The sequence below is a fragment of the Pleurodeles waltl genome, chromosome 1_2 (assembly GCF_031143425.1).
Source record: "Pleurodeles waltl isolate 20211129_DDA chromosome 1_2, aPleWal1.hap1.20221129, whole genome shotgun sequence".
Taxonomy (NCBI): Eukaryota; Metazoa; Chordata; class Amphibia; order Caudata; family Salamandridae; genus Pleurodeles; species Pleurodeles waltl.
In genome coordinates, this window is record NC_090437.1 from 161,523,082 (window position 1) to 161,811,439 (window position 288,358).

Below are 288,358 nucleotides of genomic sequence, written 5' to 3' on the forward strand. Positions count from 1 at the left end.
ATCCGATGGGATTTGTATTTCGGCGGACGGGATGTCCGTTACCATTGTGACAGAGTAACTCGTCTGCTGAGATCTAAATCCAGCCCATTGTCTTTACCAGCTTCGCTTTCTCTTCAGTGATCCTCAGACCAACACCACAGCAGTGACCCCTTTTAATACTGCCCTTGGTGACAAGCAGTGCATCACCCCAAGCTGGAGCCTTCCAGTGTCAGGTCCCCCGTGCCTCCGGTATGCCCCCTGCTGGTCAGAAAACAGACTATGGCTTTTTCAATGATGACTAGTGCTGGTCACACGGTTTTACCCCGACCTCCCAGCTCGAGCTGCTTCCCCATCGCCCTACCTTCCCTTCTGCGCGCACACAGACGCTATAAGTTAAGATGGTGGCCACTGAATGACACATGCCCTGCATCCTCTGCCCAACCGACAAGGTGCTGTGCACAGTGCGGCAACATCGCCTCACCACAGTGCTCCCTGTAGATTTGAATGAACAGAGTAAAAAAAAAAATACACAGGTTTAGTTTTCAGAATTTTTTTATTCCAATCAAGTCTCATTGTGAGGGTGCTGTTTGCTTATAGCTGATAAGGAAGAACATTAGTGGTACCCAGAAACCACAAGCATAAGACAAGTACATGACGGCTGTAATCACCAGGTAGCATGTGAGCAGGTACTCCCTATTTGTGGATGCTCCATTCATTGGAGTGCCAGGAAGGGTACTCGGCGGATTGCTAGGCTGTTGTGGCTGCTGAGCTGCTGCTGTCATCTAACCCCCAGGCTCCATGTCTGTGAAAATAAACAGACTTTAATGAGACGAGTAAGGGTTGTCATTATTTCAAATGATGCCGAAAACATTATTAATATATGACATTTGCAAAGTAATACTGCTTCTCAGCAAAAACAGAAAGAAACTCAAAGGCGAATATCCTCCAGAAGTGCAAACCAGTGACAATACAGCTGGATCTGATGGGATAGTAATCAAAGACCATGCGTGTCGCTGGCACACGGTGGCTGCGCAGACAGGAAGAGTGGTCCGCTGCAGTCTAATATTGAAAATATGTCTCCCATTCCTGTGTCAGAACTGCAGGAGAGCTCACAGCACACCCTGCAGAGCTCAGGATTTACCTGCAGTTTTTAAAATGCGCCTGAGGCTGCTTGAGCCTTGAGGACTGCACAGGATGTTCACATGTGAAGGTGCTTCAGAGGATCACAGGGATCCCTGGTCATGCACCTCAGTGGAGCACTCAGTGATGCACTTACGGAGAGTACCTGATGTCGTGCCCCGTGTGATCACAAGGTGCTGTGCACCAGGTGTGCACTGGGGCATGCATTAGGCAGAGGTAAACTGGAAGGGGTGACCACAGGTACAGATACCTGGAGGCAAGCAGGAGCATATGTTGACATATTCATTACTGTGTTGATCACTCAAATAATAGAATAATTAGATAAGCTTGTCCAGGTGCGTGTTGCTATCAGCTTGGTCCCTGGTGCCTTTTCCTGATTACAACTGACACACACAGAATCCTGAGCCATCACCTGACATCACACATACAGGGCAAAGCACACCATCGAGATAAGAAAGGGACCAAGTAAGAGTCACAAACTACAACTGGAAGCTGGGCGGAGTCTATTTCAGGGTAGCAGGAAGGTGCATTATGGGAGAGCATGGTAGTATATATTTGCCTTCTGTATTCCTTGTTGTGTGCAGCCCATGCTTCCCTGGTCCACTGCCAGGTATGGGTTAGTTCTGTACAATCATTCTCCTGAGATCGCCACTGCTGTCGCAGAGCCGGGCCTGAGCCTTCTGCTGTACATTAATTGTAGCCTGTGCCCTCGTTGCCCATGTTCCTCTCCGAACGATCGTGTTATTGTTTTCCTCCGATGCTGCTGCAGTGCGGTGTTCTGAAGACCTCTACATGGACGTCAATTCACCAAAATGCCAGGGGCAGCGAAGTGACATCAAGACCCTTTGGCCCATATTTATACTTTTTGATGCTAAACTGCGCTAACGCAGTTTAGCGTCAAAAAATTTAGCGCCGTCTAACGCCATTCTGAAGCGCCATGCGGGCGCCGTATTTATGGAATGGCGTTAGCCGGCGCTAGCAGACCGGCGCTGCCTGGTGTGCGTGGACAAAAACCACGTAGACCAGGCAGCGCCGGCGTAGGGGGAAAATGGCGTTAGGGCGTCTTAAAATGGGGCAAGTCAGGTTGAGGCAAAAAAAGCGCCTCAACCCGATTTGCGCCATTATTTTCGACGCCCAGACGCCATTTAAATGACTCCTGTCTTAGTAAAGACAGGAGTCATGCCCCCTTGCCCAATGGCCATGCCCAGGGGACTTCTGTCCCCTGGGCATGGTCATTGGGCATAGTGGCATGTAGGGGGGCACAAATAAGGCCCCCCTATGCCACCCAAAAAAAATTAAAAAATATAAAAAATTATACTTACCTGAACTTACCTGAATGTCCCTGGGGTGGGTCCCTGTGGTTCTAAAAATTCTGGACCCATGTAATTTACTTTGCCACAGCAGTACGATTTTAGTATCAAAAGACCGATAATGACTAGTACACTAAGCATGAGCATTTTCGCTCAATTCCAGCAGCGTTTTCACCTCGAAATCGCCATTTTCGTCCTGCACTCGTGGCTCCCATTTTATACACAGCAGCCATTTTTAAAAGTTGCCCTCACATAGGCTTATAATACAGTCAGATTTGATTCCAAGGACACGTACACCTTGATTGACTTTTCTCTGACCTGGGCAAGCTGGAACCATTGCCTCAGGCCAAACCTGTTTGGTCAGTCCCTCTCCCAGTGGCCGAATCAGATAGCATCAAGGCACACCAGGCCATAAAACCCTTATTATCGCTCACACACCCTGCCTAACTTGCTCACACCTGCACCTGCTCTTTTCTTCTTCTTACTTTACGAGGGGGAGGTGCCCGTTTTTATTAGGGGTCCACACTTATCTGATGTGAAATTCTAGGCCTTGCCGGGTAATTTATTATGGGCTGGATGACATGAAATATGAGGTTTCATCAAGACACTGGTTTTTCCTTTGTAGTGAAAACATGTGAATGACCAACCAAAATGTCAAGAATGTTTGCCTGAAGCTTAAAAAACTGTATATAAGGAAACCTGACTTTGCATTGAAACACAGTCTCCTGAGAACATACAAATCGTGCTGTTGTACTTCTAGGACACTTGTCAATTGGTTGCAGCCAATAAATTCGATCTTTGACTTCACCTAGAAGACTCTGAGTTTCTGTAGTCTGAATCAGGAAAGTACCCGAGGTCTTTGGGTGTACCCTGGCACCGCTGGGTTACCGGATCAGTACCGGTTCTGAAAAACCCAGTACCTCAGTTGGCACCCAAACGTGGGGCGATACCAGCGGTACCGGTCCAAGCCTGAGGTCCGTGGGGAGCTTCGTGTGAAAATTCTGGAGGAAGGCCGCCACTTCATCGACCCCTGCATGTCGACGTGGTCCGAAAGTCTTTGTTGCGAGGTTCCCCGCTTCCCGACGGCTATGAAGGACTGCTGCCCTGGCTATCGCCCTGATTTGGACCCTTGATTTTTGGTAGAGCGAAACGATAAGACGAGTCTTCTGGTGACGTCATTGATATTTTCAGTTAAGTATAAGTGGAGCGTCTCCCAGTCCTTAGTTGGACACTTGGTTTGGTCCTTAGTTGGACACTTGGTTTGGTCCTTAGTTGGACATTTGGTTTGGTATCCCTTTGGGATCACTTTGATTTGGAACTTGCAAGTACCAAAGCCGAAGGACTCGTGTATTCACGAGACTATCGTAAAAGATAATCCTTTGAAGTTTGAAGCTAGACTAGTGAGCGAAGATGCCTGGTCTTAGCAGACTTGGAAATTTGTTTTGTCTTGGTTGTAAAAGGGACTCCCGGTTGGAGGACTCATGTCCGGTTCCTCCGATTGGAACTCCAACCTATGAACTATATGTGAAGCACGGAGTGGGCCCCATCACGTTTAATAAAGTATTCTTGGAAATAATTGAGAAAAGTTTTCTTTTTTTTCTTGTAAATATGACTTACAACTAGGATCTGCAAACGGTTCTGTAAGTAAATTGCGACGGCGCTATTTATGAAAAATGGCTAAAGCGCGCTGTATTATGTGTACTGAGTGTTTTCTGTTTATATCTGAAATGAGCTCAATGTTTGTTTGTGGGTCTTCTTGATGTTTACAGTTTGTTAAGTAAAATGTTGGTTAGTTAATATTAAGTAGAAACTTAGAAAAAATCCAGAAATGAACCATGTGATGTGCTAACATAGCTATATGTTGCTCTTTAATTTATAGAATGAGCAATTGTGCACATATACAAAACTGCCGTTAAATGCTTAATAAATTAGAAAACACATTCAATAGATATAAATAGGCCCCCCCCCCAAAAAAAAACACGAAATTATCTATTTTCAATTCAGCCAGCACTTTCCCAGTTAAACATGGGTGGAATTTTGCATAACCTTCCTTTTAAATGAAAGTGGCGCAAAAATGTGACGCATTTCAAGTTAGGCTTATGCGCTTAGGCTTGTGAGTTAATGTATCCCAAATAATAGGCAAGGGATGCAGCTTGCTTTTATATGTGGAATTATCACAAAAAAAATAATAATTGGGTTTTTATTTTTTTTAAAAGAAAATTATTAATTATGGAAAAATTATTTAAAAAAATAAGTGCCTTTCAAAATCGTTTTTTAATATTTATAAAGCTTAATACCTATACTATGACCTCCTAATATAAAAATTTAATTCAAGTTATGTTGCACCACTAAAATGACATTTGTATGTGCAATTTTCCCTTGGCGCAGGAGCAAACAAGCTCATTTCTATAAAGTATAAGTTAATATTTTCAATGGCTGACTCATGGATTGTGTAATAGACATTCTGGTAATGCATATTATGCAAGAAAATTGTAGGATATTGATTTTTTAATGCCTAAAATATCAAAGTCGATTTTGGGCAAAAGCACTGTTTAAACTGCATTTTCTTTCATTCAGAGTACTTTTTAAAGTGTCTCAGGCTTCAGTAAATGCATACATTTAGGTTTGATATATATTTGCAGGTTGTGCCTTCTTATGATTCAATGAGTCAATGTGCCAGTACAAAGGCTTGTTTTAATATCAAGGTTGAAGGTTCTAACTTCAGCTGGGCCTACTGAGACGTTCATTCATTCGAGGTTGATGAAATATGTACCATTTCATGGGATTGCAACAAGCATTTATTCTAACAACTGGTATGTGTGTTATTAAGGTGTGTGAATTATTCACAGTAAATGTAGTTTAATAATCTGGAAATAGAGATGATTTTTTTTTACAGTGGAAATTGTAGGTGCCAAATTAATATGGAGTGTCAGTGTAACAATTTTTACTTTTAGAAAGGTAAAACTAAGGTGGCTTGATGTTGCGAAGTAACTGACAAGAGGGTAACAGTTAAGTAATGGAAATTTATTTTCATGTATTTGGTCCTATCATGAATTGTTCTTGCTGGTCCTGTATGTTAGACGGGAAACAGTAAAGTTATATTTGACAGCAGATTTCCATTGCCTGGTGATCTACTGTCAAAAGGAGGGTAAGGATTTTAAACCTGACAAATTAAACAGGCCCAAATATTGGGTTTTGGGCTGCAGGTTTACAGTGCATAAAGTACATGACATGGTATTGTGTGCCACCGCTTATTCACACATGCTATTGTTTTGTCTATGCTTTTTGTGCTTGATACACAGCAAGTATATCTGATGGCTTGACCTTTTGTGCGTTTTTATTATTTTTTATTTGTTTTTTGCATGTTTGTTGCTGCTTTTGATACTATTACAAGCTCCCCTGTGTTGTGAGGGGATGGTCATGACGATGCCCATCGCTACGCAACAGTTGGTTGAACTTGTTCTGGTTACTAAATTCCACAGATAATGATATTTCATGCTGTGAACATAAAAGACAACACTTCACCAGTGAATGTCTATTTGGCTATAATGGTATTGAAGGAAAATAAAAAGAGATATACAGGATCAAAGTGTGTCGCCTGCAGTTAGTCACGTTACTGCCCCTTCCCTTAAAGGAACAGGCAGCCCTACATTTATGTATCCTTGATTGGACCTAAGGATGAAATTATAGATCTGTGACTCAAGGTGGCCTAATTTCTATATTACATTAGTTAACGATGTTGTGTTTCCTAAGTAGCATATGGCTTTCGTTCCTTAAAAGAAAACCAGGTTTTCATTTTTTCCTGAAGAAGGAACTGAAACATTAGCTAGGAGTACCGTATATGTTGTAGTCGCCAACGGTAGAGTTAAAATTTGTGTAACTTTGGCCTTTGTGTATCACCCGTACTCTCGGTGTTGTGTCACATGCCTGACTATCACCCAAATAATTTTTTTTTGTTCTTCCTATAGATTTTTTTCTTTTGTTACTTCCCCTGACCAATGTCGCATCATGCTTAGTTATTGAGATTTTAGCTATGTCCTAGTCCCATTTCTCTTTTTCGAATTCCTTTCACCAGTCAGCCCTTTTATTATTATTGATGTATTGTTCAGGTTCACATTTCCAGACTGCAGTGATATACCAGGGACCCCCATGTTATGTATAATTCCCTTTGGTATGACCAGACTGGTTTTCAAGAATTTGCCTTAGGCCTGCTTCAATGTTTTCCAGCCTGACTGTCAGGGTAGCGATAGACTGGTTAACTGACTCAATATTATAGTAAGACAAGTTTTCCATCTCAATAGGAGATATCTTATGTTTACCTTTTTGAACATGACGAATTTTCAATGTCTATTTTAATTTGGTTTTCGGTTCCCTTCTGTTCCTGCTACTTTAATTTTTGGTGGGATCAGATGTGTCCTAATCATGCAAATATCAGGACCCTCTAGTTCTTGTCTTTTTGTTTGCACATTTGACTATTAGCCTGTGTATTGCATAGTGCACCTGATGCACAGTTTTTAAAGGAAGGTTTCTACATGTCCCTGATAATCGGTATCATGTGATTTCTCTATTGAGATGTTCTAAGGTAAGGAGGAACACCTAGACTTAATCATTGAGGCAAATATGTGTTTACCCCATTAGACAAAGCCACTGTGTGAGGAAATCCATTCAGATAGAATTCTCATGTAGCTATAGATGGCAGAGAATAATGGAGAGAACTGAATTAAAGATGCTACAGACCCTGTTTTGCCCTTCTGCCTTTGTCTTTGTATTTTATGCCCATGGTGTATGGCTACTCCTTTGAAGATTGCAGACCACCTGCTTGCAGTCCCCTTGTTAAAAACCATGAACTGTTTTTTTTTTAACTAAATTGAAGGAAACTAACAACTGTGGCACATTTCCTACGTCACTAGATTCCGCGGGTATCAAGTCATAATAACCTGCAGGACATTGACTTAAGCCTAATTCCCATCAGTGACAGCTACAGATGAAAGATGGACGTCTTGGCCCTACAGTCTCAGCACCCAGGAAGTAGCAAAGCTGGACAGCGATCGCCAGCGCATGGTATCGTACTTGCTCCATCAGACGGCGTTGGACATCACAAAACCAAAGTTTCAGTGTAAAAGAGCTAAAGAGAAGGATTCCTGTTGTTGATGGCAGAGCTGTTTTGAGGTTTCATGTCTCTACCTGTCATGTGCTGGTAACCTCTGACAGTGTGCAATCCCTTGAGCCCCTTGGCCTGAGTTTTGGCCACACACCCCCTTTTCTTTGCTCCAACGGAAGAAGGGCAGTGCACCGGAGATTTCAAGTTTGGAAAAAGGCACTATATTTTGGTGCCCATGAAAGAGCAGCTTGAGCGTCCTCTGACACTAAATAATGAGTGTTGGAGTCTGAAAGTGCTGCTGAGCTTGAGCTATTTCCCAATTAATGGTGCTTGGGTCTGCACGAGATGATTTGTGCCCTTGATCAATGAAGAGCACATTGTTTGTAGTATCTGCCACAGAGGAGAGACACTGGTGCATTGCTTTAAGACATTGAGACTTTCGAGTGAGCTGTGGGTGTTTGCCAGGAGGGCACTCCAACTAAGCAGTACTTTTCTCACGAAGAGGCCTGAATTGAGAGGCCCATGCGAAAGAAAACAACAAAAGAGAATTTGATGGACAATAGAAGCCTGCCAGAGAGGCTTTTTGAACGGACTCTGGGCATAGTTGGTTTCACAAGAGGTTTCCGTGTGATTGTATAGACTAGGTGTTAGGAGACTGATTTTTTTGCTGGCATTGTTTTAAAGTACTATTCTGTTTAGTAAAAGCAGAATAAAGTCCATTTTCTGTGCAAAGAGTACCCCCTTTTCACCTTAGAGCATTGATGAGAGTCACCACTGTTCCACCTGAACATACAAAAATTACTGAAATGCAGAGGAGCCCTAAAAATGTTACTAGATAATTTTAGGATTTGCTTTTTGGTTAGGGTTGTGAAAAATTATTATTTCATAGTGGTCACTACTTTCTCCCGTTGTCTATATGTTCTTAATAACGTGTTTTCTAGTGTCTTTTAAACATGACGTTGTCATTTATGGGTAGGATTGTTTTTCTCTACTCAATTGACTTCTGAACCCACTTCCCAAACTATGTCTTTTCCTACTATTGTTTCTTTGCACTCTTTTCACCCTTTTCCTGAACATGAGCAGGTTAGAAGATCAGAATTCGTAAGCAATTCTTTTGTACAGCTTCTGCATCAACACTAGTTAGTAGTGAACATCACTAATTGTTTGGTGTGTGATCTTATGCCACCTACTGCAGATAGAGGTATTCCTTATTTTGTCCTGCCATATGTGGCCTTTTTGTGCTACTTCATGTTCGAGGAGACCTGTCCAGAGAGAGTTACCAAGTACTAGAATTTTGCTCCAGCAACATCTCCATGGCCTTATAAACATAGACCTGGACTCAGATTAGCATGAGAATAGGTTTATTGCCTATGTAAGGGCAAAAGGAGGGTTTGTGGTTCTAAAAATTCTGGACCCATGTAATTTACTTTGCCACAGCAGTACGATTTTAGTATCAAAAGACCGATAATGACTAGTACACTAAGCATGAGCATTTTCGCTCAATTCCAGCAGCGTTTTCACCTCGAAATCGCCATTTTCGTCCTGCACTCGTGGCTCCCATTTTATACACAGCAGCCATTTTTAAAAGTTGCCCTCACATAGGCTTATAATACAGTCAGATTTGATTCCAAGGACACGTACACCTTGATTGACTTTTCTCTGACCTGGGCAAGCTGGAACCATTGCCTCAGGCCAAACCTGTTTGGTCAGTCCCTCTCCCAGTGGCCGAATCAGATAGCATCAAGGCACACCAGGCCATAAAACCCTTATTATCGCTCACACACCCTGCCTAACTTGCTCACACCTGCACCTGCTCTTTTCTTCTTCTTACTTTACGAGGGGGAGGTGCCCGTTTTTATTAGGGGTCCACACTTATCTGATGTGAAATTCTAGGCCTTGCCGGGTAATTTATTATGGGCTGGATGACATGAAATATGAGGTTTCATCATGACACTGGTTTTTCCTTTGTAGTGAAAACATGTGAATGACCAACCAAAATGTCAAGAATGTTTGCCTGAAGCTTAAAAAACTGTATATAAGGAAACCTGACTTTGCATTGAAACACAGTCTCCTGAGAACATACAAATCGTGCTGTTGTACTTCTAGGACACTTGTCAATTGGTTGCAGCCAATAAATTCGATCTTTGACTTCACCTAGAAGACTCTGAGTTTCTGTAGTCTGAATCAGGAAAGTACCCGAGGTCTTTGGGTGTACCCTGGCACCGCTGGGTTACCGGATCAGTACCGGTTCTGAAAAACCCAGTACCTCATCCCTCCATCCTTGGGTGTCCTCCTGGGGTGGGCAGGGGTGGCAGGGGGGGTCCCTGGGGGCAGGGGAGGGCACCTGTGGGCTCATTTTGAGCCCACAGGCCCCTTAACGCCTACCCTGACCCAGGCGTTAAATAGTGGCGCAAATGCAGGGTTTTTTGACCCGCCACCTCAGGGCGTGATTTTTGCCCGGGAGTATAAATACGACGCATTTGCGTCGCCGTCATTTTTTTAGACGGGAACGCCTTCCTTGCATCTCATTAACGCAAGGAAGGCGTTCACGCAAAAAAATGACGCTATTTGCCCATACTTTGGCGCTAGACGCGTCTAACGCCAAAGTATAAATATGGCGTTAGTTTTGCGCCGAATTTGCGTCGAAAAAACGACGCTAATTCCGCGCAAACGGAGTATAAATACGGGCCTTTGAACTTCAATTTCACGCACATGCTTACACATACACACACATTCACTCTTAAACACACACTCTCATGTAAACACACACTAACCTGCAAGCGCACAGTGTACATTTAAAAGCATTTTTTTTACTTACCTCAGCTGTCAGGGAAGGTCATATTCCAGCTAATAGTACGTCATTTTGTATTTCATTAATAGTGAATAATGAAATATTATTCACTATTAGTAAAATAAAAAAATAAGAGCAACCAGCGTGGAGCCCCGGCGACTGCCGTAAGGACTAAGGGCAAGCTGCCTATGTATCCTGGCACTGATTTTGCCACTTCTGAGGCCTGGGTCGCAAAAACAGTGCCAGGGGTTGCAAGGGGCAAGCCAGAGGTCGCAGGTTGGACCCCTGGCAACCCCTAAATGACGTCGATGGGCCTCTACTGTCCAGGATGTGCTAGAGGGAACCTGATGCCACTCTGGGGTACTGCAGCTGGATATTTGTGATGTTGGCCATATGTATTGTTCCTGTGTCTGGGAAATCTTCACCCACCCTTGGTTTGTTTCCGGGTCACAAAGGCTGCACAAAGTGTGCCTGCCCTTTATGAGCAGGTGTTAAAAAGCTGTTCCTGCTTCTTTACTTTCTCATGGTATTTGTTTGTGTATGCAGTTCCTGGACCTAAAGAGAGAGTGCTTGATGGCTTTTGTATGCCATGTATGATTTCTTCCAGTGCTGGTTAATCGTTTTTGGGTTTTTTGTGTGGGGTGGGGAGGGGCATTGTCCATTGTTCCAAATTTGGTAGTTGATCCTCCTACGCGATCACTGTGCTAGCGTTGTCTCTTGTTCGATGCCGGATTGCTGCACGGGCTTCCACTGGGTCCGTCACTGGTAACTCTGTTTTGGGCGTGCTGCCTGTGGGCTCATTGTTTGGTATCTGCTCCCATGATATGGTTTTCTGTTTCGGGCCACAGCGTTGCCTGCTTTCTCTTGTAGGATTGTCGTTAATGCTGCATCTGGTTGTTTTGAATGTGTGCCTTTTGATGATTCTCATGCTATGGAGCTCGTTGTCCAGAGCCTGTCTTTAGGCCATCTGTGTAGGGGCAGTTTGTGCCCCCCCCCATACAGTGGAAGAGTGCGCTTGTTGTAATTAAGGTTGCCAGCAAAACATGGGGGCAATACGGGCCACGCCTCCATCCTAGGTCCACCTATTACATGTAATGTTGGTAAAGTCTGACTTTGTCTATGTCGTAATTGTATGAGATTCCCAGACTTGTTCTGATAAACATGATAACCTATCTTTATTTGTATGATTATTAAAACCATTACAAAATTCTCTGATTCTGCATACTAAAAACATCGGGAAAATGCTAGTGTAAAAAGTCATGCATGTTAAAACATACATATTTAAAATATGAATATCAGAGCGTGCTAGTGGGAGCGTACAGTATCCTGACATACACCGCTCTAAAAAAGTAGGTAGGCGGCCCCCAAGGTGCATGCAGTGATCAAATGTGAAGTTCTGCTCTGACTAAGTCCTCACAAGTCACATGGTATCTAAATGTAATTAAATACGGGCACGAATGTAGCCCGGGGGCCTCGAGGATTCACTAGAGGAACGTTACTTGAGACCCCGGAGAGGCATAAAGGGCCGTATTTATACTCTGGTTGCGCCGAATTTGCGTCGTTTTTTTCGACGCAAATTCGACGCTAAACTAACGCCAACTAACGCCATATTTATACTATGGCGTTAGACGCTTCGGGCGCCAAAGTGCCCGGAGTGTGCGTCATTTTTTAGCGTGAATCCCTTCCTTGCGTTAATGATATGCAAGGGAGGCGTTTCCGTCTTAAAAAATGACTCCCAGGCCTTTACGTGGAATTTATACTCCCGGGCAAAAATGACGCCCGGGAGTGGGCGTGGCCAAAAACGGCGCATTTGCGCCGCTTTTTAACGCCTGGGTCAGGGATGGCGTTAAGGGACAAGTGGGCTCAAAATGAGCCCAGAGTGCCCTCCCCTGCCCCCAGGGACCCCCCCTGCCACCCTTGCCCACCCCAGGAGGACACCCAAGGATGGAGGGACCCATCCCAGAGACATTAAGGTAAGTTCAGGTAAGTATTTTTTTATTTATTTTTTGTGGCATAGGGGGGCCTGATTTGTGCCCCCCTACATGCCACTATGCCCAATGACCATGCCCAGGGGACATAAGTCCCCTGGGCATGGCCATTGGGCAAGGGGGCATGACTCCTATCTTAACAATGATAGGAGTCATGTTGATGGGGGATGGGCGTCGAAAAAAAATGGCGCAAGTCGGGTTACTACGATTTTTTCGACGCAACCTGACTTGCCCCATTTTAAGACGCCCATACGCCATTTTCCCCCTACGCCGGCGCTGTCTGGTGTACGTGGTTTTTTTCCACGCACACCAGGCAGCGCCGGTCTGCTAGCGCCGGCTAACGCCATTCAATAAATACGGCGCCCGCATGGCGCTTCAGAATGGCGTTAGCTGGCGCTAATTTTTTTGACGCAAAACTGCGTTAGCGCAGTTTTGCGTCAAAAAGTATAAATACGGCCCAAAGTGTATAAAGTGCTATTATGACTGATTTCTTACAAATCATAGACTCAGTTCACAGGCCTCACTCAGTATCCTAGTCTATATGGGGCGTTCCGGCAAGCGCCTGATAGGTGCATTTGTCAGGGTGGGCAGAGCGTATTCAACGTTCTCTCAAAAGTCTGCATGAAATTCATGAATCTCCCAGCCAAAACGGAATGCTCAGCTGAGAGACAGGCAGTTGCAGGAGGTCTGCACGAGCAGGTGCCCAGTGCTAGAAACTCTGGTTTTCAAAGAGCCTGTCTTTCTGTCAGCAGGGCAAACGCAGGTGATGCGCACAAGTGTTTCCATGCAGGAAAGGCAAAGCCTGCAAAGGCTATTTAGGGGCATATTTATACTCCGTTTGCGCCGAAATTGCGTCGTTTTTTTCGACGCAAATTCGACGCAAAACTAGCGCCATATTTATACTTTGGCGTTAGACGCGTCTAGCGCCAAAGTTCATGGAGTTGGCGTCATTTTTTGGCGTGAACACCTTCCTTGCGTTAATGATATGCAAGGGAGGCGTTCCCGTCTAAAAAAATGACTCCCAGGCATGTGCGTGGTATTTATACTCCTGGGCAAAAATCACGCCCGGGAGTGGGCGGGGCAAAAAACCCAGCATTTGCGCCTGAATTTAACGCCTGGGTCAGGGCAGGCGTTAAGGGACCTGTGGGCTCAGAATGAGCACAGAGGTGCCCTCCCCTGCCCCCAGGGCCACCCCCTGCCACCCTTGCCCACCCCAGGAGGACACCCAAGGATGGAGGGACCCACCCCAGGGACATTAAGGTAAGTTCAGGTAAGTATTTTTTTTATTTTTTTTTGTGGCATAGGGGGGCCTGATTTGTGCCCCCCTAAATGCCACTATGCCCAATGACCATGCCCAGGGGACAGAAGTCCCCTGGGCATGGCAATTGGGCAAGGGGGCATGACTCCTGTCTTTGCTAAGACAGGAGTCATGTTAATGGGGAATGGGCGTCGTAAAAAAATGGCGCAAATCAGGTTAAGGCGATTTTTTTGACTCAACCTGACTTGCCCCATTTTGAGACGCCCATACGCCATTTTCCCCTACGCCGGCGCTGCCTGGTGTACGTGGTTTTTTCCACGCACACCAGGCAGCGCCGGTCGGCTAACGCCGGCTAACGCCATTCTATAAATACGGCGCCCGCATGGCGCTTCAGAATGGCGTTAGACGGCGCTAATTTTTTTGACGCTAAACTGCGTTAGCGCAGTTTAGCGTCAAAAAGTATAAATATGGCCCTTAGTCTTCCTCTTTTTTTTTTTTTTGCAGGTAGACAGTCCAAGCTCGAGCCCCCGCGCCCCCCCAGCCTGTATCAATTGAGCTGTTTGGCATGAATGTTAGTGGTCAGATGTGACTCCAGTTTGATGTAGCGTCCGAGAACCGACCAGGGCTGTATTACACAACGCAGCGCATTCTCCTTGTTTACACTGGGTGCGCCTGGCCCAAACAATGAGAAAGCGATGCATTAGTTTGAATGTGCTGCCCCAGGGCAGCTGCAAACCCATGTTGCCCTGGGAGCACCACATTCAAGTGAAGAACAGAGCAGCTTCGAAGCAGCTGTTCTGTGTTTCACTGTGCAGCCAGCAACCTGCCTGCACTTTTAAGAAAGGTGAGAGACACCCTTACAGGCGGGTGCAGTGAGTGACTGCACCCGCCTACAAGGGAATGCCTGGGGTCCATAGGTCAGTGCGTCTCCTGATGGCTTCTTTGCCTCTGTACCTGCATCTTTAATACAACGCAGGTGCAAAGGAAAAGGGATTCCCTCATTTGCATTTGGGCCATGCCCCCATGCAAATGAGGGAACACCCTCTGGAGATAGCGCTTGCACTTTCTGTATCACAGAAAGGGCCACACCGGTGTCTGCAGCCCCTTCTGTACATACCAAAGTGCCCCTGGGGCGTGCAAGGGGGGGGCAAGTGCCCGATGCACCCCAGGACACTTTGTATAATATGGCCCCAGGCATACAAGCGTAAAGCCATTTTTTGTTTTGCAGCTAGCTAAGATATCTGGTGCACCATTTTGTTGACTAACCTTTTGAATTCTATCCAAAGCTGGCTCTCTAAAGTGTCGTCAGTACCTGCTAAGCGGAGTTCAAAATGTTTTCCAGGAAGGCAGCTTGTCTTTCTAGTACTTGACTACACAGGCCGAATTCAAGCCGGGATTGCGCAGGAGAGGCATGTTTTGTTAGGTGGTAGACTTTTTTATAGGCGCTTTCTACTAACTCGTCCAGCAGGAGGGAGTCACCTCTGTAAATGACCTCTGAACCATAAGCTAGGATGCACACTAGCTTGGTATGGATCACCTTCATTAGAAGTTGAAGGGATGGACGGTGGAGCTTATCAGATAGCTTGAGGAATGCATGTAACAGCGTGGCTGAATTAGACTTGATGGCCTCTTTGAGTGATTGAAATGATCCACAGTTGTCTATGATGACACCCGGATACTTGTATTCCGTAGTGGTGCTGATGGCCCAACTATTTAGAAACCACCAGTCTGGTTTGTTTTTCTTTCTTCCTGTGATCATAATCCTTGTTGTCGCAAGGTTGATAGAGAGCCAATTTTGAATCTTGTAGGAAAGGAATGAGTCCAAAAACTACTGTAGCCCCATTCTGGTCCTAGAGAGTAGAAGGACGTCACCTGCTTAATGAAGACAGCAGACTGGTTTGTCTCCCACCTTTGGGGGCGTCCATATTCACTTCCCCAAGGGCATTGGAGAGATCAGCGAGGAAAATGTTAAAAAGAAGTTCTGATGTTCGCATTCTGGGACTTGTAATATATTTCCCAATATAAATTCAACACCATGTTCAAGCAACTTGATATTTTGCTCAGGGAACTCATATGGAATGGGAACAGACACAGAGTTGCACTTCACACACTGCATAGACCAGTGGTGCAGGTGGCCTTAGAGTACCTGATTTTGAGTTGTACTATTTGGCTGCCCAACTACAATGAGTGGCGAGGTGGTTGGGCGATGATAATGAAAGGGTTCTAAACCATCTGGGATTGGCACCCCGCCATCACACTCTCCTTGCTAAACTATTGTGCCCTGGAAGCCTGTTACACAAACAAGGAGTACTTCTATAGGTGGCTTTATAGGGGTGGCGCAGGGGTGTGGTGAGAACTTGAAGAGCTCTGGTGTATGCACAAACGCTGCCATTAGTGGGTCTGCCACATGGGACACCAGTTAGTTACTTTACCAAGACTCAATTAAGGGCATGGACGGCTGCAGGAGTTACGACAACCGGAGGCTGCTTTGAGAGGGGGATCCTTTTCCCTGTGGCAAACCTGGTCGACAAATTTCACCTACTAACTGGCCAATTCCTGTTGTACGAGGCACTGATGTGACCGTTTTGGGATCTATAGGCAATGGGGAGAGGAGAACCCCCGAAACATCCAGTACTGTGTGCCCTACTTTCATTTTGTTCTGCCAGACGGCAAGTGATTTCGATATACAAAGCACTGACTGACATGGTGCGATTGCCTCTGGACACACTCAGAACCCAATGGGAGAGGACACTAGGTCATGCATTACAAGACAGAGATTGGGACAAAGTACTCGCATAACCCCAGACAATATCTCGCAATGCTAGTTAAAAGCATATGTAATTCAATTACCATCATATGACCTACCTCACCAAACACAGGCTCCTGGTGATCTATGGGGGAAACGCTTGGCTCTGCCTGAAGTGTCAAACACTAGACCGTTATTTTAAATACATGATGTGGGATTGCCCCTTCATTCAAAACTTCTGGGCTGCAGTCCTACAACGTATTGGGGACAGGATCGACAGGGTGCCCCCATGGACCATGGAGGCATACCTGCTAGGGGACTTCCAGATAGCAATGGCCTGGAATTCCACATCCAGGATTCTAGTAGAGACATGAGAAAAAGACATCTCCACTTGGGTTGGGGCAAAAGGACGTATTGTGCGCTGGGGAGGCATGCGAGGCATCTGACGGCAACCAGTGGCTGAAGTATAGCTAGAAGTTTTAGGCAGCTGGGACACCCCTCCAGGGTTGGAGATGGAAGGGGAACCAGACATCACCAGCGCTGTGAGTGACGGAGATTGCCATAACCCGATAGAAACCTGAATTTGGCCCCAGACAGAACAGCACCGAGGGGCAACCAGCAAAGACTTTGAGCACACACAACCTCTCTACCTTCATGCATGTCATATTTATGGTGGGAGGAGTCGGACCATGCCAGTAATGACAACCTGCCCAAATGGCCCTTTAATGTTAATAATTATATTGAGACATATACTTGCAAGTCATGTGCCTTTTCTCCTGCCCACACTACCCTAACATGTAAGACCATCCCAGAGATGCTTGGTTAGTTTATAGTTCAAGTTTAAATAAAAAAAAAGGAAAATGCAAAAACCAAGAGCCATTACAGTCCTCTCCCAAGATCAATACTGGCCAAGGAGGATCAAAGGACTAGACACATCTGAGCCATATAGACCAATAGTGCAGTGGCCAATAGAAACCCTACGCATGAATTGACCTGTTTAAACAACCAGACCGAACCCTCATTATTGCGAAACGCTATCATTAACACATCATATAGTTGCTGTATGAGAGTTCACATATTTTTAAGGGGAGACACCTAATCAAGGCGTTGTCACGGTGAAAACTGTTATGGCTTAGTATCTATTTAATTTATGTTATATATGAAACGCAGTCAAGTAGAATTGCAACTGCGATCATGAATGCAAAATGACAATAAAGATATCTTTAAAAAAATGTAATAGCACAAATCACAGTATGGGAATGGATAAGCTACTCACGCCTGTCATTTTGAAAGAAAAATAATGACAATATCACCTTGTTCTAATGCATGTGAATTGTTTGGTTACTTGGACTGCTATTTGAGGGCAGACCATAGTTAAAACGACCCTCATTTACACACATAACGCAACTGGGCCCACAAGTATAGTCGCAACTCAAACAAGCATACAAATGCACCTGCACAGTCTCAATATGGCTGAGGGCATGTATGACTCTGCAGTCAGCCCTTGGCCTACGGATAGGAACATTTAGCATGATGGTATTTTTAGGTTTTTACCTGTAATGAATAAATGAAGGCCCATATTTATACTTTTTGACGCTAAACGCAGTTTAGCGTCAAAAAGTTTTTTGCCGTCTAACGCCATTCTGAAGCGCCATGCGGGCGCCGTATTTATGGAATGGCGTTAGACGGCGCAATCAGACCGGCGCTGCCTGGTTTGCGTGGGAAAAAACCACGTAGACCAGACAGCGCCGGCGTAGGGGGAAGATGGCGCATGGGCGTCTTAAAATGGGGCAAGTCAGGTTACGTCGAAAAAATCGTCTTAACCCGACTTGCGCCATTTATTTTCGACGCCCATCCCCCATCAACATGACTCCTATCATTGTAAAGATAGGAGTCATGCCCCCTTGCCCAATGGCCATGCCCAGGGGACTTCTGTCCCCTGGGCATGGTCATTGGGCATAGTGGCATGTAGGGGGGCACAAATCAGGCCCCCCTATGCCACAAAAATAAAATATAAAAAATAAAAAATAAAACTTACCTGAACTTACCTGAATGTCCCTGGGGTGGGTCCCTCCATCCTTGGGGGTCCTCCTGGGGTGGGCAAGGGTGGCAGGGGGGGGTCCCTGGGGGCATGGGAGGGCACCTGTGGGCTCATTTTGAGCCCACAGGCCCCTTAACGCCTGCCCTGAGCAGGCGTTAAAAAGTGGCGCAAATGCGCCGTTTTTTGCCACGCCAACTCCCGGGCGTCTCTTTTGCCCGGGAGTATAAATACCACGTAAAGGCCTGGGAGTCATTTTTTAGACGGGAACGCCTCCCTTGCATATCACTAACGCAAGGAAGGGGTTCACGCTAAAAAATGACGCACATTCCGGGAACTTTGGCGCTATTCGCCTCTAACGCCATAGTATAAATATGGCGTTAGTTGGCGTTAGTTTTGCGTCGAAATTGCGTCAAAAAAAACGACGCAATTTCGGCGCAAACGGAGTATAAATATGGCCCGAAATCTATTAGTCTCAGACTGCTGTGTTTTGGGGTTAAAAATCCAGAACAGGCTCATAGTGGATCACTTGAGCTGGAGCACTTGAAAGCTGACCATATAAATGGATGAATAATTAACAAATAGCGGGATATATTTAAGAGCTCCTAGTGCCATTCTAAACCCACCTTAGCATCATTTTTTGACACTAATGTGGCGTTAGAAGGCCAAAAACACACACCATATTTACAAAGTTGCGCAATGCATGTACTGCGCCACATTGTAACCCTGCTAGGCATAATGTTTGCAAAGGGGCTGTTCCCCTGTTGGGGGGGGGGGCGAAAAAATGACACATGGAAAATTAACAGATTTCCTTGAGTCATTTTCTATGGTACTTTTAATGCCTGCTCAGAACAGGCGTTAAAGGGGGCATGCCATTGAACACAATGGGCCCCTATGTACCCTGCAGGAGTAGGCCAAAATGTTGGCGCTACTCCTGCAGAATACATCAATAGCGTAAGTTAAATTATGCTATTGCCCCCTACCCTGCACCATGGTGCACAGTATTTTAAATACGGCGCTGACATGGTGGTTGTTGGGGTGCACTAAAGGGTGCAAGAAAAGTGGCGCTGCACCGTGTGCAGAACCACTTTTCGTAAATATGCCCCATTGTTATTAACCTACATAATAAGAAAATTCACAATTTTTTCAGCTTGCTGTTGCTCGGGTGTTCTGCCTTTTTCTGTTAGCATTCTCAAACATAGATGCATTATCAATAGCAGATCTCACTACTTTCATTTACTTTGCTCTTTAAATGTTTTCAGGCCACTGTTTACTTTTCAGTCCTGGCATGGAGCGTCAAAAGCGATATATCTTTGTAATGGGATCATTTACTATTCTAACTCCAGTCTTTCGGGAAAAACGTTTTCCCAAAATAGTCAAGGGTGCCTATTCATTGTTCTAACTCCAGTTAAAGAAGTTTTTGGAGAAAGTTAAACATTCCCCAGGTATTTTTTTTAGAAAGGATTACAATGTGGTAATTTTGAATGTTACCAAATTTCTGCCCTGAGGATGCTACTGAGGGAAAAAAAACTATAATGTGTTGTACAAAGACATAACGTACTGTCTGTTGGCTTTCAACCAATGACATCAGACTTCCTCGTTAAAATGATCACTCATGGAGGGAATACGCCATTCTTATACCACAACTTTGGTAGTTAAAACAATCACTAAGCCATCAATTGTACTTTTCACACCACAGTTTACATGAGACATTACTTCCAGCAGCCTTTGCCATAAATACATGTTTTGAAGCATTTATTCAAATCAAACTTATAAAAAGGGTAGGATATATATTGAACATAATGGGCACAGTAAATTTGGAAAGACATTTTTACTCTAATATTATTCTATTTCAATATACTTACCTTTGTGCACAATTTAGTAAACCTGACATCACATATGCTCAATTCCAGTTTTAATCTGAAAAGAATATCAAATAATTTATTATTCTTTTAAATTCTGCATTATGCATGAAAATGTTGCTTTGCCACAATAATTGTATGTGGGCAAGGAGATCAAATTAAATAGTTGGATTACACAATCAAAAGTTATAAAAATAACATTTCAATTGATGACTTCTACATTAATCACTTAAACAATATGTGTTTTTGGATGAATCCTTTATTTACATTTCAACTAACCCTAAACATCATCTACATTCGTTGACAGGCTAGGGATACTATATCTTCCAATACCCTCTCTCCTATATACAAATCAATTATATGCTCAGTATCTCTGGCTATAACTTGTGATCGCTTGCGCAGTATTATTTTCAGTAGCCTTAAATATTGAGAACAGGTGACTATTTTGAAACTTTGAGCTAATTAGTTCAGAAAAGTCTAAGGGGCATATTTAAGAGCCCCTAGCGCCTCCTTTCGCCACATTAGCATCATTTGTTTACGCTAATATGGCCCAACAAGGCCAAAATTGCAGCACCAGATTTACAAAGTGGTGCAATGCATACATTGCACCACTTTATAACTTCTTACACCACATTATGCCTGCACCAGGCATAATGTGTGCAAGGGGGGCGCTCCCCTGTTGGGGGGAGGAGGAGAATGGTGCAAAGAAATCTAAAAGATTTCTTTGTATAATTTTTTGGGCCATTTTTTAACGCCTGCTCAGACCAGGCGTTAAAAGGGGGTATGCCATTGCTTTCAATGGGTCGCTATGAATTGTTCAGGTTTAGCGCCAACATTTTGGAGCTAGCCCTGAACAGTACATCAATAGCATCAGAAATTCTGACGATATTGCCCCCTACCCTGCTCCATGGTGCACCGTATTTTAAATATGGTGCACACACCATGGCGGTAGGGGGGGGCACAAGGGGCCACAAGAAAAGTGGCACTGCATTTGATGTAGCAACAGGTGGGTCAGTTGAAACAGCTCTCCTACTACTTCTTTATCCCTTTACAATCCAGACTTAAAATTACCTTTCATTCACTTTAGGGTAAAGGCAATGTCCTCCACAACTACAGTCAACAGAATACCATACCCTTGTCCCACACCACCAGTGTAGCCCTCATGATTGAGGAGTATAGTTCTCAAGATACGTGTTTCATTCAAACCCAAGGCCCTTTTCAGATGTGGGTACTTACTGTCATTTGGTTCATAAAGTACTGCTGTTATTTTACCTTCATCTCTTCCGCATTCTACCATATACCATAAATGTGCTGCTTGATAATCTGTCACCACTTTAGGGAGACACAATCTTCTAACCTTTAAGATCAGGGCTTCCTGTCACCTGGGAATTCTAGGTTGTTTCCAAGTGCATTCAAAACTGTATATTGTCCTTTGGATCTTCTTAATAAGAGTGACCAACAGTGGGTCTATCTTAGAAGGAAGAGGATTTTGGTTTATAGTCATCTTAACAGTTGTGATCCTCCTGAGCGTAAGAGTCTTCCCATATGCCAGTCCTTTATTTCCTTCTGTATGTGCTTGCATGAGGTAAAATTAGCTGGAAAGAGTTATACGGCCGAGGTAATCTGGACCCCCATCTACGTAATGGAGTGAGAGGCCCCATGGAAAGAAAATTGTGTTTTCAGTTCTGTGACTTGGGCCTTGGTACAGCAATGTTTAATACTTGAGACTGTTGCATGTTGACCTGAAACCCTGATACTTGACCATACTCCTCAGTTTCTTGCATCAAGAGGGAGATAGTGTGAACTCGGTCTGACACTAAGTCCACCACATTGTGAGCGTACATTGTCATTTTCTATTCTTTTTTTTCTATATGATCAAGACCAGTAGGTCGAAAAGCGTCGGTGGTGAAGGATGGTGATTCAATTCTGACTGCAATTAAAGGAAAAAAAGAAAAAATTTCCTCCTGGAGTGCGGTGGTGAAGTTGCTTGCAACTGTTTGTTCTTGGATATATGTATACTAGCAGTCAACAGTAGGTAGTATAGTGAGGACCATGTTTTCATAGAAAATCATTTTTTGACTTGCATACGTCTTTGGTGCCGTTTGACGTGTCTTCACAAAAGTTTCCAAAAATAAGTGTGCCGATGATTCTTGTTGCACATGAAAAGTTTCGGGATGATCCGTCAAGCAGGGGCCAAGAAAAAGGGGGGTAAAAAAAAGTTGCATTTTCATGTTACTTTCACATAGACTCTTTAGATACGCCTGCAGCTCGAGCAGCTGGATGGAATTACACCAGATGGGCAGAAAGGTAGCTTTTGGTCCGCAGAAGGCTCATAGTCTAATTTGGTGTAAATCCATTCAGTAGTTTACGAGAAATTAAGGAAAATCCAAATTTTTATATCTTGGGTTGTGAATAATTTGCAAATATTCACAAATGCACATGCAAATAGAAGCACTGTAATTGGCTGGCCACAACCTGAACAGAAAGTTGCAGCTATCATTTCAAGGTCCTGGGACATGGTCCCCAGGCCTGAAAAACGAAATAAAAAGTATCATGAGGGGTCAGAGTGGAGGTACCCTGGTTCTAGCGGTGTGATATAGGGGGTGTGTGATGGTCAAATTATGGGTTTAAAATTATTTTTCTTCACCATGCGTGATATTCATGAATATTCAAGAATACTCAAGAATATTCAGGAATATTCTCAAATATTCACGAATAAGCAAAAAGAAAATCTAAAACCATTCACAGACTCATTCATACACTAATTCATTTACTCATACATGCACTCAGAGACTCATACGCCCACTCACACACCACTCAGACACTCATGCACCCACTCAGACCCACTCATAGACTCAAACACCCAGTTTCAGACCCACTCAGACATTCATGCACCCACTGACAGAGACAGACCCTGTGGCCAACCCCCGCTGTGCAAGGCCAAAGGCTGTGTGTGGTTTTTGGGTGGTTATAAGGGCTTGGCTGCAGGCCCTGAGGCCAACCCCCGCTGAACACAGCCGAAGGCTGTGCACGATAGTGGATGGATTAACGTACAGTGATTAAAATTTACTGAAAATACAAAAGGTTACAGGCACGTTATAGTTGGGTTCTGAATTTAATCATAGAAAACCATTTAAATTCAGCAGTTATAGTTATAGTTACAGTTATTTCAAGTAACTAGAACTCACACCCTAAGGTAACTATAACTCAAACCTTCGCCATCCACAGCTAATTACTCTACATGTTTTATCACTGATGACACCTTCTATGGCATCTTTGATATTATCACTGGAACATTTGTAATAAAATCATTGATGAGAAAACTGTGCATGGCCTAATGGTAAAGGTCTTGGACTTGGACAGGGCCGAAATAAACAGGGGTAGGGATGCCATTTGGCCACCCTCCCCAAAATAAAATTTCTGAAGACCAGGCCACGGGGACTAAATCAACCAGGGAGGGGTGGAGGGGTGCCACGCAGACCTACAGCCAACTCCCACTGTGCACGGCCAAAGGTTGTGTGCAGTATGGGGTTGGGTGGTTATATGGGTTAGCCGTAGGGCCTGCGGTGCGCAGCAGTGATTGGATTAACATATAGGGGGTCATTACGACCTCAGCGGTCTTTTTGCAAGACCGCAGAGGGACCGCCGTGCAGAAGACCGCCTGTGCAGGCGGTTTGCCGCTCGACGTATTATGACTGTTGGCTGCTCTCCGTCGTTATTCCGACGGAGAGCCGCCAACAGCCATACTTGCGGGAGGCGGGGAAGTGGAGGTTGCTCCACCTCCACCACCACGCCAACAGAACACCGCCCAGCGAATCACGTCCTGTGATTCGCCGTGGCGGTGTTCTGTTGGCGGTGTGGTGTCGGCGGAGCTGCCCCCATGGTTCCCGTCCCCTCCTGGAGGATCGAGGGACCAGGTAAGTCGATCGTCCGTTAGGGGAGGGGGGTGGGGGGTGTTGTGTGTTGTGTGCGTGTATGGGGGTGTGCATGTGTGTATGTAGAGGGGGCGTGTGGGTGCGTGTATGCTTGCAGGGGTGTTGTGTGTATGGGAATGAGTGCGTGTATGGCTGTGGGTATGGCTGTATGGATGTGTTCGTGTATGTTTGAATGTGGGTGTGCGTTTCTGACTGTGTGTGTGGATGTAGGCATGTATGTCGGGGTGTGTGCGTGTTGGTGGTGCCTGCATGCGTGTCAGGTGTGTGTGAGTAATGCTATGTTGGGGGTCGGGGTGGGGAGGGGGGCCCTGCCACCTTTGGGGGGTGGCAAGGGTGGTGGGGGGTGTAGGGGAGGGAGTCAGGGTGGGGGTTGGGGGAGACCCCTATCAGTGCCAGGGAAGGAATTCCCTGGCACTGATAGTGCTTACCGCCATGGATTTCATGGCGGTTGAAACCGCATGAAATCCACGGCGGTAAGCCGGGTCCAAATACCGCCAGCGGTATACTGACGGCCGCCGGGCTGGAGACCCAGGTCTCCAGCCCGGCGGTCGTCTCCTCCCTGGCGGGCGGGACGGAGAACCGGCGGATGACCATGGCCGTAACCGCCGTGGTGATAATTCACCAAGGTAAGACCGCCAGCCTGTTGGCGGTCTTACCGCCAGTTCTCCGCCATCCGCCAGGGTTGTAATGACCCCCATAGTAATGGAAATTACTTTACATAAAAAAAACATAGAAATTCACTGAGAAAAACAAAGGTTATAGGGACATTATAATTAAGGAATAGAATTTAAAAAAATAGAAATTCACTTAAAAACCTAAGGATACAGGGATGTTATAGTTAGGTTCTGAATATTCTCGTACAAATTTTAGAAATTTACCAGGTATTGTTAGAGTTATTACAAGTAACTATAATTCAGAATCTAACTATAATGTCCCTGTATCCTTTGATTTTTTAGGTGAATATATATATGTGTGTGTTTGTGTGTATATATATATATATATACGTATAAAACGCATATATGTATAAATATATATATTCACTTAAAAAAAGGTTAAAGGGACATTATAGTTAGGCTCACATTTTAAACGTACCTAACCATAGAAATCCACCTGTTGTAGTTAGAGTTATCTCAAGTAACTATACAAGGCGAGACCTTTGCAATGACTATCTCTCTCTCTCTCTCTTCCACCCCTTATGGGATGGAAGAGAGAGAGAGAGAGAGAGAGAGAAAGAGAGTGTGACAGGATTGGGCTGGAGCCTGAAGGCCCCTGTGGTCCTAGCCAGCTTCCCGCATCCTGTGTAAGTCGGCATTGTTACCACAAGCAGGAAGCTGCTTTGAATAGCAACTCCCTGCTTGTGGGAGCAATGTTTTTATCTGTTTCCCTGCACACATATTTACGTGAAGGGAAACAAATGAAGCCTCTGCTTTCTGATAGCGGGAGCTAGTTGACAGCTCCTGTTGTCAAAAACAGGACTTGATTTGCTTTTGCTTGGTGGGGGCTGTCAGCTTTAATTACAACATTAATGACATCTTTAATAACATCATTGATAATATCAATGTAATATCTGCAGTAAAATGTTTGAGAAAACTGTGCATGGAGGGGGCGCAAGTTATAATTATCCTAGGGCACAAGTTATCACTTGAAATACCTCTAACAATAACAGTTGAATTTCTATGGTTTTGTATGTTAGAAATATGAGCCTAACTATAACATCCTTGCAACCTTTGGTTTTTAAGTGAATTTCTATGGATTTTTTTAATTCTGTATCCTAACCATAAGGTCCCTATAAACTTTGTTTTTTTCCAGTGACTTGCTATGTTTTTATAGAGTAAAGCAATTTTAATTACTTTCCCTTAATCTAACCACCACCGGGCAAGGCCAAAGGCCAGTGGTGGCAGGGGTTTGCCTCACGGCCTGCAATCAACCACCTATAACCACCAACCCTGCACCACGCACAACCTTTGGCCATGCATAGCAGGGGTTGGCCGCAGAGTCGGCCTGGGCCCAGGCCCTGTGGCCACTCCCCTATAATCACCCAACGCTGCACAATGCACAGCCTTCAGCCGTACTCGGCAGGGTTTGGCTGCATGGCCTGGCCTGTGGGTAGGTCCTGCAGCCTAGCCCACAGCACTCATGAACTGTTTCTTTGTTTGGTGGAGATGTGATCACATTCCTATGCATCAAGAACGCGTCTCTTAAATCCTCAAGAAATGCTCTTGAGGAGTCATTTTAGTAAACTGTCCATCTTCCTGGGAAAATGGTGTGGAAGATGTTGCATATACTAATGTATATGGGGTGGGGCCAAAAGGGCAGGGCTTCTAGGCCATTTTGCATATTTGTAGTTTTTAAAAGGGATAACATAATCTCTGGTCTCAGCAGCAGATGACAATAAAGAACCTACTTGTGGCATGACCATGTGCAAGAAATTAGGATGATTAGTATTTCAAAGAAGTGAAACTTAAACTTGGGCGACTGCTTTGTTTATATCTGTAAGTGCTTCCTGTTGAGGTTTACTTTCTTAAAATGAGCATTGTGCCAGAATGGATTCTGCCCTGCGTTTTTGTCTAATATAAATACGGGGGAAGGATTCATTGATGATTTTGTTTGTAACTGTTGGGGACCGTGGGTAGAGACTCAAGGCCCCCGTGGTCTCAGCCAGCACCCCGCCACTTTCTAGAGCCAGCATTGCTCTAGCACGCAGGCAACTACTGGAAATGCAGCTTCCTGTGTGTGCAGGAGCAATACTTTCATCTTTTTCCCTGGTCACATGTCTTCCAGCAAGCAGGAGCATTTTGACAGCTCCTGTTTGCTGGAAGGAGAGTGCCACAGCTCCTGCCAACCAAAAGCTAACAGCTATTTCTCAAGGGTGGGCAACTCAGGAGATAGGAGGAGCCAGCCCTTGGGGTTGGAGGTTCCCATGGCCATATATGGCTCCAGGAGGAGGGCCACATGGCCCCCTTCCTTTGTTCTGCACAGGCCGGCCCAGGGGAGTTGGTGGTCCCTGGGATACCCTTTCCTTCTTTTTGAAAAAAGAATTGGCCCTGGGCAGGTGATGGTCTCCGGGTGAGGGGGTGTCTGCTAGCCCTGAATCATTTGGTAGTTATAGCCACAGGGAGGCGGTGGCTCTTGTGGTGTGGAGGGACCACATGACCCCGAATAAATGTTTACTTATTGCCCTGGGGAAGCTGTGGTCCTCGGGGCCTGGAGGATCCACTTGGCCCCTGTATATTTGTCAAATGTATCCCTGAGGAGGTGGTGGTCCCTGGGGATTTTAAGGCCCCTAGGAGGGGGGGCCATGTGCATCCCATCCTTTTTTATTAAAGGTGCAATGCCTCCGGGACCCGGCCCACTCAGGGCCAAGATTAAAAACAAGCACTAGAGACTGCGCTGTTTTTGTTTAAATTCAAAGCAACATTTGTGAATAGTCACAAATTAAGCTGTAAATTAAAAAAAAATGTTTTTCTGCCCTGGCAGGGACATAGGGGGACCCCAGGACCAAGGCTAGGGGATTAGGGTATTCCTGTCCCCTTTTCTTTATTTTGCTTTTTTTTTTTAGATTCGGCTGAAGCTGAGTCCCACAATGGCTGCCAAACACTTTCTGGTTGAAGTGTTGACAGCCAATCAGATCTCTGCAAAAGATCCGGACTATTCACAAATTATTTGTGTTTCTAGATGTACAAATTTGGATTTCCTTTAATATATTGAAAACTACTGAACGGATTTACATCTAATAAAAAAGTGTGCTTTCTGGACCAAAATCTACTTTTCTCGCAAATTTGGTGTAATTCTGTCCCGTGGTTCGGGCTGTAGGTGCGTTCACATCCTTAAGGAAATTAACATTGGAAACTCACTGTTTTTGCCCCCCCAATCTCCATGCCACCCCCTTGACAGAGCACCCTGAAACTTTCCAAGCACAACAAGACCCAACTTGGAAAATGTCATGAAGAATTGTCAAACGGTACCTAAGATAGAACAAATAAAAAAACGACGACCGCCAGTAGGTTATATATATATATATATATATATATATATATATATATATAGTTATATATATATATATATATTACCTAGGGGCGGTTGCCAATAGGTAATTATATTTAGGACCATTTTTACCATTAATGGAGAGTTTTTTGTTTGCCAATAATTTTGGCACTGTTTGAATATTAAAACTTATACTTGGGTCAGTTCAGCTGCTACCTAGAAAGTTTTAGGGTGATCTGTCAAGCGGGGCTGAGAAAAAGGGGGGGCCCAAAACACTTTTTCCCCATTCTATGTCAATGGGATTTTTCAAATTTTTGAACAGGACTACAGCCCAAACTGTTGTACGGAATTACAACAAATATGGCAAGTGCTAGATTATGGTCCTGAAACCACTGTTTTTGTGATTTGGTGTAAATCGGTTCAGTAGTATTGGAGAAATTAGAGTTTAAAAACTATAGGTATCTAAGGATGCAGATTCTCCACAGATCCAACTGTCCCGTGCTGATATCTGATTGGCTGCCAACACTTCAGCAAGGAAGTGCTGGCAGCCATCCTAGGACTCAGCTTCAGCTGAGTCCCAGAAAAAAAAGTAAAAAAAAGAAAAGAGGCGAGTGTAGGGACACCCTAACCCCTTAGCTCTGGCTCTGGGGTCCCAGAGGGATAAAAGCATTTTTTTTTAAACTTCAGAAAAATCTGCGGATGGATCAGTGGATTGTTCTGAGGTGTAAAAAAAAATGGGTGGTTTCCCACCTTTTTAATGAATTCCCTAGGTCGGCCACGTCCTGGGGGCATGCCAAAAACAAAAGTAGGGGGTGCGCAAAGGACCACCCTTCTGGGCATGCCAAAGCCCGTGGGCCCCCCACCTCTCGAAGGCTAAACGAATAAGGTATGTGGGGGGCCGCCCAGCCCCTCCACCATCTTAGGGTCCGCAACCACCCCAGGGCTAATGTTTAACTAAAAGCGGGGGAACCACATGGCTCCCCCACAGCCCCAGGGACCACCACTTTCCTGGGGACTTATCAAAATTAAATGCGGGCCATCCACCCCCGCAGTCCCAGAGACCACGAGGACCCCGGGGCTTAACTAATAAGGTATGAGAGGGGCCGTCAGACCACACAGCCCCGGGGACCATCCCCTCCCCGGGGTTCTATCACAAATTAAAAGCGGAGGAGTGCGTGACAACCCCATAGCCCCGGGGACCACCCACTCCCTATGGCTAAATTTGAAAAAAGAGACAGGGCCCATGGAGGACCCCTGGAGACCACCCCTGGAGACCACCACCTCCCCGAGTCTATTTGCATTGGAGGGGTGCTGTGCATTACGGGGGCACAAGTTATAGGTAGCTGAGGTAACTATAATGGCAGAATTTCACAGTTTTTTTACGTGTGAATGTGAGCCAAAGTATAACGTCCCTGTAGCCTTTTTAAAGTGAGAAAAAAAAAATATATATATATATATAGAGAGAGAGAGAGATAGATCTATAGATATACATAAAGATAAATATTACCTAGTGGCAATTGCCACTAGGTAGTTATAGTTAGGACCTAGTTTCTATAGAACTGTAACTTTGGCGCCGCTTGACAAATCTTTACAAAAATTTTAAACATAACGTTTGCTAAGATCAGCTTTTTGTCTTTAAACTTTTGGGGTGATCTTTCAAGCAGGGGCCAAGAAAAAGGAGGGGTCCCAAAACACATTTTCCCCATTATTTTTTCCATAGTAGCTTTACACACGCCTCCAGCCCAAAACCACTGAATATAATTACACCAAATTTGGTACAAAGGTAATTCTGTTGCACAGATCATGCTTTTCGTCATTTGGTGTAAATCTGTTCAGTAGTTTTGGAGTAATTTAAGGCCAAAAAAATAGATATATAGGGACTCAGTTCCTCAGCAGATCCACCGTGGGTCGATCTGCGGATCCATGGGACCACAGGAAGAATTTGATTGGCTGCCCGCAACCTGAGAGAAATGTTGCGGACGCCATTTTCTTTTGTTGGTAAACGGTTCCCGGGGTTGAAATGTGGAAGGCAATTTAGTTGATGGGGTCAGCCAACAGGTTCCCAGACCCCATGGGGGTGATATAATTGGGGTGATGGAAGAAATAATGGCTTTGAAAAGCGGCAAATTTTTTCTTTACACTTCACAAGAGCTGCGTATCGACCCGCGGGGCCCACCACGGCCCCTGGTGTGAATCCACAGGTGGATCTGCAGAGCTCGGGAAACATTAAAAAAATGGACTAAATTCTAACAGAGACACACTCACATTCAGTATTAAACACACAGAGACTGAATGAGTGCCTGTATATCACTACTTTTATGCATCTGTGAACAGGTATGTGAGGAGATGTGTGTGTGGGTACACAAGAGTTTGTATGAGCAAATACGTGTGTGTGTGTGTGAGTGTGTGGATGATATCATCAGTGATGTCATTTGAGATGTCACCATCATTAAAGTAACTTACCAGCAGTGGCGTAGCGTGGGTTGTCAGCACCCGGGGCAAGGCAAGTAATTTGCGTGAGTGAGCCAGGCAGGGGCAGAGAGCTGCGAGTGCGAGCGCGCCCACCCCAGATGTTGCGCCCGGTGCGGCCGGCCCCCCCTGCACCCCCCCCACGCTAAGCCACTGCTTACCAGCAATGTAAAAGGCTAAAAAACTGTGAAGTAAAGGCACTAACTATCCTTGCTTGCGGTGTAAGGCCGGCGAGGTAACTGTAGCATATGATGTCAGCAGCATATGTATCCAGACCCTTTTAGAACCCAGTGAAGGCAGCAGTGCCTACAGTAACATGTAGCTCAGAATATAAAATAAGTAAAATGGAAGTCCTGAAAGATGAAGTGATTAATCACTGCTTCTACATGTGTGTACATCACTACAGAAGTGTCTCTTACCTTCTCTTTGCAGTACACTGGAGGTGCGTTTACAGAGCAGCAGGTCGATGCTAAGTTTGCTCGTTCCTCCACCAGCTCTCCAAGGACATTTGGGGCTGGTTTCGGCACCTTCTTGCTCAAAATGTTGTTTAACCTGCATAAAAGGGAAAAAAAATATGTTGTGAAGACCAATGGAGAACGTTATACTGTATTACGTTATCATATACCTACCCCTTGGTGCTTACACCATAAAACATGGCACAGCTTTAAAAACAAGCAAGCCTCAACCTCTCTGGAAAACATTTTCAGCGACCAGCAGGCCTAGTTTTGTTTTGGCTAATGTTTCTGGAGAAACTGAGGCAGACCACGTTCAAATACCACACTATGAACTGCAAGGACCAGGTCCAGCCCACAATATTCTGCCCCAGGGTTGAATTTGAGCTGATGGTTCTTAGTCGTGCACAGCAGCACTTTTTTTGTGGGAATGTACTTATTTTTAATCATCAGACTTTGACCATGAACAAGCCAGCGAAAGGCAGCAAAGGAGAAAATAAGGAGTTAGAGAAAGATGGGAAAACAGTGGCAAAGGGAAAAGGCAGAGGTGAAAATGAGAGAATATGATAAAGGTGGCAGGGAGAGTACTTTGGTGGATGAAAGAAGCATGAGGTAAAGACTAGAAAGCCTTAGTATTTGATAACCCCAACATTTGTAGGTGGCACAAGCAGCCCCTGGCACTGATTCCTTTCCAAATTAAGCATTGCTCTGCACATTTTCGACTACACAGGTAATTTCATGAAATAAACAACTGCATTTACCCTCAGCATTACTGATAAAGTGTGTTCAAATTATACATGGGGTTACTCTCCTCTGGCCTGTCCCAAAACACCCTCTATAATGAAGCAATTCTTCATTTATTCACATCCATCTGTCCTTGGAATAAAAAGGGCATATGTTAAACTGATTGTTTGTTGGAGAAAGGAGGCTGTCTTTGTGACAAACCCAAAAATTTGAGGAATACATAAAGGTATATTTCTTTTTTCCCTTAGTGGAAACAGTGTCCTTTATGGAAGAAAAGAAAAATGGCCATGTGTTTCCCATCCCTCCCTCTGATTTATGCTCGGAGAAAGAGTTGTTGGGTTGTCCAGAAACATGGACAACATGGAAACATGGAAACTCTTTGGTCTCGTGTGCAAACAAAGTTCACACTTTATTCGACACATTCCGGCCTATGTGTCTCAGACTTAAGATATGTAGATTTGGTCAATATTTTGTTGTGTTTCTGAAATGGACAAACCTAGAGCCCAGAATACTAAATAAGGAAGCATTGTTCCAAATGTCAGGAGTCCAGCAATACGAAACACATATGGGTTTTCCCAGGGAATTTGGTCTGCATAATCAAGTGTTTAATATAAGAGTTGATTACTAAGTTGTGGCAGAATCATTATTCATGGGCATTGTTCATTTAATAACAGATATTAAATTCAGGTCTAAATGAAAAGTATGAAACCTATATATTGTTTTCTCATTCTGTACATCTTATGGAACCTAGTGATGCAAGCTACACCTCCTCTGCAATGACTGGTTGGCCTGGAGGCTGTACTGAACATGACACTTGTCCGACTTTTAGTACTTGAACTAAAACTTGGTATTCCATGCAAAATGATATCCGCTGCCAGAGGTGGCTACTGCAAATGTCAAGGGGCGGGAGGTGGGGGGGCAGGCAGAGCAGGGTATGGGGCAGAGGGACAACTGGATGGAGAAACAGGGAAAAACAAATACTTAGGGGTTTTGTCACCACTGCCGTCATCTCCTGCCGCATCGCTCGTCACTCCTCTTTGGGTGTCCCAGCATTCACTGGGACACCAGCACAGGCTCACCAGCAATCCTGGCTCTGCTTTCATGATAAACCTAGCATGACAGCAGCATCAGGATTGGTCTGAGTGGCAGTGACTGCCTCTCAGACACAGCCCTGGGCTCTGTGTAGTTTCTCCAGCCCGGCTGTCCAACACAGCGGGGCTGGAGAAACCTAAGTGCGCGTGTGTGTTTGTCCGGCCTGAGACGGCACACATGTGCACTAAGGTGCGCTCTCCTCTCCTCCTCCCTACCACCTCCTGTGCCCCAGCCCTACCTCTCTCCGTACTGCTGGCTGAGCCAGCAGATGAAAAATAAAATAATATTAAAATATCGTTATATTTTTCATCTCCCCGCTCTTGGCCAGGGGGCCATGCTCCTCCACCATTGTGGAGGAGCCGTCCCTGTCTGCTGCCAGGTCATCATCCACATATGTGTTCGCCAAGGGCCTCCTGAAAACTGCACCTGTCATGTATGGAGTTTTAATGGGCATAGGGTACCCAAAAGTGGTAGGCTAGGAGCAATGTGTTGGACTGGGCTCTCTCTGCAGGGTCACCCCAAACTTTTTGCCTTCACTCCCTTCCTTTGCTGAACCTGTTTTTGTTGGCCTTTAGGACTATGTGCACTTTACCACCGCTAACCTGTGCTAAAGTGTTTGTGCCATCTCTCTAAAAATAGTACAATTAGCTTACACGTAATTGAATATTTAATGTACTTGTAAGTCCCTAGTAAAGTGGTACTCTCTTTACCTGTGGCCTGTAAATTAAATTATACTACTAGGCCTGCAGCAATCATTGCGCCACCCACTAAAGTATGCTTTTAAAACATGTCTCTTTAAACTGCCTTTTTGGCTTGTCAAAATATATCCTTTGCCAGGTCTAAACCTTCCTTTTTAATACTTATAAGGCACCCCTAATGTAAGCCCTAAAGGCTCATAGGACAGGGTGCATTGTAGCTAAAATGTAGGATGTGTGTTTAAGTTTTACCTGTCCTAGCTGTGAAAAACTCCTAACTTTGTTTTTCACTCCTGGAAGGCCTATCTCTCCCATTGACTAACAATGGGCTACCTTATTGCAATTAATAAGTGCTAACTCTGGATTGGGAGCAAATAGATATGTTGTTTGGACTCAAATGAAATGTAATTTAAAAGCCTCTTTATTGATAAAGTTGGATTTTATGTCACAATTCTGAAAATGCCACTTTTAGGCAGTTGGCATTTTCTTATTCAAACCATTTGTGCCTTCTACCAGTATTCTGGGTCGCATGACTGTGAATTACTCTGCTGTTCGCATTTGTGCATTCCTCCCAGACAGTGACACAAAGGGGGCCTAATTGTGCCTTGTTCTCCGAGGCTGCCCTGCTGCTATCAGAAGACAGCCCTGTTCTTTAGGCCTGCTATGCTCCTCAAGAAGACAACCCTGCTGCTACAAGAGGACTACTTTGCTGCTTGAGGAATGCCTCGACAACCAGAGGGCTTCCCTGCTACTTGAGGGCTTCCCTACTCTGTGACAAGGAACACTGGACCTGCTCCCTTCATTCGAGGCTACCTGAGTGACTCCAAGGGTGAGTTGGCTGACCTCTTGTCTGAGCTACAGGGATACAACAAGCTCCAGAGGTCTCCCTGCAACTGCCCAGCTGACCTGCTGCAACTAAACCTGCCTGGACCTGCAACTGCAACCGCACCTGCCTGAGCTATGGTTACCTCTTCTAGAGTAGTTTCAGATCCCCAAGAGGTGCCTCCCCAGGTCCTGGAACCTTGGCTGGCATCTGATTGCACTTCTCTACGAGAAAAGGTGAACTTCTGAGGTTTTGGGCTCTTTGCCTCTGCAAACGGGCCCGTTCGAAGCAAGACTCTGCCACCTGTGATGAATGCTAATGCAAAGCTCCTGTGACCCTGACTCTTCATGCTATAGTGACTGGCAACATGAGATTTGTACTTCACGGTACAACAACAACAGCCCACAGAGACTGCCAACACAAAGCTCAAGCAATGCCCGATTGGCTCTTTGCTACGAGGGGGACCACCAGTGCCTGAGTGGAAATACAAAATGGCAAGAAGTTGCATGTTCAGCCACTGTGGCTCTGACCACAACTGCAGAACCCATGCCATTCTTGCTACAGCAAGATCCAAAAGTTCTGATGCAAATGGCAGCTCTCCATCCAACCCCACAAAGACCTCTCTGTCCTCTCCTAAACCCCATCCAGGAAAGAAGCCAGTGGTGGGGGGTGCCTTCACAAAGATGGTGAACAGCCAATCTTTCCTTCTAGCCAGCTGGTTTGTGAAATGAGCCTGTACCGACTAGCTACCCGGAACATGTCCACTTTACACACAGTGGCTGCAGAAGAAGCCGCTGTATGTCTAATATTACACGTCTGGCTTCTTTTTAGTGCTCCTGACAGAAGTGGCATAACAACCAATCTCAATTTCTTATTAGAGCAGTGGACCCTGATGGAAGCTGAAGTCGATGTAGCTGTGCAGCAGCCACTGCTGTATCCATCCTCTGCCACGGGAATATATGACAATAATATTGGCTTCCAGTGCAAGGACTCCATGCATTACAATAGAAGCACTCTGTTGGAAAACTCATAGACCTGTAACACAATTTCTAAATGCAGAAGAAAAAAAATACTCTTAAAGACTATCCAAAAAAACTGAGAATAGCTTAAGGACTTTCCAAAGCAGTTTTTGTCCTAATGACTAGCTAAAAAAGCTACATCTAGCGAGCCCTAAAATGCCTCAACTGATTGAGAAAGAATTTTTCCACCTAAAAAATTAGCTCATACGAAATGAACATTTGATAACTACCATTAAAATGAATGTCTGCATTAAACAATGAACCATCTGGGCAAAATTCATAGTACATTATATCTAGAATTTCTCTCATATAATTGTGAAGAATCACATCTCTCTCTCAAGGTCTCTTATGATATTTTTTAAAGGCTAGTCCCTCTCCCTCTAGAATCCTCAACTATGTATGCACTTTTCCTTGTGAGAAGAGGGAGCTCTTCACAGGTCCCATGAATTATTTAATGTTGACCTGTTTAAATGAACCGATCCTTCCAAATAACTTGTCTTTTTCAGGCTTGCATGTTTCTGGTTCCTAGTATTATTGTCTCTCATTAAATATTTATCTTGGCTCTCTCATGTCTTTATCATTTCTGTGACTACAGTTGGAATGTAATTTTAGTAATGCTTTTAATGATTCAGAGATCAGCAGAAGGTGACCAATTAAGTTTTATGTTAACAGTCTAACATAGAAAAGCTGCACTTGGTTCCGGAACATTTAGGCCTGTGGACATAGTGGGAAATAAATTGTTTCAACTAGGCTGCAGATTCATGTGGAACTAGGACAAGTCCATTGTAGACCCTCGGAAGAAACCGGATTGATACAAAAAAATAAATTGTTACTGAACTGTTTGGATTCAAACAGAGAGAGGAGACTATCCCATAATGAACCTGAGAAAATACTGGATTGTTGCAACCTGACATTTTATTGCCTTTTTGATTGCATGGTGCCTCTTTTGCATTATGTTAGGCCGCTGAACTGACAAATCAGATCCATTTATATGCTTTGCATAGAGATGGACTTTGTAAGTTTTAGGCAGACCTTTCTTGGCTCTCGACCCTGCTGTTCTCTGTGCAGTTCCTGTTCTGTACTCCCTTAATGGTACTCCTAACAGACCTTGCTGATGATCTACGTGCTTTTCTGATAAAGAATCCTTTAATGTTGACCCTAGGAGAGGTTTATCTCCCGACTGATTGCTATTTCCTTTGACATGTTTTCCTTGTCCTAGAACAGAAGCTAGCATGCTGACACTCACTCTTTTTATTTTCTAGTTAGTAATCTAGAGCCCTAGATATATACTTACCAAATTACTTTTGTCTTCTTTTGTATTTTGCCCGCATGTGCTAATCCGTTCCCACACATGAATGTCCTAATTAAGTTAGCTGTAAGGACAACCTATGCCCAACCCAAATGTGCATACCCTGTTCAATTGAAAGTGACTAATGTTGATACAGTCTGACATGAGATATGTTTCTGTGTTACAAATAATTTCCTTAATGATATGTATTGTTCTTCTTGAATGCCTAATTGTGTTAATGCTACTAAGATTACATTTGCTTCACCGTTTTGGGCAACCAATGGTATTGATTTATCTTTACAATTTGATTTTGCGCACAGTCTTCATGACAGTAGCTTTGTGGGTATAAAATAAAGCTTTGAAATGTTTCAATGATTGAAGTCTCCTTTCGTAGCTACATTTGTCATGGTGTCTAATTTGTTTGGATGGAGTTAATGTAAATTTGTGTATGGTTCACCACACTTTTTCTGGGTCAAAAGGTCAGTCAGCCTTGGTGAAGCATTTGATTCCTGTGAAGGATGAAAAATGATTTAACACTGACTTATATTCTCCAAGAAACCTGTTTGTGCAACAAGGAACTGTATAGAAAGGTGCCACATAGTAAGACAGAGGGACAAAGTTGGCAAATGGCAACCTCTGTTTAGGGAAGCTATACTGACTGGGGGGAATGCAAGGTCAATGTTTAGAGTTGTGAATTGCAAAACTGCCAAATATTGTTTTAGGCATGTCCCACTATGCCAAAGGAGCTGCTTGTTTCGCACACGTACAAGTAATGGTCAGCATGAACAAGCATTATCTAATACAGAGCTATGAAGGATCAGTGCTACCCAGCTAACAAAAATATAAATCCCCTCAAATGGAAAAACATTTTTTTTTAAAGAGAAAAAGCATTTTATGAAATCACTATTTTGTGTCTCCTGTTGGAAGTTGAAATTTGGTTTGGCAGTGTTTAAACTTTGAAAGGAAATGGAAATCATTTTATGTAGGTAATTAGTTAACCTGCTGTATCAAAGAGTTCCAGCCATGTACTCCTCCCTCCTCAATATTTTGAAGTTCGAATATAAAACACTGTTGCTGGTTTTTGTGTCACCAGAACGCAACAAGCTTTGACACAACTGGATCTGGAATTGGTAAGTTGCTGTGATGGGTATTAGTTAAGACTTTTTGTTGCAACTGTATGCCATGAAAATGAAAAATAAGAAGAAAAAACCAAAGATCTGACACCTAAGCACGGCATCCCTATTATTCCAATAACAAAATTATATTTAAAAAAATAACCGTTGCATATAAATTCAATAGAACAGTACAGATGCTTCCTACCAGGAAAGTGTATGATCAAAACGCACAGAAACTCACTTTAGATTTAATGCACATCACAGCAAAATATCTTTATTATTGGTGCAAAGAAAAAGTAATAAAGGTTTTGAGTTATGGTGACCTAAAGACATACGTCAAATACACAAGGATGTTTACAAAACCAAAAGATTATGAATGGAAAGGAAAAATAACATTGACGAAGTAAACTCTGCCTTTGAAGTGCATTTGTTTCAAGATGGGAGTGCATGTGAACATGTAAAATGCCATCTCTCAGACTGCAAGAAAGCCAATGGTTGAGGGGGACTGACTCACTGCCCCTTGCTGTGTGCTGTAGTGGGTGGAAGCAAAATATGAGTGAAAGTTCAACAGAGGAAAGGGTTGACAAGCAGTGACCTAAAGCACCCGTATTTGTGTGCATAAGTTTGCATTTTTATTTAAGATTATTATTTTCATTACGAGGCCGGACATACATTTAAAGCCAGCTAAAGGAGGCAGTAATCTGTAGATGTAAAGAGTAGTCTGACAGTCCTGTACAGATACTGTTTAATACCATATTTTTCTGAACTCTGCAATATTCAGCCCCAGATATGTTTTTTTAAGTTTGTTTTGCTGAAAAATGTAGCAATATTAATTCATAAATGTGTGCGCTTTGAGGACTATGGGCCTCATTCCGAGTATGGCAGTCCAAGGACCGCCAGACTCGCGGTGGCATTTGGACTGCCAACAGGGGTGGTCCGACTGCCACATTATGACTGTGGCAGAGCCTCCACGGTTCGACTGCTGGCACTGCCAGGTTGCCGCCAGCCGATGGCCTGGAGGTGCTGGCGGTCTTAATCCACCAGGGCCCTCCAGATTACGACCCGCGTTTCCGCCAGCCTTTGCATGGTGGTTCAAATACCATGCTAAGGCTGGTGGAAACAGGGTGTTGGGGGCCCCTTGGGGGCCCACACTTCCCATGCACTTGGCATGGGCCGTGCAGGGGACCCCCTGGACAGCCCGATCACGCTTTTCACTGACCGAATGACGGGCAGTGAAAAGTACAACTGGTGCAGTTGCACCCAACGCATTGCAACATTGCCGCCGGCTCAATTACAAGCCGACGTCAATGTTGTGGCCTGTTTCCCGCTGGACCAGTGTACAGAAACACTGTTTCTACCCACTGGCCCAGTGGGAAACTCATAATAGGACCAGCAGGTGGAAAACTGGATAGGTGGTTTTCTGGCCCAAAGAGTTTAGGGCCAATGTAGTGTTGGACTGTAAATTATGTACCATTTGCCTGCACATTCATCTTACAAGACTCCGATATCCCATAATTGGAATTTACCTTTTCTTAAATTCAGTAAATGTAAATTTGTTGTAATCACCACATAATTCGTTGGCCTCTGCAATGAACTTAACCATTTGATTCCTGAGCTGCGGTCTCTACAAAGAGAAAAATATACAAATACGTCATTTTGAAACGAGATACATGATATAAGAAAAAGATATGTGAAGATGGCGGTATAATTGCTGATTCTGGCTGGTGCCAATTCGAAAAAATAAAGCATTTAAAAAAAGAAAAAGATAAACATACGTACAGAACGCCTATGAAGAATTGTTAACAAGGGATAGAATGTTATAAGACAAGTCACAGATTTTCTGGAAGATGAGTGTCATTATAAAAAATTGTAGAAACACACCAGGTTATCATTACAAAAGGTTTCAAAGATAAATTCTGTTTTTTTATATTAATTTTAATGATGCATTTGAGTATAAAATGACAAAAACAGAGAGAATCGTGGCAGCGTCATACTGACCGGAAAACTCATCACTTCACGGAGCTGACACCATACAAAATACCTAATTACAAGTGGACTGTAATCATTCTCATCATATTCCCATCTCAGAATTACTGTTACTGGGGGTCTTGATAAATACAGAGGTTGGAAACAATTATATTTCTTAATATTTGGGGAATAACATGCAGAAACTGCATTTACCAGTCCACTTTCCACTTGTTTTCCTTGATATTGCATTAGGCAATATTGCCTACTTGAAGCAGGTGAAATCTCCAGGTGAATTACCACTTGTCAGGGGTGTTTTCACTGATCTCATAATTCCAATGAGCCCGATAACTCTAGTTCTGATGTCTGTTTCTGGTAGGAAGCACTTTGCTTGTGCATAATGTGAGCCCGGAGCCAAGGCTGCTTCCACTGAAGAATGCCATGGACTTAAAATTGTTCATCAGTTTATCAGTGAAGCTATCAAGATTAATTGCAGATAGTGAACTTTGTAGTTGGTCCTGTTTGTAGTCATGAGCAATAAGCATGTTAGATCTTTATAGAGTTGAGATTGTGGTAGGCCTTAGACATCCAGCATTCGAGCAACTCTGCTGTACTGTTGAAGATTGTGTATTCCTCCCAGACAGTGACACAAATGGGGCTTAGTTGTGCCTTGTTCCCCTGAGGGCTGCCCTGCAGCTACCAGCGAGCTGCCCTGCTTCTTTAGTCCAGCCTTGCTCCCCAAGGGGACAGCCCTTCTGCTACAAGAGGACAACCTTCCTGCCTAAAGAATGCTTCGACAACCAGAGGGCTGCCCTGCTGCTTGGGGACTTCTCTGTTCTGTGAGAAGGAAGACTGGACCTGCTCCCTTCACCTCAGGCTACCTGAGTGACTCCAAGGGTCAGTTGGCTGACCTCTGGTCTGAGCTGCAGGTCTACAACAAGCTCCAGACTCCCTGCAACTGCCCAGTTGACCTGCTGCAACTGTGCCAACAAAACGGGTTCAGCAAAGGCACAGATTATGTATAACAAGGCAAAATTAGATTTTCATATAGAACTGTCTTGTTCATGTACTAGTGGATTCTGATCCCCTTATTGAAAAGCATGGCTCCCAGGGGTACCAGTACACAGGAAGCTGATCACTGACAGATGATGAAGCCTCCAGTCGAAGATGCACTGCGGAACCAGCTTGCTTTAGCATCTGTATCACCTTGCTGAAGGATCACTACATCAATCAGTATGTTGCTGTGACCCTCACCATCAACTGCCACGCCATAGTTCCAGGAGAGCTTGAGTTACATTAAATAAATACAATTATTTCCATTTTAGTGTAAAAAGGGTTAGGTAGTAATTTAAATTAAAATAATTAAATTAAAAAGTAGGGGTTAGCATTACTTATTGACTTCTTTAATTCACTATAGATTAATTAAGGGTTAGTGTTAATTAAATGGTGAGGAAAAGTTATTTTATTTAAATAAAATAAAAAAGTTTTTTGTTACACATTCAAATTGATTTAACTAATTAAAGCTATGAGTAGCATTTGATTTTATGAAATTGAACGTGCATTTTATACATTCATGTAAATATTATTCAATTTAAATGTAATTAATTGGGTTTCATTAAATGTATTATGTTATTAAAGATGTATAGAGAATGTTGGAATTAGGGCTACATAACATTACGTTCACTAATTTTATTGTAATTGACTTGAAAGTACAGAAGTATGGTTAGGGTCAAGTTATGACAATTCTTTAATCTAACTTAATTTGATTTATTTTATTTAATCTCTTTGATTCAAATAAAGCACACCTTCACAATTGGTTACATTTGATGTAAATTATGGATTGTTGTAAGGTTTACTTAGTTAATATTATTTTATTGAATTGAATATAATTAAGTTTTTTTTCATAGCACAAACATTGCTCAAAAGAGTTGAGTGGCCTACAACAGAACCAGACTACATTTCACGTTTTTTAAAAGGGGGATTAACCCCTCGGGTGCCCAGGACGTAATCGTTACGTCCAGACAGGGGCCCTCGGGGGAAGCGCTAGCACTCTCCCCAGGGGCCTGGCTCCCCCCCCCCCCGGGCAGGGATGGAAGGGGAATTGCATCCCCTTCCACCCCGACCCCTCGTGGCGTCAGATGACGTCAGCGCGCAATTGCGCTCTGACCTCTTCAGAGGCTGCCCCCACCGCGCTGGAAGCTCAGCTTTCAGCGCGGATCGGAGGAGAAATTTATGCCCGTGGAGGGCATGAGAGAGGCATGAAAGGAGAGGAAAGACCTTTCCTCTCCTTTCATGTCTCTCTCAGCATTTCTGCTGCCTGATCCTGATGCAATCGGGCAGCAGAAATGCCATTACACACCAGGTAATTTTTTTGTGTGTAATTGAATGAGGAGCGGCCCCTTGGGCAAGGGCCGCTCTCCAGGGGGGCAATTTATTTTTAGGCCATTTCTGCCCCCCTGGGGGCAGATCGGCCTATTATAATTAGGCCGATCTGCCCCGGGGGGGGGGGGGGCAGAACCCCTCTAGACACCAGGGATATTTTCTTTTAATGTATTTATTTTTATATGAGGGGAGCGACCCAATAGGCAAGGGTCGCTCCCCGGGTGGCACTATTACTTTTAGGCCATTTCTGCCCCCCTTGGGGCAGAAACCACTAGACATCAGGGATTTTTTTTAAATATTATTCAATGACGGGAGTGGCCCCGGCCGCTCCCCAGGAGGGGGGGAATATTATTAGGCCTTTTCTGCCCGTCCTTGGGGCAGATGGGCCTATTATAATAAGACTGATCTGTCCCCAGGGGGGCAGAAACCCCTAGATACCAGGGATATATATTTTTTTATGTTTACTTTTGTTTTTTTATATATGGGGAGCAACCCCCTTAGACAAGGGTCGCTCCCCTGGGGGGCAAATTTTAGTTAGGTCATTTCTGTCCCCATTGGGAGCAGATCTGCCTATTTTTGTTAGGCCAATCTGCCCCTAAGGGAGGCAGAAACCACTAGACACCAGGTATTTGTATTTTCTTGTGTCAATTTCACGCAAGGGGAGTGACCCCTTAGACAAGGGTCGCTCCCCTGGGGGGGCAAGTTTATTTTAGCCCATTTCTGCTCACCTTAGGGGCAGATCGGCCTATTTCTATTAGGTCCATCTGCCCCCGGGGGGAGCAGAAACCACTTAGGCACCAGGGATTGGTGTGTGTGTATGTGTGTGTTTTATTTGGGGGGGCAGCCCCTTGGTCAAAGGTCGCTCCCCATTGGCCTATTTCTGGAAGGCCCATCTGCCCCCAAGGGGGGCAGCAAGCCCACCAGAGACCAGAGAAGATTTTTTTCTCCAAAATAAGATGGTGGGGGTATGGTCATACCCCCACCCCAAATAAATGGGGCCAAAGTTGTTCTGCCCACCAATGGGCAGATGGGACAATTACCCCCGATCCACACCCCGGTGGGGGGCAGAAAGTCTACTAAATGCCAGAGAATTAAAAAAAAATGGTGGGGTTGTGGCTTCCAACCAGTATGTGCCTGGTTATGCCCCCACCCCAACTGAAGGGGGTAACAGTCTTTCAGCTCTCTTATCCCATGGCAAGCAAGAGGACGTTTGATTAATTTGGGTTTTGGTTTTACATTTGGGCCATGAGAGCTTGGCTAGCTCTCAAAATCGTTCCACTTGGAATGGTGAGGTATAATTTTTACCGGGAGACTGAAGGGAACGTTGGGTGGTAGGAAATTTGTCCCAGTGCGGTGATCCCACACAGAAATGTGAGAACATTTTGTTTTTTTAGCTAAATTTGAGGTTTGCTGACGATTCTGGGAAAAAAAACATTGGGGATCCACGCAAGTCACACCTCCCTGGACTCCCTCGGGTGTCTAGTTTTCAGAAATGTCTGGGCTTGGTAGGTTTCCCTAGATGGCTGCTGAGCCCAGAACCAAAAACGCAGGTGCCCCCCGAATAAACAGGTAGTTTTGAATTTGATAATTTTAATGTGTCCAGATAGTGTTTTGGGGCCTTTCTTTTCGCGGGCACTAGGCCTACCCACACAAGTGAGGTACCATTTTTATCGGGAGACTTGGGGGAACGCTGGGTGGCTCCTTTCAGATTCCAGAACTTTCTGTCACTGAAATGTGAGGAAAAGGGTTTTTTTTTGCGGAATTTTGAGGTTTGCAAAGAATTCTGGGTAACAGAACTTGGTGGGAGCCCCACATGTCACCCCATTTTGGATTCCCCTAGGTGTCTAGTTTTCAGACATGTGCAGGTTTGGTAGGTTTCCCTAGGTGCCGGCTGAGCTAGAGGCCAAAATCCTCAGCTAGGCACTTTGCAAAAAACAGGTCTGTTTTCTTTGGGAAAATGTGATGTGTCTACGTTGTGTTTTGAGGCATTTCCTGTCGCAGACGCTAGGCACACCCGCACAAGTGAGGTACCATCTTTATTGGGAAACTTGGGGGAACGCTGGGTGGAATTAAACTTGTGGCTCCTCTCAAATTCCAGAACTTTCTGTCACCTAAATATGGGGAAAAGGTGTTTTTTTGGCCAAATTTTGAGGTTTGCAAAGGATTCTGGGCAACAGAACCTGTTGAGAGCCCCACAAGTCACTCCACCTTGGATTCCCCAAGGTGTCTAATTTTCAAAAATGCGCAGGTTTGCTCGGTTTCCCTTCCCTGAGCTAGAGGCCAAAATCCCCAGCTAGGCACTTTGCAAAAAACAGGTCTGTTTTCTTTGGGAAAATGTGATGTGTCCACGTTGTGTTTTGGGGCATTTCTTGTCGTGGGCCCTAGGCCTACCCACACAAGTGAAGTGCCATTTTTATCGGGAGACTTGCAGGAACGCTGGGTGGAAGGAAATGTGTGCCTCCTCTCAGATTCCAGAACTTTCTGTCACCGAAATGTGAGGAAAAAGTGTTTTTTGGGCCAAATGTTGAGGTTTGCAAAGGATTCTGGGTAACTGAACCTGGTGAGAGCCCCAGAGGTCACCCCATCCTGGATTCCCCTTGGTGTCTTGTTTTAAAAAATGCGCAGGTTTGGTAGGTTTCCCTAGGTGCCGGGTGAGCTAGAGGCCAAAATCTACAGCTAGACACTTTGCAAAAAACACATCATATTTCAATGTAAAAATGTGATGTGTCCATGTTGTGTTTCCTGTCACGAGCATTAGGCCTACCCACGCAAGTGAGGTACCATTTTTATCGGGAAACTTGGTGGAACACAGAATAGCAAAACAAGTGTTATTGCCCCTTGTCTTTCTCTACATTTTTTCCTTCCAAATGTAAGACAGTGTGTAAAAATGACGTCTATTTGAGAAATGCCCTGTAATTCACATGCTAGTATGGGCACCCTGGAATTCAAATTCAGAGATATGTGAATAACAACTGCTTCTCAACACCTTATCTTGTGCCCTTTTTGGAAATACAAAGGTTTTCTTGATACCTATTTTTCACTCTTTATATTTCATCAAATGAATCGCTGTATACCCGGTATAGAATGAAAACCCATTGCAAGGTGCAGCTCATTTATTGGCTCTGGGTACCTAGGGTTCTGATGAACCTACAACCCCTATATCCCTGCAACCAGAAGAGTCCAGCAGACGTAATGGTATATTGCTTTCACAAATTTGGCATCGCAGGAAAAGGTTACAGAGTAAAATGTGGAGAAAAATGGCTGTTTTTTTCACCTCAATTTCAATATGTTTTTGTTTCAGCTGTTATTTTCGGTAGGAAACCCTTGTAGTATCTACAGAAATTACCCCTTGCTGAATTCCGAATTTTGTCTACTTTTCAGAAATGTTTAGCTTTCTGAGATCCAGCATTGGTTTCACACCCATTTCTGTCACTAACTGGAAGAAGGCTGAAACACAAAAAATAGTAAAAATAGGTATGTCCCAGTAAAATGTCAAAATTGTGTTGAAAAATCTGGTCTTCTGATTCAAGTCTGCCTGTTTCTGAAAGCTGGGAAGATGGTGGTTTTAGCACTGCAAACCCCTTGCTGATGCCATTTTTAGGGAAAAAAACACAAGCCTTCTTCTGCAGACATTTTTCCCCATTTGTTTGAAAAAAGCAACATTATCGCTGTATTTTGGCTAATTTCTTGGTCTCCTTCATGGGAACCCACAAAGTGAGGATACCTCTAGAATCCCTAGGATGTTTGAAAAAAAGGACACAAATTTGGCGTTGGTAGCTTATGTGGCCAAAAAGCTATGAGAGCCTAAGTGTGAACTGCCCCAAATAGCCAAAAAAAGGCCTGGCACCTGAGGGGAAAAGGCCTGGCAGCGAAGGGGTTAAGTGATATGACCAGAATCACAGGCGTTCGGGCCTCGGCCAGGATTCGAACCTAATTGTCCAGTTCTAAAGTCAGTAGCTCTAACCAGGCAAATTTACTTTTAAGAACAAAGGGGGACCTTAGGTTTGGCATTATTAAAGGATTACATCAACCATCTGCCACTTTAAACAGAAAAGACTGAGGCTTTGGCTGTAGGCAGCAGTCAAGCCATTTAGTTCAGTTTGTGGTGGACCGAAAATATGGGAAAAGCTCCCGTCCTAGTAGAAACAATTTAGAATCTGCGAGTTACCTTTTATTCAAAGCTCATATTGGATGCCCTAGTGATCAAAGTTGCTGCTTCTTGTTTGTAGTGCTACAAATTGCACAGAAACTCCCTGTACCCCTTCCAACCAATTATCTTTAAAAAGGTAATACATACATGCAACCACAACGTCCTGTCTTGATTTCGGATATTATTTGTATGTCAGATATGTTCATTTTCAGTAGACAGACTCCAAATTGTTCAAAATATTATGGCAAGACTCATTCTGGGTTTCATTAGAAAACAGTGTGTTTCCTGTCATCTGGCCAGCCTTCAAATGTTACTGATCAAGAAACCTTTGGTTGGCTCGCAAAACCTACTCAAATCAAGCACCTTTTTCTTTGTGAAATTGTTTGTAAACTAGCTCCTGACTCATTTACTCAGTTCCAAATCTGCTTTGCTCTTAAAAATTACAACAGCTAACAAGGCCCAGGCGAGGGAAGAGAGATCAGGCTTCCAATCTTTTGCCAACTCTGACAAAAAAGAGTCACAATCATTTCAAATCCAAGAAGCTGATTAAAACTTGGCTGTTCTTTAATTCTTTCCTACTTCGATTGTGTTTTCGATTACTGATCTGGGTCCTGTTCTTTTCCTTCTTCTTCCCTCCGTGGTTTGTTTCCGGAGGCTCAGAAATAACCCTTGGGGTTCACATTTTCACAATTTAAACGCTGTGAGTAAATAAATAAATACATTATATAAAAAGATCAATGTAGTTGCAACGTCAAATTTCCAAATCTCACACAATGATGTACTGACAGTCGATGCAGTGTAACCAGCACAGCTGAATCTCAATCTAGTGGACATCTCAGGTAATAATGTTCAACTGAAGCAATGTGTGGCCTTAACGTTTATTACGGAGTAGGTAGGCCACAACCTCCTCAATGATCTTCTCCAAGATGGGCAGATGAGTGATAGTTTCTGGCACCCCCCTTGGGTGCTTGGCACATATGGTGAGGTGCTGTGCTTGCTCAGAGCAGAAGTGAGTGCTCTTGTATGAAATTGTACTGACTAAAATGCATACATTTCACTCATACCTTTTCAAGTTAGTTCATACCCGGCAGACAGCAAAGATCAGAAACAGTGAGTAGTGATTGCCTCTGTCTGTTTTCTAACTTTGCCCTCTGCAGCACAAGCAGTAACCAGGAGAAATGCCAAGTTCAATGTGCCTCTTTCAGATGGTGCAAGCTCATGATATCAGCAGGGCTCTTCTCTGAGCTAGAGCAGCTTTTCATGAGATGGCCCCTAATTTATGTTTAGAAGCTTGCAAGGAGGTAGCCATTGTGACTAATATTTCTATTATTTATCGGTGTTCTTCATTAACCTGACTCCACATCTCCTTTCCTCAGTCCTTCCATTTTGTGGTGGACCCACCACCAAGACATGGCTTCGTTCAAGCTTTTTTAGGTTCAGCATGTAGATTTTGACCTCCCTCTATTACATTGAAACCATCCTACTAAAACCGCTCCTCCTACCTCAGTGGCCTTTATGTAATAAGCTACATTATTACTGGAAATGTCACCATTACTAGGGAGGAATTTAATATGCAAATACTTCATTGGAGCTTGCAAAACACCAGTGCGTTCAAAGTTTTAGTTGAGGACCACATGGCCCACTCTACACATCTCCTGTAACAAGACCCCAGCGATTTCTGACTAGAAGGTTGAAACTGCCTTCAATTGCTGGCTTTACTCAGCTTTAGGCATATCCTGACCTACCAACTAATACTTTATGTTTAAGCTTGTTGGAACCATCTGCTTGAAATGGATGGTGTTACCAGAGGCGTAACAAAACTTGTGGGGACACCCGCTACACATTACAAGGAGGGCCAGAGTTTTGTACTAAGAGGACCCCCCTGGAGCTCCCCCCCTGCACCGTGGGGGCTGAGGGGTCCTTTGTTATGTCACTGGTTGTTACCTACTTGCCACTGCCCTAAGATACAAAAGGTTCAATCGAAGTCAAGATTTATTTAGTTCTTTCCAAATAAATTAACAAAGCCGTCTTAAGTCGGCTTAATATCTAAAGAGAAATGAACGGAACATGTCACTTTTTTCTAATACAGGAAAAATTCTCCGTTGTGGCAAATAATGCTGATTCTGGATCTTTGGCCTAAACTTTGGATTCAGTCTTAAAACTTATTTTTCTTGAAAGATTCCTAAGTATCGATAGGAAATAACTAGCAATTCCAATCCTAATAGCCTTACTGACATAAGGAATGCTACTGTTGCTAAAAGTCAGGAGAGACAAGCCTCTGTCAGTGGCTCCAATGGTTTTACCTGTGAGCGACTGCAAAAAGCTACTGGATTTGGGGCAGTAGTTTTCTCAATCTAAAATGTTTAATCAGCTTAAAGGCTGGCGGGATCACTACAGAGATGTGACATTCTGACTCACTGTGATTGCGGTCCACAGTGCCAATACTATAGTGGGAGCTAAAACTGTTAGAAAACGTTCTCTTAAGCAGTCAAGGTTTTTAAACAGTTCACAGGGCGTTGTGTCTTCTGATTATACCATTTTTCAAAGGTTGGCCAATTCTTAGAATCTGCTGCAAGCATCATTGTTTTCCTAGAAGATTGAATGTCAGTCCCACTTCTTTAGAGCACCCTAAGGGGAAGCTCTTAACATCCATGCCATGAAATACAGATTCAGGGGGTCATTCTGACCTTGGCGGTCCATGACCGCCATCGCGGAGTGCGGCGGAAGCACCGCCAACAGGCTGGCGGTGCTTCCTTGGTGATTCTGACCGCGGCGGTAAAGCCGCGGTCGGAAAAGGGGAGCCGGCGGTTTCCCGCCAGTTTCCCGCTGGCCCAGGGAACCCGCCATGGCGGCGCTGCTTGCAGCACCGCCATGGGGATTCCAACCCCCTTACCGCCAGCCTGTTTTTGGCGGTGTCCACCGCCGGAACCAGGATGGCGGGAACGGGTGCCGTGGGGCCCCCTAACAGGGCCCCACATAGATTTTCACTGTCTGCTTAGCAGACAGTGAAAATCGTGACGGGTGCCACTGCACCCGTCGCACCCCTTCAACTCCGCCGGCTCCATTCCGAGCCGGCTTCATTGTTGAAGGGGCTTTCCCGCCGGGCCGGCCGGCGGTCTTCTGGCGGTCGCCCGCCGGCCCAGCGGGAAAGCCGGAATGACCGCCGCAGTCTTTTGACCGCAGTGCGGTCTTTCGGCGGGAACCGCTTGGCGGGCGGCGACCGCCGACCGCCGCGGTCAGAATGACCGCCTCAGTGTCTGTTCCAGAGAGAGATCTGGAAATCTGAGCAGCCGGTGTGTCGGAAGTGGAAGGCACTGTACCATTGTTAGCGGTTTGATTACTGGAAAGCATGACTGATGAGGCCAGAAAGGGGGCTGTGAGATATACCCCCACTTTCTAGTTCCGAATCTTCTGCAGTACCCTTGGAACAAGAGGAACTGAAGGGAAGGCATAAACAATTCCCTCTGGCCTCGAGATTGCTGGAGCATCCATCGCCGAGGCGTGATGACGCCATGGCTCCGAACAAAAAAGAGGGAGAAGAGCATTGTCCAGGGATGCCGACAAGCCCAAGCACAGGGTGCCCAACAACTTGGGTATCTCCGGGAACACCCCCAGACTTGAATCCCAGTGAGGATGGAATATGCCGGCTGATGCGGCCCACCTGAACGTTTTCTCTTTCCTGGAAACTCACTGCATTCAATGAAAGGATACGCGCCTCTGCCCTGGGTCACACGCTCGCTGCTATGTCTGCTAGGGCTCTGTTCCTTGTCCTGCCTTGTCTGTTGATTTAACTTTCGCCATCTGGTTGTCTATTCTGAGCTGTACCGACTTCCGTTCCAAATGGGGAGCAAACTTCTGCAGAGCGTACTAAATGATCGAGGGGCATATTTACTCTTTGAGACCATTTCTGCTTTATTTCTCTCCACATAACAAATTATTTTCTGTGTAAACTTTCAGAGACTCAAAATATAGCTTAAAGCCATTGATATTAATCTGACAATCGTCTCCTAATAAATAAATAAACATTTTACATGGAAACATTGATAGTACATACACACACATGCGTATTTATCTAAACAGTTATCAAAGTACAGTGCTAATATGTATAAGTGAAACGTGTAGAAACACTCCTGGGAGGCTTGCTAATATCTTACCTTCCTGGTGAGGCATGCATTTGAATTCTGAGCACTGCAGCATCCCTGAATCACACTGAGAGAAGTTTCATGAAGTTTGTCCACAAATGCTTCTGGCAGTTTTGTGTTCCGCCTTGCCATCTCAAAGGCATATCTGAAATAGAGACCAAAGAGGGAATGAGCAAGTAACGTTGGTAGCATCACCTTCCAAAACACTGAGCGGGTTCTAAAAACTGGGACCTATTTATTAAGCAAATGATAAACAATATATTAAAAAGAATGCCCTGAACAGACGCAGTAAACGTACATTAAGTGCATTGTTTTGAATGGACAATAAACATGGAAAATCATAGCACTTCACAATTCATGAACTGTAGTGTGGAGGGGGCGGCATTACCCACAAGCCACACATGTCCATCAATACAGACAGCCACCAGTTGGAAATACAGTCCAGTGTAAACAATCCCTCTAGGAGGAGACAAAGCCCACTCTACGCATATTTAAAGAATTGGTAACACTGGCTCATACAAATAGCTACGCTGTCAAACTAAAGGTAAAAATATAGTCCAAAACCTCACCACAAACAAGAACACACATTTGCTCGTGTTAGAGCAGTTGGCGTTGTAAATTCCTAACTGGACTTTTCTTGCCACATGAATTGAAAAAGAAGTGTAAAACAGTTGACAGAAGCAAGCCCATTCAAAGCACCACCGCCGCCATAAGCGCGAGAGTTATTAGCTCCCTGACTGAATGTCTAGAAACATGGCTGGGATGTAAGGCAAACGAAACCAGAGGAGGGGCCATCACACACTGTAACAGGAGGAAGCGTGATGGCCAACAGAAATATTCAGGAAAGTCCACTTAGTTAATACGCCAGGGGAGGGAACTCAGCACACAAAGGAGGGACATTTTGCGAAATGCACCAATAAAAATGAAGCATGTAAGACAAGCACAACAGCGAATGAATAGCAAGAGTGGGTGTAGTTAAAAGCCCACAGAGATATTACAACAGGCTACAGAGCGCTTTCGCACTCAACCCAAAAAATGTTAAGTAGGGCCACGCATTAGTAAAAAAAGAAAAAATAGTGCCTTATTACCAGATCTTGAAAACCAAATATCAAACTGCAAAGAGCCCCAGAAAGTGCACAAGGAGGAAACATAAAATGTTTTTGATCAAATTCAATGAAATTATTTTCAAACAATACTTTTTTGATAAAGATAATTAATCTTAAATGTGCACAGTTTCCCACAGCAACACAAATTGGCTCGGGCTTTTAACGCTGCAGTGGGCCTTTAATGCCTGGTATAGCCTGCTAAAGTGGGCTATAAGGCTATAACAAGGGCTGGTCTACACAAGTTAAAATTATGAGCTTTCAATATGGGTGATAAAACAACACACAGTATACATAACATAATATTCACAGAAAAAGATAAAATGAAGTAATGACTGGGGAAGCATCGTCACATTGACACAGAGGGAAACAGCCCCCCATATTACCCCAGGGGGAAGCACATAACAGAGCAATTTCCAAGGGGTTTACTGTGTTCTGCAAATGAGGCTTGATACCAGCACCGGTTTGTAACACTATGAGTTGCCTGTTGGTAAGGGTCACAAGGTCAGCTGCATCCACCTTCAACCCCCTGCCCTCTACAAGCTCGAGTCAGCCAACTCTTCTCAGACTTGTTTGTGCAAGTGCGATTAAAGAACAGGGAGGGTCTTCCCAGGGATGTGAAGCATGCTTTAATGTAGGACAACCATGGGTCACATTTAAGGCAGTCCATGATTACATGCTGGTTAAACGATGCATTATAGTAGTTCCACACTACCAACTCCAACCATAAAAGCAGGGGGCAAGTTTAATGTAGTCCTCAATGTATGTGAGGCCCACTTCCTTGTGGCACCCAAAGAATGGGCAGCCAGGAGGCTGCGAAAGCAATCTGCAGCTGAAGCGTACACTTCAATTTGCAGGGGCTTGCACTGTAGGTTGAAACAGGAACACATACCATGCCATCAATTTTGAAGAAGGGTACTATGGGGTTACCGCCAACCTTGGAAGCTAAGTTAGAAAGGGATCCCACAGAGAGTGTGACATTAAGACACCTTGCTGCTATATTGGTGGAACAAGAACACTTATGATCAAAGCAAATCCCTAAATTTGGAAAACTGGATGATATTGAGAGCTTGTTGGAATTAATATCAATAGGTCTCATACTGCTGCTGTAAGGACCACACACCATCACAAGACTTGGAATAGTTAATGACCATACCCAGGTTCGTCGTAAAAGAGGAGAAGGACAGTATTAGACAAGAAAGCCGTCTGCGAGTGAGGAATAGAAGAACAGTATCCTGAGCACAGAGTAAGGCAGGCCCGACTGCTTTCCGATCCATGGGATATCCTGCCTGCTTGTCAACAAGTAGTCATTCAAATTGCTGATGTAAAAAAATGAATAGAATGGGTGCCAGAATGCACCCCCACCCTACCCCTCTATGGAGACCACAACATTCAGTGCACTCCTCATTCCGAACATATCTATCTCTGACAGGTAAATTTAGGTGTGAAAAATGCCAAACATTTGCTAGTGTGGCCTCAAGGCCCAGCCAAGCAACATGGACCATGACTTGGGCCTATTTGCACAATCGCATACACTAGACAGGTCTATTACACAAAGGTACAGCGAGCAGTGCCTGGCAACCACATACTTACCTAACATAAGATGAAACTTTAGGCTCTGCTCAACTGTACCCTACTCCTCCCTGAAACAATACTGCAAAAGCTTGGGAAATTATTGGCGTTTGCCCAAGTTCTGATCCAGCTATAGATCATGCTCTCCAAGATATTGCCAGAAGAATCAATGAGCAATATTGGTCGGTAGCAGCGTGGATCTGTACAGTCACCTTTTTGAAAATTTGGTTCAATTAAAGAGGAAGCCCAGGAAGGAAGTAGGGGAGTAACTTTCAAGAGACTGTAGTAGTTTGTAAGCATGGAATCCCAGGGGTCATTATTACACTTAATTAGATTACTAGCGACACCATCAGTACCCGAAGCCTTGGTGCTAGCACTATCCTTAAGAGCAGAGATAACTTCTTCTAAATCAAATGTAAGGTTTGCAGTGGCAACATCTTCCACAAAATGAGCTGCAGTAGAAGCAACGCTACTGCAGGAACAATAGTCTTTGAAAAAATGTGGAACCCAGTGATCAGCGGATATGTGTGAACTAAAGGGAGACTTGCTAACATTATTGTTCCTGACATGATTAACTGTTAGCCAGAAACATTTGGTGCCTTTAGCCTCACTAGCTGCCATCAAAGCAGTGAGCTTGGAATCCCTAATCTGCCTCTTTCTCAGTCGCAAAGTTGTGTTATAAAACGCCCTCCACCTTCTTACTTCTTTTGGGTCGCAGGGGAGAGGCTGCGTCAAACCACTTGGGGGTGGAATTATCCGGAGAATAAATAGGTTGGAGAAGCATAGTTCATTCTTGAATAAAAAAGCCAAAAAGGCCTCTCCTACTACCGTCTTGTCATTCTCCTCACTTAGGAAGTAGTCATAGAATGGCCCCATAATACGCTGCTCAATAAGCATAGTTAGGATATTTCGGGGACAGTGAAATTTTCAAACCAGCCGTTGAGCACAGTTGTTAGATGACAGGGGTATGGAGTCGCCCAAACAAACTATTAACTAAGTGCCAGAAAATTGAAGAGCAAGAGTGAGTGGGTTATGTTTCCCAATCACCAGATTAACAATTTCACATGTTAAGACCAGGTTGACAAGAGGTCTATACATAAGCATAAAATCAATAATGCCGGAATATCCTCTGACAAGAAAGTGGGCACAGAAGGCATATTGCTTGAATAATATTTGTGGATACTAGTCAAGTCCCTCTCCAGGACAAATTTTGAACGTTTCTTCCTCCTATGATTGGTCCTAGAGGAAGAGCGTATTGGCACACAGGCCCATATTTATACTTTTTGACGCAAAACTGCGCCAACGCAGTTTTGCGTCAAAAAAATTAGCGCCGGCTAACGCCATTCTGAAGCGCCATGCGGCCGCCGTATTTATTGAATGACGTTAACCGGCGTTAGCCGCCGGCGCCGTCTGGTGTGCGTTAAAAAAAACGACGTACACCAGACAGCGCCGGCGTAGGGGGATATGGAGCTTGGGCGTCAAGAAATGGGGCAAGTCAGGTTGAGGCAATTTTTTCGCCTCAACCCGATTTGCGCCATTGTTTTTCACTCCCAACCCCCATAGAAATGACTACTGTCTTACCAAAGACAGGAGTCATGCCCCCTTGCCCAATGGCCATGCCCAGGGGACTTCTGTCCTCTGGGCATGGTCATTGGGCATAGTGGCATGTAGGGGGGCACAAATCAGGCTCCCCTATGCCACCATTTTTTTTTAAAAAAAACACTTACCTGAACTTACCTAAATGTCCCTGGGATGGGTCCCTCCAGCCTTGGGTGTCCTCCTGGGGTGGTCAAGGGTGACAGGGGGTGTCTCTGGGGGCATGGGAGGGCACCTCTGGGCTCCTTCAGAGCCCACAGGTCCCTTAACGCCTGCCTTTTGCAGGCGCTAAAAAACGGCGCAAAAGCGGCCGTACGTCATTTTTTTTGACCCGACCACTCCCGGGCGTGATTTTTTGCCCGGGAGTATAAATCCGACGCACATGCCTCGGAGTCTATTTTTTAGACGGGAACGCCTACCTTGCATATAATTAACGCAAAGTAGGTGTCCACGCTAAAAAATGACGCTAACTCCATGGACTTTGGCGCTAGACGCGTCTAACGCCAAAGTATAAATATGGAGTTAGTTTTGCGTCGAAATTGCGTCAAAAAAAACGACGCAATTCCGGCGCAAACGGAGTATAAATATGCCCCACAATCTATAGAGAGATCTATATCGCAATTACAGATATTGAACGCAATGTTAAAATCCCCACATGCCACAGCATTAAAACCATCAGAGGAACCCTTTAAGTACTCCATAACTGTGATCAAATGAATTAGAATCTATGAGAAACATAGTAAAACCATCAATCAGTGAATTGTGAATGTGTATAGCCGTTTATGTGGTCAGATATAACATGAATGATTAAATAAGGCACATACTACATATGGCAATTTACACAAATTCAAGCCATTGATAGCCAGTTCATCTTCAATAACCAAGCTGTAGGAAAATATCAAAAACCAAGTTTTAGTTTCTCATGGTGGTCTCTGTAATGTACATACTTCACAAATTAAAGTTTAGGATGGCAGAGGAGCAACCTCCTTGCATGCCTTTGCCCTCATTTCCCCATTCCCTCTCATTTCTGTTGTGTGAGTATAATTTATGAGTTTCACATCCCTAAAGAGCTCAAACGGGGAGGAAATGCATTTGTGTCAATGAGGGCCTGAAGGGTAAACATAAGAGAAAAGCAGAGGACAGCCATAATGGTATTAAAAGCAGGACTGGCAAAAATAATGGTTACATTAACTTTTGTTCAGTGCAGATCTTTGCTTACATATTTTTTGATATATAAAGTATTCATAAAACTATACTGCTTTATGAGTTATACAATCTTGGGTCAGCTTGAAGTGCCATATGTGGATGATTCTTTGCCTTATGAGCTTAGCTTTCCCTGGGGATGGAGCAGAATGCACCACATCACCTCGCTGGCCAGGGTGGTACTGTTCCTGCCTACTGAGATGCTGGGGCCAGCTAAGGTTGCTGACTGGGAGAAGGGTTGCCCATGGGCCAGTACAGTTACCCAAGAGTATGGTGTCAAAGGAGTACCAGTAGATTCAGAGGGGCATAAAACAGACAAGTGCATCTGCAAAAGAGGCATATTGTCCACGTTGTATTGCCTAAGCCGAGAAGTCCATCAAGGTATTGATTAGGCTATCCAAGTTTATGGCTTGGGGGCTGCATTGGAAATGTGTCCTGTCTGCAAGGTCAATCCGGAGTTTTTTTAAAACTTTTTGCTGAACCCTACTTTGCTGATTATAGACCTCTCAGCACTTTAATTCAGCTAACCAGTGGTAAAGTGTTTGTGCTCCTCCTTTCCAGATGATGACATAGGCATGCTTCTACTGGCATATTTAAGTTATCTGTAACTTCCTAGTATATGGTTCTCAGCGTGTACCCAGGGCCTGTAAGTTAAATGTCACCATTGGGCTGCAGCACTCATTGTGCCACCAACTGCAGTGACAATGCAAACATGGCTTCAGACCTGCCACCCTTATATTGGCTGTGCAGGTTTAAACTGCAAATTCGACCTGTCAAAATAACCCTTTTAACAGGTCTACACCCTCCTTTTAAACAACTATAAGCCACCACTAAGAAATCCTTACTGTCCATTGAGGCAGGGTGTGTTGTATCTTAAAATAGGACATGTAAAGGTTAATGTTAAACAGAGACTTGCAACGCAAAGCTATTTTCACTGTAGCAGGGTTGGCTGTTTCATTGGAAAGCATTGGGATACAATATTAAGGGTAATGTTTATCTTAGAAAGAGAAAGGAGTATAGTGGAGACATACAAGAGTTTATCGATGCTAAAGGAAGGGGTGTGAAAATAGGGGAAAGGTGAGGGTAAGGTAAGTGTAGTTTGTGGAGACCCTTTTTAAGAAGGTTATGTGAGAGACCCTGTTTTTTCTTCCAACCAGAAAAGTGAATATAATTACTGAATTCTGGTAATTTACAAATAAATTATCTCCAATACATGTTTGCAGAATGACGAACCCTTAAAGTTCTCGGAGCATAACTCCAAAGAAAAATGTGCTCACATTACAAAATGCTATTTAAAAAGAAAACATCCAGAGGAAAGTGAAACATATTCTGTCATAAGGTAGCACAAAAAAATACAGGATGGGCTGGTATCAGCTTGTGGACTGCTGTGCAGACTTGTTCATAGGTGGTTGACGGGGTACATTCTGGGGAAGTTCAATAAACAGCAAAGGCCAATGAACAAGAACTAGGAAAACATAGAACAGTATGCTGAGATGTTAACCACAATTGCCGACCCATATTCAGGGCAGAGCATACAGTAATGAAACTAGATGTTGACCATGATATCTGTGCTGATCCCAAGGTCGCCAAGGAACAGGGGACTGATGAACAGCAGAAGACGGTTGGTAACAAACAAGCAAAGAAACAAACAATGGCAAGTCCTGTAAATGATTAGGCAAGGCCCAACCCAAAAGGTGGCCAAGAAAGGTTTAAACAAGAAAAACAGGAAGGAGGAAGGGTCAAGTGGACAAATTAAGTTAGAGTGGAAAGGCAATATAACTACAGATCATTGTCAAGCAAGGAGACCTGTGTGTAATGTGACTAAATATTTACTCTATTATTAATGACCCAGAAGTCAATTTGCACTCTAGGAAGTTCCCATCCAAATGGCAGTTTACAGTATCCAAGTGGTAGTTTGCAGTCCATGCCATTGGTCTGCATCCACAGTTTCCAGTCCCTTCTTGTTTTAATTGGGTGATTCTAACATTAATATGGGGGAGGACGCCACAATGAAATGACTGCTCATGAAGGGTGCAAGCTGGTCCTAACCTAAGCAAAAGACTCCTTCCCTGTTCACTTTTGGACTGAAATCTTGACAGCAGAGTAACAGAAATGAGATTTTAAGGAGAAATGTGACCGTGAATGAAGTGGGGTTTGAATGTCAAGCATAGCTGACAGTACAGCCTTAGGAAACAATGATGCAACAAATTGTGATATGTTTTATTCCTTTGAAACACTTTCTGTAATAAAGTTGGGATACAAAAAAAGTATTGTGTTGTATTTTGTGTGTGTGTGTGTATTACTCAGTGGGGGTTGCCACTGGGTAGTTATAGTTAGGTCAGCTGTTCCATAGGAAAAGTTTTTTTTGTGTTGCTAAAAACTTTGGCCCCGGTTAACAACTCTCCACAAAACGTTCCAAAAAGTACTACTTTTTCATTAGTTTGTCTATGGAAAGTTTTTGGCTGATCCATCAAGTGGGGAAGGAGAAAAAAGAGGAGTCCCAAAATGCAAAATCCCCATGCATTTTGCACAGACTTCTTTAAGGGCTACACAAAAACTGCTGAATGAAATTACACCACATTTGGCAGGGAGCTAGTTTTTGAGAAATTAAGGTTGAAAAAAATGGTATAGCTGGACTGTGATTTCAAGGAACTTTGGCAAGCTATTGAAAGTCCCGGAAAGCCCACCACTGAGCTGATTAATAACATAAAAGGGGGGGCTGCGCAGCCCCGCTCTTTGAGCCTCTAAGGTCCCCGGGGACCCCAACCCCAGGGACGCAAAACTTTTTAAAAGGGAGGGGGACCCCATCTCCCAGGCCGGTTCATTTGCTGTGTGTTGTGGATCCCACCCCAGGACACAGGAGTTTACCTCCCACCTGGGAGCATTTTTAAAACTACCACCAAATGGGAGCAAACACAAAGTCTGCCCCCGTGTGGGGCTTTAAAAATGTTCCTGCCAGCTGGAAGCAAACCTGTGATCTGTTTCCCTTCCTGCACTGATGCGGGCAGGGAAACATCAACACATTGATCTCCCTTGGATGGAGCAGCTTAAGTAGGTGCTCCCTTTGAGCTCCTGCAGCATGTGGGGATTGCACTGGGGCTGCAGGGGCCCTGGGCTCCCCCTGAAGCCCCCAATGTGAAAATGGTGGGTGACCTGGTTGGGCACCAGTGCACCCACCCTTATTAAAGGCAGTCCCTGGAGGATGGGGTCCCCAGGGTCAATAAAGGCTCAGGAGGGGTGCTGGACGGCCCCTCCCTTTAAAAAATACACAGCTCTGGGAGTTGGAGGTCCCCAAGTCCTTTTTAAGGCTTGGGGAGGAGGGCCACATGGCCCCTCTACCTTTTTTTGTACGTTTCGGCCCCAGGGGTGAGCTCCCCAGGGCCTATAATGGCTTGGGAGGAGCCCTCCTCCCCTTTAAATGATGTCATTTGCGATGTCACCAGTGATGTCATAAATGTTGTCATAGAACATGTCATGAGTTATGTAATGTGTGAGATCATAAGCAGTGCATTGCGGGGGTGCAAGTTATAGTTAGCTCTCATAAATATAACTGGTAAATTTCTGTGTTTTCATTAGTTCAAGACGTTTATGTTGTCATTGACATATTCACCTAACTATAACATTACTTTAACCTTTGTTTGTTCCCGTGAATATAGATATATATACACACACACACAGAGACACAGGGTTGACAGTCGCCCTCCTGGCTAACATCTATCAGCTGAAAAATAAAACGATATTATACTATTGTTTTATTTTTCAACTTCTGGCTCAGCCAACATGTGCAGGGAGAACCCATGGACGGAGGGAGAGAGTCAGTGGAGTCCCTGAGCGAAATGAAAAGTAGATTTATATAGCACGGCTTACCACAAGTGAGGGTCTCAAGGTCCTGTCCATGGGCACAGGGAGATTAAGTGATCTGTCCAGTATAACAGGATGTTGTGCTGATGCCAAGGCTTGAACTCAGACCTCCAGCTCCCGAGGTGATTGCTCTGACCACTGCGCTACATCCTCTGGACTGTGAGTGCACTAACTGAGCATGTCAGTTTGGCCGGCCCTCTCAGGCTGGCCAAACTGCCATGCACACTTAGGTTTCCCCAACCCAGCTGTGTTGCCCAGGCGGGCTGGAGAAATCGCACAGACTTCCATGCAGTGTCTGAGCGACAGAACAAGCTACTCAGACCAATCCTGGTGCCTCTGTCATGCTAGGTATAGCATGAGAGCAGCACCAGGATTTCATGGGGAGCCTGTACCTGTGTCCCAGGAACTGCTGGGACACCGTTAAGAGGAGCGAGTCGGCCAGTGGCAGCAGGAGCAGGAGCAGGTAAGTTTTATTTTATTATTTATTTTTTATTTTTTCATTTCCCCCGTCCCCACCCCTCGAGATATATATATACTCTGCAAGAAAGCAAAGGCAGGAAAAATATTTACAGACACTAAAAAGAGTGGCACAAATAAGGTTGTACCACAGTTGTACCAACAACATAAGTGATAGGGAGGTAGAATCCCTAGATGTGAAGGTCAGGGCATAGAAACAGAAGTTGGAGACCACACTGTGTAGGACGCCCAGTGCAGGCAATTTTACATGCAAAAGGTATTCATCTTCTACCACTGAAAGAGAGTATCCCTTATGGGGAGCTCCTCAGAGCCAAGAAAATTTGTAGCACAATGAAGGCTTTGACAGAGTGAAATGCGATATGCTACAGAGATTGAAGGAAAGGGGTCATAGGCAAGGGTGACTCCTCCACTAAGGCGGAGGAGCGTCACACCACTGGATTGTGGGAAAGGAAATATAAAATTATAATAATGCTACGTTAACATTTTATTTTTCCTGGGAGGCGGGGTGGGTCTGGGGCAGAGGTGCATAAGTCTGTTTGGGTCATGTTTACTACCGGGCTGTCTTGCACAGCCGAGTGGAGAACATTCTCAGGCTCCCAGTCTGAGCGACGAAGCAGGCCGCTCAGACCAATCATGACGCTTCTGTCATGCTGGTGACAGCAGCACTGTGATTGGCTGGTAGCTTGTGTGCACATCTGGGAAGAGGACGATGACGGAGAGGAGACGAACTTGTCTCTCCAAAGGTAAGTGTTGTTTTTGTTTTCTTTTCTTTTTTCACCCCCTCCTGTCCTGCCCCGCCACACACGTTGACTGGCAGCTGCCACTGGTTATAGGAATGCCACCCTTGAGACACCATGTAGGAGAGTGGAGACCAGTGAAAGGGAAGTCATTTTGTTTGGGGGGGGAGATGGAAAGGAAGAGCATCAAAGATACAATGAAGGTTTATTACAACCTATCATACTGCACACCAAGAAGTCAGAAGTGCACTCAAGCATTGGCATCTCCTGAAAAGTGAACCCATAACAGGGTAGGAGCTGTCGAAAACATCCTACTTTAACTTTAAGAGAGCAAAATCTCTAGGGGACCTATTAGTGAGAAGTCACATCAGGACAGAGATGTGAACATGGTTGAAACCCAAGGAGGGATTTGTGAAGTGTTCAAACTGTAAGGCCTGTAAGAATGGAGAGAGTACAACAGAAGTTAAGATAGAAGGAAGAATAGTACACAAGATCAAGGGACTGTTCACATGCAAGGGTGATTTTGTAATTTACATACTTAAATGTAGTAGCCCCAGGATGTGTGTAGGCAGAACCACCCTACATGCCCACAAAAGGATCCTACAACAATTGAAGGCCACAAAAAAACGATGACGCGGCATACCCTGTCGCAAAGCATTATCGGGAGGTACATGGAGGAGAAGCGAGTGACGTAAAATACAGTCTCATAGATGGGATTGCCAGAGATGTTAGAGGGGTAACAGGGAGAAGAAACTAAGGATTCTTGAGTCAAAATATATACTGGCCCTAGACAACGTATATGAGCAGTACTTGTTTTCAAGATGTTACATACAAAATGTAATGGAATTGGATGTATCATAGTAAATTTGCATGATGAGATGATGAACGTTTTATGAAGAAAACCTCAAGAACAATTATACACACTGGAAAATCTTATCAACAAACATGGATTTTTTAATGGATTGAATCATTGCACTGCCCAATAATGGAGATTGAAATGGAATGAAATTCAGAGGTTGATAAAATCATCTAACTGTAAGAAGAGACCCAGGCAGAAGGACTTGCCATAACAGTTTCATTTCTAAGCGAATTATTGCATATCTTGGCACAGCTATTTAACTTTGAAGTGCTATTAAATAAGTTTACAGAAGCCGGGACTCTAATGCCCTGTGTAGCATTTAATAAAATAGACAGTAAAGACAAGATTACGTGACTTTTGTAAACCTAGGACTAGATTAAAGTTTGGTGGGGAGGGACTTCTGCCAAATAGCTACAGATACCCTGACAACCTAATTTAGAGTCTATAGACAGCAATCCCTATAAATAGGTCAGACGGGACATCTGCTACTTTTAGGCAGATGTTCCACATATGCCAACTCTAGCACTTTCCCCTACATTTCACACAATCGTTTTATATGCTACCATTAAAAGTGTATGAAGTTAATGTGTTGTATTCTAACATGAGTGACTGTTTCTACAAGAACTGAGATTTTACATTTGTTCCTTGCACAAGTTTGTCCCTCTGTACTTTGTTCAGCCAAGAAATGTTGACTGGATTTTTTTGTTGTTCTTGCTTTACTCTTAAACTCGGGGACAGTGACCGGCGATTGTATTTGAACATCCAGTGGGCCATTACTTATATGACATTGATGCCCAGGAATAGAATCACACATGTGGCCCTTGCAATGTGTGTTTCATTCTTTTGCTTTAATCAAGCTCTCTTTCCCTAGTTGGGTAGCCTCTTGTAGCTTTTCTCCTTTTTTGGCGTTTCCTCTTTCCTGTCTATTAATGCCAATCTTTTGTAAACTGTCACAGAATCTTAGAGCAAGTAGTGGTCACCCTGAGGCAGTGTATCCATAGACATTCCATTTTTCCACGACTATTTATGTGATTATCTAGATGCAAAATATTGAGGGGTGCTATTGCAAGAAATCTGTACCATTTATTGCTCAACAAGGTATGCACAAAAGAGTTCTGCTGAATCTGCTATATTCTTCTCGGCCACATGTGGAATAGCCACTAGGCATTGTACAGGGCCTTTCAGCCATTATGAATGGACACCTTAGACCAAGTTAAATCGGCCAGTGTATTTTTTCCATTTTTATTAGTCAGCCAAAGAGATAAGCTGCAATGTACTGCGGACCTTGTGCACTGACTTTACTGTCCATGAAGGAGATCAGTCTTCCTGTGGGAGTCATTGAGTGTGGGGCAGTCTGCATGGTGGTGTCAGGACTCTGTAATGTCCTGTTAAAATTGCCCGCGCACAAACCTCCCAGGAGTAGAATGGTGGACTAACTGCTGCTTCACAGAGCTGCGTCACCAGCAGCCAAGGGCCATTCTGTACCCCGTACTGTCAGTGTCTAAGAGCCAAAAGACCATTGTAGAGGGCAAAATCTTTGCAATGATGGATCATGTATTTATGGATTACTCACCAGAAACAATGAGACTGGGTGGTGCGGATCCCACCTAAATCTAAAATGGTGTTAATATCCTGCATATTTAGATACATTTTCAGAATTTAGGTATAAGAAACCTGAATCGTGTGCAAAGGACACAATTTCATCCAATTTTTACTGTGGAAATTGTTATAATGCAGTCAGGTGGTTTAAATCTAGCAAAAATCATCACTGCAGAACCAGACACATCAACAATGACAGCATAATTTGCTTACTTGTCCATTTCAAGGTTTTTGTTAGCACCACACAGCTCTTCATTAGTCGGTCTCTGTGGCTGTGGCAACTTGATGCTGGCTGCGGTTGGCATTGAATGTAGACACAGCAAAGCTTCTATGGGAGACCTTTTGCAACATTCAGCAACTTTTTCACTTTTGGAGGAGAGCTTACTGCAGACTGATTTCACATGAGTCGATATCTGCAAAGAAAAATTATCACAAGAGTGGTCAAAAGCTTGTCAGTGAAGCAAGTATTTACACACCAAATAATTCAATGAGGTTTGTCAGTAGACTTAGCAAATTTTGCTGAGATCTAAAAATAAAAAGTAGAGAAAATCGTCCCCAGAGCGCCCACCCTTTTACTCTCTCTTGTAAATTTTAGCAAACAAGAAATTTGCAAAATATTTCGTCCATGTAGATTTTCAAATAACTCACCTACAACAGTCATACACCCTTAGGACTCCACAAAACATATTGACCCTGCCCTTGATGTGCTGAGCTGTGATGCTCATTCTCCAGGACTTCAGAGCTTTGGTGCCACTGACACTGGTGTATACAGTAGTGGTATCCCTGACCTCACTGTCAACCCACCATTATATTGTACAGGACTGTGGTGGCCCTAGCATCAATGTACACCAATGATATGAACCTTCTTTTGACATACCCAGCTAAGCTCTAGATTTATGTCAGCATTAGAGATGGTGTAAGCCAATGGAGATGAGGGACACACATGCCATGTATAACTAGTGAAGAGGGGACAGCTTAGATATCATTGCCAAAGGATGGAATCGTGTTTTTCCAGCATGGTGATGAATTGGAGGATGTGAGGTGGAGAAAATGGCAAGGGAACCAGTGCCAGGAAGCAGAACAGTAGACTATTGTTAGACCTATTGTGAATGCTGGTAACGCTCCTTTCTATTAAGTATAAGTGGCTGCATTTTCTAATGTCAGATGTTTAAGTATAGACTGCAGGAGGCTCAACAGTCCCTACTCATCTTGTTGGAACGTGTAAAATAGTTTAACTAAAGGGTTTTTACAATTAGAAGGCATTTCGAAGGTAGAAAAGTAGAGGGACTGCTTACCACCCTTCTCATATCGGAAGAGACCTAAACTGATATCCCTGAGGGATCATGATAAGGTGAGGCTTTCACTCTTAAGCGAAGATTAATGTAGTGTTTAGAGGGATCACCAAGATCATACTGTATGAACTAATCACATGGAAAAACCCATTATCTGTTGTAACAATGCTCCAGACTGCTGTCCAATGCAAGCGAGAAACAAGAGGACTCAAACCTTCCTAAAAGAGACCACAAATGTCTGTCCCCATGGCTGTCTGCTCTGTGAAAATGAGTTAGCACAAGACCTGTGCTTGTCATGTGGTATACCCTTGGTTTTGTCTCTATTCTCAACACTGAGACCTGTAGATGGTCTGAAGAACCCCTGATTGCCATTACAGACCGAAAGGTCGACAAATCCTACTCATTGACACGCTGTAGTGGAATACCAAGATATCACTTGAGATGAGATTATATATACTTGTTTAATATGATCTAGGTGGGGCGATTTATAACGTTGATGATCATTGGATACATGTATGTTTTTTTTTTTGTATACATATTTTTTTAGCTTAATCTGTTGCTAATATAGTTTACTTGAACAGTACTGATATTTATCCTCTATTTATTGGAGATTTAATCCACTTCTAGAAAGTTGGCATTTTCTCACCTTAGCCATTTGGTGTCTGCAGCCTGCCTCGGGTCAGAGGATTGGATGTAGTTGGCATTTGTGCTTTGTGCATTACCCCTGACAGCTACACACAATGGGCGCTTGGGTGTGACTTGATGGGTCATCTGTGACTTGATGGGCCATCCTGGGCAGGATCGGAGGGAGGAGCTGGACACAGCCACACTTACACCCGAACAGGCTGCGTCATGTCCCCACACAAAGGGCTGTATACTCCCTGTAGTTAGTCTGGAGTCAGTGCAGTAAATCTGTGCACTTCAAACACATCTTTGAAGTCCCCCTACCAAATCAAAGGCACCACTGTAGGAAAGTACCATCTTGCCTGGCATGTTACCCCCATTTTTCACTGTATATATGTTGTTTTAGTTGTATGTGTCACTGGGACCCTGCTAGTCAGGGCCCCAGTGCTCATAAGTGTGCCTGAATGTGTTACCTGTGTTATGACTAACTGTCTCACTGAGGCTCTGCTAATCAGAACCTCAGTGGTTATGCTCTCTCATTTCTTTCAAATTGTCACTAACAGGCTAGTGACCATTTTTACCAATTTACATTGGCTTACTGGAACACCCTTATAATTCCCTAGTATATGGTACTGAGGTACCCAGGGTATTGGGGTTCCAGGAGATCTCTATGGGCTGCAGCATTTCTTTTGCCACCCATAGGGAGCTCTGACAATTCTTACACAGGCCTGCCACTGCAGCCTGAGTGAAATAACGTCCACGTTATTTCACAGCCATTTTACACTGCACTTAAGTAACTTATAAGTCACCTATATGTCTAACCTTTACCTGGTAAAGGTTGGGTGCTAAGTTACTTAGTGTGTGGGCACCCTGGCAGTAGCCAAGGTGCCCCCACATTGTTCAGGGCCAATTCCCCGGACTTTGCGAGTGCGGGGACACCATTACACGCGTGCACTACATATAGGTCACTACCTATATGTAGCTTCACAATGGTAACTCCGAATATGGCCATGTAACATGTCTATGATCATGGAATTGCCCCCTCTATACCATCCTGGCATAGTTGGCACAATCCCATGATCCCAGTGGCCTGTAGCACAGACCCTGGTACTGCCAAACTGCCTTTCCCGGGGTTTCACTGCAGCTGCTGCTGCTGCCAACCCCTCAGACAGGCTTCTGCCCTCCTGGGGTCCAGCCAGGCCTGGCCCAGGAGGGCAGAACAAAGGACTTCCTCTGAGAGAGGGTGTTACACCCTCTCCCTTTGGAAAATGGTGTGAAGGCAGGGGAGGAGTAGCCTCCCCCAGCCTCTGGAAATGCTTTCATGGGCACACATGGTGCCCATTTCTGCATAAGCCAGTCTACACCGGTTCAGGGACCCCTTAGCCCTGCTCTGGCGCGAAACTGGACAAAGGGAAGGGGAGTGACCACTCCCCTGACCTGTACCTCCCCTGGGAGGTGCCCAGAGCTCCTCCAGTGTGCTCCAGACCTCTGCCATCTTGGAAACAGAGGTGCTGCTGGCACACTGGACTGCTCTGAGTGGCCAGTGCCATCAGGTGATGTCAGAGACTCCTTCTGATAGGCTCCTTCAGGTGTTGCTAGCCTATCCTCTCTCCTAGGTAGCCAAACCCTCTTTTCTGGCTATTTAGGGTCTCTGTCTCTTGGTATTCCTTAGATAACGAATTCAAGAGCTCATCCGAGTTCCTCTGCATCTCTCTCTTCACCTTCTGCCAAGGAATCGACTGCTGACCGCGCTGGAAGCCTGCAAAACTGCAACAGAGTAGCGAAGACGACTACTGCAACTCTGTAACGCTGATCCTGCCGCCTTCTCGACTGTTTTCCTGGTGGTGCATGCTGTGGGGGTAGTCTGCCTCCTCTCTGCACTAGAAGCTCCGAAGAAATCTCCTGTGGGTCAACGGAATCGTCCCCCTGCAACCGCAGGCACCAAAGAACTGCATCACCGGTACCTTGGGTCTCCTCTCAGCACGACGAGCGAGGTCCCTTGAATCCAGCAACTCTGTCCAAGTGACTTCCACAGTCCAGTGACTCTTCAGTCCAAGTTTGGTGGAGGTAAGTCCTTGCCTCCCCATGCCAGACTGCATTGCTGGGAACCGCGACTTTTGCAGCTACTCTGGCCTCCGTGCACTTCCGGCGGAAATCCTTTGTGCACAGTCCAGCCTGGGTCCACGGCACTCTAACCTGCATTGCACAACCTCCTAAGTTGTTCTCCGGCGACGTGGGACTCCTTTGTGCGACTTCGGGTGAGCACCGTTTCACACATCCTTGTAGTGCCTGTTTCTGGCACTTCTGCGGGTGCTGCCTGCTGCTGAGAGGGCTTCTTGTCTTGCTCGACGCCCCCTCTGTCCCCAGACGCAATTGGCGATATCCTGGTTCCTCCTGGGCCACAGCAGCATCCAAAAACACTAACCGCATGATTTGCAGCTAGCAAGGCTTGTTGGCGGTCTTTCGGCGGGAAAACACTTCTGCACGACTCTCCACGGCGTGAGGGATCCGTCCTTTAAAGGGGAAGTCTCTAGCCCTTGTCGTTCTTGCAGAAACTTAAGCTTCTACTGTCCAGTAGCAGCTTCTTTGCACCCACAGCTGGCATTTCCTGGGCATGTGCCCATCTCCGACTTGCTTGTGACTTTTGGACTTGGTCCCCTTGTTCCACAGGTACCCTCGACTGGAAATCCATCGTTGTTGCATTGTTGGTTTGTGTCTTTCCTGCAGAATTCCCCTATCACGACTTCTATGTCCTTTGGGGAATTTTAGTGCACTTTGCACTCACTTTTCAGGGTCTTGGGGTGGGCTACTTTCCTAACCCTTACTATTTTCTAATAGTCCCAGCGACCCTCTACAAGGTCACATAGGTTTGGGGTCCATTCGTGGTTCGCATTCCACTTTTGGAGTATATGGTTTGTGTTGCCCCTATCCCTATGTGTCCCCATTGCATCCTATTGTAACTATACATTGTTTGCACTGTTTTCTAATACTATTACTGCATATTTTGGTATTGTGTACATATATCTTGTGTATATTTGCTATTCTCATACTGAGGGTACTCACTGAGATACTTTTGGCATATTGTCATAAAAATAAAGTACCTTTATTTTTAGTATATCTGTGTATTGTGTTTTCTTATGATATTGTGCATATGACACTAGTGGTACTGTAGGAGCTTCACTCGTCTCCTAGTTCAGCCTAAGCTGCTCTGCAAAGCTACCATTATCTATCAGCCTATGCTGCTAGACACCCTATACACTAATAAGGGATAACTGGGCCTGGTGCAAGGTGTAAGTACCCCTTGGTACTCACTACAAGCCAGTCCAGCCTCCTACATTGGTTGTGCAGCGGTGGGATAAGTGCTTTGAGACTACTTACCACTCTTGTCATTGTACTTTTCATAAGAGAAAAATATACAAAACAAGTTCAGTGTATGTACACCTAACCAAAAAGTTTTGCATTTCTTTTCTCACCTCTTTTCTAAAGTGCTGAAAAGTACCTCTAAACTTTCTAAAAAGTTCTTAAAAAGTTTTAAAAGTTTTTTTCTGTCTTTCTAAAAGTTCTAAAAACTTTTTTCTCTTTTTCTATCACTTAAACTCTTTCTAAAAATGTCTGGCACAGGCCAAAATGTTGATCTGTCCAAACTTGCATATGACCACCTTAGCTGGAAAGGAGCAAGGAGTCTCTGTGTAGAAAGAGGTTTGAGTGTAGGGAAGAATCCTTCCTTGGAATTATTGCTTAAAATGCCTAGAGAACAAGATAAGGCCAGAAGGGCACCATCTGTTGAAAAAGTAGCTAATGGTTCCCAATCTGATCAAGGGACTCCCCTAGGAAAAGATTCAGGAAAGAAACTTCCTAGCCTGCCCAATACTAGACAGCCTAGCATAGTTGGTACTGAGGTTGAGTCACACCATACAGATAGTGTTGTCTCACATCATAGCAAGAGCATTCATTCTCACCACAGTAGAAGTGATGTTTCTGTTAACCAAGCTGTTAGGGTGCCTTCTGTAAGGGACAGGTCTCCTTCTGTCCATTCTCATCATACTTCTGTTTCTAGACATGTCCCTCCCACCCACCCTGATGACAGATTGTTAGAAAGGGAGCTCAATAGATTGAGAGTGGAACAAACCAGACTGAAGCTCAAGAAGCAACAGCTGGATTTGGATAGACAGTCCTTAGAAGTAGAGAAGGAGAGACAGAAATTGGGTTTAGAAACCCATGGTGGCAGCAGCAGTATTCCCAATAGTCATCCTGCAAAAGAGCATGATTCTAGGAATCTGCACAAGATAGTTCCCCCTTATAAGGAGGGGGATGACATTAACAAGTGGTTTGCTGCACTTGAGAGGGCCTGTGTTGTACAGGATGTCCCTCAAAGGCAGTGGGCTGCTATCCTATGGCTATCATTTAGTGGAAAGGGTAGGGATAGGCTCCTTACTGTGAAAGAAAGTGATGCCAATAATTTTACAGTTCTTAAGAATGCACTCCTGGATGGTTATGGCTTAACCACTGAACAATACAGGATAAAGTTCAGAGAGACCAAAAAGGAGTCTTCACAAGACTGAGTTGATTTCATTGACCATTCAGTGAAGGCCTTGGAGGGGTGGTTACATGGCAGTAAAGTTACTGATTATGACAGCCTGTATAACTTGATCCTGAGAGAGCATATTCTTAATAATTGTGTGTCTGATTTGTTGCACCAGTACTTGGTGGACTCTGATCTGACCTCTCCCCAAGAATTGGAAAAGAAGGCAGACAAATGGGTCAGAACAAGGGTGAACAGAAAAGTTCATACAGGGGGTGACAAAGATGGCAATAAGAAGAAGGATGGTAAGTCTTCTGACAAGGGTGGGGACAAATCTAAAAATGAGTCTTCATCAGGCCCACAAAAACACTCTGGTGGGGGTGGTGGGCCCAAATCCTCTTCTAATCAAAACAAAGAAAATAAACCATGGTGCTATTTATGTAAAATAAAAGGCCATTGGACAACAGATCCCAGATGTCCAAAGAAAAGCACCAAGCCTCCTACCACTACAACCCCTACTGCTACACCTAGTGTCCCTAGTAATAGCAGTGGTGGTGGGAGCAAGCCTACTAATAGCCAATCCAAGGGAGTAGCTGGGCTCACTTTTGGTAACTTAGTTGGGGTTGGTCTGATTAGGGAGACCACGGAGGCGGTGTTAGTCTCTGAGGGGGCTATTGATTTAGCCACCTTGGTTGCTTGTCCCCTTAACATGGATAAGTACAAGCAACTACCCCTAATAAATGGTGTTGAGGTTCAGGCCTACAGGGACACTGGTGCCAGTGTGACTATGGTCATAGAGAAACTGGTCCACCCTGAACAACACCTACTTGGTCATCAGTACCAAGTAACCGATGCTCACAACAACACACTTAGCCACCCCATGGCTGTTGTAAATCTCAACTGGGGGGGGGGGTTACAGGTCCAAAGAAAGTTCTGGTAGCCTCAGATTTACCTGTAGACTGTCTACTAGGAAATGATTTGGAGACATCAGCTTGGTCATATGTGGAGTTGGAGGCCCATGCAGCAATGCTGGGCATCCCAGGGCATATTTTTGCTTTAATTAGGGCTCAGGCCAAAAAGCAAAAAGGACAGGGAAACTTGGATCCTGGAACAATGGACCAAGTGCTCCCTAAAGCTAGGGCTAGTAGAAGTAAAGCACTACCTACTATCCCTCCCTCTACAGTGGATTCTACTTCTGAGGAAGAAGAATTTCCACCCTGTGCAGAACCTACACCAGAGGAGCTGGAAGCAGACACTGCTGAGCTTTTGGGTGAAGGGGGGCCTGCCAGGGAGGAGCTGAGTGTGGCACAGCATACCTGTCCCACACTAGAGGGTCTAAGACAGCAAGCTGTCAAACAAGCTAATGGGGATGTCAGTGACTCTCACAGAGTTTACTGGGAGGACAACCTCTTGTACACTGAAGCAAGGGATCCTAAACCTGGAACTGCCAGGAGGTTAGTGATTCCTCAGGAGTACAGAAAGTTCCTCCTAACTCTAGCCCACGACATTCCCCTAGCTGGACATCTGGGACACATGAAAACTTGGGACAGGCTTGTTCCCTTGTTTCATTGGCCTAGAATGTCTGAGGACACAAAAGAGTTTTGTAAGTCCTGTGAAACCTGTCAAGCCAGTGGCAAGACAGGTGGCACCCCAAAGGCACCCCTTATTCCACTGCCTGTGGTTGGGGTTCCCTTTGAAAGGGTAGGGGTTGACATAGTTGGCCCCCTTGACCCTCCTACTGCTTCAGGCAATAGGTTTATCTTGGTGGTAGTGGACCATGCCACAAGATATCCTGAAGCAATTCCTTTAAGGACCACTACAGCACCTGCAGGGGCAAAGGCCCTCCTGGGAATATTTTCTAGGGTGGGCTTCCCAAAGGAAGTAGTATCAGACAGAGGAAGCAATTTCATGTCTGCTTACTTAAAGGCCATGTGGAAGGAGTGTGGTGTGACTTACAAGTTCACTACACCCTATCATCCACAAACAAATGGACTGGTGGAGAGATTTAACAAAACTCTCAAAGGCATGATTATGGGACTCCCTGAAAAAGTCCACAGGAGATGGGATATCCTTTTACCATGCCTCCTTTTTACCTACAGGGAGGTACCCCAGAAAGGAGTGGGCTTCAGCCCCTTTGAACTCCTCTTTGGACACCCTGTTAGGGGTCCACTAACACTTGTCAAGGAGGGTTGGGAACAACCTTTAAAAGCTCCACAGCAAGATATTGTGGATTATGTACTTGGGCTCAGATCAAGGATGGCTGAGTATATGAAAAAGGCCAATAAAAACCTTCAGGCCAGCCAAGAGCTCCAGAAGCAATGGCATGATCAGAAGGCTGTTTTGGTTCAGTACCAACCAGGGCAGAAAGTGTGGGTCTTGGAGCCTGTGGCCCCAAGAGCACTCCAAGATAAATGGAGTGGACCCCACATAATTGTTGAAAAGAAGGGTGAAGTCACCTACTTAGTTGACTTAGGCACTGCCAGGAGTCCCCTTAGGGTGCTCCATGTCAATCGCCTGAAACCCTACTATGACAGGGCTGATCTCACCCTGCTCATGGCAACTGATGAGGGACAGGAAGAAGACAGTGATCCTCTACCTGATCTCTTCTCTTCCACAGAACACGATGCTCTAGTGGAAGGTGTAGTTTGGGCTGATTGTCTCACTGCTGAGCAGAAACCATTGCATAAATCTCCTGGGTCAGTTTTCTGAACTCTTCTCTACTGTGCCAGGTACCACTTCTTGGTGTGAGCACACTATAGATACTGGAGACAGCTTGCCTGTCAAAAGTAAGATCTATAGGCAGCCTGACCATGTCAGAGACTGCATAAAGCAAGAGGTGCAGAAAATGTTAGAACTAGGAGTGGTTGAGCACTCTGAAAGTCCATGGGCTTCTCCTGTGGTACTTGTACCAAAACCACATTCCAAGGATGGAAAGAAAGAAATGCGGTTTTGTGTAGACTATAGAGGTCTCAACCAGGTAACCAAAACTGATGCTCACCCTATACCCAGGGCAGAAGAGCTCATAGATACACTGGCATCTGCCAAGTATCTAAGCACTTTTGACTTGACTGCAGGGTATTGGCAGATCAAATTATCAGAAGATGCTAAACCTAAAACTGCATTTTCAACCATTGGAGGCCATTACCAATTCACAGTAATGCCTTTTGGATTGAAAAATGCACCTGCCCCTTTTCAGAGGTTGGTGAACACAGTCCTGCAAGGGCTGGAAGCTTTTAGTGCAGCATATCTGGACGATATAGCTGTCTTTAGCTCCAGTTGGGATGATCACCTGGTCCACCTATGGAAAGTTTTAGAGGCCCTGCAAAAGGCAGGCCTCACTATCAAGGCTTCAAAGTGCCAGATAGGGCAGGGAAAGGTGGTTTATCTGGGACACCTTGTTGGTGGGGAACAGATTGCACCACTGCAGGGGAAAATCCAAACTATTATAGATTGGGTTCCCCCTACTACTCAGACTCAGGTGAGAGCCTTCTTAGGCCTCACTGGGTATTACAGGAGGTTCATTAAGAACTATGGCTCCATTGCAGCCCCTCTTAATGACCTCACATCCAAAAAGATGCCTAAAAAGGTATTATGGACAGCAAACTGTCAGAAAGCTTTTGAGGAGCTGAAGCAGGCCATGTGCTCTGCACCTGTCCTGAAAAGCCCTTGTTACTCTAAAAAATTCTATGTCCAAACTGATGCATCTGAATTAGGAGTAGGGGCAGTCCTATCACAACTTAATTCTGAGGGCCAGGATCAACCTGTTGCTTTTATTAATAGGAGGTTGACCCCTAGAGAAAAGCATTGGTCTGCCATTGAGAGGGAGGCCTTTGCTGTGGTCTGGGCACTGAAGAAGTTGAGGCCATACTTGTTTGGCACTCACTTCATTGTTCAGACAGACCACAAACCTCTACTTTGGCTAAAACAAATGAAAGGTGAAAATCCTAAACTGTTAAGGTGGTCCACATCCCTACTTATGGAATGGACTATACAGTGGAACATAGACCTGGGTGTAGCCACTCCAATGCAGATGGACTCTCCAGATATTTCCACTTAGACAATGAAGACTCATCAGGTCATGGCTAGTCTTATTGTCCTTCGTTTAGGGGGGGTTGTGTAGGAAAGTACCATCTTGCCTGGCATGTTACCCCCATTTTTCACTGTATATATGTTGTTTTAGTTGTATATGTCACTGGGACCCTGCTAGTCAGGGCCCCAGTGCTCATAAGTGTGCCTGAATGTGTTACCTGTGTTATGACTAACTGTCTCACTGAGGCTCTGCTAATCAGAACCTCAGTGGTTATGCTCTCTCATTTCTTTCAAATTGTCACTAACAGGCTAGTGACCATTTTTACCAATTTACATTGGCTTACTGGAACACCCTTATAATTCCCTAGTATATGGTACTGAGGTACCGAGGGTATTGGGGTTCCAGGAGATCCCTATGGGCTGCAGCATTTCTTTTGCCACCCATAGGGAGCTCTGACAATTCTTACACAGGCCTGCCACTGCAGCCTGAGTGAAATAACGTCCACGTTATTTCACAGCCATTTTACACTGCACTTAAGTAACTTATAAGTCACCTATATGTCTAACCTTTACCTGGTAAAGGTTGGGTGCTAAGTTACTTAGTGTGTGGGCACCCTGGCAGTAGCCAAGGTGCCCCCACATTGTTCAGGGCCAATTCCCCGGACTTTACGAGTGCGGGGACACCATTACACGCGTGCACTACATATAGGTCACTACCTATATGTAGCTTCACAATGGTAACTCCGAATATGGCCATGTAACATGTCTATGATCATGGAATTGCCCCCTCTATACCATCCTGGCATAGTTGGCACAATCCCATGATCCCAGTGGTCTGTAGCACAGACCCTGGTACTGCCAAACTGCCTTTCCCGGGGTTTCACTGCAGCTGCTGCTGCTGCCAACCCCTCAGACAGGCTTCTGCCCTCCTGGGGTCCAGCCAGGCCTGGCCCAGGATGGCAGAACAAAGGACTTCCTCTGAGAGAGGGTGTTACATCCTCTCCCTTTGGAAAATGGTGTGAATGCAGGGGAGGAGTAGCCTCCCCCAGCCTCTGGAAATGCTTTCATGGGCACACATGGTGCCCATTTCTGCATAAGCCAGTCTACACCGGTTCAGGGACCCCTTAGTCCTGCTCTGGCGCGAAACTGGACAAAGGGAAGGGGAGTGACCACTCCCCTGACCTGTACCTCCCCTGGGAGGTGCCCAGAGCTCCTCCAGTGTGCTCCAGACCTCTGCCATCTTGGAAATAGAGGTGCTGCTGGCACACTGGACTGCTCTGAGTGGCTAGTGCCATCAGGTGACGTCAGAGACTCCTTCTGATAGGCTCCTTCAGGTGTTGCTAGCCTATCCTCTCTCCTAGGTAGCCAAACCCTCTTTTTTGACTATTTAGGGTCTCTGTCTCTTGGGATTCCTTAGATAACGAATGCAAGAGCTCATCCGAGTTCCTCTGCATCTCTCTCTTCACCTTCTGCCAAGGAATCGACTGCTGACCGCGCTGGAAGCCTGCAAAACTGCAACAGAGTAGCGAAGACGACTACTGCAACTCTGTAACGCTGATCCTGCCGCCTTCTCGACTGTTTTCCTGGTGGTGCATGCTGTGGGGGTAGTCTGCCTCCTCTCTGCACTAGAAGCTCCGAAGAAATCTCCCGTGGGTCGACGGAATCGTCCCCCTGCAACCACAGGCTCCAAAGAACTGCATCACCGGTACCTTGGGTCTCCTCTCAGCACGACGAGCAAGGTCCCTTGAATCCAGTAACTCTGTCCAAGTGACTACCACAGTCCAGTGACTCTTCAGTCCAAGTTTGGTGGAGGTAAGTCCTTGCCTCCCCACGCCAGACTGCATTGCTGGGAACCGCGACTTTTGCAGCTACTCCGGCCTCCGTGCACTTCCGGTGGAAATCCTTTGTGCACAGTCCAGCCTGGGTCCACGGCACTCTAACCTGCATTGCACGACCTCCTAAGTTGTTCTCCGGCGACGTGGGACTCCTTTGTGCAACTTCGGGTGAGCACCATTTCATGCATCCTTGTAGTGCCTGTTTCTGGCACTTCTGCGGGTGCTGCCTGCTGCTGAGAGGGCTTCTTGTCTTGCTCGACGCCCCCTCTGTCCCCAGACGCAATTGGCGATATCTTGGTCCCTCCTGGGCCACAGCAGCATCCAAAAACACTAACCGCATGATTTGCAGCTAGCAAGGCTTGTTGGCAGTCTTTCGGCGGGAAAATACTTCTGCACGACTCTCCACGGCGTGAGGGATCTGTCCTCCAAAGGGAAAGTCTCTAGCCCCTGTCGTTCCTGCAGAAACCTAAGCTTCTACTGTCCAGTAGCAGCTTCTTTGCACCCACAGCTGGCATTTCCTGGGCATCTGCCCATCTCCGACTTGCTTGTGACTTTTGGACTTGGTCCCCTTGTTCCACAGGTACCCTCGACTGGAAATCCATCGTTGTTTAATTGTTGGTTTGTGTCTTTCCTGCAGAATTCCCCTATCACGACTTCTATGTCCTTTGGGGAATTTTTGTGCACTTTGCACTCACTTTTCAGGGTCTTGGGGTGGGCTATTTTCCTAACCCTTACTATTTTCTAATAGTCCCAGCGACCCTCTACAAGGTCACATAGGTTTGGGGTCCATTTGTGGTTCGCATTCCACTTTTGGAGTATATGGTTTGTGTTGCCCCTATCCCTATGTGTCCCCATTGCATCATATTGTAACTATACATTGTTTGCACTGTTTTCTAATACTATTACTGCATATTTTGGTATTGTGTACATATATCTTGTGTATATTTGCTATCCTCATACTGAGGGTACTCACTGAGATACTTTTGGCATATTGTCATAAAAATAAAGTACCTTTATTTTTAGTATATCTGTGTATTGTGTTTTCTTATGATATTGTGCATATGACACTAGTGGTACTGTAGGAGCTTCACTCGTCTCCTAGTTCAGCCTAAGCTGCTCTGCTAAGCTACCATTATCTATCAGCCTATGCTGCTAGACACCCTATACACTAATAAGGGATAACTGGGCCTGGTGCAAGGTGTAAGAACCCCTTGGTACTCACTACAAGCCAGTCCAGCCTCCTACAACCACTGTGTAGAAGAACTGGACATCTGACCCCACCACTTCAGGACACTTCTGGGATTGTGGATACTCTGCCAGAAATAAAGACTGCTGTGCTACTAAATGACTGCCACTCTGCTGAACTGCACTCTGCCTGACTCCTGCTTTGCTGTGCTGACCTACTGCCTGCTGCCCTCTCGCCTGGGAGTGAGAAGGACTGGACTTGCATCTCTCCAAACCAGAACCAGAGTGAGCTCAAGGGCTAGTTAGCTGGCATCCTGATCTGAAGTGTCAGGTCATAAAACACTCCCAATCACCCTGCCTCTGCCCCTGGACTCAGACATATGTAAGTCAATCCTGCCAAGTGGTGCCATCACTTGGAAGTGGGACTGAGGTGCTTCCCAGAGGAACCAATGCATCTTCTCTGCTGAGCAATGCATCCCCAAGCAGAAATGATGCATTCCGCATCCTAGAGCAGAATCAACACACTGCTGCGTGGATTGGACCTGGTGCAGAAGGGTCGCATCACCACCACATCCCATATCTTTGGTTCGAAACATTGCTTTGGAACCGCCACTGTGCAATGCTTCCCCAGAACAGGCGTTCGCATCCGTTGTTAACTGCAGCCTCGCTGATGAGGCTAAAGATCCACATTGTAGCTTCACCACTCATTGGAGCTGACGCATCGCCTCGGCTGCACAGCGCATCCCTGACACCGGCCTATGCATTGCAATTTTCAAGTTAAACCTGACTGCTCTGTGCCAAGCTTCCAGAGGGGGGACACGTTGATTTGTGGTTTGCGTGTGCCTTACCCTGGCAATAACCGTAGTTGCTGCTTGACCAGGGCTCACTCCTAGTCAACCAACAACCCAATTAATTTCTCACACTCAGTAGTTAATAAAGTGCTGCAAAATCTTTGGTCCTGTCGCCACTGGTAGAGGATAAGGTTGCAGCTCTACAGACTCATGTAGGGAACCTTAGGTACCTTGGATTGAGGCACGTTGAGAGGGAAGTGTAAGCAAGGAACTTGAGAATGAAGAATGGGGCAGGACAGTGACATAAATAGCTAAAATCTCTAGAAAAAGTAGGTTCAAATTCATACAATTCAACTATCATTATACATTTACAGAATAAAAGCACATGCAAGAAACCTGAATTTGATAAAATAGCAATTCTTCACCTGTTACATGTTAAATAATATGTGTTTTCAACAGTGGCGGCCCATCCTTTAGGGCGGAGGGGCCACGCCCCCCCCACCTTTTGCCCCTCATGAACAGTGTCTGTAAGGCTGAACAAAGGTCAGCCTGACAGACAGTCTCCATGTTCAGCTCAGGCAGCCAGGAGCAGACATGCGCGATTTGTGCAGACTCCTGGCTGCCTGAACTGAACTTTGCTGGGCTGAGGAGGTCACAGCTGCTATGGGCGTGACCGCCTTGGCTCAGCAAAGGTGCCTCTAGGCCCTCCCCTGGGTGACGAGGAAAGCGTCACCAATTGACACTCTCCCTGGGCGCTTCAGTTTAAGCCCTTAAGTGCCCAGGGCGAGTATCAATCAGTGACACTTGGTCACAGAGTGGGGTGGGGTCAGCAGTCTCACTGACCCCATCCCACTCTGTGACGAGGCTGGGACTGCTGCCTTCCCTCAAGGGAAGGCAGCAGTCCCAACCCTCCTGGGACCTGGAGGCTTAAGGTAAGTGTGTGTGTGTATGTGTGTGATGTTTTAAATTGAATGTTTGGTGCGCGCGTGCATGTTTGAGTGTTATGAGTGTTGTTAATGGATGTGCGTGCGTGCGTGTGTGTGTGAAAGAATGAGTGTGTGCGATCTTTTAAAATGAATGTTTGGTGCATGCGTGCATGTTTGAATGGTATGAGTGTTGTTAATGGATGTGCGTGCGTGTCTGTGTGCGAAAGAATGAGTGTGTGTGTGTCCCGCCCGCCCCCCCCCCCCTCCTAAGGCTGCCGGCCGCCACTGGTTTTCAATCAGAAATAAAAAGGGAGCCTCTGAGCTGGAAGACATTATCCTTACAACAGACATACCTCCCACCCTTCAGATTATGCAGGATCTTCAGATCCGAATAACGTCACTGCCCCAGATGCCATTCTGTTCAAGCTGAATTCTTGCTCATGTTGAGTGAACGTGCATTATGAACACACAACTGGTCTGAGGTTCTCAATCAAGTTAACACAGCCATTTGCAGTCCACTGAGAGACACATCTGAGGTGTCTTTCAGTGCTGTTTCCACACTAAGGGACTACAAAACACAAGAGTAAGATTGCAGACATGGTAACTGTTAGCTAAAAGAAAAATAGCGATGTGATTGAAAGCCCCACGGCCACTGCTCACAATATCACAGAGAGCCAGTGTAATCAGATGGGCAATGGTGGAGATAGCTTTCTGCGCACTCGCTCCAGCAGAACACATCCGCACTGCTCAGGACGCTTGAGAAGCAGACCTCACTAAGAGCCTGATGTGCTGTTGTTCCATTCTTGAAAAGTGGTTGCAGATTATGTACCAACATTTTGTAAATGGATTAAGAGTTTCCAATGCAACCTATGTACGAATAGGTTTGCCCCAATCACAGGAGTGGTGGCGGCAGTCCAGCAAATCTGTGATTACGGAGCCTATTTTCCTTGTAGAAAACGGGACTGCAATTATATATTTTTTCTTTTTCTAAAATCTTTAAATGAGACATGTCAGTGGACCACTGTCTACTCCAGCTGGAACTTTTGTTCAACATACACAAAGGGGGAGAGGTCCAAAAGGGGTCACTCCTATTTACCAAATCAATTACTACCCCAAATAGTGCGTCAGTAACATATTAATTATTTGCAACTAGAATTAGGCTGGAAACCATTCAGACATCAGGGTTAAAATCAGTCTGGACAGGATGCCCACAACATGCCGTTCAAAATACCAATAGGTGATCTGTTTCTAAACCCATTTACGGATTGGAAAGTTCTTTTCTGACTCTGTAAATGTGTTTAGTAAGGTATCAGATGGTTTGCAGCACTTAAAAAGTTGTGTACATTAGAGCCCTAGTTCACACAGAAAATGTACAAAATGCCCCCTTGAAACACACTAGACCATTAAAGATTGGGAATAGATACCTACAACAGTGAGTCAGGTGAATTATCAAACATAAATCACAAACTCATGGAGGCTGTCTTGAACTGTTGATACACACTTTAAAATATAAATGCAATATTATTGACTGATTTCCAATTGTTCCCTGCTGACAATTCCCACTTAATCATGTGTATCAAAGTAAGGTTTCAAGATGTTTGTACCTGTCTCACTGCAACAACCACCATCCTACCTAAAATGAAAGCTGTATTTGAAAAGATGTGACTACTATACTGGAAGAAAACGAAATAAACACATTTTTTAATATACAAGGAATCATGGTTCAAGAGCACAACTCCTTTTGCGTATTGGTTCCTGTCTAAGGGGCCAATATAAAGTTTGGCAGGCCATCCGCCCATCCATCAGGCTGGTGGAGGACATTATATCTGCCACCCTTATAGGCTACCTCTCACATATTCAGAGATCATCTCCTGTCTAGCAGTGATCTCTGTGCCTTCAAAGGAACTGCTTTCATGACAGGTACTTGGAAGGTGCCACCGTGATGAGTTTGATGGTCCACATGGCACAAACAGAGAGGGATGACCAAAGGGTTGGCAGACAGGGCACCATTCAGATTTGTGACAGTGACCTGCCCGTCAAACTGTAAATGTCATTTATATTAGTACCTATACTGTTATGTCCAAGCACTCGACATTGCAATCGTAAGCCTTCAAGCCAATCCATTTTTCACCTGGAAGGGGATTGCGTTATTCAAATTCACCGGACACTAAAAGGTAGCAAAATTCTGCGTACAGGAGTGCATTGTTTTTTTTTTTTTTACTCAATTCAATTTAGCTTTATTTCGGCAAAAATGCCCTAAAAGCACATAAAACACAACATCATCAATATAAAAAACAGTTAAAGAGAAACCATAAAATCTCAAGAGTCTCAAAGATAATTAAAAAGTACCCACCCAAAAGCATGTAATAAGAACAGTTTGCAAAATATCAGATATAAAAAATAAAAATACAATATGTACACATCACCGTAAAGTGTTATTGGAACCTAATTGCAAATGCAATTCTTCGAACAGGGAGCAATAAGGACCTTGTCATCCACACAATATATCTGAAACATTATATTTCTCCCACACAGTAATAGAATAAAATTGCTAGCCTATTATTTTTCTATTATTCACAGGGGAGTTTACACTAATATATGGTATCTGGCGAGCTTATTCTCCTATTCAATAAACCTATCTATGTAAAAAGTAAAAACTATAGTTCAAGGTGCGTTTAAAATTTACTTTTAGAGGTTTATGCTTTAGTACTTAAAAATGTGCCTCTATATATGCCAAATTGCCTCTAAGAACCTTGCCAACGCGCACACCACAATACCGCACTGACTTGTTTTGAAAATCCTAAGGAGCCGAGTGATGATCCCTAATGCCCAGGTATTTGCATAATGGTCTAATCCAACGAACCCTCTGTTTCTTATTCGCCAGACAGTGGAATAAAACGTGTTCAATGCTCTCTTGGGTCATGCAGCCCATCGGACAGAGATCTATTGGGCTTTCTGTTTTCTTCCATCTAGAAGTAAGGGCCCACAATGGAAAGGACCCAATTCTGAATCTAATATAAAGTGCTGTGTCGAAGGTGTTGTGATCTTGTCTAAATAATGCTCAAATTCATAATGGCACTTGGCTAATAGAAAACTATCCTTTAGACTAGAGGATGGAACTAGTGCTAGTTCAACTACTTGCCAATTCGCCCAATATGCGTCCTTCAAGATCTGAATGGCATTCTTTGGACGATGCAAAGGATCTAACTAATACTGACCTAGCCCAAGTTTAAAGAAAACAAAACAATTTTTTTTTCACATATTTACTCCATAGAATCTTCTCTATTTTTGAAGCTGGTAACACAACTCTTAAACATGTTCTGTATGGGTCTAAAGTATCTGTGGACCATAATCTGATCCTGTATTGCAATGGCCTCAAGGCAGCTATCTTCGCAATGGAATATAGATTCAGATCCATTCCAATAGGCAATGTAGGAGAACTTGAGGGAATTTTTAGCAGTGCTTTTAAATACAAGTTCTCCTCTCTCTCTAGATCTTGTAGATTGCCACGCCCCTATAGCTCTGCACCATATAGAACTCCTCCTCTAACTTGACTTTTATACATTGCCATCGCTGGCATAATGAGGAAGCTAGGAGATCTGGCAGTAAATCTCAAAAAGCCTCCTGCTTTTTGTTTCAGTGACATAGTACACTTTAGCAGTTGGGCTGGCCATTTATGTGAGTCCTCTATCCAAACTCCCAAATAATCAAAATCCAAGACTCTTTCTAAGATTTTTCTATCGAGCGCTATAGTTTTCCTCACTCTATGATTTGTGTTCCCGAACACCATATATTTGGTCTTTGTGGCATTAATTTGGAGTCCGTACTCCCTGCAAAACCCCCAGAAATTCTCAATAAGCCTAACTAATCCTGAGGCAGTTTGCGAAAGCAGTAACGTGTTGTCCGCAAACAATCGGATTGGCACCTTTACCCCACTCAATTTCAGGACACCATTTTTGCAGTCAAATACATAGGGGATGCAAGCATTTATAAACAGTAGGAAGAGTTTGGGGGCCAACACACAACCCTGTCATTTTTTTTTTTACTTGTGTGTGCATGGCAAATTAAGGACGCATGAAAATGACACGCTTTAAGAAGAAGGCCGCCAAAGAGACCTGTGATTATTCATCACCCAGCAAAGTAACAGGTTCCGCCATACAGGGCAAAACTGAACTAGTAACTGAATTTGGCACAATCAGTGCCAAGTTGTACCATGTCAGAGAGGTGGGATGTTCAACCAGTCTCATCAGTATTAGTCAAGTCACTTTGCGTTGTGGTACTTAAAATCTGGATATATGATCAAATAAAACTACAAGTGCCAAAATACAAAGTAATGTGAACTCGCTTCCACTGGCTGAATAACTGCCAGGACTGGTTAATGATCTCAGTAAAGTTAGGACACTAGCAATTTTTTTCACGTATTTCTTGCTTTGAATTACAGGAAATTTAGTCCAGGAAAGAATCTGGTTCAATCCTTTTACCCCATGAACCTTTACATTCCTCATCTACTGCCTTTGTTGGCTAGGACAGCTTGCGGTGAGGAGCCAGGAATCATAATATTCATTGTAGTGAGGATTAGTGACGTGTAATTAATTATTACCACATTGTCCTACTTCAGCTTCTCAATCCTTACCAATCATGATGAGTCCATCCTGATAAGAGTTGCAAGCAATAGTGGCATTCACTCCATACTTAAGGATTTCTGCTAGCAATCAAAGCAATGCCATGGAATTCCCCTGTTTGTCAAAAATTACCTCCAGTATGCCAGGGGCAGCATTTTCTCTTGAGTGATGTGATGCAAAGAATCTCAAACATTGTAGCAGTTCCAGAGTTTTACCATACAGTTCTCCCATTTAAAGGGTAACCCATAGATCAATATTACCTCACATGCAAACATCAGAATTTGCCATGGGTGCACCTTTATTATGGTTGCCCTTTGTTATGCATCAAATTACATCCAATATGTCATACTAGCATCTTTCAAAGGGTGCCCTCGTCTACCTAGAAATACTTCCAGTATGCTTGAGCTGCATATTACTAGGGCAAAATTCCCATCCATATGCCAAGGGTACCTTGCCCCAAAAAACCAAGATTTACCTCCAGCATGCCAGGACCTGGTGTGCGATCAAAAGCTTAACACACACTGCACAGTGCTCACATACACTAACATACACTATCATATAAACTAACTCTCATACACTCACACACACACTTTCCCACACCTGTGCAATTTGCAGATTCAATGAGATTTCTGATTCCAAATCTCTCAAAGGCACGGATGTGATTTCACTTCTCATCTGCTCCGACTTCTTTTCCCATGCTCTACTGCAACTTTTACTGCGCACTGGTTCATTTTTTTATTTTTTATTTTTATTTATCATTTTAAAACATACCAAAGAACAAACACATTGCAATGTAGTTCAACCATTGAAACTGTACCACATGTAAGCAGCAGAACTTCAGTACAAACATATATACTATTACTGTTAGCAATCAAAGGGCAAGCGGGCATTAGCAGGCAAAAGACAATTAGTACTGAAGCAGAAGTAATGAGATGGAAAGAATGGATTCAATATGAGCTGGCATCATTAGAAGTCTGTCAACTTGGAGGAGAAGTGGCTAGTATAGTCAAATAGTCCCTCAGCGGTTGCCAAATATCCTTCGGCTTAGACATCACAGGCTGTAGTGAGGCATAGAGTTCACTATTGGTGTCACAATACATGAGGCTGGCTAACCAGGAATGAATTCTTGGCGCATATTTGGAACCCCATTGAAACGCTAGCTCCCATTTAGCCAATGGGAGCAAGATCGCAGTGAGGCGTCTTATGGACATTGGTATGTATGTATGTGTATTTCATATTTATAAAGCTCGTTCCGGCCGAGGCATCGAAGTGCTAGGAACAGGAATAAGAGGACCAAAGAACAGGCAAAAAGAAAGGCAAGTCCATATCTACTGTGGAAAGAGCCAAGTTTTTAGCTTCTTTCTGAAAGCCAAAAGATCATATTCTTTCCTCATCCTAGGAGGTGCAGTATTCTGAATTTTAGCCGCAACCACCGTAAATGCCTTATCGCCCCATCTGGTCTTCCTAGTCCGAAATACATAAGCCAAATTGGAATTTGCAGATCTAAGCTGGCGGCTGTGGGTATACCAGCGGAGCCCCAAAGACAAATGTTTGGTGCTGCTGGTGTATAAGGCCTTATGTGTTAAGCACAAAAGCCCTCATTACAACCCTGGTGGTCGGTGGAGAAGTGGCGGTAATACCGCAAACAAGCCAGCGGTAAAAAAATTGGAATTACAAGCATGGCGGTGACAACCATGCAAAACCGCCACTTCTCCAATCCAACCACCAGGGTGGTAAAGACCGCTGGGTTGGAGACTTCGGTCTCCAGCCCGGCGGCCGTCACTACACCGCCGGCAGTATCATGACCTTGTATACCGCCATGGATTTCGTAGGGTTCTGTACCACCACACAATCCATGGCAGTAGGCACTATCAGTGCCAGGGCATACGTTCCCTGGCACTGATAGGGGTCTCCCTCACCCCCCTCCCCAGAGTCCTCCCCCCAAACCCACAACCCCCCTATGGCCTCCAAAAGGTGGTAGGACCCCCCTCCCCACACCCCCCACCAACATTGACACCCCCTACATGCATACTCACACAACTACACATACGCGCACACATACACAAAGACATTCATGCACACATCTTCCATACACACAACACACCCCTGCATGCATATACGCAGTCACACACCCCCTCTACACACTCACACCCCCATGCACGCATACAGCACACAACACACAACACCTCTCCACCCCCACCCCTAACGGACAATCACCTTACCTGGTCCGGTGGTCCTCTGGGAGGGCACGGTATCCATGGGGGCTGCTTCGCCCCCAGCTCCCCGTCACAAGAACACCGCCACACTGAATCATGGGTTGTGATTCGGTGGGAAGTGTTCTGATGACGTGGCGGTGGAGGTGGAGCAGCCTCCACTTCACTGCCGACCGCCAATATGGCAGCTGGCAGCTCTCTGTCCGGAAAAGGGGGAGGGCTGCCAGCAGTCATGATACGCTGTGCGGAAAACCACCTGCACTGGTGGTCCTCAGCACGGCGGTACCTCAGCGGTCTTAAAAAAAGACAGCCGAGGTTGAAATGAGGCCCATAGTCTTAAAGGCAATACGTTTCTTCACTGGTAGCCAGTGTAGTTGCTTCAGCCTAGCACTGGCCGAAGTGGAACTGAGAAGATTGGGTATCAAACGGGCAGCAGTGTTCTGGATAAATTGAAGCTTGCTGAGGTTCAGCTTGTCAATATTGAGTAATAGCGCGTTGCAGTAGTCAATTTTCGAGATCACCAAGGCGAGCAACACCATTATTCTAAGCTTCTCCTGAAATAGCGGAATATTTTCCTCAGCATTTTCAATATCCAGAAACAGAATTTGGTGATAGAACTAATATAAGGCTTAAAGGATAAGGCAGCATCAAAAATTACTCCCAAGTTCTTAGTAGGACCAGTCGGCAAGAGTAGTTTCCCGCAAGTCACCAGTGGAGCCAAGAAGGGATGTAAGTAGGTCAGGTCACAGAGGCCAACCAACATTAACCGACAAGCCGTCATATATCTCGCACCAAAAGTGACTAACGCTGGGACAGGTCCTAGTCATGTGTGAAATATCAGCGATCAGAGCACTGCATTTGGGGCAAGTGGAAGAACGGCTTGGATCGATGCGGGCAGTGTTCCTGGGGGTGATATATGCCCTCCTTAGGAATTGAAAGTGAACTAGCTTGTAGCGCTGGATAGGTGAGACGAACCGGGTCTGCGCACAGCATGCCTTCTAGACTTTTTGGGATAGTGGGCGACCCAGATCTCTTTCCCAGGATTCCCTGGGCCGAGCAGCAGGAACCGGAAGAGCCTTAATACAAACTAGATGCAGTCTGGATACCAAGCGCGCCCGAGTCCGCTGTAGCGACCAGGGTAAGTGTTGTAAACTCATCAGGAGCCTACAGATATGTAGTGTGGCGTGCACACATACCCCGTTGTAGACAACATAATACAAAGTGCTGCAATTGTGTGGCATCTGTGAAGCGAGTAACTGTAATGCATGAAAATATGTGGTCATCTTGGAAAACATCAACTAGGATATGAAATTGAAAAGTACGTAATGTACGCTGAACCAGCGCCTCCTGTGTAATAGGTATAAATGGATTGTTAATCAATGTCAGTGCTGGGGAAAAAGGTATCACAGTGAAGCAAACAAGCAAGTTTACGCAATGCCCAGCAAGTTGTAGAAAGTTTGAATATCACTGCCATGTAGCGGAACACCCTCGTGTAAGAGGGCGTTCAGCGGGGCAGGACTCAACAGATCCTGCCTTGGGATGGAGTAGGGAAGGCGAGCATCAGGATGATACTATTGGTACATATATTGACATTGTGCCACCATGTAGTAGAGCTGGAAGTGGGGGGTCCCGAATCCACCCCACTGATAGGGGAGATTCAGGACCTCCCAAGGAATGCGTGGATGTCTATCTATCCAGATAAATGAACAAGCTACGAAGTGTCGCAAAAAAGGAGTAAGTAAGAGGGATTGGAATATTTAAAAATAGATACAGAAATTGTGGGAGAACCACCATTTTGATGAGCGATATCCAGCCTGCCATAGAGAGCGGAAGCTTTACACATCTGTCCACCTGGGTAGTGAGTCTCTCCATCACAGGTCCATAATTGGGCTGTAGCACCTGTTCCTTGTCTCTTTGTATATGAATACCTAAGTATTTTGCCGAGTCAGAGCACCAGCGCAAAGGGAGCTCTGTCACAGGTGGACGGGTAATGTCAGTAAGCGGAAAAAGTTCTGACTTACTCCAATCGTTATGCAGCCTGGAGAATTTGCTGAAGCGAGTCACTTCTTCCAGTATTGGTGTAAGATTAGTGTCCGGGTGGCGTACAAACAGCAAAATATAATCTGCATATAGCGATACCAGGAGTGGACCACTGGTCAATTCAGTCCCCTGTGTATATGTCCCTTACATAGGTGGCGCACCAGGGGGTCCATTGCCAGAATAAAGAGCAAAGAGGACAGAGGGCACACCTGCTATGTGCCACGTGTTATGGGGAGAAAAAAGGAGAGCTCGCCATTAAGCCGTATGGTTGCTGTGCGCTGCGAATACAACAGGTAGATCAGTTTGGTGTAGCCCCAGGGGAACCCGAGCGTACAAAGGACAGCATGTAAAAAGGACCACTCAAGCGAATGGAAAGCTTTTTCGGCATCCAATAAGGCAGTCGCTGCCGGAACCTCAGGGAACACTGTTTAGCACTGCAAAGACAGTGTGACGATTGATGGACGTAGAGTGGTGTGGAACAAAGACAGACTTAGCAGGGGAGATAATCGTATCCAACTAGAGGGAGAGGCGGGTGGTGATAATTTTGGCCAGAATCTTATTGTCAAAATTTCTCAGAGAAAGGGGGCAATGTGATCCACTATATAGAGGGTCTTTACCAGGTTTCGGCAAAAGGGTAATAACCGCCTCACGCATTGTTATAGGGAGAGCTCCAGCCTCCAGAGCCTCGGCATACACTGATAGAAGGTGAAGGCTAAGAATATCCCTGTATTTCTAATAAAACTCCCTGGTGAACCCATCCAGCCCAGGGGCACACGTCCCAATGAGGGAATCTCTCACCTGCAATACCTCCTCAGCAGAGAAGGGTTGGCTAAGGAACTTCTGTTGGGCGGATGTTAACCAGACCATAGCAAAGTCATCTAGATAGTCTTGTAATGCGGGACCCAGAGGCATTGATTAAGCCGTGTATAGACTGGAGTAGTATTTGAGAAGCTCCACCTGGGCCTTGGTTGTGCCAATGACAATACTACCATAGGGCCTTTTAATTTCGAGTATATGCAACGCATGACAGGAGGGTTGGATCAGTCTGGCCAGCAGCCTTCGAGGTCTGACCCCCTCTCCAAATATGCAGCCTTTGTATACTTGCCTATGTAGTGCACCTCCCTTTCTGCCAGTGTGTTAAACTCATTGAGCAAAAGCTTACTACGACCTAGTTGGGGGAAATGTCAGTAGCCACCGTTTCACGGTCAAAATCAGCAAGCTGTGCCTCCACTTTTGCAAGACCATGACATATATTGTGCAGGACACCAGTGTGTGGAAATTCAGATGCCTCTGAAGTATGCATTAAAGGCATCCTACAGCACCACCCAGGTACCCACCAAGCCCTCATTGAATTTAAAAAAAAGTCAACCACTGCTTCCCGCAAGGGTGCGCTGAACAGAGCATCCAACAACCCCATGTCCAGGAACCGCCAAACTTTCCTGGAGCCACAGGCCGCGGGTATAGAAAGTGTAAGCAGCACCAGGGAATGATCAGACAATGTCCGAGGTAGGTGTTTGACATCTGTCTCATTGCAGAGCAGCATCTTCAGAAAGCCAATAGTAGATACGTGACCAGGTGCCATGGGATGCTGAACGAAAAGTGTAGGCCAGTGTGCCTGTGCCAAACAGTCACCAAGGGTCATGTAAAGCAAAAGTGTTGCACAGATCTCTCAAAGCCCTAAGGGAGCGAGGCTTAGAAGTCGGGACGGGAAGTGGTGTTCAATGCTTGGTCTACTGCCAAATTAAAGTCACCACACACAAGGATGTGATCTATATCAAAGCCATCAATGTGTGAATAGATTTCTTGAAAAATGTCAGGAGCGTCAATATAGGGTGTGCACACATTTACAAGTAGGAATCCAAGAGCCTCGCAACTATCACATAGTTGCCATTGCCATCCCTCCCCCGGGTCGATAATGGCCTAAATGGTACGATTTTATGAAGCAAAATACACCACCCGAGAGTAGGTGCTGTAGCTAGCAAACTTGCGGTGCAGGCCCCACGTAGATGCGAAGGAGGGTGCGGTGCCAGCGGGGAGGTGTCTCTTGCAGTAAAGAAATCTGCACCACATGCCTACGGAGGTACTGCAACACCCTTTTACCTTTACGGGGATTATTAAGGCCACGTATATTCCAGGATATGAGTGTGAGGTCTAAAGAGTTTTTCATTGTGGGGGCATTAACCCCTGTATGCAGTATATGTGTAGCCATATGTAGGAAAGGTAAGTGTGTAAATAAACTGCATTACGTAACATTACATCGCACAACCCATATGGGTAAAACCACCCTCCCACCTCCCACACCTTGCCTAAAAATGCCAAGCGAAACCTACAAAACCCTAAACAAAGATCATTACAACAGAGGAACAAATCTCTTGGTATTAACCATGGGAGCATAACAACGCAGCCACGGAGTAGTCCCAGGCCGCTAACAGAATTGGCAGTGTGATATAGAAGAGGACAACCCAACTAAAAAACCTGAGTTAAAGGCAATAGAATGGCGAAACTGCGAATATTATATACAATCAATGAAGATACATTGGGCCATATTTATACTCTGTTTGCGCCGGATTTGCGTTGTTTTTTTTAACGCAAATTCGACGCAAAACGAACTCCATATTTATACTTTGGCGTTAGACGCATCTAGCGCCAAAGTTCATGGAGTTTGCGTCATTTTTTAGCGTGGACACCTTCCTTGCGTTAATGATATGCAAGGTAGGCGTTCCCGTCTAAAAAATGACTCCGAGGCATGTGCGCCGTATTTATACTCCCGGGCAAAAATGACGCCCGGGAGTGGGCGGGTAAAAAAAAATGACGTCCAGCCGCTTTTGCTTCATTTTTTAACGCCTGGTCAGGGCAGGCGTTAAGGGACCTGTGGGCTCGGAAGGAGCCCAGAGGTGCCCTCCCATGCCCCCAGGGACACCCCCTGCCACCCTTGCCCACCCCAGGAGGACGCCCAAGGATGGAGGGACCCACCCCTGGGACATTAAGGTAAGTTCAGGTAAGTATTTTTTATTTATTTATTTTTTGGCATAGGGGGGCCTGATTTGTGCCCCCCTACATTCCACTATGCCCAATGACCATGCCCAGGTGACATAAGTCCCCTGGGCATGGCCATTGGGCAAGGGGGCATGACTCCTGTCTTTGCTAAGACAGGAGTCATTTCAATGGGGGTTGGGAGTAAAAAAAAATGGCGCAAATCGGGTTGAGGCCAAAATTTTGCCTCAGCCTGACTTGCCCCATTTTTTGACGCCCAAGCTCCATTTTCCCCTACGCCGGCGCTGCCTGGTGTAAGTCATTTCTTTTGACGCACACCAGGCAGCTCCGCCGGCTAACGCCGGCTAACATCATTGAATAAATACGGCGCCCGCATGGCGCTTCAGAATGGCGTTAGCCGGCGTTAAATTTTTTGACGCACAACTGCTTTGGCGCAGTTGTGCGTCGAAAAGTATAAATATGGGCCATTGTTTATACAAACATGGTGAGGCCATAACTTAGACTGTCTCATCTAATCTGGGGGAAACAGTTCCATGCTCAAAGTGGGCCCAGCATCTACTTGTCACGCTCCTGCGGGGAGCCACGAGGCAATTCGCCCAACCGAGGTTACCGCTTTCCGAAAATCATGGCATCCTTAGGATTGTCAAAGTATTGGGGTTTACCGTTCACCTCCACTCTCAACCTGACTGGATATATAATGCCATAATGATCACCAAGAGAAATGAGCATGGTCTTGACTTCTGAGAATTTCCGCCCGGCTTCCTTTGCTGTAGGTGTGAAATCGGGATAGAGGAACATAGCTGCTCCCTGATATTGCAAGGGGCCCTTCTCTCTAGCAAGATGAAGGGCAGTGTCACGGTTTCTATAATTCAATAAGTGAGGAATTATCAAGTGGGCGGGAGGTCTGGGGCCCAAGGTGCGATGTGCCCTTTCCACCACAAAGGTTGAGGTGAGGCCTTGGTGCCCCAGTAGTTCCACCAGCAGGTTCTCAACAAGCAAGTCAAGCCGGCCAGTGTTGGTGGATTCCGCAATTCCGGCTATGTGCAGGTTATTACGGCGCCCTTTGGCCTACAAATCGTCATTTTATATAGCCACAGATTTTAACCTCCCCTCAACCTTCTCAAGGCGTTGTCTCAGCATCGCTGTATCATCCTCAATGGCAGAGATACGACCCTCTGCTCCCTCCAATCGCGAGTGGTGTTTATCCAACCTGCTGCCCATGTTGTCAAGCCTGGTGGTCAGCAAGACAAGTCTATTATTAAATGGCGCAAAATCCGGCCCGCAGCTCTGTCAATATGTCCTCCCCTCCTAATGTCTGGTCACGCATCAGACTACTCCGGGTGTCATCAGAGTCCCTCGCTAGGACAATAGCCATGTCCCCCTGCTCTTTTTTCTCAAAATTAAGTTTCTGTTGTTTTGGGTCACCTCGGCCCATGGGCACCCAGGGCTGTCCCTCAGCCACTGATGGCCCAAAAGTGCTCCAGGTATCATTGAGTAAAGCCCTGCACCCAGCAAGGGTCAAACCAGGTGGCAGCCTCAGGATTGGCAGGCCTCAACCAGACCACCAGGCAATCGACTCCAACCACCCACTCAAGGAGGTGGGGCGGGGTTTCAACTCAGCAGCGTAGCGCTGTCAGAACACCCAGCATAGACAGTCCAGGCATACGGGATCTCAGCCAAGACCACTTCTGATGGGCATACTGCCAGGCATTATCGCACAGCTAGGAACCAAAATCTCAGGCAGGACCACACTGCAAATTGGGGCGCGACCCCTCTGGTGGCTAGGCAGTATGTCGGGGGGCACCAGGGGCCACCCCCCACACTGCCATTAGCCCTCGCTAAGGCAACCAGACCTGCGGCCCTCCGCAGTGGAACGTGCCACAGGCCGCCCCCACAGACGCCACCATGGCAGAAGAGAGGGCCCCGCCAGGCCATACCATACCACCCTGCGACTCCCAGAGCGCACGTCCAGGGGAAGCCCTCTATGCTCTCCTGGCATCATTCTGGTCTGGAGGGGGGGACCCGAATCTGTTACCCCCGGCGATCCTGCACCACCAGGTGACCCGCAGCAGAGGCTCATCCGAGGCCCCTGTCGCCATGCCAGTGTCCAAAGCTCTCCTCTGAAACATGCAACTGCTGCAATTAAATATGTGAGCACGAAATACAGAAGCAGAGTAATCGTAAAGCCATCTTGGGCCTCTTTAGAGCCACTCCCTGCCCCTTCAGCTCACTCTTGCTGCTTTCTCCTTTCGTGACTTATTTTTGTTTTTCTCTTCCTCCCTCGTTCCCATATGTGTATTTTGCTCGCAGTAAATGCTTGAGACAGAAAAACACCGGAAGCCACCAGCACAAATTAAGCAATGGTACCCATTAATGCTCAAACTCACTTAGATTCAAGGCTTGAACTAAGAAGAAGTGAACAAACATGGTGGTGTTTTGTGGGCGCACAGCAACCAGCTCTAGAATAAGACTTTTGGTCTTGGGACATTCTTGGTGTCAAAACATGGAGTGCAATGTGACGAGAGCAGTGCTTAGTTTTTAGCAAACACAAGTGCAGTCACCCAATGACTGAATCTCTGTTTTTTTTAGGTTTGTTAGTGGGCGATCTAATACAGTGCAGATTTACCAATGTTATTTATTTTTATTTTTTATAAAGATTTTTTATTTATTTTGAAAAGGAAAAACAAAAACAAAGCACTATAAAAACACAATATAACAATAATTACAAATACACATACAAATACCGACATCCTGGCGCCCTCGTTGGGATTTATCATGTGTCAGATCCGACTTGTTCGTCCTTTTGGTCGTGAGACCCACGTGAGTTCCATGAAATTTGGGATGAGAATTCGAGTCTGAGCTTGGTCCCACCACCACAGCACACGGTCTGTAGTCTCCATTATTATGTTGACTGATAGAGTTCAGCATCGTCATCACATCGCATGTCGTGGGTTTGACCCTTCTATCGTTACAAAACAGGGATTGTAGTTAGTTGATTGAGTTACCTCCCTCCCCGTAAACAGTCTCTCCAGGAGTTACTGGAGAATTCTATTATATCAAGTGGCAAGCAAACTCTCCCAGTTCCCCCACACTCTATTGTACTTGTCTGGGCACCCCCTCACCTCGTACACAAGTTTTTCACATCTTGCACACCAGTCCATTCCTCGCCTCCATTTGGCGAGGGTCGGCGCTTTTGCGGCTTTCCATTCTGACATGATGTCTCTCTTTGCAACCATGCAGGCCACTCCCAGGAAGGTTCGATTCGCTCTGCTTAGTCCCATCTCACCCATGGCCCCCAGCAAAAGTGGTATCCGGGATAACTCTATCGCGGTTTGCAAAACCTCGGAGGTCTCCCCCAAGATTGATCCCCAATATGACTCTATAATTGGGCAAGCCCAAGTCATATGAAAGAAGTCGGCTCCTGGATGAGAGCAACGGGGGCACTCGTCTGTGGGGCGGAGATTAGCCTGGTGAAGCCTTTTAGGGGTGAGGTAGGCTGAGTGTAAGTAAAGGGTTTTTAGTAACTGAAATCGTGTAGATATGGCCAGCGTTCGGGGGGCTGTTAGAGCTTCTCTCCAATCTAAGTCTTCTATGGCGCCCACCCATCCCTCCCATTTCTGGCGAAGCTTCTCAAGGGGTGGGGATGTATTTGCCAGGATAGCACGGTAGATCTGGGAGATCCCTCCTTTGTTTAGGTGTCCCATCATGACCTTCGCCTCGAGTGGACTGTGCTCTGGGATGTTGTCCCCTGGTCGTAAGTGTACTAATAAAGCATGTCTGAGTTGTAGGTACTTGTGAAATTGGGTATTATTTAGAGAGTATGTTTTCTGAAGTTCCTCAAAGGACCGGATTTGTGAATCACCCCAAATGTCACCCAGTGTAGATATTCCTATGGTGTCCCATTTCCAGAACCCCTCTAGTGCGGAGACTTCCCTCAGCCATCTCCCCTGCCAAAGAGGAGTCTGCTGTGTTAGCCGAGGCCACCACCCTGTGACCTTCTGTGCCGCTCGCCACCCTGTCAACACCAGTCTGGTAACCTCAGGGATGGTCTGCGAAATCGCTCCCCCGTATAGAGCACTGAAAACTCCGTTGTACCCGATCGCCTGGAGCTCTAGTCTATATGCGGGGTCTGTCCAGCCTCCCGACACCCAATCGTTAATCACCAGTAGGCGCATGGCCAAGTAATAAAAATAGATGTTAGACGTTCCGAATCCCCCTTCATAGATGTCCCTTTGACATGTAGCAAGGGATAATTTGGGCCGGGAGCCGTGCCATAGAAATTGGCGTGCAGTTGTCTCGATCTTGTTAAACCATTTCCGAGGGATTGAGTGTGGGAAGTTTTGCAGCTGGTATAGGAAGCTGGGGAGTATCATCATCTTGTACAATGCGATTCTGCCCAGCGTGTTGAGTGGTAAATTCCACCAGCGTTGAAGATCTTTTTTGGACTTTTTAATGAGTGGTGTGATATTGAGTTCCCATGTTAGTTCCGGGTGCAGAGTTATATGTACACCTAGATATTTAAAACTGTTGCGGCGGATTGGTATGTTTTCCTGCCAGCTTATGCATTCTCTGGAGGGGTGTAAGGGGATCAGTATGGATTTACTGGGATTTAGGGTTAGGCCTGAGGCCTGTGAGAAGAGGTCCAGGAGTTCTAAGACACGTGAGCCACTTGCCGCTGGGTTGGGAAGGTAGAGGAGGACGTCATCCGCGTACAGTGCTATCCGGTCTTCCGGGCTCGTGGGCCACGCCCAGCCCGTTACCAGTGGGTCCTCTCTCAACATTGTGGCCAATGGCTCACTCGCGAGGGCGAAAAGCAGCGGCGACAACGGACATCCCTGACGGGTCCCGCGACGGATAGGGAACGGATCAGAAGTCACTCCGTTTACCTGGATACGGGCGGTTGGGTTAGAGTAAAGTAGTTTTACAAGGCCTCGGAATTTGGGTCCAAATCCATTCTTTCTCAGGACTTGTTCTAGATATGACCAGTCCACCGTGTCAAAGGCCTTCTCGAAATCTATTAGGAGGAGGGCAAGGGGGGGGAACTAGTCAGGGTGCCGCGCTGAGCTAGTGCGACCTGCAATCTCCTAATGCAGTGTCTGGTGCTGCGGGTGGGCATAAAGCCACACTGATCCGGATGTACCAGCGTGGGGAGCACCGCTTTCTATCTTGTAGAGAGCAGGGTTGATAGTACCTTGATCTCGGCGTTCAGCAGAGAGATTGGTCTATAGGCTGAGAGGTCGCGCGAAGGGGGTTGGGTCTTTGGGATCACCATTATTGTGGCCTGGTCTATTCCAGTGGGGAAGTGGCCAATTTTCTCTGCTTCATTAAGCATGTTAAGTAGATGAGGGCCTAAAATGTCTCCGCATCTATTGTAGAGCTCAGCCGGAAAGCCGTCCGGTCCGGATGTCTTACCTGTCGCCAGGCCGGTTATGGCCGTCGCGATTTCGGCCAGGGTTATGGCTTTATCCAGCTTCACTCTGGTCGCATGTGGAATACTGGGAAGAGTGATGTCATCCAGAAGGGGGGACTCCATTTCAGCTAGCGGGCGGTGACGCACCGCGTATAATTGGGTGTAGTAGGAGGCGAAGCTCCCTGCAATTTCACTGGGGGTTCTCACGATCAAGCCCGTCTCGCGATCTCAGGGATAACTCTGTTGGCTAGTGGGCGCGTGGCCAACCAGCGGAGGAGTTTGCCGTTCTTATCCCCCCAGCCATACACACGGGCTGCTGATGCCCTCCAGGCATGCTTTGCGGCCTCAAGCACCAGTTGCTTTATCTCTTCTCTAATCACTGTTAGGCGTCTTAGGACTGAAGCTGATGTGGCAGTGGTCATAGACCGTTCCAATGCCAGGGCTCTGGCCTCAAGGGCTGTCACCTGCTGGTCCCGAGCTCTCTCACGGGTGCGTGTTCGGTGTTTAGCGTAGCCTCTAAGTGTGGCTTTACATGCCGCCCAGATCGTGCCCGGGGACTGTACGGACCCCACGTTATGGTTAAAATATTGGGCAAGGTGGTCCCTTATTTCAAGGATATAGTCATTGTTCTGTAAGTACCATGCATTCATGCGCCACGTGGGGCGCTGATTGGGGGGTGTGCTCCCCAATCGGATCCGTACTTGGGAGTGGTCTGAAACTCCCTGGGGCAGTATCTCAGCACCAGTGACTTTAGAGATATCTAGCGCAGGCATGAACACCAGGTCAATTCTTGCCTGAGAGTGGTGAGCCGCTGATGTGTGTGTGTACTGCCGTGCCCCGGGGTGCCATGTCCTCCATAGCTCACATAGCCCCAATTCTGTCGTCCATCCGATTAAGTTGGATGCTCTCCCGGCTCGGATGGAGAAGATGGGTCCGGATACGTCTAGCTTGGGGTCTAAGACAGCGTTAAAATCTCCTCCTACAAGTGTGAGTCCCTGCGGGAGGGCAATGAGTGTCCGGCGGAGGTTTAGTAAGAAGGTGTTGAAACCGGCTGGGGGAGCGTATGCACATACGTAGTTAACCGTTGAACCGTGTAATGTACCGGTCACCGTTACGAATCTACCCTGTGGGTCCGATATAGTGGAGGTAACTACTATAGGCAGTGAGCGATGGAATAGAATGGCCACCCCCTAGAGCCTCTTGCGAAGCCTGCGTGAAACACCTTGTCAAACCCCCCGTGCTAGAATGGGGCATTTGGTTCCAAGTAGATGGGTCTCCTGTAGGAGGACCACTGAGGGGGAGTATCTGCGCAATGTACTAAACACTGCGGATCTTTTTATTTTATCTAGGAAGCCGTTAACGTTCCATGAGAGAATCTGTGTCAGTGAGGGACTTACTTGTGTCATGTCTGTGTGGTGGGAAATTGGGAGTTTGACCTGGGACCCATCGGTGGACATATTGCCTGAGAAGGATCTATACGGTGGATGTCGGTATTACAACAATAACTTATCATAATCACTACACTAAGCCCTAACGTGAGCTATAAACACCCCAATTTCCCCCCACCCCATACTTCTACCCTTGAAGCATCTGTCGCCCTAAAGCCCAACCGGGGAAATACAGCCGTGTAGACTGTCATTGAGTGGAGTGGTGGACCCCTCCTGAGTGTCGGATCAATTGCAATTCGTTAGTAAGAAACCCCCACCCTTAGTAAAGTCATTGGAGTGTACAACAGAATATCAACATCAGCGTGACCTTGTTTCAGTTGTGCAGGGCGGTACCCGGCACCACCGGCCGGTCTCAGCGATCCGGAGTCGAGCATGAGTGGGGTCCCCATCAGCCAAGGTCAGGGGATTGGCTCAGATGATCATCTATCTTTGTCTCTTCTGTGACTTGGTCCCCCGGTCAGTCGGTCGGATCTCCTCCAGATGGAGGGTCTCGTGTAGGGTGGGAGTCCCCCTCCGATCGGGTGTTGGAACTTCTGAGCCTACCTCACCTAGATCTGGTACGTTTCCGGCCCCTGCGCGAATCCACTCGTACGCCTGATCGTGTCCCACGGGAATCCTCGGGTGGACCGGTTGGGCCCCGGCGGTTTCCCAGGCCTTCTTCCATCAGCCAGTCCCACGCCTCTTCGGGCATTTCAAAGAAGTGTGCCTTATCGGCCAGGATTACCTTTAGGCGAGATGGGAAGAGGAGCATATATGAGAGCTTCATCGCTCTCAGCTTCTGTTTCACTTGTTCGTATGATCAGCGTTTAGTTTGGACTTCACGGGTGTAGTCCGGGAAAACCAGGATCTTCTGATTGTCCCAGAGGAGGTTGGGGAAGCGTCTTGCCTCCCTGAGGATGGCATCACGATCTTTAAAGTTGAAGAAGCGTGCAACCATGGGTCGCCGAGGGCCTCCTGGTGGAGGTCGCGGGGCCAGGGCCCTGTGCGCTCGTTCTATCGCAAACCATGGTGAAAGAGAGTTCTCCGGCATCCAGGATTTAATCCAGTTTTCCAGAAATTCGGCGGCTTTGCCATCCTCAGCTCCTTCCGGTACACCAACGAAGCGCAGGTTGTTACGTCTGGAGCGGTTCTCAGCATCTTCAACTCTGCGGTGGAGTTCTCCAGTTCGTGTTTGCAGTTGGGCCACCTTGGATCTTAGTTCGGTCAAGTCGTCCTCTGCCTGCGAGACACAGGTCTCAACCCCCGTAATTCGTCCCACTGCGTTTCTAAGGTCTTGCCTCACGAGGCCCACCTCTTCTCTCACCTCTCCGATTTTGGATTCCACTGCTCATTGTGAGGTTTGGATTGTAAGTAGGATAGTGTTGACCCCTTCTGCGGCCTGGTCTGTAGGTGGAGCGTCGCCCCCAGTTCGGGGAGCCGGCGGCGTGGTAAATTGATCAATTCTCTGTTGGGATGGTTGTGTCTGCTTGGAAGCTCTGTCTTTGCCCATGTTGTTCGAGGAGTAGAGCAGGCGTAGTTACGCCCCCGTGGGGATGAGGCCCAGTTGCGTCAAGGGTCTCGCGTCTCTTCTCGCCGGGCAGCTCCGAGTCAAGTCTGGTCCGTTAGGGGCCCGAGGGTCGGGCAATCTCCACCGGAGGGGGCACCAGGGCCTCCAGCTATTTCTTGGGAGAAATAGAGTCAATCGCGTTAGTTCACGGTGGCCCCGGGGTCAAGTTGATCGGTGGGGGCTCTCCTCCCCCCCAGGTTATAAGCCAAGGTGGGTGGTAGATTTCTCAGGCGCTGTGGTCCCCCCTCAGGCTTCCCCAATGCTGTCTCTGCACCCTCGGCGAGTATCGTGGCGGGTCCTAGGAAGCTGGTGCCTCACCTGGACGCAAGGTATCAGACAACCCTTTCCAGCATCTGGGTCTCAGTTGCCTCAGTCTTTGAGCGGGAGTGCGGGGGGTCTCTTGATGCTCCCTGGAGCTCCCCAGTAGTATCCCGTGGGTCGGGGATCGCCCCACGGTGAGACAGGGTTTTCATCGGTCGTTGGGTCAACTCACTAGAGCGAGGTCCCTTTTAGAGTCGACAGCTCCACCTCGTCCCTCGTTGCTTCCTCACTATCACGTCTCCCCATCTTCTTGTGTCCAGTCGCCATAAGGAGGTGAGCGCGTCTCAGACGCTCCGCTTTTCAGGCGCCGGACCGGTGGCACCCTCAGTCAGGGGAATCTTCATTTTGCGGCCCATGCTCGGCTGGGCCGGCGGCGCCGCACCGCTAGCTCTCTCCAGGACCTCGGGGGCTATGGTCCCAAGGGTGCGGCCCCCTCCGCCTCCTTCCCCCTGGATGGCGTCTCCGCGGGCGGCGCCCGGTCACCTCTGCTCGGAGGCGCCCGGCCCTCCAGGTGTTGAGGACCCGGCCACCCGCAGGGCGGGTCGGCCGCAGAGCCCCACGGACCCGGCCCCACTCGCCTCTCGCTTGACCGCGATCGGCCGCGGCTCCTTTTCTGAAGAACCGGAGGGGGGAGGCACCTCCCGCCGCGTCTCAGCGGCTTCGGCAGCTCTTGCCCAACAACGTCTGCTCGGGAGCCCGCGCTCCGCCCCGGAGCGTCAGGCGGCTCCCCCCGAGGCGTGGCCCGGTCCACGGGACGGCCTCTTTTCCAGCTTCTCACGGCACCTCAGAGCCCCGGACTCGCGCCCACAGGAACCGGGGAGCACCAAGGCAGCTTTCACTCGCGGATTGGATTTAGGAGAATTCTGTGCAGTGGCAGGTTTCGGGCGGATGACGGAGGGGTCCAGAGCACTCTTAGAGTGTGACCGCCATCTTGACGCCCGTAGCCACGCCCACCAATTTTATTTCTAATAGTCATTGGGATGGAAGATGTAGAGGCCGATGTAAGTAATTCAGGAGGGCCCTGTAGCCTGAGTAACGAGCCCCATCAATGAGGTCTCTGCATAAGAGGTACATGATCCATTCTGAAGTCCAAACTGCCATTTGGGATACATGTGCTCCTTTGTTTACACAAATATAGGTGGAACAAAGCAATGACTGGGTGGGTGTGTGCAGGCGCCTCTTTCTCCCTCTAAGAAAACATTAGCGTTGTCAGTCTTCCTTCACTAAAGTACCCGAATCTGTGGCAATCCACGTTTTGTTTATTGTCTACTTCATTCTACATCGCTCTGATCATAGGAAAAGTCAGATTTTGCAAATGTTGTCCATTAGGCTCCAATTTTCATAATTATCACCACCCAACTGCTGTTTGTTTCTATAAAATCATTGAAATAAGCGGAAAAGCCATAATTTAAATGTATCAATTGTCTACATCTATGTTCAAGCGTAGGCATGTTACTGTCCCGCACTGTGCCGGACTTCTGTCTGCTGCAAAGCTCTAGAGAATTTAGGCAAGCTACTGGGCTGCATGAAAATTCAAAGGAAGGGTGTTTGCTTCATACTTTGATGTCTGGAAAAATTGCAGAGGAATAGATGTCAAGTGAGTTGTTGTCCAGATTGTATTCAACTGGCACCAATACTGGCTGGAAAAAATACCTTGTTCTCAAATTTCATTTTTATACACAGCTGTCTTTCTCTAGGGTACCATTTTAACTACATTCCAAGGACATGGAAATAAGTAACTCCTTCAAAGATGTTGATATACCTTCGGAAGACACTGACATCATCAACATAAAACAGGTAGAGAAACAACCCTTCCAAAATGCATAAATAATTTGTTGGTATCAAAACAGGCATGACGCATTATCTGTGTGCAATCTTACCAGCCACATACAAGGACGCTGCATGAGGAAATGGACGGCGATTGTAACACTTTACCAACACCAGACCAAAGTTCTCCTCCACAGACTGTAGTTAAAATTCCGCATGAATACGAAAATTGGGGAAAAGGCCAGATCTCCAAACATGGCAAATACTTTCAAGATTTCACTGCCAACAAAATCGGGTGTTAGGAATATTAGCATGTTTAACATGTAAAATCACATTTCCCATCCTACCTCGGTTTCCATGCAGTTGTCAGTCATGGAAGCACAGCATTTCGCCAACATGGGAACACACTCTTCGACGATGGACTGGATGTCCTTAAACTCTGCTGATGGCACCTTTTGGGCAAATGTCACCAGTGCACTAAAAGTGAACAGAAATGTAAACGTGTTTTACACATGCACGATAACACAGTAGTTGTGAATGCTCATGCTGTGATTAAAGGTCAACAGTTATAAGGTCACAGTTGAGCAGCTTGACCCCTGCTAACACAGTGGACTTTGTCAAATAATATGTAGGAAATAACCCCTGCAGTCTTTTTGAATTGAAACTAATTTCTTTGAACGTTATAACTCTAGATAGAACTCTAGAATCCACATCATCAAGATCTGCTGGCTCATGTCTTCATTTGACACAGAAAAGTGAACCCCTTCAAAAGCTCTGTAATATCCTGTTAGAAATGGGGTCTTTGGTTGGCAGGCAGGTTACCCCCTGTCCAAGCAAGGACCCACACTCTAGCCAGGGCAAAGAAGAAACACACCGTGTTAACCTCCATTGACCCCTTTTTGTAGTTTGGCACCAGCAGGCAGGCTTAACTCAGAAGCAATGTATAAAGTATTTGTACCAACACGCACAGTAATACAGTGAAAACACTACAAAATTGACACCACACCAGTTTAGAAAAATAGGTAACAATGATCTAAATCAAACAAGACCAAAATGACAAAAATCCAACATACACAAGTCAAAATATGAATTTTCAGAAGAATAAGAGTCTTAATCCATTGGAAACTATGATTTTGCACAAAGTACCTGGTTTGCATAAAAAATAAAGCTGTACGGGCAAGCGTGCATCAGAAAAGTCAGCGATGCTACGATTCCTTCCTTGTAAGGGAGACCATGCATAGTTTCTTCTCCAGTCGGTTCGGCGATGAGTCGCAGGAGAGCGATGCTTAGATTTCCAGACAGGGCACCTCGGATCCACACAGAGTCGGGTTGACTTTGATGCCCAGGGACGATGCGTGGAAAATCCAGTCACACGGTGTTAGAAAACCAAGCTGCGCGGGGTTTGCGTCGTTATCAGCAGCCGCAAGCCGGTGTTGCGTGTAGTTTCTCCAGCCGTGATGTGTCAATCTCCTAGCTGCGATGCAGGTGGAGCATCGATTTCAGCCGCAAAGCTGGCATCGCATTGTTTATCAACCATGTTGCAGATGGTGTGTCAAACATTTCCCCTCATGGTGTTCTGTGCGTTTATCTTCAGCTCTTGTTCTGACAACTTTACCTTTCAAGGGCCCGGGGACTGGATAGGACACCACTTGTCAGGGCAGGAGTCTCTGAAGAGAGTCCAGGTGTTGGTAGAGGAAGTCTATGATGGCCCTCATTTCAAGCCCTTGGAGATTCTTCACAAGCAGGAATATACCACAAAGTCCGGTCATTATTTCCTTTCACAGCCAGAAGAAGCAACTGCAGGATCGCCCAACAAAGCAGTAACACGCAGAGACAGTACTTCTCCTCCGCTTTTCAGCTCTTCTCTTGGGCAGAGGTTCCTCTTGAATCCAGTAATGATCTAATTTTCAGGGGTTTTAGGTCCAATACTTATACTTGTTTGCAAGATCCTGCCTTGCCCAGGCCAGGCCCCAGACACACACCATGGGGTTGGAGACTGCATTGTGAGAGGGCAGGCACAGCCCATTTAAGTGTAATTGACCCCTCCTCCCTCCACTCTAGCACAGATGGCTCATTGGGATATGCAGGCTACACCCCAGATCCCTTTGTTTCACTGTCTAGAGGGGATTCACAAACAGTCCAACTGTCAAACTGACCCAGACAGGGAATCCACAAACGGGCATAGTCACAGAATGGTTAAAGCAAGAAAATGCCTACTTTCTAAAAGTGGCATTTTCAAACTAGCAATCTAAAAACCAAGTGCACTAAAAGATATATTTTTAAATTGTGACACCAAACTCCTTTTCTCTATCTGCACTCAAAGGGAATCTGCACTTTAGGAATATCCCCCATGTTAACCTCTGAAAGAGATAGGCCTTGCAACAGTGAAAACTGAATGTGGCAGTATTTCACCGTCAGGACATGTAAAACACATCAATACATGTCCCACCTTTAACATACACTCACCCTGCCCATGGGGCTACCTAGGGCCTACCTTAGGGGTGCCTTATATGTATAAAAAAGAAGGTTTGGGCCTGGCAAGTGAGTACACTTGCCAAGTCGAATTGGCAGTTTAAAACTGCAGACACTGCAGTGGCAGGTCTGAGCCATGTTTACAAGGCTACTTAGGTGGGTGGCACAACCAGTGCTGCAGGCCCACCAGGAGCATTTGATTTACTGGACCTGGATCCTGCAAGGTTTTCCTACAGAAAATAACAACTGAAATAAAAAAATATTGAAATCGAGGTGAAAAAAACAGCCATTTCTCTTCATGTTTTACTCTAACTTTTTACTGCGATGTCAGATTTTTAATATTTTTAATAGCAATATACTGTTATGTCTGCTGGACTCTTCTGGTTGCGGAGATATATAGGGTTTGTAGGTTCATCAAGAACCGTAGGTACCCAGAGCCAATAAATGAGCTGCACCTTGCAATCTGTTTTCATTCTATACAGGGTATACAGCAATTCATTTGGTGAAATATAAAGAGTGATGAATAGGTATTAAGAAAACCTTTGTATTTCCAAAATAAGCACAAGATAAGGTGTTGATAAGCAGTGGTTATTTGCACATCTCTGAATTCTGGGTCCCCATACTAGCATGTGCATTACAGGGCATTTCTCAAATAGATGTCTTTTTTACACACTGTCTTACATTTCGAAGGAACAAATGTAGAGAAACACAAGGGGTAATAACACATGTTCTACTATTCTGTGTTCCCCCATGTCTCCTGATAAAAATGGTACCTCACTTCTGTGGGTAGGCCCAATTCCCACGACAGGAAACGCAACATGGACACATCAAATTTTTGCCAAAGAAAAATGAAGTGTTTTTTGGAAAGTGCCTAGCTGTGGATTTTGGCCTCTAGCTCAGCCAGCACCTAGGAAAACCTACCAACCTGTGCATTATTGAAAACCAGACACCTAGGGGAATCCAAGATGGGGTGACATGTGGGGCTCTCACCAGGTTCTGTTACCCGGAATCCTTTGCAAACCTCAAAATTTGGCCAAAAAAAAACACTTTTTCCTCACATTTTGGTGACAGAAAGTTCTGGAATCTGAGAGGAGCCACAAATTTCCTTCCACCCAGTGTTCCCCCAAGTCTCTCGATTAAAAATGGTACCTCACTTGTGTGGGTCGGCCCAGTACGCGCGGAAGGAAATGCCCCAAAACACTATGTGGACACATCAAAATTATAAAATATTAAACTACCTGTTTTTGCGGGGTGGGGGCCTGCATTTTTTACCCTGGGCTCAGCAACCATCTAGGGAAACCTATCAAACCCAAACATTTCTGAAAACTAGACACCCGAGGGAATCCAGGGAGGTGTGACTTGTGTGGATCCCGCCATTGCCATCCTCAAATTTAGCTAAAAAATCAAATTTTCCCACATTTCTGTGTGGGATCACCACACCGGGACATATTTCCTAACACCCAACTTTCCCCTCAGCCTCCCAGTGAAAATGGTATCTCACTTGTGTAGGTGGGCCAAGTGCCTGTGACTGGTAAGAGCCAAAATCATGTCGAAATTGAGGGGGAACAAAGCTGGTTCAAAAGGGCAGTTTTGAAAAAAAAAATTAGGCTGACAAGTGCGGCAGAATTTATAGCGGTATAGATGAGACAATGCTGGGTAGTAGGCATTTTGCAAATTCCTGCAGATTCTAGAAGGTTCCATCACAAAAAATATGGGAAAAATGTGTGATTTCCCGCAAAGTTTGAGGTTTGCAGGGAATTGTGGGTAAGAAAATGGTGTGGGGTGCATGTAAAGCACACCACCCTGGAATCACCCAGATGTTTAGATTTCAGATGTGTCTAGGTCTTGTGGATTTTCCTACATGGCAGCGTCCCAAAGTCCAAAACGTGCAGCCCTCACCATTCCAAGTGGGACGATTTTGAGAGGTAGCCAAGCTCTCATGGCCCAAATGTAAAACCAGACCTCAAAATAATCAAATTTCCTCTTACTTCCCATGGGATAAGATGTTTTAGTGTGTAGGGGGAGAGCTGAACAACTGTTACCCCCTTCAGTAGGGGTGAGGGCATAACCAGGCCCACACTGGTTGGTAGTCACCACCCCACTATTTTTTTTTTATTTCCTGGTATCTAGTAGACTTTCTGCCACCACCGGGGTATGGATCGGGGTAGTTGCAGCATATGCCCACTGGTGGGCAGAACAGCTTTGGCCCCATTTATTTGGGATGGGGGTATGGCCATGCCCCCACCCTCTTATTTTGAAAAAAAAGTCTTATCTGGTGGGCTTTCTGCCCCCTTTGGGGGCAGATGGGCCTTCCAGAAATAGGCCAATCTGCCCGCAGGGGAGCAGATATGGCAACAGTAATGTGCCCCCATGGGGAGCGACCCTTTCCTGAGGGGCTGCTCCCCAAACAAAACACACACATACACACACACCAATTCCTGGTGCCTAAGTGGTTTTTGCCCCCCCGGGGGCAGATCAACCTAATAGAAATAGGCCGATCTGCCCCCAGGGAGAGCAGAAATGGCCTAAAATAACCCCCCCCCCCCCCCCCCAGGGGAGCAACCCTTGCCCAAGGGGTCGCTCCCCTTGCGTGAAATTGGCGCCAAAAAAATCCCTGGGGCCTAGTGGTTTCTACCCCCCTTGGGGGCAGATCGGCCTAATAAAAATAGCCCGACCTGCCCCCAAGGGGGGCAGAAATGGGCTAAAGACAATTTGCAACACAGGGGAGCGACGATCCTTGCCTAAGGGCTCGCTCCCCACAACAACAAAACAATCCCTGGTGTTTGGGTTTCTGTCCCTGGGGACAGATCGGTCTAATTACAATAGGCCGATCTGCCCCCAAGGGGGGCAGAAATGGCCTAGAGCAAATTCTCCCCGCCCCCCCCCAGGGGAGCGACCCTTGCCTAGGGGGTCACTCCCCTCACTTGAAACTGACCCCCAAAAAATTCCTGGTGTCTAGTGGCTTCTGCCCCCCTTGGGGGCAGATTGGCCTAATAAAAATAGGCCGATCTGCTCCCAAGGGGGGTAGAAATGGACGAAATACAATTTGCCCCCCCCAGGGGAGTGCACATATATAAAAAATAAATAAAGTAAACACTAAAATCTATATATCCTTGGTGTCTAGGGGTTTCAGTCCCCAGGTGGGGCAGAAAAGGCCTAAAAATATTTTGCCTCCCTGGGGAGTGGCTTTAGCCCAAGGGTCCGCTCCCCTTACGTATAAATATAAATAAAAAACACAATTCCCTGGTGTCTAGTGGTTTCTGCCCCCAGGGCAGATTGACCTAATAAAAATAGGCCGATCAGCCACTAAGGGGACAGAAATGGCCAAAAAGTAATTTTGCCCCCCAAAGGAGCGACCCTTGACCAAGGGGTCGCACCCCTCATATAAAAAAAAGAAAGAAACAAAATAATTATCCCTGGGGTCTAGCGGTTTATGCCCTCCCGGGGGCAGAGATGGCCTAAAAATTGCCCCCGGGCCGCGGACTTTGCCCGAGGGGCCGCTCCCCTTATTCATTAATAAAAAGATTCCCTGGTGTCTAGTGGCATTTCTGCTGCCCGATCACAATGCGATTGGGCAGCAGAAATGCAGAGAGAGACATCAAAGGAAAGGAAAGGCCTTTCCTTTCCTTTGATGCCTCTCTCGGCCCCTTACATGATTGGAGGAGAAATGCTTCTGCATTTCTCCTCCGATCAGCGCTGGAAGCTGAGCTTCTAGCACGGATAGGTAGGCCTCTGATGAGGTCAGCGCGCAATTGTGCGCTGACATCATCAGACACCACAGGGGGCAGGGGGGCAGGGGTTGAAAGGGAAGTGATTCCCCGTCCATCCCTGCCCAGGGGAAGGGAGTGCGAGGCCCCCGGGGGAGTGCTGGCGCTTCCCTTGAGGGCCCCTACTTGGACGTAACGGTTACGTCCTGGGCACCCAAGCGGTGCTGCCTAGGACGTAACATTTTATGTCCAAGGCACCCGAGGGGTTAATATTCATGAGGTAGACCAAATTATGACCCACCACAATTCAGTATTCTACAAATCTGTTGTTACATAGGTCTGCTCATAAAATTCATTACTGATCACAAACATTCTGGTACAATTATTGACCAGGATTTTGTGACTAATTTTTAGGATTGAGCCTGTGAGAGCATGCACAAACTATTGATTACAAAAGAGCTTGGAACCCACCCTTTGCTTACCATTTGTCTACTTTAGGGTCACTCTTCTTTGCAGCCATCTTAATTGGACAGTGCTGCCAGAGCATTACTTCTGATGCTTGCTGTGAAGCAGGGACCAAGCACTAATTGATTTCTCTAAATTAACGTCTGTAATCTGCTCGCACTGTGCTTGAGGCACTATTTTATTTAGGCATGCTTGCTCATTTTACTAACACTGTATTTGAGTCTAACACCTACAGAGAGCCACTGGCATTGTTAAAGCTGACCCCTTCATTAACTGTGCCCTTTTATGAGAATAGAGGTGACAAATGAAGTTTGTTAGCCCAGCTCAACCCTCTTTTGCTCTAAGTAAACATCCCTTATTCTGTCTTTTTCATGCCTTTGCTGGCTTGGTGTTTGGCACTTTCTCTGAAGCCAGTTGCCATAAAGTGCCCGTATAGTCCATATTTCCACAATGTTTGCTTCTGGAAATTGTGTGCTGAGAGGTCATATTGCTGCTATTCAAATGAGAACCGCTCACTTCACTGAGTTTAGTTTGTTCACAATTCACAGTTTGGGAACGCCCTTCCATTCCTAGATATTCCTTCCCACAATCCCACAGTTCACACTCTGACATCTGTGGATCACGCCAATATTCTGCCAAAAGAAATGTTGATATTGTTAGCCAAATGGGAGATCAAAATTAAGCCTAAAGCAGAAAGAGTGCTGGGTAACTTTTCTCAGTACCTTCTGGTCCCCAAGAAGGATTAGGGGATGGGAGCCAATTCTGAGCCTCAGATTCTTTATTTCTTTCCCCAGAATGTAGAAGTTCAAAGTATGAAATGCATGCAAGCGCTGCTGGCCTTAGACATTGAGGTTTGGACTGTGTCCCTAGAGCTACAGGACACCTACTTTCATTTACCCTTCAGCCTTACATCGATCTCTCTGGCATTTATAAAGATCAAGTCGTAAATATTCCCAGGTTTGGGATACACAGATTTTTGTTTCTAGAGATCTGCTGAAGATTGGATGCCTCAGCTAGTCTCGAACTACATACAAGCCATGATGTTTTTATTGTTTATCCTAGAGTTCTCTATTAAGAAGCCCAAATCTCATCTCAAGCCTGTGCAGAGGATTCCTTTAATGGTCCACTCTGGACAAGGGTGCCCTGATCACCTTCCCACCTAAAACACAGGAAAGGTCATGGAAGGATGCTTGCAATAAGTCTGACCACTGGCAATCACTCAGAGTAGCATTTCAACCTGTTGATATTTTGCCCACCATTCCACCTCAGATTAGACCCAGCCATATGCAAGTCAGTCTTGACCCTGCTCCAAAAGGAAAAGTCCAGCCCGAACTGCCAAGCCAGGTCATCGCTGAACCAGAACACAAGCAACCCAAGATCTGTTTCACCCTAATTGGGTCTCTTCAGTCCGGTGTAGCTTGGTTCCAGTGGCACAGTGAGCAAGGGACCCACATCTTGGCATATACCCATGGCCATTTCGGGTGGTACACCAAACACACAAAAGGTGATGGGAGACCTAGCCTGGCAGTTCCGGCTGGACCATTCCCCTGAGGTGCATGAGGAAAATGGTCAAGGCTGATTTGCATATGACTGGGTCCAAATTGAAGTAGCATGGTAAGCAAAAGAACAATGGGTGATTAGACAAACTGCAAACATTCCTCCCATTAACTGTTGTGTTGACCTTCCCACCTATACAGCAAGTCTAAAATATTCAGGGCTTGATTGAGATCCTAGCGGGGGAGGTGACTCTGTCACAAATGTGATGAATATCCCATCTGCCATATTACAATCAGATTATAGCCTATGTGTATCAAAATATAGCGGACAGGATATCTGTCACATTTGTGATGGAGTACTCCCGCCAGGATCAAAATCAGGCATTCAGTCTTTGATCCCAGTGGTGATAGTTGTTGTTCCAGCCTTGATGGTCCTGAGGATTCTTGATCTGTTAGTATTGTTCCTCATGTTGGTGTATTATGCCTGTTGGCTCATGGGATCCCTTCAATGTAATTCGTAATTGGCTCTGCAGTGGGAATACCTTTTGTACAAGATCAGTGAGTCTGACAAGGAAGCTCCGGACTTTCAGTGATGAATACAAATCACACGTCTGAAAATCCATTCTCCTTGCTCCCTCAAGAGATCACGGTAGTCACTTGTGTAGCCTGGGGAGGTCACCTGAATGAGTTGGAGGTCAGTGGTCTCTGGTTCCAGATGGAGCAGCGTTATCATATACATCTTTTAAAGCTGCAAGCCACCTAGTTGGCCCTAGATCCCTTTTTGCTTTCTATAAAAAGCAGGTCGATATAGGCACTCAAGAATAACATTACTGCCATGTGACGCTGCAAGAACAGGGCAGAGTCTGGTCTTGTGCCCCCTGTCTGGAGGCTATGAGGCTTTTGTGATGGTTGCCACTTCACTGAATGTCCCCCTATTGCCACTCAGCTGGTGGATCCTACATCATCAGAGCAGATGAACTCAGCTGTTATTCTGCTGATCAAGAGCAGGGTATTCATCCCAAGTCAGAACAAGGTATCTTTCTCCGGTAGAGTGGAACCTTTGTAGACATATTTGTTACCTATGAAAAGCCTCACTGTCCAGTGTTGTATGTTCTACAGTTTCGTGTTCGGGAATTTCTTAGAGATGCATTCTGCCTGCTGTGAAATTACAGCTTCCCATACACATTTCACCTCTTCTGTATACTCAGTGAGCCCGGAAGGAAGTCAGGCAGGACTGAGGACAGGTGATTCTGGTGGCCCATGTTTGGGCCAGGTACTCCAATCTACTGACCTTGAGCACCTGCTCCATACTTTCACTGCCTCCTCAGGACGTTCTGTTGTTCTAGCAGGCAAGAAAAGATGCTACACCTGAATTTCCACAATCTTCATCTCCATGCATGATGATTCAGATGAACCAACTGAAATGTATTGATCTGAAGGAGGTGGGGGATGTCTTTGTGGCTGCTTGCTGCCCTTCCACCAAATATATTTACTCAGGCCTCTGGTCCAAGTTTGTGGCCTGGTGAACAGAGAAGTAGGTTGACCACCTACAGCCTACACTGTTGGATACAATTTCTTCATATCATCTTTAACCCAACAAGGCTTTGCTTATTGGTACGTTTAAGTGTTACGTATTGGCTCTTTCAGCCTTTCTTTGAATGCCTGAGCAGCCCTCATGCTTCAAATCATCCACTATGACGTGTTTCTTAAAAGGGCTCTCACATATGTTTTCCCCTCCTCCCTTTATTATGACACAATGTGACCTTAATTTTGATTTTAAATTCCTGATATGTGCTTCTTTTGAGATTCTTCATAGCTGTACTCTAATTAAGACTCTTGGGGCCGTATTTATACTTTTTGGCGCACAACTGCGCCAATGCAGTTGTACGTCAAAAAATTTAACGCCGGCTAACGCCATTCCAAAGTGCCATGCGGGCGCCTTATTTATGGAATGACGTTAGCCGGCGGAGCTGACTGGTGTGCGTCAAAAAAAATGACTTACACCAGGCAGCGCCGGCGTAGGGGAAAATGGAGCTTGGGCGTCAACAAATGGGCAAGTCAGGCTGAGGCAAAATTTTGGCCTCAACCCGATTTGCGCCATTTTTTTTTACTCCCAACCCCCATTGAAATGACTCCTGTCTTAGCACAGACAGGAGTCATGCCCCCTTGCCCAATGGCCATGCCCAGGGGACTTATGTCCCCTGGGCATGGTCATTGGGCATAGTGGCATGTAGGGGGGCACAAATCAGGCCCCCCCTATGCCACAATTAAAAAAAAAAAAAATACTTACCTGAACTTACCTTAAGTTCCCTGGGATGGGTCCCTCCATCCTTGGGCATCCTCCTGGGGTGGGCAAGGGTGGCAGGGGGTGTCCCTGGGGGCATGGGAGGGCACCTCTGGGCTCCTTCCGAGCCCACAGGTCCCTTAACGCCTGCCCTGACCAGGCGTTAAGAAATGACGCAAAAGCGGCTGGACGTCATTTTTTTTGACCCGCCCACTCCCGGGCGTCATTTTTGCCTGGGACTATAAATACGGCGCACATGCCTCTGAGTCATTTTTTAGACGGGAACGCCTACCTTGCATATCATTAACGCAAGGAAGGTGTCCACGCTAAAAAATGACGCAAACTCCAAGATCTTTGGCGCTAGACGGGTCTAACGCCAAAGTATAAATATGGAGTTAGTTTTGCGTCGGATTTGCGTAAAAAAAAACGACGCAAATCTGGCGCAAACAGAGTATACATATGCCCCTTGATCTTGAATATCATGTTTCTCATTGCGTTTGCTATGCCGAGACCAACGAGGTTCATCCTAAGGGGCTGTTATATCCAGTGTTACATGCGGATACCAGGACCAAATTGTGTTAGACAACATTTCCTCCTCCCTAATTGTTTGATGGTTCCTCATGTAGGGAAGGCAAATATTTTTGACTGACATTATTTTATGTACTTGGTGCTAACTTAAGGGAGTGCTTGATGCAACCACATTTTACAGCTAGATTATGAAAATACGTTTCTGGTAGTTATAATATGTGACAAGAACATTTGTGCACAATTATTGTGTCATGTTGTAGTGATGGTCATGTGACCTGTGATTTGTTTTTGTGCTGATGTGCTTTTATTTGCATTATTGCAATGTTGTGTTTGGTGGTACTTTAGTTTTGTTCTGACTGTTTTTTGTGTTATATCATATTATGTTTTAATTGTGTTATGTTGCTTTGTATGTGTTATTGCACTATGTTCTGTTGGTTGCATTTAGAACTGTCAACAAATGCTGCTACATTTCCTGCTAAAAGCAGTGCATGCCTTTACATGTCCTTCGACATGCAACCATTTTCCGCTGTGTAAGGTAGTACATAGAGCTGCTCCTGCTCTTCAACTATCTAAGACCTCAGACAGCACAAAACTGTGGCAGAGGCTGTCTCAAGTTCGCACTTGCAGAGTGATGGAACTCATGGTTCTTGAACAATCTTCCAACCCTTTGGGGCTGCACTGAGGTAAACTGATATCGCGGTTTAAGTGGCAGCCAGTGCTGGGACTGTTCAGGGTGGAGAATGGAGTGCTTCACCAAATGGCATGCTTCTCAAGCATGAGAATAATGAAATACGTTCAAGAAAACAAAATCCTATTTTGCAATAAATATATTCCTTACCTAAATCTGATCTTTTCATCTCCCAAACTGGAATAGCGGGAACACATTCGGTTTGACATCACAGTGAGTATCTGTAAAGGTTTTCTCTGCAGTTTCTGGAAACAAAAAATGTTTAAAATGTTGTCATTAGATAGGGAAGATGTTGGTTTTTGCATCCAGATGCACAGTGGGAGCTGGTTAATTAAGATGTGTGGCAGAGCTCATCAACTATGAATCCAATAAACCAATACAAGTGGACAAGTAGGTTGCCTGAGATGTCGAGTTAGTTGCTTGCAACCACACTGTGTGCTTGGGTCGGGCGAGGCATTCATCTATTCCCCCATCTAACTTCAGAGGGTACTTGTAAACAACAGTCCAGGTATGGGCAACCCTGTTTGGCGGCAAGTAAGGTGGGAGTGCTGAATGACCCATTCCCCAAGCATTGGGTGAGCTTGAGAGACAATCATTCAGCTTGTCCTTCCACCTATCCTGTTCTGAGCTTGGTGCTGCTGTTCCAATTACCCCAACAATAATGTTCTCAGTTGTGGAGCTGCACCTCCCTGTATTCAAAGGGCATCCTCTCTGTTTCCTGCGCCCTTCCAGGTAGTGTTGCTGCAGTTCACCTACACCCACAATGCTATGATTGCATCAAATAGTCAGCAGAACTGGGGCGAAACCAGGAACACAGAGGACTGCACCAGTCCACCGATGAGGGTGGGAGGTGAGTGGGGATTAAAGAGTACAAACACGGGTGTATGTGTACACTTCTGAATGTGTGCACCTGTGTGCACTGGTACATATGTGTGCGTGTGTGTGTGAAGGTGTGTAGCTTGACACTTGATGTTCATGAACGATATATGAGGGATAATTGGACACTAAGGGATTGGCAGCCAACTGATCGGGATATCAGAGCACATGGCACATTTTGGCAACAATAGTCATGTTAATAGTACCAGGACACATGATGCCAGCAACTGCCATGTCAGAGTTGCTTATGGGTGCATGATGGCAATGTCAGACGAATGGGGAGTTACATGACCACATTAGGACAATGACTGGACTATGATGTGGCTAACTGGGTACATGGTAATAGGGACTAGCAGATTTTGGGTACTTGGTGGAATGACGGCAATGCCTAGCATATGGCAAAGACAAACATGCAACAAGGATATCTAGGCACATACTGGCAACGATTGGCGCTTTTGTTGCAATTACTGGTGCATTGTACATTGAGGAAAATGATGTCAATAACTGGCTTATTGTAGGATACTTTTTTTCTAATTAAGTAATGCTTGGCCAGGACATAAACTAGGCGCCTGCAGGCCCAACAGTGAGGTGGACACCCTCCTTTCAGGTGCCCCTCCCATGCCGCTCCAGTCCAATACCTATCTGTGAGATACGAAAGACTCAAATGCACCATCCATTCGTTTTCCTCATGCCAATGTGCTTTGCATACGATACGGGCACCTGGGTGCTCGTGTAAATGGCTGCCATCTAAGGATTATTGAATGATAGGTGCTGATGCACATAAAGGCACCAAATTGAATACAATGCGGTATTTGATATCAAAATTACAATCATTAGCACCTATGTGTTTACTGATCATGAAAGAAAGGTTTTTGGGGACAAAATAGAATTCAGTGAAAATGACAAGTCAATATCTGGGGACAATATTAAAGTACTGCTAGAAAATAGCAAATAGTGAATAAATTCACTTATCTAAAAATGAGAGGCTGGGATTAAGGGATAAAGGATTACAACTGATTTCACTTAAAGTACCTTTATCTTAATGGTTATTTTTTTAGGGTTCAGTGTAATATGAAATGCACAACAACATTTACTTGTTTTGATAAGGCAGAGGCTTCTTTCAATTGAGTGCTTGCCCTGCAGGTTTTAACCTCTGTCCGCCACCTCCACTCATCACAAAGGTTTCAGTGCAATGGTAGCAGGGCTCGCCAAGATGTAAAGTTCAATTGTGGCAAATGTGAAACCAGAGGTGTGACTTCAGTTAGTAAATGTTCTGCCTCTTTCCTCTGGCAAGATAGGAAATAGGTTGGTATTTCTTTGAAAAGTGATATATTGCTAAGCATGGCATTTGAACTCTGCGAGTCATATGCAATTTAATATAGAATTTTAGGACAAAACCTTTAAGAGTAATATCTTGGCTAGTTGAATTTCCCAGGAGGCCATGCAGCTTGCATGAAAGTAGGTTTGTTGTCAATTGGGGGATTTTGAATAAGACTCTCAGAGCCACATTTGCATGCCTTTTGCGCTGCTGGTACGTCACTTTTTTGACGTTCTAGCGGTGCAGAGTGCAGACCCAGATCTACGAGGCCACGCAAAGCCACTTTGCGTGGCTTTTCATGGCCTCGTAGATATGGTGTAAGGCAACCCAGTGCAAGTTGCTGCGTTGCCTTACACTGCGTCAGGGGGCGTTCCATGGGCGTTGCTGTGGGTTTTGCCACGAAACACCGATGGGCATTGACGCATTCCCAGATTTACAAGCCACTATAAACCTGGGAATGCATCAAAACCTTACACTTCCCCAAAGGGAGGCATAACGAGGAGAAATATCTTTATTTCTCCTCGTTTTTTCCTCTTCCTATATTTGCTACATACTGCAGCACACACAGAAAGAGGAAAACACCTCTATGCTTTGTTTTTGTGCAGGATGGCGCCCCTTCCTGCACAAAAACAATCCTGCATGCAATGCAGGCACCCTTGCTCTATGGGGAAGGGACAGAAGTACATTGTATTTACGAAATACAGTGCATTCCTGCCCTTTCCCTGTGGTGCAGGGCAGTGGTGCGCTGCCTTGCGCCATTTTTTTTGCAAATATGCCCCTCGTTTTCTGTTTTTACAGATTTTTTTTTTTTTTAGACAGACAACGATGTATTTCCTCTCTGCATTTATTTTTAAAAGAGAAAAATACAAAACATTGTGATTATTTTGCGTTTCTTTCCATGCAGATTTCTTCAATTAGATGCCATAGAATTGGGAGTTAAACAAAGGATAACATTTGCTTAAATAATGGCATTTGTTAGCACACATTTGTAGTATAATGATAATATTTATCTGTGGGTGTATTGTTCTGCTATATTTGCCTGCTTAATTTGCTTGAAAGTGACAGGCATCAACATGCGAGTGCATGTTTATCAGTTAAATAAGTGTGGAGATCTATGCTTTGACAATTTATTTACAAAATAAATATGGATAAATACCGGTAGGTCAGCCAAAAATAAAATATAGATAAATACAGATTGAAATGTTAACATAATAAACATCAGGAAACCAGGATTGCTAGTTATGACTAACCTCCTTTCACTTTGAGTGCCCTCTTGTTTGGCCAAGATTGGAAGGCAGAGGCATACTCTAGACTTAGTACCATGATGGACATGTCAGACAAATGTGGAGAGTACCCTATCCGACAAATGGCAGTCCCCCCACTCAATTTAGATTTATGCGAGCCAACAAGGTTCCATGGACGGAGCCTCCGCCCGCTCCGCCTTCTACCAGAAAAAGGCTGGCAATCCGGGGGAAAAATGTCGCTGACACTGAAGTTTCAAGATGTATTCAGGCATAAATAATTGTCAGGTTCCTGTAATGTCAAGTACCTCAAAAACTGCTTGGAAATCTTGGTGTAGCTGGTGTCTGCTTAAGGGCATCAGTTCGATTTTAGCAGATGCGTTTCAGATTTCCTCAGTTCATTGGTTTCTCAGGGCAAACTGTTGTGGAAAGCCAACAACCCCCAAATATAACTTATTATAAAATCCAAATTTTCTACGTCAAACGTGTGGGCTGGTACACTTATTCTCAATTTGATTTCTTGGTGGCCTCTCTAAAGGTCCTCTTGACTACGCTCACCATGCTTTTTGCCTTGCGTCTTTCAGATGAGTACATTATGTTTCTGGTCTATTTCTTTCTTCCACGTGATTTTCTACCTCTGGGGTTTGACTTCTTTTCAATCAAAAACAACAAAATGCAATCCCTGAGCATCTTTATTTTTCATAATTTTCCAAAATTGTGTGGTGGTCATTGTTTGAAGGAATACGAATTTGTAACACAAGATCATAGAAAATCATGTTCCTGTAAACTGTTTTCTTCAGAAAACCTTAAAGTCCACTTCTTCTCAGACTTTTGGGTAATATATGCTTCTAAAGTAGAAAGACCTTGGTGCCTAAATGTTTTTGCTGGAGATCGGCAAGTGGGTGTTCTTAGATCTGTCAATTAATTCAGAGAATACTCCATGATCAACTAGTTTTATCGGCTGATATGTCACTTGTTAACATATTTTACTTGAAATACAATTCGAGCCACTTACATGTAAACATCAAAGAAATGTCCTGCTTTTTAGACAGTGGTATTATGCTACTTCTACTAATGGGCCCTTCCTCGTATAATTTCTTTTCAATCGGCTTTCCTAGCTCATATTACATTTGCACAAGGAACAGTCTCATGTGGAGTCAGAGTTCTGAAAGTTGTTTGGAACAATGATGTATTTGTCTTGGATAGCCATGTTACTTATTCTCAGCCTGATGGTTTTTCACAATAAATCATTGTGCTTGATGCAGAAGAGTGGAGGTATAAAGACAGTACAGTTTTCGGTTTGGGTGTCTCCAACTTGGCTCACTGGTTAAACCAGAAAACAGAAAGCAAATTTAAGGTCTTGAAGTCAGGAGACTCCCTCACTACTGACTGAGTTGAAAAAATCAAAATGGTCATGTGTTACTTGAAAGTTATAAGTTTTTCTGACTGTGTGTGTTATACAGCATATGTTTAGGACGGAGGTGGCATTCAAATTAAAGTCAGAAAAAAAAGATTTTGTGAAACATTTATTCTCTGTTATCTATGTCCCGTTTTATTATTGGTAGAGAACGTGATAACTCAGATAAGATGGTCCACCACCACACTTTGCATAATCAAGGTCCATCGTAATTTAAAACTGGTGTCATTGGCAATAGATTATGATGGTAGTTCGGGGGTGCGTGGCCCGGCCAGATAGCTGTTCATACACATGCGAAAGCGTTCCAGATTCTCCAACTCAAAATCCTCTAAAATCCTGTCCAGGATCTAAGGCAACCACACAGAACAGGGTTAGTTAAATGGTGCTCATACTCTGAGTGAGAGCTATAAGAATTGGACCCCTCCGCCTTTGGGGACAAGAGATTTTGAGGTGGTGCTGGTGGTGCTGAAAGGTGAAGGAAGCTGAGAAGCCACCTCGTCTTGGCAGGCCCTGGAGGCAGCACCGGCTCCTCTGGAAACGAGAATACAGAACTGCGGGACTGTGTCCCTGGCCCACACAGACTTTTTGAAAATAGAATGGGACAGACAGAAGGCGGTGCACCAAGTGGCAACAGAACTGGGAATGCACTGCTCGGGGAGGAACGCTGGAAGAGATGGCTCAAGGGCAGAACTCCTATAACACTAGCTCACGACAGACCATAGTGTGACGATTTGTACAATGCTCACATAATCATTGAGGGAGGCCACTGTAGCCTCACTGGTGAACAGTAAGAGAAGTGACTGGAGCTTTGGCCTTCACTTGGATTCAAGCAGTGCTGTGTGAAGGTAAAGGGGCCCCTCACATGATAGCAGTATATCAGACTAGAAGCAAACTTTCAGGGGAAAGAATTTGCAGATAGGAAGGCTGAGATGTCTGCATGCTTATTGCAACACTTCCATGGAACAATATGATGGGCAATGATAAGCCTTCCAAAGCCCAGCAGGGCAATACCATTACTCTAAACGACACACCCCAGGTTTCCACCCCAAACGCCACTAATCAGGCAGAAATTGAGCCATCAGGGGAGCCTTTGCCAATGTAAAAAGAGCCATGTAGATTTCAGCTACTGGCAGCCAAACATGGTTTAAGGACAACACTAGAGGAAAGAATTGACACGTCTTGATAGAGGTCAACTTCCTCAGCACATACTTATGAAGTATGGCTGGAAGGCTCCACCCAGCCGAGGAATCGATCAGTGACCTCAGAGCAGAGGTTAAGGCACCTAAAGAGCAGATGGCCAAGGTGTCAGCAATGACTAGAAGTTTGGAGAGCTGGGCGGAAGATGGGGAAGGGTGCTCAGGTCATAACAATTTGAGGCTGCTAGACTACCTGGAAAGGGTGGAGAGTGACTCAATTGAGTGTTTGCTAGAACAATGAATCCTATGGGAACTTAAACCACAAAGACTATCCAAACTTTGGGTGGAGCAGGTGCAAAGGGATTTAACTACTAAGCCTCCACCATATACCACCCCAAAGCCCTCTCTGAAAGGACAGAGTTTGCTACAGTACATTGGCTCATAAAGCGTTGCGAGGCACCAATTTTAACTACATGGCCATTTTTCTGTAAATGGCAACTGTATTATACCCTAGCTCATCTTCAGAAAATGTATCCAGCTATGTCAGTGCAGTGTTTTAGATGTGGCCACAACTTAGGAGATGGGTTACATATAGGTTTTACCTGTACCACATGAAAAGGCTTCTGTCACCAGATATTTGCTGGTATTATTTAAAAAAATGAAACTTGAGAAGCCCCTGGACCTCTTAAGGCCCTATTGTGTATGTTTTCTCCATTTAGCCAATCCACTGTAAGACAGAAACAATTCCTATACATTGCCTCTGTGGCTGCTCGGTTGCTGATTCTGCAGAAATAGAAGTATTCTGAATGTCCCAGATTTGAAGCATGGGTACACAAGATGCTCGGTGTTAAATCTTGAGAGAAATGATATGTCCAATAGGTCGAAGCACTCAAGAAATGTAGGGGCATTTTGAGTATTTTCAATTAATGTATGGTAGTATTAGAAATACAAATACACGCTATTCTGGGTGACATTGAGCACTGTTGTAATGGAAGAAATGTTTTCAAATCTGATGAATTGTCTATCTCATGATTCAAACAATGAATGATATTTTATGTATTATTTACTTTAAAATGTTTTAACCTATTAACTAACAAACAAAAATAAAATAGTTTAAAAAAAGGACAGAGATTGTATTCTGAGATCTGCCAGAGAAGCTGGTGCTGTACAGTATAAAAACTATCAACTCGTTATCTACCCAGACTATACTCGAAAGGCACAAGTTCAAAGAAACTTGTTCTTTGGGGTAAAACAAAATCTTAAGGTGTTGAACCTTAATTTTATATTGTTGTATCCTTCTCATTTCACAGTGGCAGCAAATGGAACAACTAACATTTCTGAATAATTGGAGGAGGTTTAGGACATGGATTTTATCGGTGAAACTGGGTGGGCTCCGGTCCAGCATGGGCAGAAATTGCGGCCATGGTTGGACGGGGAAAGGGATGGTTTGCTGCAGCTAAACAGCAACAGGATGATGGTCTTCCAGAGTCTAGGTGCAGAAGGATGGCATACTGAAGGGAGAAGCAGAATCGTCTTTGGAGGGGCTCGGTCACTCACTGTTATCCCTGACCAATGGTGGGAGATGATTAAAGAAGAAAAGTAAGGCACAACATGACCCCTCTAGGATGAACTAGAGGAATTAGCAAAATGTGCACAGATGTCTAGCTGGTTTGTGAGAGTTGTTGGGATGTGCTTCTGATCTTTCAGAAGTTAATATACCATGATTTACACCACAGGGTGCATTTGTCAAAATTTTGTTGGGGGTGTAAAACTGCAGGTATCAATTGGAGAACTTCCTTAATAGGTTCTGCATGGTGTTAATATACTGACAAACAATTGCTTCAATGGGACATACACAAGAGGTAGAATAGGGTATGGTGGAGCCTTGGTGTTTTTCTGTGCTAGGATCCTTAGAAGGTACCTTCTCTCACCTATGTATTACACACTAACAAGAGCAAGGGTATTATTGTTTTGTTGCACCTTTAATGTTGGGGGGCTATTCCGGATCTATGGACTGGGTAGAACTGATGGGCAGGCACATTATTATTTTATTTATGTGTTTACCTGGGGTGGGTTGTTTGGGAAGGTGGCTGAAGTTTAGAGTTTTGGAATGGGTTATGTAGGTTGTTTCATGTTGCACTGGTCTCTCATATACACATTATATGACTTTTCAGGGAGCTGGATCTGGGGACCTGAGGGACCCTGGGTGCTTGGAAATGGAGGCTCCACTGGGATCAGTAAGCTGTCAGATATCTGCACAATATAAGATATTTTAATGGAATGTCTGTGTTCACAATGGCTATAAAGAACAACACTGAAGGTTGGCCTTTCTCAGCGGTTACAAGGTGGATATAGTCTGCTGGAGACTCACTTCATTGGCCCCGAAGACAATAAAATAAGGAAGAAGTGGATAGGTCAGTTTTACTCTTCCACTTACTCTGCATATGTTCAAAGAGTATCTATTTGGGTGGCCGTAGGGGTTCCGTTCCAGCTTGTCTACTCACAGGCTGATGTTTAGGGTAGGTACATCCTTCTACATGACACGTTAGATAGGAAGAAACTGTGTAGTTAATAGTTATGCCCCCAACGATGGAACATTATGTTATACTTTGTAGGACCTATTGATTCAGTATGTAGATGGTCCAATACTATGTGAGAGAGTTTTTAATTGTGCGTTTGATGGAACTATTGATAGGCACCCCTGAGAGCATCATACAATACCAGATATGGTTTTGGCATTAGATAAAGTGATGCACAATATGGAATGTGTGGATGTGTGGAGAGAATTACATGCCATCAACAAGGCATACTCATGTCACTCTCTTCAACTGGCTGGATCACTTACAGGTGGCAGGTATACCACCCTATTGGATCCAGGATGTGCATTATCTGGGCAGGTTCCTTTAGACCACTCCGTGTTAATTGCTAGAGTTTGAGAGGGGGAGGAGCAGAGCAGTCTTCTCATGCCGATTGCCTCAAGGAGTTCTTTTGGACTCAGTGTGTCGAGATGCCCCAAATGACTCACTGGCCGTCTACTTGGAGACTAAATGATAGTCCGCAGACTCTAGAGCCAATGAATGTGAGGTAATGAAAGTGATGGTAAGGGGTCAATACCTGGATAAGGTCTTTGGGGTTAAGAAGTAATTACAGAGAGATCTAGAATTACAGCAGAAAATACTATAGGAGATGCAACAATCTGAAATTAAATTTTCTGAGAACAGAGCCAAATTGAAAGTGGTCAGATAGACACTACAAGAAATAAGGGACTGGTTAGATGGTCTAATGCTAAAGGAATATAGCCAAAGACTGCAGAAGGAGGGATACAAGTCCAGTAAGTTATAGGTTTGGAAACTAAAAAAGGAGACAGACATAACCCCAATTCTTCAACTCAGCCACTTGGGTGGTATGGTGGCTGCGAAGCAAGCTGCAATAATTGGTACACTCTGCGATCATTTGCAAGGGCTGTATGGGCTACTCATCCTGATATGGTTGCATTGGTCTCCGATTTTCTGAGGATGGTTGGTCTACCAAGACTCCTGTAGCCTCTTAGTGAAGAGTTTGAAGCAATTATCTTGAAAGAGTTAAGGAAGACCCTGACAACGATGCTGAAGGGCAAAATGCCAGGAAGCAACAGTTTCCCAGTGGATTTCCTTCAGAGCTTTGTGCCTCAGATGATGGAGAAGTTGATGAAGGTATTCAAGGAGGCTAGACAGAGAGTTACCTTACCTCCTACTGTGTGAGAGTGCATTGATTGGATGATCCTGAAGTTGGGGGGACAGATGGGGAGACCCAGTGGAGCCCTTCTCCTACAGGCCCCTGACCATGTTTACCTCTGACACTAAGGTTTTGTGTGAGGTCCTGGCAAGGAGAATGAGATCAGTGGTGGGCTCTTTGGTCTACAAAGATCAGTGTGGCTTCATACCGGGCCAGAATACGGCTATACATATTCATAGGCTAACTCATGTGCTCCACTCAGCAGGAAATATGGAGGAGGGGCTCACATTTTTATTGGTTGACTATGAAAAGGCAATTGATACATTAAATTGAACGTATCTGATGGAGGTCCTGCAGCTTATGGAAATTAAGGCCAATTTCTCATAGCTGGGTGCTTTAAACAAATCCCAGGACCAGGGTTGGAAGCAGTGGTATAGTCTACTCAGACTGTAGTGTTGAATGGGTCACTAGGTAGGAATGTCCTCTTCCCCTCTAATCTTGTCTCTGGTGAAGGAGCCTTTGGCGATTAAGATCAGGAAGCAGATGAAAGGCTAGGGGATCAAGGTTGGAGACATTACACATGTAGTTTTCCTACGCACTGACAATGTTGTATTCTGTTTGAGGCGATCAAGGGATTTGGTGCCAGGGTTGGTGTGCCCAAAGAGTACCCCAATATTGTAAGATAGACCGCTTGTGTCTGAGAACACATAGCCACAAGGGTCCTTAAATGTTCCACTTCACAAAGGAATTAGATTTGTGTCTTCTGCAGCCCTTCAAGTGTGCACGTGTAGATATGAAGTTGGTGTGTTGGAGGTAATGGGGATGTCAGCTGAATGGAGAATTTCAATATATTCCAGCTGACTGCATACCACCCCCCCATTCCTCCCCCAATAGATGGACAGGGCTTCTATCATGCATCTCTTGTGGACCTGTGCCAAAATCTCAGACTATTTCACTGTCGTAGCAGTCAACAAGGATCACTAAAGAGCTTTCTCCAAAAAAGGTATTTGCTGTGTATTGTAGCAAAACCAATGAAGAAAAAGATACAACATATATTTATGCATCTAGCAATGGTGTTAGCAAAACAAACACAAAGCTATAGGATGGTTGAGGACAAAAAAAACGAATACAGCCCTCTGGGTTAGAGATACAAAGGAGTGAGCTTTGGCAGAGTAGACTCATATCAGATTATCCAGGACAGATGACAAGCGGCTGACAACTTAACCACATTACATTTATTCAGAGAACAGAGGGCCCAGATTACACACCTGGCGACACTCACACACAACTTAGAAGATAGCATGTAAGACTACACTAGGTACTAGGTTTGAGGTAGGCAGCTTATGTGGAGATTGTGGCACAGTCACGGATATAAGCAGATTTGAAAGGTATTGGACTCAGAATTATTGACTGTGAGAGGTGGTTATTTAGTCTACAATGCATCAACTGTATAAAATAAGATGTGTTTTCATGGGGGACTACTGTGACATTATTGTTATTGTTTACCAAAGTATGTTAACATGATGAATTGCCAAAAAATAAATATTTTAAAAAAAGATGGTGTTTACGTGTTATCTCAAGTATCACTCTACCTCATTCATTGAACACCTGCACTTCAAGGTGCAAATCTCAAAAAACTTCACCCTTAACTAAATCCTCACCTACTGACTACCCTGACCCCGAGCCACCTTTACCAACTTCATCACTGACTTCATTGCTGTGCTCACCATCGACTCCAGAGCCTACATTCTCCTCTGTGACCTCAACTTTCACCAGGAAAACCGAAATGACCCTTGCTCCAGAGCACTTTCCAAAAGCTTGAGCAACATCGCACTCGCCCAGCTAGTCTCCGAAAACACACACACACAATCACACACTCCCCAGACACACACTAGACCCCATCTTCACCACAATCAACAGTGTCAAAAACAGCTCCACTGACCACTCTATCTCCCACTTCAAAACCAACACACCTCAAGTAAGTCAACACCCCTACTAGGTTTAGCATTCCAAGCCACAGCTGGGGCAAAATCACAGAAGCAGTCTAGCACAGCATCCCCAGCACGGATCAACCTAGACCCACAGATAACCTCGACAAGGATATCCACAACTTGATCAAGAACTCTGCTGACTCTCTTGCACCCATCAACCCCAATAAGCATAGTAGATCAAACAAGCAGGCAAGCTGGTACACAGAACACCTCAAAGACCCTAAACAACACTGTAAACAGCTAGAAAGAAAATGGAGATCCAGCCAAAACACTGCCAACAGAACTACTTACAAGGCTGTACTGAGACACTATTACCTGCAAATAAGAGACACCAAGAAAAAAGCACTAGTAGCCCACATCGAAGGAAGTTCCAACAGCTACAAGGAGATCCTGTTGATCATCAAGGATTTTACCTCACACTTAACCACTGTCCGCAGCAAGATCACAAACATCAATAGCAACTTTGCACACCAATCCAACCCCAGAGAACTCAGCACTAACTTACCCACTACCAACCAAGACGGACACTTGACTGAATAGACAATCTTCACCAGAAATGACACAGTGGCAACCATGCAGACCATTCACTCAGGGGCACCAATTGACCCATGCCCCCACCATCACATCTACAACTTGGGAACGTCACCAGTCAGCACCACCCTGCCCCACATCATCAACATCTCAATCATGTCTGCCACTTTCCCGGATGAATGCAAACTTGCAGAAATCAATACCCTCAAGAAGCCTACAGCCGACCTGAATCAACTGCGTAACCTCTGACCCCACAGCCACAAAAGCAAATCTGTAGGTCTCTCATTCTCCTACATCACACCCAAGACATGAAATAAACTCCCTCAACACATCAGAGACTCCTCCTCACTTCTTGAGTTCTTTAAGAATCTGAAGATCTGGCTCTTCATATAAGCACCTTCAATTCCACACAACTACACCTAACTGGATACCCCCTTGGGGATAAGTGCTCTATACAAATCAACATTACACCTGTAGGACTTACCTTTAATAGTTACTACCAGTAAATATAATGTGTGTCTGCACATCTTTTCATGGTGGAAAACCGTTTTAATAGAAATCAACTGTTTAAAGCTCACAATGTCCTTTGCTTACCAAATTGCCCATAATTAAAAGCAGATAAAGAACTCCATTAAAAAAATAAAACATGGCTTTATTAATGTAAAAGATGGTTCTTTTTAAAATGTGCAGTCTTTAACTTGGACATGGAAAGTGACAAGTTGCCATTCCATGATAGATTGCCTCCATTGTTCCCAAGCCTCAGTGGCAGGAGGGGGGTGGGTGGTGTACCATTCACCCCTCAATGGCCAAACATGTGAGCTGGAGGGAGATCTTGATATTTCAAGGTTGCTTTGCTGCCATTAGCAACCGCCTATCTCTCTTTTGGGGAGAAAAGAACAACACCCGTGCTTCGCTCCTGCCTCACAGTGCACAGATTTCTGACTAATCATTCTCTCTCATAATCTAGTCGGTAGCCACTGGCGGAGGCGCACCAACCAATTTAGGATTTCCACTCTCAAAACTCCTTTGGCAACAATTTTGTTTGGCACTAGTGTTATCATTGGCATAGAAAAAAACACGTATCCCTCTCTGCCTGTCAACTGGTGGCATCCTGACTTAGATGAGACATAAATTGGACGCCAGTAGTAAGGCAACTTCAATTGTCATTCCCAAATAGGAAAAACAAGCATCGGCAAAGTGAATAGGTCTTGCCTATGCAAGAGCTATTGGCTTTGTCAATGGCTTTTAGCCAAGTTGTACCGTCGAAAGGCTGCTGTACAGCATTGCTGAGTTTTTTTTTTTTTTAAAGTGTTATAACACAGCTAGTGCTGGTCGTGTTTTTGCTTTTTTCTCAGAACTACCACGCGGCTTAACACTTTTTTCCCCAACTTTATCAATGCTTGTTCTCTGAAGGAAGGTGGCAATCTGAGGCACGGCATGAGACAAGGAGGGGTGGGGTAATTGGGTTGGGGGTTCCTTGTAGCAGAGACCAGAAGTCTTCACGGTGGTAGAAGGGGGTACTAGGAGTTACCCCAGAACACTGAAGGCTGGGATATAGGATCAGGAAGGGGTGGCGTACGTGGCTGCAGGGTGTACAAAACAGAAGGGCTGGAAGCGGTAACAAACGGGGTAGCTTTGGAGGCCAGGCATATGAATGGAGAGGTGCAAACATACCAGTTTACTAAATTCCATGCATTAGTATCTCACCCAGTAAAAAAAAAAAATCTCGGCAGTCTGGGATTTGTAATTTCTTTGCTGATTCCACCATAAAATCGAGATTACAACTACCAGAATGAAGAGAATAAATCCGGACTCTCTGGACTACTCACCCATTTACAATTGAGAGCTCCGGAGATGGTGGAGAAGTAATTTAGAGCAGCACTGATGCCCAACAAGCTCCTGATGGCAGAAGAGAGGGAGTGGGGGCTGGATATTGCATTGCCGGAGTGTGCCGAGCGGCACCACCTCTGCAACCACGAAAACTAGAAAAAGACTTGTTCTAAGCAGTGGAAGTATTAAAAAGTCCAGTTTGGGGAAAAAAAAGCAGTGTGGCGCAGCCAACTTTGACACTTTGGCATACCATTTGTTTTGGCAAGGCAGGAACGCAGGAAAATGGGTGGAGGTAGGGGGGTCAGCAACACACAGAGTTGAATGGTGGGTGGGAGGTGAAGAAGAAACAGTACCTCCATTATGGCAAGGGCAGCGGCCAGACAATGGTGAAATTGAATCAATCTGTGCTTGGTCTATGCTCCACAGAAAAGAAAAGGAAGTGATGCTTGGCATGTGCTGGCCAAATAAGAGACCGCACAGAAGAGTGACAAAGAAGCCAATGAATGGTAAGCAGTGGACTGGCTCTGGCCCATTGATCAACACAAAAGTCTCTCAAGTGAGAGTGCATGCGCTATTACATGCTCATGCAGGCAAGACCTAAAAATCGAGGCCTCTGACTTGCTCTTTGAGAGCTCAGGTGATAATATATTGTAAAATGAGTACACTGAACCAGCTAGTACAATCAAGATTCAAGGAAAATGAAAACCAAGGACATACCTGTTTAGCAAAGCACCCCAGGGGCTTTTTTGAAGAACAGCAAGTTGCAGCCATTTTTAAGAAACTCTCTGTTGAATTTATCATCACCAGAAGTGGGGTCTGTGCGTAGTTACTTGAATATTCATATAAAAATCTAGAACAGAAAAAGCATCCAATTAGCTAGATGGAAAGTAGCAGCCCTGTGTTGGTCCCTGGACTCTACCAACAAAGAGGATTTAATTTACCAATAATAGTACCACAAACTGACATTAGAGTACCAATATGCCTTTTATTTGCAAACCTAGTCAATACCACTTTGCAAAAGGTACATTGTCGCCATTAGAAGGCATAGGTGGCATTGAACTAAATCCCATAATCCTGGATTTGTGAACAGGGGACTCCCCATTGTCCAAGAATACTGAAAGGTGACACATCACACAGACTATTATACACTTGAATATATGTATGTTTATCTTGTAAAGGCGCGGCAAAAATACTGAAAACAAAAAAACATTTTTTTTTTTAAATCAAGCAATATTTCTATTGATTTTTTTCCATCAGGCAAGTGACAGACATTTTCAAAGCATACCATGCTAATGCACGAGTGTTCGTATTCATGGCAAGTGGTTGGGATACATAAGAAAATGGTAATGTGATCATATGTATGCAAAACGTGCTCACTAATCTCCTAAACATAACTGGTGCAAACATCCAGGCGCAGGTGATACGAAAATAGCATACTCTAAACAAGGTGCCAAGACCAACTCGCGATTAAAAAAAACAACACAAATCAAATCTCTGCTGAAATTTGAACCCTGTCCGCTTCTAAATGTTTCTTCCAAAGTGATGACGGAATCAAGTGTACGCAAAGCGTGTTCAATACCTCTCCGTTAACAAAAATCCATAAGCAGCTAGAAGTAAATGTTTCAAAAGTCAGCTATGGATTTCACTGCTGTATTTTATGTCATTTCACCTGCATAACATCAAAATGTACTTTTTGTGTCCAGGTCTCTAGGTGTTGTTCCTGCTACCCCGAAAATAAGTCGAAGATGAAGCAGTGTTTTGTCGTTTGTCGTGTTTTGTCGTTTCTATCGAGCGACCACTGACCCTCGGGTAGGTCGCTCCCCTGCTCACGCAGCGCCACCAGTCCCTGACTGCCTTCCTCTCCTGTGAGTGTGCTCCCCCCTTCTTGCCCGTGTACCCCGAGTGCTTGAGCTTGTGCTGGTGCTGACACAAATCCCTTTTCTCTCCTTGTATCCCATGCGTGTGCCCCCGAGTGACTGAAATTCCCCTTTTCTCTCCTTGTATCCTGTGCGTGTGCCCCCGAGTGCCGTGCGCCGTCCTCCCCTCTCAGCCCCTCCTTTTTAGTTGATTTAGTAGGCTCTTGTTCCCTTTTCGCCGTCTTGCGGCTTTTCCCGCCGCTCCTACCGCGCTTTTCCCGCCGTTTTTTGCCGCTCTTTTTTGGCGCTTCCAGCTCCCCTGCCCGCCCACCTCCCGCCTGCCAGCTGACCCCGCCTCCCCACCTACCCCTTAAATGGCGGCCGCTGCGAGGCAGAGGTAGCGACCACTGACCCTCGGGTAGGTCGCTCCCCTGCTCACGCAGCGCCACCAGTCCCTGACTGCCTTCCTCTCCTGTGAGTGTGCTCCCCCCTTCTTGCCCGTGTACCCCGAGTGCTTGAGCTTGTGCTGGTGCTGACTGAAATCCCTTTTCTCTCCTTGTATCCCATGCGTGTGCCCCCGAGTGACTGAAATTCCCCTTTTCTCTCCTTGTATCCCGTGCGTGTGCCCCCGAGTGCCGTGCGCCGTCCTCCCCTCTCAGCCCCTCCTTTTTAGTTGATTTAGTAGGCTCTTGTTCCCTTTTCGCCGTCTTGCCGCTTTTCCCGCCGCTCCTACCGCGCTTTTCCTGCCGTTTTTTGCCGCTCTTTTTTGCCGCTCTTTTTTGCCGCTTCCAGCTCCCCTGCCCGCCCACCTCCCGCCTCCCAGCTGACCCCGCCTCCCCACCTACCCCTTAAATGGCGGCCGCTGCGAGGCAGAGGTAGCGACCACTGACCCTCGGGTAGGTCGCTCCCCTGCTCACGCAGCGCCACCAGTCCCTGACTGCCTTCCTCTCCTGTGAGTGTGCTCCCCCCTTCTTGCCCGTGTACCCCGAGTGCTTGAGCTTGTGCTGGTGCTGACTGAAATCCCTTTTCTCTCCTTGTATCCCATGCTTGTGCCCCCGAGTGACTGAAATTCCCCTTTTCTCTCCTTGTATCCCGTGCGTGTGCCCCCGAGTGCCGTGCGCCGTCCTCCCCTCTCAGCCCCTCCTTTTTAGTTGATTTAGTAGGCTCTTGTTCCCTTTTCGCCGTCTTGCCGCTTTTCCCGCCGCTCCTACCGCGCTTTTCCCGACGTTTTTTGCCGCTCTTTTTTGCCGCTTCCAGCTCCCCTGCCCGCCCACCTCCCGCCTCCCAGCTGACCCCGCCTCCCCACCTACCCCTTAAATGGCGGCCGCTGCGAGGCAGAGGTAGCGACCACTGACCCTCGGGTAGGTCGCTCCCCTGCTCACGCAGCGCCACCAGTCCCTGACTGCCTTCCTCTCCTGTGAGTGTGCTCCCCCCTTCTTGCCCGTGTACCCCGAGTGCTTGAGCTTGTGCTGGTGCTGACTGAAATCCCTTTTCTCTCCTTGTATCCCATGCGTGTGCCCCCGAGTGACTGAAATTCCCCTTTTCTCTCCTTGTATCCCGTGCGTGTGCCCCCGAGTGCCGTGCGCCGTCCTCCCCTCTCAGCCCCTCCTTTTTAGTTGATTTAGTAGGCTCTTGTTCCCTTTTCGCCGTCTTGCCGCTTTTCCCGCCGCTCCTACCGCGCTTTTCCTGCCGTTTTTTGCCGCTCTTTTTTGCCGCTCTTTTTTGCCGCTTCCAGCTCCCCTGCCCGCCCACCTCCCGCCTCCCAGCTGACCCCGCCTCCCCACCTACCCCTTAAATGGCGGCCGCTGCGAGGCAGAGGTAGCGACCACTGACCCTCGGGTAGGTCGCTCCCCTGCTCACGCAGCGCCACCAGTCCCTGACTGCCTTCCTCTCCTGTGAGTGTGCTCCCCCCTTCTTGCCCGTGTACCCCGAGTGCTTGAGCTTGTGCTGGTGCTGACTGAAATCCCTTTTCTCTCCTTGTATCCCATGCTTGTGCCCCCGAGTGACTGAAATTCCCCTTTTCTCTCCTTGTATCCCGTGCGTGTGCCCCCGAGTGCCGTGCGCCGTCCTCCCCTCTCAGCCCCTCCTTTTTAGTTGATTTAGTAGGCTCTTGTTCCCTTTTCGCCGTCTTGCCGCTTTTCCCGCCGCTCCTACCGCGCTTTTCCCGACGTTTTTTGCCGCTCTTTTTTGCCGCTTCCAGCTCCCCTGCCCGCCCACCTCCCGCCTCCCAGCTGACCCCGCCTCCCCACCTACCCCTTAAATGGCGGCCGCTGCGAGGCAGAGGTAGCGACCACTGACCCTCGGGTAGGTCGCTCCCCTGCTCACGCAGCGCCACCAGTCCCTGACTGCCTTCCTCTCCTGTGAGTGTGCTCCCCCCTTCTTGCCCGTGTACCCCGAGTGCTTGAGCTTGTGCTGGTGCTGACTGAAATCCCTTTTCTCTCCTTGTATCCCATGCGTGTGCCCCGAGTGACTGAAATTCCCCTTTTCTCTCCTTGTATCCCGTGCGTGTGCCCCCGAGTGCCGTGCGCCGTCCTCCCCTCTCAGCCCCTCCTTTTTAGTTGATTTAGTAGGCTCTTGTTACCTTTTCGCCATCTTGCGGCTTTTCCCGCCGCTCCTACCGCGCTTTTCCCACCGTTTTTTGCCGCTCTTTTTTGCCGCTCTTTTTTGCCGCTCTTTTTTGCCGCTTCCAGCTCCCCTGCCCGCCCACCTCCCGCCTCCCAGCTGACCCCGCCTCCCCACCTACCCCTTAAATGGCGGCCGCTGCGAGGCAGAGGTAGCAACCACTGACCCTCGGGTAGGTCGCTCCCCTGCTCACGCAGCGCCACCAGTCCCTGACTGCCTTCCTCTCCTGTGAGTGTGCTCCCCCCTTCTTGCCCGTGTACCCCGAGTGCTTGAGCTTGTGCTGGTGCTGACTGAAATCCCTTTTCTCTCCTTGTATCCCATGCGTGTGCCCCCGAGTGACTGAAATTCCCCTTTTCTCTCCTTGTATCCCGTGCGTGTGCCCCCGAGTGCCGTGCGCCGTCCTCCCCTCTCAGCCCCTCCTTTTTAGTTGATTTAGTAGGCTCTTGTTCCCTTTTCGCCGTCTTGCCGCTTTTCCCGCCGCTCCTACCGCGCTTTTCCTGACGTTTTTTGCCGCTCTTTTTTGCCGCTCTTTTTTGCCGCTCTTTTTTGCCGCTTCCAGCTCCCCTGCCCGCCCACCTCCCGCCTCCCAGCTGACCCCGCCTCCCCACCTACCCCTTAAATGGCGGCCGCTGCGAGGCCGCGCAGCGGACGTGCGCAGCGGGCGCGCCACTGGCGCGCCAAAGGCGCGCCTAAGGCAAGCCAGTCTGCGCCCGTCTGCGCCTGGACCGCGCCTAGTGCCCGAACCCCTGGCCCCCGCGCCCCCGCTTGACCTATGACTCCGCCACCCTCGCCAACCTCAACCCCGGCCGCGCGCCGGGCTGCTACCGCGCCACCCCTAAACGTACCCACGGACCCTTCACCTGCAGCAACTGCCGCTTCACCTGCCTACGGACCCACACCGCCACCACCAAGAGCGACGCCCCCGGAAGCAACCTCGAATGCATCCTGGTCAACACCCGCTCCGTCCACAGGCACGCCATCGAACTGTGGAACCTCATCAACTCAATGAACCCAGACATCGCCTTCCTCACCGAGACCTGGATGAACCCCTCCTCGGCACCCGACATCGCCATAGCCATCCCCGACGGCTACAAAATCATCCGGAGAGACCGCTTCAACCGCACCGGAGGAGGCATCGCCATCGCACACAAAAGCTCCATCAGCATCTCGACCCACACCGACAACTCACTCCCCGACGCCAAACACCTCCACTTCGCGATCCACATCGACCCCAAGACAACCCTAAGAGGCACCCTCATGTACAGACCACCAGGACCCCGCACCAAGTTCAGCGAAGACATCGCAGACTTCGTCAACCCCCACGCACTCTCATCCACCGACTACATCCTCCTAGGAGACCTCAACTTTCACCTGGAGAACCACACCGACAACAACACCACCGCCGTTCTAGACAACCTCGCCAACCTGGGACTGAAACAACTGGTCAACACCCCCACCCACTACGCCGGACACACGCTCGACCCCATCTTCTCCTCAAGCAAACACATCACCTTCAGCCACACCACCGAACTCACATGGTCGGACCACAGCTGCGTCCACTTCAGCTTCAAGAAAACCACCGTGCATCACCACACCCGGCAACCACCAAAAAGATACTGGAACCGAATCACCACAGAACAACTCGCAGCAATGCTCTCCCTGAACCAACCCACCAGCACCAGCAACCCCAACGAGGCCGCCAACAACCTCACCAACTGGATCTCCGACTGCGCCAACCTCCTGGCCCCTCTGAAGACCCAAACCAACACCAACAACCACAAGAAAAACTCCTGGTTCACCACCGAACTCAAAAACTCCAAGAAAGAATGCCGCCTCCGCGAGAAGACATGGCGCCTCAACCCGACAGAGGAAAACCTGACAGCTCTCAAGGACACCACCCGCCAACACCACCAACGCCTCCGCACCACACGAAAAACAGCCTACCAGAACAGACTTGACAACAACGCCCACAACAGCAAGGAACTATTTGGCATCGTCAAAGAGCTCTCCAACCCGGACGCAGAAACCAACCCCATCCCTCCCTCACAGGACCTCTGCGACTCCCTCGCGACCTTCTTCCACCGTAAGATTGCCGACATCTACAACAGCTTCACGACCACCAACATGAACCCGCCCCCAGAAGCCGCGAACGACATCTCCACCATCCTCGCCTGGAACCCTACCACCACCGAGGAAACCACCCGCGTCATGAACTCGATCCACTCGGGATCACCCTCCGACCCCTGTCCTCACCACATTTACAACAAGGCCGACAACATCATCGCACCCCACCTCCGAGACGTCATCAACGCCTCCCTCACCACTGCTACCTTCCCTGAAAGCTGGAAACACGCAGAACTCAACGCCCTCTTAAAGAAACCTACAGCAGACCCCACCAAACTCAAAAACTTCCGGCCTATCTCCCTCCTACCGTTCCCCGCCAAAGTGATTGAGAAAATCGTCAACGCTCAACTCACCGCCGCCCTGGAAACCTCCGACTCCCTCGACTCCACTCAGTTCGGATTCAGGGCCAACCACAGCACCGAAACCGCCCTCATCGCAGCCACGGACGACATCCGAGCCCTGACCGACAAGGGTGAAACCGTGGCCCTCATTCTCCTGGATCTCTCTGCAGCCTTCGACACGGTCTGCCACCGCACCCTGATAGACCGCCTCTGCAGCGCCGGCATCAGAGGCAAGGCCCTGGAATGGGTCATCTCCTTCCTCTCCGGAAGGACCCAGAGAGTCCGCCTCCCCCCCTTCAGATCCGCAGCCACGGAGATCATCTGCGGCGTACCCCAAGGATCCTCCCTCAGCCCCACCCTATTCAACGTCTACATGACCCCCCTGGCAAACATCGCACGCAAACACGGACTCGACATCATATCCTACGCCGACGACACCCAGCTCATCTTATCCCTCACCAACAACCCCACATCAGCAAGGACCAGACTGCACGACGGCATGAAGGAAGTAGCGACCTGGATGACAGACAGCCGACTGAAACTGAACACAGATAAAACGGAGGTCCTCATCCTCGGCCCTACCCCCTCCGCATGGGACGACTCCTGGTGGCCCCCCGCCCTAGGCAGCACTCCCCAACCGACCAACCACGCACGCAACCTCGGCTTCATCCTGGACTCCTCCCTCTCGATGACCAGACAGGTCAACTCGGTGACCTCAGCGTGCTTCAACACCCTCCGCATGCTCCGCAAGATCTTCCGCTGGATCCCCATCGACACCAGGAAGACCGTCACCCACGCCCTCGTCACCAGCCGCCTGGACTACGGGAACACTCTGTACGCCGGCATCACCACCAAGCTGCAGAGGAAACTTCAACGGATCCAGAACGCCGCAGCACGACTCATCCTGGACATACCTCGCCACCACCACATCTCCGGACACCTGAGAAAACTCCACTGGCTCCCGGTCAACAAGAGGATCACCTTCAGACTCCTCACCCACGCACACAAAGCCCTCTACAACCTCGGACCCAAACTCATCAACTCCCGCGTCTCCTTCTACACCCCTCCGCGCACTCTGCGCTCCACCGGTCAGGCCTTGGCAGCCGTTCCCCGCATCCGCAAAACCACCGCCGGAGGAAAATCCTTCTCTTTTCTGGCAGCGAAGACCTGGAACTCCCTGCCCAGTCACCTTCGCGCCATACCCGAACACCTCCCCTTCAGAAGGCAGCTCAAGACCTGGCTCTTCGAGCACTGACCCCCTCCCCCCCAGCGCCTTGAGACCCTTATGGGTGAGTAGCGCGCTTTATAAATGTGATTGATTGATTGATTGATTGATTGATTGACCTAATCTGACCTCATCGATTACACTAAATTTCCAAGAAAAAAAATAGCCATTATTTCACGCAGGACTTCAAAAAACAAGCATTGGTAAATTAATTAGGTTTCGTCTATGGGATTAATAATCAGCTCTTTTTTTGTTGTAAATTGTACAATGAGGCTCGTACATTTCATGGCACTACGGTAGATTTTAAAACAAGAAGCCCAGCACAAAGACTCCACCAATGTGTAATTTTAGCTTGCTGCAAAGCAACAGGTTAAAAAAAGTTGGAATGAAAATCTCGTAGTTGATAGAGCGTTCCGTATTAATAATTTACCTGTATTTTTGGACACTCTTTAGGCCGATGAATCTTTTGACTAAGTGGAACTCTCTGTACTCTATATCGATCAATTTCCTTAAATCAATAATTAATAACGAACATAAATTGTAAAATTGCATTGTGTTACCTAAAGGAAACACAATGCAATTTTACAATTTCCTCTCATATTTACCAATTACGATCAGCATACAAGGAAGTCTTCGTCTCACAGGTACCGTTTCTCGATCAGCATGGGTACCGTTTCGATCAGCATGGGACGGGGCAAAGGGGCAAGGTGGACGGGGCAGTTGCCTCACGGCGGCAAGATAAAACTACTACTTCATGCAAAGGGCATTTCAAAGTTAAAGTCTCTAGGGCAAGAATCATTTAAAGTCTCTTTCTCTCGATTAGAGAAAGTATCAAAGTCTCTTTCAAAATGGCGTCGCAGCAAGGTGGGCCATAATAGCTGCAATGTCCTGCAAAATGGCGGGTATCGAGCTGGTAATGGCTGTAATGGCTACTTTCTTCTCGTGCACCTGGGTTTTATAGACAACAGTTCAAATCCAGTAGGGTCTTCCATTGGAGGGTTCATAGGTTAGCTTCAAATTGTCCAATCAAAAACGACAGTTCTCAAGCTTTTACTTAAGCATACATTATCCTTGGAGATGGGTACGCAAGTTGCAACATTGTATACCAATTAGCTCACTTTCAGAGCCTCCATTGTCCGCACCTGCAAATCGACCTTGGAGTAAAGAGAAAATATGCCAGGCTGGCACGAAACCTTAAGATAAGCATGTGAACGATCTCAGTGGAAAAGTACAGCTTCAAGCAGAAATACACGTTTAATAGCACATTGGAAAAATACGAGCATCTAAACCGTGAGACCAGGCCACTAGGCCAAAGCCTCCACTAAAGTAATGCTAAGCTTAAAACATTTCAAACAAGCAAATCATAGCACACATTTACGATTATGTCAGATTAGTGCAATTCTAATACACCACGTTATATAAAGCACGCTTATAAATGTTGTCAAACTACTCTGAGGGCACATTTTGTCCCCGTACAATCTTTATTAGTTCGGTTAAAGTCACACATGATTATTTCACACTACGTTTACGTTAATAAATGTAAAACCTTCATTTTCTGCTTCATCAATCCCTCCTCTGATGACTACTTGTCATCACACCAAATCATGCCCACAAATTTTATTCCATTAAAATTCTGTCAGTTCCCTTTTCCTTTTAATTCCCCTAGTTTGCACTTTGTATTCTTCTGCCATTCCTTTCATAATTTTCTCTTCTTTTCTTCTCTTAATTCTTTCCATAATCATTATTATTCCCCTTTTTATTTCCCAGATTCCAAATATGCAAATTATTACTATTAATATTCCTTCTATTATTTTCAGTAATATTCCATTCCAAATTCCCCCAATCCAATGTCCCACTGAAGCAAGTCCTTTTCCAACCTTCTCCCACACTCCTGGTTCTTTCAGTTCCTTCAAATCTGCACTCTCTTTTGTTAGATTAGCAAGCATAGTTTTAATTTTCACACTATTGTCTGGAATATAAGTACAACAGTGTCGTGCACCAAGCATTTTGCAAACGCCACCATCCTTTGCTAAAAGAATGTCTAAAGCAAGCCTATTTTGAAGAGTCATAGCTCTTTCCGCTGCAAGTTCAGCATCTATCAGGATTATAGCACCTGAAAACTTCGTCAACATGTTATCCACTATAGTAGACAACTTTCGTATTTTGATGGAATTCAACACAACTCCTAATGAAGGAATCATGGCTCCAAATATATCTCCTACCACAGCAGCTGCGGTCTCTCTTTTCTGGATACAATGTGATCCAGATGTCTTTTGAATCATCGATAGGTCATCCAGTTGATAAACCTTTGGGAACACTATACCCAAATAACATCTCCCCCACCATCCCTTTGGAAGACGATAATAGGCATTATACCCACAAATGTAATATACACCTGGAATGACAGGGTCAAGTCCGTCCATCATGAATGTCCATTTGGCCTTAAAGATAAACGTATGTTTACACTCACTCGCTCCTACAAAAAATGTTGTCATAATAAGATTCACCTCGATATATACAAAATTTCCCTACATGCCAAGCACCTAAAGCTATTTTCCCTTGTGTCTTTATTGCAGCAAAATCATAATTATCTACTGAAGTCCTCTTATGTAGCTCCTTTTCTAATTTCGCATTCATTTGTGCCCTTCTATCATCTGTGCGATCTAAAAAGCTTATTTCTACTGCAGAGAGCGAGCAGGTAAGGTTTTCCCTATGAGCGTGAGCCGTTTCAAAAGGTTGCATTGGCTCGAAAAATTCCCTCATTATCTTAGCATCCCAATCTTTAGCAATCTGGCTTAGCTGCGCTATTATAGGAACATATGCAAAGGTAACATCATAATTTGAGTAAAAATACTGTATGTTAGTTTGACCATAAAATCTAGACATTACTATACTACATGTAATCCCGTATGTAAGAGGCATGTGGTGATAAGTCACCCCTTCCTTCACTGATGTCGGTATCTGTGTACACACATAACAATCTTTCGCATCCATAGTCTCAACATATTCTGTTAGCAAGCGATAGAAAATGTTATACGAAAGCTCTTTCTTATCGTGCAAGAGTCTCTCATCCAATGCTAGTCTTTTCAATGCGGTTAGTTCGGTGACAGTAACAGGAGCAAAAGTAGAAGCATCAATTTTCTCATTCTCACCCTTTCCATGCATTGTAAGCACTATTGCCATTATTATTAGTACACATGCAATTACTAAGCCTATACACACGTATTTACAATACTTCTTTCTACTGTTTTGCGTCATGATCTGTATAGAATCAGAGAGCTAGAAGCACCTATAAATGAAACTATTTAGCAATTCAGTTACAAAGCTGAACGAGCGCAATGTTCACACAGTTTTCTTCAGGAGGCCAGTCACTTATCGGTTAGCAGCATTTGTCTCAATTCGGCAATAACTCAGTCTTTATTGGTCTAGCAAATGTCTCATCCGGTTTAGCAATATGTCTCAGCTGGTTGTTTGTTTCACGTTATATTGTAGCAAGCAATATCATTTATCACCCTTTCAATCAACACTGTCAATAAAACTTTTCTTCTCTATTGGTATCTCTTCTTCTTCGTTCTCGATGCTTAGAGATACAAACTCGTCAGTCCAATCGTCATTGACTACATATGCCCATTCAGGACCGGAATATCTTCTGTTCGGTATCCTTTTCCTTTTCAATTTTGCTTCTCTTTTTGATTCTGCTTCGCTGGTACTTTCCTCTTTTGTCAAGTCCTTTTCTTCACTTGAGGTTGGTACCACGACAGACACTTCCTTTCTTTTCTCTTTCACTTTTGGCCTTTCTCCGTCGTTCAAACCTTCTCCAGTCCTTTGTTTTACTGGTGATATACTTAGTCTCCTCTTTGCACCATGTCCATTTGACGGACCTGCAATCTTTTCTGTAGAAGTTTGAACTGTTTCGTTCTGTTCTGCCTTGTCCCCTCCTTCTGGGGAATTGATCACGTTCTCTTTTTCTTTTTCTGTATCGGCTGCTTCTGGGAAAGCCCTCCTCTGATCAGGCTCTCCTGCTTTTTCACCTTTTTCGAGCCCTTCGTCACCGTTACTTTCGTCAGGCTCTGTATCACTTTCAGCTGCTTCAGGTTCCTTGTCACCCTCAGCTGCTTCAGGCTTTTTGCTACCCTCAGCTGCTTCAGGTTCTTTGTCACCTTCAGCTTCTTCGTCGCTGTCTGAACTTTCTCCTTGGTCTTCCCCAAGTGAGTCGGACTCTTCGTTCTCCAATAATATCTCTCTCTCTCCTGCTTCTGCCTGTTCGCTTTCAGTTCGGTTTTGTTCTGTCTCAGCACTCAGCACTGCTTTGTCAGGCACTGGCAGTTTTAGCGCTTCAACTTCCTCATCTGTGGGACACAACACCTTCTTTGTGTGACTGGCGTGAATCCAGTTGGGAACCCCCGCACACTTCACAGCGGTAGTTGTCGTCAGGATCACTTGGAAAGGGCCTTTCCAACGGGGTTCCAGACACGACTTCCTCACGTGCTTCTTTACCACGACCCAGTCACCTGCTTTCAGTGCGTGTCCTGGACCTTGGATCGGTGGCAAGGTGGTTGCTTCCACCTGGTGAGAGAAAGAGTGAACCACGTCAGCCAGACCCTTGCAGTAGTCTAACACCATATCATCTGTAATATTCAAAAGCGCGTTTGCGGGAACTGCAGGAAGTCTCATAGCCCTGCCCATGAGAATTTCGTGCGGAGACAATCCAGTCTTTCTGTCAGGGGTGTTTCTCATTGACATTAGCACTAAGGGCAATGCGTCAGGCCATTTCAAATTTGTCGATGCACATATTTTCGCCATTCTTGATTTCAGTGTACCATTCATTTGCTCCACCAGTCCTGATGCTTCAGGGCGATAGCTACAATGCAGTTTTTGCTCAATGTTCAGCGCTTCGCAAAGTAACTTTATCACCTCGTTATTGAAGTGACTTCCCCTATCTGATTCTAAAGAGATCGGGAATCCGAAACGTGGTATCAACTCTCTCAACAGTAGCTTTGCAACTGTAAGGCTGTCATTTCTATGTGTGGGGTATGCCTCAATCCAGTGACTAAAAATGCACACAATCACCAACACATATTTCAGACCTCCATGCACAGGCATCTCAATGAAGTCCATCTGCATACGACTAAAAGGCCCGCTTGCCATACCAATGTGGCTCGCGTTCACAACTGTTCCCTTTCCTGGGTTCATCTGCTGGCAAGTGACACATCGATGGCAAACTGCTTCTGCAGCTTGACGAAATCTGGGGTTAAACCAATCAGTTTTGAACAATCTTATCATGGCATCTCTCCCTAGGTGAGCTAGCCCATGATAGAACCGCGCAAGCTGTGATAAGAGACTGTTTGGCAAAACAAATTTTCCCTCATTTGAAACCCATAACTCGTCTGGTCTCTTTATACATTGTAATTTAATCCAGGAATCTCTTTCATCCTCCCTGACATTATTTTGTAATGCTTTTAATTCATCTATTGTATCTACGACCTTCAAGGCAAATGCTTCAGCTGGTTCGAGTTCTGGTTCACTTATTGAATTCCATTCGTCCCTGAGTAATATACAGTTCAAGGCACAAAATCTCGCGACTTGATCCGCATATGCATTTCCCAGAGAAACATAGTCCTGTCCTTTCGTGTGAGCACTGCACTTTACCACTGCAACTTCGGCTGGCACTTGAATGGCGTGTAACAATTCCCTTATCCTCTCCCCGTTCTTCACTGGGGATCCTGAAGAAGTCAGGAAACCTCTCTGTGACCATAGTTGTCCAAAGTCATGCACAATCCCAAACCCGTACTGACTATCAGTGTAAATGGTGACTTTCATCAATGCAGACAGTTGACATGCTCTTGTAAGGGCTACAAGTTCTGCTACTTGTGCAGAATAGACTCCTTGAAGCCACCCCGCTTCCAAGACACCTGTTACTGTACATACAGCATATCCTGCTTTCAAAATCCCCATCCCATCTCTTAGACATGAACCATCAACGAAAACAATTTGGTCATTTTCATCAAGCTTAGTATCCTTAACGTCAGGTCGAGGTTTTGTGCAAAATTCAGTCACCTGAAGGCAGTCATGCTCGACGTCTTCAGCGTTCTCAATTTCAGCATTTTCTCCAGGGAGCAAGGTTGCTGGATTCAACGTAGTGCACCTTTTCAGCTGCACATTCGGTGAGCCCAGAATTATCGTTTCATACCTTGTGAGTCTTGCTCCAGTCATGTGTTGTGTTCGGGAGCGGGTCAAAAGTATCTCAACTGAGTGAGGGACCATGACTGTTACTGGGTGTCCCATCACTATTCCTTCACTCTGAGTGAGGCTGATACCAACTGCTGCTACGGCGCGCAAACACCCTGGGAGTGCTGCTGCAACTGGATCCAAAGTAGCTGAAAAATACGCTACTGGTCTGTTTATGCCACCATGGGCTTGAGTCAAGACAGACAGAGAACATGCATCACGTTCATGGCAAAACAATGTGAAAGGCTTTGTGTAATCAGGCATACCTAAAGCTGGAGCCCTGCACATGCACTCTTTCAATTCAACAAAAGCATCCATCTCATCTCCTTTCAACTCAATCTGATCCAAGGCATCCTTCTGGGTCAGCTTCAGTAAAGGCTTTGCTAGTGTCGAGAAGTTGGGAATCCACTGGCGACAGTAGCCCACCATTCCCAAAAACTTCCTCACCTCCCTCCTTGTCTTTGGTGGACTCATTTGAAGTACACTCGTTATTCTTTCCTTCATTATTTTCCTTGACCCTTTCTCTATCTGGTGACCCAAATATTTTACTTTCTTCTGACAGAACTGCAATTTGGAAGGAGACACCTTATGTCCATGCCTTCCCAAATGGTTCAACAGAGCAATGGTATCGGCTGTGCAGCCACTTTCTGTCTTTGATGCAATCAGTAAGTCATCAATGTACTGTACTAGAGTTGATTCGAATGGCAATTCTAATGCTTCCAGGTCTTTCTTTAAAATCTGATTGAAGATTGACGGTGACTCAGAAAACCCTTGAGGAATTCGACACCAACTGTAAACTCTGTCTAAGAATTTGAAACAAAAGAGAAATTGGCTGTCCTCATGAAGAGGCACCGAAAAGAATGCTTGTGACAAGTCGATGACTGAGAACCACTCGGCATCGCAAGGGACTTGAAACATTATCACAGCTGGATTTGGTACGACAGGGCAACACTTGACTATGATGTCATTTATTTTTCTCAAATCCTGCACAATTCGGACCTTTCCACTCGGCTTTATTAGTCCCATGATTGGTGAATTACATGGACTGCTCAACACTTCTTTCAGTACTCCCTGCTTTACAAATTCGTCAATAAGTTGGGCAACTTTCATAAGGGTGTCTTGTGCCATGTGGTATTGTGGGGTCTGGGGAAATATTGCATTGGGTTTTACAGTCACTTTCACTGGTTCCACTCCTTTCATCAATCCCACCTCTTTCCCTGTCATATCCCACACTTCTTTTCCGACTGTTTCCCGTAATTCAGCTGGAATGTCTTCTTCAGTTATCATCGGGAAAAGGCAAATCAGAGGATACTCTTCATCGACAGTTTCCATCTCGTCCCCATCTACACTGTCCTCTTCTTCCCCATCACTGCTCGTCTGAATTTTAATTCCCTCGTTCGAACACATAATCGAACAACCCAATTTGCACAATAGGTCTCTCCCTAACAGTGCTATCGGGCTTGAGTCACATACCACAAACTGATGTACCCCTTGATAGTTACCGATGCTGACTGGTACCGGATCTGTTATTGGGTTCGTCAGGTGCCTGTTTGCTACTCCCACCACTTGAACTGTCCTCCCTGAGAGTGGCAAATTTGGTACTTCAATGCTCTTAACAGTTGAACGTGTTGCTCCTGTGTCAACCAGGAATGAGACACGATGACCCATTACTCTTCCCTCCACGTACGGACCCTTTTGATCAACTTCCAAGGATGCTGCAAGCACACAATCTCCTTCTTCTCCTGAACTTTCACTCTCCCACACATTGTTTATTCCACTCTCACTATGTAGTGGGAACTGTTGTACGGTGCTATTTGTACTCATTACCTGACCCGAGACCTGTGGAGGAACCATCACTTGCTGCTGACTCATTGGTGCCAAAGGTATTTGCATTTGCTGATTAGGTACCATGGGTAACTGCTGTTGCATTGGCTGCATTTGCGTCATCTGCATACGAGGCATCTGCATCTGCTGCGGCTGCATAGGTTGTAATCCCTGCAACTGATTTATGGTCTGAAAATTTGGGTTTGGACCTCTCATTTTCGGTCCCCTCATTGTCTGAAATGCATTGACATCATTGTTTTGCTGACCAACACCTGCACCTGCTCCTTCCTGCACCACCATCGGGCACTCGCGTTTCCAATGACCGACAATCCCGCACACGTGACACGGCATCACCTTCTTCATTGCCTGCACACCATTCACAACAGTGTTCAAATCCGGACCATTATTCGCAAAACCTCCTCTGCCTCTGCCTCTGGCCTGTGGCTGAAACGCCATGTTTCCCTGCAACTGCGGCTGCGGTTGCGGTACCTGCTGTTGGAACCCTTGCATCCCTTGCAAACCTTGCAGACCTGTCTGAGCTGCTTTAAGCTGCATCATCATCACCTTCTCTTTCAACCTTTTCTGTTTCACTTCAATTTCGTCGCTACAGTATTTCGCATAATTCAAGACTTCGTCAATCGGTTTAGACTGCCAGCAAATCAAATGCGACTTTATCATCTGACTTATCTCTGGCCTCAGCCCTTCCACAAATCTAAACACAAAATGAAGCATGTCCTTCGCCTCTATTGTTTCCGTGCCACTGTAGTTCTTGAACGCCTTCAACAACCTCTCATAGTAACTATGAATCGACTCTTTAGCCTCTTGGGCAGTTCGATCGATCTTCTGCCAATCCACATTTTTCGCGGCAACCTTCGTCTTCAAATGCTCAATCACCTTATAGTACAGGCTCATCACCATAGGCGATGGTGCACCCGTCTCCCTGTCTCTTTCTGGTTCACTCGTCGGCCAACCTACAGCTCTTTTGCAATCCTCCCACAAATCTGCCGGAACCACAATCTCAAAGAGAGTGTTCAGGTCTTCCCAGAGACATTTTGCAAGCTTCACAAACCTATCAGTCTGTTGATACCATTCAATCGGCTTCTCTCTCAGTTTGGGAAAATCATCTGTAAAAGACTGAATGTCACTTCTGTGCCATGGTACATGTATTAATTTTCCCCCTGCTGTCTCCCTCATTGGTAACATGGTTACTGCATCACTACTCTGCGGTCTTTTCTCGTTGAGTTCTGTAGCACTGTCCCTCCTCTTTTCCTTTCTCTTTACCCACCTGCTTTCCCACTTGTCTAAGCACCTCCACACTTGTGCACTCTGCAGCAATTCTCTAAGGTGCGCCTTCATGCCTGCTGACCTCATGTGTTCAAAATCTGTGGTCTCGAAATCCAACCTATAGCTCCTGCTCAAGTGTTTTGTCTTGTCTATATCAACCCCGTTTTTGTCAGCTATTTCTTGCAAGCTTTTATGTACCTTGTTCACTTCTCTCGTAATCCTGGGACATAGATACCTCAGCTCTTCTTCCGAGTAGGACTCTAGCCTATTTACACCCATAGTCCCTTCCACCAATTCTTGTGCTTCCATGTTCAACCTGACCCTATTCAGATAGTCTTCTCCCTTCCCACTGGCTGAGCTTTGTGTGGAATTCAGACTGTTGAACCACTGTGTCAGCTGTTGCGCATTTAACCCCATCAGTGTAGCATTCACATCGACTGCCATCGATGGTTGCGGCAACTTTTCAGTGTTCGATGACAGTGGTATCACCAGTGGGGGACTTGACCTCACCAGTGTTGACTGAGCACATATGGGACTAAACTCCATCAAGGACCCAGATCCAGTTGGCTGAGCCGCTATCGGAGTTATCCCTGGAGTGTTTTCTATGCACCTCCTCTCTGTCCCATTCTGCAGCATTGATCCCTGACCGCTCATAACTAAATTAGGCTGACTGTACAAAGGTACTGGTGGACCTACAGTAATGGGTAGCGATATCGCATCTGGGTTTTGTCCATTTCCCCTGTTCTGAGGCATGTTCATTCCCACACCATGGGTCATCATTGCCGGCATGCCCATCTGACTCCCCGTCATTTGAGCATGTGCGTTTCCCCCCTGCATCTGCTTTTGGGGCATCAGAAACTGAGTTGATTCAGCTTGTGCCAATGTCTGGTTGTGACCATTCTGTACTCCCCTTACGGTTGGATCTAGAATCATTCCTGCACTGTTGTCACTGCTACAGTACCCTGGCATCTGCGGCTGATAATTTTCTGCTGGATTCTCCTAACCTGTGGTATCTGTGGGGTGAACAGTAAACTCGGGTCCTTAGATCCCGATGATGCTCCTGAACTCTGACTTCCACCGTTCTGTACCGATGCCGGAGGGGCAGAACTGGTACTTGGACCTTGTTCACTCTCCGCATAAGGTGGTGGACGGTCGTTCAGCAATTGCATTATCAACTCCTCATCCTCTAACTCCTCTTCTCTTCTCAACTTTTCCTCGTCCTCTCTATCCTTGGAAAGCTTCCTGTCTGTCTTACAGGTAGCTTTCTTACCTGTCTCCTCTTCTTCCTTAGTAATTGCGGGAAACAATTTTATCCCCTGCAATACATCTGACCTCCACACCTTCTGTGCATTATCCCACCTAGCATCCGCTAGTGTCTTTTCTACCTTTCTCATCCTGTTCTCGAACTTATTTTGCTGCTGCTGTCTGGCCATTAGTTCCCAAATCGCTAGAGCCTCAAACTGGGCTGGCCTTGGAGGCACCTTCATGTCGTACATCGTGAATCTCAAATTCTCTAGAATCCTTATATTGAATGTCCCATGTATCGGGAACGCTACGCTCCCATGTTTCTCTGTCAGTTTGTGCCATTGCTTTAGCCATAGACACGGAGCTACCCGCTTCTCTTCCATTACAATGTAAGCTGGTGTGCCTTCGGGCGTCTCCTCTCCTACGCTCGCTTTAATGTATGACTCCCCCTTCATCGCACTCCTAAATGCTTTAAAGAATTTCATTTTCTCGTCTTTTATTTCACAAAGTTTGTAATCAATAGGTGACTTTAATTCCCGGAATACTCTTCGCTTGCCTTTCCCCTTCCAATCGAGTCCCACGGACTGCGTCCAATCCGTGCGCGACCCTTCTCACAAACCAACCTATCCCAGCGCGGCTCCTAGTGACGTCACACTCACACACACTGCGGCTGACAAAGCCTCGCGGCTAGTCTTCCTTCACTCAGCTCCTCTCGTAACAACTTCTTGCATGTATCGCGAGCTACCAAAAACTAAAACAGATCTGTCGGTTTACTACAGGAAGGGTAACACAATCGCTTCAGGACCTTAGGGACTTTTCACTAGCCTCGGCAGTTATTCCGTCTTTCTCAGTCCCCACGTTCGCAAGCAAATCTGACCCGCAGATCTACTCTCAACTTGTCAATGATCTGTTCTAGTGCACTTAGAATCTTGTCAAAGCCCGAAGTCGAAGTTTCTTTCACTCCCTTACACACGTACCGACTTGTTGACCACGCCCGATCAACCTACTAAACCGCCCAGACCACAACATGGATCAACATACTCCGGAGTCTCTTGACCTCGCAGGGCCCGTCTCAACAACAACAACCACGTGGACCTTTTTATGCACAAAGCGCCACATGCACATGAAGTTCGACGACTTCCCTACTCTCACACTCGGAGTCGCACCTCCGCTATTTCTATGAAGTTCGACGACTTCTCTACTTCTACACTCGGAGTCGCACCTCCGCTATCTTCTAAAAGAAAAATCCTCGCAACCTTTTCACACACCCTGCGGCAATAAGCTGTGCAAGCGCAAAACCCTAACTTCACTCATACCATCACTAGTACCGCCAACGCCGAATCCACACCTCCATTCTCTTCATTCGCAAGCTCCGAGATCCCGGGAAAGTCGCGGTGGACCTAGCCCATCATCATTCTGTCAATCTGTTTTACCCAAGAAAAATCTAATTCAACTTCTCGAATGGGGTCTCAAAGGGCGTAACCGTCAATTCAACACCATGTACTTTAAGAGTACGGGGTCCCAAAAGACGAAACCATCCTCTGCTACCATCTACTGATAGAGCGTTCCGTATTAATAATTTACCTGTATTTTTGGACGCTCTTTAGGCCGATGAATCTTTTGACTAAGTGGAACTCTCTGTACTCTATATCGATCAATTTCCTTAAATCAATAATTAATAACGAACATAAGCAATACCTTGATCAACATAACACTTGACAATTAATCCAGAATACATTTCGGCGAACCCTGACCTTTCAGTCAGGAATAACCACACCAGTTTATTCAAAGTTAGTGAATTTTATTTCCCTATATTAACAAAGCTAGCACAATATAAATGTGTCTCAACACCAAATGGTAAACGTAAATGAACATTAATAGCTGTCCATAGCGGCGAAACAGGTGCAATCTATGTAGCATTTGAATCACAAGGCATTCGATAATAGCAATGCAAATCACTAATACGATAATCTGTAATGAACTAATTGCATACATTTAGTCAGCATAACAAGATCTCAAATTGCATCGTGCGACATATGGAACCCTCGTCTAACCTCAAATTAGCATCGGCATGTGGGACTTCATGCAAAAACAATTTAGTAACATTAATTTAGAAAAAAACTCCTAACTAGGGCTCTTATCAAAATCAGCAGTTGGTTACCTAAAGGAAACACAATGCAATTTTACAATTTCCTCTCATATTTACCAATTACGATCAGCATACAAGGAAGTCTTCGTCTCACAGGTACCGTTTCTCGATCAGCATGGGTACCGTTTCGATCAGCATGGGACGGGGCAAAGGGGCAAGGTGGACGGGGCAGTTGCCTCACGGCGGCAAGATAAAACTACTACTTCATGCAAAGGGCATTTCAAAGTTAAAGTCTCTAGGGCAAGAATCATTTAAAGTCTCTTTCTCTCGATTAGAGAAAGTATCAAAGTCTCTTTCAAAATGGCGTCGCAGCAAGGTGGGCCATAATAGCTGCAATGTCCTGCAAAATGGCGGGTATCGAGCTGGTAATGGCTGTAATGGCTACTTTCTTCTCGTGCACCTGGGTTTTATAGACAACAGTTCAAATCCAGTAGGGTCTTCCATTGGAGGGTTCATAGGTTAGCTTCAAATTGTCCAATCAAAAACGACAGTTCTCAAGCTTTTACTTAAGCATACATTATCCTTGGAGATGGGTACGCAAGTTGCAACATTGTATACCAATTAGCTCACTTTCAGAGCCTCCATTGTCCGCACCTGCAAATCGACCTTGGAGTAAAGAGAAAATATACAAGGCTGGCACGAAACCTTAAGAAAAGCATGTGAACGATCTCAGTGGAAAAGTACAGCTTCAAGCAGAAATACACGTTTAATAGCACATTGGAAAAATACGAGCATCTAAACCGTGAGACCAGGCCACTAGGCCAAAGCCTCCACTAAAGTAATGCTAAGCTTAAAACATTTCAAACAAGCAAATCATAGCACACATTTACGATTATGTCGGATTAGTGCAATTCTAATACACCACGTTATATAAAGCACGCTTATAAATGTTGTCAAACTACTCTGAGGGCACATTTTGTCCCCGTACAATCTTTATTAGTTCGGTTAAAGTCACACATGATTATTTCACACTACGTTTACGTTAATAAATGTAAAACCTTCATTTTCTGCTTCATCATAGTCACATTTTTATTTCGACCAGTGAGGTGTATCATGCTAATTCCACAGCATATTACTTTAAAGTGTGGCCGATGCGAGGAAGCAAATCACTAAAAACGTGTACAGCAAATATAGATTAGTCTATGCTGCCATCTTCTGATAATTTGCTGCAAACGCTTCTTCGGACAGTAAGTGCTCAGTGTGGGGGCTAACGTTTTTGCTAACACATTTACTGACCTCGGGAAGCTCTTTTTCCTTCAAATATAAAAATTGTAAACATGTATTAGATTTCCTGGCTGTTTTCGCATCTAATTACGGCCAAATATAATTTTTTGCATGCGGAGAGGACAACATTACATTTAAAAAATCATTTGTCAAACCAAACAAGGAAATTAATTTAAAAAAAAGTCGGAAAACCCACAAAAAAATCTTCAGAAAGCACGCTTTAAATGCGTGCAATTGTCGGACAAAGCCAACAAAATGCTGTCAGAAAGCAGGCTTTAAATGCGTTCAGCCAGGGAAAGATGACAGGTACGCCTTAAATGCTGTACAGGGAGGTACAGACGGGTAGAGGAAATTAGAGCTGATGAACACAGTACTAAGACATCGGGAAACTGATAAGAGCAAACACATAAGGAACAATCATTGGTAAATGCAGCTCATAGAAACGGAGTAAGAGTAAGTGGCACGCACTGGAACTAAAGGAAATCAAGGGGGCGGGATGTATGATCCTTTTTAGATTTATATTTAATACAATAGCTTTCACACAGTACAAGTGCTGTGCAGATGAAATCTAAGAAAGAAGAAAAGTTTTAAAAAAAACAAGGGTTGTCCTGTGAATTCAGCACTCAGTGTCCATTGTTTTCACTTATTTACATTTTACCTTTGTAAGTAAACACATTAGGCCAGGTTTACAACATTGAGCATCTACATTCAAGTCAGTTGCACACAGTGCTTGAAATGGAAAAATTAAAGTGCAGTTACTGTGTGCCAGTGTACCTGCCTGTGTCCGAGAAGTGCCGGTACTCTCCAATTAAACATATTATGTTTTTCTTGAGATGTACCGGCACTCTCCCTCTCAAAAAAAAAAAAACGTGCTGGTACTCAGTACCGGACGGTACCGGACCATTTAAAGCACTGGTTGCACAAAAAACACCATCTGAGCTCAGGTTTCCGACACAGGATGGAAGCCCAAGATAGTCATTTTTTTTTAATGTGAAGTTGGAAGGGGGAAAATGCTGCATCATATATGCAAAGTGGTGCAATGCATGCATTGCGCCATTTTGTAACCCTTGTGCCACATTATGCCTGTGCCTGGCACAATGTATGCAAGGGGGGCGATCCGGTGCTAGGGCGGCCGTAAAAATGGTGCAAAGGAATCTATGAGACTCTCTTGCGCCATTTTTATCTGCACTTAGCAGGCGTTAAATAGAGGCTTCCATTGATTACAATGAGCCTCTGGGTGCTTTGCAAGATTAGCGTCATCATTTTTGGCGCTAGTCTTGCAAAGCGCCAGTCTGGCGTAAAAAATTATGATGCTAGTCACCCTAACTACCGCCATGGTGCGCCGTATTATAAATACGGCGCTACCATGGTGGCGTTAAGGGGAACAAGAAAAGTGGCACTGCAATGTGTGCAGCGCCACTTTTCATAAATATGCACCTAGGTGTGCAGGCAACTGAATCTATGTGAAGCCCAATAAAAGAGAAGCCTTATCAATACTGACGGAACAGAGCATGTCACTCGTATTATTTTCGTTCTGGCTCATTCTCTTATTTGTTCGGTGAACCATATGGCTAGGGTTATCTGCTGCAGCCATCTCTTGGCGACAATGTTGGAATGTTCCCATATTGCAGCCAGTGCATCCCGATGACCTCTCTAAAGTCGCAAAGCAGCAAAGTGCCTGGAAGTACCTAGCACAAGAGAGCCTGATGGTGGATGCCACGCAGGAGTCTGCAGCTGCCTCTCAAGGCTTTTGGCACAAAAGGCTTACAGAAAGAGAGTCGGACAGATCTCAGTCATTAGTGCTTGACTGAGACACTCATGAGACCAGCACATGCATTCACGTCACACTAACAGGGAGTTGCTATGTCCCCTTGATGCAGTTGTGCTCTGCTATATCGCAACCCATGGCTTAATCTCTTCAATCGCAAAAGGCATCTCTCAGGTCGGGCTGTCTGATAACCCTCTAATGTCGAATTTCAGCTACATTCATATTTTTCCAAACGTTTCCTGTTTACCGTGCACACTCCTAATGTAGCCTGGCAAAAGCATGATGTAATGAGCAGAACAGTGTTTAATTAATCCTAGTGACGACGATCGGAACACGCGCTACGTACATTTATAAATGTGTGCCTATTAGAACAAAAAACGCCTGTAGCGAATTTGAAAAAAAATCATATTGACTCTGAACATAACCACCACAATTGGATAAGACATAGTAGTGAGTGGACACTCCTGCAACATCCAGTAAACACCAGGCACAAGAGGGAAGAAGAAGTGAAAACGTGCAGATTCTTACCAACACCACAGCCCCTACTCATATTTCATAACCATATTTTAATGAGGCATTGATTTTTGATTTTGAAGGCCTGGGTTGCTAAGAAGTGATACAAGTTCTTACAAATGAGTACTGGGTGAATCGGGGTCTTAGTTCCACTTGTTAGGCTTCCACTTACTTGGCTGAAAACTCTCGAGGGTCCTTCTTGAAAGCCGAGCACACCTCTTCATTGGGGGGCTCCACGTAGGTGGGGAACTCCTTGGGAGGCTGCTGCAGGGCAGCCAGGCAGAGCTTCTGCTCCAGGCCCTTGTGGGTGCAACAGGCTGCAGTTCCAGGGTGCTTAGGAAACGGAGATGCTGGATCACAGGACTTTGCAGACAAAGCCGAAGCCTGTTTTAGACAACAGATAGTTGAGTTTGTAGGAAATGCAAGCTATCCTTTTGTGTGACTGTTGATTTTTTGCAGCCACAGTAAAAATTGATACGATATGTCTATTGGAATAAATCCCGCCTGGAATATTTTCGGCTATTAAATTAATGTACCTGCTTGATCAGGTTTTATATGGATGGCACATGGATAAAATAACAATGACAATAGAAATAATGTACAATAAACATTCGACTGCAGCTAAACATATTGGTTTGTTAAGGATATACTAAGTTATTCATCATTTTAGCATTCAATTATTTTACTTGGTAGAAAATAAAATTGATTGAAAATAAAATTGCTAAACTTCTCCATTTGTCAACGCAACAGAGCTAGACAACTAAGAAAAAGAGAATCCAAGGGCCTGATTTAGAGTTTGTCAGATGATTACTATATCACAAACATGACAGGTGTCCCGTACACTTTATAACAAGTGCCATAAGATTTAAAGCACTTGTAGTAAGGCGGGCAAGATATCTATCACATTTGTGACTACGTAAACCGTCTGTCAAACTCTAAAGCAGAAGACATTTAAGAAAGAGGAAAGAGAAGAGATGCTTAACATGTGTTAGACCTGTATCCTTGCCATTGTTTCCCCTGTCTTTTTGCATCTGCCTCCTGTATTTTTGACTGCGTGCTGGATTGAGTTTTTGCTGGTTTTGGTACTCGGGGCACTTTACTACTGCTGATCAGTGCTAAAGTGCAATTGCTCCCTGTGTAAATTGTGATTTAAACTGCCATGTCAACCTGGCAAGTGCACCCACTTGCCAGGCTCAAACCTTTCCTTTTAGTACATATAAGGCACCCTTACGGTAGGTCTCGGGTAGCCCCATGGGCAGGGTGCAGTGTATTTAAAAGGTAGGACATGTACTGGTGTGCTTTACATGTCCTGATGATGAAATACTGCCCAATTTGTTTTTCACTATTGCAAAGCCTATCTCTCCCATAGGTTAACATGGGGATCGTCTTGAAATATTTCTTAAGCGTAATTTCCCATTGGGAGCAGATAGAGAAATGGGGTTTGGGGTCTATGAACTCACAATTTAAAAATACATCTTTAAGTGAAGTTGGTTTTTAACTTGTGTGTTTGAAAATGTCACTTTTAGAAAGTGTCTCACTTAAAAATGCTCCTAGAGGAATTGTTTAGATATAATATGTGTACATATGATCCAGTCTTCAATTAATGAATAAGACAACTCTGTACTGTTCAAATGCAATATATTACTCAATAGGATTCAGGAAGTTCAAGAAAATGTACAACAAATCCAACAAATGTCCTCCATCTCATAAACAACAACAATGTATATAACCCCCCTAGATCACAAGATTGAATCCCAACAGAAAATCCAGGAAGGGGTTATAACCCCCCCTCATAACACAGTCCTGCACACTAGTTGCCTGGTTTTCAGTCCCAGTTAAAGCAATATCATGGACTTTCAATTCATCTTGTCAAATGAGAAGGTAATGTCGACGTTTCGGCCTGTTGCGGCAGTCAGAGGTCCGTCAGACCATCATCAGGACTCTGTGTTGTTAAATAATACAACATGTTGCAAAAATGGACTCTGTAGAAACACTCAAGGGGACTTCAAATTTTGATTTGAAGAATTGATTCTGACTCGCATGTGTTGAGCTGATGCGGATGGAGACAGACACTAGCGGTCCCATATTTAAAAGGTTGAAGTCCCCTTGTGTATTGCTACAAGAGTCCATTTTTACAACCTATTGTATTATTTAACAACACTGAGTCCTGATGATGGTCTGACGGACCTCTGACTGCCAGCAACCTGGCTGGGCGCGTCATCCAATCCTAACGCTGCTTTCATGCTGTCAGCAGCATGAAAGCAGCGTTGGGGTTGGATGCAGGGCAGACTGGGAGGCTGTGCCTGCAGTGGAAGAGAGGAGAGGAGATGCGTGGATTGGCGCCAAAATGTAATGTGTTTTTTGTGGTTTTTTTTCATTTTTTTGTTTTGTTTAGTATGGCTTCATAAATATGATTTTGTGGTATGTTCTGCCGATGCATCACTAAAAGTGAAACCACGTCAGCGCAAGAGCCTCGTAAATATGGCCCTTATTTTTTTTACGAAGAATATGTGAATCTTACACTTTAATGTTTTATCAGTGGGCTTATAGTCATTGCTGTAAAAATATCTCATGAAAGGTTAAGAACTGTATAGTTGCCAAATATTGAAATACAATGATAAATGAAGAACACATACCCTTTTATCATAGCACTCAGGAGCTGCACCTTTAGCACAACACGTTTCAGCCAGAGAGACTATCTCTCTCACAATGTTGCTAATTTCCTCAAATGTGGCATTGGAGTACTTCCTGCTGTTCAGAATGATTGCTCTGAAAAATACAGAAAACATATAATTTTAAGGAAGTTATCTTTTCTGTCTCTCCCTCTTTTTAGGTCAAGCCTAGACAGCGTGCATGCGCTGTCTCCAAAACAGGAGCACCAGCCAAGTACAGTTTAATTACACCTGGAATGTTTTCCAGTTGCTTGGATGGACTATTTTTCTTGGTTTCCTGCCTCTCATGTTTGTCAGTAAGCACTTGTGTTCACGCACAAGGTTTTTTTTCTGCGTTTGCCCTGCACTTGGTCCTTACTTTACATAATCAGTAATTACAAGTAGTTGTGTCATGCATGTGTTTTTTGTACATTTTTTGTGTGGCTTTATATAGCATGAAATCGACCCAGGAATGAATCCTCAACAGCGGCCCTTCCTGTATGTGGGAGAGCAGATACTACAATATTCACTGCACTCATGGAAACTCACCCCATAATGCTTTGCAGACATTTATTTTACAACACATTTTTGCCCATAACTCAGCCTGTGGTGGTCCTATGGCAATGGGACTACCCCCAAAACATTCAGAATGATGTGCTCTTTCTGTCAAGGCCATCTTGTGGGTCCCATTATGTTCGAGGGGGCACACAAATCATAACCTTTTCTACCATTCAATGCATATTTAAATTCTCTTATAGCTGGAACTTTTGTTTTTTACAGTTGAGAGGAGTTTGTAATAATAGTCTGACAGCCTTGCTTGGACTGCAAATGTGTAATGTACTCTGCTCTCCAAGAGCTGAAGGATGGTAATTGTTCTAAGACACTACTAACTCATTAAGCTCCATGGGGACACCTAGCCATGACCAGTGATATGGCACTTTTTGCTAATTAACAAACACAGTTTATTTCTGATAAAGGTTGGGGGGCATATTTATACTCCGTTTGCGCCGAATTTGCGTCGTTTTTTTCGACGCAAATTCGACGCAAAACTAACTCCATATTTATACTTTGGCGTTAGACGCGTCTAGCGCCAAAGTTCATGGAGTTAGCGTCATTTTTTGGCGTGAACACCTTCCTTGCGTTAATGAGATGCAAGGTAGGCGTTCCCGTCTTAAAAAATGACTCCCAGGCATGTGCGTGGTATTTATACTCCCGGGCAAAAATCACGCCCGGGAGTGGGCGGGGCAAAAAAACCCGCATTTGCGCCTCTTTTTAACGCCTGGGTCAGGGCAGGCGTTAAGGGACCTGTGGGCTCAGAATGAGCCCAGAGGTGCCCTCCCCTGCCCCCAGGGACACCCCCTGCCACCCTTGCCCACCCCAGGAGGACACCCAAGGATGAAGGGACCCATCCCAGGGAAGAAAAGGTAAGTTGTGGTAAGTATTTTTTTTTAAAAAAAATTGTGGCATAGGGGGGCCTGATTTGTGCCCCCCTACATGCCACTATGCCCAATGACCATGCCCAGGGGACAGAAGTCCCCTGGGCATGGCCATTGGGCAAGGGAGCATGACTCCTGTCTTTGCTAAGACAGGAGTCATGTTAATGGCGTCTGGGCGCCCAAAACAAATGGCGCAAATCAGGTTAAGACAATTTTTTTGCCTCAGCCTGACTTGCCCCATTTTGGACGGCCAAACGCCATTTTTCCCTACGCCGGCGCTGCCTGGTGTACGTGTTTTTTTTTCACGCACACCAGGCAGCGCCGGTCGACTAACGCCGGCTAACGCCGGCTAACGCCATTCAATAAATACGGCGCCCGCATGGTGCTTCAGAATGGCGTTAGCCGGCACTAATTTTTTTGGCGCAAAACTGCGTTAGCGCAGTTTTGCGTCAAAAAGTATAAATATGGCCCTTAATGTGTGCACAGAAACTCACCCAATAATGCTTTGCAGGCATTTCACTTTTTGCTAATTAACAAACACAGTTTATTTCTGATAAAGGTTTAATGTGTGCACATAAACTCACCCAATAATGCTTTGCAAACATTTCTTTTACAACACATTTGTGGTCGTAACTCAGCCTGCGGTGGTCCAAGGGCAATGGGACCACCACCAAAACATTCAGGCCCATATTTATACTTTTTGACGCAAAACTGCGCCAACGCAGTTTTGCGTCAAAAAAATTAGCGCCGGCTAACGCCATTCTGAAGCACCATGCGGGCGCCGTATTTATTGAATGACGTTAGCCGGCGTTAGCCGCCGGCGCTGTCTGGTGTGCGTTAAAAAAAAACACGTACACCAGGCAGCGCCGGCGTAGGGGGAAAATGGCGTATGGGCGTCCACAAATGGTGCAAGTCAGGCTGAGGCAAAAAAAATCGCCTCAACCCGATTTGCGCCATTTTTTTTTCACTCCCAACCCCCATTGAAATGACTCCTGTCTTAGCAAAGACAGGAGTCATGCCCCCTTGCCCAATGGCCATGCCCAGGGGACTTATGTCCCCTGGGCATGGTCATTGGGCAAGGGGGCATGTAGGGGGGCACAAATCAGGCCCCCCTATGCCACAATTTTTTTTTTTTTAAATACTTACCTGAACTTACCTTAATGTCCCTGGGATGGGTCCCTCCTGCCTTGGGTGTCCTCCTGGAGTGGGCATGGGTGACAGGGGGTGTCCCTGGGGGTATGGGGGGGGGCACCTCTGGGCTCATTCTGAGCCCACAGGTCCCTTAACGCCTGCCCTGACCCAGGCGTTAAAATCCGGCGTTAATGCAGGTTTTTTAGACCCGCCCACTCCCGGGCGTGATTTTTGCCCGGGAGTATAAATCCCACGCATATGCATCAGAGTCATTTTTTAAGACGGGAACGCCTACCTTGCATATAATTAACGCAAGGAAGGTGTTCACGCAAAAAAATGATGCTAACTCCATGAACTTTGGCGCTAGACGCGTCTAACGCCAAAGTATAAATATGGAGTTAGTTTTGCGTCGAATTTGCGTCGAAAAAAAACACGCAAATTCGGCGCAAACGGAGTATAAATATGCCCCTCAGAACGATGTGCTCTTTCTGTCCAGGACATGTTGTGGTTCACACTAGGTTAGAGGGGGCCCAAAAATCATAAACCTTTCCACCATTCAATGCATATTTAAGCTTTCTTATAGCTGGAACTTTTGTTTTCATAGTTGAGAGGAGTTTGTGTTCTAAGGGCCTTGTTTGTAATATCATTCTGACAGCCTTGCTTAGCCTGCAAATGTGTAATGCATTATGCTGTCCAAGGGCTAAAGGACAATAATTGCCCCAAGGCACTACTAACTCCATAGGGATATCTAGCCACGACCAGTGGTATTGTACCTTCTGCTAATGCACAAACACAGTTTAATTCTGATAAAAGTTTAGGCCCATATTTATACTTTTTGACGCAAAATTGCGCTAACGCAGTTTTGCGTCAAAAAAATTAGCGCCGGCTAACGCCATTCTGAAGCACCATGCGTGCGCCGTATTTATTGAATGACGTTAGCCGGCGTTAGCCGCCGGCGCCGTCTGGTGTGCGTTAAAAACAACGACGTACACCAGGCAGCACCGGCGTAGGGGAAAATGGAGCTTGGGCGTCAAGAAATGGGGCAAGTCAGGTTGAGGCAATTTTTGCGCCTCAACCCGATTTGCGCCATTTTTTTTTCACTCCCAACCCCCATAGAAATGACTCCTGTCTTAGCAAAGACAGGAGTCATGCCCCCTTGCCCAATGGCCATGCCAAGGGGACTTCTGTCCCCTGGGCATGGTCATTGGGCATAGTGGCATGTAGGGGAGCACAAATCAGGCCCCCTTATGCCACCAAAAAAAAAAATATATATACTTATCTGAACTTACCTTAATGTCCCTGGGATGGGTCCCTCCAGCCTTGGGTGTCCTCCTGGGGTGGGCAAGGGTGACAGGGGGGGTCCCTGGGGGCATGGGAGGGCACCTCTGGGCTCCTTCAGAGCGCACAGGTCCCTTAACGCCTGCCTTTTGCAGGCGCTAAAAAACGGCGCAAAAGCGGCCGTACGTCATTTTTTTTGACCCGCCCACTCCCGGGCGTGATTTTTGCCCGGGAGTATAAATCCGACGCACATGCCTCGGAGTCGATTTTTTAGACGTGAACGCCTACCTTGCATCTCATTAACGCAAAGTAGGTGTCCATGCTAAAAAATGACGCTAACTCCATGGACTTTGGCGCTAGACGCGTCTAACGCCAAAGTATAAATATGGAGTTAGTTTTGCGTCGAAATTGCGTTAAAAAAAACGACGCAATTCCGGCGCAAACGGAGTATAAATATGCCCCTTAATGTATGCAGAAACACATTTTATTTTTGATAAAGGTTTAGGCCCATATTTATACTTTTTGACGCTAAACTGCGCTAACGCAGTTTAGCGTCAAAAAGTTTTGCGCCGTCTAACGCCATTCTGAAGCGCCATGCGGGCGCCGTATTTATGGAATGGCGTTAGACGGCGCAATCAGACCGGCGCTGCCTGGTTTGCGTGGGAAAAAACCACGTAGACCAGACAGCGCCGGCGTAGGGGGAAAATGGCGCATGGGCGTCTTAAAATGGGGCAAGTCAGGTTACGTCGAAAAAATCGTCTTAACCCGACTTGCGCCATTTTTTAACGACGCCCATCCCCCATCAACATGACTCCTATCATTGTAAAGATAGGAGTCATGCCCCCTTGCCCAATGGCCATGCCCAGGGGACTTCTGTCCCCTGGGCATGGTCATTGGGCATAGTGGCATGTAGGGGGGCACAAATAAGGCCCCCCTATGCCACCAAAAAAAAATATAAAAAATAAAAAATTATACTTACCTGAACTTACCTGAATGTCCCTGGGGTGGGTCCCTCCATCCTTGGGGGTCCTCCTGGGGTGGGCAAGGGTGGCAGGGGGGGTCCCTGGGGGCATGGGAGGGCACCTGTGGGCTCATTTTGAGCCCACAGGCCCCTTAACGCCTGCCCTGAGCAGGCGTTAAAAAGTGGCGCAAATGCGCCGTTTTTAGCCACGCCAACTCCCGGGCGTCTCTTTTGCCCGGGAGTATAAATACCACGTAAAGGCCTGGGAGTCATTTTTTAGACGGGAACGCCTCCCTTGCATATCATTAACGCAAGGAAGGGGTTCACGCTAAAAAATGACGCACATTCCGGGAACTTTGGCGCTATTCGCCTCTAACGCCATAGTATAAATATGGCGTTAGTTGGCGTTAGTTTTGCGTCGAAATTGCGTCAAAAAAAACGACGCAATTTCGGCGCAAACGGAGTATAAATATGGCCCTTAATGTACAGCATGACTAAATATTTCAGCCATTTCACTGAGGACTTGGTACTTTCTCCAGCCGTCCGGGTTTGGGGGACATTCTGAGCTTCTGACATCAGAAGAAGTTCTGGCAGTTGCTGTGACATTGCACTCTGAGTGCTTTTGGCTCCACAGGGACATCTAGCCACAACCAGTGGTACTGCACCTTCTACTGTTGACTCTACAGGGACATCTAGCCACAGTCAGTGATACAGCACCTTCTGCTGTTGACTCTACTGGGACATTTAGTAAAAAGCTGCGCACTGCACCCTTGTGCTGCTGAATCCACAGTTAAATATTTAAAAGGCCAGCTAGGCCTGAAAATGTGTAATATACTATGCCTTCAAACGGCTGATTATATGGTTACACTGCAGTGTTCGTTGTCATTCTTGTTTCATGTGATTATGCCCTCTAGGAGCTCACTGTATGGGTACATGACCATGTTTCTTCCAAAGGCTATTTTTACTGTGGTGCTCTGTAGGGGCTGTTCAGACCATTACAGCCTAATGCCATGTGTATGAAGGAATGCACAAATGCAGTTTATTTCTAATAAAGGTTTAATGTGCTGCATGGCTAAATATTTCTAAGGTCCCAAATGCAAGGTTGTCATTATCATTTACAACGCCAACAATGCGAGACCTATTCCTTTGCAAATGCTTGTTTTCTCTTCGCTTTGCTCTTGTTCTTCGACTGCCTCATATTCCTCACTCTTTCTATCCCGCTATTTCTTTCGAACTCTTTGCTATTGTATCAAAGATGCCTTTCTTTGCATACTATCACATTATTGAAAATTACGAATACAAAGTGAAGCAAAACAAAAACCCAAGCATCGGCATAGCCAATATGTCTGTAAGTTTCTTGGCTTCAGCTTTAAGAATTTCAACTAGTCTGTTCATCTTTAAATATTTTGGGCCATATTTATACTTTTTGACGCACAACTGCGCCAACGCAGTTGTGCGTCAAAAAATGTAACGCCGGCTAACGCCATTCCAAAGCGCCATGCGGGCGCCTTATTTATGGAATGACGTTAGCCGGCGCAGCTGACCGGTGTGCGTCAAAAAAAATGACCCATACCAGGCAGCGCCGGCGTAGGGGAAAATGGAGCTTGGGCGTCAAAAAATGGGGCAAGTTAGGTCTAAGGCAAAATATTGGCCTCAACCCGATTTGCGCCATTTATTTTTACTCCCAACCCCCATTGAAATGACTCCTGTCTTAGCACAGACAGGAGTCATGCCCCCTTGCCCAATGGCAATGCCCAGGGGACCTATGTCCCCTGGGCATGGTCGTTGGGCATAGTGGCATGTAGGGGGGCACAAATCAGGCCCCCCCATGCCACAATTTTTTTTAAAAAAAATTACTTACCTGAACTTACCTTAAGTTCCCTGGGATGGGTCCCTTCATCCTTGGGCGTCCTCCTGGGGTGGGCAAGGGTGGCAGGGGGTGTCTCTGGGGGCATGGGAGAGCACCTCTGGGCTCCTTCCGAGCCCACAGGTCCCTTAACGCCTGCCCTGACCAGGCATTAAAAAATGACGCAAAAGCGGCTGGACGTCATTTTTTGGAACCCGCCCACTCCTGTGCGTCATTTTTACACGGGAGTTTAAATAAGGCGCACATGCCTTGGAGTCATTTTTTAGACGGGAACGCCTACCTTGCATATCATTAACGCAAGGTAGGTGTCCACGCTAAAAAATTACGCAAACTCCAAGATCTTTGGCGCTAGACGGGTCTAACGCCAAAGTATAAATATGGAGTTAGCTTTGCGTCGGATTTGCGTAAAAAAAAACGACGCAATTGCGGCGCAAACAGAGTATAAATATGCCCCTTTGTCCTTTCTTTTCAGGTCAGGGTTGCACTTAATGAAACTAGCTGCAGCGCGTCAACAGATTTACACAAAAATAATGTAAATAGTCTAATAAAGACTGACTTAAAACAATGAAATAAATATAAAAATTGGTGATACTCCATTACATGCTACCATTATCTCAAAACCAATAATATCCTTTGGCAGTCTATGTTTTGGTCCACTTGCACACCCTTAAACCTGGCACTGTACAACCATGGCTTACAGCAGGACTATTCTGTCAAGGTATAACAAACCATTCTCTGGCTAGCTTAACCACAGTTGGCACACCACTCCTGATACAAAAATATTGATGTAGAAAAACATATTCAAATTCAGATCCCAATCTGGCCCAACTTAACATGGCATATGCATTGCTCCTCTTCAGTTCCTATTTAGAAGGCATATAACAAACTAAAATGCCACTGGGCAGGAGGCAGATAAATCACTGGCCAATAACAAACAACCTTTTATCAAGTAGCATAAGAGATGCTCTCTAACAATCCTTAGATAATGCCGCCATTTTCCACCTGTATATGTTTGTGTTGTAGTAAGAACTGAAAAAGACACGTCTAAAACTCATGGTCCACAGTCAAACCGCACACCACACAGGCCTGTTCATCAAGACAACTGAGATGTACCTACAGGGAACTGAATGCTTCCTTTCCCATTGTGTTGAACTCCCCGCAGACTTTTTCTTTTTCATATGCTCTACCTGTGGATAGAGAAAGGTTCACACAATGAGTGAAGAAATGTGAACACATATTTAAATTTTGAAAAGAGACACAATTCATACAAAGCTGCTTCCAGAGACAAATCTAATCATAGAAACATGGTTACCCAGCAGATGTGCTCACTGCAAGGTGCAAATATGGATCCCTGACGAGAACTTAGTTTATGGACGAATTCATCTCTGCACCTGGTCTTGATCCATGAGATTTGCAGTGTAGATATATATATATATATATATATATATATATATATATATATACACACACACACTTATGCAGCCCCTCTTTATCAAGGAGGGATATGCAGTGCAGGAATCACTAGCAGAGACGGATCTAAATATGTTGCTTCTATTTATAAAGGTGAGGTGTTGAGTGCAGAGACAGAAAAAATGCATCAACCCACCTTTATCCAAGTGAGGGGCTCAGTGTGAGGCCACAGTCACAAGAACACCTAATTATCCTCCTGAACGTTTATCTAGAAGAGACAGGTCCAACTATGCAGCATTAGAAATAGGACAGAAATTGGCCAGTGTTATCTCATCAAACAAACAAACTGAGATATGCAAAAAGTAATTAGTGGAATGTTTGAATTAATGTCAGTGACTGGTAATTAGTCTGGATTACTTCGAGGTCCACATTTTTGTGCTTTTTAGCTCACAGTGTTACTACAATAGGGACACAGGTTATGGAAGTCAGACTTGAATCCGCTACAACAATGTATATAAAGTGAGAAACGCTAATAACCAGTGGAAAACTCAAAACTGCTAAACAACCAACCACAATGGAAAAATACCAACAAAAACAAATGTTATAAAAACTATTGCAATAACATACAAAAGAAAAAAACACTAATTGTGAAAATTATAGTTAACACATGTCACATTAATGGAAAGCAAGCATAATCAAAAATAATAAATATGGTTACCATAAATATCAATGGGAAGACTAGCTCAGGGTCTATGTTGATGATCAAATGCAATACAGAGAGTTTCACAGAATTTCAGAGAATTCGCTTTGACCTCATTAAATCCAAAAAAAGTGTTTGATACTGTAGGTTGAGTGTGCATCTTTATAGCCCTTGAAAATATTAATATCGGACCAAATGTACAACAAATGAGTTACTTTTTTTCTATATCAATCCACAGTATTTAGATTAAAACAAATTTAATTGTCAGAGCAACAGGGGTTAGAAAAGGGCAATAGTACCTCTTGCCTGTAGAATAACAAAGGCATACAGGGGACATAGAATACGAATGGCTAGAAGGCGCACACAATATCTATGTATGTCAGTGGCATACTTTTATATCTATATAAGGCCCAGGCCAAATGACTGACCAACTACTACATTGAATGAGAATACTTAATGACATTTCCGGTCTTAATATAAGTAGGGAGAAATCCAACTTGGGTTGCTTTTGACCCGCTGTGAAGAACCTCAGTTATTCCGATATGGTGGAAAGGATAGGTCATCTGGTATGTAGGGAAATTATTCCATGTTTGTAGGAAAGTACCATCTTGCCTGGCGTGTTACCCCCATTTTTACTGTATGTATGTTTGTTTTTGCCTATGTGTCACTGGGATCCTGCAAGTCAGGACCCAGTGCTCATAAAGTATGCCCTGTATGTGTTCCCTGTGTGGTGCCTAACTGTATCACTGAGGCTCTGCTAACCAGAGCCTCAGTGTTTATGCTCTCTCTGCTTTTACAATTTTCACTGCAGGCTAGTGACTAATTTTACTAATTCTGATTGGCACACTGGAACACCCATATAATTCCATAGTATATGGTACCTAGGTACTGTAGGAAAGTACCATCTTGCCTGGCATGTTACCCCCATATTTCACTGTATATATGTTGTTTTAGTTGTATGTGTCACTGGGACCCTGCCAGCCAGGGCCCCGGTGCTCATAAGTGTGCCCTGTATGTGTTACCTGTGTGATGACTAACTGTCTCACTGACGCTCTGCTAACCAGAACCTCAGTGGTTATGCTCTCTCATTTCTTTCCAAATTGTCACTAACAGGCTAGTGACCAATTTCACAAATTTACATTGGCATACTGGAACACCCTTATAATTCCCTAGTCTATGGTACTGAGGTACCCAGGGTATTGGGGTTCCAGGAGATCCCTATGGGCTTCAGCAATTCTTTTGCCACCCATAGGGAGCTCTGACAATTCTTACACAGGCCTGCCACTGCAGCCTGAGTGAAATAACGTCCACGTTATTTCACAGCCATTTACCACTGCACTTAAGTAACTTATAAGTCGCCTATATGTCTAACCTTTACCTGGTAAAGGTTGGGTGCTAAGTTACTTAGTGTGTGGGCACCCTGGCACTAGCCAAGGTGCCCCCACATTGTTCAGGGCAAATTCCCCGGACTTTGTGAGTGCGGGGACACCATTACATGCGTGCACTATACATAGGTCACTCCCTATGTATAGCTTAACAATGGTAACTCCGAACATGGCCACATAACATGTCTAAGATCATGGAATTGTCATCCCAATGCCAACCTGGCATTGGGGAGACAATCCCATGATCCCCCGGGTCTCTAGCACAGACCCGGGTACTGCCAAACTGCCTTTCCCGGGGTTTCACTGCAGCTGCTGCCAACCCCTCAGACAGGTTTCTGCCCTCCTGCGGTCCAGCCAGGCTTGGCCCAGGAAGGCAGAACAAAGGACTTCCTCAGAGAGAGGGTGTTACACCCTCTCCCTTTGGAAAAAGGTGTCAGGGCTGGGGAGGAGTGGCCTCCCCCAGCCTCTGGAAATGCTTTGATGGGCACAGATGGTGCCCATCTCTGCATAAGCCAGTCTACACCGGTTCAGGGATCCCCCACCCCTGCTCTGGCGCGAAACTGGACAAAGGAAAGGGGAGTGACCACTCCCCTGACCTTTACCTCCCCTGGGAGGTGCCCAGAGCTCCTCCAGTGTGCTCCAGACCTCTGCCATCTTGGAAACAGAGGTGCTGCTGGCACACTGGACTGCTCTGAGTGGCCAGGGCCAGCAGGTGACGTCAGAGACTCCTTATGATAGGCTCTTACCTGTGTTGCTAGCCTATCCTCCTTCCTAAGTAGCCAAACCTCCTTTTCTGGCTATTTAGGGTCTCTGCTTTGGGGAATTCTTTAGATAACGAATGCAAGAGCTCATCAGAGTTCCTCTGCATCTCTCTCTTCACCTTCTGCCAAGGAATCGACCGCTGACCGCGCTGGAAGCCTGCAAAACTGCAACAAAGTAGCAAAGACGACTACTGCAACCTTGTATCGCTGATCCTGCCGCCTTCTCGACTGTTTTCCTGGTGGTGCATGCTGTGGGGGTAGTCTGCCTCATCTCTGCACTAGAAGCTCCGAAGAAATCTCCCCTGGGTCGACGGAATCTTCCCCCTGCAACCGCAGGCACCAAAAGACTGCATCACCGGTCCTCTGGGTCCCCTCTCAGCACGACGAGCGTGGTCCCTGGATCTCAGCAACTCTGTCCAAGTGACTCCCACAGTCCAGTGACTCTTCAGTCCAAGTTTGGTGGAGGTAAGTCCTTGCCTCCCCACGCTAGACTGCATTGCTGGGTACCGCGTGATTTACAGCTGCTCCGGCTCCTGTGCACTCTTCCAGGATTTCCTTTGTGCACAGCCAAGCCTGGGTCCCCGACACTCTAACCTGCAGTGCACGACCTCCTGAGTTGTCCTCCGGCATCGTGGGACCTTCTTTTGTGACTTCGGGTGAGCTCCGGTTCACTCTTCTTCGAAGTGCCTGTTCCGGCACTTCTGCGGGTGCTGCCTGCTTCTGAGTGGGCTCCTTGTCTTGCTGGATGCCCCTTCTGTCTCCTCACGCAATTGGCGACATCCTGGTCCCTCCTGGGCCACAGCAGTATCCAAAATCCCTAACCGTGACCTTTGCAGCTAGCAAGGCTTGTTTGCGGTCTTTCTGCACGGGAACACCTCTGCAAGCTTCTTCACGACATGGGACATCCATCCTCCGAAGGGAAAGTTCCTAGTCCTCTTCGTTCTTGCAGAATCCACAGCTTCTACCATCCAGTGGCAGCTTCTTTGCACCCTCAGCTGGCATTTCTTGGGCATCTGCCCACTCACGACTTGAGTGTGACTCTTGGACTTGGTCCCCTTGTCCCACAGGTTCTCTCGTCTGGAAATCCATCGTTGTTGCATTGCTGGTGTTGGTCTTCCTTGCAGAATTCCCCTATCACGACTTCTGTGCTCTCTGGGGAACTTAGGTGCACTTTACACCTACTTTTCAGGGTCTTGGGGTGGGCTATTTTTCTAACCCTCACTGTTTTCTTACAGTCCCAGCGACCCTCTACAAGCTCACATAGGTTTGGGGTCCATTCATGGTTCGCATTCCACTTTTGGAGTATATGGTTTGTGTTGCCCCTATGCCTATGTGCTCTCATTGCAACCTATTGTGACTATACATTGCTTGCACTGTTTTCTATTGCTATTACTGCATATTTTTGGTATTGTGTGCATATATCTTGTGTATATTTGCTATCCTCATACTGAGGGTACTCACTGAGATACTTTTGGCATATTGTCATAAAAATTAAGTACCTTTATTTTTAGTATATCTGTGTATTGTGTTTTCTTATGATATTGTGCATATGACACCAGTGGTATAGTAGGAGCTTTGCATGTCTCCTAGTTCAGCCTAAGCTGCTCTGCTAAGCTACCCTTTTCTATCAGCCTAAGCTGCTAGACACCTCTTCTACACTAATAAGGGATAACTGGACCTGGTACAAAGTGTAAGTACCCCTTGGTACCCACTACAAGCCAGGCCAGCCTCCTACAGGTACCCAGGGTATTGGGGTTCCAGGAGATCCCTATGGGCTTCAGCATTTCTTTTGCCACTCATAGGGAGCCCAGACAATTCTTACACAGGACTGCCACTGCAGCCTGAGTGAAATAACGTCGAGTTATTTCACAGCCATTTTATACTGCACTTAAGTAACTTATAAGTCACCTATATGTCTAACCCTCACTCAGTGAAGGTTAGGTGCAAAGTTACTTAGTGTGTCGGCACCCTGGTACTAGCCAGAGTGACCCCACATTGTTCAGGGCAAATAGCCCGGATATTGTGAGTGCGGGGACACCATTACACGTGTGCACTACATATAGGTCAATACCTATATGTAGCGCCACAATGGTAACTCCGAACATGGCCATGTAACATGTCTAGGATCATGGAATTATCACTCCATTACCATTCTGGTATTGGAGGGACAATTCCATACATCCCCTCGTCTCCAGCATAGAGCCCGGGTACTGCCAAACTAACTTTCTGTGGTCTCCTCTGCAGCTACCGCTGCTGCCAACCCCTCAGACAGGATTCTGCCCCCCTGGGGCCTGGGTAGCCTGGTCCCAGGAAGGCAGAACAAAGGATTTCCTCTGAGAGAGGGTGTTACACCCTCTCCCTTTGGAAATAGATGTGAAGGGCCTGGGAGGAGTAGCCTCTCCTGGCCTCTGGAAATGCTTTGAAGGGCACAGATGGTGCCCTCCTTGCATACGCCAGTCTACACCGGTTCAGGGATCCCCCCAGCCCTGCTCTGGTGCGAAACTGGACAAAGGAAAGGGGAGTGACCACTACCCTGACCAGCATCTCCCAGGGGAGGTGCCCAGAGCTCCTCCAGTGTGTCCCAGACCTCTGCCATCCTGAATGCAGAGGTGTGAGGGCACAATGGACAGCTCTGAGTGGCCAGTGCCAGCATGTGACGTCAGAGACCCCTCCTCATAGGTGCTTACCTTTCTCTGTAGCCAATCCTCCTTTGAGGGGTATTTAGGGTCTCTCCTGTGGGCATCTCACCAGATAACGAATGCAAGAGCTCACCAGAGTTCCTCTGCACTTCCCTCTTCGACTTCTGCCAAGGATCGACCGCTGACTGCTCCAGGACGCCTGCATAACCGCAACAAAGTAGCAAGAAGACTACCAGCAACATTGTAGCGGCTCGTCCTGCCGGCTTCCTCGACTGCTTCCTGGTGATGCATGCTCTGAGGGCCGTCTGCCTTCACTCTGCACTGGAAGCCAAGAAGAAATCTCCCCTGGGTCTACGGAATCTTCTCCCTGCTACCGCAGGCACCAAACTTCTGCATCACTGGTTCTCTGGGTCCCCTCTCATCCTGACAAGCCTGGTCCCTGGAACACAGGAGCTGGGTCCAAGTGTCCCCGACAGTCCAGTGGCCCTTCTGTCCAAATTTGGGATGAGGTAAGTCCTTGCCTCCCCACGCCACACAGTAATCCTGTGTACTGCGTGAACCGCAGCTGCTCAGGTTTCTGTGCACTTTTGCAAGACTTCCTTTGTGCACAGCCTAGCTCAGGTCCCCAGCACTCTGACCTGCATTGCCCAACTTGCTGTGTTGGACTCTGATGTCGTGAGACCCTCCTTGGTTGTTCTGAGTTGACTGTCATCCTCAGATCTTCTAAGTGCCTGTTCAGGTACTGCTGCGGGTGCTGACTGCTTCTGCGTGGGCTCTCTGTGTTGCTGAGCGCCCCCTCTGTCTCCTCCTCCAAGGGGAGACCTCCTGATCTTTTCTGGGCCCTGGCAGCACCCAAAACCTTTAACAACGACTCTTGCAACTAGCAAGGCTTGTTTGCAGTCTTTCTGCGTGGAAACACCTCTGCATCCTCCAGCACGCCGTGGGACATCTTCTGACCAAAGGTGAAGTTCCTGGCACCTTCTGTTGTTGCAGAATCTTTGGCTTCTTCCACCTGAAGGCAGACCTTTTGTACCTTCATCTGGGTTTTAGTGGGTTCCCCCCCGGACACTTGCGTGACTCCTGGACTTGGTCCCGTTCCTTTACAGGTCCTCAGGTCCAGGAATCCGTCTTCAGTGCTTTGCAGTCAGTTGTTGTCCTTGCAGAATCCCCAATCTCGGCTTTCCTGTCTCTCTGGGGTAGTAGGGTAACTTTACTCCTACTTTTCAGGGTCTTGGGGTGGGGTATCTTGGACACCCTTAGTGTTTTCTTACACTCCCAGCGACCCTCTACACACTACACTAGGCCTGGGGTCCATTCGTGGTTCGCATTCCACTTTTGGAGTATATTGTTTGTGTTGCCCGTAGGCCTATTTCTCCCTATTGCATTCTATTGTGTTCTACAGTGTTTGCACAACTTTTCTAACTGTTACTTACCTGGTTTTGGTTTGTGTGTGTATATTTTGTGTATTTTACTTACCTCCTAAGGGAGTATATCCTCTGAGATACGTTTGGCATATTGTCACTAAAATAAAGTACATTTATTTTTAGTAACTCTGAGTATTGTTTTCTTATGATATAGTGCTAAGTGATATAAGTGGTATAATAGGAGCTTTGCATGTCTCCTAGTTCAGTCTAAACTGCTCTTCTATAGCTACCTCTATCTGCCTAAGCTGCTAGAACACCTCTAATCTACTAATAAGGTATAACTGGACCTGGCACAAGGTGTAAGTACCACAAGGTACCCACTATAAGCCAGGCCAGCCTCCTACATTGGTGGTGCAGCGGTGGGATATGTACTTGTAACTACTTTACCACTTTGTCATTGGTGCTTTTCAAAAGAAAACCATATACCAACTACTGCAAAATATACAGTGACCTAAACAGTGTAATTTTCCTTCTCTAAAAAACTTTCTAAAAAGTTTCAGAAAACTTCTAAAGTTTTCAAAAGGTTTTTCAAAAGGTTTGAAAAAGTTTTTTCTCTGTGCTTTCAAAAGTTCTAAAACATTTTCTCTCTCTGTCTTAAACCTTTTCTATCATGTCTGCAGTAGAGCTTACTCCCACAATTGTTCAGACAACATATGAGAGTTTAAACTTTAAATGTTTGAGGGGTCTATGCATAGAAGGAGGTTTAAGAATTGGAAAGAATCCTACCAAAGACTTTCTTTTTAGCCTTCTCCAAGAAGAGGACCAGAACCAGTCTGGTCCATCCCAGGAACAGGAGGTAGAAGAGGGGTTACCCAGTCAGACTCAGAGGAGTCCACTGAAGAGACTGGGGAGGGTTCTTCCAAGGACCTGCCTGCTAGCAGGCCACCTAGTGACACTGGTAGTGGGAGGGGGTCACACATTAGTAGGGCACCTTCCACACCTAAAGGCCAGGTTACTAGGGTCCAGCCAGTTAGGGACAGGGGTCTCTCTGCCAATTCACACATAACTTCTGTGTCTCACAATTCCCAAGCCTCCCACCCTGAGGATAACTTAATGGAAAGGGAACTCAGAAAGCTGAGGTTGGAAGAGGCCAGGCTGAAGCTTAAACAGCAGCAGCTGGCCTTAGACAGGGACTCTCTGGATGTGGAGAGGGAAAGGCAGAGGTTGGGGTTAGTTCCCCATGGGGACAGCAGCAGTGTTTTTGACAGCAATCCTGTTAAAGAGCAAGATTCCAGAAACCTGCATAAGATAGCCCCCCCTTACAAGGAGGGGATGACATTAACAAGTGGTTTGCTGCACTTGAGAGGGCCTATATGGTAAAGTTGGTCCCTCAAAGGCAGTGGGCTGCTATCTTGTGGCTATCTTTCACTGGTAAGGGTAGGGATAGCCTCCTTACTGTCAGAGAAAGTGATGCTACTAACTACAAAGTTTTGAAGGATGCACTCTTGGATGGATTTGGCTTAACCACTTAACAATACAGGATTAAGTTCAGAGACACCAGAAAGAGTCCTCAAGACTGGACAGACTTTGTAGACTGTTCAGTGAAGGCCTTGGACGGTTGGTTGCATGGCAGTAAGGTGACTGACTATGAAAGCCGGAATAATCCGACCCTGAGAGAGCATATTCTTAACAATTATGCGTCTGATTTGTTGCACCAGTACTTGGTAGACTCAGATCTGACCTCTCCCCAAGAATTGGGAAAGAAGGCAGACAAATGGGTCAGAACTAGAGTGAACAGAAAAGTTCATACAGGGGGTGACAAGGATGGCAAGAAGAAGGATGGTAAGTCTTCTGACAAGGGTGGGGCAAAGATAAAAAAACATTCTGAGTTTTCATCACGCCCACAAAAGTCCTCTGGGGTTGGTGGGTCCAAATCCTCTTCTAACGATCAGAAAAAGCCTTGGTGCTATTTATGTAAAGTAAAAGGCCATTGGGGTAGTGATTCCACTTGTCCAAAGAAAAACACCAAACCTCCCACCACTACAACCACAACTGCAACCACTAGTGGCCCTAGTAATAGCAGTGGTGGTGGGAAGTCTACTACAAATAGCCAATCCAAGGGTGTAGCTGGGCTCACTATTGGCAGTGTAGTTGGGGTTGGTCTTGTTAGGGAGACCACAGAGGCTGTTTTAGTCTCTGATAGTGGCATTGACTTTGCCACCTTGGTTGCTTGTCCCCTTAATATGGGTAAGTACAAGCAACTACCCCTAATCAACGGTGTTAAGGTTGAGGCCTACAGCGACACAGGAGCCAGTGTAACAATGGTTGTAGAGAAACTGCTTCACCCTGATCAACACCTACTTGGTCAGCAGTACCAAGTGACTGATGCTCACAATAACACACTTAGCCACCCCATGGCTGTTGTGAATCTCAACTGGGGCGGGGGTTTCTGGTCCAAAGAAAGTTGTGGTAGCCACTGTATTACCTGTAGATTACTTACTAGGCAATGATTTGGAGACATCAGCTTGGGCTGAAGTGGAGTTGGAGGCTCATGCAGCAATGCTGGGCATTCCTGGGCATATTTTTGCTTTAACCAGGGCTCAGGCCAAAAAGCAAAAAAGGACAGGGAAACATGGATCCTGGAACAATGGACCAAGTGCTCCCAAAAGCTAGGGGTAGAAAGGGTAAATCCCTGCCCTCTATCCCTCCCTCTCGAGAACATTCCCCTTTTGAGGAAGAGGAATCCTCTCCCTGTGCAGAACCTACACCAGATGAGCTGGCAGCAGACACTGCTGAGCCTTTGGGTGCAGGGGGGCCTGCTAGGGAAGAGCTGAGTGTGGCACAGCAGACCTGTCCCACACTAGAGGGTTTGAGACAGCAAGCTGTCAAACAGCAGAATGGGGATGTCAGCGATAGCCATAAGGTGTATTGGGAAGACAACCTCTTCTATACTGAGTCAAGGGACCCTAAGCCTGGAGCTGCCAGGAGATTGGTCATTCCCTTGCAATACAGAGAGTTTCTTCTTATCTTGGCACATGACATTCCCTTGGCTGGGCATTTGGGCCAAAGTAAAACTTGGGACAGTCTTGTTCCCTTGTTTCACTGGCCTCATATGTCAGAGGACACAAAAGAGTTTTGTCGCTCTTGTGTGACCTACCAAGTCAGTGGCAAGACTGGTGGCACTCCAAAGGCCCCCTTAATTCCACTTCCTGTGGTTGGGGTGCCCTTTGAAAGGGTAGGGGTTGACATAGTTGGCCCCCATGACTCTCCAACAGCTTCAGGCAATAGGTTTATCATGGTGGTAGTGGATCATGCCACTAGGTACCCTGAAGCCATCCCCTTAAGGACCACTACAGCTCCTGCAGTGGCAAAGGCCCTCCTGGGAATCTTTTCCAGAATGGGCTTCCCTAAGGAAGTGGTGTCAGACAGAGGTAGTAACTTCATGTCTGCATACCTCAAGGCAATGTGGAAAGAGTGTGGTGTAACTTACAAGTTCACTACGCCTTATCATCCACAAACAAATGGTCTGGTTGAGAGGTTTAATAAAACTCTCAAAGGTATGATAATGGGACTCCCTGAAAAACTCAGAAGGAGATGGGATGTCGAGTTACCTTGCTTCCTTTTTGCTTACAGGGAGGTACCCCAAAAAGGAGTGGGCTTTAGTCCCTTTGATCTCCTCTTTGGGCACCCTGTGAGAGGTCCCCTTGCTCTTGTTAAGGAGGGTTGGGAACAACCTTTAAAAGCTCCTAAACAGGACATTGTGGATTATGTACTTGGCCTAAGATCGCGAATAGTTGAGTACATGAAAAAGGCCAGTAAAAACCTTCAGGCCAGCCAAGAGCTGCAAAAAGCAATGCCATGACCAGAAGGCTGTCCTGACTCAGTACCAACTAGGACAGAAGGTGTGGGTATTGGAGCCTGTGGCCCCAAGAGCACTCCAGGACAAATGGAGTTGACCCCATCTAATTGATGAGAAAAAGGGTGAGGTTACCTATTTGGTAGACCTTGGCACTACCAGGAGTCCCCTTAGGGTGCTCCATGTCAACTGCCTGAAACCCTACTATGGCAGGGCTGATCTCACCCTGCTCCTGGAAACTGATGAGGGACAGGAAGAAGAGAGTGACCCTCTCCCTGATCTCTTCTCCACCACTGAAGCTGATGGCTTAGTGGAGGGAGTAGTACTGGCAGATTGTCTTACTGCAGAGCAGAAAGATAACTGTATAAATCTTTTAAGTCAGTTTTCTGAACTCTTCTCACTGATACCAGGTACCACTACTTGGTGTGAGCATACAATCGATACTGGAGACAGTTTACCTGTCAAAAGTAAGATTTATAGGCAGACTGACCATGTCAGGGACTGCATTAAACAAGAGGTTCAGAAAATGTTAGACTTAGGAGTGATTGAGCCTTCAGAAAGCCCATGGGCTAGCCCAGTGGTGCTTGTCCCTAAACCTCACAGTAAAGATGGAAAAAGAGAGATGAGGTTTTGTGTTGACTATAGAGGGCTCAACCAAGTAACTAAGAAAGATGCTCACCCTATACCCAAGGCAGATGAGCTCATAGATACACTGGCTTCTGCCAAGTATCTAAGCACTTTTGATCTAACTGCAGGGTATTGGCAGGTTAGGTTATCAGAAGATGCTAAACCAAAGACTGCATTTTCAACCATTGGAGGGCACTGTCAATTTACTGTAATGCCCTTTGGTCTGAAAAACGCACCAGCCACTTTTCAAAGGTTCGTGAACACAGTCCTGCAAGGGTTGGAAGCTTTTAGTGCTAAGCATATCTAGATGATATAGCTGTCATTAGCTCCACCTGGGATGATCACCTGGTCCACCTGTGGAACGTTTTGGAGGCCCTGAAAAAGGCAGGCCTCACTATCAAGGCCTCAAAGTGCCAGTTAGGGCAGGGGAAAGTGGTTTATCTGGGCCACCTGGTAGGTGGGGAACAGATTGCACCACTGCGGGGGAAGATCCAGACCATTATGGAATGGGATCCCCCTACAACTCAAACCCAGGTGAGAGCCTTTTTAGGCCTCACAGGGTACTATAGGAGGTTTATTAAGAATTATGGCTCCATTGCAGCTCCTCTTAATGACCTCACTAGTAAGAAGATGCCTAAAAAGGTATTGTGGACAGCTAGCTGTCAAAAAGCTTTTAATGAGCTTAAACAGGCCATGTGTTCTGCACCTGTTCTAAAAAGCCCTTGCTACTCCAAAACGTTCATAGTCCAGACTGATGCTTCTGATTTGGGGGTTGGGGCAGTGCTATCACAGCTTAATAATGAGGGCCAGGATCAACCTGTTGCTTTTATCAGCAGAAGGTTGACCCCTAGAGAAAAGCATTGGTCTGCCTTAGAGAGGGAGGCCTCACCTGTTTGGTACTCACTTTATTGTTCAGACAGACCACAAACCTCTACTTTGGCTAAAACAAATAAAAGGTGAAAACCCTAAATTGTTGAGGTGGTCCATATCCCTACAGGGAATGGACTATACAGTGGAACATAGACCTAGGAGTACCCACTCCAATGCAGATGGACTCTCCAGATATTTCCACTTAGACAATGAAGACTCCTCTGGGCAAGGTTAGCCTTATTGTCCCTCGTTTGGGGGGGGGGTGTGTAGAAAAGTACCATCTTGCCTGGCATGTTACCCCCATTTTTACTGTATGTATGTTTGTTTTTGCCTATGTGTCACTGGGATCCTGCTAGTCACGACCCCAGTGCTCATAAAGTATGCCCTGTATGTGTTCCCTGTGTGGTGCCTAACTGTATCACCGAGGCTCTGCTAACCAGAACCTCCGTGTTTATGCTCTCTCTGCTTTTAAAATTGTCACTGCAGGCTAGTGACTAATTTTACCAATTCTGATTGGCACACTGGAACACCCTTATAATATCCTAGTATATGGTACCTAGGTACCCAGGGTATTGGGGTTCTAGGAGATCCCTGCAGCATTTCTTTTGTCACCCATAGGGAGCTCAGACAATTCTTACACAGGACTGCCACTGCAGCCTGAGTAAAGTAACGTCCACGTTATTTCACAGCCATTTTACGCTGCACTTAAGTAACTTATAAGTCACCTATATGTCTAACCCTCACTTAGTGAAGGTTAGGTGCAAAGCTACTTAGTGTGTGGGCACCCTGGCACTAGCCAGAGTGCCCCCACATTCTTCAGGGCAAATTCCCCGGCCTTTGTGAGTGCAGGGACACCATTACACATGTGCACTACTTATAGGTCAATACCTATATGTAGCGCCACAATGGTAACTCCGAACATGGCCATGTAACATGTCTAGGATCATGGAATTGTCACCCCAATACTATTCTGGTATTGGGGGGACAATTCCATGCATCCCCTCGTCTCCAGCATAGAGCTCGGGTACTGCCAAACTAACTTTCCGGGGTCTCCTCTGAGGCTACTGCTGCTGCCAACCCCTCAGACAGGTTTTTGCCCCCCCTGGGGCCTGGGCAGCCTGGTCCCAGGAAGGCAGAACAAAGGATTTCCTCTGAGAGAGGGTGTTACACCCTCTTCCTTTGGAAATAGACGTGAAGGGCCTGGGAGGAGTAGCCTCTGCTGGCCTCTGGAAATGCTTTGAAGGGCACAGATGGTGCCCTCTTTGCATAAGCCAGTCTACACCGGTTCAGGGATCCCCCCAGCCCTGCTCTGGGGTGAAACTGGACAAAGGAAAGGGGAGTGACCACTCCCCTGACCAGCACCTCCCAGGGCAGGTGCCCAGAGCTCCTCCAGTGTGTCCCAGACCTCTGCTATCTTGAATGCAGAGGTGTGAGGGCACAATGGACAGCTCTGAGTGGCCAGTGCCAGCAGGTGATGTCAGAGATCCCTCCTGATAGGTGCTTACCTTTCTCTGTAGCCAATCCTCCTCTAAGGGGTATTTAGGGTCTCTCCTGTGGGCATCTCACCAGATAACGAATGCAAGAGCTCACCAGAGTTCCTCTGCACTTCCCTCTTCGACTTCTGCCAAGGATCGACCGCTGACTGCTCCAGGAGGCCTGCATAACCGCAACAAAGTAGCAAGAAGACTACCAGCAACATTGTAGGGCCTCATCCTGATGGCTTTCTCAACTGTTTCCTGGTGATGCATGCTCTGAGGGCCATCTGCCTTCACTCTGCACTGGAAGCCAAGAAGACATCTCCAGTGGGTCGACGGAATCTTCCCCCTGCTACCGCAGGCACCAAACTTCTGCGTCACTGATCGTCTGGGTCCCCTCTCATCCTGACGAGCGTGGTCCCTGGAACACAGGAGCTGGGTCCAAGTGTCCCCGACAGTCCAGTGGCCCTTCTTTCCAAATTGGGTGGAGATAAGTCCTTGCGTCCCCACCCCAGACAGTAATCCTATGTACTGCGTGAACCACAGCTGCTCGGGCTTCTGTGCACTTTGTCAAGACTTCCTTTGTGCACAGCCTAGCCCAGGTCCCCAGCACTCCGTCCTGCATTGCCCAACTCGCTGAGTTGGACTCCGATGTCATGGGACCCTCCCTGGTTGTTCTGAGTCGACTGTCGTCCTCAGATCTTCTAAGTGCCTGTTCAGGTACTTCTGTGGATGCTGCCTGCTTTTGCGTGGGCTCTCTGAGTTGCTGAGCACCCCATCTGTCTCCTCCTCCAAGGGGCGACTTCCTGGTCCTTCCTGGGCCCTGGCAGCACCCAAAACCTTCAACCGCGACTCTTGCAGCTAGCAAGGCTTGTTTGTGGTCTTTCTGCGTGGAAACAACTCTGGATCCTCCAGCACGCCGTGTGACATCTTTTGACCAAAGGAGAAGTTCCTGGCACCTTCCGTCGTTGCAGAATCTTTGGCTTCTTCCACCTGGAGGCAGCCCTTTTGCACCTTCATCCGGGGTTTAGTGGGCTCCTGCCCCCCCTGGACACTTGCGTGACTCTTGGACTTGGTCCCCTTCCTTTAAAGGTCCTCAGGTCCAGGAATCCGTCTTCAGTGCTTTGCAGTCAGTTGTTGTCCTTGCAGAATCCCCTATCTCGACTTTACTGTCTTTCTGGGTTAGTAGGGTAACTTTACTCCTACTTTCTTTTCAGGGTCTTGGGGTGGGGTATCTCGGACACCCTGTGGGCCGTATTTATACTCCGTTTGCGCCGAATTTGCGTCGTTTTTTTCGACGCAAATTCGACGCTAAACTAACGCCAACTAACGCCATATTTATACTATGGCGTTAGAGGCGAATAGCGCCAAAGTTCCCGGAATGTGCGTCATTTTTTAGCGTGAACCCCTTCCTTGCGTTAATGATATGCAAGGGAGGCGTTCCCGTCTAAAAAATGACTCCCAGGCCTTTACGTGGTATTTATACTCCCGGGCAAAAGTGACGCCCGGGAGTGGGCGTGGCTAAAAACGGCGCATTTGCGCCGCTTTTTAACGCCTGGGTCAGGCATGGCGTTAAGGGACAAGTGGGCTCAAAATGAGCCCAGAGTGCCCTCCCCTGCCCCCAGGGACCCCCCCTGCCACCCTTGCCCACCCCAGGAGGACACCCAAGGCTGGAGGGACCCACCCCAGGGACATTCAGGTAAGTTCAGGTAAGTTTTTTTTTTTTTTTTTTTTATAATATTTTTTGGCATAGGGGGGCCTTATTTGTGCCCCCCTACATGCCACTATGCCCAATGACCATGCCCAGGGGACAGAAGTCCCCTGGGCATGGCCATTGGGCAAGGGGGCATGACTCCTATCTTTACAATGATAGGAGTCATGTTGATGGGGGATGGGCGTCGAAAATAAATGGCGCAAGTCGGGTTACGACGATTTTTTCGACGTAACCTGACTTGCCCCATTTTAAGACGCCCATGCGCCATTTTCCCCCTACGCCGGCGCTGTCTGGTCTACGTGGTTTTTTCCCACGCAAACCAGGCAGCGCCGGTCTGATTGCGCCGTCTAACGCCATTCCATAAATACGGCGCCCGCATGGCGCTTCAGAATAGCGTTAGACGGCGCAAAACTTTTTGACGCTAAACTGCGTTAGCGCAGTTTAGCGTCAAAAAGTATAAATATGGGCCTTAGTGTTTTCTTACATTCCCAGCGACCCTCTACACACTACACTAGGCCTGGGGTCCATTCGTGGTTCGCATTCCACTTTTGAAGTATATGGTTTGTGTTGCCCCTAGGCCTATTTCTCCCTATTGCATTCTATTGTGTTCTACAGTGTTTGCACTACTTTTTTAACTGTTACTTACCTGATTTTGGTTTGTGTGTGTATATTTTGTGTATTTTACTTACCTCCTAAGGGAGTATATCCTCTGAGATACTTTTGGCATATTGTCACTAAAATAAAGTACCTTTATTTTTTGTAACTCTGAGTATTGTGTTTTCTTATGATATAGTGCTAAGTGATATAAGTGGTATAATAGGAGCTTTGCATGTCTCCTAGTTCAGCCTAAGCTGCTCTGCTATACCTACCTCTATCAGCCTAAGCTGCTAGAACACCTTCAATCCCTTCTATCAGCCTAAGCTGCTAGAACACCTTCAATCTACTAATAAGGGATAACTGGACCTGGCACAAGGTGTAAGTACCACAAGGTACCCACTATAAGCCAGGCCAGCCTCCTACAATGTTCACTGCTTCAGAGCAGAAGAAAACCTGGATAAGGTTCTCAGTGGCTTGATGAATCTGTAAAATCTGGGAGCACTCTTCCACTGTCTATGATCGGGGGAGGGCACTAACTGGCATCTCTCACATGCACTTATGCACTTTTCAATACAGTATTCTTCTAAAAGCAGGCAAAGATAAATTGGGGCTGACTACACTTGCTGCTACAACAGTGCAAAGAAATCTGTTTACATATTGGGCATATCCATCAGACAGGAGGTGTCATAAGTGCAGCTGATAATTAGACGTAGGTGGAGGAAGACTGTGGGATCACATTTACAGACACGAAGCAGTCCGTATAGCCAGAGTATCAACACTTTGCACACAGTTCAGTTAGCTGCACCACACCAATGAAGGCTCACTGTTCCATCATAAGATAGATCCCACTTTATGTATCAAAAAATACCCTCATGCTGATTTGTTTTATTTGCTGGGGAAGTGCCATTGAGGTAAGTCGTTTTAGGAACAAATAATAAATAGAACTGCTCAATGTACGGTTCTCAGAAATGTGAAATCACACAAGTGTGTCTACTGATGACATCACCTTCCTTACCAAAACCCAAATGAGGAAAAATCTGATGGTGTTACATGGGCTAAATGTAGAATTGTCATTAGGCCATTGGGTGGTTCTGTCCAGAGAGTCCACACATGAAAGAATTATTAGGGGAGGGGTTCCTACAAGCATTGTTTTACCAAGAAGACATGTATTCTACAATTAAATCCTTGGTATAGTTGTTGTATACTACTTTGTAAGTTGTGCCTAAGGAAAAACTATACCACCTAAGATGTGTACTATTGTTATATTGTAGTTAAATAATAATGATGCCTAATAAGAACTGGGAAGGGGACAAACTACTGTCAAGTGTGTTGCTATACCAGATTACCATTTACGCCATCTTGAATATGAATTAGGTTCATGGAATCCTTCTATTTTTTTGGAAACAAAAATAATTAAAAGTAATGGGAAACCAAATGGAAAATAGTGAAACAATTGCCAAGTGTCTTCCATAAATTTCACAATGATCCACATAGTACTCATAGAGAAGGATTCCACATTTGCACTCAGAAACTTTTCTGGAGCTTAAATATCTTCAGGATGACCAACCTGGTGGCTGTTTCTAATTTGAGTTCCTCAAGTTCAGATGCATTAAGCACAAAGCTTTCATCAGATCAAAAGCTTCAGGTAGTAAAATTCTAACTGCAACCATCCTGGAAACCTTACACAACTTTGTGTTGCAAGAGGTCAAATACAGTTTGTGGGAGCCCCTGGTCAAACACAGCAATCTGTTATATGGGGGTCTAAGCAGGGTCAGTCTCTTTGGAAAACTCTGAAGGCATATTCCAACACAGGAACCTATACCTTAAGCAAGGTTAGCCTATGCTTCCCAACAAACTCCAGTCCAGCTTCAGGATACCAGTACTACAACTCCTATAGGTCTGCTGACTTCAATGGAACTTACAAGTTCCTGGAACAAAATTGCCCAGCAAGCAAAAGAACTTCCACAGTGGGTACAGCACCCTAGACCTCTGAAAGACAAAGTTTAGGAGGCTGAATAAATCACGTGGGCGGATCTGTGCAAATGCCAAGCATTTCCTCTTAACGCATATAGGAATCTCGTTAAAATGTTCCTTACTTCTTCAAGTCAAAAATGGCTGTGCTGGGCATTTTATGGACACTTCAGCCAGCCATGCCATTAAACAAGAACGCCTTTATCAAGCCTTTACCAATACCAACTTATTTCTTACACCAAACACACCCATAGCAAAAATGGTGTATGTGCAGTTCAGAAGGATTAACTTTTGTGTAAGAGTCAATGTGTTGGAGAAATATTTAAATGGAAAAGAGCTTTCCTAAATCAAAGAAACATCTTCAGAATCTAAATGCTCACTTGAAAATAAGTAAACATATTTCTTCCTTGCATGTGGCTTGGTCATTCCAGTAGTTACCATTAACATGTTAAATGTGTTGACTTCCACCCCAGGGGAAATGTTAACCCATTCAGTGCCCCACTGAATGAAAATCAACATATGTAAAGATTTGCTAGCTTCAGCCAAAAATTACACTCTGAGTGTAATGTGAAAGTTTTTGGTGCATAGAAGCACATTGCTTATTACTCAGTAACCAGAGTGACGGCATTCATTACTATGGAAATAATTCATTTTTCACTGCCCCATAAATAACATACTTACTTACTGCCTGTTATACCGCCTGTATAGCAGCAACAAAGGACCACCATTTCTGTCTGTCATGGGTAAGTTATGGTATAGTGCCCCAGGTGTGGTTCAGGGTCTTAATTTCTGTTTCCACAGTTTGTCTCCAGGTGTTCTTTGGTCTACGTCATTTCCGTTGGCATTCTGGCATCCAGTGGAGAGCTATTTTTGTGATAGTCTGTTTCTCTTCTGATGGTGTGTCCTATACACCTCCATCTCTTTCTCATAATGATGGTGTCCATGCCCTCTTGCTTGCATCTCATGAGCAGTTCCTGGTTGGAGATGATTTTCAGCCAGAAAATGGGCAAGATTCTTCTTGGGTTACTAGTGTGGAAAGCTGACAGTTTGATGATGTTACTTTTCATCATAAGCCACCATTCTGATCCATACAAGAGTGGTAAACAGCTATGGTAAAGCCTCAACATGGTGTTGGTGCTGTACTGAGGTGACCTCCACATGTTTTTCAGCAGCCTGAAGGCATTACTGGCCTTGTTCAGTCTGCTCTGATGTGAATGCCTGCCCCTCCATCCTTTCTGAAAGTACTGCATAGGTAGATGAACTATTCAGTCATGGCTAGGTCCTCTCCATCCACCTTGATTGGTGAAGAGTTTGGGATGCTAAGTGGCATCTTCAGGTAAGTAAGTTTATCTTCAGGTCCACCTACTGTGTATAGATGTTGAGGTGAGATACCTTTTCCTGCATGTGTGGGTGGATGTAGTTCATCCGCATAGTCAAGGTCCCTCATTGTAGACCATTAGGTCCATATGATGCTCTGGATTGGTCTTCTGTTGTGCATTGCATGAACCAGTCTATAACTAGGTTGAAGGGCAATCCTGACATCAGGCATCCATGTCTCAAACTGCTCTGGACTTCGAAACTATACTCACTTTCTCTCACCTTGCAGGTAAAATGATCAGAATAGCTCTTAATGAGGAGAACTATCTTCTGTTGTTTTCTTTAGGCCCTCAGGATATGGCAAAGACTGTCATGGTGGGTACTGTCAAAGGCTTTCTCAAAATCAATGAATTTGATGTATAGTTGTCTCTTCTGTTCTGTGCAATGCTCTAGGATGTTGCGTAGAAGAAGAAACTGATCAACACACTCTGCACTTGTAGAACCCAGCCTGTTCTTTCCTTAACTACTTGTCAGAAAAGTGCAGCATTATGAGTTTCACCAGTATTTGACTCAGAATTGACATAAGGGTGATTCCACACCAGTTGTTACATTTGGTTAATGCTCCCTTCTTTGAAATCCTGGTTCCAGTCATTTGGTACCCTTTTCCCCTTCCAAATCGATGTAAACAGTGATTGGAGAATCCTAGATGATAGTTCAAGGCCGGTATTCAACATTTCTACATTCAGGTTTTCTTGGCCAAGAGCTCTTCCATTCTTGAGAGATCAAACGGCAGAGGCAATTTCTTTTTTCTGTAGTGGGCTGGTGATCGCATCCACGTCTGTCTGTGCTTTTTGGATGTAAACTTTGTTTGTTGGCACTGGTGCAGCGTAAAGGTTGGCTCCCCCCCTGACATCACAACTTCAATTTATATGTATACGTAATATGACAATATAATGTGTATTCCCACATTATTAATGTAAAGTGGTACACTCAAATTCAATAATGAAGTGCATTCACTGTAGAACTAGGTATTAATGTACACTGGGTGCCTTAATCTAACTAACTGAAATGTAATCATTTGAAATAAATTAGGGAAAAACAGTCTTCATATTAATAGAGTGTATTTGCCTTAGGAGCGAGAAACATCTCTGTAGACGTGTACACTAATGTTTACATATTCATGTTAAAAATGCAGTTCTCAGTTGTATTGATGTTCATGCATTCAAAGATGTATTGCATGTAACATGAAGTTTGATTTGAGAATGTGTTTTTGACATTTACATGTATTTGCAATTATTATTTGCATAAACAACACAAAATTAAATGTGCATTAGTGAATGATATTTTAAAGTTCTTACTTACAATGTGAGAGACTTTTTTCCCTTTCTGCCAATGTGTCATTTCTCTGTAGGTGTGTTCTCATGAAATGTTAGGTTGGAAATAGGGGCCAGATGTAGCAAAGGGTTTTTCCTATTCTGTGTCAATGGGAAAATGTGTTTGTTCATATGGCCCTAGATGTCCTATTGTTTTATTACTGGAGAGTCTGGGTAAAATACCTTAATAGACGAACATGGAGAAACAGAGTGTGAGATAAAAGTCCCATATTCACACATGTCTAGAAGACTAAGGACAGCAGTGTTCTCAGGACTGGTCTCAGAGAAAACAGATGTTTCAACATACAACATGTGACTGATGAATACAATGGAGCTTCTGATGGCGTGATGAGGGGTGTTACCTAACTGAATTGTGTGGTATTATGTTTTTTACAGATTGATTTTATTCACTGTCCCTTTGGACTTTGAGAGGTACAGCCCTCTGACTTTCCCTTTGTCCCCTATGCTTTGCTAAATCTGGCTTAGGCTTACACTTAACTCTCTCTCTAGGAGGCTCTTGACCGAGCTTCTGATATGCTGGCACCTTCTATTTATTTTCCCCATATGTCTATGCATATACCTTTATCCCTTGCCATAGCTTTTTGATTATTTTTAGATTTTTTTTTCCCCAATATTTTTATAGATTAATTTAGATAGATGATTTTAGATTATGTCCATGAATAGAAGAGGAGATTGAAGACTTTTCTCTGAAAATCAAAATCTATTGCTGATATTCTGTATTGCTGTAACTGAATTCTTGGTTTGTCTTATGCTGATTTGCCTAAACTTCGTAAGGAGGTTTGGTTATCCTGTTGTTGTTCTGTATCTTTACCGCATGTTTTTGAGATTTGTTTTTATTAACCTGACTGCTAATTTGTAATAAAATGTTTACACTTATTTCCGATTTGGGTGCTTATTGTGTGGGCAAATTAGTTACACTGTAAATTGATGTTGATTGGGTTTTGAGAGCCATCTCCCAACATCATTCCCTTTGAGGAAAAAAGATCTGTCACCTGCCTAATGTGGGCAAAATGCTGCATTAAATCTGGTAGCAGATGTAGGATGGTTTCTTCAGAGAAGTGAGGCTGTTAGGGTGTCTCATTATGAAACTGCCCAAACCCACCCCAGATTTCTGACCCATGGTTAGTTTGGAGGATTAATTGAGTTCCAGCGCCATTACAACTCAGCGAAAGTGGGAGTATTAATAGAATTGCACATTTTGATGGTTACCTTGTGGTGCTTTTGGGGATATTGTGAAGTGTTTTGCACAGATATTTGAAGTAGTTGTGTGAATGTGGTGCTTACTGCAAAGAAGTTGAACTGGTTATGCGGTCTGTCGTGACTTAGGATCCCGGGATAGTGAGAAAAGTGTAGAATACACTGTGTTCTTGTCTGCTGTGTTGTGGTACTACTCCTGAGATGTCATTGACAGTTCTATTTGTGTAATTGTGAGGTAAGGTTAGTAAAGGGAATCTTGGTGCACAGTGAAGAACTGTATCCATCTGAGTGAGATCCAGCTGGTTGAGGTTTCATTCAAGTGAGTGTGTGAGTAGGTCGGAAAGTGTCACACCGAACCATTTCTTGAGTCATTGAATACCCTCAACCCTTCAGAAGAGGATACAAAGTTAGATGTTGGACACATTGCTTGCATTTGTTTTTGCACACAAATTATTTGAAAGAGAGAGAGTGTTTGAAGAAAATTTTAAAGGAGAGTGAGCCACTGCAAGGAGTGAGGTGGACAGCACATAGTGGCACGCTGGTATTGTTCGGTTGGTGTAAAGCTGCGCTGCTAGTGGCGGACTACATCATAGAGACACGCTGGAATTGGTATGTACGCCAAACAGAGAATCGTGGTTTAACAATAATTTCCTGGTTGTAAACAGAAAGTCATTGTGCATATTTGATTGGACAATTAAATCCTTTAAGGCATTACAAAGTCTGATGGAGGGAGATGTGACTATACCTGTTACGGGGAGAAGAGGTACCTCCAGAAGTTATGCCAGGTCATTATATGGCGATAAATGAAGGTCTTCATACGTGTATTTGGCTTCAACAATGACACAAGATCATTGAGAAAGGGGGTGCACAGGAATTTCCATGCCATGGAATAATTTGAGAATCAGTGAATATTTGAGAAGAATGTTATATGACATGAAACCACCTACTAGACCTGCACAATATGAAGCACTTGTGCCCATATTTATACTTTTTAGCGCCACATTTACGCCGTTTTTTGACGCAAAACGGCGTAAACCTACAAAATTCAATTGTATTTTGCATGTTTGCGCCATTTTTGCGTAAAAAAAGTACGCAAATGCGGCACTAAGAAAGTATAAATATGGGCCTTAATGCTTGAGAACACAGAGCCCATCAGAAACAGAAAGAGGACTATATGGGAAAGTTTAGGAAAGTACTATGGACGTTTGCAGATGCTGGATGGGATATTCAACAAAAGACTTGAGGACAGACGTAATTGAGGGGACTAGAGTATATCCTGCCTTGACTAGTGAAGAAGAGGGGAAAACTCAACAGAAAGATAAGAAAAAGAAAGAAGAGATAAAAGACATTGGGACCATCCTCTTGGGGACTTCAATTCCCAGGATGCTCTGCTGCTGATCTTCGCACCAGGAGGCACTTGCACAAGTGGAGGAGGCACCAACAGCCCCCAGCGCTCCCAAAGCGCAGGACCATCCTTGTGGAGACTTCAATTCCCAGGACAGTCTGCTACTGATCTTCGTGCCAGGAGGAGCTTTCACAGGTGGAGGGAGAGGAGGCACCAACACCCTTCAATCCTTATAGCGCTTCCAGCACTTCCACAGCATGGGATGTGCGCGGTCACGTCCTGTACCCGTCAGCGACTGGAGGAGGCCGGGCCAGACCACTCCTCTTTCACCTGCTCCTTAATCACTGAACATGGGTGAGTGAAAGTCAATGTGCAGCACTGATATTGATTAAGACATCTCCAAAGTACAATGCAAATATGCCTCCATCATATCATATCTAACATCAGCGGTAGGGGCGTTAACCAAAGAAATACAAAACACAGAGGAAAAATTGGGGTTTAAGGCGGACATTAGTTTAACTGAATCTGGATGCCAGGGCTAGAAAGGGCATTCGGAGCACAAGGAGGGGGTGCCCCAATACCCTGAAGCAGAGGGCTTGGCTGGGTACCCTGCCAGTAAGGCCCACCATACCTGATGTTAATCCTAGTCCTAATGCATTTGACCAATCCCCAACCGGGCATAACAAGAAAAAGAAGGCCCCAAAGACTAGAGGTACTTCCAGCATGTTGTTAGTGGACTCGCACAAGGATCACAACCCAATCAACAACTCTGCGGCTCCCCCTTTTAACACCAATTCTATAGGTGTCAATCTATTCGATATCCAGCAGAAAACTGTTTTGGAACCTTTCTTTAAAGATGTACATGATAATGTTGTAAAATATTTTTCTAGCTTATTGAGGGTTTGCAAGTAAAACTGGGTGCCATAGAATCTTTAACAGAAGTGATTAAATTAATGGTAGCTGGGAATAGTTGCAGGCAGACATCCCCTGATGCTTGAAGTGCTCAAGGAGCACATAAAGTCCATCTTAGTTTAACAGCTCTTCCCTTACACACAAGGCCCTTTGGCCCTTTGCCTATAAATGCCGGGGTGATTGCAGAGGGGCTAGGACTGCCTCTAGGGAACACACTGGCATATCGATACAAACCTTAAAGTGGCTAGTGGTCAAAGGGTACTCCCACCTACCTCCTCAGCATCTTAGAGCAGATGCCATGCAGAATCAAAGGGAACATCAGGTGGTTCAGAGAAGTTCCCCTGAAAAAGAGAGGAAGCCCACCAGTAGCACTGTTAGACTGTAGCTCCCGCCAGAATCAACCCCACTATTAGCCATTTTGGTGGGTGTTCATCCATTGAAAAATCACATAGCAGAATCAACACCTGAGCTAATGTGCAAAAACAAATATTGGTGTGATAATGGGCAGCAGGCTTCCTCTCATTTATTAATGACAAGAAGAGTGGGATGGCTGGGAAAAGAGGAAAAGAAGATGAGGGGGAGTGCATAGCCCTAAACTTTAGATACCAAGAATACACCAGAAGGATCTTATAACACAGGGTGCATGGTATCAAGCACCCTGCAGTCACTAGCAAGCTGTGTTGATTGAGATGAGAGAGGTTAGCTGTTAGGGTAGAAAAGAACGATTTAAGTTTGAGGTGATGTGTACATTTGAAAAGGTCAATTTTTGTTTGGACAAGAGCCCAATGGTTTGTAGGGCAAAATGACACAGCTTGCTAGTGAATTGACAGCTAAGGACCTAGAAGCAATATGCTTACTGAGTAATCTCGCTAATAGTGATGAACAAGACTTATCAATAGGTGAAAAAGCCCAAGAACTCAACATTGACACCACATTGCACCAATCATTTGGGCTCCCCATTAAATCAGCCTTTACTCGAGTATTGCCTGCAGGCAATTCAATTGACCTCTTTCTAACAGCCGTAACCCAAGATCTTGACCAAGAATACCGGAGATACATTAAGAAACAAGAATATCTGCCCTCTAACATCAACAATAAACACAAAAGAGCTATTGACCAACTAAAAGATAATAATATGATTGTCATCAAAGAAGCTGACAAGGGAGGCAATATTGTTATCCTCAACAAAAATGACTATCTACACGAAATACATAGACAACTCAATGACAGTACTTTATAAAAAACTTTCCTCAAATCCTACACGTGAGACTTAAAAGAAATTGAAAAATGTGTTAGATCACTTGTTCTTGAAACAAATTATTTCTTCTGAGGAAAGGAATTTTCTTTTCATAAAAAATCTGACCATCCCTACTCTATATGTACTACTGAAAATAAATAGAGGAGGTAACCCCCCTAAAGGGAGACCAATTATCTCAGGAATCAACTCCATTTGCTATAATATTGGCACTCTAATTGATTCTGAACTACAGCCCTTCATGCAGAACTTACCCTCCTTCATAAAAGACACTAAGGACATATTACAAAAATTACATGACATTGATTGGCAATCGGACTACATCCTTGCCACGATAGATGTGGTCAGTCTATACACCTCTATTAGACATCAAGATGGAATTGAAGCAGTAAGAAGCTGTCTCTCTACAAGATCGGCTCAACATATTGAACGCAATCAGATGTTAATAGAAATGTTATCATTCTGTCTTGAAAATAATTTTTTCCTTTTCATAGGTCAATTCTATCTCCAACTTCAAGGGACGGCGATGGGAGCCAAATTTGCGCCGCCATATGCATGTCTTCTAATGGGAGCTATAGAAAGAGAATGGTTATGGAACGAGAACTCTGAACACTTTTCCCAATATTTAATCTTTTGGGGGCATTACATAGATGACATTTTGTTAATTTGGCAAGGCCAGGAACCTTTACTTCGTCTCTTCCTTGACTCACTCACACCCAATAGATGGAACATTGACATTGACATTACGTACCAAATTTTGAGAACCACAGTAGAATATTCAGACTTCATACTCTACAATGAGAATGATAAATTACACACCCGTCTTCATAGAAAGAGTACTGCAGCAAATTCTATCCTACATGCTTCCAGTTGTCATCCCGCCAGCATAATCTGCAATATCCCAGCTGGTGAATTTAGGAGAGCTAGACTTAATTGCAATAATATGTCTGACTATGAAACAGTTTCTTCTGAAATTGTTCAACGTCTGTCAACTAGGGGCTACAACACTTCAAGTCTATGGAAGACCAAGGAAAACTTTGCCAGATTAGATCGCAACATGGCACTGTACAAATCGAAAACCACAAATAAGAATCCTGTTGTTCGATTCATCACAGACTTTATCTGGAATAATTAAATACATGATTCAGTACTAAGTACAGTCTGCAAGTTTTAATTCAGCAAATTCGGATACCATTGAACAAAATAACAAGTGGGTTCTCACTCTCAACTAGTTTCAGACTTTTCTACATAAGGGGGATTTTGGTCCATACCACCAGTTTGAGTTCCCACCACCAGTCTGTTTCGATCCTTAAAGGACATTTACACAGGAAGAAATATCTGGACCAAGGATATCAGTTGATACCTGCACTTTTGTATGCAGATGACACAGTTCTGATTGCCAGAACTGCAGTGTGATTGCAGCAGAGGCTCAATTCCTTTAAGGCCTTAATGTGCTCACTAGATTTAAGTACCAACTTTGCTAAATCCCATACCATGGTTGTGGGCCCGGAATACAAATGTCAATTATTTTTTCGGAAGAAGCACTGAAATATCTAGGGTGCCCACTTTTCCTTATCTGGAAGTTCTTTTTAATGAGCAGGGCTTGTGGGTCCCCCAAAGGAGGGTGAAAAGGGATATGTTGTCATGAGCTGTAGTGGTGATGATCTCTGACTTCACAAGAAGACTGGGTGTGAAGCCTGTTCAAGGGCTTATTAAGGTCTATCATGTGAAGGGTATAACCACTGCAAGCACTGGGAGTGAGATTTGGGGCTACGAGGACACTATTGGTCTGCAAATTGTTGAAAACTATTTTTGAGGCAACTTATCAGTTCCACGCTCAGTATCCTCATATACAGTGCATGATAAATTGGATTTAGGGTATTTTTCTGATCAATGAGCCCTTGCCTCTTTGTTGAGATGGTAGAGGATTTGGATTAACACAGACTTAGATCTGAATCGGGCAGCTATAAGTGACTGTATGAATTTGGATAGGGCGATTTACATCCCGTGGCTCAAGTATATCAAGGAGGTAACGGTTAAATTAGGACACCCTGAGTTACTTGAAAACCCGAAGGGCATTACAAAAAGAGACCTGACCTGGGTGAAAATACACTTTCTATTAACTAGGGAATCAGAAAGACAGGCAAGAGAACTTAGTAAACCTTCTGTAGAGGCCCATATGATATTAAAAGCATGTCCATTATTATCATTATCTAGTCATGGTTGCAGTACCTCACCGTCAAATTTATTTGATAAGATTTACATGACATTTTTTTACATTAGATATTGGGGGCACTGCAGGGTTGGCACAGATGGACAAGACAGGTCCTTGTTCCTGTGATAATTTTTCCTTGCAAGATACTATGCATATCATTATGTTTTGCAAAAATAATATATAGTGCCTCTGTTAAGGGGGAAAGCACTTTCAGCAAACAAGACCAGTCATGATTTATTTACAGCTGCTCTCCGGTCATTTGATATGTTTTTATGTTGCTAGTTTCTCAGCAGTTGCTCTTAGAATTAAGAGGCAATTCTATCACAGGACCGGAGGCGAGGATTATGCAGATCTTTCTTCACTTTTAATTAAACAGCAAGTTCAAAGTAAAACAAAACATGAACAAAAAAACTACAAGTTCCATGAGCCCGCCGCCATGGTAACGAGTATCCAATGAGGTGCGCTCCTTCACGTTGGTATAAGTATCCCGAAATGCGTCACACTTCCTCTTTCTTCACTGCTGTGAGCCAGATAAGTGCCTTTCTGCCTCCGGTTCGGGGGTTTTTCTGTTTGCTTTGGCGCGTCTCTGCTAAATTGCATTTTCTGTCTTCGTTCGCCGGAACGAACGTTCCGCTCGAGCGTTTCTTTTGTTTTTCTCCCTCCGGCGTGTTTAAATACACGTCGGGCCCACTAGAGGGCGCGCGCACGCTGTTTTTCTCTCGGAGAGCATGTAGCTCTCAGCGCTCGGCGCTCGCGCCTCGCGTTTGTTTTCTTTTTTTCTCAATTAAGGGTTTTTGGCCCTCAATTACACGTGTGTACCTTCGGTACAGTTTTGTCCCTACCCGTGACACCCATTTGGGTAAGGTTTACCCCATTGGGGAAGATATTATTTTTCTTGCACTTACAGTGACAGAGTGGGTAGGGATTTTACCCTTTATATCATATTTTTTGTTGGGTGTACACTCTGTCCAGTCCTCATTATGCACTCCTCTCAAGAACATGAGCCTTTTCCCAACATGTCCCCAGGTGAGGGTTCCTCTCGCAGTACCCTCCCCCCCGGGGTGGACACTTTGTTTTCACAGGCTATTTCCCACGCTTTGGCCCCTCTTAGGGATAGTGTAGCTAAACTTACTGAACAGGTGTCCAGAGGTACGGGCATGTTTGGTGTGACGGGAGCGGAGGGTGATTCCTCTACCCTTTCGGCTCCCAGGAAACTGCGCAAGCGCGACGCGGGGCACCTGGAGGAGGGCGAGTTTTTTTCCCATCCCAAGAGTGCGCGCGCGCATACGCGCTTACCCTCCCGGGAGGGCTGTTTGCCCGGGGTAATGGGTGACAAGCTTCACCACCTATGGAACCCTGATTTGGAATCCCCCAAATGCTTCATGGGAGGTTCAGATGAGGACTCATCATCTTTGGATGACGACTCAGGTCGCCCTTGGCGCCCTGGGGCTACCTTACCAGATCCTTCGGATCGCGCTGATTCTGACTCCGATATGTTTGAACCGGAGGGTATCTACCATCCACGTTCCTCGGAGTGGCGCCCAGACCACAAGGTGGCTGAGTATGTCGCCAGCAAAATTAGGCAACCTCTGGACAAGGAGGTGCGGGCCCGGCTACGGGCGGAGTGCCCACGCCCGTCTTTATCGGATAAGGTCGCTTGTACACCTGATATTGACCCTAAAATGTGTACGTTTTTTGCAAAGTATACCAGGGATCCCAAAAAAGGGATTGACCGCTCCTGGCGAGCATGTCAAGATAAACTTCTTGATGTCCTTGGTCCCCTCACACAGATTGTTCAATTGGCGGAGCGTGCCAGGCAAGCAAACACTCCCCTTCAGACGGACATCGTCGCAGGATGGGCTCAGAGAGCTGTTTGTCTCCTGGGCAACGCGAACTGTGCCATCTCTGCAGAAAGACGCAGGTCTTTATTAATCAAAATCGACCCCAAATTGGGGGAACTATCTAACTCGGAGGCAGGGGCTGTTGCCCAAGGCAATTTATTTGGCGACCCTTTTGTCAAAGAATTGGGGAAGTTTGTGGCTACGTTTTCGGCTTTGGATAAAGCGCAATCTTCCATTAAAAAGATCTTCCCCAACAAGGTTTTTGGCGGGGCCGGGCGAGGCAGGGGTCGCTCTTCCGGCCGTCCTTTCCAGCGAGGCCCCAGTTCCTTCAGGAACAACGGTTGGAGGGACGGCAGACAAGGAACTTTCTTCCCCAACAGAGGCAGGGGAAGAGGCAGAGGGTCCAGAAACACGCGAGGAGCATCTAACGCCCCTGGAGGTCCCTCTGGTGAGGCTTATCCCTTTTTCCCCAAAAAATTTTGGAGGGAGATTGAGGTTTTTCAAGGACAATTGGAGGCGCATTACCTCCGACGCATGGGTTCTCCAAACTGTCTCAGGTTTTCAGATAGAGTTCTGGGGTACCCCACTTCAGGAGAGACTGCCTCCGCCCATCGTATTTTCGGCAGAAAACTCAGACCTCATAGAATTAGAGGTTCAGGCCCTTCTCCACAAGGGAGCCATTTCCTTCACTTCCTTTCACCCCACAGGTTTCGTGAGCAACATCTTTTTGGTGGAGAAGAAGGACAAGGGGTTTCGCCCCGTTATCAACCTTCGGGCATTCAACGAATGGGTGGTTTACAGACATTTCAAGATGGAGGGTATTCACATGCTCCGCGACCTCCTCTTACACGGAGACTGGATGGTTCGTCTGGATCTCAAAGACGCATACCTCACAGTCCCCATTTTTCCGCCCCATCGCAGATTCCTGCAATTCATATGGAACGGCCAGATGTTCGAATTCACCACACTCCCCTTCGGCCTGTCATCGGCACCTTGGTGCTTCACAAAACTTCTCAAACCAATAGTGGGAAAACTGAGATTGCTAGGCATACGCCTCATAATTTATCTGGACGACCTCCTTTTGATGGACCAGTCCAAGTCTCAGTTGATGTTCAATCTGAACACAACTATTGCGCTTTTCCAGGACCTTGGTTTCGTGATCAACCAACAGAAGTCGCAACTTACTCCGACTCAATCGTTAGTCTTTCTAGGGTTTCTAGTGGATTCCCGATCGGCGTCTCTCAGTCTCCCGACGCCGAAGATCTCCAAGATAAAGAAGGAACTGAGGAAAGTCCTTCGACGAGACCACATTTCGTTACGTCAATTAGCCATGGTGATCGGCCTGCTTTCCTCCTCGATTCAGGCCATTTTTCCGGGTCCCCTACACTACAGAGCCCTGCAATGCTTGAAAGCGTTTCACCTTCGCCGAGGGGTCACGTACTCCGAATTGATCTCCCTGTCTCCAGAAGCAAGGACGGAGTTGTTTTGGTGGCTGGACCACATGGAGGCATGGAATGGCAGAGCCATTTTTGGTGCAGCCCCGGATCTGGTGATCGAATCAGACGCCAGTCGCCAGGGATGGGGGGCTCGTTGCGGAGACATATCGTTCGGGGGACGCTGGACCCCGCAGGAACTAACCATGCATATCAACTGCCTGGAACTCCTGGCGGGATCTTTTGCGATCAAATCTCTCACGAGAGACAAAATCTCATGTGTTGTTCTACTACGGATGGACAACGTATCGGCGGTACATTACATAAATCGCTTAGGGGGAACAAGATCAAGAGCCCTAGCGGAACTGGCGATGAATCTTTGGCATTTTTGCCTTCAACACCAAATCTCAGTCACAGCAGAGTATCTTCCGGGAGTCCAGAATGTGGGGGCAGACTGGAATTCTCGGTTTCTCCAGGATCCCAGCGATTGGCGACTACATCGCTCGGTCTTTCAGCCGATCATGGATCGCTGGGGTCCCTGTTCAGTGGATCTCTTTGCGTCTCGTTGGAACGCTCAACTTCCCCTATACTTCAGCTGGCGACCGGATCCGGGAGCGGCGGCAGTAGATGCGTTTCTCCAGCATTGGGATACCCTTCAGGGTTATGCTTTTCCCCCATTTCTCCTCATCCCGCGGGTTGCGGCTCAGGTTCGCCGCCAAGAGGCGACGGTGGTTCTGATAACCCCCTGGTGGAGGTCACAGCCGTGGTTCCCGACCCTGTTGGAACTCTCGTGCGAGTGTCCTCTTCGCCTCCCGCATTTTCCCTCAATACTCCTGGATCCGTTGGGTTCCTATCACCCTCTGGTCCTTCAAGGTCATCTTTCCCTCATAGCTTGGAAAATTTCCGGCATCGTTGGCAAGACAACCGACTTTCGCAGGAGGCTAATGACTTCATCGCACAGGCCTGGGCCCCGGGTACATGCAAACGATATAGATCTGCATGGAACAGATGGTCTCGCTGGTGTGTGGGCAAACACTGCGATCCCATGGGGGCCAGTATTACCGACATCATCAATTTCCTTGCAGAATTAGGGGACTCTGGCTTAGCGTATCGCACTGTCAATTCTTTTCGTTCGGCCATCTCGGCGGGCCACCCGCCCCTTAACAATCTCCCGGTCGGGGAGCATCCCTGGATTTGTAAACTTCTTAAGGGTATTAGACTCTCCAGACCTCCGCAGCCCAGATATTCGGAACTCTGGGACGTGAACTTAGTTCTTACTCTCTTGTCCTCTTGGCGGGACAACCAATATTTGTCACTAAAGGAATTGTCAGCCAAATTGGCCGTGCTTCTCTGCCTCATTTCCTGTAAGCGAGTGTCCGATGTCAGAGCATTGGATATTTCCGCTCGTATCTTTACTCCAGAGGGAGTCACGTTTACTATTGCAAGGAGGACAAAGTCTAATACCAGGTCGGTATCCTATCCCGCTTTTCCTGATTCCCCGAAGCTATGTGTGGTTCGATGTCTCAAAGTCTATGAGGAAGTAACCAGTTCTTGTAGACCTCCAGGAGTCGAGCAGTTATTGATTTCTATAAGGAAACCGTTTAAGGCGGTTTCTTCCCCTTCCATTGCCAGATGGATTCGATGGATTCTCTCTGAGGCAGGAATAGATGTTCAAGTTTTTGGCGCCCATTCTACTCGGGGAGCTATGGCTTCCAAAGCCATACAGGTGGGGGGCAGATTGGAGGACATCATGCATGCTGCTGATTGGTCTTCAGAGTCTACTTTTAAAAAGTTTTACTTTAAACCAATTCATGAAGCAGCCGCACTTGTGGTGAGTAAGCTTTAAACTTGCATAATCCTCGCCTCCGGTCCTGTGATAGAATACGAAATTTCCTAGCTATCGTGAAGGAAAGTTTCAATTCTATTAAGGACACGGAGGCGAGGATTATCCCACCCACATACTCTACGCTGGTATGTCCCCTCCCGATTACATCTACCTCCGTAACAAGGTAGTATACTTGAGTTTTTACATTTATTTGTTGTCCTTTTGATCATGTTCTAAACTACATCATGTTGTACTTGATTCAGATGTGATCACATTCTATTTAGTGGTATTTTAAGGTTCATGACTTTATTGCAGTCAGTATGTATCTATGTTTTATCGGATTTGCATCTAATTATACCTTTTTTGGTAGGTTCCGAGACTACGACCAATTGACTCTACCAGGATTCCTTCCGCAGTGAAGTCGAGGAAGTGTGACGCATTTCGGGATACTTATACCAACGTGAAGGAGCGCACCTCATTGGATACTCGTTACCATGGCGGCGGGCTCATGGAACTTGTAGTTTTTTTGTTCATGTTTTGTTTTACTTTGAACTTGCTGTTTAATTAAAAGTGAAGAAAGATCTGCATAATCCTCGCCTCCGTGTCCTTAATAGAATTGAAACTTTCCTTCACGATAGCTAGGAAATTTCGTATTCAGCAATACAGTATGCTGAGGTCAATTGTTTAATGTAACTGTATCTTTTGGTTGTATTGGAATGGTATCTTGTAGATATTTATACCTGCAAAAGAAGCACTCCCTACGTAAAAATGCATTTTAAGTCAGTTTGTATGCTCCCATGTAATTAATCCCTTGTTAGAAGTCCTCAGAGTATATAAGAAGTATTTGGGTTTAAATTAAGCTGAAGGTACCTGCTTTGCGACACGTAGCTGCATTGGAATGATTGTTTCTTTTTTGATGTGTATAATAGTAAAATGTATGTTTTTTTATAGGAAATTTATTGTAACATGAAATGTATTTTACATTGAGTTTTTAAGGAATCTTTTTAATATGTATGTGTGTGCTTTTATGGTTTAACTAACTGAATAAAGTATTTTCCATTGACTGACATTGAGAATAGAGGTTATGATATTGACCTGGAAGAGTATTCCCTGAATTAACTTTTGTTGAATTATCCACCTCCATATAACATGACCCAAGAAGGTGGAGCAAATAATTTAATGGAGAAGGAAAACTTTTGATGTACTCATAGCACTAGTAGAACTAAATTCACATTAGACAGAAGAGAGTTTAGGGATGACAGTTCTGTGTCCCCTTGATGATCTAACAGCACCTGCCCCTAAGTGCTGGTGGTCACAGTGAGACAGATTAGTCAGGTTTTTGGGAAGGAGCACGAAGAGAGCAGGTTAGTCATGTTGTTTGAGATGAGCAAGAGTCTGGAACAGCATCTGTTTGATTTGAAGTGGGGTCTGAGTGAGTCAACAGTTGAAGTCGGTACAGAAGAGACACTTTCAGAGGCGTTGACTGCGTCAAACTCAGATTCTTGCAAAGGACCTAGTGATATAGCAAAGTAAGTTGTGCCTGGAGAACAGTGGCCAAGAGAACAGAAATTGCCTGAAGTATGAGTACCACACACTATTCCAGAAGAGCCTGAGGAATCTGGCCTAATTGACACTGATGGTGAAGGGCCAGTAGTCTGGAGATCAAAGAAAGCAAGAATATCCCATGGAAGGTACTCCTCACCTAAATTGACATATTTTGTGGCCAATGACTGGGAAAAATAATTTGGAATCCTTTGTTATAACAATTCAGATCCAGATGTGCCTCCTTGAACTGAACTTTGTGGCTGAACTGAGCTTTGAAATTGCATTGCCACAAGACAGGCTAAGACAGGTTATCCTGGATGTTGTTATTAGTGAATTTGAATTGTGCATTTATTAGAGATATTTAAACAAAATTTGTGGAGAATAAAGAAGAGTACCAAGGTTTGATTCTGCAGAGAAATCATAGGGTTGTCCTTCAGAACAACACGGATTAGGGTTAAGGAAGACTCTCAAAGATTTTGCAAATAACATTTGAATTTTGCGAGAACCATCTTTGCTGTTGCATTTTAGTAAACGGTCTGAATTTAGAGATATCATGGAGCCTAATAACAATACTAGTACACATAGATCCATAATTGCAGGAGTGGTAGTCGTAACTTTTATAGTAATAATTGCTTTGCTTGTAATATTGAGTTTACCTATACATTCTAACATGGAGAATAATATATTTATAAGTGTCCCTAAATTTCTATTTCCTACTGATGATAGAATGCATTTATTAAATGAGAAAGATTTACACAGACACTTCTAGAGGAGACCTTTAATTAAATGTTTATTATAATTTGTGTTATGAGTACATTGATGTATGGATGCAAAGGATTGCTACATGTGTATACAATAACCTGCATCAGCTGCAGAAGGAATAATGTATCACCATGTTCCTTAGGGTATTATATTTAGCTTGTTGATGAGACTTCTCTATGAACAAGAACATTTTCAGTACTACTATTTGAATTATGATGTAGTCTTTTCCAGAAGATCCTATTCTTAAACACTTGAACAAATACTGCAAAGCAAAGAACATAGAAATAGTTGAAGGACTCTTTAGAACTACATTATTATTAGATACAGTTTGTGCTTTATGCAAAACAAGCTGGCATGCTTTGGCAAGAGCTGAGAAGAATTTTCTGAACTTGGTTGAAGACTGAAGAGGAGGAATGAAATCTAGGGCAGATAAAGTTAAAGTTCAACATAGATTGGAATGGGAAGAAGTTGAACATTTCTCTGCAGGGAATCAAGTTGCCTTGACACTAGATTGGAGACACAAAGGGACAGCTACAACTGACACAAGATTTATGGGAAAAAGTGTGACCACGCATTTTGAAGTTAAAAATAGTTTGACCTTTATATTGTCAGTACGTATTGCATTTATTCCAGCTGTAACATGGAGTTTGATTTGAGAATGTGTCATTTTCATTTACATGTATTTGGAATTAATATGTGCAATAAATAACACAAAATTAAATGTGCATGAGTGAACGATATTTTAAGGTTGTCCTGTCAAGATCTGTGTTCTTATAGCGTGGGAGACTGCTCTCCATTTCTGCTAATGTATCCTTTATCTGCAGGTGCATTGGCACTGAATGTTTAGCTTGGAAATAGATATACTAAACTTTTACTAATAGAATGTCTGGGAAAAAGACCTTGCTGGAAGAACATGGATAAACAGAGTGTGAGATGACTGTCCCTTATTTACACATGTTGCCAACGATGTCTAGAAGACCAAGGATAGCAGCATTCTCAGGACTGGTCTGAAAGAAAACTAGATGTTTCAACTTACAATGTGAGACTGAAGAAAACAGTGGAGCTCCGGATCGCGTGATGAGGGGTGTTATTTAACTGAACTGTGTGGTATTAACTAGGGTTCTCTCAGATTGATTGTATTCACTATCCCTTTGGACTTTGAGAGGTACAGACCTCTGACTTTCCATTTGTCCCTATGCTTTGCTAAGTGTGACTCAGGCTGACACTTAACGCTCTCCCTAGAAGACGATTGACTGGGTTTCTTTCTTTTTCTTCTATGCCTATGCATATATTTGTTCCTTTTGCCATAGCTTTTTGCCTTTTTGAGATTTGTTCCCCAATATTTTATAGATTCATTTAGATAGATTACTTTAGGTTATATCCAGGAATAAAAGAGAAGATTGAAGACTTTTCTCAGAACATCAAATTCTATTGCTGGTATTCTGTATTGCAGTAACTGCATTCTTGGTTTGCCTTATGCTGATTTGCCTAAACTTCTTCAGATGGTTTGGTTCTCCTTTCACCATTATGTATCTCTAAAGCATGTTTTTGAGATTTGTTTATATTAACCTGACTGCTAATTTGTAATAAAATGTTTAACTTTATTTCTGATTAGGGCCCTTACTGTGTGTAACCAAATTGGTTACACTGTAAATTGATGTTGATAGGATTTTGAAAGCTAACTCCATCCATCTTTCCCTTCAAGGACAAAAGATCTATTACCTAAATATGACAAGCAAACGCTCCATCAGTCTGAAGACTTCTTTGTAGTGCTCAGGCCAGTGTGCATCCTGCTCTTTCTCTAGTATGAGTAGTCTGCCTTGCTTGTCTATGATAGGGGTTTTGTTTGTTGCACAAGATTTACAGCTATCTATGTAATCTTAACAATCTTTCCCCATTCTTCTCTACTGGCTGCCTCCTCTACTTGACCTGCAAAGTTACTTGCTTCTCTCCTGCTGTCATTCTATTGACTTCTCTGTATGCTTGTATGTACTGTTACTTGTACTACTCCTGCAGCCTCTCAAATTTGGCCTCAATGAGTTTCTTTCTTCTGCTGTCCTAGTTTGCTGTTGCCTTGTCTTATCCATTCTTTCCTTGTCTTGCTCTCTGGGCTTGTTTCACTCCTCTTCACATATACTGAAGAGACCCATTCACATTTCCATTGACTACGTCTGCAGTTGGGTCAGACTGATCTTCCTCATCTGCCAGGAGTTGGAACCTGTTTTCTGTTTGTAAGATGAATGCCTTCTTGGTCTTGGGGTCCTGTAGTTTTGCCACATCTAAGTGCTGTCATCCTGATGGTTTGCGTTCTCTTTTTTCTGAACTTCCGCTTCACAAGAGCTGTCACTAGATTGAGATTGCTACAAATGTCTGCTCCCCTCCTCACTCTGACACCTTGCAGTGAGTGTCTTCAGGTTCTGCTTTTCATCAGGTGGTCAATCTATTTACTGTCTCCGTATTTGGGTGAGCGGCAAGTTAGCTTGTGAATAGCAGGGTAGAGGAAGAGATTCCCTCCTATGACCAGATCAATTGTGGCGCAAAATTCCAACAATCTTTCTCCATTGTCATTCAATGTTCCACAGCCTTCCTTTCCCATGGCTTTGTTAAGATTTGCTTTAGCATTCAAGCCTCGCATCACAATCTTCAGATCATGGTCCAGCACGGCTTCAAGGGCATCTTGCATGTGCTGGTAGAATATGTCTTTGACTGTTTCCTCTGCATCATTTGTTGGAGCATTGCACTGGGTAATGGTGGTCTTGATGTGTCTGCCTTTAAACCTGGCTGTCATGAGTCTTCTGTTGACTGGCTTCCACTTAATTAGGCATTTCTCTGTCCCCTAGCGCAGGATGATGGCTACTCCTTTGTGATGTTGGTCTTCGTCCCTTACCGGGTACAGTACCATCTCTCCTGTTGTGGTTTTCATCCTGCCCAATCCAGTCCATCTACCTTCACTGACACCCCTCCAGGATGTGTATATTAGCGCATCTCAGATGTTACTTGAGCCAGCTTTCCTGTGTCACACGTAGTCCATACTTTCCAGAATCTGATTCAGAAAATAATTGAAGCGGGCTTACCTAAAAGCCCATTTTCTCTAAGCATGATTATGTATGATTTTTTAGAGCACGTGAGGCTGGTGCAACAGTTAAAAGAGGTTTGGTCAAACCTACCTAAAACACACAGAAATAGAGGGCAGGGAACAGGAGCACATGGGTCCTTGGTTAACAACTATAATACAGAGAGCACTGGTAAAAAGCATCACAATGGTCCCTGAAAGACTTGGAATAGGTGTGGTACTGCAGGGTCAGAGCAAGCATCATTCAAAGACATGGAACAAGTGTGGCACTGCAGGACCAGTGCAAGGTTTATTCAAAGCCATAGAACAAGTGAGGTACTCGGGCCGGTGCAAGCTTGCTTCAAAGCCATGGAACAACTGTGGTACTGCAGGCCCAGCCAATGCAACCTTCCTTCAAAGACATGGAACAAGTGTGGTATTGCAGTGCCAATGAAGGTTCCTTCAGAGACGTGGAAAAAGTGTGGCACTGGGCAGCACCATTTAACGCCTCCCTTGGCTACAACAAACCAGCAGCATTTGAGATTTGGCATAAGTGAAAGGAAAAGCATTAGGGTTTATCAGTGTGAGCTTGACTTGCACTCACAGTAAGATTTCCACACACTAAACAAGTGCAGTATCTGGCAGGAGTATACGCTTCCCTCACTCCCATGGAAAATATACCAATCTTGTCCGAAACAATGTTATCTTCCCTTGCATACACAGAACGTGGACAACATCTGCAGCAATAGTCTAAGCCTGTGTGTAAATAGACATATAGAATGACAGCCTTTGACAGCAGTGTAAGTTACCCTCACACACAGAACCGGTACAAGATGGTCAAAAGCAGTTCAAGCTAAGATATCTTCACATACAAAAGAGGTATCACATTGGCAGTAGCATCTAAGCTCATAGAATACCCAAAGTAAAGTATAGCGGTCGGCGTGCCACTGAAGGCTCTAGCCAAATCAGCTCATGATCCCCTTGAGCCCTCAAAACTAAAATGAGCTAAGTTTTGTTGTGGCTTCTTCCTGATACCTTCTCTGTAACCTTATGCACCAGACAAAGCATTAAACTTTGGTGTGAAACAGGAGCAAAAAATGGATGCCACTTTCCTGCCTGAATTACAAATAATTAGCAGCATATTAGTTAGCAAACTAATAAGGAGAGCCAAGTTAAGAGTCTGTCTTGGCTCCAAGATCCCAGGCATGAGCTGAGCTATGGGAACATTTGGCAAGGAAATTGAGCAACACATATTATATAAAAATGAGGTAAAGTGTTTCCAAAGTTCAAAAACTATATTTCTTCAAACACCCGGTGTGAAAAAGAATAAGCTGAAATTTGTCAAAAAATTAGAATGCCATTTGACCTCTGTCTCTGAATGAATACCAAATGTGACAAGGTTAAAAAAACAGCGTCATCTTCAATGCTCGGTCAATTTCGTAACTCCAGTCTGTTTATTTAAGTGTCATGTCAGGGCTCAAGGGGCTGTTGTAATTGTCGCCCCTCCCATCTCTGGACCCCGGTACATTGCACTGGCTGCATTGCTGGTAGCTACGTCCCTAAGGGCCTGATTTAGAGTTCAGCTGGCGTGTCACTCTGTCAAAAAGCCGTGAATATACCATTCGCAGTCCTAGAAGAGCCATAGTTTCTGCTGCACTTATAATACAGTGAAAGGCACATCCGTCATGTTTATGGAGGAGTACCCCATCTGCCAATCTCTAGATAAGGCCATAAGTAAACCAGCTTAATTCGTGTTTTACAGTGGAAAAGGGAAAACTGGTAAAACAAAAAAAAAATTGCTTGCTTAATTTGTGAATAAAAAAAAGTATTCAATAATATTTTTGGGTTAAAACTCAATTACAATGGTAAAAATAATTTATAAGCAGTAAACTTGCCTCGCATTTTTTGCAATGCGTACACAATCCGCTTTCTCCAGTTTTTGCCTTTGTGCAAAAATCATTTTTGCATTGTTTTGCATTATGTCCCATCGTTTATGGTAGTGCGTTATGCAGTGGTTCGGCCCCAAATCTCTGTCTGGTACCTGTTGGGTTGTTGCAACCCTGATTCATATGCAACACAGGCCGGAGCAAACCTTCTTCCCTGTATACCCATTTCAAATAATAACTTTCTGTTCTGTTGTCTTGCAATCTTTTTCACATCTAAGTAATGAGCTGAACAGAAATAGTACCTTTATTGGTTGGTGCAGCCAGGTGATCACATTTCAAAGTTTGAAGGAGAACAAGTACTTCAACTCGTCAAGGCAACCATCTCATTCCCCTCAACTCTGCATTCCCTTGTTTTACTGTACTAAATATTAAACACGAACATATGTTGACGAAAACCACAATCATGAAACCACAATAATAAAATACAGTGCAATCAAATATTTGTCTAAACAAATTAACTCAGTAGAAAAAAGAAGCACGTGTGCCTATTCACAAAGGGTTGTTTTGGGGTATATAAAGTAGTACTCTTGTAGTTCTCTTTTACGTGTTCTCACCCGTCTTATTGAATTAGCAACAAAACATCACAAGGTGGGAGTACAATGGGAATACGCAGAGAATAATTATGTGCGATGTGTTCGAACAGAAAGAATGGAGCCCTCGTGCTGGAGGGGTGGGGCCAATTCCCAAACCCTTGCAGGGTCGATGTACATACAAACGTGCTGCAGGAGTACATTTTACGTGCTCCAGAATGCCTTTGTGCACAGACTGATGAAGTCCTGGCTAATTGGTGGTTTAGGAAAGAGGGAGGCCTAACTGCCCCAATATGCACTTTGTTATATTAATGCATCAGTATTATAATTGGCATTAACTGTGCAGTTGTTAAATTAATTATGAATAGTTTTGTTCTAAATAATCAGCAACTCTGATTTAAGCTTTTGTCAGCATACCGCGAAAAGGCAGAGGATTTGTATAAAAACATATGAGTGACAATCATCGACGTCATTTAGGCATCAACTGGGGTCGCAGTTGCGACCATTGGCTTGCCCTTTGTGGCCCCTGGCACTGCTTTTGCGACCCCTGGCTTTCGAGGTAGCAACATCAGTGCCAGAAACACAGTAGCAGCAGATGCTCCACTGTTTTTCCTCTAAAGGTTTTATTTCACTAATAGTGAATAATGTTTCATTATTCATTGTTAATGTATTTAAAAGATGGAGTGTAGGCTGGAATATCGCCTTCCCTGGCAGTAATACAAAAAGTGCTTTTAAATGTATATTGTGTGGATGAGTGTGTGTTTATGTGAGAAAGAGTATGTGTGTAGATGTAATTGCGTATATGTGTAAGAATGCTTGTGTGAAATGGAAGGTCAAAGGTTGTGTGATGTCACATCCGCTACCCCTGCCATTTTGGTGAACTAACGTTCATGGTGACAATCTATGTAGTTTTAGCCCCAGGTACAGAATATTCGCACATTCTATACCGCTGTAGAGGGCCCATTACAACCCAACATCTGTTCTAAATATGGATACAACTATCACTTGCTAATGCTTTTCAAAAAATTCTTGTTGCAGCTCTCGTATAAAATCCAGTTGGCAAGTTACAAATGGGTTCTCCTGGTCCACCTGTGGCATATGAGTTTAATAACGTTGCCCTGCATATGTCCATTGGAAAGAAATATTATGGAAGTTCTACTTGCTCATAACAAGCTGAAAACCAATAGCCACCTTTAGACATAAACTAAACAGACAGTTATTGGCATTACAATGTAGCTCTAATATGCAACTGCAATCAGCAGGGATTTCCACCCGGGGTGCTCTGTACATGCATCAATACTATGATGCACGAGCCTAAAGACACATGACGCCCATTTGTCTATATGTTTGGAGTCTTACCTCTGGGGTCTGCATGGCCGACAGATATAACAAGCAGTAACACCAGCACTCCTTTCATTGTGCACTAAAACCTGTGAAAAGCTGTGATTCCCTTCTGTGATGGGCTTTGTGGGGTATCCCTGGCCGTTTCTTTCTTTTTTTTTATTTATACCACAGTTTCCAGAGCTTTTTGTAAATGATTGCTAGAGGGGCAGGAGCAGGGGGTGCTCATCCTTGACCCATGGGACTGCTAAAACAACAGACGGGATATGAAAAGGCAAGAGAGTAAACTGAAGGAGCAGCCCAATCCTGACACAAACTAATGATTAACAAGGGCACGGACTGCCTGTCAAATACTGACGTCAGGCGTGCTTTGCTTCCCAAAATACACGTTTTATTTTTGAACTCATACATCACCGATATTGTTTTTCTTTTTTTAATCCCAGACTGCAACGATTTTTAATTGAGAGCTTGTTTAATCTGTAGCCGGTATCTGAGGAGTTTGGCTGTGCAGGCTTTGGGTGAAAAGGTTCTTCTCACGTCACTGGTAGGAGATTTGTAGTGAGAGACTTTCAAAGAATGAACCTTGGGCCATAACAAAAAAGTGCTGGAGATGGATGGGGGTTGTACCGTTGGGTGGACAGCCATAGGAGAAGGGCCATACAGTGGTGAGGGTGGTGGTTTAGAAAAGAGCGATTCTGAGGCGAGACTCAGGGAACGTCGAAGGGTGAGGAGAGTGGGAAGTGTGAGGAGGAGGTGGAAGCAGGAACTCTTCAGCAGTCATTCAGTGGTCTGGTGGTTACACTATAATGAATTGTTGCTCTAAGAGGTGGGATTTCATCACCTTACGGAAGTGGAGACAAGACAATGCCTGGTGGATCTGTGTTGGGGTGGCATTGCAGATCCTCAGTGCACAGCAGGGGACAGACTGACATCTCATCTTTTTCATGCATCTCGTGATTCTGAGTCTGGAGCTCTAGCTCTGTGTCACGCATGTTCCACCACAGGACTCAGCCTTTCATATGTTGATGTACCAGACGGCAGCTAGTCATTAATGTTATACTGGCAGACAGTTGGAACTAGTAGAATTCACTGAGTTTCTGAGTGATCCTCTTCTACCTGTTAAGACCCCTGATTAGGTGTGCCTCGTGTTGACGATGTTTCTTCATTCAAATCAAGTGGATCTCAAGACCAGGCAGCAGAATATTGCCTTCATCCAGATTAGAACAGACTGGAGCCTGGTGAGTGGTTCTGAAGGTTCCCTTTCAGTAGGAAAGGCCTCACTTTATGGTGACCCACCAACTGGTCGCAGGCTTCATTGAACTGCACATCATAACAGTACTAAAGCTGAAGTTGTTGTCAAAGTAGGAGCATAGGAACTTGGTGTTGCAATGAGTTGATGAGTGAAGCTGTTGAAATGAATTGTGGAGAACCAGGTTTGCATCTGTTGTTGTTAGTAGTTATTGGTGCTAAACACGGATAATGCCTTGGTGAGGTCCATTTTGAAGTAGGGACTTATGGGCTTGGACTGTAGCAAAGCAGTACTTTTGGTGATCAGCAGCATACCCCGATTCCTTAGGACATAGCTGTCTATTCTCTGTGCCCGGACAGATTCTCATGTCATATTAGGTCTAGAAAATTCCCAGGGGCTCAATATGCATGTGGAAGATCACTAACTTAATGATTGATCATTGGGGCTAGACACAGGCTGTGAAAATCACAAGAGACATGGAGAATTTCATCCAGACTAACAGCGCTCTAAGGACAATTCAACCAAAGCCCAACCAAGATGAGAAAGTGTCAAGTGGAGCTTGATGGTCGAGGTTATCAAAGGCCGGGGAGAGGTCAAGCTGGACGAAGAGGCAACGGTCACTGTTGTTGTTGCCAAAAGGCATCCTTGACCACCTGCATAGGTTTTCTATCTGTATTGCACTGCAGTCTAAATTCAGACTGATAGTCTTGAAAAAGGTGTTCTTTTTTATTTTACACTCAAGTTGGTTTGTGATGGTCTTCTCAGTGCTCTTTTCTTTCCAGCAGAGACAGATGGATGATCAGATGGTATTTTGCGGCATCATGGTGAGCAAGGTTGAACTTCCTCTGATTGAGAGAATCTGTCCATTCTTGAGGAAAGCTAGGAAGGCTCCTTTGGTGAGGGACGTGTTTATGCTAAATAGAAACAGCTAGACCTCACCGTATTTATCAGATTTCCTTCACTGTAGATGGAGGGATGACATGACTGCTCCATGAGGTGGCCTTCGGAGGTTAGCAGTGGTGCTGGAACAATTTTCAGAAGTGGGAAGGGGGGCGGTCGTGGTGTCAGCTCACCAAATTTAGGCCCGTATTTATACTTTTTTAGCGCCGCATTTACGTCACTTTTTGACACAAAAACGGCGCAAACTTGCAAAATACAATTGTCTTTTGTAAGTTTGCACTGTTTTTGCGTCAAAAAGCGGCACAAATGCGGTGCTAAAAAAGTATAAATACGACTTTTAGGGGCATATTTATACTCTGTTTGCACCGAATTAGTGTCATTTTTTTTTACCCTAATTCGGTGCAAAACTACCTCATATTTATACTTTGGCGTTAGACCCGTCTAGCGCCAAAGATCTTGGAGTTTGCGTCATTTTTTAGCGTGGACACCTACCTTGCGTTAATGATATGCAAGGTAGGCGTTCCCGTCTAAAAAATTACTCCAAGGCATGTGCGCCTTATTTAAACTCCCGTGAAAAAATGACGCACGGGAGTGGGCGGGTCAAAAAAAATGACGTCCAGCCGCTTTTGCGTCATTTCTTAAAGCCTGGTCAGGGCAGGCGTTAAGGGACCTGTGGGCTCGGAAGGCGCCCAGAGGTGCCCTCCCATGCCCGCAGGGACACCCCCTGCCACCCTTGCCCACCCCAGGAGGACGCCCAAGGATGGAGGGACCCATCCCAGGGAACTTAAGGTAAGTTCAGGTAAGTATTTTTATTTTTAATTTTTTTGTGGCATGGGGGGCCTGATTTGTGCCCCCCTACATGCCACTATGCCCAATGACCATGCCCAGGGGACAGAAGTCCCCTGGGCATGGCCATTGGGCAAGGGGGCATGACTCCTGTCTTTGCTAAGACAGGAGTCATGTCAATGGAGGGTGGGAGTGAAAAAAAAATGGCGAAAATCGGGTTGAGGCAGATTTTTTGCCTCAGACCGACTTGCCCCATTTTTCGACGCCCAAGCTCCATTTTCCCCTACGCCGGCGCTGCCTGGTGTGGGTTATTTTTTTTGACGCACACCAGTCAGCTCCGCCGGCTAACGTCATTCCATAAATAAGGCGCCCGCATGGCGCTTTGGAATGGCGTTAGCCGGCGTTAACATTTTTGACGCACAACTGCGTTGGCGCAGTTGTGCGTCAAAAAGTATAAATATGGGCCAATTGTCTTTTGGAAGTTTTCGCCGTTTTTGCGTCAAAAAGCGGCACAAATGCGGCGCTAAAAAAGTATAAATACGGCTTTTAGAGTTTAAAATAAGTCTAGCAAAGAAGCAAACATCTACAGCATGTGTGTTTAGCTTTAATAAATCTCCGAAATGGGGGTTGAGGCTCTTCCCTCAATGCTTTTCATTTAAAACTTAATAGATGCAGTTTAAACCTTATCGCTGAATATGTGAATATAATGAACTATGGTAGTGAATAATTTTTATAGTGAGCACAGTTTCCCCGAATTGCTACTAATGCTGCTTCTTCAGAGTTTCATCTGTGGATAAGTTGGATCTTTAATGTGAAGCTGGGAAAAATATTGTTCATCATTAAGATCGGTTACAGTTAAAATTTGGTTGTCAAAGACTATGAGGACTACAGTGCAATGAATACTGTCGCAAAAATAAACTATATGCTCATTATAGATAATGGCCATTATGGCATTCTGTTATGGGATAACGCCCCCTGTTTTTTTGTGTCTTGGAATAATGGCACTCGGAACTTCGGGGCCAGATCAAGCCCACAGATCACTGGGCCACACATTATGGCTTCACATTGTAGCAGTAGAAAACTTTTTTGTTTTTATTGAGTCACAGGTGTCAAAGTGAGTGACCGCTCTCAAGCAGCTTCTCTGGGAAGATGCCAGGAATCATGTTGATTCGAACTTTTAAATCTGTAGAAGGAAAATAGATGCGACTAAACACTGGACATGCTTTGCCCAATAGTATTTGTGTTTTCTTCCATATTGCATGAATCTAGTCATTTTGATGCTCTTGGTGAAGTACATCTACGTGAAGTACATTAAGCATGTATCAAAATTGCTCTAAGTTGGAATATACATCAAAAAGTGTATGCTAACAGAAAATAGATTAATAGGTTAGCAACCCTAAGAAGAATACAGGAAATAATTGCAATTGAAGATGAATTGGTGAGCAACCATCAGTTCTTTGGCAAAGATAATTGTGGCTCCATGCAAGCTCACCTACTAGACGGGTGTCAAGCCAAATCACTATTTACAATTACTTAGACGTTTCGTAGGGAGCACATAAACACCATTACCATGGTGGATTGTCAAATATATTCTCAAAATTCACAACAAAATAACAGTCTGTTCTATGACGGTCATACCATTTTTTACCAAGATTAATATCAACCTAAATAGCAGTTCATTCCAAAACTAGGTTTCCCAACATTAGAAGTCTTCTACCATTTCATAAACAAAATATCATATATAAATGAGTCCATTCAAATCATTTCAACTCAACATTAAAAAAAAAAACCCAGCCAGCCAACACGTGATGACGGAGTAACCAGTCCACCAAGTTCTAAATCAGGCCTGTTGTCTAAAATCCTATAAAAGAACATCTAATTTTGTGTACCCGTAACACCTTTTTCCTCACCTTTAGAGGCAAATCTATGCGGGGTTCATATAGAACTGTACTCAGTTCTTTATACTTAGGATTTGTAGGCTTTGCACCTGAACTTACTGATGCCATATTTCATGTATCAAATCTCTATATAAAATTTCAAACGACAGCCTTTGTCATTTTTATAAGAATGTTTCAGCATTGATTAATGAATTTGATCATAATGTTATTAGTGAATGATCCAATCGGGTAGCTCCTAAGTCCACATTGGGACTACACCACTTCCGGTCCTTGCAGTTGGCTTGCCTTTTCATATGATCATTTAGGACAAGTTTATGCACCGACACTGTAACTTTCTCTGTATAACCAGGAAGTTCAGCAGTGGACACGTCCTTGATAAGATGCCCTGGTTTGTTCCTTCGTGGTATATGGCATTGGTGGAGAAGATATGAACTAAAGGTCAGAGATGCCGACTTTGGAATACGGAACCAGGTTCAAGCCATGCTTCAGTCAACATCCTTTGATTCTGGGTCTCTTAATCTCCCCATGCCTAAACACGCATTGGCAAAGCCAATATGTCTGTCAACATGGAGTGTGGTTATTTTCATTTTGGTAAGCATATTCATCAAAACAAGAAGAAAACAAATAACACGTTGCCTCCTAAACATGGCGACCATGGGCTCCAAATAAAAATGTTATTTGAAAAATCAACAACACATCTAATTTTAATAGAATTGTACGGGTGCTAACTAGTAGGCCTGTGTACTTATAACAGTTATACAAACCAAGGGGCGTAACCAGGTGCTGCAGGTGCAGTGTTCAAAGGGTACCAGGGTCCAGGCACTGAGGGGCCCATTGAATCCTTACAATGCTGGATTGTACTGCTCCAACAGCAGTCAAAGGGGCCATTTTTTCCTTTTGCTGCAGGGCTCATTACATCCTTGTGACGCTACTGTATAAACCTTGTTAAAATTTAATGTACGTAACAAAAAAGGTGATTTGTATTGGCAAAAAACAAATTAACACGAAGACATTGTTTAAAAAACACAGGGGTGACCTAGAAAAATAAAAAAGGATAAAGAATGGAATGAAAAAACGTTGGCAATGGTAAATATTGGGTCGCCGGCCCTACATTTGAAGGAGACCGCTTTTAGATAGATGTTTTCACGAGTGACCAAGCAAAACTCCATCACTCACAATGCAAGTGAGCACATGGCTGGAGTGAGCTCATCCACTGCTCCATGTTGTATTTCCTGCTGGGCAGAGGCAAACGTGAATGACAGTTCAACAGATCACTGAATCAGAGCCGAACAAAAAGACCCTCTATGTATGTATACTAATGTGTTTTTATTTCGGAAGTTTTTAGATTACATAAGTCTATTGATATACCTAAATTGTCTCTAAATCAGGCATAACAAAGGACTCTAACAATAAAGAAAGCATCTAAATCCAAGGACATAGCTACCATTGGTGCAGCAAGTACAGGGACCCAGTGCGCCCATATAATTCGCAAGTGTATAAAACCTGCACACTTGGGATTTTCTTGTCCTCGTGATCTACAGGGGACATGTAACGTCTTGACAAAATAACACAATTGAACGGTGACACCAATGCTGTATCGTATCACGTGCCCTCTGTGTTTTTTACTCACACAGTTTACAGAGCTGCCTCAGACGGAAATACAAGCTGTTAGTAAGATAAAGTGACAAGAATAAAAATAAACGAATTCAGCTGTAAGTCAACTTGAGCCAATAACTGCTTAGCACTAAAAAGGCAAATAAGTTATATTGTAACCTCTGGCCACGCCCACACACCTTCCCTGGTGCATGTCACGACCAGTGGCCGACACCAGGGAGAAGTTTGAAAAATCCTCCGGGAGACACGTAAGAGCTTTCATTTCTCCCAGCGAACCCTCCCCCTTTGTAAAGTCAGCATCAACGTTTTCCCCATCGGAGCAGGAAGCGGCAGGTAAGGCCCCACCGTTCGGGAAGGCCTCATTTGAAAGAGGAGATTCTCCCCTTTCAAACAAGGCTTTCCTGAATCCCCACCACAAACCAGGGATTTTACTTGGAGGGGTCGGCCCCCCTCTGAAAACGGGCCACCTCCCCCGGCATTTAAAAAAACAAAGGGAGTCATTCTGACCCTGGCGGTCCAAGACCGCCAGGGCCACGGACGACTGAAGCACCGCCAACAGGCTGGCGGTGCTTCATTGCCCATTCCGACCACGGCTGTAAAGCCGCGGTTGGAAAACCGGGTCCGGCGGTTTCCCGCCGGATTTCCCCCGGCTGGGCGAATCCTCCATGGGGATTCTGACCCCCTTCCCGCCAGCCTGTTTCTGGCGGTTTTTACTGCCAGGAACAGGCTGGCGGGAACGGGTGTCCTGGGGCCCCTGGGGTCCCCTGCACTGCCCATGCCACTGGCATGGGCAGTGCAGGGGCCCCCTAACAGGGCCCGAGTATGCTTTTCACTGTGTGCCTAGCAGACAGTAAAAAGTGCGACGGGTGCAACTGCACCCGTCGCACACCTGCAACACCGCCGGCTCCATTCGGAGCCGGCTTCAGTGTTGCAGGCCTCTTTCCCGCTGGGCCGGCGGGAGCTATTTTGGCTAGCGCCCGCCGGCCCAGCGGGAAAGTCAGAATGGCCCCAGCGGTCTTTCGACCGCGGAGCGGCCATATGGCGGTTCCAGCCAGGCGGGCGGCGATCGCCGCCCGCCGCAGTTGGAATGAGGGCCAAAGTGTTTACCCCGTGTGGGGGTGGTGGGGACTGGGGGGGGCAATTGCACCCCGGGGGTTAAAAAATAAATAATAGATTTTTTTTTAATGAAATTGACGGGGTCGCCTGTGAGCAGGGCGACCCTCCGTGAGGGCAATTTTTTTGAAATAGTTGTATGGTTTCCCTGGGGGCCATAACCATACAGCTACTAAAAAATGTATATATATATATATATATATATATATATATAGATCTATATATATATATATATATATATATATATATATATATATATATATATATTTACACACACACACACATGTATATAGAGAGATAGATAGATACATATATATATGTATCTATATGTATTATATATATATATATATATATATATATATATATAGAGAGAGAGAGAGAGAGAGATATCACTTTTGTCAATACGTGTATGATTTCCCTAGGGCCTGCAATTGGCCCCCAGGAAAACCACATCCACATATAAAAGTGATCTCTTTATATATATATATATATATATATATATATATATATATATATATATGTATATATGAAAACAAACTGGTCCTGCTTCTGGCGCGCTCTTTCATGTTGGTGCAGGTGTGAGCAATGGACCATTTCCTCTCATAAATCCAAAAACAAACAGTTGCAAGCAACTTCACCACCGCACTCCAAGATGAAGTTATTTCTTTTTATTGCAGTCAAGATTAAATCACCATCCTTCACCACCGACGTGTTTCGACCTACTGGTCTTGATCACAGTAAATTAGTCCTATCTCCATGTGCCCTATTTATAGTGTCTGTCCTATGACCCCTATTAGTGCATTGTGGGACATGTAGTCTATTAAAAATAAATTAAATGTTGTGCATTAAAAACCAAGCTCCCCACCACCACAGAACATGCCCAACGATACACAAATTGTCTAAATCAGTATAATAATAATATCACTATTCACAACAATCATTATGTCCATTTCTATTCTGTTGGAACTATTAACCTTGCTTGATGCAATTACTTCTGTGATTGCTATATATTCCTGATAATAGATTGGTGCACTTAGCTATTATTGTTTTCATACTTTCTCATATACATCCTAAATTTACCTCATTTTCTCCTTGATATTTATCTATAAATGTCCTCTTTCCACACATCCACAGGTAATCTAATTTAATAACTGTTAGCAAGAGCGTTATATATCCTCAACCTACAGATGATAATGCAATTCTTCATCCCCATTCAGACCCCACAGGCTTTTGGTTTTGAGCTGTATTATGAAGTGTGACTCCAAACGTCTCAGTTGTAACTCTCTATCCCCTCCCCTTTCATTGCTATCTACACTCGCAATACCAAAAAATCTCTTGTCTGTCCATTTAGCTCCATCATGAGTCATAAGGTGTTTTGCAATAGCATAGGTTGTATCCTTATTTTGCACTGCTCTAATGTGTATATATATATTCGCTACCAGTTGTCTTGCAGTTGCAGCTTGCGCCTTCAAAGCAATGCACATATTTCAACAGACGCGTTTCAACTGTAGCTTTTAGGCAGCAATAAAAAAGTCAAGTAACTCTGGTGATGATGTTTCTGCTACAAAAGGATCTGACTTTTGTCTAGTGGCAGTTTTGATGGCATAAAGTAGCGCAGAAGGTTTATATGCCTACTGCAGATATCAAATCTGTATTTTATGTAAATAGCTGAGTGGATTGGTAAAGCCATCCATTACCTGTGCTATAATACAAATGAAATGCATGTCCAGTGGGGGCTATGGAGAGATGAAGGGCACTTTTGCTGGGTGGTAGTGAGTAAATCCGAGGAGGAGATCATGGAAGTGGGAGCACCAATAATGATTGTTGGACTGGGTGCCAGAGGCCCTAAAGACTGTGATGATTGGTATGTGACAAGGTGAAGTAATAGTGTGTCTTTTTTGTTTTTTTGAGTGTCTTGAGACAACGTACTGATTGAGGGAAGAAGCGAAGGTAAGGTGACTGACCTTTACTGTTGCATGCATCACACACTCAGGCCCATATTTATACTTTTTGACGCAAAACTGCGCCAACGCAGTTTTGCGTCAAAAAAATTAGCGCCGGCTAACGCCATTCTGAAGCGCCATGCGGGCGCCGTATTTATTGAATGACGTTAGCCGTCGTTAGCCGCCGGCGCTGTCTGGTGTGCGTTAAAAAAAACGACGTACACCAGGCAGCGCCGGCGTAGGGGGGAAATGGCGTATGGGCGTCCACAAATGGTGCAAAAAAATCGCCACAACCCGATTTGCGCCATTTTTTTACGACGCCCATCCCCCATTGAAATGACTCCTGTCTTAGCAAAGACAGGAGTCATGCCCCCTTGCCCAATGGCCATGCCCAGGGGACTTATGTCCCCTGGGCATGGTCATTGGGCATAGTGGCATGTAGGGGGGCACAAATCAGGCCCCCCTATGCCAAAAAAAAAATTAAAAAAAATACTTACCTGGACTTACCTTAATGTCCCTGGGGTGGGTCCCTCCATCCTTGGGTGTCCTCCTGGGGTGGGCAAGGGTGGCAGGGGGTGTCCCTGGGGGCAGGGGAGGGCACCTCTGGGCTCATTCTGAGCCCACAGGTCCCTTAACGCCTGCCCTGACCCAGGTGCTAAAATCCGGCACTAATGCGGGTTTTTTAGACCCGCCCACTCCCGGGTGTCATTTTTGCCCAAGAGTATAAATCCGACGCATATGCATCGGAGTCATTTTTTAAGACGGGAACGCCTACCTTGCATATCATTAACGCAAGGAAGGTGTTCACGCAAAAAAATGACGCTAACTCCATGAACTTTGGCGCTAGACGCGTCTAACGCCAAAGTATAAATATGGAGTTAGTTTTGCGTCTAATTTGCGTCGAAAAAAACGACGCAAATTCGGCGCAAACGGAGTATAAATATGCCCCTTAGTTTTGTGACTGGCTATGTAGGCGAGTGTTTTAGAGCGAGAGTTTAGCTAGTAGCAGAGATGGCGTCTCGTTGGGTGACTGCTGCTCAAGCCCTAACTCGGGTTATAGAGGAGAGCACTGACGTAGGATCAGAGACTGAGACAGCATCTGAGGGATAAGACAATGGCGCAGACTGTGGGAGTGATTTTTCCGACAACTCCTCTTCCAGTGATTTTGAGGGAGTTGATGAGGACAGTCCTGCTGTCCCTTTGCAAGCACAGTCTGTGCAGTGGGACAATAGCGGGTTAGCTCAACCCAGAGAGCAGGTGCATGTGGCAGCAAGCACATAGAGAGTGCTCTCTTGGGAGCTCCCCAATTTAGTTCAGCCCCAAATTCCACCGCCCAAATCGTACTGCGTTTTTGGTCCCGGGCTCGGCAGCCATATAGGGAAACCTACCAAACCCTAGACACCTGGGGGAGTCCACTGAGATGTGACTTGTGTGGATTCCCCAAAGTTTTTTTTAACAGAAACCTGCAAAGGTGAAATGTTGAACAAAACCTCTATTTTTCTTGCATTTCTGTCACACAAACTACAGGAATATGCTGGGATCCATAAAATTCCTACCACCTAGTGTTTCCTCACCTGTCCTGATAAAAACGCTACCCCACTTGAGTGCCTGTACCTAGTACCTGCGTCAGGAATGGATCACCCCAGGGTCAACAGTTGCCCTCATGTAAGGACTCACATTGACTGTTGTGTGATCCATTCCCAACACAGGCACTATGCCTACCCACACAAGTGAGGTACCATTTTTAGCAGGAGACTTGGAGGAATGCTGGGTGGAAGGAAATTTGTGGCTTCTCTCAGATTCCAGAACTTTGCAGCACCGAAATCTGAGGTTTGCAAAGGATTCTGGTTAGCAAAACCTGGTGAGAGCCCCACAAGTCACTCCATCCTGGATTCCCCCTACTTGTCTTGTTTTAAAAAAAAAATGGAGAGGTTTGGTAGGTTCCCCTAGGTGCCGGCTGAGCTAGAGGCCAAAATCCACAGCTAGGCACTTTCCAAAAAACACGTCAGATTTCAATGTAAAAATGTGATGTGTCTATGTTGCATTTCCTGTTGCGGGCACTAGGCCTACCCACACACATGAGGTTCCATTTTTATCGGAGACTTGGGGGAACACAGAACAGAAGAACATTTCTGTCACTAACTGGAAGGAGGCTGAAAGCACAAAAAAAGTAAAAATGGGATATGTCCCAGTAAAATGCCAAAATTGTGTTGAAAAATGTGGTTTTCTGATTCAAGACTGCCTTTTCCTGATAGTTGGGAAGATGGTTATTTTAGCACCAAAAACCCTTTGTTGATGCCATTTCTAGGGAAAAAATCACGCTTTCTTCTGCAGCCCCTTTTTCCCATTTTTTTTAAAAAAACTACATTTTAGCCAGTACTTTAAATGGGCCGGTACTGTCCGGTACTGAGTACCGGCACTTTTTTATTTTGCGATGGAGAGTACCGGCTCTTCTCAAGAAAAATGTAATACTTTTAATTGGGGTGTACCGGAACTTCTCAGAAACAAGCAGGTACTCTGATACAGAGTACCTGCACTTCTATTTTTCCATTTAAAGCACTGATTTTAGCTGTATTTTGGCTAATTTCTTGATCTCCTCCAGGGAAACCCACAAACCCTGGGTGCCTTTAGAATCCCTAGGATGTTGGAAAAAAAGGACGTAAATCTGATGTGGATAGCTTATGTGTACAAAAAGTTATGAAGGCCTAAGGGCGAACTACTCCAAATAGCCAGAAAAGGGCTCAGCACTTGGGAGGGGGGAGGCCCAACAGCTAAAGGGTTAACATATAGAAAATCATCCGTTTTCCTTTGTCTTCATCACCGAGTTCTGTACTGTACTAAACTGCAGTTTCTAATAACACCTAACATTTACGGTCGTTTGAGTGCTTCAGCTATTCTTAATAATAATTAGGTTTGAAATTAGAACTAAGGGTTAAAGTAGAATTCCACAGTATCGGATTTTAATTTTGAAAAGTTCATAGAAATCGTTAACTGATTTTTCCTGTAAAATATAGTAAATATTTCTATCTTGGAAGACAATGTCCTACTTTCAAGATTTTTGGGAAAAAACTTAATCTTGATAATCACACAGATATCAGTCTTTCTATCAGGACAAACATGGGGCATATTTATGAAAAGTGGTGCTGCACCTAGTGTGGCGCCACTTGCAGCGGCACTTCTTGCGCCCCTTAGCGCCCCCCTAACGCCACCATGGTAGCGCCATATTTATAATACAGTGCACCATGGAGGTAGTTAGGGTGACTAACGTCATAATTTGTGACACTAGTCCGGCGCTTTGCATGACTAGCGTCACAAATTATGACACTAATCCTGCAAAGCACCCAGAGGCCCATTGTAATCACTGGGAGCTTCTTTTTAACGCCTGCACTTAGCAGATGTTAAAAAATGGCAATAAAAATGGCGCAAAGGAATCTCATAGATTCCTTTAAGCCATTTTTACGCCCCCCCAGCGCTGGAATGCCCCCCTGCATATAATATAATGCAAGCATTGCACCACTTTGAAAATATGGTGTGTGGGAAATGCCACCTTAACGCCACATATGCATCAAAATAAACGCCGCAAATGTGGTGCAAGGTGGCACTAGGCGCTCATAAATATGCACCCTGGTCTGTGCAACACTGTAACTTCCACTGCTAGGAAACGAAACAGAAACGTTCTCCAATATAAAGCTAAAAACATTGCGCATGTGTTTAAAGTTGCGTTGAATGGAAACAGCACAACCAAAAAGACCACAGATCCATGATCGTGTAAGGGATACAGCAGCTGCCCTTAGTAGCTGGGAGACCATGTTCGAATGCCGGCCTTTGATCAGGACTTGTGGTACAGATGTAGTTAATAATTTAGCGCTGTCCCTCATGTCACAAAAGTCATCAATACATGCATTATGTTAAACAAAATGGGCAGATTTAAAAGCCCCTAGCGCTTCCTTGCGTCGCACTAGGGTAATTTTTGTTACGCTAATGTGGCCCAACAAGTCCAAAATCATCGCTGTAACCCTTTGTGCCAGGCATGATGTATGCAGAGGGTGCGTACTCCCGTTAAGGGGCAAGAAAAATTGTCACAAACACATCTAAGAGATTTCTTGAGTCATTTTTTTCGGCACTTTGCATGATTAGCATCAAAATGTTTGATGCTATTCCTACAAAGCTCCTAACTAGTGTCAAAAATGTTGACGCTAGTTACCTAACTACCGCCATGGTTCGCCATATCTTAGATACAGCACACACATGATAGGGTTAGGGGGCGCTAAGGGGCACAAGAAAAGTGGCACTGCACTGGGTGCAGTGGCACTTTTCTTAAATCAGGGCCAAAGTCCTAATAGTTTCAATGTAGAAAGATACCATAAGAAGCAATTTTACCTGTGCATTCGTTTAGACTAATGTTAGAAACCCTGTTGGTGCCGCTTATAAATCAGATGTTTGAATGATTTAATTGATATTATGTTATAATTTAGACCTTAGACTAACAGAATGTATTGAAACAATATTGAATTTTTAATGATTAATGAATGAAATGTGTGCAAAACTTGAGCAATGCAGTCCTGCGTTATACATATAAAAATGTCTTTTTGTTTAAGGTGAATGTAACAAGCATAGTAATGAACCATTAATGTTGAATTCATAAGTTTGCATATTAAAAATGTGTTAATTAAAATTTGATAATTAGGGAGGTCATTATGAACATGGGGGTAAACACCGTTGGCCGCCGTGGCGACGGTGAACAGAAGACCGCCATTGGTGGTGAACAGAAACCCACCATATAGGGATGCCTAAAACAGAATCTGCCAAAATTTCTGCTACCACCACCCACCGCCAGGGCCTTGACAGCAGAAAGGCTGCCCATCCCCCCCGCCACCGCCAGGTGCACAAATCCCCTTCCCTCCAAATAATGATGCAGAAATCACCTCTGCGGTTAGTGGATGTCGAACGACCCACGGCCAGCAATGGGACCCAACAGCAAGTTTGAAACCTGCAAACCTGACACACATCCACAACACTATAAAAGACGCACAGACACACCCCGCAATTCTGACAACACTACATGCAGACACTGAACACAACATCACACAACTCACACAACCAACCACACAACAGCACCCTCACCAATATCCACACAACACACCACCCACAACAAACACCATGGCACCCCCAGGCACCCACGCTTCACAGAAAGGGAGCTAAGAATAGTGGTGGATGAGATACTCAAGGTCGAGCCACAAATCTTCGGGGCACAGGTCCAGCACACACCCATCGCCAGGAAGATGGAGTTATGGTAGACTATAGTGAACATGGTCAACGCAGTGGGAAACTATCCAAGCACGAGGGACGACATCCGCAAGAGATGGAACGACATGCGCAGGAAGGTGAGGTCAATGGCATTGAGGCACAACATTGCGTTCCAGAAGACTGGGGGAGGGCCCCCACCTACACCCCCGAATACACCGACTGGGAGGAAAAGGTACTGGCCATCCTGCACTCTGAGGGCCTCACTGGACTCACGGAAGGAATGGACTTGGGTAAGTCATCTACAATTACCCCATATCCACCACACCTGTAATGCATGCACCACCTCACCCCTCCAACTACCACCAGGATCACACCCCACCCTGGCCTCAATCACCACATCCAGGCACCTTACATGCCCACAAACCCACCAAAAGGCCCACACCCCCTGTGCACAGCCACTCACATCTGCAAGATATCACAATGGCACTACACCACCCACAATGCACCACCACATCCCATGCAAAATGCAATAGTAACCCCACAAAAGGTCCCTGCATGGCCCAACAGGGGAAAAAACTGCACAAAACAGGGCAGAGCGATGCATCCTCATCCGAATTAGTAAATGTAACATACATGTCCATTCCCCCCCCACAGGCACCACCACCCATGCCACCCTGATGGAAAGGCCAAGTAGTGCCAGCACCCCACATGGAGACAGAGCACCACTCAGGACACTGGTGAGGGAACTGTGGACACTGAGGAATACTCTGGCCCGTCACACAGTCCTGGACTGTCACCCTCCAGAAGCCCCACACAGGACACCACTGACACCCCTACCACCCAACCACCAAGATCTGCACATGCCAAACCACACTACACCAGTGTTCCCAGGCCACAGACTGGTGGAACACTAGTACAGAGGCCACAGTCTCCACCTACCAACAGGCAGGATGACAATGGCCCCAGTAAAAGTGGTACCGCCAGCATGTGCAGGGGACACAGGCACAGGGGTCTAGGCCCAGTGGGAGTGCATCAGTGGCCAAGGGGGGAGGCCAAAGGATGGATGCTGCAGCCATGAGGTGATCTCTGAGGTCTTGGGAGCATACCACCATACCCAAGAGAGGATGGGCCAGATCCTGGCCACCCTGGAGCAGAGTCAAAGGCTGCAGATAGCCCAACATCAAAAGACCATGGAGAAGTAGAAACAACTCAATGCCACCATGGCCACTATTGCAGGGGTGCTGCAGCACCAGCACCCATCACAGACTGAGAGCCCCACAAACCAGGAAGCCCCTACCACTGACGACAACACAGACCAGCCATCAACCTCAGCAGCAGCAGCTGGAATGGTGTCACTGTCTAAGGACACACAGGAGACCAGCACCCCTACCCGTACAGCCCAGCACCAGACACTCAAACGGTCCCTCAGACCCAGATATGGCACTGGAACACCTGCCATGACCAAGGCACCCTCAAACAAGTGACTTTGACATGAACTGTCTCCCAAGTGTGCCACTGTGCTACCATCCTCACCGGCCAATAGCAACTCAACAACTTGCAAGGTACAGATTGACCTATACCCACTGCCACCAATCGCTGAGACCATGTAGCCAGTATGGACATCTAACATCAGCCCACTCCCTATCACTGTAATGCGCACCAATGCATTCCTGAAAACAAATCAAACACATGTACACCAATTCCTATGTCCCCTGTCATTATGTTGAATCAATTGTAAGTGTGAATGCATTTGCCAGTTAAATTCTATAATCAGACCTTTATTGCAGGAATGGCACCCCATTCACAACATTGTGTGGAGTAAACAGAAATGTACACCCTGTTGGTTATCATGGCACATGGCACCTTAAATTCATGTAACAGTGTCAATGACTACAGACCCCACATCCCCATAGTGAATAAGTCAGACTGATATTATGCAGTGCAGACAACATCATCAGTGAACAGCACCTCAACGTCACTGGAAGTATAGTTGGATCAGTTGGTTCCTGGAGTGAACTACTTCCCCCTCTTCATCATCACTCTCATCCCCTCTCAGAGGAAGCAGGTCTGTATATACAGCACCCTCCTCCTCCAGTAGGGGGATAGATTTCCTCACAGCCACGTTGTGCAGCATGCAGTGGGCCACCACTATTCTACACACCTTCTCAGGGCCATAGTACAGGGATCCCTCAGAGAGATGGAGGCAAAGGAATCTAGCTTTCAGGAGACCTATAGTGCGCTTTATCACCCTCTTAGTACGTCCATGGGCCTCATCGTAATTCCTCTCTGCATCTGTGCTAGGATTCCTCACTGGTGTCAAGAGCCAATGCATGTTGGGGTAGCTAGAATCAACTGCAAATGTTGGCGAAACAGGACTGTAATAAGCTACCATCACTTGCAGACAGCCTGGCTGGCAGCTATGTTCAGAAAAAGTGTCAAACACACTCACCTATGAGCCATCCTCTGTCCCCTTGTAGTTGTTCCATCATGTGTGGCACACTGCTGTTCCTCAGGATAAATGAATCATGGACTGATCCAGGGAACATGACATTCACATGTGAAAGGTACTGGTCTGCAGTACACACCAATTGTTTGTTCATTGAGTGGAAGTTCTTCCTGTTTCTGTACACCTGTTCACTTACTCTTGGAGGGAGGAGAGCTATGTGGGTGCCATCAATGGCACCTATCATATAGGGAATGTTAGCAAAGGCATAAAAGTCAGACTCAATTGCAGGGAGTACAGCCCTTTGGGGAAACTTCACATATGTCTGCATGTGTAATACAAATGCATCCAGGAATTTGGACAGGATAAGGCTAAACATTGGCTGTGAGAACCCTGCACCCATGCCCACTGTCACCTGAAATGAGCCTGTGGCCAGGAAATGGAGTACAGAGAGCACTTGCACTTCAGTAGGGGTGGCATGCTGATTCCGATTTGCCGGTCTCAGTACAGGATCCAGTGATGCACAAAGTTCACGGATAGTAGCACGAGTGAGTCTGTAGTTGATAATGATGTGACTTTCCACCATGGTATCCAAATCAACAAAAGGTCTGTACACAGAACGGGCCCTCCCTCGCCACATGGTTCTATACCTAGGAGGAGTGGAGAACACATGTGAGAGACACACATTCATTTGCACTACCTGTTGTGTATAAAACACTGCTGTACAACATGTAGGTTACACACAAGCATTGTAGGATGTACAACTGGAGTGACATGTTTGAACTAATAAGTCTGGACTGTTGTGGGCAGTAAATAGTCTTTTGGGCATGCGATTGAGAGCTGGCGTCCATAGAGCCCGCATGGGGCCCATGACCAGGAAATATCTGCGTAGTACTTGCAAAATGGCAGCCTTCTGCCATCCAGATATGTATGTAGCAGTGAAAGTGAACTCATACCGCTAGCGGTTGTTGTTATGGCGTATGGCGGTGTTTACCGCTGTGCACCCATTCATTGGTTAACATGGTTGTCAATGGGGAATATGGGCCTATCATGATCGCCACCGGCGGTGGCGGTGCACACCGCCGTGGAGCGTACGCCATTTTGTCACCCCAGGTTCACTTAACTCCTGGATTACGTGCATGGAAGTACTCCACTGAGTGTGCTGCTGTGTCCTGTCTCTGGTTACTCAAATGGCAAGAGTCACAAGGGAAAGGGCCCCGGCCTTCACCACGGAGGAGCTGGAGAAGCTGGTGGATGGGGTCCTACCCCTGTGTGCCAAGTTATATGGACGACCAGAGGTGCAGGTGAGTAGGCGGATGGTGTGCATGGATGTGTGTGATGGTGGTAGATACCTGTATGCATGTGTGCACGATTTGTAACTGCACAGGCGTTTAATGTTTGACAATTGTCATGAGTGAGATGCTGGAATGATGTTGTTAAGTGTCCGTCCCATAGGGGACGTATAGCCAGCGGTATCAAATGGGCATTTTCTGACCTCTGGGTTACTTTTCTGTGTGTCCCCTACAGGTCAGCGCCCATCAGAAGAGGGGACTCTGGCAGGCCATCGCCAGGGAGGTGTGGACCCTGGGGGTCTACAACTGGCAGAGCACCCTCTGCAGGAAGCGGTGGGAGGACCTGCGGCACTGGACCAGGAAGACCTGCGAGGCCCAGCTAGGGAAGTCCTCCCAACGGGGAAGGGGTGTCCATCGGACCCTGACCCACCTAATGCACCACATTCTGGCGGTGGCATATCCAGACTTGGATGGGCGCTTGAAGTCTACACAGCAGACACAAGGGGGTGAGTACCAAGACCATTTTATGCCTCCTTGAAGGATGTATGAGGGTGCTGTAGTATGTATGCTGTCTAGTGGGAGGGACTCTGACTGGTGCCTTACAGCAATACGGCCCCCATGGGCACTTAGATGATTAGGGGCAGGTCTGCAGTTCCTCAGGTCCTTCTGTAATGTGGGAGATGGTTGTGTGCTAGGGTTGTGGCCATTAGTCAGGGGCATAGACATGACTATAGCTGTAGGTGCTGCGTGTTGGTGTATTAGCTGAGTGGGAGTATGAGTGAACCAAATATGTATATCCATTCAGGTGTTAACATATTTCTCTCCTGTTTTGTCTCCCCACTTCTGTACTCTTGTGTTGTCTATGTATATCAGCATCATCTGGCGAGGGAGCAGTGGCACTGGTGAGTGGGGATGCAGCGCCCCACGGTTCCAAGGAGGCAGAGTTGACCGATGCCAAGGGGACCAGTGGGTTGGAGGGCGAGGGGAGTACCACAGGGAGGCTACTACTACTGGCGGTAGTGACTCTGATACCTCCTCCGATGGGAGCTCCCTGGTGGTAGCTGACCCTAGTGGGCCCACCCATTCTTTGACATCTTCCACCACCCCCATACCATCACCGCCCTCCCAGTTGCTCCCCACCCATTTGCCCGTGCCCGCTCACCCAGAAGGGTGGGCGTCTACTTGGCCCCAGGCACCTCATCCCCAGCCCCAGTCCGGCCTGCTGCCCTCACTTGAGGAGGCTATTGACCTCCTCAGGACCATCTCTGTAGGGCAGACAACCATTGTGAATGCCATCCAGGGGCTAGCATACCAGATGCAGCAGTGCAATGCATACCTTGAAAGCATTCACGGTGCCATGTCTGGCCTACAGAGATCTTTTCAGGCTCTGGCCTCCTCTATGATGGCAACCAGTGTCCCTGGTCTTTCCATCCCCCCTCCAACCACCTCTACCCCTTCCAGCAGCCCACTCCCTTCACCCATCCCAAGCACACATCTCAGCACACAAAAAACATACAGAGAAACACAAGCACCACACTTCCCACCACAGGCATACACACAACCAACATACAAAGGCACACACAACAACATTCACTTCCCCCAGTGTGTCCACCTCTCCGGAATCCCTGTCTGTCACCTCTACATGCACACTCACAAGCACTGCACCCTCAGTCGCTGTTGCTTGCCCCATTCTTGCAGTCACCACAACATCAGTCATCCAGTCATGCACCCCAGACACCACACCTCCACTCACCCCAACGACTTTGAATGGCACCTGCAGCACACTCACCAAACATGCAGACTCCCAGACAACATACATTTATGCCTATCTTGTCCCTCTGTGTCCACCTGCCTCCTCCCGAGACACTCAAACTTTCCCAGACACCCACCCAACACACATCCACCACACTTCAGCATACTGTACAGGCACCTGCATCCACGTCAAGCACACCTACACCCGTTACGAGCAATCCCTCTACCTCCACTCCCACACCTTCCTGCATGTCCACCCCGACTGCCCCTAAAAAACTTTTCCTGTCCAGAGTTTACCTTTTCGAAACCACTGGCCCACCCCATCTCGTCCCTAAACATGCCCACCTCCTTGCCCTGGCCACTCCTTCCACGTCCAAGTCCGCCCCTGTCCACCCTTCCCATTCCTGGGCCCCTTCCCCAGTGAGCAAGAAGCCAAGTGCTGGCCCTGGTCCATCTGCCACCCTCGGTCCAAGCCTGCTCCACCACCTTCTAAGGCTAAACCCAAACCCCCTCCCACTCCCAAACGTAAGCCCAAGCCCCCGCCACCACCTGCCCCTGTTCCCTGAGGTGCCTGGCTGACCCATTGATGTCCCTTTATGGTGAAGTACCATGTGCACATGTGGGAGTCCAGTTCGGCCCATTTGGGCCCTTCAGACTTTTTGGGTTGGACTCATTTGGGCAATCTGCTATTACATTTGTAATAAAGTTTGTGTGCCCAGTGTTGGTGTTGGCACACTCTGGACACGCGGTTCATCATTTCATTGTGGGGGGATGTTGTGCACGTGTGTACTTTAGGCAGGTTGTCTTGGCCTTGTGTCGGGTTAGTACCTCTTGCTCAGGTGTGTATGGCTTTTGATGTTGTGAGGGGTTGGTGGTGCGTTGCGGGGTGGGTGGGGTGGGTGGGTTTATGTAACTGTGCCCTTTCTTCCCTTGTTTAGTAGGTTGCGGTACTTACCGTCGTCGTCTTCATCGGCAGTCATGGTCGTGGAGGTATATAGCAAGGAGCAGGACTGGCATGATTTTCAATTCTCTCTCCATGTCTACTTTGGCGTTTTGTGTGCGCCTCCCGTGAGTGTTTCCTTTTATTTGGTTAGTTTCCGCCAGGCTTTGAGTGGCAGTGGTTCTTGCCCCGGAACTGACAGCGGTCTTGTGCTTCATTATTTGTTAGGCGGGTGAGGTCTTTCCGTCGGTCTGTGAATGGCCTTTTCCGTCAATGTCGGCACTCCTCTGCTGGTGGTGAGTGGTTTTCAGGCTGCCTGTTTTTCATGTGCATCATTATTTGGCGGTCCAGACCGCCAGCCTGTTGGCAGTAGTTACCGCCACCGCCGGCGGTGCGGTCTTTCCCGCCGATGGTCATAATGAGGGCCTAAATGAATTGCTATAATTCACTAGCATTAGCCTAAGTGCGGCCTGTTAATCTTGTATTTTGTGATGGTGCAAGAAATACTGATTCATTTTCATAACGCATGCTTTCTTTCAGACTTCGTCCCCATGAGAAGACTAATTGGTAATAGACCCCTATTGTTTTAGACATAGAGAGAAGTGAAGCAATGTATTTGAATGTAGAACATCATGAACCATGGACTGACAAATTATACAAATGTTTCAATCCTGTGTGGAGCTATATGGATGGATGAGGTTCCCATGACAGACCTGGGAAGGTATGTTGATGTTACAATCTAGAGTCATGTGATCGATTGCCATTAGATGTTGCTCCTTTAATGTAGTGTGGACTGTCTCTCATAGTGAATCAGATTGCTTAATGAACTTTAATATGTCTTTGACCAGTTGACTTTGGTCAGATTTCCAGATGCCCTTCGACCAAAACCTTTGCTGATGAAGACTCCCTGAATGCTGAAAACCTTGTAGAGGTATCTTTCTCTCTGCTTTACCCCTTCAAGAGTTCCCACTGAGACTTAGAGACTTTCTCCCTGACCCCTGCAGAAGACTCTTGATCGAGTTTCTGACATTTTGATGCTCTTTCACTTTTTACCTGTCTTTTGCCCATTTTAGTTAGTACCTTGTTGCCCGAGATTACCTTCTTCCAAATCCTTTTTGCCCTTTTTGTTTTTTGCCCACATGTGTTCTGCCCCACATGTTAATCCTTAATTTGGCTATGGTAGGTGTTCTCTTTGCTCAGGTGAGTTATGATTTGAAACTGACTGATGGTTGCTAAGCATGAGCAATGTTTGATTTCTGTATTGCAGATAATGTTGTCAATGTTCTGTACTTTTCTTATTGAATGCTTAGTTTTATTAATGTTAGTCTGCCTGAACCGATTTCATCCCCTTGGGCAACCCTTGGTGAGTCTGTATTTTTGTAATTTTGTCTTAAGAGTTGTCAACATGACTTTCAGCTTGAGTTTGTAATAAATCCCTTACCTTTATTTCTGACTGGAGTTTTGCTTAAGCGGCCAAATGGGACATACTGTACTATTAATTGGTTTGTATTGAAATTGAGCTGTATGGTTCGCAGGGTCCAAAGATCAATTAGCCTCAATGAGCATTGATTCCTGCGAAAGAATAAAATGCTCCAGCAGATCTGGTAGCAGAGGTATGGTTGTTCCCATGAGGAGAAGAACCATTTAAGTGTTGTGTAAGGGAGAAAGGATCAATCCTATGTGATTACCCGGTGTTAGACCTGACAGCCTTAGGGTGGTCATCCCCCAACTTTTTGCCTTTTTCCCTCCACGCTTCTGACACTGTTTTTGCTGGTGTTAGGACTCTGCACACTCTTCCAGTGCTAATCAGTGCTAAAGTGCATATGCTCTCTCCCTTAAACATGGTAACATTGATTCATTCCCAACTGGCATATTTGATTTCCTTGTAAGTCCCTAGTAAAGTGCACTGCATGTGCCCAAAGCCTGTAAATCAAATGCTACAATTGGGCGTGCAGCACTAATTGTGCCACCCACATAAGTAGCCCCTTAACCATGTCTCAGGCCTGCCATTGCAAGGCCTGTGTGTGCAGTTTCACTGCCACTCCGACTTGGCATTTAAAAGTACTTGCCAATCCTTAAACTCCCCTTTTTCTACATATAAGTCACCCCTAAGGTAGGCCCTAGGTACCCCATTGGGCAGGGTGCTATGAAGGTAAAAGACAGGACATATACCTGTGTGTTTTATATGTCCTGGTAGTGGAAAACTCCTAAATTTGTTTTCCACTACTGTGAGGCCTGCTCCTTTCATAGGCGAGCATTACGGCTACCCTCATATACTGTTTGAGTGGTATATTCTGATCAGAAAGGGGTAAACAGGTCATGTTTAGCATGGCCAGAATGGCAATAGAAAATCCTGCTTATGAGTGAGTTTGGATTTTAATTACTATTTTATAAATGCACTTTTAGAAAGTGAGCATTTCGCTGCACTTAAAATCCATCTGTGCCTTACAGCCTGTCTCCAATCAACGTCTGGGCTGGGCTGGTTGACAGCTTCCTTGTGCATTTCACCCAGACAACCACAAACACAGGGTACTCAGTCACACCTGTACTCATCTGCATACTGAATGAGTCTTCCTGGGCTGGAAGGGTGGAGGGGCCTGACATTTACATTTCAAAGGCTAGTGGCCTGCCCTCATACAATGGACTCCAAACCTCCTACTGGGACCCTGGCAGACAGACGTGTACTGAAAGGGGACCTTGTGCACTTCAAACCACTCTTTGAAGTCTCCCCCACTTCAAAGGCATTTTTGGGTTTATAGACAGGGTCCCTGACCCCACCAAATCAGACACTTCTGTACCAGATCCTGCAACCTGTCAAGAGGAACTGCCTGGCTGCCCAAAGGACTGCCTTGCTGTTGCCCTGCTGCCTTGCTGGCCTCTGACTTTGCTGAGAAGTGCACTCCAAGGGCTTGGATTGAGCTTGCCTCCTATTTTCTGAAGTCTCCGGGCCAAAAAAACTTCATCTCCTCAAGGAAACTCCTTGTGCACGGAAAATCGCCGCACAGCCTGCCCTGCGATGAGAAAATCGCCACACAGCTGAACCAGAACGACGCAGCCCGACTTCAAGACACAGCGCCTGCGTTGCGACTGGAAATTCGACGCACTGCACTACCAGATCAATGCACAGCTGACCCAGAACAACAAAGCCTGACTTCCTGCGTGAAGAATCAAAGCAGCGCCTGCTGTGCGACAGAAAATTTGACGCTGCACCTACCGGATCGACACAACGTCTGTGCCTTCTTCCCGCGCGCGCAGGATTTTTCTCCGCATCATCCCTGGGTGTCCAAAGATCCCCTCATCTCAGTGAGGAACCAAGACTGCACACCAGAAATTGACACAAAACCCATAGCAGCGTGGAAAGAAACAACGCATCATCTGTGCCGCGTTGGAAAATCCGATGCACACCTTATTTTTCAACGCATCTCCTCCTCTGCAGCCTCCCTGTGTGGCAATTTTGACGCAAACCAGATACTTTGTGCAAATGAGAGACAAATGTTGATTTCTAAGATTTAAGACTCTTTTTAAACTTGCAAAAGTGATATCTCAAATTGTGCTAATTGAATCTTGATCATTGTGACCTTAATTTAATCAGATAAATCTTATATTTTTCTAAATCTGTGTGGTGTATGTTTGTGGTGATTTCACTGTGTTCTTGCATGGTTTATTGCACAAATACTTTACACATTGCCTTCTAAGTGAAGCCTGACTGCTCAGTGCCAAGCGACCAGAGCGTGGGCACAGGATAATTTGGATTGTGGGTAACTTACCCTGACTAGGATTGTGGCCCCTATTTGGACAAGGGTGTATACCTCTGCTAACTAGAGACTTCATTTCTAACATTCGGTGAAAAAATTGCCCACCCCAAATTTAGTCTCATGGTCCGTTACATAGACTGATGAGGTTCCAGCGTCGTACCTACAAGTGACGGATGTGTGATTACTATTAGGGTTTTGCTCTTGCATTGCTTTTGTCCTAAAGATTGTGGTGAAATGTGATGTTGCGAAGTGTTTTGCAGAGTCGTCACACTCATTTTATTGTGGCACTTACTACCAAAAATTGTCCGCTGTTGTTGACGGGTCCATCATGGCCTAAGATCCCGGGATAACACACAAGTGTAGGAGACACTTGGGCCCATATTTATACTTTTTTAACGCCGCATTTGCGTATTTTTTTTATGCAAAAGCAGCGCAAACTTACAAAATACGATTGTATTTTGTAAGTTTGCGACGATTTAGCGTAAAAAAACGCTGCAAATGCGGCGCTAAAAAAAGTATAAATATGGGCCTTGGTTCATTTATTTTCTGCAATGAGGTACTTGTCATGAGACATCGTTAACAATGCAAATAGTTTTTCTTGAGTGAATGTGAGTTGTGGTTGGTATTAAGTGACTCTTGAGGGTCCCACGGAGGACCTGCTTCAACTGGAGTGGGAATTGCTGATCAAGTTTCTTAATTCTGTAATTGTGAAGGCTACTGTTGGAAAACTATTTTCATATAGCATTGAAGTGTTTGAGGTCCTACCACGTAGCGCGCAGACAGGTTGTTGTTTTCTGCTCACAGTATTCTGCATTAGAAGTGTGTGTGCGCAATTGTGTGAGAGACAATCGTGAAGCGACTTCGACTACTGAAAGAAGTGTGTGTGATGTCATTTGGAGCTGCACTGGTATAGATCGGTTGATTTGAAGCCACGCTAGTATTGGTAGACAGTGCTGCATTGCTATTGGTTGAGAACATCATACGAAAAGGATTGTGGGATTGAAATTACTTCTTGATTTGATTGAAAGGTATTTTGATTAATTGAATTTGACATTAAATCTTTGAAGAATGTGTTAGGAAGAGATGTGTTCGTTCCAGTTAGAGAGGGTACAAAATCCTCACCCGAAGAAACATTAGGTGATTATGTGTCATCAGGATTTCATGCATGTTTGTGGCTTGAACAGTGGAGCAAATTTACTGAAAAGGAAGGTGCTTTAGCATTTCCTAGTTACGGAACATTTGATCTGAGAATTTTAGACAATTTGAGGCAAATACTTTATTAAATGAAAGAGCCTCCAAGACCCGCACAGTTTGAAAACCTTAGCATTTGGGAGTTCATAGCAAGAGAGAAAATGGTACATAAATATGGGAACAGAATGCAAAAAGCAATTAAGGCACTTGCAAAGGCTAGATGGGATGCAGATAATGTGGAGATCAGACATACTTGAGAGAGTCAGAATGTATCCAGCGTTTTCAATCTTAGAAGGTGAAAGCACTAAACCCAAGACTATGAAAAAGATCAGAAAGGCAGAACAGTCAATAGAACCTGAGAATAAAAAGACAGTGACATTTGAGAGTGATTCAGATGACAAATTCATAAATCAGCTCTTGATGCATCCTCCGCCTCCTTATCATTCAGTTGAGACAGGTACAGCAAGTAAAGCAGTACAAAATGTAGCCCCTAATGTGTCAACTGCCCCAGTTGCACATACCCCAAATCAAATAGTGCCAAGTGTGCCTGCAAATCCAGTGGCACAGATTCCTGATTCAAATCAATCAGTTCAAAGTATTAATACATTTCATCCTGTATCAAGTTGAGTTGTGAACCAGGTTGTGCCAAACTCTAATGTGAATAAGACAGTGCACTTACCCAGCGTGAATCAGCCTGTGCAAAATTATATCCCAAATCAACCTGTACCAATGTTTAGTCCAGTTAAGTCATTATTGAATGTTACCCTTAGCCAAACAGAAAAAGGTTTCACTACTGTTCTGACAGGACAGAGTGTAGAAATGACAGTTCCTCAGAAACAGACAAATCATACGGGACCAGATGCAGTTCCTGTGACAATAGATCTTGTTGTCCCTTTGTATGCTTCGGGTACATCTGGAAGCAATACCCACACAATAAATGTTCCAGCAGTTCCTGATACACCATCTACTTCAGCTGGAATATCACCAATTCGTATGCAGAGATCTGTATACTCTAGTAATTCAGAAATGGAGAGGTCTGCTTCTCTTATCAGACCATTACCCCCTACGTGAATTGTAGATTCAAATCTGAAGACAAATCAGAGAGAATTTACAACTGAAACAAGGCTTCTTCAGGGAATCACACATAATTTTATGCCCAGACCTGATCATATTCCAAATACACATTGCAGCACTCCGCAAGGAGAAGTACCTTTTAACACACTAGAAAGAATGTCACACTTTAATACCCAGTGTCAACAGATCATGGGACAGTCAAGAGCAGAAGTACCAACGAGAAATAATTTCAATCCTCAAGATGCAACAGCTGTAACTAATTGCAATGCAAGAACAGAAGAGGTGCCAAAGAGAGATAGATCAGTGAATGTGTCCAGATTAAAATTAGAATTGAACTAAATTATTTTAGGTACGCTGGACACAGCCCAATTGCAAATTTACACAGAAGACGAACTGCAATTCATATGCAAAGATATTACACAGCGTGCAGGACAGGCTTATGAGAGATTAACTGGAGTAACAGAGAAATATGATGTGGATCTGGGCAAATCAAAATCCCTGAATAGAAGTTATAAGTTGGAGGTTAGCACAAAGGACATAGTTAACATGAGGTCTCCTGGAATGAAAACTCACATTAAGGAATTGATTACAAATATTCGGAAATGGGGAGCTGTAGATAAGTGGGAAGGCAGACGAGCCAAGAAATGAGATCAGAAGAAAGCAAAGACACATGTGCCTCCAGCAGGAGCAAATCAAGCTGAGAACAATGTGAAAATGATGCCAATGAGAGAAATACCAGGCAGAGGTTTTGTTGATGTACCCTGGAGTAGAAGTGATATTTTGTCAGTCATCAATGATTACCAGAGATTGAGAGAGAAACCAGTGGAGTCGTACAACCAGGCAGAGAGATTTGGGAACATTTCAAAATGCTTGTGGGAGGATTTGAACACATTGCTTGGCATTGTGGTCCCAATTGATTTGGGAAATGAATGCAAAGAGAGTGTTGATTGGCTGGATAGTGAACCTCAAAGAGATCCAGTAGGGGGTGCACCATCAGAAGATATATTAAAAATGTTTTACAAGGTGCTTAGGTTTCTGAAAAACAAAGTGTCTCTGAAAGAAATTGCTTGGCAGAAAATTGACAGAACAGCTCAGGAGTCAAAGTAATCGATTCACACAACTTACAAAAGGCTGTTGCAAGCTTTCAAACAGGATAGTGATACAGAAACTATAGAAGTTAAGAGTATGGGTCATTTTGTGTTCAGGTTTGTGCAAGGATTGAAGCCAGACATTAGTGAAATGATTCAGCAGCACCTAATTTGTTGGCAGAACAAACCGATTGATGAGATCCTGCGGTATGCAAAATACTGCAGCTATTAATTGGAATTGAAGCAAATAAAGTTGAAAGAGAAGGTAATGGTAATGCAATTAAAGGCTGCAAGGAAAGTTAGTCAAAAGATGGTAAATACTGGTGGAATGCAAGATGTGCCACAGCAGGTGACAAATGTTGCTCAGCCCAGAGATAGAGGATGTGGTGTTCAGATAGATCAGATTGGAGGCATTGTTGATGTCCAGGCTCTGAAGAGAACTAATCCGTGTCATGCTTGCAGAAAGTTTAGACATTGGCAAAGGGAGTGTCCCTTTCTTAATGTGAATAACCAAGTGCAGAATATTGTAGTTGCTCATGCACAAGTCAGTAATCAGGTTCAAATCCATAGAGCTCAAAGACCCTGAGTACAACACATGAAGATGTCCTCAGGACAGCAAATGCAAGTACCATAAGCCCCTATGGCTCAACAGCAAATGGTTGTTCTCCAACAGAATCTGAACCAAATCACAAATGCAAATATGAATCAGATACCAACACAGTTTCTCCTGATGGACCTGAGTGATGAAGAATTTTTAGAAATTCTTCAAGCAGACAGCTCACATGATGTGGATTGCATGGTAGCTCAATCCTAAGAAGTATATCAACGTTGTCCCTATGTAAATGCCAACGTTATGGGACATGATGTGTCATTCTTGATTGACACTCAAGCTACACATTCCACTGTCAGAATAGCAGAAGTGCCAAATTTGCCCCTGTCAGGGAAAATAATTCAGATTGTAGGAGTCACAAATAAGCTGTTAACCAACCTGGTAATAGAACATGTCCCTGTAAAAATAGGTTCATTTGAAGATAAACACCAATGTGTGGTTTGTGATTCAAGTATTGTAAGTTTACTTGGACGCAACCTACTGTGTAAGCTAAACTGCTCTATTAGTTGCATGACCAGTGGAGTTGAAATCCAAACAAATTAAGATGTGCCCTATAAAATTGTGAAGCAGTACCCAAGTGTCACTTTGTACACAATGCTGACCTCTAATGATTTGCCCAAAGATTTAAAACACACTTTGACTCCTGAGATTTAGAATTTTTCAGGAAAAGGCATAGGACTCATTAAAGGAGATGAGCTTATTAAAATAGTAATATTTTGTGAAGCCAAACGCAGTGTATCCAAAAACATCCCCGGAGACAAGTGCTGGAACCACACCTCTAATTAATAGTTTAATTGAACAAGGTATCTTGAAAGAGATTTTTGGAAGTCCATGTAACTTTCCTATTCTAGGATTGCAGAAGCACAATGGATAGTAGCGTATAGTTCAAGACCTAAGAAAAGTGAGCAAGACTGTTGTTCAATGTTGTTCAGTGGTACCGAATCCTGCAGTGATTTTATTCTGAACTCCATGTGAAGCAGAAAGGTCTACTGTAATTTCTCTTCACATTCAAATCTGGCAGTCATGTTTTGGCATGGTGTCAAACTCCTCAAGGGTATGTGTAGTCACCATCCATTTTCAACCAGATCTTGAAAAAGAAGTTGGAGTCCATTAAAATGCCCTATCACTCAGACTTGGTTCAATACATAGATGACGTCCTAGTTGCACCAAACACCCGTGAAGCATGCAGGAGGAATATAATAGTGCTCTTGAATCATTTATGAGAAAATGGACATAAGGTTTACCCAGCAAAATTAGAGAATTTCAAGAAAGAGGTCATGTGTTTGGTCACCACATTGGGAAAGGTGTGCGGAAGGTGTCACAAGAAATAATCTCAGAAATCATGCAAATGAATCCCAGTGTCACACAGAAAGATATCCAAATGTTTCTGTGAATGGCTGGCTACTGTCGCCAGTGGATTCCAAACATTCCCTTTTGGCCAAGCCTTTACAGAGGCTGACACACAAGGATGTGTCTAATCTGGTACCATTGGATGACAACTGCATGCATGCCTTCACAGAGCTGTGAGAGAGCCTATACCGTGCTCCACGTCTGGGAATGTCTGATTATAACAAATGTTTTTCTTTGTTTTGCTGTGAGCGGGATGGATGTGCCCTCTCAGTTTTGACACAGATGTATGGAAATGCGAACAAGCCTGTGGCTTATTTTTCTGCCACTCTTGCCCCTATTTCTTCAGCGCTGCCTGGTTGTTTAAAGGCCATTGACATACTGAGTGTCAGCATATAACAGTGCAAAGGCATTAATATTGGTCATCCCCTGAATGTTTTTATTCCCCACTCAGTGGGACTTTTGTTAACCCATACAAAGATCCAATACTTAACAAGTGAACATTTGACCTGCTACTAGCAAATTATATGTGCATCGCCAAATGCTAATCTCAAATGTTGTACAGTTCTGAATCCTGCCACTTTGTTGCCAAATTCTGTTGAAAATGTTGATGACCGTAAGGATGAAGTTGAACATGACTGTCTCGATGTGACTGAATTGTGCACCAAACCAAGACCTGACATTCAAGATGTCCCCTTAAATGAAAATTACTGTTTTGTTTGTTGATGGTTACTGTTTTAAAGATAAACATGGTACCCTGAGAGCTGGTTTTGCAGTTTGCATGGTCTCAGGTATGATAGAAGCCTCCTGGCTTCAAGGAGTCTTTTCTTCCCTAGTAGCAGTATTGGTCATTCTCATCAGAGCCTGCTTTGCTTCTGAACAGCTTAAAGTGATCATGTTCACTGATAGTCAGTATGGGTTTGGTTTAGTGTTGTTCATGATTTCAGACAATTGTGGACCCAGAGAGGATGCATGACCTCCACTGGATCCCCTATCGGGAATGGTGCTAAGATTTACAATTTGTTGAATGCATTACAGCCGCCTCCAAAAATTAAATTGCTGTTGTAAAGTGTGCGCCGCACAGAAAATCTGCTGACTACGTAACTTTAGGTAATACATACGCTGATGAAGTAGCGAGATATTGAGCCCTTATTTGAACCTCCTTCAATGGGGAATGGAGCAACGAGACAAGTGATGAGACAAGTCAAAGTTTCCTGTTAACCACTTTTAATACTTAGGAAGAAGTTAAGAGATTGCAGGAAGAAGTGACAGAGGAAGAGCAGCAAAGTTGGGTTAGAGCAGGATGTGTCAATGATCAGAACATTCAGACAGACATGGTTTAACCTCCAAATTCAAAATGATTGCAGAAGCCATGTGCCACAGATGCGTCACATGCCAGCAGATGAATGTCATATAGGTAAATCAGGAGGACCAATCAACAGAATGCAGCTTGACTTTATAGAACTAGCTGTGTCCAATGGACTGAGATACATCTTAGTCATTGTGTTTCCATTTTTCCACATTGGTTTGAAGCTTACCCGAGCAGGAGAAATGATAGTCTCACAGTAGCAAAGCTGTTGCTTAGGGAGTTGATAACACTTTTTGGTTTTTCGACTTCTCTAGAGTCAGACAGAGGAACTCATTTCAACAAGGAGCTCCCTAAATTGTTGTGTGTAGCATTCCAAGTTGAACAAATATTGTATTGCATATACAGACCTGAGGCTTCATGACTTGTAGTCCAGACTGGCGAAAGTATGTGCATTTATCACTTTGAAATGGCCAGACACATTGCCTCCTGTCTTGATGAGTATACACAGGACACCTGACAAAAAGACTGAGTCGTCCCCTACTGAGATTATCATGCTGAGAGCCATGAGATTGCCACCAGTGCCTACAAATATGTTGGGAAACATTACAGATGACTTGGTGCTGGATTATTGCAAAGGACTGGCCAGTGTGGTTCAGTCTTTATTTTATCAGGTTGGAGAAGTCACAGCACAGCTGCAACTGGAGCTTTGCCATGACCTATGTCCAGGCAACTGGGTCATGATCAAGAAGCATGTGAGGAAAGGTTGCTTGGAGCTACGTTGGGAAGGCCCTCACCAGGTGGTTTTAGTAACCACTACAGCTGTGAAGTGTGCTGGTCCCCTGAACTGGGTACACACGAGCCGCACTCGCAAAGTTCCAGGTTTTTTGATTATCCAGCACTTGTTCCAGAAGGGTCGGTTACAGTGACTGAGAGGGATCAAGTTAGCAAGCTGTTGGGACTGGGCAAGTGGCTGTTATAGAGCAAGCTCAGTCTGATGGGATTCTGAGGGTGTCAACAAGAGTAGATAGTACAGAAGTGTTGAGACAGGATCAGTTGACTCATACTAGCTCTGATGCTGACAAAGGACCAGTTGCGTTCGATAAAAGAGCCTACCAGGAGACAATTGGCCTAAAAAGCACTCAGTGCCAGCTGTACCAATGCCTCCAACTATTGCTGACGAGACTGAAGAGTCAAGTCAGCATGACAGTGATACTGAGGGTCGAGTAAACAGAAAGTAAACAGAAGATCAAAAAGAAAGAGAGAACCAAGTCAAAGACACTCAGCACCATAATGGACATATTTTGCTGTCAATGACGGGGAGAAGGAATTTGCAACCTTTTGTTTTAACAATTCAAATCCAGTTCAACATTCTTGAGTCTAAAATTGAGGCAGAGCTGAACTTTGAAATCTCATTGCTGCTTGATGAACAAAGACTTTACATTTTGGAAGTGATTATTGGTGATTACCAGCTGTGCCTTTATTAGAGATATTTGAACTTTTAGTAGGAGTCTTTTGAACTTTTGCAAGTAGATTAAACTTTTGATGAACGTTTTAGAAGATCAAAGAACATTTTGAATACATTGAATTTTTAAAGAGAATATTTTTGATTATTGTTTTGCTCACAAATGAAAAAGACTGAAAAGAGACAGTGATACATTAAAGCTGCTTTGCATTTTTGATTTTGATTTTTGTTTTTGATTTTGGAATTCTGATATTTGGTCTGAAATCAGAGAACTCATTGAGTCGAATCGCAATAGAGGGAGTAAATTCAAATACATATGCATAGGTTTAGTAGTGGAGACAGTAATTATGATTATATTATTGCTCATTGGATTGAGTTTACCCATAGCAAATGACTCAGAGAAAGTTGTATCCACAAGTGCCCTGAAATTCCATTGCTAATCGGGATCCCCTAAATAAGGATGAGAAATATTTACACACTGATGGTTCTAAAGGTGATTTACAGCAAATGTACATTAGAAGCTCCTTTATGAGTACGTAGACACCACAGAAGCGAGAGATTTCTACGTTTGCACACAGTTGCCTTCATCAGTATGTGAAGGAAGCGCATATCATAGTTTACCCCTAACCTATGGAATTTATGTAGTTTGTTATTAACCTTGGTGTATCAGCAGGAGTATTATCGATAATTCTATTCAAATTATGATCTGGTGTTTTCAATTGTCCCTATCATGAAACATTTGAGTAACATTGCCAAGACAAAAAACATTGACACAGTGGGTAGTTTTATTGAGCCTACATTGACATTTGGAACACTTTAAGCACATAAGAACAATTTGACCTGTGTTCTTAGCCCAGTAGAGAAGGAGTTCATTGAACAAGTTGAGAAAAGAAGAAGAGCTATGAACGCTAAAATTTAAAAGGGAATTTTTTTACCAATTGGGAAAAGCATGCACAACATTCAGTATCTGGAAATCAGGGATTCCTGGCCTTAGATTGGCAACATGTAGGGAAATTATGTGTATATAGGCCTTGATCAAAGACTGACAACATGTTTGTAGGGGCTATTGAATGTAGACATGTGTTTTTGTTTGAGTGTTTGCATTTTCCTGCTGAATGGACAAGATCCAGCCATACCAGGTCTTCATTTCATATGTCAGAAAAATGCCTATTACAAACTGCCAAAAGGCTGGTATGGTAGATGTTCCCTAGGAGTAGTTTTTCCAAAGATATACCATGTGGACCATTTTAATGATTCAGTTGGTGATGAGAAATCAAACTCCAGAGTCAAAAGAGGAGCTAGTGCTTTAAAGATTGTGGGTGACTTTTTTGGTGCCATAATTCCATCAGTAGGTGTGATCTTGAATGATATCAAGATTAGAAAGCTGTCAACAATTGTGGATACATTATCTACGGACATTGCAGGTGCCATATTGTTAATTGACAGGTAAATGGTTGCTCTGAGATTGATTGTTTTGCAAAATCATCTTGCTTTAGACATTCTCCTTGCAAAAGAAGGTAGAGTTTGCAAAATGTTACACGTGCAATAACGTTGCACTTACATACCTGACAAATAGTAAAGACATATGAAAATACTCTGCAAACATGCCTGACCTGAAAAAGGACCTGAAAAAGTTAACAGCAACGGGTTCCTGGGAAGCAATTGGTACTGGTTCTTCAGTCATTGGAAGATGGTTTGGAAATTTAAGAAGAGGAATTGCAGGAACTACCTTGAGACCCCTATTGATAATAGATTTATGTGCCCCAGTTGCAGCTGTTCTGTACAAATTGAGCAAAAGGCTGAAGGAAAAGAGACCAATGACTAGATCGACAAAGGAGGAGATTGAAATGGAGACTAGGAGAAGTATATATTATTGTAACCTTAAGCCGTTAGAGGACTATAGAAGACCTTACCTGAATAAAACTCAGTATCTTTGAGTATTGCAGTATTCTATGATGGCTTGATTCTCCATGAAAGGGGAGGATTCATGTAGTTGATAATTTAGTGCTGTTCCTCATGTCGCAGAAGTCATCAATGCATGATAATATCTGCATTATGTTAACCAAAGTCCTAATAGTTTGAATGTAGAAAGATACCATAAGCAGCCATTTTAACTGTCCATTTGTTTAGACTAGTGTCAGAATCCCTGATGATATTGCTAATAAATTGAATGTTTGAAAGATTTAAAAAGATTTAATTGATATTATGTTAAAAATGTATACCTTAGACTAGCAGAATGTATTGGAATGTTATTGAATTTCTAATGATTCGTGATTTAAATATGTGTGCAAAAATAGAAAAATGCAGTTTTGCATTATACCGATTGAAGTGTATTGTCTTTTTGTTGAAAATGAATGTAACATGCATATTAATGAAGCATTATTAATGTTGAATTCCTAAGTTTACATGTTCAAAATGTGTTTGTCAAAATGTATTAATTAACTGTATCACTACAATTCACTTTCATTAGCCTACAAGAAATGCATATTCATTTTCATAATGTGAGCTTTCTTTCAGACATCATTCCCATGAGAAGACTAGCTTTGGTAATAGACTCCTATTGTTTTAGACATAGAGAGAAGTGAAACAATGTACTTGAATGTAGAACACCCCAAACTATGGATTAACAAATTATAGAAATGTTTCAATCCTGTGTGGTGCTACATGGATAGATGAGATTCCCAGGACAGACTGGGAAGATATGTTGATGTTACAATCATGAGTCGTGTGAAAGATTGCTATTGGATGATGCCCCTTCAACATGATGTGGACTGTCTCTCAGAGCAAATCACATTGCTTTATGAACTTTAATATAGGCCTGAATTAGAACTTGGCGGACAGGTTACTCCGTCACATTGGTGACTGATATCCCATCCCCTGAAATTTAAATCCCATTGTGTCCTATGGGATTTAGATTTTGGCGGATGGGATATCCTGCTTTCTATGCAGCACACAATGCCACATTCCAAATCTTCCAGAGTTTAGATGACATACATCCCAGTCCAGGTTGATCCGTGCCAGAAGCACTCAATGGACCACAACAAGCGCGTCATGAGGCAATCAACCACCTCACTTATTATTCAATAACCCATGACAACTACTATTAGCAATCCTATCTGCAGATGCTGATTCTTTCTCCCTTTAACACACTCCCCTTACATGTAACCATACTTAGCACATGCTTTGATACTCACTCTGTGCCACAGCTTAGAGGAAATAAGACTCTGGGCCTGCACCCACATATCTACTAGAACGTCTATGACTTACCCTAACCTCAGCACCTCTAGACACACATCATATCTCCTCTTGATCATCCTACAACTCCCGTCTAGCTTCTTAGCTCACAACAACCAACAGGCATTCATTCAACCAGCAGCTAGACTCACAATCTATTTCCTGTGCCACACTCCATATAGTGCACACAAATCTGATCTTGTGTTCAAATCTTCTGTTTCTGAAGTTATAAGCGTGGCTGAGGTGGAATGTTTGTTCTGGTTGCACTGACTCTGGGTACTGTATGGTTCAAAATACTGTTGGGAGGCAAGGCAGATGCTTGCATCGCCTTAGGGGTGGGATGTTGGGTACTTTTATTATTGGGCTTTTTCTTGCTTTAGTATTGTTGTTTTCTTTCCTCGCATCTCCCTAATGTGTTTCTCATCCCCCGACTTTCCCATTTGCAAAACAACATTCTGTGACAGCAGATACAGACATCCCAACATGATATCTAACAGTAGGCTCTGATACGGGGAACACATCGACTAACGATGTAGGTCTAAATGACTACATTAATCAAGAACTCAGCAACACACTTAGCTCACTCCACCACAACTGACTTACAGTCATTATAGGACACCTACAAATTCACCATATAAACACACAAAGCCATGAAGACCATAGACCAAAAACCTAAAATACTATCAGTAAATACAAAGGATCTCAATCACCCCATCAAATGAAAGAAGATGATAGACGATTTCCACCGCCATAAGGAGGGCATTATATTATTAGAAGAAACCAGATTAGACTTGAAAATTAGCTCCAAAATCAGTGTGAACTAAATTGCAGATATCTTCCATTCCCCAGTCTATCAGGAAAAACAGAACAGTTACTATCATATCCAAAAACTCAGGGATTTTGGTATAATCACATACACTTAATAGCGAAAGACGTTGATTACTTCTCAGTGCAAAGAATTTCATGTTATAAACTTTTATGCCCCGACCGAGATCTCAATCTCCTTCTGGAAAAATCTTGGCAACACCATACACAATCGTCCTGGGGACTCTACAATAATCTTTGGAGGTGACTTAAATTTGCTTCTCTTTGGCAATTCAGACAGGATCTCAAAAACCGAATTCATAAACAATGGCTTCACACACAGATGAAACACTGTATATAACCACAACGGTGTTGACATGTGGAGATTACTTGACCCTAGAGGTAGCCACTTCATCTTCTACTCTAATCCACACCACATGCTATCAGGGATCAACTACATCCTAACCAAATAAAACCTTAGTCCCACTATTTGAATCAGCTAAGATAGAACCAATACTAGTCTTCGATCACGCCTGCATTACACTTGAGGCAGAACTTGAAGATAACTACCTGCCCCCTAAACAATGGAAACTTAATGACACCGTACTTGAGGATTCCATGGCAAAAAATAAGATCTCACAGGATATCAAAACATTTCTGGCAGACAACAAAGCTGATGGCACCTCCCAGTTACAAGGTGGGATGCATTGAAGGCTGCCCTGTGAGGATCCATCATGAGTTTAATATAAGCCTAAAACAAATCCACAGAAGAAGAACTTCATATATTAGAATCTGACATTGAAAAGATGGAATACACACTCTGGCACACCAAAGGATCAGAGTCATTACCTAAGCTACCTAAGCTCCACTATGAATATAAAAGGATCTTAAGTGAAAAAGCCCAAAAATGGGTCAAGAGCAATAGAGCGTAAAAAACGTGCTAAAAAACAAGACAGGGAAAGCTCAAGTAAACTATCAAAAATGCTCCAAAGCCAAATCCACCACATTTGTCATAAGCAATAAAATTGACAATACATGCACTTCCACTCATGAGATATTGGACGTATTTCATGAATTCTCTGCCTCTCCATATAACTCAAACAAGGAAATTTCTTTGAAAGAGTGTCTCAAATATTTCGATTTTTGCAATCTCCCCTACATAGATGATAAAGATAGAACTTTTCTAGGAAAACCGATGGGGATAAATTACATTTTGGAAGCCATTCAGAGCCTAAAATCTATTTAATCCCTAGGACGACCAGACAGGTTCACTAGCCGGTTCTATAAAACATTTGCCTACTATTTTTAACCCACTCACGCTCCTCTTTGAAGAATTCAACTGTGATACTGCACTGTCAGACAGAGTGATCAATGCCAGCATAGTTGTTATCTCAAAAGACGGGAAGGGCCATCTAGATGTCAACTATCAGCCAATTTCAATCATCAAGATCGATTGCAAACTATTCACAAAAATCCTTGCTTCCAGACTTGAAAAAGTAATTTTGAAGACCAACCACCTCTCCCAAACCGGTTTACTTAAAGGAAGGCTTGCTGCAGATAATATAAGGCTTTTCTGCCACATTAAAGAGAAAGCAAAACTGTCTGACTACCCCATAGCCACCGTGGCCATCAATGTAGAAAAGGCCTTTGACCAGGTCTCATGGCCATTTTTACACGCAGCCCTTCAAAAACATAGACTAGACCCTGACTTTGTTCGCATGACCATGGCACTAAATAGTAATCCTATTGCTAAGATTAGAGTTCCTGGCCATCTCTTCCACTCCTTCCAGCTTACCCAAGGAACCAGACAAGGTTGCGTCCTGTCACCCATGTTGTTTATCTTTGTCATAGAACCTCTTTTTCTGGCTTCAAGAGACAATCCCAATATCAGGCAGAGAGGCTATGGCAAACTATGCAGACAATGTATTCATTTTCACTGAGATCTCCAAATGCTTAGAGGTTTGGGGTTATTCTTTAAACAACGGAAAAACTAAAGTATCCGCCATAAATATATCCTGCAACCCTTCTGTTCAAGGAAAATTTGGTCTAAAAAGGCAATCAGTACAATGCCTCCTGGTTTGCAAAAATCAATCCCTTTCTATAAATGAAGAGAAGATGCTCACTAAAATCAAGGAGCTTTTCCAGTGCTGGTCCCCAAAACATATATCATGGGGGACCATGGGGAAGAACCATCAAAATTGTGATTTCCCTGCTGGTGATTTTTCTAGTGAGGATGCTCCCCATTAACCCTCATAACAACTTAGCAAATACATTCATTTGGAATGATAAAAGGCCACTTATGGGGTTACTAAATCTAACAGACTTTGCAAAATACCAAGCTGCCTAACTGGCCGCATAAGGCTCATGGTGGTTCTGTAAGGATAACCTTCGACCTCCACGATGGGTGCATGTAGAAGCACTGCTATTAAATCTGCTACATCTCCATTCTCTCTTGACATTAGACCTTTCTTGCCTCGCGGACATTGCTCATTCTCTCCCCATAATTCTTAGAATGATACACGCTCTAAAACATTTGGATAAGAGACTAGAGAATAAAAAGCACAAATCAAAGATCTGATCTCTCTGTTATATGATAAACATATTAAAATACTTAACACTACTCTGTTTTGCGAACAATGAGCTCAAAAAGGTATTAACACAATCCAAGATTTAGGCTCAACTGATAAACCATTACCTTTCTCAGCGACTGAAGACAAATTTACACTCCAAAACATAGACTTCTATAGCTTTCCAAGACTAAAGCACACCGTCAGGAAAATGGGCAGTCCACATCAGCCAGGACTCCCCTCATTGCTATACAATCTTAGGATAATAGGTCACTCTGGGCCAGATGTATCATGCATTTTAGCGGTCGCAAGCAGCCTAATCGAGCTGTTTGCAACTGTAAAAATGCATTTTGGTATGCATGACTCCCAGTTGGTGATTCAATAGTATGTTACCGAATCACACTTTGGAACTGCGACTACATACCGATTCGGTATTAGTAAGGGGCACGTCAAGGGCACCCCTTCCTAATACTGAATCGCAGCGGTATGGAGGAATTTTTTGTGACCAAAATGTGGTCACAAAACATTTGTATTTTTCCACCTACTGCAGGTAGGTGGTAACCCATTCGCAAATGGGAAATGGTCCCCAAGGGACCCCTTCTCCATTGTGAATGCATGCGAAAACATTTTTTAAAGATCAGTCAGTCATCCCATGGACTACTGCCTACTCTTGAAAAATCAAAGAAAACTTATTTTTCTTTTTTAAACACATCCTATTTTCCTTTGAGGAAAACGGGCTGCATTAAAATATATATATATTGCTTTTTTTAAAAGCAATCACAGACATGGTGGCCTGCTGATGCCAGCAGGACATCATCCCTGTGATTTTGCTGTTTCATAAAGGTAGGTTGATTTGCGAGCCATTGGGAAACTCTAAATTAAACTCCTGGAGTTTCATACATTCGAATCGAGATTACCTAATTGCGATTCGCAGAAAATCGCAATTAGGTAATTGCTATTCAGAAAAATTATAAATCTAGCCCTCAGTGTGTAAAATATATAAACTCATTCAATGATGCAGGAAAGCTCTGTGTAACCAAATCCTGAAAAAATGGACCTCGCACATCTCTTCCCTTACCGATTCGCTTTGGGTATCAGGGCCTATTCTCACCCCATATTATGTGCCACTCATGAGTTACAACAAATTGATCTTCTACTTAACTTGGGTGTTAAAACCACCCTTTTGGAATGGAAATCCAAAACCACTGTTTCCTACAAAAAATAGAGGGAACTGCTATGCTGCAATAGGAGTGCTGACAACACTATACGCCCCAAATCACATTCAGATCAAAGTTCCCAGAACCTTTGGACCAATCTAGATATATATCTGCAAACTTGTAAACCTTCATACCCTATCGACCAATTTTACTGTCTCCCCTCAACCAGCTTGAGCTATAAGTCTCCACATACACAGTGATTTCAACTCTGTATGACAGCAGTCAATAACTGAATGGCCAGCAATTGGTTTAAACTTAATAGGGACAAGACTGTGATTATGTGTTTTGGTCGTAATAACTTCTCTTGGAACAACAGTTGGTGGCCTTCGGCTTGTGGAGGCTTTCCATCTCCCTCTCCCTCTGCAAAAAATCTAGGTATTATTTTTGACTCTTCCCTCTCTTTCAAGTTACAGATTAATCATATGGTTAAGGTCTGTTTCTGGATCCTAAAAACACTTAAGAAAACTCTACATCTTCTTGAGGAGGACTTAAGGCTGCCGGTAGTGCTGGCGCTAGTCACCTCAAGACTCGACTATTGGAATGCTCTTCTGTTAAATGTGAACAAAACGTCCCTCGATAAGCTTCAGTCCATCCAGAATACGGCAGCGCGCCTTATTCTGAATCTTCCCCAGTCTGCATCGGCTAGTAGCTGTTTGAAATCTCTCCATTGGTTACCGATTAATAAGAGAATTATTTTTAAGACACTCTGTCTTACTCATAGAGCCTTACAGTCGGAGGACTGCGACTATTTGAAGTCTTCTCTGCAATATTATCAACCAACTAGATATCTGAGATCTTCTAAATATATGATCGCGGTTCCTCGCTGTAACAAGGCTAGGTGGGGAGATTGTGCCTTTACGGTGGAAGCTGCGAGGCTTTGGAACTCCCTGCCTGTCGCGTTCTGACAAGCTGCGACTCATTTTATCTTTAGGAAAAGCCTGAAAACCTAGCTCTTCTCTCAATAGGTAATCCTGGTTGGTAGCTTGTGCCTTTCCCTGTGTTCTCGTTCAGATTAGCGCTTCGGTGCTTCTTGCCGGAATGCGCTCTATAAATAAACCAATGCAATACAATACTTGATCCTTCAAGTATAAATAATGGACCATATAGTTGGGATAGACTCTTGATCCCCACGTCCAGCCACCTCCTTTTCATCCCCCTTTACAAGTTCTTCATAGTTTCGGTTTCTTTCTGCTCTTTTTCTTTAATTTTTCTTAGATGTTGCAATATCTCATTATGTTCATCCAACACCAGTGGCTGAGGGTCCGATAAGGCGGAAGAGCGTCACCCCACTGGATTGTGGGGAAAGGAAAAATAAAACAATAACGCATTTTTTTTTATTTTTCCTGGGAGTAAGTGGCGGGACTGGCCTGGAGGGAGGGAGCCAGAGGAGGGCTTTTGCAGCACAACCTACACGTCTGTTTGGCCAGCTGTGCTGGGCCCGCCAATCAGACATGGGCACTTTGCATGTTCTCCACCCGGCTGTATTGCACAGCAGAGTGGAGAACATTCACAGGCTCCCACTCCGAGTGGCAAAGTTGGCCGCTCAGACCAATCATGATGCTGCTGTAAAGCTGGTGGCAGCAGTGTCGTGATTGGCTTGGAGCATGTGTGCAGCCGGTAAGAGGACGAAGACGGAGGGGAGACAAACGCGTCTCCCCCAAAGGTAAGTGTTTTCCCCCTTCCACCCCGCCACCCCCATTGAGTGGCAGCCACCACTGTCCAAAACCTGTATTTTCAGACACAAGTATCTACAAAGGACACTTACATGTTACAAGCTTCTTCATACCTTGTTTCTTTTTAGTGGATAACATATTTATTTACGATTATCACACGATTGCAGTCACATGCCAAGATATGTGAACTACTCTTGCAATTTCTAGTTAATTATCAAACGACAGATGTTGAAATATCTCATTGCATTTCTTTTAGCTGTCTGTATATGTCTTTATTTCCTTGTTAAATGAAAACAAACATTCTTTGAACAAAAAAATTAGAAAGAACAAATTCAAAGATGTGCACCTGTACATAGGAATGTGCAGTCACACATAAGTAAATTCTTTTTTTTCTTACCCTTGATCATTTCTATGATTCCAAGATTGCCGATATGTTGAAAGTAACACATCAACTATTTTGGAGCCTAATGAATGTTAAAGAACGAGAAAACCCATGATTTTCAAAGAAATGCTCATGCTGGATGCTAAGCACTGCAGATAGGTTGGTAGGTAGTTTCGGTATTGCTGGACCCTCGCAAACAGAGCAATAAATAATGCAGTTTTAAAAAATTTGTTATACTGAACTTTTTATCTTTAAAGGGGACATTTACTCAGCAGCCAAGGTACTAAGGTCCATATTTATACTTTTTTTAGCTCCGCATTTGCGCCACTTCTTACGCAAAATCGGTGCAAACTTACAAAATACAATTGTATTTTGTAAGTTTGCGCCGATTATGCATCAAAAAGCGGCGGAAATTGGGTGCTAAAAAAGTATAAATATGGGCCTAAAGGTACTAACTACCAAGGTACTTTTTAGGCAGATGCGCACAAGCAAAATGCCCTAACTCAAAGTCTGAGGAACCAGTGGCTTAAGTGGACAGATCCATTACCCCACCTTGTATTCCATGGTAGGAGGCAGGAGAGCAACTAGACCCGACCTTTAGGATGTGGGGGGAATAACACTTACAGTCAGTGAGGCGGGGCAAATATTCCAAGCAATGTAGCAATGTAATCAGAAATATCTTTATAGCCAATCAGAGGGCAAGAAGTGACAAACTGCAGTTTAAACATATTGGACAAGCACAATCTTATTATGACTGGATCTGACATTTGCCCTCTACCAGAAAGGATATGTCTTCAGAGTGACCAATTATATACTGTGTGCCACCTAAGTCTATATTGTCACTATCATGCATTTAATACTACATTTTCAATGGGCGTCAACAGCAGAGTGGGTGTAGGCAGGAATGGTGAACTAAAGGGATTATAGGAAAAGAATGAAAAGAAGGTGATTTTGACTAAAGCTAATACTGTTATAAAACCTTAAAGCTTGACTGTACTTACGTTGATGTACATTGTGATGGGGTGTTTTTAAGCACTTTATCGGATTTGGTTCAATACTTCTGATATTAACTTTTTAGGTCTGGTTTGACAGCACAGCCTTAGCCAACCGGTTAGTCCTGACATCCTTGATTTGGTGTTCCCCCAAATGTTTTGCCATCACCCCTTCTGTTTTTCTTAATTCGTTTTTGTTGTTTTGTTGGCATTAGGACTCTGTGTACTTTACTACTGCTAACCAGTGTTAAAATGTTTGTGATCTCTTCTTAAAACATGGTAAAATTTGCCTACACCTGATTGGCATATTTAATTTACTTTCAAGTACCTGGTGTATGGGCATGTGCCTACAGTACTCATTGTGCCACCAGTAAAGTAGCACTTTAAAACATGTCTCAGACCTGCCATTGCAGCCTGTAGTGGAGTTTTAAACCGCCAATTTGATCTGGCAAAATAAACCTTTTGCCAGGCATAGGCCTTCCTTTATAATACTTACAAATCACCCCTAAAGTAGGCTCTGAAAGCCGACAGGGTAGGGTGCATGGTAGGACATGTGGATTTAAGTCCTGCATGCTCTGGCTGTGAAAAATTCCTAAAGTCTTTTTCACTGCTCTAAGACATATCTCTCTCACTAACTAACATTGGGTTACCTTATTACATTTAATAAGTACTAACTTTGGATTGGGAGCAGATAGAGTTATGCTGTTTAGACACAAATGAATTCAAATTCAGAATTCTCTTTAATGGTAAAGTTGGATTTTTAAGTCACAGTTCTGAAAATGCCACTTTTAGAAAGTTCACATTTTCTTGTCTTAACCATTTATGCCTTCTGCCAGTATCCTGGGTCACATGACTGTGCTCTCTGTTGTTGGGGTGTGCATATGCTTCCCAGACAGTGCCTTAGAGGAGATTATTTGTGAGCCGGATGTCTCATTCTTCCAGGATGGCTGAGAGTGGAGCTGTACCCAGCCTCATTTACACGAGGGCGTGCCTCCAGCACACACAAAGCCTGCCACCCCAGACAGTTTGGAGCCAGGGGAAGTCAATAACTTTCTAGAACCAGAAGTGGGACAGTAGACACAATGTCTGGCACTAGATGCAAATATTGGACGCTCAGGACAACTCTTCAGTACACTCCTTGGACCAGTGGACATTACAGAAGAAGGACTGCCTTGCTATTATCAAAGGACTGCCCTGCTGCTTGGTGACTGCTTTGCTCTTTGAGAAGGAAGACTGGATATGCTTCCTTCATACCAGGCTAACCTGAGTGACTCAAAGGCTCAGTTGGGTAACCTCTTGTCTGAACTAGAGGGACACAAGCTCCAGAGGCCTCCTTGCAACTGCCCAACTGACCTACTGCACTGGGCCTGCCTGTCTCTGTTGGAGCAAGTCCCTGACCCCCAACAGGCACCTCCCCAGATCCTGGACCCTTGGCTGGCATCAGTTGATCTCCTCGGAAGAAAAGTGAAATTCAGATGTTTGGGTTTTCCGTGACCATGAACAGGCCAGTTCGCATGAGACGCTGCTGCCTGCTATGACCCCAATGCAAAACTCCAGTGAACCCAACTCTTTGGGTTGCAGCAGCCACCAGTGACAATCAGCAACGCGAGTCCCACATTGTGCACTACAACAATAACAGCCAGCAGTGACCATCAATGCAAAGCTGCAACAGCACCCCTCCATGACACCCAATGGGCTCTTTGTGCTACAATGAAGACAGTTCACATTGTGCTCAACTCTAACATATCACTTTCTCTTTTTTGCTCATAATGTATCCTCTCTTTTTTGTCAGCTCACATTATTGCTTCAATTAATACCGCCAACCATCCATAAAACTGTTTGCTGTACTTGTGCTGCTCCTACAAATCAAGCAAAGAAAACAAACTTAATTTGTAGCCTTCAGTTTCAAATTTTGTCACATTTACAGAGAATTTTTTATTTTTTATTTTATGTTTTGCTCTTTTATGCTGATGTAATTTATTCATCTGCTAATAGTATTTAATTTTCTTAACAGTTCCAAATCCTGTGCAGACTACATGCTAAGAACAGCGGATCTACTCAAGGTAACTATGCACAAATAAGAGATGGTAGACTTTGTAGAGCTGTAATCCAGGAATCCAGGAAAATGACAGGCAGAAAGAACAAAGGACTGTACAACAAGCAGCATTCCGTTATGTAGGTCAGAAGAGTTGTCACCATCATTCTGTATCTTGTCCATTAGCGGATGTGCATTGTTTCCCACACTAATCTAAAGTGGCACTGCACATGTCAACAAGTTTGGGCCAAACTCAGAGTTTGTACTAAAATTACCTGCTTCATGGTGGTAGAGAACTGCAGTTTTTATTATATCACTTCATTGTTTATGGCAATGTGGGGAACAGCACGACTGACGCTCATAACTTATTACTTGAGGGACAATAGGTGGTAGTTCGTGCACTAACTTTTTTGTGGGGTCAGGGACACCCGTATTTTATTTTTGCTAGATCATGCATGCTGTATGTATGTATACAGCAAATCGAGCAGAAAAGCAGCTAGGCGCAGCACAAGGAAAAAGCAACAATATTGTCAAAGAATGAACGGAGGGGTAGCCGGCTTCTGAGGGTGGCAGTGGACTGTTACTTTGTTGTGATACAATGATCCTAAGAGAGGTGGTTCCAAGTATGCGTGTGTCTGCATGCGCACGATTATGCATGCATGTGTGTGCGTCTTTCCATCTGCTACCTTTGTTGGTGCCTCTCGGTTACACAGGCTCATTTGATCACAATAGACAGGAGTGTAGCGTCAAGGGGTAGGATGAGGGGTGTTTCGGATGTGACTTTCCCCAAATAAATGCATTCCTGGATTAGTGGTTGCATCTCAGATCCCTGAGTTGGGTTTGCTATTGTTGTGTTGGTTTTTCTTGCCTTCCTCAATTCACGGAGTGGTTTTAACTGGTTCATTTTTGGATCAGAAACTTAAATATTGTTGAGACCAGTTTATCAAAAATAAGCAGCAAATCTGCACCCATAGAAGTACTCCTTGAATTCTACTTTTTAGAATTTACTATATTGGCCTCAGCAGGCTTGGAAAGCTACGCCAGTCTCAGGTATCCAAGCATACTACTGGCAACCAAACAACCAAAAGGTGATGGGACGAGGACCTAATTTAGGAGTTAGAAGATGGAGTAAAGGCACACAGGTTGGCAGAGTACTTTATTGGCTTTACTCCACCTGTCAAATTAAGAGATGGCTACCAGCCAGGTGGACATCCCTGTCCATTGGTGGCGGTTCCTATCAATGTAAGAAAAGTTTGATGGAGAGCTCCATCCAACATGACAGCAGGCCATCAAACATTTCCGAAGTTTTATTATTTTTCAGAAACAAACTCCCAAAGCAGGAGTTTGTTTTGGGAAAATAAAAAAAACTAATGACCCCCTACACCGGATATAGCTGGCGGTGACTGATAGTAAAAAGAAAATCCATCTAACCATTTGCTCTAAATAAATAGGGCAGTCTGATAGCTTACTTCTGATGCCACCTACTCTGTTAGGCCATCAGAGGAAGTTTTACACCAACAGAGTAAATTTTACTCTGTCAGTGTAAAACTAGCGATTTGCCCACCTCAAAGTTGTGCAGGCAGACCTTGAGTTTGGCATGCAGGGTACAGACACCATGGTAAAGGTGTACCTATCTGCTAAGCTCTAAATTGCCCCCAGAGGCCCACCTAATGCAATTCAGTACTGACCCTACTCCTCATGGGAACAGGCCATCCTGAACCTTATTCACCGCACACATTTACCCTGCTGCCCATTGTTTTTTAGTTGGGAAATGTGACTTTCACAGCAGCTGAATCTCACTGACTACTCCATGTCCGTGACAATAGACTGTTTCCTGTGAAAGCTAGGTAAGAAGTTAGGATGAGGCAGATGTCAATCACATGTCAGGGTAATGTCTAGTATGTGGTTTGCTGTTCACCATCACTAATCATGAAAAAAACCACTGGTCTGATCTTTAATTACCCCTCAGGTTAGTTAGCTATGATTTTGTCCTACTTCATACAATATCAAACTCGTCTTTCTTGTTACATTTGGCTGAATACACGTTTGGCTGTCTGACGACATTCATGAGATAGCAAAAAAGAGCATAGAGGTAGAATGGAGGGAGGGATTTCAGTGTTGATTTGTTCAGTTATATATTTTGCATAGTGTTTTTTCATTAACGGGGTGACTAAAAAAGTACTCCCTCGCTGTGATCGCAATACAGCAGCATCCCTGAAGAATACGCCTGGCTCTCCCGTGAGATTGGTGCTCATTTACCGCAGGGGCTAGAGAGGCAACTAAATCAGCCACTGCAGCATCCTCTGCTGTCACAGCACAAGCAACCACAGTGACCACTACTACCACTGTGACGGGGACAACAGCAGCCACAGACGGAACAAGAGCAGGAACCTCTGTTGTAACAGAAGCTACCACTGTGGTAAGCACAGGAGGGACACCAACACCAGCTAGCACTGCCAATATAGCAAGGACAAACAGAAGCAGCAATAGCTGTCAGCAAGGCAGATACAGAAGTAATGACCACAGTTGTAATCATAACAGCAGCAATACCTGCCACAACTAAGACCACAGCAGCCAGCGCAGCAGTGACAACAGCTGTTAACTCAGCAACCACGGTTGCAAGCTTTCCAGGAACTACAGTAGTCCCCACTGCTATAATACTAGCAGCAGCAACGGGTGTGCCAAAGCTGCCACCAAGGTGGGACCAGAGCAGTCACCAAAGTTGACCCTACAGTAGGAAAACACTGAATCAACAACAGATATGGTCACAGCAACAAAACCAAAAGCCACAGTAGCACAAACACCAGGTGCTACCTTAGCAAATAGAAGACCCACAATACTACCCATAAGCACAGCCACTGCCACGCAGCACTGAATAGCTGAAGGAACAGCAGAGACTACTGCAGTAACAACAGCTTGCACCATAGTTACGATCACAGCAGGGATCGTAGTACCACCACCAGCTTCCACCAAAGCAAATACCACAGAAGTGACAATAGCTGCCACAACATTATTATCCATAGCAGCAACCACAACTTTTACCTTAGCATGTACTACAGCAGAAAGCATAAGCACCAGCAGCAACAAATGTCACAACTGTCAAAATAGCAGTGATCACAGCAGGAACACAGCAGTAATAGGTGTCACTACGGCAGACCCATCAAACAGCTTCCAACAGGGCAGTGAGAACAACTTTGCCCACCACAACATTGATAACATTAATAGCTGCCACAATGAGAAGAACCACAGGAGGCAATCCAACTAGAAACATTGCCAAAACGAAAGGGTTAAGAGCAATGGCAACAGATTTAAACGGTTTAGAAATGCCTATTACCTCTTAGTCAATTTCTCTGTTCTGCTCAATACTTTATGAGGCATGTTTGTCTCCAACAGACAGGCGTTCGACAAGCAGAACTCCCCAAATTCCAACAATTGTGCCAAAACAGTATAACCTTTATAACAGAGAACACACCTTAAGAACATCTTCTTTCATTTTGCCTCCAGACAGTACTACTCCTGTATTCAGTACTTCATGTCTGGGACAAGTTCAGCTGACTGTAAGGCACTGGTGACATTTTACTCCTGCAGTCCATGGCACTCCTGGGCCACCGTTAAGTTGTATTGATTCAAAAGATTATTAGAAAGAGGACAACATTGGTGGGGACAATGGCCGTTCAGCAGGAGCAAGAGACCTGTCAACTCAAGGAGTGCCACCGGGTGTCACATGATTCCGGCTTCCTCCGCACGGTCACACGGTGAGGACACGAAATCTCACTGTGGCAAGAAAGACAGCAGGAAAGCACTGCTCAGAGCAGCTTTCCAGCTCTTATCTGGAGGCTGTAAGCAGCAAATAACTATAAAAGGGTGTGACAACACACCAGGACATCTGCAACAGCCTCAGCGACCCTTTGGGTTTTTTGGGTAGAAAGGGGGCATAAGGGGATTTGTGGAGGGCACAGTGCTTCTCGGGTTGCTGTAAGCCCGAGGCTCTATCCCCTCCAAAGCTCCACCCCTCCACACACTGTGGCAGGTTGGAAGGTCTGGAGCAGAGTCCAGGAATTCTCTTTGGTGCATGCTAGGGTGCGACACGTCAAGTGGCAGTTTCAAGCAGTGTTCTTCGAGGAAAGGTATAGGATGAGCAATGACAGAAACATGCTATCAGCAAATAATCTGCCAGTCCAATATTGTTGTATAATTTGTATGCACCTTCCAGTCAGTACACCTTCTGGAACACAATTTCATTCTTGTATATCCATTTTATACGAATTCTATCCACGTGCCTCAAATTGGCAACATCACATGACGACGCCAGGATCAGTGTCCGGTGTGTGACAGGCCCTTCAACAATCCCTTGAGGGGATCGAGAAATTAGCCAAAATGAAAGTAAATTGTTTGGGGGTGAGGATGGGAAAAAAGTGCTGCAGAAGAAAGTATCTGTCTTTTTACTGTAATTGGCATAATTTGCGGTTCTAAAATCACCATCTTCCGAGCTTTTAGGAACAGGCAAACTTTGTTCAGAAAACCAAGGGCCATATTTATACTTTTCGACGCACAACTGCGCCAACGCAGTTGTGGTCAAAAAATCTAACGCCGGCTAATGCCATTCTGAAGCGCCATGCGGGCGCCGTATTTATTCAATGACGTTAGCCGGCGTTAGCCGGCGGAGCTGCCTGGTGTGCGTGAAAAAAAATGACGTACACCAGGCAGCGCCGGCGTAGGGGAATATGGAGCTTGGGTGCCAAAAAATGGGGCAAGTCAGGCTGAGGCAAATTTTTCGCCTCAACCCGATTTGCGCCATTTTTTTAAACTTCCAACCCCCATTGAAATGACTCCTGTCTTAGCAAAGACAGGAGTCATGCCCTCTTGCCCAATGGCCATGCCCAGGGGACTTCTGTCCCCTGGGCATGGTCATTGGGCATAGTGGCATGTAGGGGGGCACAAATCAGGCCCCCCTATGCCACAAAAAAAAAAATAATAAATTACTTACCTGAACTTACCTTAAGTTCCCTGGGATTGGTCCCTCCATCCTTAGGCGTCCTCCTGGGGTGGGCAAGGGTGACGGGGGGGTTCCTGGGGGCATGGGAGGGCACCTCTGGGCTCCTTACGAGCCCACAGGTCCCTTAACGCCTGCCCTGACCAGGCGCTAAAAAACGTCGCAAAAGCGGCTGGACGTCATTTTTTTTGACCCGCCCACTCCCGGGTGTGATTTGTGCCCGGGAGTGTAAATACTGCGCACATGCCTCGGAGTCAATTTTTTAGACGGGAACGCCTACCTTGCATATCATTAATGCAAAGTAGGTGTCCACGCTAAAAAGTGACGCAAACTCCATGGACTTTGGCGCTAGACGCGTCTAACGCCAGAGTATAAATATGGAGTTAGTTTTGCATCGAATTTGCGTAAAAAAAAACGACGCAAATCTGGCGCAAACGGAGTATAAATATGCCCCCAAATCTTTTAAACAGTTTTGCCCTTTTACTGGGAGATAGCCCATTTTTCCTATTTTTTGTGCTTTCAAACTCCTTCCAGTTTGTGGTGGAAGCAGATGTGAAACCTATGGTGGATCCTGAACAGCTAATTCAGGACGGGGTCATTTGTGTAGATCTTTCAAGGTTTTCCTAAAGATGCTAAGTGTGGAAATAAAACACTATTGAAAATTAGTAGGAAATAACGACCATTTGTGACAACATTTTCATATGTAACTTCTTGTCATGATTGCTGATTTGTCACAGCAATATACCTTTACATCTGCTAGACCCTCATGGTTACAGGGATATATAGGGCCATATTTATACTTTTTGACGCAAAACTGCGCTAACGCAGTTTTGCGCCAAAAAAATTAGCGCCGGCTAACGCCATTCTGAAGCGCCATGCGGGCGCCGTATTTATTCAATGACGTTAGCCGGCGTTAGCCGCCGGCGCTGTCTGGTGTGCGTTAAAAAAAACGACGTACACCAGGCAGCGCCGGCGTAGGGGGAAAATGGAGTATGGGCGTCCACAAATGGTGCAAGTCAGGCTGAGGCAAAAAAATCGCCTCAACCCGATTTGCGCCATTTTTTTACGACGCCCAACCCCCATTGAAATGACTCCTGTCTTAGCAAAGACAGGAGTCATGCCCCCTTGCCCAATGGCCATGCCCAGGGGACTTCTGTCCCCTGGGCATGGTCATTGGGCATAGTGGCATGTAGGGGGGCACAAATCAGGCCCCCCTATGCCACAAAAAAAAAACAAAAAAAATACTTACCTGAACTTACCTTAATGTCCCTGGGGTGGGTCCCTCCATCCTTGGGTGTCCTCCTGGGGTGGGCAAGGGTGGCAGGGGGTGTCCCTGGGGGCAGGGGAGGGCACCTCTGGGCTCATTCTGAGCCCACAGGTCCCTTAACGCCTGCCCTGACCCAGGTGTTAAAATCCGGCGCTAATGCGGGTTTTTTAGACCCGCCGACTCCCGGGCGTCATTTTTGCCCGGGAGTATAAATATGACGCATATGCATCGGAGTCATTTTTTAAGACGGGAACGCCTACCTTGCATATCATTAACGCAAGGAAGGTGTTCACGCAAAAAAATGACGCTAACTCCATGAACTTTGGCGCTAGACGCGTCTAACGCCAAAGTATAAATATGGAGTTAGTTTTGCGTCGAATTTGCGTCGAAAAAAACGACGCAAATTCGGCGCAAACGGAGTATAAATATGCCCCATAGAGTTTGTGGGTTTTCCAAGAACTTGAGGTACCCAGAGGCAATAACTAAGCTGCACCTCTCAATGGTTTTTCATTGTGTATGGGGTAATTCATTTGGTAAAATATAAAGAATGAAAAATAGGTATCAATGACATCTATGTATTTTACGAAATGGGCGCAGGATATGGAGTACAGAAGCAGTGGTTATTTGTACATCACCGAACTTGTAGGTATCCATACTAGCATATGAATAAGCATTTCTTAAAATGTCTTCTTTCTTACACACTGGCTTACATTTGGAAGGCTCAAATGCAGAGAAATATAACTGGTAATAATATGTGTTCTAAAATTCTATGTTCCCATAGGTCTAATGATAAAAAGGATACCACACTTCTGTGGGTAGGGCTTGTATTCCCAATAGGAAAGCCCCCAAAATGTAACATGGACACATCACATTTTTCCCCTGAAAATGGACCATTTTTTACAATGTGTCCAGCTGTGGATTTTGGACTGTAGCTCAGCCGGCACCTAAGGAAACCTAGCAAACCTGTACATTGTTTAAAACAAGACACCTACGGAAATCCAGGAAGGAGCAACTTGCGTGGCTTGCACCAGGTTATTTTACCCAGAATCACTTGCAAACCTCAAACTATGACTAAAAAACACCTTTCATCACATTTCTGTGATGGAAATTTCTGGAATCTGTGAGAATCTACCAACTTCTTTTCACTGAGCATTCTCCTAAGACTTCTGATAAAAATGGTACCTCACCTGTGTATGTAGGCCTAGTGACTGCGACAATAATTGATCCAAAATGCAACATGGAAATTTCACATTTTCCCACTCACAACTGATCTGTTTTTTTGCAGTGGTAGCTGTGGATTTTCAGCCCTAGCTCAGTTGGCACCTAGTGAAAAATAGCAAATCTATAAGTGTTTGAAAACTAGACACCTAGGGACATCCAGGATAGGGTGACTTGTGTGGCTCTCACCAGGTTGTTTTACCCATAATTCCTTGCAAATCTTAAACTTAGGTTAAAAAACACATTTTCCTCACGTTTCTGTGATGGAAAGTTCTGGAATCTGCGAGAGCCATAAACTTCCTTCTTCCCAGCATTTCTCTAAGCCTTCTGATAAAAATGGTACTTTTCCTTGTGCGGGTAGGCCTAGTTCCCGCGACAGGAAATGGCCCAAGGCGCAACATGGATACATTGATTTTTTTCCACTGAAAACTGACCCGTGTTTTGGAAAGTGGGTAGCTGTGGATTTTGGGCCCTAGCTCAGCAGGCAACTAGGGAATCCTATATATTTTTTTAAACTAGACACCTAGGAAAACCCAGGATAGGGTGTCTTGTGTGGATCCCATTAGGTTTTTGTTTTTTTACCTACGGTGCCCTACAAATCTCAAACTTTGCCTGAAATCACTAAATTTCCCTACATATCTGTGATAGAAACGTCTGGATTCTGCAGGAATCCACAAAATTCTGACCATTCTGCATTGCCTCACCTGTTCTGATAAAATCACGGCCCTACTTGTGTGGCTGGGCCTTGTTTTTGTGACAGGAACAGATTAAACCAAGAACAATGGGAGCCCTTATGTGGAGGCTCCTTTTGTTCTAGGTTGGATCTGGTCCTGTCGCTATCACAAGATTGAGCCACACAAGTGGCACAGCATTTTTATTGCCACAAGTAGACCAATGCTGGGTGGTAGGAATTTTGTGGATTCCAGAAAATTCCAACACAGAAATGTAGTGAAAATGTGATTTCAGGCAAAGTTTGAGGTTTGCAGGGAAAAAAAATTGTGGGCTGTGGGTAAAAAAAAAAATCATGTGATTTCACAAAAGGGACATCACCCTGGAATCCCATTATTTTCTTTTTTGAAAAATGTCTCTGGTTGGTAGATTTCCATGGGTGACGGCCGAGCATGGCCCCAAATCTCACAGCTACCCCGATTGGTGATCTCTCCATGTAAGGGCTTTTTGTGTCAATGTCTTTTGGCCCATCCACACAAGTGAGGTACCATTTTTATCGGGGCACTTGAGGGAATACTATGTGTTAGGACATTTGTGGCTTCTTACAGACTCCGGACATGTTCCTTACTGAAATGTGAGGAAAATGTGTGTGTTTTAGTCAATGTTTGAGATTTGCAGAGCATTGTGTGTAAGAAAATGGTGTGGGATGCATGCGAAGCACACCAACATAGAATCCGTCAGATGTCTTGTTTTCAGAACTGTCTGTGTCTGGAGGATTATTCCAGGTGGCAGCCTACCCAAGATGAAAAAGTGCAGCCATTCACCACTGCAAGTGGGATGGATGGTATTGGGAGTTACCCAAACTCTCCGGGCCCATTTGTAAAAACAAAACCCAAAATAATCAAATGTCATCTTGCTTGCCATTGGGATTTGATGTTTTAGTCCACAGGGGAGCAGAAGGACTGTTGAGGTTTTAGGGGTAAGGGTTGAAACTGACGTAATGTTGGAAATACCCACCCCATTATTTTATTTTACTAAATATATATTTTGGTGCCATACAGTGGTCTTTTTGTCCCTGGGGGGGTGGGGGAGGGGGGGGGGAGATTAGGGGTAATTACCCCATCTGCCCCAGGGAGTTCAGAAAGAATATCTGGCCTTTTTTTATAGGGTTGGAGGCACAGCAATGCCGAAGCTGGGCAAAATTCACTCCTACTTTTAAAAAAAAAAGAAGTAATCCCTGGTGTCTAGTGGGCTTTCTGCTCGCTCCAGGGGGGCAGATGGGGAGCAGAAAGACAACTATAAAAACAAAAAAAACAAATAGCAGGGGAAGCACAAGCCCTTGCCCAAGGGGCTGCTCCCCTTCTCTGTGGTGTCTAGTGGGTGTATCCCTGCTTGGGGATCGCCCTTGTGTGGGGAAACCCAAGCAGGGATCCACTGGAGTATGATACCACTGTAAAGGGGACATTTTCCCCTTTCCAACAACGCCTCCCCATTTGAATCGATGCTCCAGGGGCTGAGATATGTCCCTGAACACCAATGAAGTGAAAATGAAATGAGCTGATTGGCTCATTTCACTTTCGATGTAATGACATCAGTGTAAGCTTCATGCCAATCGTCATTTGAAAAACAAAATGCCTTGGCCTGCTGGCGAAGCTCTTCCTCAGCTCCCGAGGCTGTCAAAAAAGAAATCCCTTTGGTGTTCACACCAGAGGGATTTCCTGCTTCGAGTTTGAGGAGGGCTTGGAGCCATCCTTAGCACATGAGCACTGGTGTGAAGGAGTAGCCACTTGTAAACCCAATGGAAAAAAACATCCTGAAGAAAACACAATACATTAATGTCTTCACAAAATACAGGATCAAAACCATTTTTTTCTCACACCATTTTTAATTGACTCCTACTGACAAGAAGTGACTGCTTTGTGGAAGCTTGAACAGCAATAGCTAGTTCTCTTTACAATCCCTTTCATTGTAGACCAATATGCTCAACTTCCAAGCCGTTAAACTAAAGAAGAAGGAAGTCACAAAATCCTTTCTGGACAAATCTTCATCTGAATCACCAGTGGAAGCCAGGATGAGCAGACCCAAAAGGGAGCAATCAGGATGATTATAGCCTTTTCCCTCCTTACCCTGGTCAAAAGATACAATATTGGAGAGAAATGGGGAAATGCGTAGAGGAACTCTTAGGCCAGGCACAGGAAAGAGCATAGAATCCTCAAGCCTTCCCCTCTCATCCGCTTAAGCAGAACTGGGGAGGAAGCACATTCTCGGGAGTAGAAAATAAGTCTAATACTGGGCTCCCTATCTCTGACAAATCTTATTATCCTGTTGTGCACACCCTGGATGTAAATTGTAAAAAGAGACATTAGATGCATCACTGCCCACAGAAAAAAACTGCTTTTGAAATTTTGAACTGGGCTTTCAAATGAGCCCCTCTCTGTCATATTGGCTCTTCAAAGCACAAGTACTTTTTTTTCCAAAATGGGAGAAAATCCCACAACAGCCAATTAGACTGCCCCAGCTCCTTCCAGGTAGAGGAATGACTCTTCCCTCAAAAGGACCACTTTCTCTGCAACCTCCTCTCTTTAATCCAGGAATGTAACCTATATTGCTTGCATCTGTAGTTATTATCATCACTATAAGAAAGATCAGGGAAACCACCTTGTAGAAATGTGTGAATGAACACTGAGCATCAATTTCTTGTTAAGAGGTTTATTTGAACAAACCTTAGCCACTGTCAGATAAAGTCCGACTGCCATTTGCTGGTCCCTTCTCTCTATCCTCAGGCTTTGCGTTCCAGAATGAAATGTACAAAAGATAACAAGCTAGGCACTGTACCTAACATTAAAACTGTAAGAAAATGCCACAAATTCAGTAGAATTCTGGATCCACCCATCATTATAGTTCCTTCTTGATACCTGGATCCATCATTACTTGGTTGTCATAGCCCTGTAACTTTGTAGTCCTTTTAATAAAGAAATTATTCACTAAACTTCCCATATGAAATCTTACCCGAAGGGTTAAACACAGGATTGATGCCATGTCCTCCTAGATTTGCAAACATGATTTGACGGAGCTATCTGAGTCACTATGGATAAATTGTAACCTTTCTTCTTCTGAAAACTGTGCTCCAGAACGGGATAGTATTCTCCCATCTTCTTATGAGATGGCTGTAATTGAGATGTCTCCGAATTTATCAGGAAATCATTGTCCATTAATATTTTCAGAACTGCTTCTCTGTCCTGATTTGCTTGAAATGTTGATTGGGAATGAATCAGCCAGTTGTCTAGCTAAGTTTGAAAGAAAAACTCTCTTGCTAACAACACTAACCAAAGGAGAAAACACATCTATGAAATCCTATAGGGCTGAGTACAGACCAAATGGGAGAACTATGAACTGGAGGTGTTAATTCCCTACCACAAACCACAGAGACTTTTGGTGGGAAAGGTGGGAATATGACGATTGGCATCTTGAAGGTCCAGGGTGATCAGAAAGCATTGTGGTGAATCCACTGGGACAACTTTCTGTACATTACTTCTTTAAATGCATGGTCTTGATCAAAGAGTTTGCTGCCTTTAGGTTGGGCACTGGTCTGTACCCTCTGCAAGAGGAACCAGTTATGGCTTTCCTCTTCAACAAAGTTAAAACTCTTTTTCTAAAATTCATCACTACTGGATAGAGATGCATTCAAAATCTGGGGGCGTAGAGTTAAACTCAATGACATCCTCTTCAAATGATATTCATCACCTTGATCCATCATCACCTTGATCACCTTGATCATATCTGTTCCCCAAACCGTCCAAAAGGACTGAATATGTCCCTCTATCAGTTGCACATATTCTCCATTTCCTTAATAGTCAGTTCTTCTAGCTTGACAGCTGGGATACAGGGTCTGGATTTTTCCCTGCGTTTCGGGGGTAAAAACATTTGCCACAAGAAGACCTTGAATATCTACTTGAATACCCCTATAAATGAGAAAACGTATATTTCCCATTGTAAGGAAGGGCATGCTTCTGGTCAGGTTGCTCTTCAAATAGCTTCTTTCACAGGAGAGGAACCTTTAGCAATGCTGTCCTCTGAGATGTATGAGCCTACCAGCCCCTTAACCACATGTGTCTCCTGACCAGAATCGATGACCCAGAGGCTAATGTTGATGGTCTGATTGTATTACAAACAATGTCAGGAAGACATCTAGCTAACTGCTGTATTTGAATTAGTAACTCAGAACAATCTTCTCCTTTCTGCAATGCACTGTCCAAGTACTCAAAGTTCTGCATTGGAGGGGGAGAGTGCCAAATTGTTACCCGCAAAAGATTTTTTTAAATATTCTCAATCGTTTCGTCTACAGGATCCACAGGTGTATAGTCTTTTGGATGAGACAAAAAAAGGAGCTAGAATTGAGTGAAGCATGATAAAATGTGGAACTTATTCAGCATTGTCCAAAATATATATCTTTCCTTTGAAAAATAAAATCTAGTGGAACATTAATGTGGTCCGTGTATTTTCACTTGCTGAAATCAAATGTTTAATTTTCTTTTATGTAGAGACAGAGATACATTTGAAGGCCTGATCCTTTGTGGGGAAAGACCGTGTGAAACTTCCAAATAATAAACTTTCTGGAAATCCAAATTTTTTCCAACATGATCCAAGACCTGTCTGACCTCTTCTCTTCTGTTGTATTTGCACGTATTAGAGCCACTCTGGCCCATATTTATACTTTTTTTGCGCCGCATTTGTGTCACTTTTTGATGCAAAAGTGGCGCACACATACAAAATACAATTTTGTACGTTTGCACCGCTCTTGCATCAAAAAATGACACAAATGCGGCGCAAAAAAGTATAAATATGGGCCTCAGTCTGAAATGGATAAAGAATCATCTTCCACATTTGTCTCTGAAGGACTTTGAATTATTCTCCTTTTCTTTGATCATTCAGTGGCAAGAGGGCAATAGAAACAGGTTTCTTAAATATACTCTGATTGCCCTTTGCTGACATACATTCAGGAGGATTAGGGACAGGATGTGTTGAAGAATGCCTGAAAGCACTCCTGCTGCATCTTCCTCTTTAATCATTTGAAGAATGGGCAGGAAAATGATATCTTCTTATAGAAGCCGTTATACCCTCCTTGACTGTCCGCAGAATGAATTAGTCTGGAGGACAAAAGCTAATAAACACAAGCGAAGGCTTTAATTTTCCCTATGACCAGAGAGAAAACAAACATAACCACTGATATGAAAACTCTCAAATAGCTCTTTTTTAAAACAATTGAAAGGTAAATTATAAAGCATCCCTCTTTATTCTTTTTTAACTAATATAGAGGCAAGTAACAAAGCTGTCTGTTTCTCCCTTTTTTTAAAATAACAGAGACCTTACCCACAACTGACTGTTTTTCAATCATCAGGCTATTCAAGGCAGAAACAGCACTTGATGTTGGAATTAAACGCGTTAAGTAATGCTGTAATTGTTTTAATTTAAGTGAAATCAAAGGCTTTGGAACAAAAATAAAGAAGATACAAGAATTTTTGAACTACTTTCTGTTGACTGATTTTCGGGGTGTATCTTTGGAAATTCATATTAATCTGCTTTGCAGTAGTAGCTATTAGCGGCAGATATTAAATAGAGTGTGCACCATATCTATTGCTGTAGAAGAGGGTGGGAGGTGCGGCTCGAATTACCTGGTCGCAGAGTGTTTGAATTTATTTTGTTAAAAGCTGCAGATTATGCAGCAGAAGATGGATTATGTGGCAAACCTGGCAAATTCATAATTATGCGAAAAATACCCCCACCCCAGAATCTTATGCTAGTGGCCCTGCTTATGATGTAATGAGGATTACATAGAAGTAGACGAAGATGAATTGTTTTAACTATTTAATTGTAATCCCATTATTTTTTTCCCTTCTCTGGTTAGTTACTTGAAAAGCAAGGACGTGCTTCGGGTGGGAGTGTCTGTTGTAGTCCACTGATGGAGGGCGGGATGTGTTCACACCCTTGTTTTAGTCTGCGGACTTCATCTTGTCAAAGACCTGTCTATCGGCGGCACACCCCCCTCATAACGTATTGATTTTATTTTTTCAACAGGGAAAAAAGAACTCAGAGATGTAGAATGACCAATTGGTATTTAAAACATTTAGGTACATTCTTGTCCAATAAATGGCATTTTTGGTGCTTTGAGCACTGATTATGTAGATAGGGATTCATCGTTATTTAGATGTTTATGAAAACGAAGAAGGTAGATTACTTTGCTCATGTATGCTAATACTCTTGGTGCTCCTGCTCTACCCTTTCTCCATCTGCAGCCACGAGGATTTGCCCTCTGCATTGGTACTATCCAGTCAGCCTCCCAGTGCTCTTGTGCCTTCCTCCTCTGGCAGCCATTCCTCCTTGGCAGTGGCACAGATGTCCTTGCGACCTGTAGACTGCCATACCGTGGCTGAGGGCAGTACAGGCCTCCCTCTCTTCACCTCTATCACTTCTTAATTGGCTCGTCCTTTCCTACTGGTTTATTCAAAATACCCCTGGGAAACTGGTAGCTGTAAGCTCAATACTAAGGCGTTCATTTCTGCAAAGAAGCAAACTGCTCGTCTCCTTTGTGGTTATTTTAAATTATTTCATTCAAATGCCAGCTTTGCTTTATTTATCCTCATTAAACTGGCCATGCCAGCAGTGCTTAATTTGTGACCACAGTTGCAGTTGTGGGCACCAGCACTTACGTTTGGGGCCTGCAAATGATTTCTACCCTTTATACTTTCACTCAGAGGATACAAAAGAAGTTTTAACACTTAGATAAACAGAATGAAGTGTAGGATGGTGGAAGACAGCGACATTCGGAGAAGTCAAGAGGTCCATTATAAGCCCAGGGCTCGTCGATGCTCACAATGTGAACAGACACCCTCCCTAAATTGTGTGCTGCTTAGGTTATGTGTATTTTTATAATGCACTGTCCCCCATGTAAGTATCCTGGCACTTCGCAGGTGTGTGAGGCTAGCTTCGAGGGATCACTCCAAGAGCCAATCAATCAATCAATGACTGCATTTGTAAAGCGCGCTACATACCCGCGAGGGTCTCAAGGCGCTGGGGAGGGAGGGGTGCTACTGGTCGAAGAGCCAGGTCTTAAGGAGTCTTCTGAAGGCCAGCAGGTCCTGGGTCTGTCGTAGGATGGTGGGGAGAGTGTTCCAGGTCTTGGCGGCCAGGTAGGAGAAGGATCTGCCACCGGCGGTGGTTTTTCAGATGCGGGGGACTGTGGCGAGGGCGAGGTTGGCTGAGCGGAGGCTTCGGGTGGGGGTGTGGAAGCTGAGTCGGTTGTTGAGGTAGGTGGGTCCGGTGTTGTGCAGTGCTTTGTGTGCGTGGATCAGGAGCTTGAAGGTGATCCTTTTGTTGATGGGGAGCCAGTGCAGGCCTCTCAGTTTGAGTGTGATGTGGCTGCGGCGGGGGACATCGAGGATGAGTCGGCAGAGGCGTTCTGGATGCGTTGGAGTCGTCTCAGGAGCTTGTTTGTAATTCCTGAGTAGAGGGCGTTCCCATAGTCGAGTCTGTTGGTGATGAGGGCCTGGGTAATGGTTTTTCTCGTGTTGAGGGGGATCCATTTGAAGATCCTGCGGAGCATACGGAGGGTGTTGAAGCAGGACACGGAGACAGCGTTGACTTGCCTGGTCATGGAGAGAGTGGAGTCGAGGATGACCCCCAGGTTGCGTGCGTGGTCCGTGGGTTCCGGGGATGTGCCTAGTGACGTGGGCCACCAAGAGTCGTCCCAGGCTGATGGGGTGGGTCCGAGAATGAGGACCTCCGTCTTGTCTGAGTTCAGCTTCAGTCTGCTGTCCTTCATCCAGTTGGCTACGGCCTTCATTCCTCGATGGAGGTTAGCTTTGGCAGTGTGGGGATCTTCGGTGAGGGATATGATCAGCTGGATGTCGTCGGCGTAGGAGATGATGTTGAGGTTGTGTTGTCGTGCGACGTGGGCGAGGGGGGCCATGTAGATATTGAACAGTGTCGGGCTGAGGGAGGATCCCTGTGGGACGCCGCAGATGATCTCAGTGGTTTTGGAGCGGTAGGGTGGGAGGCGGACGCTCTGGGTTCTGCTGGAGAGGAAGGATGTGGTCCAGGCCAAGGCCTTCTACTGGATACCGGCGTCATGGAGGCGTGCTGATAGGGTGCGGTGGCAGACCGTGTCAAAGGCTGCTGATAGGTCCAGGAGGATGAGGGCGGCTGTTTCTCCTTTGTCCATCAGGGTCCGGATGACGTCAGTGGCGGCGATGAGGGCGGTCTCGGTGCTGTGGTTACTGCGAAAACCGGATTGGGAAGGGTCCAGGATGTTGTTGACTTTGAGGTAGCGGGTCAGCTGTGTGTTGACAATCTTCTCGGTCACTTTTGCCGGGAAAGGGAGCAGGGAGATGGGCCGGAAGTTCTTGAGGTCCTTGGGGTCCGCCTTGGGCTTCTTCAGAAGGGCGTTGATCTCGGCGTGCTTCCAGCTTTCTGGGAAGGTTGCTGTCTCGAAGGAACAGTTGATTGTTTTCCGGAGGTGGGGCGCGATGGCTACGCTGGCTTTGTTGAAGACGTGGTGAGGGCAGGGGTCCGATGGGGATCCGGAGTGGATGGAGTTCATGGTTTTGATGGTGTCTTCGTCGCTGACGCTGGACCAGACGGTCAGGCGACTGGTGCAAGTGGTAGTCGCAGGGGTGGTGGACTCGGTGGTGGGTGCGGGGGTCGGGGTTGAAGCTGTCGTGGATGTCGGTGATCTTGCGGTGGAAGAAGGTGGCCAGGGAGTCGCACAGGTCTTGCGATGGCGGGATGTCATTGGTGATGGAGCTGGGGTTGGAGAGTTCTTTCACAATGCTGAAGAGCTCTTTGGTGTTGTGTGCGTTGTTGTCTAGGCGGTTCTTGAAGGCGGTCTTCTTGGCGGTCCTGATGAGTTGGTGATGTCTGCGGGTGGCGCTCTTGAGGGCTGTGTGGTTGTCTGGTGTTCGGTCGTGGAGCCATTTCTTCTCCAGGTTCCGACAGGTGTGCTTGGAGATCCGGAGGTCCTCGGTGAACCAGGCGGCTTTCTTGTTGGTGTGGTTGGTTGTAAAGGTCTTGAGAGGGGCGAGGGTGTTGGCGCAGTCGTTGATCCACTGTGTGAGGTTGGTCGCGGCAGTGTCTGGGTCGGTGGGGTCGGTGGGTGGTCTCAGGGCGAGAGCGGTAGTCACTTGGTCCTCGGTGACCTTGCCCCAGCAGCGGTGTGGTAGCTGTTGGGTGCGGTCGTGTGTGGTTGGTTTTCTGAAGGTGAAGTGGACGCATCTGTGGTCGGTCCAGTGTGGCTCGGTGGTGTGGTTGAAGGAGACGTGGGGGCTTGCGGAGAAGATGGGGTTGAGCGTGTGTCCAGCGGCGTGAGTGGGTGTCGTCACGAGCTGTTTGAGTCCGAGGTTGGCGAGGTTGTCAATAAGGGCGGTGGAGTTGGCGTCGTTGTTGTTCTCGAGGTGGAAGTTCAGGTCCCCAAGGAGGATGTAGTCCGTGGAAGCGAGGGCGTGGGTGCTGATGAGGTCAGCGATGGTGTCATTGAACTGTGGGCGGGGTCCGGGAGGTCTGTAGATGATAGTTCCTCTGAGGGTGGTGTTGGGGTCGGTGTGGATCTGGAAATGCATGTGCTCGGCGGTGGTGAGGGTGTCATCGGTGTTTGTTGAGATTTTGATGGAGTCTTTGTGGATGATGGCGATTCCTCCTCCCACTCCATTGGTGCGGTCTCTGCGGGAGATCTTGTAGCCCTGTGGGATGGCTATGGTGATGTCTGGTGCTGAGGTGGCGTTCAGCCAGGTCTCCGTCAGGAAGGCGACGTCGGGGGCGGTGGAGTCTAGGAGGTCCCAAAGTTCGATGGCGTGCTTGAGAGCGGAGCGGGTGTTGAGGAGGATGCAGCGGAGGTGGTTGGGTTCTCTGGCTGGTGGTGTGGAGGGTTGGATGCTGGTGAATCTGCAGTTCCGGCAGGTGAAAGGCCCCTGGGTGCGTTTCGGGGTGGCCCGGTAGCAGGGGTGGTCTCGTCTGGTGTTGAGTGCGTGGAGGGTGCTTGCGTCGTAGTGCAGTCTGGTGTTGAGGGGGGTGCGGGTTCCAGGGGTTCTGGTGTTGGGTGCGGTCCAGGCGCGGATGGGCGCAGATGGGCTTGCCTTAGGCACGCCTTTGGCGCGGCTGCTTCGCGGCCTCCATATGAGGGCAGAGGGAGGGAGGAGCAGCTGGGAGGTGGGAGCGGGGCGGCCAATGGGAGTGAAGGGGGCGGGGCAGCAGGGGCTCAGCAGCAAGGGAAAAACCTGGGGGAAAACCCGGGGAATAAACAGCGGGAAAAGACGGCGGGAAAAGGACAACAGAGCACAGGGGTACAGAAAGCAAAACACAGGAGCACAGAATGAAAAAACGAGGTGGCACAGAAGCCAAGCGCAGGGGTACAGAAAAAAGGGAGCGAGTAGTCAGGCGGCAAAAGCGGCAACGGAGGTTCAACCCACAGGGGGCTGCGTGGCAGATGGGGGGAGCGACCTGCCTGGTGACAGGTGTTCAGCTCCGTCCAGAAGAGAGGTGAAGGTTCTGATTTGGTGTGATAGGTCGTTTTATGCTTTAGGAATGATGTAAGAGAAGGCATGACCTCCTGATCTTTGTGTATGCATGAAACATGTGCTAGTAAGAGTTCCGCTGTGCAGCGGTACCTTGATGGATGGTAGAAATGTATGCAGCTTTTCAAGTAGGATGGACCGGTGTTGTGTGGTGCTTTATATGTGTGGGTAAGAAGCTTGAACTGTGTGTGTTTGTGTATCAGCAGCCAGTAGAGATCCTTCAGGAGTGGGGTGATGTGAGACCGGCGTGGGAGGCTGAGGGTGAGTCTGGCTGCTGCATTCTGGACTGTGTGTAGTCTGTTTGTGACTTGTTTAGTGATTCTTGCATACAGGGCAATCCCATAGTCCAGTATGATGTGATTTGGGGTTGGGTGACTGTCTTCCTCGTGTCGTTTTTGGTAGCCATGGGTAGATTTTTCTGAGTATCCTCAGTGTGTAGAAGAAGGATGTGGAAACGACGTTGACCTTGGCATAAATGTCCAACTTGCTATCAATGATGATTCTGAGGATTCTTGCTTGTGGGCTGGGGTCGGAGGGGGTCAGAGGTCTGTAGGCTACAAGTTGGAGTCCGATAGCAAGGCATTCTTTCCAGAGAGCATTACTTTGTTCTTGTCCATGTTCAGCTTGAGACAGTTGGACTTTATCTTGGTAGCCACTTCAGTCATGCGGAAGTAGAAGTTTTGCCTTGTGCAGAGTATTTTTTGTGAGGAGGACAGTGTCAGTTGTGTGTTGGCGTAAGTGAGTATGTCAATGTGTGCACGGATGACGTCAGCCAGTTGAGTTATGCAGATGTTGAAGAGGGTTGACCTGAGCGAGGAGCCCTGCAGGACTCTGCAAATTAGTTCCTGGGCTTCGGAGGAGTAAGGCAGCGTGTTGATGTCACGGTTTTCAATGGTCTTACCGTCGCAGCTGAGAGGCGTAGGGGAACGGCCCTTGTTCCGGCGGGTTCTGCTCTGGCCGAGGTAGGGGCGACCCCTTCCGGTAGCCACGGTGCTGTTTGGTATGAGCGAACCACTACAGTCCGTGCCCTCCAGAAGGAGTCCCAGAGGAAAAACCCCAGTAGGGTAAAAAACCTCCACAGGAACTCCCTGAAACGAAAGGAGAACACCAGGGCGTTAGGACCGAAGATCAGGAAGGCTGGAAAACAAGGCAGGTCAGGAACACACAAGATTCGCAGAAGGAAATCAATCAGAGCGTGACTACCACCAAGGAGTGTTGCAACGCAATGGACAAGCAGTTGGAATCCCCTTATATACCCCTGGACAGGAAATAGGAAACAGGAAGTAGAACACCACCATCTTGGATTGGGGAAAAGAAAACAATAGTGAATTAGGTATGTGCGTTAAACAATGCATGCTGGGCAGAGAGGAAGCGGTCAGCATGCTGGGAAGAGAAAAGGCAAGTATAAAGTACCCCAAGTGCAAGGGTTCGGTTTGTTTCTAGGAACATCGGTAAGTGGTGGGCAGGTAATGGACATGCAAGAAAAATAAATGTTAAGTGCATAATGCGCTGTATGCGGCCATGCCTGAAACCCCCTCGGGGTCTCAGGCTTTGCCGCGTCTGCCTTTATGGCAGTACTTGAAATAAGGGAAGCGGCGAGTGCCGCGACCCGTAGACCGGCTCCTTGGAGCCTCCATGGCTCTCGCTCGAGCCGCGGCAACCCCCGCGACCTGAGCGTCGGCCGCGGCGCTCTCCGCGACCCGGGCGCCGGCTGTGGCAGAATTAACGTGCCGCGCCGCGGCAACCTGAGCCCGCGGCCGCGGCGAGCGCCGCGGCATAACAGTATGCCCCCCCGAGGCCCCGGGTTTGTGAGGGAAGAGCCGAAAAAAGCGACGGATCAAAAGATGAGCATGGACTGAAGAGGCATCCTCCCAGGAACACTCACTCAAAGGGTATCCCTTCCAATGAATAAGGTATTGGAGGTGCCCATGGAAAAACCGAGAGTCACAGACCTCCTGAACTTCGTACTCAGGCACATTGTCAACCAACAGAGGAGGGGGGCAGGGCAACTGCCTATGAAAAAGATCAGGACGGTAGGGTTTCAGTTGCGATACATGGAATACCGGGTGGATCTTCCACGTCCGAGGTAGGCGAAGACGCACAGACACTGGGTTGATTTTCTTGAGAATTAGAAAGGGACCATAAAAGCGGGGTTTAAATTTGTTTTGGGTGAGTCGGAGAGGTAGGAATCTAGAGGAGAGCCAGACTTTATCACGGACCTGATATGGAGGAGCCGCACAGCGTCTCCTATCTGCTATTTTCTTCATGCGGGACTTGGTGGATACAAGGTTGGAATGGATAATTCGTTGTATACCCCGTAGCTGTCAAACGTAGGAGGAGATGGCAGGAAGATTGGAGTTATCTCTCAGGGGAGTTGGGAAAGCCCTGGGATGGAAACCATAGGAGCCATAGAAAGGAGAGACCTTAGAGGCACTGTGTAGTGAATTGTTATAGGAGAATTCTGCAAGCGGTAAGTAGGGAGCCCAATTACTTTGTGTAGCATTACAGAAGCTACGTAAGTACTGTTCGAGACCCTGATTGAGTCGTTCCGTTTGTCCGTTGGTTTGAGGGTGGAACCCGGATGATAAGGCCACCTTGATTCCCAAGGTTTTACAGAATTGATTCCAGAATCGGGAGATATATTGAGGACCCCTGTCCGATATGATGACTTGGGGTAACCCATGTAGCCTGAAGATTTCTTGAGTAAAGATCTGACTTAACTCCTTTGCCGTTGGTAACTTTCTTAAGGCCGTGAAGTGGGCCATCTTGGTGAAGGAGTCCACAGTTACCATTATGACGTGGTTTCCCATTGAGGAAGGTAATGCGCACATAAAATCGGTGGATATGGTATGCCATGGGCCTGGGGGAACAGGTAATGGGCGAAGTAACCCCACAGGTCTGGTTCGGGGTGTCTTGGCTTGAGCACATGCAGGACAGGATAACACATATGCCTCAGTGTCAGCCTTGAGAGTTGGCCACCAGAAAGAGCGAAGCAAAAGATCTTGAGTGGCTTTCATTCCTCGATGACCTGCGATAGGGGAATCATGGCACACGCGTAAAGCTTCGATTTGCACTGCTTTAGTGGGTAAAAACAGGGCCTTATCATGATAATAATAGTCATGATCTGTGTGTAGTTGCGGACGTTACTTTTTTAGTTCTGTTTCGTGTAGACGGGCATATTCGGATTTGACTTGATCTAAAAAAGTCTGTGCTACCCCTATAATTTTATTGTTGTCAAATAAGTTTTGAACAGCGGAATCACCGCACCCAGGATAACGTCGGGACAGGGCATCCGCCAGGATGTTCTGAGAACCAGGGATGTAGGTGATATAGAAGTCATATTGGCTGAAGAAGAAGGCCCATCGAGCCTGCCGGCTATTTTGGCACTGAAAGTTTCTTAAGCACTGTAGGTTTCTGTGATCGGTCCGGGCTTCAAAGGGTTCCTTTGATCCCATCAAGAAGTGTCTCCATTCGGTGCACGTGACTTTTAAGGCGAGTAATTCGCGTTCTAGCACGGAATAGTTTCGCTCAGAATCAGATAGAATGTGTGATAGATAAAATACAGGGTGTTCTAGGTCATCATCGTCTTGTTTTTGTAACAAGGCAGCCCCAATGGCTCTTTCTGAGGCGTCTGTGACAACAATGAATTGTTTGCTGGTGTCTGGGTGTCGAAGAATAGGGGCTTGAATAAAGGCTTTCTTTAAATCCTGAAAGGCTGACTCTGCGCCTGGTGTCCAACAAAAACCTTTCTTTAGATGTTCCTTTTTGAGGGTTTGAGTAATGAAGCTGGTTCTCTGGGCAAAGTCTGCTATGAACTGTCGGTAGAAGTTGGCTAGTCCCAGAAAACATTGAGTCTCCTTGATGGAAGAAGGAGATGGCCAATTCAATATAGCCTGTACTTTGTCTGAGTCCATGGCAACTCCGGTTTGGTTTATACAGTATCCCAAGTATTTTACTTCTGTCTGATCAAACTCTCATTTTTCAGGCTTGCAGAACAAATGATGTTGTCGGAGTCTCTCTAAGACTTGGCGAACGTGCTTGGAATGTTCCTCTGGATGAACCGAATAGATTAGGATATCGTCAAGATACACCACCACTGTTTGTTGCAAAAGATCAGAAAAGATAGAATCCATGAATCTTTGAAAGATGGACGGGGCATTAGTGAGTCCGAATGGCATTACTCTATATTCGTAGTGACCAAAAGGTGTTCTAAAGGCGGTCTTCCACTCATCACCTTCTCTTATTCTTAGTAGATGATAGGCTCCTCGGAGATCCAGCTTGGTGAATCTCTTGGCTCCTCTGACTGCTTCTAAGATGTCCTTTATGAGGGGTAACGGATACCGGTCTTTAATAGTGATCCTGTTTAACCCTCTGAAATCGATACATGGACGCAAATCTTTGGTTTTCTTTGGTACAAAGAAAAGAGGAGCCCCGGCGGGTGAAGAGGAGGGAGTAATCAACCCACTTTGTAGGTTCTCATCTAGGTACTCCTTCAAAATTAGTTTCTCTGGTTCTGTGAGAGAGTACATCCGCCCAAAAGGAACCACTGTGTCTGGTTCTAAAGGGATGGCACAGTCGTATTCTCTGTGGGGTGGCAGTTCAGGCTTTTCTGGCTTCTGGAATACATCGACATAGTCCTGGTAATGTCTGGGAACTCCCTGTAGGACATTAATGGATCCTCCCACCTGAGAAGGTGCTGTTGAGAGGCTTTTTGGGGACCAATAATCCCCGGCGGGATAGCAGTGGTGTTGACAAAAATGGGAGGACAACAAAATGGTTTTTGTTTCCCAGTTGATGTAAGGATTGTGCCGTGTAAGCCATGGAATTCCCAGGATCATGACGTGGTGTGGTGATGAAATTAAGTAAAACGAAAGAATTTCCTGGTGTTTTCCAAACTGCAAACAGAAGGTAGGGGTGGTATATTGTACAGGCCCAGAGGCCAAGAGTGACCCATCAACGGTATGTACCTGTTCTGGTACTTCCTTGGGTATTTGTGTTATCTGTGGTTCTTTGGCCCAGGTTTCATCTAAATAGAGGCCACTGGCTCCGCAGTCCAATAAGGCCAAAGTTCTTTCTTCCCGACCATCAGTTAAATGGAGGGTAACTGGTAAGAGAAAAAGAGCAGTTCCTTCCTCCCTGGAAGAGCAAATAGAAGGTATATCACGATACCCCGTCCTCCCCCTTCTTACTGAGGACGGGAGTTGGCGTTTCCCAAGGGCTTGGTTGGACGAATGGGGCAAGCGCGAATTAGGTGACCAGCTGCACCACAATATAGACAAAGCCCCTTCCTTCGTCTATGTTCCCTTTCACTGGCGGATAAAGGTCCTCGAGCCGTGTCAATCTGCATGGGCTCTTCCTCGGTATTCCCTTTGGGTTCAGGACGGACTTCCTCGGTACGATGGGCGAAGGAGCGAGATGGTACTGAGTGAGATGGCAAACGACTCTTCTTTTTCTCCATTCTTCGTTCATTCAACCGATATTCTATCGTTAGTGCCTGGTCCATCAATCCTTTGAGGTTTTCTATTCTAGCAGAGTGCACTAATTCATCTTTAATGTCCTCTCTGAGACCTCTACGGAAGGGTGTCACCAAGGTACGTTCCACCCAGGTTGTTTCTGCTGCTAATTGTCTGAAACGGGTGATGTATCGTAATACATCTTGACTCCCTTGTTGGACTTCGCAAAGAGCCTCTTCTGCTGACGCCTCGAGTCCAGGGCGTTCAAACATCTGTTTAAAAATAGTGATAAAGGTGGAATAATTAGATAGACAGGGATCGTTTCTGGTTACTAGAGGTGTGGCCCAAGCCAGGGCTGGCCCTGATAAGGCACTAATCAAATACCCCACCTTGGTCTTCTCTTGTACAAATTGCGAGGGGCGAAAGGCAAAGTACACCGTCAAGGCATCCAGGAATTCTTTTAATTTGGTAGGATCTCCGGAAAAACGAGGTGTAGTGGCGGCTACTGCAGGGACATCTGTGGTCCTGGAGGCAAAGGCTTGTCGATAAACAGTATTCTCAGTACGTAACTGCTGGAGTTCTTGAGCCTGTTGTTGTATCGTCGCCAGCAGGTCCTGGTTAGTAGGTTCCGTGTTTGCCACTGGGTTATCCATAGTAACGGACTGCAACTGGAATTTTGGGCATTGCAATCTGTCACGGTTTTCAATGGTCTTACTGTCGCAGCTGAGAGGCGTAGAGGAACGGCCCTTGTTCCGGCGGGTTCTGCTCTGGCCGAGGTAGGGGCGACCCCTTCCGGTAGCCACGGTGCTGTTTGGTATGAGCGAACCACTACAGTCCGTGCCCTCCAGAAGGAGTCCCAGAGGAAAAACCCCAGTAGGGTAAAAAACCTCCACAGGAACTCCCTGAAACGAAAGGAGAACACCAGGGCGTTAGGACCGAAGATCAGGAAGGCTGGAAAACAAGGCAGGTCAGGAACACACAAGATTCGCAGAAGGAAATCAATCAGAGCGTGACTACCACCAAGGAGTGTTGCAACGCAATGGACAAGCAGTTGGAATCCCCTTATATACCCCTGGACAGGAAATAGGAAACAGGAAGTAGAACACCACCATCTTGGATTGGGGAAAAGAAAACAATAGTGAATTAGGTATGTGCGTTAAACAATGCATGCTGGGCAGAGAGGAAGCGGTCAGCATGCTGGGAAGAGAAAAGGCAAGTATAAAGTACCCCAAGTGCAAGGGTTCGGTTTGTTTCTAGGAACATCGGTAAGTGGTGGGCAGGTAATGGACATGCAAGAAAAATAAATGTTAAGCGCATAATGCGCTGTATGCGGCCATGCCTGAAACCCCCTCGGGGTCTCAGGCTCTGCCGCGTCTGCCTTTATGGCAGTACTTGAAATAAGGGAAGCGGCGAGTGCCGCGAGCCCTAGACCGGCTCCTTGGAGCCTCAATGGCTCTCGCTCGAGCCGCGGCAACCCCCGCGACCTGAGCGTCGGCCGCGGCGCTCTCCGCGACCCGGGCGCCGGCTGTGGCAGAATTAACATGCCGCGCCGCGGCAACCTGAGCCCGCGGCCGCGGCGAGCGCCGCGGCGAGAGCCGCGGCATAACAGTTGATGGCTTCTGGTAAGAACTGTGCAGATTCATTGGAGGGCAGGTCCTTGGATGCCAGTCTCAAGCAGGATGGATGGGAGACCGTGTCAAAGGTCACAGCAAGGTGGTGTAGGATGAGGGCTGCGGTTTCTGCTCTGTCAAGGAACATCCGGATGTCATTGGTTCCTGCACTTATGGTTGTCTCTGTACTGTGGGTTGGTCTGAATCTTGATTGCGTGGTATCGACGAGCTAGTAGTTGGCCAGGAGGGGTTGGCAAGACGTTCATTGATGGCTTTTTCTAGGACCTTGGCAGGGTATAGTAGGAGGGAGATCGTCAGTAGTTTGCGAGTTTGGCTGGGTCTGCTGTGAACTTCTTCAGGAGGGAGTTGACAGCTGTGCATTTCCAAGCCTCTGGGAAGATGCCTGTGTAGATGGAGATGATGAGGGTGAGAGCTTCGCTGATTGGGGTGGACCCTTTGTTGAACATGGGGTGCGAGCAAGGGTCCGGTGAGGCTCCATAGTGGGTGGTCTTCATGATTATTGGGGTTTCCTCTGTGGTGATTGTGTTCCTTGTTGTCACAGTGTTTCCTTTGTCCTTTATCTGTAGACTTATAACCAGGATGCTGAGGTCCACCTTTGGGTAAAAGTTGTCATATATAACTGTGATTTTGCTGCTGAAGAAGTCAGAGAGGTCATTACACAGTTCCTGTGTTGGCGTAATGTTGCTGGTAGTTTCTGCGGGTGTTAACATTCTTTGCTGATGTTCGTGCTGTTGTTGATGCTTTTGGCTAGAGCCTTCCTCTTGGTTTCCCAGGTCTTCTGGTGGTAGCATCTTGATGGATTTGAACACACGGTTGTCTGATTCTTTTTGGTTTGCTCTACAGCTCCAGTCGATTTTAGTGCCGTTTGGCCATTCTGAGTTCCTCTATGTACCAACTGGTCTACGTTCCTGTTCTTAGTAGTTGGATTTGCTTGCGAAGGGCCAAGGTATTGGTGCAGGTGGTGATCCAGTCAGTTCAGTTGTGATGTCCCTTGATAAGTGGCCTGTGTGTTTGGCTTGGTGCTAGTGGAGAGTGAAGCCTAATCCACCACTGTTATGGTACTCAGGTGGGCTGGGCCTACTGTGGTAGTTCTTCTCTGGTGATGGATGTTGACTGAGAAAGCAGGCAATGGCTTGGTGGTCTTGGTGATGGGTTACTAGATTGTGATGTTGTAGAAAGAGGTAAGTACGTGTCTGGAGGTGTGAGTGGGGCTTGTAATGTGTTTTGTAAGTCCAAGTTGTACAAACTTTGGAGCAGTGTGATTAGGTTGGGGGTCAGTATGGTCTTCTAGTTGGAAGCTGAGGTCACCTAGGAGGATGTAGGTGCTGAAGCTGATGACTAGTGGAGCAACAAAGTCTGTGATATTGCTGATAAAATGAGCTCAGGGTCCTGGGGTGTGGGTAGACCAGGGTTAAACACAGGGTGGGTTGGCTGTGATTTGCAGTTTGAAGTTGAGGTGTTCCATTTTCTCTGGGGGTGGTGCAGCTGATGGTGTCCTAGAAAAGTATGGTGATTCCTCCTCTGGGTCTGTGTTGTCAGTCTTGCCTGATGATCTTGCATGCAGAGGGAATAACTGTGGTGCTATCTGGTGTTGATGATGCAGCTAGTCATGTTTTTGTGGAACAAGAGGTCCAGGCATCATTGTCCAACAGGGCCCATATATCTCCATGGGCTGTTTATTGAGCAAGCAGGTGTTGAAGAACATACATGATATTGAAGAGTGGGTGGAGGTGGGTGCTACTTCAACTGTGCTTGACTGGGTGGTAGGTTTTTGGGGCAGTGTGTCTGGTGGTATAGGTGAAGCGACAGAGAGGCTCCAGGTGAAGGTTCATTCTGTGTTATGTAGTGTGGGGGGACAGCACAGCTAGGGTTCAGGGCATGGAGGAGCATGGCAGAGTACCGATGAGCCAGGGAAGGACCCTGGTTTCTGCTGCTGGGTGCAGCCCAGGCACAAATGAGTGCAGATGGGTTTACCTTTAGCATTCCTTCGAAGAGCCAGCAATGCGTCAGCACTGTAGCTGCCATTATGTAGGTCCTGTGAGGAGCACAAGGAGTGGTAGGTGGAATTGTGAGGGTCACAGGTGGTGGAACAGTAGGAAGAGCATGCGGTACAAAGAGCAGGAACAGGTAAGGAGCATCTGGGGGGCGTGAGGAGGGGTCACAAAATGGAATAGAGAAGAGACTGGCAAACAAACCTAGCAAAACAGGAACAAATGATAGACTGGCAAACAAAGTTGTGGCACAGAAACAGCCACAAAAAGAGAGTTACTTTCGTGCTATTGCCTCCTGATCATTTACTTATTTCTAATGCGAGTGACGTCACAGAAAAATTGTACTTAAAAACAGTGCACAACCATTGATCCATCTATTGTGTTTTGTATCAAGTTCCAGCTTCAGATGTTCTTAACATTTTACTCAAACAAAGACGTTTAGTAGATGAATGTTGTGAAAAAATTGGGTTAGTGGCTGACTTGGGTGTGAGCCCTAGTCAAACAACAGCCACAATCCCCTTGCAGGGTAAACCACAAAAAGTCACTGAATTAACCTGTGCGTACCCCTGGGGAGTGTGGCTCAAAAAGCAGTAAGCCTTAACTTAGAGGCAATGTGTAAAGTATATATACAGCACACATACAGCAATAAAGTGAAAGAACAAAACCCAAACAAATTTAGAAACAGAGCACATTTTAATAAATACTTTTACATGAAAACAACAAAAATCCAATCTGTGGAGCTGGAGATATGAATTTTTAAAGTTTAAGGTTCAAAATAGTGTCTAAAAGGTAAAAGCACCAACTGTGGACATCTGGTCGCACTAGACTGAGGCAAAGTCAAAAGTTCAGGCTGACCGTGAAAGAGTGTGGTTTGGGTATACGAAGTGGATTGGGCCCTGTCAGTGCTACCTTCAGACATAGAAACATTTTGAAGAGAAAATGTCTGAGAAGGTACAAGCTCAGCAGGGCAAGGCTACAGGAATGTCCAAGGAGGGATCGTTGTTAAATAGACGTGGAGCGAACCCGTGGTGAATATTTTTACCTTCAGACTTAGGGGCATGTTTATACTCCATTTGTGCCAAATTTGCGTCTTTTTTTTTTTTTTTTTTTTTTTTACACAAATTAAGCACAAAACGAACTCCATATTTATATTTTGACTTTAGACATGTCTAATGTCAAAATATTGGGGTTTGCACCATTTTTTAGATGCGTGAACCCACCTTGTGTCAATAGGCGTTCCCATCTAAAAAATGGTGCTAACCCCATACATAGCCCCATATTTATCCCCTGTGCCAAAATGACGCACGGGTGGGAGGAGGGGCTAAATAATGGTGCAAAGCTTGCTTTGCACCATTATTTAACACATGGGTCAGACCAAGCGTTAGGGGACCTGTGGACCCATTTCCATGGTTAAACACCATGGAATGAGTCCACAGGTGCCCTCTTCAAGTCCCAGGACACCCCCACCCACACCAGAGGGACACCGGAGGATGGGGGACCCCATCCCAGGTAAGTAGGCTAAGTGTAGGTAATTATATATAATTTTTTTTAATTAAAGTGCCATCAGGGGCCCAACTTGGGGCCCCCTGCATGGCACAGGGTGTAATGGCCATGCCCGGGGGACACTGGTCCCCTGTGCTGGCCATTGGGGTGGTGGGCATGACTCCTGTCTTTTCTTAGACAGGAGTCATGTGGTATGGATGGTTTGGCGTCAGAAAATGACGCTAGGCTGGTTAGAGGGTTTTTTGTTGCCTCTAACCAGCCTCACGTCATTTTTTGGTGCAAACCCCCCTTCTCCCATACCGCCACCCCCACCCGCCTAACGTCATTTTTTTTAAGGCTAGCTCACCCTTTGCGCCGGCTTGCCCCATTCCATAAATATGGCACCCGGCTGGCACTCAGGAATGGCGCAAGGCGTGCTAAACTTTTTGATGCAAAAATGTGTTAGTGCAGTTTTGCATCAAAAAGTATAAATATGCTCCTTAGTTACTAAAATGGAAGTCAAAAATCTCTATTGGGATGAAGTAGAAGACTGTATTTGAAGAGAGTTCCATGAGGTGGACTATCCCTTTGGCGATGGACCTCTGAAACCGATTTGCTGCTGAGGTGAAGAACATAGCAGGAGAAGTCACAAAGTCAATCTAACCTGTGAAGTACCTCAGGCAGATAGGCGAGCAGGTTTGTCCCAGTCTCCTCTTGGTTCTCAGAGAGCTTTTTGGCCAAATTTGGTCTAAGTCCTCAGTTTTGGAAAATGGCCATTTGTGCACCTTTAGCAGGACAACCAAGGGTCCAGGAGTGGATGGAGACCTCTTGGGGGTTCAGGACTCACTCAGGCTGGGTCCGGGTTCAAGATGATGGAAGCCTGTTATGGCCCTGTTATTCTGAATAGGAGGCCAGAAAACTAGCCCTTGGAGTCACTTCTGGCAGTCCTGGGTACAGGTGTAGAGGCTGAGCTCAAGAGCGGGCTGGCCTCTGAGGATTCAAGACAGGCTCCAGGCAGCAGGACTGTCATTCCAGGTACCGCAGCAGTCAGGCAGAGTGCAAAGCCTTATTTATATACCCTGATACCATTCTCCTAGAAGGTAGGAGAAGCTTTTAGAAAGGTTCTTTGAAGTTCTTGGAATTTCCAGCCTCCAAGGTGGCTGCAGTGACAATAAAGGATCAGTAAGCCTATTGTATGGAGACAGGAACAGACTATTCATTAGCAAGTGAGGCTGTGCTCAGCTCCAACCACCATCCTGCCAGTTGATGGCCCATTGAGGCTCAGCTAATTTCTTCATTGTGTGACTGTCTGGGGGGAATTCATAAAGTCTATCAGCTTCACCCAGACATGCGACCCAAGACATGCTACATGCACAAAGGGCTAAGGGCAGGAAAATGCCAATTTTCTCAAACTGGCATTTTCAAAATTGTAATGATAAGTTCGACTTTACCATTAAAGAGGGTTTATCCTTACAGCTTTATAGGTACCAAATGTGATATCTAACCCCTCTCATTTAGGAATTATAGCTTATTAAATGCAATAAAGAATCCACAATGCTATCCAATGGGAGTGGTAGGCCTCGCAGTGGTGAACATGAATTTGGGAGTTTTTCTACTACCAGCAGATCTTAAAAGTAAATATCTGGGGCGTGGCCAAGATGGCGGCGTGAGAGGACGTGTCCGTCCGAGCTCCGTCGCCCTGGCCCAGAATATCTTTGCGCGGCCCGGCGATGGGACGCCCTGAGGCCCCCCGAGACAGCGAGCAGTGCCGTGGTCTGGAGGACGCCCAGCGGAGACCAAGAGGCGCGCGCGGCGCGCGCGGCGGGTGAAGAGTGGCCGGCCTTGGCCTGCGCCTGGGGCAGCCGAGCAGTTTGGGCGGCAGTCTGAGCCATGTGGTGGGCCCTGCTCCGGCGGCTCCCTGGGACGCGGAGCTGCGGGGGCGGAGCCCCAGAAAGACGGTGCTGGGCCCAGCGTGCAGCAGGGCCGGAGCGGGGGCCCAAGACCCAGGATTTGCAGGCACCCCCTGGGAGCGGAGGGAGCCCTGTCTGCTGGGCTTGTCCGGGGTCGGTGGAAGCTCCCCCCCCCCAGCTGGACCCACCTGGATCGCCGAGAGGCCTGGAAGTGGAAGCAGAGTCACAAAGGGCCATTGGTTCGCCTCGAAGGTGTAGTAAGCAGTCGCAAGGTGGAGGAGCAGGAGCGGGCCCATGAGTGATGGTGCAGACGACATAGAGCTACGACGATTGGCAAGAGGAGGCTCAAAAGCGTAAGGCCAGGTGCAATCTTGGATATAGGGGGCTTCTGGTGGTTGGCCCCGGACGGAGCCGGCGGAGGGGCCCAGGAAGGTGGCCTATCTGACCGGGATTTCACGTACGTGCCATGGCGGCGTCCAAATCCAAACAGGAGCAATCAGTTAGAGAAATGTTGACTGGGGCCCGTCTGCCAACGGGTGGGGTGGTTGAGGACCCACCGGCGTCTAAATCCCCAGAGAGGCAGACGGAGGTGGAGCCGGATGAGTGTTCCCCGGTTACGAAGGGCTTTTTAACCTCCTTGTTTGACTCAATCCGGAGTGATATCCAGGATCTTCGTAGGGACATTTCTCAAGAGGTGAAAGAGCTGCGAGGAGAGGTTACGTCCCTGGGCGAGCGAGTAGCGCAGATGGAGGACAGCAAGATTTCTCGTGGTGAGGAGGTGGCGGGCCTGCAACAGGCGGTCGTCCGCCTCCGGGAGCAGCAGGACCTCCTCCAGATAGCAGTTGAGGATTTGGGAAATCGCTCGAGGAGACACAATATTCGCATCAGAGGGGCCCGATGGGGGCTGAGAAGGAGGACATTGGGTGCTTCGTGGTGGGCCTGTTTCGCTCATTGCTTGGCCCGGATGAGACCCAGGAGGTAATCTTGGATAGAGTTCACCGTGTGGGCCATGCGGGTGGCCCTGGAGACCGTCCTCCGGACATTCTAGCTTGTGTTCACAACTTTGGGCTTAAAGAGCATATTTTACAGCGGGCCTGCAATCTTCAGCAGGTTCTTTTTAGAGGACACGAGCTCCAATTATTCCAGGACCTCTCTGTCCGGACCTTGCAGAGGCGGAGAGAATTTAAACCCATTACGGAGCACCTGCGAGCACATGAGGTGTCTTACTCCTGGGGCCACCCATTCTGCCTTGTCTTCCGGTGGGAGGATCAGCTCTGGCAGGTGAGGTCTATATCAGAAGCGAATCGGATCCTGGGCTTGGAGGACCACAGCCGGGATGTGAACGAAAAAGTGAGCTCGCCTGGCGGCGATCGCCCGCGTTGGCGGCGGAAGGAGAAAAGGAGGAAACTACAGTGCCCTACGGCTTCGGAGCTGAGGTCGGAGCGGGAATCCGTTTCGAGCAGCATGGCCGCTTGAACTAATGCTTAAACGAGAGGTGACCGGAGAGAACTGAACTGTGGATGGTCGCAACGCTCGTGGCCTGCTGGCCGCTGAAGAGGGCCGGGGCGGCGGGGGCGATGGACCTGGTTCGTTGAACATGAATGGTTCTACAGCCCTGTGGAGACCTTTCCTCGTGGAGATGGATGTGCGAGGACTTCTTGTTTGTGAGCACCTGTTGTGCGTATTGGTTGAACGTTGGTGTGTTTCCCTGTGTTGCTGGTCTTCGCGTGGAGATGCTCCCGGGCCCTGGCGTTTGAGGTGGTTGATGCTGTGGCCTGGAGGGTGGTCTTCCCATGAGGCCTCTCCCTTCTTGATCGCCGCTTTCATTTTAGGGTATGACCATTAAATTAATAAGCTTGAATGTCCGTGGACCTAATAATCCAACAAAGAGGTTAGCCATCCTGTCCGCCCTAAAGAGGTCAGTGAGTCACATTTGCCTGTTGCAGGAGACACACCTCGTGCAGAAGGAAATCTACTGCATGCGTTCTAAGTGGTTCCCTAGGCAGTTTTGGTCTTCGGCTTCATCGAAGCATGCAGGGGTTGCGATATTATTAGCGTGCTCATTTCCCGGGGAAGTGGTGACAAAACTGCATGAGGTGCAAGGTAGGCTTTTGGCCATGAGGATGAGGTTGGGGGCCTTCTCTTTTACTATTGCTTCTTTATACGCGCCTAATACCCAGCAAGAAGCCTTCCTAAAGCAGGCTCTGACCCCGCTGCTGCATTCGCTGGATGGTACCATCTTGGTGGGGGGTGATTTTAACCTGGTAATGGATGGTGATTTGGACCGCTCTGGTCACCGTCATGGGCAGACAGGGTCCTTGACTGCGGCTGGCCGTCAGTGGCTAGGTGAGTGTGGCCTGGAGGATGTGTGGAGGAGGGCACACCCCATGCTAAGGGATTATTTCTTTTACTCAGCAGCGACCAAGACATACGCTAGGCTTGACCTTTTCTTGGCCTCGCAAGAGTTTCTTTCCCGAATCAGGGAGTCAGCGATCGAGTCTCGGGCCCTGTCGGATCATTTTCCTGTTACTGTGGAGGTTGCTATAAGCATGGAGCGGGTGGGGGCGTCTGGGTGGCGATTCAGGGACTCAATGCTTCAGAATGGTGCAACAGTGGAGGCGATCCGTAGAGCAATAGTAGACTACCTTAGCTTGAATGACGACGGGAGCACCTGTTTGGCGACGCTGTGGGAGGCATTGAAGGCACTGGTGAGAGGTGAGGTGATGTCGCTGTCCGCCAGGGATAATAAAGCGAGGAGATTGATGAGAGAGGATCTAGAACAGAGAGTGGCGGTACTGGAGCGCTCCCATAAACATACGGGTGCTCCTAGAGTATGGCGAGAGCTTGAGAAGGTAAGGAAGTAGCTGAAACGGCTAGATTGGGACAGGGCAGAGTATGCAGTGGCTCGCCTTAAGCACAAGTATTATATTGGAAGTAATAGATGTGGGAAGCTTTTGCCACACCGGTTACGTGCGCAGCGTCGACGATAAAATTGGTTCGTTCTGGTAATGCAGCTCCTGAGGCCTTCCTAGAGGGTATAGCAATTACTTCTTTGGGCGAGAGAGAGGCGACTTCATTAGATCAACCTATAAGGGCAGAAGAGGTCATATCAGCAATCTCATGTTTGCAGGTGGGGAAGTCCCCTGGTCTGGACGGCTTCACAGCACTTTTCTATAAGACCTTCTGTGGGGAACTTGTATTGATATTAGTGCTGCTTTTTTATTCCTTTCGAACAACGGGAGCTCTAACGGCCAGTATGTTGGATGCCACTATTGTGGTTATTCCTAAGCCGGGGAAAGATCCCGAGGAATGTGCCTCCTATAGGCCGATCTCCCTCTTGAATATCGATGCCAAATTACTTACTGGAATATTGGCACACCGTCTTAATTATTGCATGCCGGGCCTTGTGGATCCCGATCAAGCAGGCTTTATACCGCACAGACAGTGTAGTGATAATACCAAGCGATTGCTTCATCTACTGAATAAGACGGACCGTTCACGCAGGGAGGCGCTTTTCCTTTCTATTGATGCCGAAAAGGCGTTTGATAGAGTACATTGGCCATACCTGTTTAGGGTGCTAGAGCGCTTTGGGTTGGGCCCGGGTTTTTTGGCATGGATCCGGTGCATCTACCAGACGCCTCCAGCAGCGGTCCGGGTCAACGGGACGCTTTCGTTGCCGTTCTCAATCCAACGTGGGACCCGGCAGGGGTGCCCACTTTCACCTCTCTTGTTTGCGCTCTATAAGGAGCCCATGGCTCAGCGGCTACTGGATAACCCTCAGATTGCGGGTGTGAAGTTCGGGGGCGATGAGCATATCATTTTTCTGTATGCGGATGACGTGATTTTTACTCTAGCGGAGCCCGTGACCTTACTGCCCGCACTAATGGGGATACTAGATGAATTTGGCCGGGTCTCGGGATTCCGGATGAACATGCTAAAGTCGCAGGTCATGAGCAGGTTTATTAGCGCTGAGCATGAGAGGGATCTGAAGGCCCGATTACACTTTATATGTTCTTCCTCAAAGCTTCCTTACTTGGGGATTGACTTAGCGCCTTCTGTTGCTCGAACGGCGGCGCTGAACTACACGAAGTTGACTCGGGAGGTACAGCATGATCTAGAGACCTGGGGAGACTTAAGCTGTCTTGGTTGGGCAGAGTGGCGGCGGTGGTGAAGATGACCATTTTGACATGCGTTCTGCATGTGTTCCAGGCGCTTCACGTGACGCCCCCGCCCCGAATGATTGCATCCCTTCAGACAGCAGTTCTGAGATTCATTTGGGAGGGCAGAGCGACGCGTCTTCCACGTCGGGTCTTGTACCGCCCCAAGGGGATGGGAGGATTAGCGGTTCCCTGCCTCTTGCGATACTTTCAGGCAGCGCAGCTGCGTGTTTTACTAGAATGGAGTCGCCCGTCTACCGAGAAGCATTGGTGCTTTATGGACCATGCGGTGGTGGGCTCCCATATATGGAAGGAGCCCTGGCTTTGACGCCGCCATAGAGCGAGTGGTCTATATGCGTCTCCGATCACGGAAGTAACGATGCGTGTATGGGATGTGGTGGCTAGTAGATTGAGGCTGACAACGTTCCCATCCCCAATGACTCCCCTGGGTGCGAACCCTGACTTTGGACCGGGCCTGCAACTGGAAGCGCTGCACCGATGGTATGAAGGGGGCTGTAAAAGGGTGGGATATTTATTTGACAAACAGGGGGTGATCTCCTTTGACCAGATGAGGGAGACATACGGTTTAACAGAGGGGGACAGGATGCTGTACTATCAAATACGGCACTGGGCCTTGCAGCCAGCTAATAGAGCATTAATTGATAGGCCGTTAACCCCGTTTGAAAAATGGATCCTAGTGAAAAAGGATGATAAGCGGGTGATCTCGGAGCTTTACGGCCTGTTACGAGGGGAGAGTCACCCGCCTAAGACTAAGGGTCAGTTGCAGTGGGAGAGGGAACTGGAAAGGGAAATGTTGGACGAAGAGTGGGATAGCATCTTTTACAGGTCACACCATACGGCATACAACGCGGCAGGCACAGAGACAGCCTATAAGGTGGCCTCCTATTGGTACTTCACCCCAGCACGGATTCATGCTTGGGATCCCACTAAGTCTAGCCTCTGTTGGAGGGGGCGTGGGGGCGAGGGTTCGCTTGTGCACTTACTATGGCATTGCCCAAAGCTTCATCGATATTGGGAGAATATTATAGATACCACTGATGCGGCGCTTGACACTCAGATCCCCAGATTCCCTGCGTTTACTTTGTTGGGCCTGCCCAATCCGCTCACCCTCCCCCTGATATCACTGAAAGGGCGTCAGATGGCCTTGGCCCTCAATGCGGCACTGCAGCTGATATTAGCGATGTGGTGTACGAACAAGATCCCGACGTTTATATCATGGCTTCATAAGCTTTGGTTCATTCTCGCTATGGAGAAGCTTACTCTGACCTCACAGCAGCGCAGTGACGATTTCAGGGACCTTTGGCAACCATTTTTACAGATCTTATCCACAGAGTTCACGGAACTGACATGCCCGGCTTACTTGAGAGTGCTGGGGTTGACTTGAGCTAGTGGGAGTGTGTAAGCGGAGGAGACTTTCTGGAGATCCAAGATCATGTAGGTGTATGGCCGGGAATTGAGAGATTGCTGTATGGCAAGCCAGTGCCGGGGAAACAATGTTAATGTTTTATTTTGTATTTTCATGTTTTATATTATTATACATGGAGTACGCTTCATATTGCAGCATTTGATAGAGGGCAACCCTCTCGAGGGTGTGAGCAAGCAGAGGAGGGTGGAGGGTGGCCCATTGGGACACAGTTGTCCAGGAGTGGTCTGTTATGGCCTACCTCCACACCTCCAGACAAGTACTACTGCATTGTGATTGTCTTATTTCGAAGAGCTGTAAATGTAACGTTTATAACTTGAAATAATAAACAGATTTGATCCATAAAAGTAAATATCTTACCTTTTAATTACACAGCACTCTGCCATATAAGCTACCAAAGGGCCTCCCTTAGAGGTCACTGATATGTAGTAAAAGGGGGTTTAAGGCTTGGCAAGAGATTGTAAAAGCAAAGTCGACATGGCATTCAGGCTGCAATGGCTGGCCTGAGACAAGTATTACAGGGCTCCTCAGGTGGCTGGCACAGTAAATGCTGCAGGCCTGTTGGTAGCATTCAACGTACAGGCCCTGGGCATATGGTATACCACTTTATAAGGGACTTACAAGAAAATTCTATATGTCAATCAGATATATGCCAATCAAACCATGTTTAGGGGAGTGGGCACAAGCATGTTAGCACTGGCCAACAGTGGTAAAATGCACAGAGTCCTAAGTCCCAGAGAAGCAAAAACTCCAGAAAAAGTGGAGGCAAACAGGCACAACATTTGGGAGAAGACCACCCTGTGGCTAACAGACCTAACAAATCCACACCATAAATCCACCAAAAATATGTTTAACCTTTTTTTCTCCTTGAAATGCTGAAGTTTAGCCATAAGATGCAGGTTATTTATTTGATCCTTGGACTAATGTGTATTGACAGCCCATGTAGGTCTCCTAAATATGTCTAGAAAATTATTATATGTGAGGAAAGCCTTACGTAAGGAGGCTGCCCAAAAAACATGAAGAGGTTTCTTCTTTTACCTGGCATTGTAAGGCTAAGACTCTGATAACTTACTTCATATAAAACAAAATGGTTCTTGGTTTTGTATCTTTTTCATATGGGGGATAAAGCTGGTCACTTTCTTCTCTTTTTTACAATCTATTGCTTTCCTTATGCTTTTCTGCCCCTGCTCCTGTCTAGCTTCTTCATATTTGTTTTAAGAGTTTTGGCACCCCAGGACTTCCATTCTTCTGCCCATCAGGCTGCATAAAACTGCAAAACAAATGTAATCAGGCGCAGGCCTTCTCTTTGCGTACAGGGGGGCAGGCCACGGCCAACGCCCCCCTTGGCAGTAATCGCGAGCCTTATGCCATTCATTCATCCTGGCACAAGCAAAGGACCTTGCATAGAGCAACAATGATAGCTGAGCTTAACATAATTTCTCCACCTCTGCAAAGCCCATCAATGGTCACGGAGAGACAGGTAGTTAGATCCTAAAGGCACCACAAGAAGCATTGGCAAAGCCAACTGGTCTGGCTAGAACTAAAATGCAAGCTTTGTCTATTGGCTTTGTATATGCTTCTTTAATACGAAGGTCAGCTCCAGCAGAACTAGTAAATAGCTATCCAAAAGAATAAATACGAGAATTAGATCATAGCTGGCTGTTCAAGTCTACTAACCAACTAAATATATTTTTTAAACTTTCAAACTTGGGTTCGGCTTTGTATGCAATGTAGATATTGTTGATGAAGTTGTCTGAGTTTCAAAAATGTAATCTTCCCACCTTGGCTGTTCGGTAAGCTAGGATGCCATCACTCTCTGTTCATCAGACTGCACTTCTCCAGCTTCCCTTATCAGCTGTGTGCTTTGCCGCCTAGAAAAACACCACTACTTTGGCAATAAAGGTGTAGGTAATGCCTCACCTTG

The 288,358-nt window shown here is 45.5% G+C and overlaps 1 protein-coding gene across 1 annotated transcript; it reads right to left on the reverse strand.

The window, feature by feature from the left end:
- Positions 1-513: 513 nt before the first annotated feature.
- On the reverse strand, positions 514-203,891 carry GC (GC vitamin D binding protein). Its single transcript, XM_069236874.1, has 13 exons — positions 203,759-203,891; positions 161,579-161,648; positions 153,774-153,906; positions 151,310-151,521; positions 127,452-127,584; positions 112,831-112,925; positions 101,388-101,517; positions 63,689-63,888; positions 50,481-50,613; positions 39,356-39,453; positions 31,021-31,153; positions 20,217-20,271; positions 514-781 (listed from the first exon to the last, which is right to left on the reverse strand). Exons 1-12 carry the CDS (start codon positions 203,814-203,816, stop codon positions 20,245-20,247), a joined length of 1,422 nt encoding a protein of 473 aa, XP_069092975.1. The 5' UTR covers positions 203,817-203,891; the 3' UTR covers positions 514-781; positions 20,217-20,244.
- Between the last annotated feature and the right edge of the window lie 84,467 nt (positions 203,892-288,358).

Bases quoted from the DNA above. Each gene is read 5' to 3' on its own strand.
- GC (XM_069236874.1), bottom strand. From the start codon at position 203,816: ATGAAAGGAGTGCTGGTGTTACTGCTTGTTATATCTGTCGGCCATGCA. The intron at 161,649-203,758 runs GTAAGACTCCAA...CTCTATCCACAG, and splicing joins CGGCCATGCAGACCCCAGAG to GTAGAGCATATGAAAAAGAA. The intron at 127,585-151,309 runs GTAAGTGGAAGC...TTTCTGTTCTAG, and splicing joins CCTCGAGAGTTTTCAGCCAA to ATTTTTATATGAATATTCAA.